Source organism: Acinonyx jubatus, chromosome A1, assembly GCF_027475565.1.
Source record: "Acinonyx jubatus isolate Ajub_Pintada_27869175 chromosome A1, VMU_Ajub_asm_v1.0, whole genome shotgun sequence".
Lineage (NCBI taxonomy): Eukaryota > Metazoa > Chordata > Mammalia > Carnivora > Felidae > Acinonyx > Acinonyx jubatus.
Window position 1 is genome coordinate 202994408 of NC_069380.1, and position 288358 is coordinate 203282765.

General features: G+C 38.6%; 1 protein-coding gene, 1 long non-coding RNA gene and 2 pseudogenes across 14 annotated transcripts; 2 read left to right on the plus strand and 2 right to left on the minus strand.

Moving 5' to 3' along the window:
• Positions 1 to 2663: 2663 nt before the first annotated feature.
• On the minus strand, positions 2664 to 5400 carry LOC128311538 (uncharacterized). Its single transcript, XR_008289989.1, has 3 exons — positions 4922 to 5400; positions 3466 to 3528; positions 2664 to 2976 (listed from the first exon to the last, which is right to left on the minus strand). It is a non-coding gene; the product is annotated as an uncharacterized LOC128311538 (long non-coding RNA).
• An 8921-nt stretch (positions 5401 to 14321) lies between these two features.
• Positions 14322 to 242826, plus strand: PLCXD3 (phosphatidylinositol specific phospholipase C X domain containing 3). 13 transcript variants are annotated; one of them, XR_003426199.2, is made up of 5 exons: positions 14322 to 14590; positions 15533 to 15635; positions 48908 to 48999; positions 55202 to 55320; positions 59869 to 60367. XR_003426199.2 is itself a non-coding variant. In XM_053201107.1 (5 exons), the coding sequence occupies exons 4-5, from the start codon at positions 186819 to 186821 to the stop codon at positions 231860 to 231862; spliced, it is 780 nt and encodes a 259-aa protein (XP_053057082.1). In that variant the 5' UTR covers positions 36937 to 37523; positions 37795 to 37995; positions 42344 to 42662; positions 186706 to 186818; the 3' UTR covers positions 231863 to 234722. The 13 variants fall into 13 exon arrangements, 7 of the variants coding, with proteins under 7 accessions (XP_053057082.1, XP_053057087.1, XP_053057075.1 ...); XM_053201107.1 differs by lacking the exons at positions 14322 to 14590; positions 15533 to 15635; positions 48908 to 48999; positions 55202 to 55320; positions 59869 to 60367 and adding exons at positions 36937 to 37523; positions 37795 to 37995; positions 42344 to 42662; positions 186706 to 187414; positions 231679 to 234722; XM_053201112.1 differs by lacking the exons at positions 14322 to 14590; positions 15533 to 15635; positions 48908 to 48999; positions 55202 to 55320; positions 59869 to 60367 and adding exons at positions 36937 to 37523; positions 42344 to 42662; positions 186706 to 187414; positions 231679 to 234722.
• A 33070-nt stretch (positions 242827 to 275896) lies between these two features.
• On the minus strand, positions 275897 to 277376 carry LOC106970893 (40S ribosomal protein S4-like; annotated as a pseudogene).
• A 428-nt stretch (positions 277377 to 277804) lies between these two features.
• The window catches only part of LOC106970883 (beta-arrestin-2-like), a 22814-nt pseudogene continuing 12260 nt past the window's right edge, over positions 277805 to 288358 (plus strand).

Sequence of the window (288358 nt, forward strand, 5' to 3'; positions counted from 1 at the left end):
TGTTGATGAGGTATGCTGGAGAAAGGGCCAGAGTTTTTAAGAGAGTGGAAGAGTTTTGAAATAATCATTATGGAGAGTAGGAGACTGAGCTGACTAGATGAACCAGGGAACTACCAGGTGGTGTTGAGACCCACCGTTGAGGTGACCATGAACTTATAATGGTACAAATATATTTCCTTCATTTACTTACTCCGTAATGAATGTTTATTGTTAAAATAAAGTAAATGAATACTTACTGAGTGTTAACACTATTCTAGGTGCTAAGGATATAGTGGCAAACAAAACAAGTCCATTCTATGTCATTAGAGACCCTATGTTTCCACAGAGGAAAATAGGCACAGATTATATAAAGGAGTGCCTCATATGTGTTACGGTAGGTGGTGACAGATGCTATCCAGAAAAATCATAGTTATGGGAGGATATCTGTTGTACGTGGTAGTCAGGGAAGGAGACATTTCAGCAGAGACCTGAATGAAGTAAAGGAGTGAGACTTGTAGATATCTGGACTCAGAAATTTTAGACAAGGAAGACCTCATAAAGGTAAAGATAAATGCAAATGCCCTGAGGCAGGAGGAATATCAGCAATGAGATCAGAGTAGCTGGAGTGCTGTGAAGAGGAGATAAGGCCAGAATAGAAAGTGTGGGCCAAATCACAGAGTGTTCTAGAATATGGAAAAGAATTTGGCTTTTAATCAGAGTGAGATGAGAAGCCACTGGAGGGTTCTGAGTGGAGCATGTGATAGGTCTTGCATGTTCCATGTTGGGATTTTTCTCTAGCAACATGCAGCTGCCTGAGTGCAAATTTGGAGGAAGTTCTGCAGCTGGGCTGGCAAGTACAGAGACCAAGAGGTATTAAGCATAGCATTATTGAACTTGCTGACTGTAGAATCTAACTTGGGTAAGCTCCTTGTGAGCTGGTATGTCTCTATCCACAGCTTGAAACATGCTTCGCTCCCTCCTCGAGCATCTCGGCAAAGCCTGGGGCCTTGGGGATGGGAGAAGCACCATGGGTGTCTGCTGTTAGCCATTCATACACTCACTTGGAAGATCCTGGAGGAATCTAGCATCTAATTTGGGTAAGGAAGGATATAAAGACAGGTAGAGGCCAATGGATAGAGACTTGAGGCTCCATGAGGACAAAGAACGGTCAAACTAACGAGAAGGAAAGGAGATTATGGTTAAGGGTGGGGGGTGTGATTTTATTATTTTAAAGGTAGTGTAACTTCATTCAATACCACGGTCTATGGTGTAAATATGGGAGAGAGTGACTAGGTGAGAAGGTCAAGTAAGGGAGAGGCTAAGTGTTTGTCAAATTGGACATATTATTATATTCTAATATTTAGTTTAAGCTGAATTTTTCCATTAACCACATGCTTAATTTTTTTTTTCCTAAGGAAACCTGGTAACCTTGACAAGCACATTATTGTAAGTAGGGCAGAGCTTAGAGTCCTGTTTAGAATTTTTTAAAAAGAAGATTTCTTAAGTGGTATCCTATTGGAACAACATCAATGAGGGAGGTGTGTTTGGTGCTAGTCAAGTATGAGTGGGTGAGTAAGTAGGTGAGCTCTAATGTTCTTAGCACCGTTAAAGTGGCTCACAGCTGGAAAGTTTGAGAATTGCTAAATTCTTTTACCACACTCACCTAAAAAATGAATTAATTGGGAACACTTAGTGATGTAGACCTGGCTGATTACTGAAACCTCTACAGAGCTTTTTCACAACACATACATCCATTTCCTACCCTGGAACAAATGTTTCAGAATTTTTGAGGGATAAAGCCCATGTGGGCTTTATGTGCCAAGATTGAAAATCACTGGAATAATGCTTAGTGGACAGTTATTACTTTTGCTTGCTTATATCCATGGTTTCTTCTTCTGGTGATGGTGATGCGACTTTACCCCAGGACACCACCCCTAACCTACTCTTGGTCTATGTGCTTTTAGCATAATGGATGCTACCATGGCTCCAGAGACAGCAGGTTCTCCAAGACTGGTTGATCTGAGAATCACATCTCCCTTTCTATAGAGATTGGTTTATGAATGGCACAAGACCTGAGCCAAGGTGATTTTTCTTCCAATCAGAGAAAATTCCAGAACTTTTGCTTTACTTACTGACTCATTCTCTTGACTGTGGGCTTAGACCTGGAAAGATAGAAGCAGGGAGTTGCTGACAGGCATTTTGTCAACATGAAGAAAGCCTCTCTGAAAAGGGAGCAACACAGAGAAAAGCAGAGGCAACATGGAAACAGAGATCAGTCCTGGTGACAATATTTGCAAGATTAAGCCATTGCTGATTTTTATTTTAATTCCAGTATAATTCATATATAGTGTTATTTTTGTTTCAGTGTACACAACAGGGATTCAGGAATTCTTTACTCAGTGCTTATCATGGTAAGTGCCCTCTTAATCCCCTTCACCTATTTCACCCATCCCCCTACCTGCCTTCTCTCTGGCAACCACCAGTTTGTTCTCTATATTTAAAAGAGTTTGTTTTTTTGTTTGTCTCTTTTTTCCTTTGTTTATTTTGTTTCTTAAAATCCACATATTAATGAAATCGTATGATATTTGTCTTTCCCTGACTGACTTATTTTGCTTAGCATTACACCCTCTAGATCTATCCATGTTGTCGCAAATGGAAAGATTTCATTCTTTTTTATGGTTTAGTAATATTCCATTGTATATATACTGCATCTTCTCTATCTATTCATCTATTGATGGACACTTGAGCTGCTTCCATATAAGCCATTCCTGATTTTTGATTATGTGAGTCTATGGTCCTTATGTGCTCAGGTAATTTGATATGTGTTTTCTGTCACTTGCAACTGAAGAGTTTGGTACCTAGAGGTTGGAGTCTTGTCTACAGTGATGCTGAGGCTCTCCCATTTTCTAGATTCTCTCTTCACTCCAAATCATGTGATTTCATCCTTTCAGGTGGCCTTTTTGCCATTCTGGCTCAGGAAATTTACATTCTCAGAATCTGGCTCCCATGGCAGGGAGAAATGAAAACAGAATCAGATCAAGATGGGGAGAACATTGATTCTCTCTAAGATTATGGTCTCTGGTGACCCCTAGACATGCTTAGATTGCTCAGCTCCTCTTTGGTCCTTGGGAACATACCCAGATAATTAAGGGGCAAATGGCCTTAGTCAAAAAGAGCAATTAGGGTTTGAGAATACCAGAAGTAATGGACTAGAACATTATGTCCTGAACTTGGGTTTTAAAATATGACATAAACTAGATATATTAATCTAAGCATTTTTTCCGTGTTGCCATGTTTCTTAAATTGTTCCTCTTGCTGCCTTTTCCCACTGGATGCACAGTTTCATCAGGTTATAAATGGTTTCTGAAATAAAGTACTAAGTACTCCATGTCACAAGGTGAGGGATAACTTTATTTCCTAAAGTAATTTTGAAGAAACCAAGTTTTCATTCCAAGGAATATTAAGAACTATTATAATATTACCTACCTCATTGTGTTCCCTGCATCTGATTTTATCTCGAGTGTTTAGCTCCTGAAATACCAGAAGGACCTAATTAGGAGACACATTTAGTTTTAGTTAGTCTCATATTGTAGATTCCACAAGTCACTTAGGAGAAAAGTAGAATTGTACATACTAGTTCACCTATGGTCTTGCTATGCATCACATAAATAGCTTTCCATTTCCTTGGGATGTCATATTCTATCATTTTCGTGTCTGTAGAAGAAATTACTGTAACAATTTCTGTACCTGGACAGAAAAATGACCAACATTTCATAGTATAAAGTCCAACTGTCTCGTAAATTGAAATGTTAGTCAGTAGATAAAATTTGAAAATGCAGTCCAAAAGAGGGCTTGATATAATTAATGTCCTTTTATTTCTTTTGAAAATAGTATAATCTTATGATTCCTGGGGAAGGTCATGTTTAACTGCTTTGCTCAAATGTCACAATAATTTCAGAATACTGCATAAATACCATTTGGGTATCAGTTTTCTTCCATGAAACAATTTTCCCCAATAACCTGAAACTCCCTCTGAGCCACAACGTCTAACTTTCTTTAATATTAGCATAAAACTCAATTTTAGGGGAAAGAAATAGCAAAGAACAAATGGCACTCAAATCTGGAGAATGTGCGCTTGGTTATGTGCTCTTTTTTCTTCTACTTTGTCATCATTTGTAGCTTAAAAAATAAAAACAAAAAACACCCCAAAATCTTGCTAATATAGAAACATGGGGACACGTTACTTCCTTACTTTCTTAGTACTAAATGTGCCCCAGCTAGGATGGTGCACCATCCACTGGTATGTGGAGACCACCTTCATTTGTCACTGTCAACGGAGTCACACAGAATTCTAGAAAATTCTGAGTATGTCTCAGCATGATTAAACCATCCTGACTTATCCTTTGTGAGCAACAAGACACTTTCAGCTGAAAGCTCAAGGTTATTTCTTGCATTTAAAAATATGGTTCAGGGGCACCTGGGTGGCTCAGTCAGTTAAGCGTCTGACTCCGGCTCAGGTCATGATCTCACGGTCCGTGAGTTCGAGCCCCGCGTCGGGCTCTGGGCTGACAGCTCAGAGGCTGGAGCCTGCTTTGGATTCTGTGTCTCCCTCTCTCTCTGACCCTCCCCCATTCATACTCTGTCTCAAAAATAAATAAATGTTAAAAAAATAAAAATAAATAAAAATATGATTCAGGGAAAGAAATAAGCTGTAATGTGCTATATGAAATGCAAAACCCAGCCAATTAAGTAATATTTTAACATCCAATCCTTTAACATTTAATAAATATAGAAATTATTCTAACACACACACACACCGTGTACCTACTTGAGTTGGTGAAATTCAACAGAAATATATGTACACACCTAGATGCATATCATTGGGAAAGTAAATATCTTGTGTTGTTTAAACAAATAAGTTAGAAGATAATTTCTTACATACCAGAGCCCCCACCTGGAGCTTTATTAGTGTTCTCTTTGGGTCTTAAGCATGTCTGACCTCATCCAGAGTTCTGTAGGAATGGGCTTGCCAGGTGTCCACTTGCATAGATGATGCTGGGGTCCCCTAGGACAGCATACATCTCAAGGAAACTGCCAGAGACTCAAAAGATCATAAAAAGAACAGTACTCTGAATTAGAGGGGAAAGAGCGATTTGAGTACAATATCGAATCTGTCATGAAAATTGCATCCCTACCTAAAAATGGTAAAAAAATCTTCCTTGCCAAAGATTTGGACTTCAGTCTTAGAGTAAATGTGACTTTGAGATTTTTTTAAAAAGCTATGTATTTACCCAAAGAATACAAAAATACTAATTCAATGGGAAATATGCACCTCAGTGTTCATGGCAGCATTATCTACAATAGCCAAATTATCAAAAGAGCCCAAGTGTCCATCAACTGATGAATGGATAAAGAAATGATATGTATATAATATTCTTTTTATGGCTGCATAATATTCCATTGTACTATATAATAATGGGATATTACTCAGCCATAAAAAAGAATGAAATCTTGCCATTTGCAATGACATGGATGGAGCTAGACAGTATTATACTAAGTGAAATAAGTCAGTCAGAGAAAGACAAATACCATATGATTTCACTCATATGTGGAATTTAAGAAACAAAACAAATGAACAAAGGGGAAGAGAGAGAGAGAGAGAGAAAGAGAGAGGCAAACCAAACCAAGAAACAGATTACAGAGAACACACTGATGGTTACCAGAGGGGAGGTGGATGGAGGGATGGGTTAAATAGGTAATGAGGATTAAGGAGGGCACTTGGGATGAACACTGGGTGTTATACAAAGTGTTGAATCACTACATTGTGCACCTGAAACAAATATTACACTGTATGTTAACTAACTGGAATTGAAATAAAAACTTCTAAAAAATGAAAAAAATTCTGGACTCCATTTTAAGAAACACTTAAAAATATGTCAGCTTATGAAAAGGCTATGAAAATTTTCAATTGTGAATTATCACTGTAAAAGAAAAACTTCATTTTTTACTATGGTAACAGATATTTAAAAGTAATTTTTAAAATAAAAATTATTAACAATTTCCTGAAAATAAAAAGCTATTTTGTAATGATCTCAGTTAGTTGTGAAGAGGTCGTCACCTGAAGGTAGTGTTGTTTTATAGCTTATGTTAAATTTTAGCTCAGATGGGAGAAGAGGACATCCTTTATTAGGAAATACTACTGTTGAATATTCAAATATAGAATAGACACAGTAGCTTGGACTAGTGATTGAAACAACCTCCACCTGGAGTGAAGACGCAGGACAAGGCTCAGCCTTCAGAGGACATCAGTGATGTCTCAGTAGCATTGGTGACTTCAGCGGACTGAAGCTGTGCTTTGGCAGGATTCATTTTTGAACCTTCAGCATCCAAAGGTGGCATGGTGCCAGTTGGTGGAAAGTTCTCACGCGAACATCTGGAGTCTGGGTCAGAAGTAAGAAGAGAAAAATGGGAGGTTCAATATGTGATTATAAGAATCCGACAATCAAAAGTACAGAAACCACACAGAATCTTCATAAATAGTGTGTTACTTTGGCACAACTGTGGGGAGAAGAATTACTGTCCTGTAACTGCACTTGGGCACCTGATTTCCCTCCAATGTCGAAGCAGTCTGGGAAATATATCTACCCTTTCATTTAAAAAAAAATTCATCACTTGAATAAAAGACTCATCTCAGTGTCATTTGGACGATGAGAATGTATGTGATTGTCTTTACCAAAATACTTGAATTAGGGGGAATTTTCCCAGAACATCTCACTTGTGAAGACTGAGAACTTTTCATGCTTTTGATTGCCATGGCAACCACCCATGGGAAAGGGGATTGGAAACTAGGGACTTTTACCTGAAGATTAGAAAGTTATCTCAAAGTAATTTTGTTAGAAACAGAGATGGACACACACGTGCTCCTTCTCCATATATCTAAAAGTATATGGGTAGTGCTTTCTGGACACTAGAGCATTAATGGAACATTATTCCATAATTTATATGAGGATATCAACAGCTTATGAAAGAAAATTTTGAAGATAATTCAGTATAAAGAGTGTGTGAAAATAATTGCCTAATCTTTATAATGGTAACATTACAAAATATTAGGCATTCCTTTAAGTATTTCTTTTCAAAGAGGCCCCAATTTCTGTTTGATATAATTTAGTGACTTTTTCACTATAAATTGAAGAGGTCTTAGTAGTTATTAAACTACAGACTATTAAATTCACCTGATTAGAATTGTTTAAATTATCAGTACGATATTTCCTTCTTTAAAAGAATTTTTAAGAAACAAAACAGATGAACATAGGGAAAAAAATAGAGGCAGACCAGAAAACAGACTCTTAACTATCTATAGAGAACAAACTGAGGGTTACTGGAGGGGAGGTGGGTGGGGAGATGTGTTAAATGGGTGATGGGTATTAAGGAGGGCACTTGTGATGAACACTGGGTGTGTATGTAAGTGATGAATCACCAAATTCTGTACCTGAAATTAATATTACACTGTATGTTAACTAACTGGAATTTGAATAAAAACTTGAAAAAAAATAAAAGGATTTTTGTAATCCTGTTTAGTACTGACCATTTAATGAGAAAAATAAATCAAGATTTCAAATGGCTTAAAAGAATGAAAAAATACTGCAATAACATGGGAGTGCAGACATCTCGTGATTTCAGTTCTTTTGTATATATACCTTTGATTTGCAACAACAGGGATGAACGGAGAGGGCATTATGCTAAGCTAAATAAGCTAAACCGAGAAAGACAAACACTGTACGGTTATCACTTATATATGAAATCTTAAAAAAAATGCAATTTCATAGAAACGAGAATAGAAAGGTGGTTGCCAGGGATTGTGGAGGAGTGGGAAATGGAGAGATGTAGGTAGGTCAAAGGGTACAAACTTACAGTTGTAAGCATAAGCACTGAGGATCTAATGTCTACAGAGTACTACAGTTAAAATGCAGTATTGTTTACTTGAAAGTTTCTGAGAGTAGATCTTAAGTGTCATCACATTTTTTTTTTCAACGTTTATTTATTTTTGGGACAGAGAGAGACAGAGCATGAACGGGCGAGGGGCAGAGAGAGAGGGAGACACAGAATCGGAAACAGGCTCCAGGCTCTGAGCCATCAGCCCAGAGCCCAACGCGGGGCTCGAACTCACGGACCGCGAGATCGTGACCTGGCTGAAGTCGGACGCTTAACCGACTGCGCCACCCAGGCGCCCCTCACATTTTTCTTTTAAGAGGATATGTTTTTTTCCATAGGAATAAAGGTATATGATCTCACTTATATACGGAATCTGAAAAAAACTGAACTCAGGAAAACAGAGGGTAGAAAATGGTTGTCAGGGGTGGAGGGCGGGGCAAATGAGGAGGTTTTGCTCAAAAACACACAAAGTTTCAGTTTTGTAGGATGAATAAGTTCCAGAGAGCTATAGTTAATAGTAGTCATTTGCTAAAAGAGTAGATCTTATGTGTTCTCATCACATACATATACAAATGGTAATTATGTGAGATAATGGGTATGTTAATTATCCTGATTATAATCTTTGTAAAGAAATCTCACAATTTGTATGTATATCAAAATGTTACCTTGAATATATACAATTTTTATTTGTCAATTATACCTCAGTAAAGATAGGAACAAAGTTTCAATTACATTTAAAAATGACATTGTTCATGTGGTACTTGAATAACAGAAATATGAATATTAAGAAACAAGTAATAAGCCTCCCATAGAGTAACTAAAATTTCTGATATTTTAAACAAAGTTCATCTGTCACTTATGACTGCTTCAAACATTTTACTGGCAAGCAAGTGTATTCAGCCAATAATGATGTGGAGATTCAGATATGAAAAGAGGGGATTTAAGTGACTTGCTTTTTAAAGAAAACAATGAAACATGGCTTGCAATAATAAAAATCTGGGGTTTGAATTATGGGACTTGCTGGTCCCTCTTTCGTCTGTACAGTTCATTCCAGGGCTTGCTGTATTCCATTTACTTCTCATAAGGAAATTGAAACAGGGTACTGGGATTGAGCAAACATGTCTCAATAAAGCATTAGAGAGCCCAGGAAAATTTAACGTAGAGAAGCAAATGCATTTAATAAAAACGTACTAATTGCTTATCCCTTCTCCATCTTATTGTTCTTTGCCTTTCTTTCTTTTCCATCTATCCTAACTCCCTTGGTCATTGCCTCTGGTCCCATGGCTTCAAATACCACCTACATGCTGACTGACGACTAATATGCACATATGGCTTTGACCTCTCCCAGAAACATTTCCACGTGGATGCCTAAGAGATGTTTCAAGCATTAACATGGTAAAAATGAAACTCCTACTCTGACTGCCCTCATTCCCCTTCCTCCTGAAACCTGCTGCTTAGGCTTTCTTCCTCACTAAGTCAGTGATAATTTCATCCTTCATTTGCCTAGATCAAAACCATTGCAGTTATGCTTCTCTCTGGTCATCGCGAAGGGGACATGATGTCTAACGTGGGGGAGGAAGATGGAAGGCATACGCAGATGGAGAAGGAGGCAATCTCATCTTAGGAAATTCACAGGAAGCCTCAGAGAGTATGTGTTCCAAGGAGACGTTTGACAGTGAAAACTCAGTGCTGGGTGTGACTTTTTTTTTTTTTTTTTTTTTTAACCAAACAGTGCCATATTGGCTTCAGGAGTAGAATTCTAAGAAGAGTCCTGTAGTTTTAGACATCTGCTGCTTTCATCAGGTGTGCGGATGAGGGAGACAAAGCCATGATGAAAGTTATATTCTAAATGAGTAGCCTCCTCCAGGAGGGGTTGTTTCACAATGCTTTAGAGAGTCTGACTCTGAACACACTCAAGTGTTGCCAACGGTGAGGCGCACAGCAATGTCTGTTTTTGGTGACACTGAGAACAAAGCTTCTGATGATGGTCTCACCCACAGTGTGCCCTGCGAAACCCAACACCTGTGACTGTTCAGTCTTCTATTATTGTGGAAATAATTATACTATTCATGGAACACAATAATCTGCAATATTTCTCAGAGGAAAAAGAACACATTCTGCCTCTCAGTTCAATTTCCAGAGCAAAATTCAACAGCTTCACAGGAAAAACAGGAAAAACACACCAAAAGCAAAACACACTGACAACTCACATAAACAGAAAATGGCTATGGATCTCACTGAATATATTTATTTTTAATTTTCCCTCCCACGTGTCTTTTGTATAGATACAGTGTATTTTAAAAGCTGGCATTCAACCTACTATAATTATTCACTGTTCCACGCAGTCGATGATCATTCATTTTCCATGTACCGACAGTGCTTTTGTATGGATATGCTATGATCAATGGAACAAAATTGGAGTTTTCATTTGCCCTGAGATTTAGTAGTTAGGTGCCACTGGAATATAGGATGTGTAAGAGTTTACTTGTGTCTAATCTGATTGGGACTCTGGCTAAATATCAAGCAAAGGAGTACAGGAGCCAAATTTATTTATTTATTTATTTTTGGTTACTTATTATATTAAAAGGGCTAAGCACTTTAGGTCTATTTTTCACTGATCCTCAAAAACAACCCTAAGTAGATAGCACTGTTACTTTAGTACTACGACTACTGTTACTTTTTTTTTATTTAAAAAAAAAAATTTTTTAACGTTTTATTTATTTTCGAGACAGAGCATGAACGGGGGAGGGGCAGAGAGAGAGGGAGACACAGAATCGGAAGCAGGCTCCAGGCTCTGAGCCATCAGCCCAAAGCCTGACGCAGGGCTTGAACTCACGGACCGCGAGATCGTGACCTGAGCTGAAGTCGGCAGCTTAACCCACTGAGCCACCCAGGCACCCCTACTGTTACTTTTTAGATAGTCCTGCTTTATAGGCGAGGACAATAGGTTTCATAGAAATTTAAATGGTTTGCTTGAAGACACACAACTAATAATTGGCAGAGTCAGAATTTGAACCCGTCTCTTCTTTTACTTCAAAGCCTATGTGCTTATGTGCTTGGCTACTGCACTAAGGTGCTTCCCCACCACACACACACACACACACACACACACACACACACACACGGGAAAGAATAAAACAGAGGAGTGACCCAAAGAAATGTAAAGAAAGATGAACTGCCTTCCTTTCTAGGGGGCTTGGAGAACACCCAAGGTGTAGACAGAGGAGGACTAGCGTGACAAAGAGTCAAGTCAGCTTTGACTTCTACTTGAATGTTTTGATGGCTTAAAGCCAGGCCTCAATGAAAGTGGTAAAGAGAATATGGGAAGAAATATAGCTATTTAAAAGAAAATGATTCGTAGCCTATTTCCCAGGACAAAGAGAGCTTGCCATGGTCTTCATGTCTTCTACCATTCTGGCAGAGTTATCGGTGGGGCTAGAAGAAGAACAAAGGAAATGATGCTTCAGCAATTTAACTCATAAAATAGGCTGGAAACCAGAGTCCGTGGATTTACAGTCGGAAAGAAGTGGTTTGGGAGTCTGACATCCTAATGGCCTCAGTATCCTGAGTGAAATATATTTTCATCCTGGTATAATTGAGGATCTGATTACAGTTACTGGCTGTTAGTTATTTCAAGTTTGGTTTGACCGAAATGGAAGAAAATTCCCAAAGTTTGCCATTCATTAACAATGCAAAACTACTTTGGGAACACGTTTCTCTCTTTCAAGGTCAAAATTCTTCTTGCCTTTTTGTTGCCAAAAGGGCCTGTTAGGGGAGAATAACAAAGTTAACAGGATGTCTTTGGCTAATTAATTATAATTTTCTAATAACTCATTTAAAAAGAAGTAATTGGCAAAATCTAAAAATGGCTAACTTGTGTCTGCCTGCCTCTATAAGTAAAACGTTGCATTGTCCTTGTAGGTTGTGAATAAAGAAATAGTTAAGTGCATGTTTAGTATTGATGCTTAAGGAATTACATAAGAGCCTGATGCCAGGATGTATAATGTTTAGGCCAAAAAGGTCTATTTTAAGTATTATGATTAGGGATCACTTGTTCAGAACCAGGATACAAGCAGGAATTAATATTAGTTTCATTGTCATTTTTGTGAAAGTGAAAATTGTTTCCTAAATTAAAGAGCTTATTTGCATAGATATGTTGAATCACACACATAAGAAACAAATGCTTTTTTGTAAAAAAAAAATATATTAATTTCCTAGAGCTGATAACAAATTACTACAGACCTGGTAACTTAAAACAACAGAAATAGGGGCACTTGGATGGCTCAGTTGGTTGAGCATCTGACCCTTGGTTTCTGCTCAGGTCCTGATTTCAGGGTCATGGTATCGAGCCCCATATCAGGCTCCACACTGAGTGTGGAGCCTGCTTGAGATTCTCTCTCTCCTTCTGCCCCCTGCCCCGCTTGCTCTCATGCATGTGCTCTCTCTCTCAAAAAACAAAGAAAAAGAAAAAAAGAGGAAAGAAGAAAGAAAGACAGAAGAAAGAAAGAAAGAAAGAAAGAAAGAAAGAAAGAAAGAAAGAAAGAAAGAAAGAAAGAAAGAAGAAAATAACAGAAATATATTCTGTCTCAGTTCTGGAGGCTGAAAGTCTGAAATCAAGAGGTCAGCAAGGCTATGCTGTCTCTGAAGGCTTTAAGCAAGAATTCTTCCTGCCTCTCTCTCAGCTTATGGTGGTTATCAGCAATCTTTGACATGCCTCGGCTTGCAAATGCATCATTCCAGTCTCTGTTATGGCCATTTCTGCACATGTCTCTCTCTGTGTCCCAATTTCCTTCTTGTTATAAGGACTTGTCATTAGCTTATAGCCTGTCCTAATCCAGTATGACCTTGATGACATCTGAAAAAGACCCTATTTCTAAATGATATCACATTTGCAGGTGCTAGGGGTTGGGACTTACGCATAATTCTGTGGTCAGTGTCTCGAAGCATGATTCTGTTCCTGTTTTGTGCATATCCCTTCTCGTCAGCTTTCTTTCTCAGGTACTCTGAAGGCCAATAACCCATCTTCTCTGAGTTTTTACAAAACAAAAACAAGGAATCAGAAGAACTCATAGAACTCATGGACCAAAAGCAATGGATTAATATTCAGACACCAGAGTCTAGTCAGGAAAACATAAATCACACCAGTAGTTTTAATAGAGAGAATTTAATATAAGGAATCGGAAGATGGGAAAGGCAAAAAAGCAGCAGTGAGGTGACACAGAGGTAGTAGCTGCGGGAAGATCAAAGGGGAATGGTTGGAACTTGTGCTTGGACAAGGGGCTCACAGAGCTGAGACCAAAACCACTGTGGAGATGGTGTTGGGCCATCTGCTTGTATCTTAAGGGTACACTGAGGTTAGTTATGAGTGTGGAAAATATTGGAAGCCAGAATCACCTGCCACTGCCTAGGTGACAAGATGTCGCTGAAATGACACTGATAGCAACAGCAAACATTCAGGAAGGAGCATGTCCCTTCTCCTTCTGCCTGTCACTAGCATCCCCTTAGTACATCTGATTATGCCAGAACCAGACTGGGAGCCATCAAGCACAGGTGAGACACGGTTCAGAGTCCTGGCTGCAGCATCGCAAAGCAGAGTGTGGAAAGATGGGTTTGGAGCTGAGAGATGTAGGCCCAAGTTTGCAGAGCCATTTTTTTTTTTCAGATTTGAAAGATTAGTCAACACTGGAAGCTGGTAGAAAGAGGGTAAAGAGGAAGTCTTAATGAAACTCAGAAAGAAGCAGAGGAAGTGGGGAAGAAAGACTTCTTTCAAGACCAGGAAGTAGAGTAGAATGAATGAAGTTGGTGGATTCCTTACTAACACTGGATATTTTTAGCCCTTGAACTGAAGGTTTTGAACTTAAACACTTTGGTTGGAGATAAAGGCATGTGGGGGAAAACCTTACCTTCTAGTCAAGGAGGAGCTAAAAAGACCCAGGTGGGAATTTCCTCACAACCTGGGGCAGCTGCTGGGACTGCATCGCTGTTTAAATTCCACTAATAGGGAACAAGTGCTATTTATTATATGCTCCTGTTGTATGCACTGAAGGGAATAGAAAAATAAATATGAACACATGTATAACTAATGATATAGCAATCAGTGGATAGGACTTTAGAGAACAAATAATTTATACTCTGTACTGCAGTGTTTCTCAACATATTTATTTCTCATTGTATGTCTGCCCCTTGAAAGTGCCCCTTTCAGACACTTTTTCCTAATTGTTCTCTTCCCATAAAATTTTCATACCATAGATATACTTACTATACATCTGTCTATATAGTGTGGCTGGAGAGACACAAACCATTGTAATGCCAAAGGTTTCCCCTTCCCACACCCTGCAAGAACTAATTTACCCCCTTGAGGGAACACTGCCCCACTGAGAATTTACGCCACAGCGGAAGTCATAGATGCTCCACCCGGAACTCCCTCAATGGTGGTGAACCTCTCCCCCCAGCTGCTTTGGGTGTTGCCCTAGGAGAACTCTCCAGAGGATTGCCCTAGACCCAGTGGAGGTTTTATCCGTCTCAAGATCCCATCAAATCCTCCCCACCTAAAAAAGCTGTACCTACTTACAGTGAGGTACAGAAGGCTGACCTTCTGTTCCCTGCACGGGCTCCTGTAGGCCTCTAGTTGTGCCAAACCGGAAGCTGGCCCCTCAGGCTTAGGCTCCAGAGCAAGCAAGTAAGCTTTTTTCACAGTAAGACGGGGTATGTTTCAGTCCATTGTCTGCGCAGTGCCCTGGGGGTCCGCCGAGAACTCTCGGATGCTTATAGTCCCACAGGACCCAGAGCCAGGCAATCACTTAGTGACCCCTGGGAAGCAGCCGTTAAAAACCAGGGCACCAGGTGTGTCTAAAAGCTCCCCTCAGAGGATATTAGTGTTCTGGAGTGTGGCAGAAGGAAAGCGTGAAGTTGGAGTCCACCAGCTGAAATGAGGCAGAGGGAGAGTATATAGATGTTTCCTGGGGGGAAAAGTAGGAGGGGGGGCGGAGCCTAGGGATAAAAACAAGAAATATTTTAAATGGAATGGAATGGAATAGAATAGAATAGAATAGAATAATAAAGAGGGTGCCTGCTAGCTAGAGTGAGGCCAGGGGAGAGCTTGAAGATATTGCCCACCAGCCGGCAGGCCTCTAGATGAGTGCTAAATTAGATGCCTGCTCCTCAGGCCATCACTTTGAGGTTAACAAATGAGCCTCTTTCACATAACGTCTGGGCATCTAGATCTGCTGCTTCTTTGCCAAGCTGTGGGGAGAGTGAATCCCAGCAGGTGACCCCTATAAGAGCTATTTGTCAGAGAGCTATAGTCTTGTGGGCCTGGTGGATATGGGCCCCAGTGGCTTTTAAAGCTGGATGTGTTGAGGGCTTGCCTCTCAGGTACAGGTCTTAAAAGTTGGGGCTTCCCAATGTGGGGTTCAAACCCTTTTCTTCTCAGGGAGAGAAGCTCCAGGTTCTGAGATCCCCCCTGACTGTGGTAGCCACCTGGGGGTAGGGCCTATGGTGACACTGTGTCCCAGCCTCTCCTACCAGCTTTGATGTGGGCCTTCTGTCCTTTGTCCAATTAGGTATGATCACATAGTTTTTAGGTTCTTTTCAGAGGAAGTTGTTTCATATTTTGCTGCAGGTTCCATTTGTCTGTGGGGAAAGGTGAGCCTAGGGTCCTCCTACATCACCAAATGCAATGAGAATTCCAAGAAGCTCCATCCTAAAGGAAGAGTCCAAGCTAGGTGAGTAGGGATGAGTGAATGAAATATATTTGTGCACATCAGAATGGGAAAAGATGTGGAAATTTTTGGAGATGGTGAAGAGGCTGTGTATTCAAATTAAAGAGTATATCAAAATGAGTGGACATGGTAGCTATTTCAGAGAATGGTCATTCTGTTTTGCAGAGAGATTAGGAAATTTTGAAGTGTTCTGGAGAAAACAAAAGCAATTCAATTTGTTAACATCAGGGAGTGATTTACTGAGAGGTTGCTTACTTACTTACTTGGAGTGAGGGAGGGGAGACAACAGAGGCAGGCACTTCCAGACCCTGATTAAGTGGGAAGGTCAGACACACACATGGAGTAGTCCAAGAGTGACAGAGGGTAGTGTAACAAAATGTAACATTGTATGCTTCCTCTGTGCTGGCTGTAGGATTGTAGAGAAGAGTGTGACTGATGTGGTTGACTGATTATGCAAATCCTGAGTGATAAAGCAGGGCAAAATAGAGATAAAACAGGATTTGGAACTTAAAGCCGTTCATAGTATAAGTCACATTACCTCCTTATAGGCTGTTGGGCTGTAGCAGAATGAGGAGTGGGTGAAAGCAGATAGCTATTTGGACAACCTTTTCAATAGTTCTCTGTCTTCAGAGATCTGACATTTCCAGAGAAAGCAAGCCCAGAGTTTGTCAGATGTTCTGCTTTTGGACGAACGAGCTTCCTGTTGAGTTTTGTTCTCCTTCTTTTTGGCAGAAAAATAAAACTCTGGCTTATAGATTGAGAGAGCCAGTGAGAAAACTTCACTGCAGATCCCTATGGTTAATGGCCCTGAGCATTTGAGGAAACACATTTATTCCAAAGTAGTAGAGGACAAAACAGCCTATTGGAAATAAGAATAACTGAAAGGTAGTGGATCAAAGCAAAGGAACCATGGACATCTAGAAAGGGTGGGGTTAAGGGAGTATAAGATTAAAGAGAGAAAATGATAGTCGATGCAGATTCACCTTGAGGCAGATTCTGCAGTTCTTGCTGATTCTAACTTTTTATTCTTTCTTAAATTTGTCCCCATCTCTCCATACTCATTGCCACTGCCCCTGTTTGGATCACAGTTACCGTTCACCTGGACTATTGCAACACTCTTCCAGCTTGGCTTTACTGCTTCATGCCTTGCCACTCTCAGCCTGACCCCAATTCATCTTTCACTCTGCTGCCAATGAGCTTTCTGAAATATTCATCCATTCATCACACAAATATTTGTGAAACACCTCCCATGAGCTAGGCACTCTACTGGGTGCTGGTCAGACATTGATCCGTTAACCATACATGGTCTCTGCCTTCAAGGGGAATGTCCTTAATGGACAGCTGCAAACAATGAATAGGGTTTTGAAGACCAAGTGTGAGAAGGGTGCCAGCACCACGGGGGTCATAGTGTGGTTGGGAGGAGGGAAGGGGCAGGATCTAAAAGAACCTTAAGAGACCGATGGCTGCAGGTCATGTTAGAGCTTTTAGTTATTAGCTGAAAGCTATAGAAAGGCTGGCCAGATGAAGTTTGTTGATAAGAGGAGATCTGAGTTTTGCGAAGACCATTCTGGCTGCAGAGCTGAGAAGAGTTTGAAGGGTGCTATCTAATTGTATCTCTGCCTTGTCTCCTCTCACACAATCCCTGAGTTTTCAGGTTTAAATCCTGGCCCCTTAGTTTAGTGTTCAAAGGCTTTTAACAGACTGACTCTGCCTCCCTGACCAGTTCCATCAATTGTTGGATTTCTTCTACAGTTTATACATCTGGCTCCCAGTCAGAATTACCTGGGGACATGTTAAAAATTCAGATTCTCAGGACCCATCCCCAGGTATTTTGTTTTATTAGTTACAAGGTTTGACTTGAAAATTAACATTTCTTTTTTTTTTAAGTTTGTTCGTTTATTTTTAATTTTTTTCAATGTTTATTCATTTTTGAGAGAGAGACACAGAGCATGAGTGGGGGAGTGACAGAGACAGAGGAAGACAGAACCTGAAGCAGGCTCCAGGCTTTGAGCTGTCAGCACAGAGCCCGATGTGGGGTTCAAACTCACTAACTGTAAGATCATGATCTGAGCTGATGTCGGACACTTAACCGACTGAGCCACCCAGGTGCCCTGAAAATTAACATTTCTAAACAGTATCACATGCTGACAGTCTAGACCAGGGCTGTCTAAACATAACTTCCTGTGAAAATGGAATTTTCCCTTATCTGTAGTGTCCAATATGGTAGCCATTAGTCACATGGAACTATTGGGCACTTGAAATATGGCTAGTGCAACTGAGAAACTAAATTTTAATTGTAATTAATTTAAATGAATTAATTTAAATAGCCACCTGTGACAAGTGGGTACCAAATCAAACAATCCAGGTCTAGACTCTAGTGTGAGACATTTCCTGAATCATGGCTGTACTCAATCTGTAGTTCCCTACCTAAGGGTCTAGGCACGAGTTCCCCATTCCAGGAATCTGTTCTCCCCTAATCATCCTGTCTTCCCTACATGGTCAGCTTCCATGAAGTTTATGGGTCTCTCCTCCAAGAACATTCCCTTGACCTCTTCAGGGCTGGATTAGATACCCGTCTTCCAGTATCGCAAATTTATGCCTCTTTGTATTCCCAACACCTTGAGGGCTGCCTGGATACAGAACTGTCTGTACATACTTGTTGTATAAGTAAATAAATGAAAAAATAAAGAACACTAAGGTGCAGAATCACTTAACTGAGTCAGGCATAGGTAGATACTGATAATTAGAAGGACTGCAACTTTGCTATATGGAACTCCACAAAGCTGACCTCCAGAGAATTAAACTGTTCATGATCTTTATTTGATAGTGGGGTCGATGTCATGTCTTCAATCTGTTTGTGGTTCGGTTAGCTTTGCAATGTGCAGGTGATGGCATGGTTTGGGGAGAAAAATTTTGGAGCCAGACTACCTGTATTGAAACACTGATTCTGTCACTTACTAGCCGTGTGACCCCAGGGTAGATGTTGTTACTTAACATTTCTTTTACTCAGTTTGGTCATGTACAAAATGGGTTAACCATAGTACCTACCTCTCAGTGTTGTTAATGAATTAATATTTGTAAAGGGCTTAGGACAATATTTGACACACATTAAAGAATTAAGTGTTTGTTAAGTAAATGAAAAGCAAACTTAGCTATTGACTCCATTAATATCCCTAGTTAGTCATCTTGTATCTTGATCAAAAGGGGACTTAGGAGAAATGTAGGTAGTATATATTCTTTCTTCCTTCCTTCCTTCCTTCCTTCCTTCCTTTCTTTCTTTCTTTCTTTCTTTCTTTCTTTCTTTCTTTCTTTCTTTTTTATTGGTTTTGTAGATGTTTTATTTATTATGCCACTTCCCTACTAACTTTTTTAATTTCAGGTTTTTATTTAAATTCCAGTTAGTTAACATCTAGGCATAGGTAGATACTGATAATTAGAAGGACTGCAACTTTGCTGTATGGAACATCTAGTGCAATGTTAGTTTCGGGAGTAGAATTTAGTGATTCATCACCTATATATAACACCCAGTGCTCATCACAAGTGCCCTCCTTAATACCCATCACCCATTTAACCTGTTCCTCCACCCACCTTCCCTCCAGCAACACTCAGTTTGTTCTCAATAGTTAAGAGTCTGTTTTGTGGTTTGCCTCTCTCTTCCCCCCCCCCAATGTTCATCTGTTTCATTTCCTAAATACCACATGTGAGTGAAATCATCTGATATTGGTCTTTCTCTGAGTTATTTCACTTGGCAAAATACATCATTAATAATTAGCAATCACCCATGTCTTCTAGGACTCAATCAGGATGAGAGGGAGAGATAGCATTATGAACATTGAGACAGGTTCATGGTAAAGAGCACTGCTCTAAGAGTCACGACATAGACTGCAGAGTGTGAGGAGTAGGTGAGAAGGAGTTCTGGAAAGGTAAAAAATGAAACAATCAAGTTTTAAATGGAATCTGGGGTGATTTTGATGTAAAGGTAAGCTTTCTGTAAAACACCTCCTTTCAGATATCTTATTACTTTTTCAATCTAAGCCTGAAATAGATTTTGGAAATAGAATGTAAACTTCCACGTCTTCTTTCTCAAAGGATTGCTAATGGGCATTGGATGTTTTCTCATCTACTAAAATTATGACTCTTTCCTACTAGCACCCTTCTTTCTCTTCTGGGGGGAATTTCCTCCTTGGCATTGTAGGTACTCTTGGTGGGGAGGAAGTCAAGGTGTCCTGTCCGCCTCTGGGGGATGGACATGGATCTAACACAGGCTAATCAGACACTTTCCTCTAGGACTTTGAAGTTTGATGGAAAGATATGTGAACTGTCCAATCCAGTCATTCATTACCTTGATACCTAAACTCCATGGTTAAGTAGTTCCTTAAGGCTTTGGGCTTAAGGCTTTGGGTTTGCCCTTATTCCTGAATTGGTTCTGGAATTCTGGCTTATTCAGAATATTAGCTACTAAATACACCTCCAACAAATTCCAGGTTGTGTTTACATTAGCCAAAGTTAGTTTTTGGTGTAAAGGGTCTAAACTGATATGGCTCATATTTACTTAAGTCATGACCTAATGAAATAAATGTTGAACTTCGTAATTTTCCCTCAAAGCACTATGTTTGAGGGTATTCTTTTTGTTGGCTCTGAAGTAGAAAAGAAGTTGCAAGGTTGCAGTGATGGGACTTTTTGAAGTGAAAAGGAGTGCTAAACATTTAGGGATATCAAATAAGAAATACAGACTAAAAAGGGAAATTATGTCCCCAAATCCATCTCTAGAACAGAAGTCTGCAAATATTTTCTGAAAAGGCCAGACAGTAAATAATTTAGACTTTGAGGGCCGTGCAGTCTTGATCAAAACTCTTGAACTCTGCCTTGTATCACAAAAGCAGCTATTGACAATGTGTAAATAAATAAACAAGGCTCTGTGCCAATAAAACTTTATTTACAAATATAGGCAGCAGACAGGATTTGGCTCATGGACCATAGTTTGCTGACAGTTGCCTTGGAATTGTGCCTGGTATATGTCAGGCATTTAATGAATATTCATCAACTGGATGAATGAAAAAAGGGTCAGTCTCTAGGAATGGCACAGTTCCCATCTGATGACTTCTATTTTCTTTGAGTATTAGCAGCAAGAGGTCAGATATTGACAGTGGAATAGAGTTGGGCTTTGAGATCCTTAGAGAAGTTCTGAAATAACGGCTGGTTGGGGACAATGTCTGACTCCAAAATCCAATTCCTGTAGTTGGCTAGGAATAGCTTACTGGAAGGGAAAGGAAAGGAATTAACATCCATTAAGAGTTCGTCATGAAAAGCTCTTTGGAACACTGGAAACAGAATTATCTGAGGTGTTTGTTAATAGATGGGGATTCTCAGGCTCCTCCCCAGACCTTCTGAATCAGAGCCTCTGAATACACTGCTATTTTCATCAAGGTCTTAAAGTGATTCTTATGCAAATTAAGTTTGAGGACCAGTGGCTTGGTTGATATCAGCAACTTAAAATATATTATATAATCTTCACAACAACCTTATGCAATAGATATTATTAGCCCCATTTTATAAATGGAAATACTGGAGCTTAGAGTCACAGAGAGGATTGTGCAGTCACATATATAGTAAGTGAAAGCACAAGGTTTCACATCTGCACTTGTCTGCATTAAAGTCCACGATTCCCCACTATGCTTTTCTGCCTCTAGCAACAACAACAAAACGAAAATATGGATTAAATTCTTCTAGGACGTTATTTGGCTCCATCTGTGAAAAGATTGAAAATACTACTGAGGTTCAGTTTGAAAATGAGATAGCTGAAGATGAAGAATTTTGGACCGAGATTTGAAGACTGTTGTATAAACTAAGGACAGGGGCGCCTGGGTGGCGCAGTCGGTTAAGCGTCCGACTTCAGCCAGGTCACGATCTCGTGGTCCATGAGTTCGAGCCCCGCGTCAGGCTCTGGGCTGATGGCTCAGAGCCTGGAGCCTGTTTCTGATTGTGTCTCCCTCTCTCTCTGCCCCTCGCCCGTTCATGCTCTGTCTCTCTCTGTCCCAAAAATAAATAAACATTGAAAAAAAAATTTAAAAAATAAACTAAGGACAGACAGTCCTATAAAAATGTAGTCCCTGGGATGAGTGGCAGATTTGGAGTAAGAAGGAGTTTCTTTGAAATGTGTCCTATTTTTGTTTTCAGTGTTCTAGCACAACAGAGATATGCTAGAGATATTTTTCTGAGGCTGTTCCTGGAATCAATTTGATGCAAGCTCCTTTTGATGTGTAAAGAGATAAACTAAAATTCACTCATGTTGTGAATAACATCCAGATTGGCTCCTTCTATAATCATGTTGTATCTTATTTTACCATGCATAATATATTTAGTTCCCCTGTGTTTGCCATGCCATCATTTCACAGAATTGTATATTATATAGGCTATGTTTCAGTTCACGTGGGGTGAACTTAACTGCCAGTTGTTTCCAGCTATGTACTACCACCACATTGAACTGGGACTTCTGTGCTAATTCCTTCATGCAGGCCATCCCTTGACCAGCAAGCCAGCTGGAAGCAAATAAGCATAAGTATAATTTTCCTCCATCCAGTGAGGAGCTCTGAGATAGGGCTTGGTGAGATCCAGAAGGTACAAGAAAGGACCATGTGAATCTCCTGGAAATGAGCCATAGTTGGGTACTCTTGCTCTTCCACTGATTGCTAACTTATGCGTATCTGAAGTTGTACAAGTTTGTTGCCTGGCTAACTTTATTCCAAGACTTAAAAGGCTTCTGTTTTTGTTCAATACCTGGAAATACAAGGCAACTATGAGAATTTGAGTATGGAGGAGGATCTGGGATACCAGAGGAGTAGCGATCTATATTAACTGTAAAGAAAATGTGCCTGTTCTGAACAGGCAATATCTATTCCATTTACTTATATAAAAGTAAACTTTAATCAGAAAGACAGAATTTACTGTACAAATTTAATAAAATTTAAAAATAACTCTGATTGCAAATTTGGGTTTATGGGATACCCTTTTGAAGGTCACCTTCCAGTATGATGTGACTCCGCTCTTTTGAAATAGTTGATACGTGCCGAATTGCACCTTAATTAAATTCCCTTATGTGTTGTTGGATTAAAAGCACCATCAGCACTTCATAAACTGTATGTAAATTTTTTAACAGAAATTTGAAACATTGTACACTGGCTTTTATTCAATACCCTCCCCTCTTTCCATAAAACTGCTGTCAGTGGCTGTGTGCCCATTTAATACCAGTCTAGGCAAAGCATAGATGGAAAAAATCACATCTATTACCAAAAAAAAATCATCCAGTATAATATGTTCCCCAATTATTATCCAAGTAGTATATTGTGCGTTATCTATGCCAAGGCTCAGCTTCTTTTAGCATGGAAAATCGAGAAAGGACTAGACAGCCAAAATTATAGTGTTTACAAAGGACAACTTTATGAGCCAGAAAGAAACTGCCCTACATTCCTGCCAATGGCAGGAAAGAATGCCTTCCTCCTAAGCCCAGCCATAAGGTTCCATCTGCCAGGTGATATTGCAGTATCAAGGAACAGATGATTCCATGGTCTGCCCTGATTTTCTTACCCCACAAAGAGTCTAATATATAACATATAACAGGAGGAATGGCTGAGAACTCTTGTACTGAATGAAACCTGCCTGACCAAAGATACTGCAGGGTCAATACCCTGCTGATAAATGTCCTCTGGAAGAAGTAAGAAATTTCACAGTACCTTACTTAAAGGGACATCCAAAAGAGCTGCCAGAATTAGAGCAAGGAGAAAACTCTTGGCTGAAAACAAGTCTTGAGACTCCTCTTGAACTTTTATCCTTAAGAATACAGGTTCTCCATTTTATGAACATCCCATTTGGAATTATTCTGTATATAAGAACAAGTGGCTCACGTCAGGTAGGGGCAGTGGAAGGAATAGTTAGTCTTTGCACTCAATTAGAAACAAAATTTACCAGATCCTAACAGATGTCTGGAAACAACAGACCCCAATCAAGTAGAAGGAATGTAGACAATTTTTAGCAGTGAGAAGTCAAGCACCACAGCAATGATGTTTTGTAAGAAGCAGTAAGAGTTCGCATGGTGGGTACCATGCCATAAAGACTGGAATCTGGGCCAGGACTCCAGATTGCAGGAGAATTCTGGGGAGAAAGATAAAAATCTCTGCACCAAAGGAGTGAAGTTAGGGAGCAGACACAGGAAATAGCACAATAGTTTTCCCAGAGCAGGAAGAATGTCTTGGTAATTTTGGGGCCCCATTTTCTAGCTCAGTGCCTCGGGAATAGGGAGTGCATTTGAAACTGCTGATCACTGTATTCATTCATGAACAACAATTCCCTTTGGTTTCTGTGGCATTAACTTTTTCTGTTATTCTTTAACTCCCTTGGCCATGCCTTTTAAAAACCTCCTTTGAAGGGTTTCTTCTCACTACTTACAGGACATCTCAATGGATATCTCATTGGTACCTCAAATTCAGTGCATCCAAAATACAGACTCTCATCTCTAAACCCGAGGCTTCTCCTGTGTTCCCTGCCTCAGTGAATAGCACCATCATCTTCCCAAAAACTTAAAACACAAGCTTGGTGGCAGCCTTTCCTTTTTCATCTCCCTCAGTGTCTGCGTCCAGTCACCAAATCCAATTGATGTGTCCTTCTAAATAGCTTTCAAAACTACTACCCACTTTTTTTCCTACACTGACTGCACTACCCTATTCAGGCTACCATGATCTTTCACCTACATTATTGCACAACCAGCCACTCTTCTTGCTTTTACCTTTGCCACCATCCAAAGTATTCCCGCTAGTGCAGCCAGGCAGAGCTTCTAAAAACACAAATCTAACCATGCCTTTTTCTCTGATTAAATCCTTCAGTTCTCCATTATTCTTGGATTTCCACATTAAGAATAAAGTCCTGGTTTCTTAAAATGATTATAAAGCTCTTTTTGATCTGGCTTCTGATTACTTCTCCAGCCTCCTCTTTCAACTCCTTTGTCCTTTATGTACCCCTCAGGCCTTTTCCACTTTATTCTAGAAGCATATTGACATGAGCTGTCTATAAAAACTTCAGACCTTTGCACACTGCTGTCTCTGCCTCAGATGCTCTTGCCCTCTTTGTCTGGCTAGCCGCTATTCATTTGTAGGTCACCCTTTATATTTCACCTCTTCTGGAGCATGGTCCATGCTCCAAACACCCCATCATGGAACTTACTAGAGAGTATAGTGATTGCTTTTCCTTTCTTATACTCTCTATTAGAATGTAATCTGCATAAAGGCAGACATGATCCATCTGCCTTGCTTATCATTATATTCCCAGAGCCTAGCCCTGTTTCTGGAACATTATTCTCTTCTAGTGAGTAGTGAATAAATGAGGGTTTATTGAACTCACCTGAAGAAATTTATAGACATGAGGTTTGAAGGGAGAGGTTGAACATAAAAACAAGGCAACACCCCAAAGTTGTAGCCATTACAAGTGTGTGACCTTTTTAAGAGTCCTGGAGGAACTCTGCGGTAGATTAAAAATGGCTAAAAATTCTTTGACTCTTTTCACATGGCAGGGCAAAAGTTTATTTCCCTTCCCTTTGGACCTGGGCTGGCCACTGTCAATTTGACCAATAGAATATGATAGAAATGATGCTCTGCCAGTTGGGACCTGGCATTTGAGAAGACAGGTATCTTTTACGGTACTCTCATGGAATTCTAAGATGCCACGTAAGAAGTTCAACTACTCTAGTGAAGGGACCACAGGGAGAGGCTCTGAGACTGCATGAAGAGAGAGAGGGACCCAGCTGAGCCCAGGCTTGCAGTTTTTCTTGTTAAGGTTTTGGGCATGTGAGTGAAGCTGTTGGAGTCTTCTAGGACTTAAGAAACAGGCTACCAGGCACAAGTGATCCCAGTAAACTCCAAGTGAGAAGAAGAATTGCTCAGCAGAGACTTGCCCATATTCTTGACCCCCAGGATCATGAGATATAGGAAAATGATTTAGGGGTGGTTTGTTATACAGCAGTAGATAACCAGAACATCCAGTGCTTCCTTTTCACTGGCTGTTAGAGATGCAAGGTAGGGAAGGGATTTTCTCAGTTCTGCCATGTTCTCCCTGCAGTAGCTGGGGCTTCAAAGAACTGTCCTTGCAACTTATTTCATTCCATCCCAGATTATGGGGTCAATCAAACCCCTAGGTGGAATGCGTATAATGGCTAAAGGAATTTATATAAGCTGGTCTTTTGTTTTGGCCTAGTAGAATTCTGGTGTACCAACTCCTAATTACTCATGGCTCATTTTCCTGTACCAAGTCATTGCCTGGTATCTCAGTCCTTTAAACAGGTATTTTTTATGATAAAAATCTCAGTCTCCCAAAGACCAAATCTGTGATATCTGCTGCCACATATCTCTTATTTATCTCAGACCTTGTGGTTTCTCTGAGATATAGAACTCTGGAGATTACTTGACCCACCTCTACTTAAAATAATGTGCTTAGTTTGGGGATCCATTTGGACTTCTCTCTCATTCTTGTGCTCTATTTCCCTCTCCAGTTATTACCACCACCTTCACCTCCCCTAAAAAGGTTAAATCTCCAGTTGGTCCCAGTTGACAGTGTGCTTAAGGCTTATTCTCAACTTTGTTTCCAGATTCCTACCCTTTTTATAACAGGGTTATTTCAGTTGTAAGAGACACACATCCAACTAAGTCTCATTTAATCTAAAAGAGAGAATGTATTGTTTTTTTGTATCCAACTAGAGAATGAGAGCATCCTCTAGGGCAACTGGATCATGGGAGTGATCCATGGCATTATCTCCTGATCTCTGGCATCTGCTTCTGTCATTCCCTTTTGCTATAAATGTGTCAGGAAACAAAGCCACAGAATTCAGGACTTCTATCCTTTTAGTAGGAAACAGAGAAGGAAAAAGAGTTTTCATTTTTACCTGATGCTCTGATCATTTTTAGCTGATCATTTCATGTGCCCAAACTAGAGCAGTCATCATAGGGCAAAGCACTATGCCTGCCTGGGTCTGAGCACTGTGCCCAGCACTGTGACTAGAGAGGGGCTTGTTACCAGGTAGGTGCTTGGCACAAGTGAGGCCTCAGAGACAATGGTGTGACTTAAGGAGACCCTCAACTTGTATTTGTAACTCTTGCAGCTGGGATTGTCCAGGAGTGAGCTGGGATGGAATGGATGAGAGGGACTGTGGAGTCATGAGGAATGAACATGGGAGAGCAGGAACAGAGCAAGGCAGGAGTGTGTCCATCTGAATATGTGCCTGAGTTCAGAGCAAGGGAGTATAGGGGAAGAGTAATGTGGATTTTTCCCAGAGAGGCCAGATCTTAACCGTATATCCATTTATAGAGATTTGTTAAGAATGAAACATCAAATATAAGCATTGGAGGACTGGACAAACTTGAGATTGAGCTGTTTATTGCTGGCATTAGAATGGTTATTTCCTCGGGCGCCTGGGTGGCTCAGTCGGTTAAGTGTCCGACTTTGGCTCAGGTTATGATCTTACGGTTCATTGGGTTCAAGCCCCGCATTGGGCTCTGTGCCGACAGCTCAGAGCCTGGAGCCTGCTTCAGATTCTGTGCCCTCCCCCTCTCTCTGCCCCACCCCTGCTTGTGATCTGTCTCTCTGTGTCTTTCAAAAATGAAAAAACATTAAAAAAAAAAAAAAAGGTTATTTCCTGCAGGTGATTCTGTTTTATTTGAATCGTGTTTATTTACTTATACTGTGCCCAAAGGATAATGGCTGCACTTCATTTGAGCTGTTAGCAGACTCAGGAAGGAGGACCCTGACCTGAAATAGAGTATGAATAAAGATAAATATGTTTTTCTTTTTTCAGCCAAAAGCAGCTAAAGAGATGAGAAGCTATTTTCAGATAACTGTAAAATGATGAAGGGAAGGCAAACAGATTTTTTAAAAAATTCTTTTTATAAGAAGGAAATTAAATATTTTGAATAGATAGCCTAATTACCTTATTTAATAATATCTTGTTAACTAAGAAAATAAAGTGAACATGTTTAAATAAATTATGAGTTGAAAAGTTATAAAAATGCCTTTAAAAAACAAAAGCAAAGATATTGCATTTTGCAATGAGTCAGAAACCTTCTGTCTACTTTGTTCGTTAATGTGCATATATTGCATTACTAAATTGATTGTCTAGAATATCCTTGCCACTTTATGGATTAAAGCTTAAGCATCTGTATAAGCCTTCATTGGTAAGACAATTGATTTTAGAGTCACCTATATTAAATCTTGGGATAATGCTATGTTTACACACATTAAAACAAATATTAAGTATGTACATATTAAGGCAAATAATGCTTTACTAACAAATTATTCTGGAACTGTGGTGCCTTTTCTATTTCCTGTCTTAGTTTTGATTCTAAATCTGGTGGACAATTTTGAGATCTGAGATGAGAGAATATTCTTTTCATGGAAGTATTTTTGTCTTTGCAGAAGGCAAGGGCACTATAGTTGGCTGTTTTTCACAAAATGTGGCTTCGTGTTTCTTGATGGCTCCTGTGACAAGTTGACTGTCCAGAGAAATTTGGATTTCACATATGCAGTTCCAGTGAGTGCATTCATCCAGGTTAGACCATATGTCTTGGCTTCATGTTCAAAAAACATGGACTTTATACTCAGGCAGCAAGAGTGGTATAGATTTTACCAATTTTCCAATGCTCACCTGGAAAGCTTAGTTCAAATTGGCTGAAGTGGGAAAACTGTCATAAAGTGAAAAGTGGCTCAAAGAATACAAGAATGTGTTTAAAATGAACACAACAGGTAGTACCTGAGCCACATCTAGAATCCAGTTTATTAAAATGCAGATTGGACTAGAGGAAAATCATTGTAGAGAGCAATTCTCAATATGTGAGAAACTCACAAATCAGTCATCCTGCGGAAGGCACAGGTTGAAAAGTAATTTAAAATATCCATGAGTATACTGGGTTGTATGGACATTTCAAAATTGACTCATGGAAACAGATGATGAAAGGCAATAAGGAGACAAAATGTTTGAGCTGCATATTAGGAGGCAGCTTCTTTGCAGACCATCAGGGGGTAACAAACGGGCAAGATGCAACTGCCTTGATGCAAAGCCATCTCATGAGATAGGTAGATAGAAAAACATGGAGCCATGTCTTGAGAGGGTTCAGGGGGACGTTTGTTTTCTCCCCTTGGTTTGATGATGTTAAAGTGTTGAATAGGGTCCCCTGCAAATTGACGTCTAACTAGAACCTCAGAATATGACCTTATTTAGAAACGTGGTCTTGGCAGACATAATTAGTTAAGGATTTCAAGATGAAATCATCCTGGATTTAAGGTGAGTCCTAAATCCAATGGCTGGTGTCCTTTACCAGATACAGGGAAGATAGTCATGTGAAAACACAGACAGAAATTGGAGTTATGATCCACATACCAAGGAATGCCAGGAGCCTTCAGAAGCTGGAAGAGGCAAGGATCCTTCCCTAGAGACTTCAGAGCAAGCGTGGCCCTGCTCACACTTCTTTTTTTTTAATTAAAAAAATTTTTTTAATGTTTATTTCTGAGAGAGAGAGAGAGAGAGAGTGTCAGAAAGAGAGAGGGAGACACAGAATGCAAAGCAGACTCCAGGTTCGAGCTGTCAGCACAGAGCCTGATGTGGGGCTTGAACCCATGAACCATGAAATCATGACCTGAGCCAAAGTTGGATACTTAACTGACTGAGTCACCCAGGTGCCCCCCCTTTTTTTCTAATTTTGGAAAAATGTTTATTATTTATTTATTTAGAGAGAATCCCAAGCAGGTTCCATGCTATCAGCACAGAGCCCACTGTGGGACTTGATCTCATGAACCATGCGATCATGACCTGAGCTGAAATCAAGAGTCAGACACTCAACAAACTAAGCCACCCAGGCTCCCCTCACACTTCTGATTTCAGATTTCTGGCTCTAGAACAAGGAGGAAGGAAACTCTGGGTTTTATTTTAAACCACCGAGTTTGTAGTAATCTGTTACAGGAGCTCTTGGAAACTAATACAAAGGGGGAGCACTCTGTAAAGCTGTCTGAGACAGTGGCAAGTCCCCATGAAGCCACTGCATCTGGCTACATAGAGGTGGACTTTCTCAGTCTTTGAAAACATCTCATTTGTTAGTAGGGAGGGACCAAGCGCAAATAACCACTGCATGGGTAGGGTGAATCTAACGTACAATCATATTTACAAATATTACATCTGTGTGGGGAGTGGCTTGTGGGAAAACAGTATGTAAATTGTACATCAGTTCTCCAACTGAGAACTGACACGTAGGTACATTTTTATAGAGATTTTAAAAAATATCGGATATGTCTTGTAGCCCAAAATTGTTGAGTGGAAGGGAAGTCTGGCACTGGGAGTCTCAGTATACAAACCTGGTGCAGCAGGAACAGCTACTAGCAGCTAGAGGCTCCCACTAGTGGGAAGCTCTGAAAGTAAGGTGAAGGAACCCAATATGAGTAGAACATGTAGACATATGTAAGATGTTTAACAAAATGCTTAAAATATGGTAAATATGACAGGTGTTTAATAAATGTAAATTCCCATCCTGGTCTCCTTCCCATATTGCTAAGCATAATTAACCCTACAGAATTATATATCCTATATATGAAATACTTTTGGAGCTATTCCCCATGTAGGTCAACGTCAGAGCATGGTCATATCGACACAAGCCAAACCCCAACAGAAATTCTAATGTTTACTTGTCCTTTTCTCTCAATGAGAAGGATACAAATATATGTTTCATGGCAACTATTTTATTTTATTATTTTTTTTAATGTTTATTTTTGAGAGAGAGAGGGAGAGAGCAGGGTCAGGGGAGGGACAGAGAGAGGGAGAAACACAGAACTTGAAGTGGGCTCCAGGCTCTATGTTGTCAGCACAGAGCCCCACGTGGGGCTTGAACTCATGAACTGTGAGATCATGACCTGAGCTGAAGTCGGACACTTAACCAACTGAGCCACCCAGGTGCCCCTCATGGCAACTATTTTAAATTCTCCTATTTGCTTCTATTCTCCTTTCCCCCCAAACTGGAGGTCTCTTATTGTTCTACCTCAAAGAACTTTGTCATCCATGCTATCCAGGCCCTGCTTGGATCTTTGTTCTAAGACCAAATCTTATCTATGCCTCTATGGCCCCATGACATATTCCTGACACTTGGGTGCAGTCAGGTCTCAGGGACTATAGTGCTTCCTTCTGTGTGATCTTCCCGAGAAGCTACATATAGCAGAAATTTCATCTTTTTTCTCCTTGAGGAAAAGGGAAAGAAGAAATAAATCATCAGGCAAAAGGTATCAGGGAAAGACGGCAAACCTTTCCACATCAAATGATTTTATTCAATTATATGCAATCTAATAAAGCTATCTATATTTGACTTTCCTGTGTAGCACATTTTTCTTCCCATCTCATGTCATTTAACTGAATATGGAACCTTCATTTTGAACCTATTAACAAAATTACCTGATGGTGTGTGGTAGGTGCCATGGGCTATGGATGGGGAAATGAAACTAAGATGAAAAACTTGCCCAGAAAAGTATTGCCGAGCAAAAAATGATATGTTGCTACATTTCTGTCCTCAAATGCCATTGGTTTTGCTAACCCTAACCAACTCCTACTGATTCTTTAAGCCCCCTTCCATATTGTACTTCTGCTGTGAACTCTCTTCTGTCTCTCTCAGGGATAATCTATCATTGTGACCCCACATAAATTATTACACAGTTATTTATGTGTGGATGCTTTGTAAACTGTTGGTGTATCTGTCCCCCTGGAAGACCACTAGTCCCTTAGGGATGGGGACCTTTATCCTTAGAGTCAAGCACATATGTAGTAAGCATTCTCTAAATATTTAATATAGTTAGTTATTTTTATACTCAGTTTCTCTATACTTTTCCATGCACTTTCAATAATTTATGATGAAGACTATTGGACCTACCTGATTCATTATAAGAGTACTATCTTAACTCATTGATTATAGATTTTGTCTTCAGTGGGCTTTGACATGTGACCTTTGATCAAATAGTATGATGGAGGAAGGATCCCTTGTGTGGCTGTTTAATTCCATGTTTCAAATAATGACCTTCATTATTTTAAAAGGGATACCCAAGTATCTGCAGCCATAAGTGAGTGGCCTCTCAGAGACAAGAGGAGCTCAGAGATGAGGAGGCTTCGAGGAGCATGGATTCAGTAAAAGCTTATGAGAATGAACTTGAAATATGGCTGTTGGAAAAGGTCAATAGCCTCTGGTTCCTTTACACTTGGGCCTCACCTCCCATCTTTTTCTTGTCGAGTACTGCCCTCATCTAGACTTGGACCAGTCATTTTCGACCAAGAGCTCATTTTGCTTGGTCCTCCAAAACTTTTTTTCTTTTCTTCTCCTTCTTTTTTTTAAATCCAGCGGCTGACTCTGTGAAGTACATTACTAAAATTGGCCAAGATTTTTGCCCTAGAAGACCACGAGGCACAGGAGGGGCGTAGTGAAGAGGAATAATAGGAATTGAGAAACTTCTCTTTGTGAACCTGATGGAATGGAAAGAAGTAGACTCTGGGTCTAGAAAACCATCCTCAGGATGGGCACGGGAAACTGGAAAAAAGTGAGAAATGTGTAGAAGAGCGTCCTGCTTATTGCTGGCCAAAGTGTTGGTTTGCCGTGAATATACGCAGTATGGACATGACTTAATCTCTTATTGAAAAAGTTGTAAATTTGCTTCAAGCTGTATTTTCTTCTTTAGTAGCTTCTTTTTCTCTTTCTTTCTTTCTGTCATTTATTTTTGAGAGAGAGAGAGTGTGTGCGAACAGGGGAGGGGCAGAGAGAGGGAGACACAGAATCCAAAGTAGGCTTCAGGCTCTGAGCTGTCAGCACAGAGCCCAAGGTGGGGCTTGAACTCACAAACCACGAGATCATCACCTGAGCCCAAGTTTGATGCTTAACTGACTGAGCTACCCAGGTGCCCCAGTAGCTTCTAAGTTGCCTGCCACTGTATTATTAATGTGGTTGAGGGCTACCCATTGGCATGCAGGATTGAGTGGTTGAAAGTACTGGCCCCAGAGGTACACACCCTGACTGTTACCAGAGGAGTTAGTCTACAGATGTGTTCTCTTACCTAAAATGATAATAATGCGTTAAGTTTTGATGTTCTCCAGGTGGAAGTATAAAAGTGCAGCTGCTATATTACCATCATCATCATAATGGCAATTATTGTTTCTGTTAACAGTAAGAATCTCAGAAAGCTAAAAGAACTCGAAAAGTGAAATTTAATGGAAGCTGAAATTGCCAGAAGAAAAATTAAGCACATTATCATTTATCTCCCCTTTAATCCTCCTCTGGAGGGAGCAGAGGGACAGAAATTTCAGGTCAAACCTTTTTATCAACAATAGTTACACAGAAAGTGTATCAGACAACTTCTCTTCTTTTCCCTAGAGCTAAAAATCAGGGTGAAACTGTTTTTGGATATTTTATTCCTTCAAAGAACCAGAACCTCTATTGCCTACTCAGAACATTCAGAATCCACAGCTTTGCAAAAGAGATTAGCTTAAAAGAAAACATTATTATCTGGTTTTACAGAGACTTCCAGCTTTGCTTCAAGTCATGTGTTTTTCTTCCCCTCTAAAAAAACAAAAAAACAAAAAAACAAAACATAAAGAATAGAAAAGCAGATATTTAGAAGGTCAAATGCATTGCTAAAGGGAGGATATATGGACTTTCAGTCTAATTTTCCTATTTCCCCAAGGATCCTCTGTTAGCTTGTGGGATAACCAGTGCAGCCACTATCGAATGGGAGTTCTGAAGCTGATGAGGATCACATATGGGGTACAATGAGGCGTATTGTGGAGGAAGCTATTCTTGTCCGGGAGTCAAGAAAGAGCTTCCCCTATGAAATAATAGGTAAGCAGAAACCTGAATGATGAGTAGGAGTTACTGTTCAAAGTGAGGGAACATGATGTGTGACGTTCCCAGGCAGAGGAACTGAGAGAAAACCAATTTGGGTAGACTGTGTGGAATGAGGGATGGGGGGAGAGAGGAGAGGACAGTTTGGGAGGTAAGCAGACTTTGAAGGGGCTCAGAAGGCATTCTAAGGGTTTTGGGCTTCATTCTGTAGTAATGGAAAATGAAGAAAAATAAGGATCAGATTTACATTTTGAAAAGATTCACCCAGCTTCATAACTGATGCAGCCAGTGATCATGGATGGATGCTCAACCATTGGATGGAAGGTCGAGGGGACAGGATAGTAGCATGGTGCTGGGGATCACCTGACAAATAACTTTCAAATTGGAAAGGGAAACATGTACAGTTACAATGAAGAGAGCCTAGAGCTGTCAGTCAACACCTTAACCAAGTGCTAAAATTTAGCATCTCAAAGTGAGGAAATAAGCCAACACATTCAGAATGTGGGACATTCTACAATGTAACTATCTTGAACTTAACAAAAATTCAGTGTCATAGAAAAATGGAGACAATTCTAAAATAAGAATTAAAAGAGATATAACAATGTAATGCAATGAGTTAATCCAGGTAGAGGAAGCAACCACAAAAGACATTCATTGGGCAACTGGGGAATTGGAAATATGGACTGGCTATTATAGGATATCATGGAATTATTTTTAATTTTATTAGACATGGTATTGTGGTAATACAAGACATTCTCCATATTCTTAAGGTGTGTACCCTGAAGTCATAGGGGTAAATTCTAATGTTATTTATAACTTACTTTCGAATAGTATAGATAAAATTTGAATAGTTTTATATTCATAAAAGTATTATATCAAAAGACTGAAATAAAGAAATGCAGTACAATGTTAACAACTGTGGAACGTACGTTGTTCATCGTAAAATTTCTTTGAAGATTTCTATGATTAAGACTTGGTAGTAGAGAGGATTCAATACAAAATAAAAAGGAATAAAGAAAGCAAGTGAATGTGGCACAGTCAGTTAGGTTATTGTAGTAGTTCAGGTAAGACCTGGAGCATACATGATAGGAGTGGTGGAAGAGAGAACTTAGCAAGTTAGATCACTATTTAGGTAACAGAATGGATTAAACAGAATAAATTAGAAGTGATTGTTTGGAATAGTGCCTGGTGCCTACTGCCTAGTAGGCACTTAATTGTCTCAGTGCATAACAGGATGAATGTATAACATGGGATTCAAGAAGAGGGAGATGTATGCTTTACAGATTTTTTACTTAACCAATTGGGTGCATAATAAGACCATTAATTAAAATAAAAAACAAGAGAAGGAGCATGTTTTGGGAGGAAAATGATATGACTAGGTTGAATTTGAGATTTCTTACAGATCATCAAAGTGGAGGCCTCGGGTTGGCATTTATATATAAAGCTCAGGAGCAAGTGATTTCAGAATTATTAGCCAATTAAAAATTGAAGCAGAAAAAAATATCCCAGGAAGAGTTTACAGAATAAAAGCTAAAGCAAAAATGGTCCAGGATAAAGCCCTGAGGCACTCTAACCTTTAATGTATGGACAGAGAGGGGTGGCTAGCCAAAAATGTTGAAACTGAGTTGGAGAAAAACCAAGAGAGAGTAGCAACAAGGAAGTCAATGGAAGATTATTTTAAGAGGGAAGTATTTGAACAGTATCATATATTATCATATATTATTGAAAAATCAAGCAAGATGCGATTGAAAAGTGAATATAGAGACTTAGCAGACTTAAGTTGTTGGTCTGAAAGAACAGTTTTGGAAGAGTGATAAGGGGAGACATTAACCCACATTGGCTTGTGAAGTTGAGTGAGGGGAGATGATATGAAAAGAGTGTTAACTCCTTTGGCAAATTGGACTGTGAATGGAGAAACAGAAACCAGGAGTGGGAAGAAAGTTTTTTTTAAAGGTGGGAGCATTGAACATATATAAATAGAAATTGGAAAGGAAAGCTGTGAAGCAAAATTATAGTTACGGAAGAGGGAGGGAGTGCCTAATAGCACAAAGTCTCTGAGAAGATTGGATATGGTGGGATCCAAAGCAGAGATAGGAAAGGTAGGTCTCATTGTCTAACCATGCTAGGTTCCAGGTTTTATTGATGAAATGAAGAGCATCAACTGAAAGATTTCCAAAGTGCTTTTAGCTCTAGCAATTTATCGTTTTGGGTGTCTGGAAGAAGAGGAGGGACTTGGAATGTGGATCCTATTAGGGTAGCAAGAGTGTATAAAGACAACAGGACACCATCAAACTTCAGGGTCAGGAGTGACTGTTCATGGGGTTGTCATCTGTAGGGAGATGAAGTGAGTGAACGGACACCTGTGAAAATCACTCTAAACTGTGAAATACTGGTGGTTGGTATCACTCCCATCGAAGCCAAAACAGGAGGAAACAGAAATCACATTTATTTTGCAGTTTTACCCATGGCTAGTCTCACAGCTGCCAAAACTTTAGAGTTACTCTGAAGATATTTTTTCAACTGGCAGCTGAATTTAAAATAGTTTTCTTTAAGGTTGTTTTTATATGCAACTCTAATAAAAGAGCTTGACCTTCCCAAATGTTTTTTTTGTTTGTTTGTTTTTTTGGGTTTTTTTTGACTCTGTGGTGACTATGCCTAATGTAAGGATATTGGAGAAAGCAGACTTGAAATAGGAAAATAGTGAAAAGAGGGACTGTGGGCCAAGACGTGAAAGTGGGTCAGTGCAATGGAGAGGAGACAGGCAATGAGATAGGGACTGATAAGCACTGATGCTGGTTGTGACTCCTATAGGGGTTCAAGAGTCCATTTTTATTCATGTTAACACGAATCACAACAATAATATGACCATTTATTGAGCACTTACTTTGTGGCAGGCACTATACAAGGCTATTCATTATCTCATGTAATTCTCAAAACAATCCTGGGGGGGTACTATTATTATTCCTATTTTATTTTATTTTCATTTTGGTAAGATGTATACCACATGCAATTTACCATTTTAAACATTTTAAGCGACATTAAGTACATTGGCATTATTGTGCAACTATCACCAACATCCATCTCCAGGACTTTTTCAACATCCTGAACGAAAACTTTGTACCCATTGAACAGTAACTCCCCCATCCCCCTCTCCCCGATTATTCCTGTTTTGAAGATGAGGCAGCTAAGGCTTCAAGAAAATAACAAGTATTTCCCAAGGGCACAGAACTGATTTGTGTCCTTAGTTTTAGAGTCTAGAATTTATGTGTCTTGAAGAGTTTAGTTTCAAGTGAATATGGATTTCCAGGCAGAATTGCCAGTCTGTGCCTTCAGTTATCCGTTGAAGTAAGAAGGATTATGCTAAGAATACAAGTCTGAGTTCTGGAATACCAAAGGCCCTCTAGAACAGTTAGCATTCTACTCTGGCTGAAGAGTTTGCTACTCTATAGTCTCTCTTACTCATGGCCAAGACCTTGGGCCTCTATGAAATCTCTCCATCCTGCCAAGGAATAAGGACTTTTGAGGATAACCAGGAAGCTTTCTTGAGTCACCTTTCAGGCTAGAATGGCCAGCTACAGAAGAATCTAGTAAAATATATCATTTAACCCCAAACTGTGAACTCTCCCAGAAATTAGTAATTTATTGAAAAATAGCTTGACCAACCCCTTTTTTGGGGCACACTTAACTGAGAAATTTTTTTAAACACTGAGAAACAGTATTACTTTTCCTTGTGATTTTATTTGCTTCTTTTGCTTTTTATGCCTTTCTTTTTCCTGCCTCTTAACCTCTTCTGTAAAGTCAAGCTTACCCACAAACTATACATACATCCGTTGGCAGTGCACTTTAATATGTTGCTTGGATACAGATGTTTGGAACTATAGGAGCAAAATTTATACCTGATTCTGTTACTAAGGAAACCAGGGCAACTTAGGAATTTTCCTTTGGGAATCATGGCCATAAACTGGAAAGAAATCTATTAAGACTTTTTGAAGAAGAAAGATAGGTAAGACATGGTTTAATTGTATTTCTACACTGGCAAGTTAATATTTATGAGCTTCTGTAGCCTTTTTCTGCCTGTGGTATAAATATTGCTACATGAATCTTTTTCAGTAAGTTTGATCACATTATATGTGGGGGTGGCCAGGGTATTTAAATATAAACACAAATCACACTTGTAAAACATTTCCTAAACCAGACTATAAATAAAAGCATTCGTGCTTTAAGGGACAACAGTTACAGGATTTTAATTCTATAAGCCTTTCCTTCACAATCAGAGCATGGGATTTGCAGGAGAAATTCTTTGCTTATGTCAGCCCTACTGGCAAATCATCTCCAGGAGAAACAAACAAGAAGTTAATTTGCAGAATCTATTTTGCTTCTCCAGCTACAAGGACACATTACACCTGTCTGAGATTTCCTTCCATCTAAAACCCTGACTGGGTTCCTTAATGTTAGTGAGGCTGGCACTGCGAGAGGTAAGTTTAGTACAGCAAGAGAAACTCTGCCTGCCCAGGCTAGCTGATAGAACCTTTTAACATGTATATGTAATCTTGTGCTGAAACAGAGCTCTTCATGAAAGCGAGAATGTTCTCTTCCAGACGGTGTCTTTGACAAAGCTCGGTGTTCTTGTTAGAGCTCTAGTCATCTTCTAAAAACTGCTGCAGCCCAACTGTAGGAAGTACCTTGTCTCTGAACACAGAGCCCAAACAGTGCTAAAAAGGGAAATGGAACATATGGTAATAAACTCTCTGAAGCTTGGATGCCGGGTTGTAATCAGCAACCAGGGTGAGAGAGGCATTGGCAAACATGAACTCTGCCCCTAGGGCCTCATTAACAAGGCCAACTGTGCCGCAGTGGAGGAAAACAGTATCACATACTTGAGGGAGATCACAGCCTGTCAGGGCAAATCCTAGATTTCCCTTTGGCTGGAGGGAACATTAACTGGAAGCAGAGGAAGCTTCTGCAAGAAGCTGGAAGAAAACCATGGCCCCCTTTGCCATACATGTCTCTGCTTATTCAGAAATAATGATGATGAGCTTTTCAAAGTTTATTTCTGTCAAATGATGTATGCAAAGCACTGGAGGTAAAGGATCAGATTTGCTCTTTGGCTACCCCTAGCTCTGGCATCATGGAGGTGGGAAGTCATTCTTTGCCTCACCTTTCCCATAAGTGTAATGAGGAGGGCTGTCTGGCCTGAGTATTTTCTAGGATCCTCCTATATTCTGCTAAGATCCTCCATGCAACAGACATTTTTCCTCAAGGATGAGAGCAGTAGTGGGTGATTTTATGGGCACTGCCAACCAAGACCATGTGTCTATATTTCCTTTTGAGTTCAAAAGGTATCTTTATGGGCAAGTATTTCTGAGGCACACATGTATCTCTGTATACTGTGTACATTGCACCAACTTCTATTCTCTTCCTTTCTCTTCCTCTTCACCTTCTAACTTATTCTTGCTAATGATAAATTTCCAAAATTCTTGGTACTATGCGCTGAAGATACACATCAAAATGAGAAAAAAGTTTCAAGCTGGGTAATATCCCTGATCCTACCAACTGATTTAGTCCCAGTGGCCTCTGGTTACCCATTCACAATCATATTATCTATTTGTATGCAGGGGTTTTTTTCTTTTGCATTTTACTGTGCAGCTCATAACCACTTCTTAGCTCTTTCTACTCAAATGCACTTTATTTAGCAGCTTTCCTTTGAAAATAATAATATTATTCAGTCATCCCTTTTTTGTGCTTGTTATATTCTTTAAATACAACATCACAATTAATCATTAAAACAAGTCTTTGGTATGAGTGTTATTATCTTCATTTTATAGATGAGGAGGCAGAAGCTCCTAAAAGCTCTAAGTCACAGAGGGAGTGAGTAACAGTCTTGATTCGTAGGCAGCTCCCTGACTTCAAGATACGCGGCCATTTAATTATATCAGGCTACCTTTCAGAGTAACCATTCTCTAGGGCGTCCATAGCACTGGTGATCACATGCCTCATTCTGCCAGGAAATGGGGCTAGAAGTATATGTGTGTGGGTATGTGAGGGGGAGCTGAAATTCAAGCACTTACCCCAGATTTCCCTCCATCCTTTCACTGTTTCTCTTCTAGGTTGATGATATAAGATATTTAGAAATATTTGTAAATACTAAATATTTAGAAATGTTTTTAAGATATCAAGAAGACTTGATTGTAATTTACCTGGAGCAAGAGGACATCTGAAGCTCTTTCCAGAGCTATATGTTGATGCTCTAAGTGTGGCACATAGTGTAGATATTTGCAGCCATATGGTTACAGTGAAGTATGGAGTAGGGTATGAGAAAGTGGTTGAGAAGTCAAGAGAGACTTGTATTCTACCCTTATTTCCAAGGGTAACAAAATGTAAGACTTTGAACAAGTCACTAACCAATTTGCCTTCCTATTCCTCCTCTGTAAAATGATTAGTGAACTTTTTATATGGCTGCTTTAAAGGAACATTAAAAACCTTCTATTAATCTGTGGCATAGAGAAGCTAACTAGATCTGTATAACATTTATATTTCTTAAAGTCACTTAAACCTTTGTAGCATCTCTTAACAGCCCAGATGTGTTCTAGAAGATGGGTGTATCCGCACCGAATGACTTTTCTGTGGGACTGGTAGTTGAATGGAGAGAAAGGGGATAGAGACCATGGTTGAAAATACCTCCAGACCCCAACTTTGGAGCTCAAGGTCATGATGCCTTTCTATCAAATATCTTAGATCATGAACCTAGAGGAGAAACAGTGAAAGGATGGAGAGAAATCTGGGGTAAGTGCTTGAATTTCAGCTCCACCTCACATACCCACACACATATACTTCTAGCTCCATTTCTTGGCAGAATGAGGCATGTGATTACCAGTGCTATTGATGCCCTGGAGAATGGTTGCTCTTGTTGGAGAGCATGTGTTGGGAAGTGCATCTCCTCTTGTTGAGAGAGATGCTCCCCAGGCAGAGCTGGAGAGACTACCCTACACTCTTCTAAACTGGGACATGTCCCACATAGGGCCTATTGTTGGTGCTTTGTGGATCCTTCCCTCCCAGAGCCCATGATAGTACTCTTCTTTGGAAGGGATAAAGAGGAGCCTCCTGCCACTACCTATTAAAGAGCCATGCTTCCTTCCTCCTCCATGAATAGCGTTAATCTGCTTCTCTCTCCTGTCTGGATCATCTCTCTCATCTGTGGGGTCCTATACTAATAACAAAGCAAGATCTTTTATGTTAGGTCTCCCACCTTTTGGAAATGCTTGCAATGTATAGTTCTAAAAACTGCCAAACTTTATAATAAATGCCTATGTATCGAAAAAATGTATGCACTCTGAAGTTGCATCTTGAGAAAACACAAATTCCTCCATTTTTCCTCTGGATATTTTCCCAAACAAACTGCTTAGTCTTTTGTTCAGTCTTCTGCTCATGCTACAACAGCAGCACCTGCCCAAGTGAGATGTGGAGCAGGCAAGGTTTATTCTCACATGTACAGACTCATATAGTCAACTATCTATTGGACATCTCCATACATTTCAGATGTACCTAAAAAAACACTGGAACTTAGCATGTTTGTTGAGCTCTTGATTTTCCCTCCAGCACCAGCTATTTTCATATTCTACATATCTACATTATTGACAACTGTCTTCTTTTAGTTACTGTAGCAAAAAATCTTGTGTCATCCTTGACTCCTCTCTCTCTTTCACACCCCATGACCAATCTGTCAGCAAATTTTGTTAGCTCTACCTTCAAAAAATATCCAGAAACTAACGACTTCTTACCATGTCCACTGCCAATCCATCATCATCTCTCACCAGGATTATTTCAAAAGCCTTATAAGCTGAATCCCTGCTTCCATTCTCTTCCACTATATATTTTTAACAGTGGCCGTAAAGGTCCTGTTAAGATAGAAGCCAGATCATGTTATCTTCTGATCAAAATCTTCCAAGGGTATCCGACATTACTTGGAATAAAACTCAAAGTCTGCATATGATCTGGCACCTTTATAACTTCTCAGAACTCATCTCCTACCACTTTACCCCTTGTTCATCTGCTCCAGCCATGCTGGCCTCCTTGCTTTTCTTTGAACACGTCTGGTATATTCCACAGAGTCTTTGCATATGCTCTTGTGCGACCATCCACAGGCTGGCTCCCTCATCTTCAGATCTTTATGCAAATACTTCCTTTCATTGAGACTTATTTTGGCTACTCTATTTAAATGCATCTGACCCCTATTCCCCACCTACACACATGTCATAATGAATTTTCCTCCTTCATTTTTCTGATAGCATCTGGTTTGGGTTGAATTGTGTCCCCAAACACATCTATTGAAAATCCTAACCCCCTGTGCCTGTGAATATGACCTTATTTGGAACTAGTGTCTTTGTCCATTTAATCAAGTTAAGATAAGGTCATGAGGGTAGGCTGTAAGCCAGTATGACTTATGCCTTTATGACAGGAGGAAAACATCATAGAAAGACAGAGACACACAGGGAGAATGAGAAGTGACAACAGAGGCAGGGATTGGAGTAATGCAGTTGCAAGCTAAGGAAAGCCAACTATTGATGTTCACCACCAGAAACTAGGAAGAGGCAGGAAAGGAGTCTACTCAGAGTTCTAGAGGGAGCATGGTCTCACTAACATCTTGATTTCAGACTGCTAGCCTCCAGATTACGAGAGAATGAACTTTTGTTGTTTTAAGCCAGCTAGCTGTAGTACATTATTATGGAAGCTTTGGCAAACTAATACAGTATGTATCACACCTTCTGATATACTACATATTTTACATGTTTGTTGTATTTATCGTCTGTCTCCCCAACGTGGTAGAGTAAACTCCAAGGAGGACACACCATTTCTGGCTCCCTAGTCCATACTGCTCTGATCTCTGCTGGGTTCCACTCGATTCGACTTCTGCCTAGGATTAATTGATCCTAATACTTCTGGATGAACCTGCAGAGAAATTTCATGAAGATATGAACTGAACTCAAAGCAAGAAGTGGAAATTCTACCTTCTAAGGATAGTGGAAGAATAATCTGGAATTGTATAAAATTTGGAGACAGACTACAGTGCTGTAAAGGAAGTCTTCCATTTGGACTCCCAGATAATACTGCCCATATGCCCAGACCACATAGTATAAAGGGTTAGGTAAGTGCCTGTGTATTAGATGAAGAAAATCATGATGGATTGGTTGGACACAGAAGGATATATACCACAGAGGATTCCTGATAGCTCTGAAGATATCTTGTCAAAAATTTACGTGTTTTTAATTTTTCCTCGGTGTTGGTTTTAATAGCTTTTAATTTTTTTTCACAGCACTGAAAGTGTCTCAATAACACTATGCCTCAAAGGAAATGTATTGTCTTTGTAACACAATATTATACACATTATTGAATTCTGAAGCTAAACATGCTAGAAGAGCAATGCAAAATGAACAAAGCATTCTCTAGAATGCTTCAGATAACACCAAAAAGATATGTTGTCCATCTATCACCCAGAAGATGCACTATACCTTATTTCTGGTCTGTAAATACAAATAGAAAATTATTAAGGAGAGAGAAAAATTTTAAAAAATCTGAAAAATAAAATGAGGATTCTTAGGGCAATGTAATGCAAAGTTTGGGGGAACAAGACTATGGAATTAGAGCTGGGTTTGAATTCTGGTTCCAAGACTCAGTAGCTGTGGAGTTACATGATAATAATAATAATATTATGTTAGTGACGACTAGTACATGCTTAAAGTGTTGTAAGTTAAAGTGGGTTGTAAATTAAATACACATGAAAAATACTTAGCTTCGTCCTAAGTGGCACCTGTTATTGCTATGTCTTCCAATGCAATTGCTATCTATAGGTGAGATTTATTTGAATCTCTTGTGAAAGAACATTGAGAGAGAGACTCAGTCGCTACTGTAGAGCTGCTCAGAATCTCCTTTCAGGCTATGATCTGAATGTGCTTGTTGACAATAACTATTATTGGGACAAAGGAATCATGTACAGTCTTCCTGATTAACTACTGTATCACTTCCCATCATTGTCCTTTTCATCTTATTTGATATAAATATGTAATCTAATGATCCTTTCACTTAAAATCTCTCCTTTGATGGGGAGATTTTCAAAGTGCTTTTTCAGAAATTCATTAATTAGGCAAGTCTACCCATTTTTCTAGAGCCTATTACTGAGATACTTGAAGAACTTTGGGGACTAGGAAATTCCCCCTAATTTTCTAGAGGAGATGGAGAGACAGTCTCACAATTTTCAGAGTATATCATGTATAGGAGGAAAAGGGTTATTCTTGGAGTTAACCTTATCACTGTTTTCATATTAATGTTTATTTGCAAGTTCCCTTGAAAAGCTTTCACCATATGCATGAATTGACCACAGTCTATCATGACAATTAGACCCTCCTGGAAACTGTGCCTCCCTATTTTGATTATCTTCCTTTTTTAAAAAACATTTATTTATTTTTGAGAGAGAAAGAGAGAGAGGAAGACACAGAATTCAAAGCAGATTCCAGGCTCCAAACTGCCAGTGCAGAGCCCGACGCAGGGTTCAAGCTCACAAACAGTTTGATTGTGACCTGAGCTGAAGTCTGATGCTCAACCAACTGAGCCACCCAGGCTTCCCTGATTATCTCCTCTTTAAGGCCTGGCATCATGGACTCTGATTTCCCAGCAACACCTTCACCTCTCTGATTTCATATCATGGCAAATGTCTAATTGGGGGTTCAATTGTCCCCTTAACTAGGTGTAGCTGGTTGTTAGATAACTGTGAACTTAAAAATACTCAGCTAGGGCCACCTGGGTTGCTTAGTCAGTTAAGCATCTGACTTTGGCTCAGGGCATGATCTCGGGGTTCATGAGTTTGAGTTCTACACTGACAGTGCAGAGCCTGCTTGGAATTCTCTCTCTCTCTCTCTCTCTCTCTTTCTCTCTCTCTGCTCCTCCCCCACTTGTATTTTCTCTCTTTCTCTCTCAAAATAAATAAACTTAAAAAAAAAACCAGCAAAAAACTACTAGGCTAAAGGAAACCACCAGGTTGCAGATGATCCAGGAACTTCATTGAACCTGAGTTTTGGCTGGCAATCTGAGCAGAGAGCTTGGCTGTCAACAAATGAAGCATGTTTTAATTAGGAAGCTTTATTACATCATTACAGGGAGTAAAGAGAGTGTGGTTTGAGAGATTGCAGGCTAGATGCTTAAGGAGGCTCTCCTGCCATGAGACCCTTGTCAGAATCTGACCTTTGTCATTCTGTAAGATGATAAGAAAGAAAAAGTGCTATCTTCCTTGGTTTGTACGGTGGTTAAGAAAATAACCAGATTTTTTGAAAGTGCAGTAAAAGTGCCCTTCTTCAGAATTATTTTGGAAAAAGAGTGTGAGATCATTGCTGTGCCCTCTTTAAGAAATCCACACCCTAAGATTGCATGCTTCTCACTTTGCTTGGGTATCTCTACTCAAATGCCTCCTCCTCTATCTTTCTTTGTGGAACACATTACAACCTTCTCATTATAATTTATATTTGTAGGGTTATTATTTATTGTCGCCTCTACTGGAACATGAAGTTTATGATGGCACAGACTTGAGATGGTCATCACTCCGTTGCCAGTAAATAATCATTAAATGAAAACTGAAAGATTTGAAGGAGGGCCTGGGTGCCTCAGTCAGTCATCCAACTTCGGCTCAGGTCATGATCTCACGGTTCGTGAGCTCCAGCCCCATATCGGGCTCTGCACTGTCAGTGCAGGGCCTGTTTGGAATTCTCTTTCTGCCCCTCCCCCCAACTCGTGCTTTCTCTCTCTCAAATAAACAAACAAACAAAAAAGGAAAAGACTTGAAGGAGGTGGTGGAGAGATGTTAGACGCATGGTGTACGATAATCAAATGGACACAACTAGCTGGTCTGGGGGCTATCAGGCCTAGTTTGAAAAAGAAGTTTTATGAAAACCTGACTATTCTTGTAAGAGCATAGTTTCTGTCACTGTGGTAATGAGAAGCAGGAAGAATTATAATATACAAATAATCCTAAGAAACTCTTAAATTTTAGCCAATAGCTTAACCTCTCTGCCAAAATAACCTGCCTCCTATTTTCTGCATTATTTTTCATTACCCCAGTCAGAAGAGGGAAGAGTTGAGCTAAGGAAAACATCAGAGAGTAAGGGAAGGCTGGCTACTGGATGTGTTGGGGCTGGTAGGGACTTGGTGTGAAAGGTAAGTGTTGAGGCTTTCTGTCTCAGGTGGCTGATGACAATAGCCTGATACATCGGATTTACTCTCCTGTTCTCCATGGCTCCTTCCTTCCTTCCTCACTGCTAAACCTTATTTGAACCTTCCTCCTTTGCTTTCCTTTCTTATTAGTATCTTTCTTTCCATCCTGCCTTCATGACTGGGCAGCAGATGACTCAGGCTCCCTCTGGCAGAAGTCAGAGTATGAGGTTTAGAGCTAAAGGACAGGGACACCAAAATAGTATCTGTTCTTTTAGTTATTGGCTGAGCTGGCCAGACTCTGTGGTTGGGGGTTTGGGTATAAATCATTCGTTTTTCCAGTTTGACTTTTGCCCAGGGAGTGGTAAGAATGGAATATATCTTAAATGCATTTTTAAAAAGTATACTTATGCTCTTCTCTGTGTGTCTGCTTTGAATAAGTTTATTGTCTACTGTTAACTTTAGTGAAAAATATGAGACGATGATGGCAATTAGGAGGGCTATCATTTCTGAACACGAATGTTTCAGTCCTTGTACTAAGCGCTATATTTGCATGATTTATTTTTTAATAGTTTTAACAATAAAGGTGGGTATTAGTATCAGCTCCATTTTACAGCGAAGGAAATTCAAATTTAGGTTTAGGAACTTGCTCAAACTCGAGCTAATAAAAAACAAAGTTTGCGGTTCAACATAGGCAATACACCACATTAGTAGAATGAAGTATAAAACACACATGATTATTTCAGTTGATGCAGAAAAAGCTTTTGAAAACTTCAACAACCTTTCGTGATAGAAACAATCATTAAACTAGGGATAGAGGGAAACTATTCGAAAATGTTGGCAAGGATGTGGAGAAATTGGAACTCTTGTAAATGATTGGTAGGGATGGAAAATGGTGGAAAAGGGTGGAAAACGGTATGGAAACTATGGAAAACAGTATGTCAGTTCCTCCAAAAATTATAAATAGAATTAACATATGATCCAGCATTCTCAATTCTGGGTATATATCCAAAAGAATTGAAAGCAGTGTCCTGAGGACATGTTTGCATACCCAAGGTTATAGTGACACTATTCACAATAGACAAGAGGTAAGAAGCAACCCAAATGCCCATTGATGGATGAATGGATTCACAAAATGTGGTGCATATATACAGTGTAATATTATTCTACCTTAAAAAGGAAGGAAGTTCTGACACATGGTACACCATGAATGAAACGTAAGGACCTTATGCTAAAGTGAACATAAGCTAGTCACAAAAGGACAAACGCTATAGGATTCCACTTATGTGAGTTACCCATATTAGCCAAATTAAAAAAGATGAAGTAAAGTGGTGGACAGGGGCTGGGAAAAGAGAGAATGGTGAGTTAATGAAGGAACAAACAGTTTAGGAAGATGAAAAAAGTTCTACAGATGGATTGATCACGATTGTTGTACAATGTGAATGCATTTAATGCCACAGAACATGCACTTAAAATGGTTCAAATATTAAGGTTTAAGTTATGTATATCTTGCGACAATTAAAAAAATAAAGTTAGGACTTATACTTGAAATTTGTTAAAAAATGCTTTGAGAACCCGGCGTGCTCAGAGCACTTGGCAGAATTACAAAGTAACAACTCTTCTATTGAGCCCACGGATTCTGAGTGTCTTCTGTGTTTTGGTCCAAGATGCCTGACCAATGTGATACAGAAACCAGTATTAAAAAATGGGTAAGACTTCCATTTCACAGTCAAAATGCCTAATTTCAAGTCCCACAGTTCATGCATGAGATTGCATGGTCTGTTAATCGGGTACCATCCTTCTGATGCCCTGATATGAGTGGTAATTTCAGAAACTTCTGAGGCACATATCAGTTGCACTGCTTGTTTAGACATAGCTCAGGTGTGGCCTGTACCACAACTTTATGAATGAGGTTTTGAGGCAAGAGCTATTCTTTCACACCTCATGTCCTTACTTTTAGAAAATATTTTGTGAACAAATTCAGTAGACAATGGAGTGGACGTAGATTTGGTATGGTCTAGCCTTTTGAAGTCTAGACTTAGCAATATGTGAGACTTTTCAGTGGGCTATTGTAAAAGAGGTTGTTGTTTTTTTTTTTTTTCTTTTCCGATGTGCTTAACAGAAACTAAATATCTAAAACCAGCTTCAGCCTCTGCTTTAATGACTTCCAACCACCAACATGGAAAAGGGTATCCAGAAGAATTTTAGGAAAGTTAAAACTTATTCAGTGCATGGAGGGGTCATACATGCAACTTCTAATTATGGCCTTCTATACTATTTGTTGGCTGTGTGACATCAAGCAAGTTAAGTAACCTTCCTGAGCCTCAGTTTCTTTATCTTAAAGTGGGTTTTGTAATAGTATCTACTGCACAGGGTGGTGGTGAGGATTAAATGAAATGATCCCAAATGGTCTTTCTATTTTTACCCTTGCTGTCTTAACACTATTTTAACACAGCACTAATAGTTACAGGCATACTTTTAAGTCAGACCATGTTGCATCTTTGCTCAGTACTAGAATGGCTTGCCATTTTGCTTAGAGGGAAAGCCAAAGTCTGCATAGTGGTCTGCAAGGTCAGATGTGATCTGGCCCCTCTAACCTCTCTGCTACCCACTTTTACTATTTTCTGGTCTCTTCCCATTAGCAATTGTGACCTTCAGCGTCTAGGGATATTCCTGCCTAGAAGCTTTTCTGGAGGCTTATCCTTCTCTATGGAACATTCTTTACCCCCATTATGAACCTAGCTCATTCTTTACCTGCTTTAAAATTTTATTTCAGGTGCCTGGGTGGCTTCCTCAGTTGAGCGTCTGACTCTTGGTTTTTGGCTCAGGTCATGAGACAGGGTCGTGGGATCAAGCCCTGCATCAGGCTCCATGTGCCACACTGAGCGTGGAGCCTGCTTAAGATTCGCTCTCCCTCTACCCCTTTCCCCCATGTGTGCTCTAAATCTCTCTTTCTCACTCTCTGTCTCTCTCTCGCTCTCTCTCTCTCTCTCTCTCTCATATAAAAAAACCAAACCAAACCAAAAACTTTATTTCACGTCACCTTTCAGTGAGGCCCACCCTAATGACCCTGGTCAAAATAGAATACTCCCTCTCCAGCATTATCCATCCCCCTTAGGCTTTTATGATCTTTCATTGGCACTTATCTTCTAATACACTAAGCAATAAACTTACAGATTGCGTATTTGACTATAGGTACTACTAGAAGTTAAGACCATGAGGATAGGGATGTTGATCTGTTTTTTCATTACTGAATCCCCAGTGCCCAGAACAGTGCCTGGCATATGGTAAGCATTTAACAGTTCTGAATGAATGAATGATTCCATATAAAGCACTTAGCACGCTACTGGTACATAGTAAGTGCTTAATATATAGTAGCTATTTTAAGGACTGCAGGCTGCTTCAAATCTGAGATCAGATGTGGTGTTTCAGACTTCTGCTGTAATGAACATGAGGAAAGCAAATTTATCTAACACGTATATGGGAAAAGTCCTGTGATGCCAAGGTCCTGAGCATATTATTTCCCATTCTCTAATTGTAGAAAGTGGTTAACAAGGGCATGTTTTTCATGTCATATAATTTAAAACAATCAAGGGTCTCAACGAAGTATATTATTACTATCAGGCAATCCAATTCTTGTAAAGAAACTTAGATATTTTTGCATTAACCTCTTAAACAGCAACTTTGGTTAACTATATGATTTGGGGCAAGTCATTAACCTCAGTGTCTTATCTGTTAGTGTCAGGTGACTGGGGATTGGAATACAGTTCTGGGTGTGGTCTCTCCAGGACCGTCAATTGTACCATTCAGTATTTTCATGGGATGAGAGGTTGAAGGTCTTTATTCAGACCCATGTCCAACAGACTAAGGCTTAAGAAAATAAATGAATATTAGGCCCTGGAAAAGTTGTGTCTACCAAGTCAACTTCTGTTTGAGTTAAACTTAGCCTAAGAAATTGGCTCTCTGTAAACTTGTTGCTATGGTTTTGAGCTTTGCTTTTTGTTAGTTCTCTCTCCATTTTTCCCCTTCTCTTCTGTCCTCTTCCTCTCTTTCCGCATTCTTCTTTCCTAAGGTGTAACCCCTGCTCTGTGTGGCTGCTCTGGTCTTTGGGGACTTTGATGTCTATTCCCAAGGTGAGGAAGTCCACATCTATATCTAGCTCTAAAGATTTTCCCTACACTCAATAAATTAATAAGAACATTATGAATAATTTTATGTAAAGAACTCTGGAAACTTACATGAAATAGGAAAGTTATCTAAAATCACAACTTACCAAAACTGACACAAAATGGAATATCTGAATAAGGTCTATATCTGCCAAAGAAATTGGAACTGTAATCAAAATCCTTCCCATGAGGAAAACTACAGGCCTAAACAGCCTCACTGGTTCATTCCTCCAAAAGTTCAGGAAATAATACTGTATTTATACAGATTCTTTCAGAAAATAAAGAAAGAGAATGCTTACAATTCATTTTGTGAGGTCAGTATAACCTTGAAACTGAAACATGATAAGGATATTATAGGGAAAAAATTACATCTTTTTATCTACCATGAACATAGATGCAAAATTTCTAAACACAATATTAGCAAATAGAGTGCAATAAGATAGAAATAACATAATAGTTCATGGCCAGGTAAAGTTTATTTCAGGAATACAGTAATAGTTTAATATATAAAAACCAATTAATATCATTTTAAAAATAACTTTAAAATAGAGAAAATCATATTATCATCTCAATAGATACAAAAAAGGCATGACCCCATTCATGACTAAAACAAAACAACTGTGAGAAAATTAAGATGAGAACTCTCTTAATGTGATAAAAAGGAATCTAAAAACTCTACAGCTGACATCATTTCTAATGGTGTAATACTGAACTTTTTTCCCTTAAAGTTGGAAATGTCCACTGTCACCATGTTTATTCAACATACTTTTGAAGGTTCCAGTCAGAAGAAAAAGGAATAAGAATTACAAAAATATTATATAATGAGAAGAATAAAGTTACCTCTATTACAAATGACATAATTATATAAGAAATTCAAAAGAAGTTATAAACTATTAGAATTAAGGTATTACCAAATTTGCTGGATGGAAAACCCATATGGAAAAAGTACTTATTTCTATATTTCAGCCAAAAATAAAACCATAAAATTAGAAAAGCAGTACCATTTAAAATAGGAGCTAAAAACTATGTACCTCTGGGTTAAACTTAAGATTTATAAGATGTCTATAATTAAACTACAAGTGTTGGTGCTCCTGGGTATCTCAGTTGATAAGCATCTGACTTCAAATTTTTTTTTTAATGTTTTATTTATTTTTGAGACAGTGAGAGACAGAGCATGAACAGGGGAGGGTCAGAGAGAGGGAGACACAGAATCCAAAGCAGGCTCCAGGCTCTGAGCTGTCAGCACAGAGCCCAACGCGGGGCTCGAACTCACAGAGTGTGAGATCATGACCTGAGCCAAAGTCGGCCACTTAACAGACTAAGCCACCCAGGCGCCCCATATAAGCATCTGACTTCAGCTCAGGTCATGATCTCAGGTTTGTGAGCTCAAGCCCCTCTTCAGGTAAAACAACAACAACAACAAAAAACAAAAAACAAAAAACAAAAAAAAGCCCACAAAAACCATGAGCCCTGCTTTGGGTGAGCCCCACTTGCTTCTCTCTCCCTTTCCCTCTGCCCCTCCTGGGATTCTCTCTCTCTCTCTGCCCCTTGCTCACTTGCGCCCTCTCTTTCTCTCTCAAAACAAACCAAACAAAAAACCCCCCAAAACCCTGTTGTTAACAGAAAGAATACTTAAATGGGGGAGATGAATAAAGTTTGTGGATTGAGAGATTCAATATTTGTAAGATGTCATTTTCTCCAAATTGATCTATAAATTTGATCTGAGCCCAATCAAAACCTAGCAGGATTTGTGTAGAAATTGACAAGCTGATTCTAAAATTTATACAGAAATGAAAGTACCAATAAACCTTAGATAATATTGAACAAGAACAAAGCTGGAGGGCTTACAACACCAGACTTCCAGACTTAGTGTAAAACTCCAGTAATTAAGAGTGTGGTATTATGCAAGGAGAGACAAACAGACCAACTGGACAGAATTATGAGTCTAGAAAGAGACTCACACATACAGAATTTCTTGATTTATTAAAAAGGTGCCACTGCAGTTCAGTGGGAGAAAGTTGGCTTTTCATTAAATGGTGCTATAACATTATTCTTATGAAAAAAATGAACCTTGCCTCCTATATTACAGCATACAGTAAAATTAATTTGAGAGGGAATATAGATCTCTATTTGCAAGATAGAAAAAAACAGAGCTTTGGGAAGAATACAGAAGATATCTTTATGACCTTAGGTAGGCATGACTTTCTTAAACATAAACATAAAGCATTAACCATAAAAAAAAACCTCTGATAAACTGGGTTTCAACAAAATTATGACTATTAATTCATCAAAAGATATCAATCATTATGATAATGAAAAGACAAGCCATATACTGGAAGAAAATATTTGTCATTTATATGTCTGACAAAGGCCTGGTATCCTAAATATACAAAGAGTTCATGTAAATTAATATGATATAAACAAACCATACAGTTTTTTAAAATTTCAGGTATTTCATAAATAAGATATCCAAATAACCAGTAAACATATCAAAATCTAATCTATATTATTATTCATCAAGTGAACAGAAAGCAGAATCAGACCTATAAATACAGAGAACAAACTGATGGTTTCCAGAGGGGAAAGGGTGGGAGGATGGGCAAAATGGGTTGATTTTGATCTCTGCCTTGATTCAGTGGTGGTTACACAGGAGTATACATATCTGAAGACACATCCAGCTGTATAGTCAAGATTTGTGTACTCTATGCACTTTACTAGATATGCATTATACTTCAAAGGCAAGCAAAATTAAAAATTAGATTTTAATAAAAGTAAAAAGCATTAGTTAAAAGAACATACACAAGAAAGAATATCTAATGGGAAAAAGACAGTGTCTTCAACAAATGGTGTTGGGAAAATTGGACAGCTATATGCAAAAGAATGAAACTGGACTAATTTCTTATACCCAAAGATATACCCCAAAATATCTTATACACAAAGATAAATTCAAATGGATTAAAGACCTAAGTGTGAGACATGAAATAATAAATCCTAGAGGTGACATTAACAGTAACCTTTTTTACATTAACCATAGTCATTTCTTTCTAGATAAGTCTTCAGAGGCAAGGGAAACAAAAACAAAAGTAAACTATTGTGATTTCATAAAAATAAAAACTTTTGCACAGCAAAGGAAGCAATCAATGAAACTAAAAAGGCAACCTATTGAATGGGAGAATGTATTTGCAAATGACATATCTGATAAAGGGTTAGTATCTAAAATATGTAAAGAACTTATAAAATTCAATATCTAAAACTCAAACAATCTAACTTAAAAATGGGCGGAAGACATGAAAAGACATTTTCCCAAAGAGGACATGCAGATGACCAACAGACACATGAAAAGATGCTCAACATCACTCATCATCAGGGAAATACAAACCAAAACTATAATGAGATATTACCTCACACTTGTCAGAACGGCTAAACTCAACAACACAAGAAACAACAGATGTTGGCGAGGATGTGGAGAAAGATAAACCCTTTTGCACTGTTGGTGGGAATGCAAACTGGTGCAGCCACTCTGGAAAGCAGTATGGAGGTTCCTCAAAAAATTAGAACTACTCTACAAACCAGCAATTGCAACACTAGAATACAAAAATACTAATTCGAAGGGATGCATACACCCCAATGTTTATAGCAGTATTGTCTACAGTAGTCAAATTATGGAAACAGCCCAAGGGTCTATTGACTGATGAATGGATAAAGAAGATGTGGTATCCTTGGAATATTAGTCATAAATATTGAAATATGAGTCATAAATGAGAATGAAATATTGCCATTTGCAATGACATGGATGGAACTAGAGAGTATAATGCTAAGTGAAATAAGTCAGTCAGAGAAAGACAAATACCATATGATTTCACTCATATGTGGAATATAAAAACAAACAAAGGGAAGAGAGAGAGAGAGAGAGAGAGGCAAACCAAGAAACAGATTCTTAACTATAGAGGACAAACTGATGGTTACCAGAGGGGAGGTGGGTGGGGAGATGGGTGAAATAGGTGATGGGGATTAAGGAGGGCACTTGCAATGAGCACTGGGTGTGGTATGGAAGTGTTGAATCACTATATTGTACACTTGAAATTAATATTACACTGTATGTTAACTGGAGTTTAAATAAAAACTTAAAAAAACAGAATAAAATAAAAAAAGATAAGCCAACAGGTGGATGAACACAAATCCCAAATTCTCACACCAATGAATGGGCAGAGCACCAGGTCACAGTTCCTTGGGGCGAAACAACAGGCAGTGTACATCGAGGTCTGTGCAGGATTTAGGCTTGGTAGACGTCCCCTAAGCCCCTGAGCAGCAGACTGTAAAGCTAACAGCCCTTCAGCTCCTGTGGGTAGCTCAGCTGATACCAAATAGGCATGAATATCTCAAAAAGAGAACTGAGCAGCTTCAGGCACCCAGCTAGACTCTGCAGTCTAGGAGCCTCTAGCAACCAGAAGGGAGCTTTTAGCAGTTAGCCTTTCCTTATCTCACCAGCAGATCCTGGAGGATGCCTCTGGCATGGACTGACTTAGGACCTTTGCCTTTGGTTCATTTTCCACAAAAAAAGAAGTCTCATTCTGTGCAAACCTTTCTGAGGATGAGTTTGTAGACATCGTCAATAAGATGACCACTTGGTAATCCATTTTAGGATATTGGAAAACTAGTTTTAATCCATTCTGATGGAAGATTTTATGCAAGAATTAAAGCATTCTAAGTCTGGTTTTTCGATTTCATATCACATCAACAAACTTTGCTGTGGATGGAATTAGCAGCCAAAGAGCTCTGTCTAAATCATTGCTTTCTGTTGTCCTAAGCTTTCTCAGTGTTGGATGTTGGCTTAGATGCCAAGCTGGACCAAGAACATCGTAAACTTCTTGTCTATTTAATGACTAAAATAATAGCCCTGTTTGATAATAGCCATCCCAGACTTATCCATCTCAAGCTATAAAGGGAGGCACATTAGTATTTGTGGTCACATATTGACCAGTTGAAACCTCATACGTGGCTTTCAAAAGCAAGTGAACAAATGGTTTTTTGGGATGAGGCACTGCAAAGAGCTACAGAGCATTGTAATTGGAAGCTCTTTATACAGCATACATTCATACTCACTAATATTATCTTACATTTATACGAGACTTCACAATTTCAACATGCTTCTCTATACATTCTCCCACTTGATTTCCATAAATTTCCATAACATAGGTATCATATCCATTGGAGGTGCATTCAAAGTCACCAGTAAGTGAAGGAGGTATTCACGTGACTTACTACATCCATATCTATGGTTGGTGAGGCTGGACTTTCACAAGTGAAATCCTTTGCTTTTCAGCTTTTGAATTAGAGAGTTTGAACTAGCAAGTGGCCTTTCCTTCTTCTATCTTGTATTGGCCCCAAACCTTGCAATTCTTGACATTTATACAAGAGGTGCTCATCACACCATTTTATGAGGTAAGTCATACAAGGATCATGAACCTCATAGAGATCTTGTTATATTTCTCCAATATGATGGACACCCATGATAAAAGTAGGAGCCTTGTAAAAAACCATAAGCAAAGCTCCACATTTTACTTTAGGTTTAGAGAGTGTCAGACAAACTATTATTGAATCAATAGAGAAAGAAAACAAAAGCATAGTTGCCCTCTGAAACACCTAAATGACATTATTTTTTTAAATAAAGTGTAAAATATAGGACTTAACTCTAGGAAGACAGTTTAAAAATTAAGTTCTCCATGAGGTCATTCAGCAGCTGAAATGATTAATAGTAGATAAAACTCATGAACTATCATAATTTCCTATGCTGTGGGTATATTATTTTTCTCTCTGGTTTTATTAAGATATATATGAAGAAAATATATACCAGCAAAATTCCTCCTTGTTAGCTGTTCAGTTCTGCAAATTTTGCTAATGCATACAGTTGTCATACCACTACCCAAATCAAGAAGCTAGGTTTAAAACCATGCCTGTCAGACCCACCAGCTCTTTTCACTATTCCAGGGTACACTATTCTTGGGATCTGGAGGTATAAAGCTAAGAAATACCCAATTTATGCAGACAGACCTAAGCAAGACCCTCTGCTAGGAAAGCGGTACCTGCTGAGGTGGTCTCCAGCTCCCTGGTTATAAAGAAATAGGTTGTTCTTTTTCTTTGACAACAAACCCATCTTCATCAATAATTTTTGACTTAGCCTAATGTAAGACTCTTATCCCTGTATGAATACTGCTCTGATTTCCTAGTAGAAATTTGATAGAGAATATATTTATAGACTGTGATGTACTTATCCAAATGGTTAATTCCACAATTCTATGATTACAACTACAACTTGACCTTAAAGTATGTGATGCCTAATTTTATCAATGGGCAAGCTATCCTGGACTGAAACCCCATAGAGGAAGAATGGATGAGTAATCAGACAAGTAAAAATTTGCTGCTTATAGCATCATCCAACTGTGTGTAGAGCAAGAATCATTATATTTTAACATGCTGGGAACATTTGTCTTGATTGAGTGTTAGTCAATAAAAATTCCTGTTTAAAGGATTGCTGCTGTGGGGTCTGCTCTTGTTCCTGAAACTGCAGGGACACACTGAAAATTCGAAGAAAAGCATACTACACAATACCTAATAAAGTGTTATAAAGTACTAAAATAGCACAGTCCCTTGTCCATTAAAAATGTAGTAAAATTTTCTGAAAATGAAATTTAATATTATGTGTTATTTTTTCTTTCTTGGAACCATAGATTACTTAAATATTTCCATTAGCGCCAAAATAGAGTGATATGATAAAAATGATGAAATGAAAGATTATGGTTTTCCACTGGGTATCAGAAGAAAAAAGATTGGGAGAATTATAATAAAAATAAAACTCAAAGGAATTCAAATGCATTCCATTTGCAATTAAAGCACACATTTAAGTCATAGGGTGATGTAGCCTTGGAAGAGGAGCTATGCTAATTTATAGGTATTTAATTAACTCCACAGGTTAGAGTCCCCTGTTGTTACTTTGTGTATATAATATTTATATTGATAATTACAAAACTAATTTAAAATACTAAAAAAGACCTAAGTGAATACAGTTAAGCCCATTCTTTCTCAATTTCCAAATGGTCCATATCAGATTGTGAAAACTGACCCAATATATTTTTTAAAAATGTTTTAATGTTTATTTATTTTTGAGAGAGAGAGACAGAGCATGAGCAGGGGAGGAGTAGAGAGAGAGGGAGACACAGGATCTGAAGCAGGCTCCAGGCTCTGAGCTGTCAGCACAGAGCCCGACGCGGGGTGTGAACCCACAAACTGCAAGATCGTGACCTGAGCCAAAGTTGGATGCTTAACCGACTGAGCTGCCCAGGTGCCCCAAAAATGACCCAATATTTAGCAAGGTCTTTACTCGAAACTTTAGTCGTAGTGGAACAAGGATGAAGAGGGAAGAAAGGAAACGTAGAAGATTCCTTCCTTTTGTTTTCTTTGGATGGACGAATCTAAAGAGTGTCCTGTGTAAACCTAAATGTGAGACCTGAAACCATAAAAATCCTAGAAGAGAGCACAGGTAGTAATTTTCTCTGATATCAGCCATAGCAATATTTTTCTGCATATGTCTCCTGAAGCAGGGGAAACAAATGAAAAAATGATCTATTGGGACTACATCAAAATAAAAAGCTTCTGTATAGCAAAGGAAACAATCAAAACTAAAAGACAACCTATTGAATGGGAGAAGATATTTGCAGATGACATATCTGATAAGGGGTTAGTATCCAAAATATATAAAGAACTTCTACAACTCAACACCCCAAAAACAGATAATCCCATTTAAAAATGGGCAGAAGACGTCAACAGGCATTCTCCAAAGAAGACATACAAATGGTTGATAGACATATGAAAAGATGTTCATAATCACTTACCATCAGCAAAATGCAAATCAAAACTACAATGAGACATCACTTCACACCCGTCAGAATAAAATCAACACAAGAAACAACAGGTGTTGGCAAGGATGTAGAGAAAAAGGAACCCTCATGCACTGTTGATGGGAATGCAAACTAGTGCAGCTACTATGGAAAACAGTATGGAGGTTCCTTAAAAAATTAAAAATGTAATTACCATATGATCCAATAAATCCGCTACTAGGTATTTATACCCAAAGAATACAAAAAAACTAATTTGAAAAGATGAAAGCAGGGGCGCCTGGGTGGCTCAGTCGGTTGAGCATCCAATTTCGGCTCAGGTCGTGATCTCATGGCTTGTGAGTTCCAGCCCCGCGTCGGGCTCTGGGCTGATAGCTCGGAGCCTGGAGCCTGTTTCGGATTCTGTGTCTCCCTCTCTGTGCCCCTCCCCTGTTCACACTCTGTCTCTGTCTCTCTCAAAAATAAATAAATATTAAAAAAAAATTGAAAAGATGAAAGCAGTCCTATGTTTATTGCAGCATTTTTTACAATAGTCACTATGGAAGCAACCCAAGTATCCATCAATAGATGAATGGTTAAAGAAAAAGTGGTATATATACACAATGGAATATTATTCAGCCATAAGAAAGAATAAAATCTTGCCATTTGCAACAACATGGATGGAGCTAGAGCTTACAATGCTAAGTGAAAGAAGTCAATCAGAGAAAGACAAATACCATATGATTTCACTCATATGTGGAATTTAAGAAACAAAACAAATGATCAAAGAAAAAAAGATGCAAATCAGAAAACAGACTCTTAGCTATAGAGAACAAACTGATGGTTCCCAGAAGGGTGGTGAGTGGGGAGATGGATTAAATAGGTGATGGGGATTAAGAATTCCACTTATCACTATGAGCACTAAGCAATGTAAAGAATTGTTGAACCCTGATATTGTAACCTGAAACTAATGTAACACTGTATGTTAACTATAGTGGAATAAAAACAATAAGCAAACAAACTATGTCCTTTTTGCTTTGTACCATCTTGGCTGAAAGTAACATAGCGCCAACAGAAAATGAAGTTTTGTTTAAAAGACAATTAGTATTTATTCAATATAATTTTTTCACTTTGCTTGTATTTCTCCCATTCCCTTTAAGGTACTTTTTTTTCCTCCAAAGTCATCACATGACTGTTTTCTCCTTTCTGTTTAAAAAATGGTTCTATTCTTGAGTTTGCTGGAGGATCAGCCTACAGGGCTATAGACCTCAGGCAATTGTGGGCATGTCCATGCTCTCCCAACAGTGGGGGCAACATCACTGAGTTGAGTAGGCAGAAAAGTCCTGAAAAAAAAATCCATTAAATTCAAAACTCTTAGAGGAAGTAATGGAAATATAAAAAGAGGCATTAGTTGACAATATTTACTGAGCATGTAATGGAGAGTGTTTACACAGTTATCTCTAAGCTTCATCTTGCCTGCCCTTGGGAGAGGAGTGTACAGTGTTATTTTCTAAATTGTCTTGAGTCAAAGCTCTGATTGATTCCAAACATATTAGAGAAATTGTTACTAGAGTAAATATATTTTTAAAAGAATAAGACATTATTCGTTACTCAGAATGGTATACTTAGAATATAACATTAGATCTATTACAGTATAGCATCTTTAGATCTCCCTCTCCTCTGCTTCTGTCTTCCCATCTCCTTCCTGGACTCTGACCCTTCGGCCCTCATGCCTCCCTCTTCCAAGGACACTTAAAATTCCACTGAGCTCACCCCAATAACTCAGGATAATCTACCCATCTCATGATCCCTGACATATGTACATCTGCAAATTTCCTTTTGCCATGCAAGGTAATATATACACATGTTTCAAGGATTAGGATGTGGATAACTTTGGGGGAGTCATTATTCTGTCTATCACACATGCCAGTTGCTAGGATGTTTTTCCTTGATGACCATCCCAGGTTTCTACATCTCTGGTTTGAGATTAAACTATATTCTCTGCAAACTATATATCTACTTTAGTAGCTTGTTTTCTCTTAGGTTTTGCCAATAGGGGGCATTAAAGGATACTGCAAGGCAGGACGAGGAAGTGAATTAATTCTTTTTTTTTTTTTAGCTCGATGCTCTTGATTGGCACTTCCCCAGAAAAGACCCTCCCTGGCAGGTGCAGATGGTGTAGATCCCAGCTTTTCCTCAAATTCTCAGCATGGCCACACTTCCAGAATCAGTCTCATTACCCTCAGACTATGCACACAAGCTGGGCAATGGACCTCTTCCGAAGTTTGAGTCTTCACTCATCAGAGCCACTGTTCCAAGCATCTGGCTTCTGAAAACCTCAAATTATTTTCTTTCTTTCTCCAATCCTAGAGATGACAGCAGCTTCTTGCAATAATTAGCATAGTGTTCATTTTTAGGCGTTTCAGTTCTCCAGCATGTGTTTAACTATTTCCCTACATTAAAATCTCTTGGTTGAAGTACCTGGTATACTTTTGTTTTCCTGATAAATTTGCACTATGGTCAGTTTTTTTTTTTTTGGTCAGTTTTTAAAATACCCCAACAAGTGGTTACAGAACTAAAGAGTGGTAATAGTCTTAGAAGAAATGGGTAGAAGGACCTCTGAGGGAAGAGAAGTGATCTCAAACCTGTCTGATGCAGTTGTTTTGCAAGAAACATTATGGGATAGAAATAAGAGCCTATCTTCCCACCAAAATCACTTCACAGGATCATAACATCAGATTTTTTTTCTTAATGTGAAACAACAAAAATCCCAAAGACAATTACTTTGTTTTTGGGGTTTGTTAAATAACAAAATCATTTAAAAGAATACAACACAGAATTACTGGAATATCTCAATCCAGTTTAAACTATGCAAGAAACTGATTTAATGTGGCCAGATTTAATTCAATACTTAGATAATCTCTAATACCAGTAGTTCAATAGTCTTCTCAGTGAAGATCTTAATAACATTTCACACACATGTGTATGTGTGCCCATGTGTGTGTTATAAGAGAGATTTACCTTACATACTCTTACAGTCTTTTAGCTGCCAAAAAAACTATGCCTTTGAATTTCTACATGTGTGCTATAGTGAAACTACCCTCACAATTTATGACCTCGTTACATGTTTGAACATCCTTTAGATTACACTCTTGCCAGAGATAAATGCACTCAACATAAAATAATAATGTTTCAATCATGGAAATGTGATCTTAATCATGTTTAAACCTGCTTTTTAAACTCTGACATTAATTAGCAACCCAGAACTCCTTCTAAACCTCCATACCAGTCTTTGAAGAGGTTATTCATCAGATAAGAATGATGTTTGTCTAGGAGTGTACTTCTCTTAATGGACTTAATGTCATTATTTCTAAAATGTCTGGGTCCCCTTCTCCCTCATCTCCTGCTCAAGTTCAATGGCCTACATAGCTCTTTAAAGTCATTAAGACACTGGGAGGAGGTGATGTACTAGAAGTATACAAGAAGTGAAAACAACCAAGTACATGTATAATAAAAAGATGACACCTTAGGGGCTGGGTAGGAGGGGTTGGGGACATAGAGCAAGTCACACTGAAGGTTATCAGGTATCTGAAGTTGGGCTACATGAACGATGGAGTTTAAAAGGGAAAAGTAATTTCTGAAAAGAAAAACTGGAGTGGCGTGTGTGTGTGCGCACACATGTGTTTAGGGTAGAATGTGAATAATATTTTCGTGTTCCAATCTGAGGTCTAGTGCTAGTGCTAAGGAACCCAGGGAATGTAATGGAGGTTCAGGTGCATGGATTTTCCCCCACTGATTACTAGTTGCTTCCTTGAGTTATTGTCCATCCTTCTGCTGCACCCTCCTCCCCCAAGCACAGAGCTCAGGGTTATCACAGAGCTTTCCCAAATCCTAAGATAGTCTTGTTTACTGAGAACTTAATGAGCTCTTAAATGGGATTAGTTATGTCATTGTCTAATATGTGACCTATCATAGAAATGACCTTAGCAGTCTTAATTATTGTGCAATATAAGAGATCCAGAATGCGTGCTAGGTAGAAAAGAGAGAAGAGGCTCTATGGGAAAATATTAATTTTGATTTGAAAATATAGATGTAAGGACAAGGACTGCCCTTGAAGTTTAGACTCTAGAGGAATAATACCAAACTTCAGGAAATCTTGACTGAAAGGAAGACCAAAAAGAAAATCAAGTGAAGGAAGAGCAAAACCCACCTATAAATTATTTTTGAGTTTATAAACCAAATTCATGATTCAAAACTATAGACAAAGGCTTAATTGACCCCCTTGGTGTATACCTAGCTTCCCATACACACTTCTCCTGAATATCACAGGATAGTGAGCATGGGAAAAGCAAAATCATTAGCAAAACACACAGTGAAGGGTATAAGAAAGTGGTAGAAGGTTCGAGGATATTTAACACATCAGCAAAGAAAACTCGTGCAGTATGGCTACAGTGAGACAAATGATAAATCAATTTGAGTGACTTACGTATTTAATCGTTAGGACCTTTGCATTTTTCTGATGACTCCATGAAAATTCAAGTCTAGAGAGAGGACTTTGGGTACTAATGGGTTAATGCCTCTTCATCCCCATATGAGTTAATAACAGAATCATATACATACTGTGTTGTTTATCCTAGTGCCCACAGTATGTACTAACGACTCAGTAACTATACCTACTATTTTATGTGTGCCTGCCTTCTTCCCTGGTAGTGATTTTCAGATAATACATGGGTAGGGAGTCTGGATCACTGAGTGAAATATGCCTGATTAATTTTTCTTTTAATTATTGTGTTAGATGAGGGTATATTTTCCGACATTGTTTAACAAATATTTTAAATTATTTTTAAAATGTTATTTTCTATCCTCTTGTGGCCTGGCATATGTCTCTAGGGAATTACACAAAAATTTACCACTTGGGTCTAATTTCTGTTGAAATGATGTATACTGCCAAAATATCTAAATGAAACAAGAACAAAATTCAAGCCTTACTGATATAGGCAAAACATCTGAATAATTGAATGAATCACCCCATTTTCATCTGGGTGTTTTGTTAGAGGGTAGCTTTAGGCGTAAGTACACAATAGAAAGTGAAATGAAGAGGAACAAGCTAATTAGTGTTGTCAAATAAACAAGAGTGCAGAGGTGCCAAACTTGGTGTCTTGATCCAAATTAGCCAAATTTTCTATGGTAATTGTATTAACTGAATAATTTCCAAATTTCAATTTTTCTTTCTGTTGTAAAGAATGGTCAGATAAGTTCATGTGTTATCTCATTGTCATTCCATTTCACCCTTTGCCATGTCTTACACCCAACTTTTGTTTTGTTTCTCTTCTTGGCTTCTTCTGTTTTCATTCCATGATGGCTTCTGCTTTTCCTCTCCTCTGTCGATTGCTTGCAGTATAGATTATACAGATCATTTATAGTTTAATCTTAAAATGGTTAAGACTTCTCAGTGATAGATACTTAAAATTATCTTTCGTTAGTCTGAAGCCATTATGTCATATTACTAATCAGCTGACCTGCCAATATTTGCCTCACATGAAATCTGGTCACATAATTTCTAATTTTTTTTTTTTCGAGAGAGTACACAAGTCAGGAAGCGGGGCAGAGGGAGAGAGAGAGAGAGTGAGAGAGAGAGAGAGATTCCAAAGCAGGCTCCATTGATCCCACAATCCTGGGATCAGGACTTGAGAGGAAATCAAGAGTCAGATGCTCAACTGACTGACCCATCCAGACACCTCTAAATTTTTTGTAATATATTTTAATTGTTCCTATAACTATTAGTTCAACAAATCCTACCATCAAATCACATCATTAAATACATTGCATGTGGATATGTGCTTATTCACATAGTTTTATTATTGTTTCCAACAGCTATTTTGTATAGTTTATTTAAAAGTAATTTTTAACAAGGTGAAGGCCTCCCGATCCCGTTTAGAGCCATTGTCATGAACTGCAGTCAGCTCAAATGTTGGATTTTCCAAGTCCTGTGTCTTTTAGGTATAAGGCAAGAGCTATAACTCAGTTTTTCAGTGCTTGTGAAAGAAAATATGAGTGGCATGAATAATCATAGATCTATTTTCTTTCAATCTCACTAATCAAAGTTAACAATGAGGTTTAATGAGTAATATCTTTGTGGAAAATTATAACAACAATTGTCATGTTGAAAAATTCAGGTTTTATAATTACATAAAGTACGTGATAATGCTGGGTTATAATTTTCTTACTAGAAAATATTTTAAATAAAAAATAATTTCCCTGTTATTAGCCAGTGCATACTGGGACATTCTTCTGTGGCTTAACAGCCTGCAGGTGGCCACATTACTTAACCATAACTTTAAGTATTGCATTTGGGATTTCTATGCAAAATCAAGATTAGTCTTGTGACTTTTTGGAGTCAGACCAGCATGATTCACTTTGAGAAGTGTGCCACTTTTCAGTTTCCTGACCACATGAGTTTTCTGCCAATCTCATTAAAATTTAGAGGCTGTATGCTTACCGCTTTTTCTGTTTCTGGAAGGTAGTTCCATAACTTCCTTATCCCACAGTGATGTGGGAAGATTGTGGGGAGGTCTCCTCTTGAATTGTATTTTCTTAGCTCTTATTCTCTTCCAGGTGCCTTACAAATTAGAATCTCTCAGCCAGGGAAGTCTAGGCATTTGCAGTCTCCTTTTGGACCTTTTTTGTCAGTTGCTATGTGATTTATTATGGACTTGGCATTCATCTCTTCCAGGTCCACAGTTGTCTTTGCTGGGGCCAGGAAGGCTTCTGCTGAGTGACTTTATATTAATGATACTTTGTTTCTCATTTGATGTGGTATAAATTTCATAACCATCTTTTGCAGTGTGTGTAAAGGCAAGTTTGTTTACAAGCTCCTTATACAAGCTTTTAAAGATACTTTGATTCCAAATATAGCCATTTAGCACTCTGTACAAATATTTACATCATTATTAGATAGAATGCATTCCTATATTTTAGCAATGTTATTTCTCTATAACAGTGAAAGTGCCTCTATATGTATCTTCAGAGCATCTTTTTTTTAAAATTTCTTTTTTATGTTTTATTTACTTTTGAGAGCGAGAGAGACAGAGCATGAGTGGGGGAGGGGCCGAGAGAGAGAGAGGGAGACACAGAATCTGAAACAGGCTCTAGGCTCTGAGCTGTCAGTATACAACCTGATGTGGGGCTCGAACTCACATACCACAAGATCATGATCTGAGCCAAAGTCAGACACTTAACCAACTAAGCCACTAAGGTGCCCCCTCAAATGTATTCTTAATATGCTTTCAAATAAGGGGCGCCTGGGTGGCTCAGTCAGTTAAGCATCTGACTTCAGCTCAGGTCATGATCTCATGGTTTGTGGGTTCAAGCCCCGTGTCAGGCTCTGTGCTGACAGCTCAGAGCCTGGAGCCTGCTTTGGATTCTGTGTCTCCTCCTCTCTCTGCCCCTACCCTGCTCATGCTCTGTCTCTCAATAATAAATAAACATTAAAAAATGTGCTTCCAAATATTATTTTCAAGCTATATGCAGTAATTAAGTAAAATTATATTAATGCCTATATGAGAAAGTAAACAAATATTACATCTTATATACATATGATACATAATAAAATAATTTAGTAGTCATGTGGGTGACTTGGTGTGTAGTGAACAAAATGAGGCCTAAGTCTTGTTTTTTTTAATTATTATTAAAGATTCAACACCCTAAAGCCAAATAATCCAATTAAAAATGGGCAGAAAACATGAATAGATGTTTTCCCAAAGAAGACATACAGATGGTCAACAGACACATTAAAAGATGCTCAACATCATTCATTATCAGGGAAATACAATGAGATGTCACCTCATATCAGTCAGAATGGCTCAAATTAACAACACAAGAAACAACAGGTGTTGGCAAGGATGCCCAGAAAGGAGAACACTCTTGCACTGTTGGTAGGAATGCAAACTGGTGCAGCCACTCTGGAAAACAGTATGTATGTTCCTCAAAAAGTTAGAAATAGAAGTGTCTTACTATCCAGCAATTGCACCACTAGGTACTTATCCAAAGAATATGAAAATACTAATTCAAAGGGATACATGCACCCCAATGTTTACAGCAACATTGTCTACAATAGCCAAATTATGGAAATGGTCCAAGAAGATATGATATATACATCACGTCTTGAATGAAATCCATAAAAAAGAATGAAATCTTGCCATTTGCAACAGTGTGGATGGAGGTAGAGAGTATAATGCTAAGTGAAATAAGGCAATCAGAGAAAGATAAATACCATATGATTTCACTCATATATGATGTCTGACATACTGTTCCCCATCTGATCTGCAGTTCTAGGACTAGGGCTACACTGAGAGCTCCTTATCTGGCTTTTCTTCTCAGAATCTTCCCCAAGGTGTTCGTGGTGTCCCACAGCATTACCTGTGCCCACCACACAGCCCAAGATATAGATGGTTGAGTTTGGGGTTTGCAAGTTGAGTGAGTTACCCTGCAGCAGGGATTATCTTTGCTTCTATATACCCAAGGAGCTATTCGATGGTGGCAAGAGGATACAAAAGGTTTCATGGGGCATACTTGTGCAAGAACACTCATGAAATACGAGCTTACACATGCAGACATATAATTTGCTTTGTTGCATCAATCTGTTCATGCCATAAAGTATAAATGAAAATGTTATGGATGGGGAGTGCCTATCAAAGTTGCTAATGATCTCTATTGTTGACAAAGATCTACTAGACTAGGATTCTTAGAACTCCAGATAAATTACATTGGGCCATGTCCTTCTACTTAATGAGTGAGAAAGAGAAAATTAGTCCCTGGCATCTAGCTGTTCTCCAGGTTGGCTTTGGTATTCACCTGTTGGACATAAACACATTCACAGAACATCAGCATTAGACAAGGCCACTCTGTGACCTTGATGAAAAAAAGACATGATCCCTCTGTAATCATCTCTGAAAACAGACAGTACCAAAACTTTGGTATTGTCCGTGCCACAGAAATAATCTGATATACTGTGCTCTCATGAGTGACTCTTGATTCTTTACTTACTATATAGCTCTAGCCTTAGTCTAGTCTATCCTCCTTCTAGATAAGACTTTTAAAGATCCTCATTGAATTACCCCATACACCACTTCCTGGCAGCATCCAAATCAAAACAAACACACTTCCTTAAATCATCCCCCTGAAATAAAGAGTAAATTTTACAGTTCAAACATCCCCTTAGGGAGATATCCTAAAGTTCTCATGATATGTGTTTTCCCTCATAGCAAAAAATAATAAACCCAATTTGTATATTTTCAGGTGTGTTCCTGGTAGTCAACAGCTAAAAGATAAACTATTACTCAATGATTATGGTGGGAACTTTATAGTTGAACAAACAGCTATGGTCCTTCTGATGGCCAACAGTTGCTGGTCCTTAGGTGTTTTTTTTTTTGTTGTTGTTATGATAAAATACATATAACATAAAATGTACCATCTGAACTATTTTTAAGTTTACAGTTCAATGGCATTCAGTACGTTTACATCGTTGTGTAGCTATCACACTAACTATCCATCTCCAGAACTTCTTCATGATCCTAAACTGAATATGCCCATTAAACCATAATTCTCATTTTCCACTTCCCCAGCCTCTGATACCTAAATGTTGTACTTTCCGTCTCTATGTATTTTACTATGTTAGGTAGCTGATATAAGTGGAATCACATAGTATTTGTCCTTTAGTGTCTGGCTTATTTCATTTGGCATAATGTCTTCAAAGCTCATCCATGTTGTAGCAGGTATTGGAATTTCCTTCCTTTTTAAGGCTGAATAATATTCCATTATACAATTATACCACATTTTGTTTATGCACTCATCTGTCAATGGACATTTGGGTTGTTTCCACCTTTTGGCAATTGAGATTAATACTGCCATGAGCACTGGTATAATTACGGGGTAATTATTTTATTTTTAGCAAAGATGAGTAAAAAAAGTTTCAGGATTTTTTAAAATTCTGCACATGAACCTAAAAGCAGTCTCTTTCTTCCATCCTTCCCCTCTAGCAACTGCCATTCTCTGGCAACTCAAACATTTTGCAAGTAATAACCCCTCAAAATCAACATCATGTTTTTTCTAAGTGTCATCACTGACTTTACCAAGGTAGCACTAGGGCTGGGACAAATTAGAGGAAACAGTAGAGATGCAAAACAATTTGAACCAACTTTTCTTTCAAAATATACTCTCAAAAATAAGTTATGTCTTTTAGTACTTAGTAAAGTGCTAAAAGACAGGCCGACTAAAGGAGGCTTATTGACATTGAGATGTCATTTATTTATTCAGCCATTAAGTTATCATTTGCCACTTTCTGCTAGAAACAAATTCAAGGGACTTGCTGCTCTATCTTCTCTAAGACCACATAAGAGACATTCAAGAAATATTTACGAAATGAGTAAGTGAGAGATTATTATGAGCCCTTATTATGCCTGAGGCACTGTGAAAGCCATTATAGGGTATCAAATAACACCATCCCTGTCCATATAATGCTTTAAGGCTAAATGCAGAATTAGAAATACACTACAAGATAGCTTTAAACAAACTGCAGTGGGTGTGCAGAAAGAGAAGATTACTTCTACTATGGATAGTAAGGGGAGTTGCAAAGATGAGTTAGAATTTTGACAGGTAAAAGCACGAAAGTGCATTCCGTGGTGGTCACAAGAAGCAGAACTATAAAGTTTACGGAGTTCCTGTTCTGCTCAGTAAATTTTAAGTTCTCCATTTAAGCCTCGGAGTGCCTTCCATTTTCCTACCCACAGGAGGAAATAATTTCTCTTCACACATTAGTTAAGGAAATCAAGAAACACACAATAAGTGGGAAAACATGGATTTGAACCCAGGCCTTCCAATTCAAGAGCACGTGATTCCAACCACTAGATTATATTCAGTGGGTGCTAACAGCTTCTTCTGGGCTGGCACATAAGGTGCAGACATAGGGGAAGAGGGGAGAGCGAGAACCGAAAACTGCAGGGTCAAAATGGTGGAGGGAAATGGGGATTGTAACTTTTTTTCTACTTTGAACTTAAGTGCAGAAAGCATTTTTATACTCGAAATACAGTAAAGCTTTTTGAATGGACTATTGTAAAGAATAGTGAGAAAAATCCACATTGATTTTAATAGTTAATTTTACAAAGGTTCTTTATTGCCCATTTTATATGCCCTTTTCTTTAAGTTTGACTCTATAAATGTATATTTCCAAACACTGTGTTTTTTAATGATCTGGCTAAGATCATTAAGCAGACATCCTCTTTTAAAATATTTCTTGTTCAGCTGAAATGTGTTCTAATGTTTTCTGACCTATAAGAATCTTTGTTTTTCAGAACATAATTCAGGAACAATTTAATTAAAAAATAAAACACATATTCTCTCCAACAACTGAGAAATATTGTGAACTACTGAAAGAAAATGCATAGCAAAGAGGCATGTATATTTTTTCCTCTAATATATTTTACTTTTTAAATCAAAGTATAATTAACATATAATTCTATATTCGTTTCAGGTATACAACATTGTGATTCAATAATTCTGTATATTACTGAGGACTCACCATGATAAGTGTAGTCATCATCTGTCACCAAACAACATATTAAAATATTATTTATTATATTCCCTATGCTGTACTTTTAATCTCCATAACTTATTTATAACTGAAAGTTTGTATCTCTTAATTTCCTTCAGCTATTTTGCCCATCCTCTTACCCACCTCCCTTCTGGAAACCATCAGTTTGTTCTCTGTATTTAAGAGTCTGCTTTTTGTTTGTTCATTTGTTTTGTTTTTTAGATTCCACATATAAGTTATATCACTTTGTATTTTTGCTTTGTCTGACTTATTTCACTTAGAATAATACCCTCTAGTTCCATTCATGTTATTGCAAAATCCCATTCTTCACCATGGCTGAGTAATATTCCATTACATTATACATGGTATAATATATATGTGGTATAATATCCCATTATACCTATCTCTATCCATTCATCTATCAGTAGACCTTCGGGCTGCTTCCTTATATTGGCTATTGAAAAAAAATGCTGCAGTAAACATAGAGGTGCATGAATCTTGTTGAATTAGTGTTTTCATTTTCTTTGGATAAATATCCTGTAGTGGAATTACTGGATCATATGGTATTTCTATTTTTAATTTTTTAAGGAAACTCCATACTGGTTTTCACAGTGGTTGTACTGGTTTACATTTCCACCAACAGCTGCATGAAGGTTCCTTTTTCTTCACCTCCTTGCCAACACTTGTTATTTCTTGTCTTTTTTATTTTAGCCATTTTGACAGGTGTAAGGTGATATCTCATTGTGGTTTTGATTTGCATTTTCCTGATGATTAGTGATGTTGAGCATCTTTTCATGTGTACATGTTGGCCATCTCTGTCTTCTTTGGAAAAACGTCTATTCAGGTCTTCTGCCCAGGTTTTGATTTTTGTTTTGTGTGTGTGTGTGTGTGTGTGTGTGTGTATGTGTGTGTGTGTGTTGAATTGTATAAATTCTCTATGTATTTTGGATATTAAACCCTTACCAGACATATCACTTGCAAATATCTTCTCCCATTTAGTAGGTTACCTTTCTGTTTTGTTGATGGTTTCCTTCACTGTGCAAAAGTTTTTTATTTTGTTGTGGTTCCAATCAGTTTATTTTTGATTTTGTTTCCCTTGCCTGAGGAGACATATCTAGAACAATATTGCTAAGTCCAATGTCAAATTATTGTCTATGTTTTCTTCTAGGATTTTTATGGTTTAAGGTCTTATATTTAGGTTTTTAATCCATTAAATTTTTTTTAACATTTATTTATATTTTGAGAGACAGGAAGAGAGAGTGTGAGTGGAGGAGGGGCAGAGAGAAGGGAGTCACAGACTGAAGCAGGCTCCAGGCTCTGAGCTGTCAGCACAGAGCCAGACACAAGGCTCAAAGTTATGAACCGTGAGATCATGACCTGAGCTGAAGTCGGATGCTTAACCGACTGAGCCACCCAGGCTCCCCTTTAATGCATTTTGAGTTTATTTTTGTGTATGGTGTAAAAATGTGATCCAGTTTCATTCTTTTGCATGTAGCTGCCCAGTTTCCCCAGCACTATTTGTTGAAGAGACTGTCTTTTCCCCAGTGTATATTCTTGCCTCCTTTGTTATAGATGGACTGACCATATAAGCATGGGTTTATTCCTAGGAAGAAAGAACCATGTATTCTTAATAGTGGAAGAGGATATGAAGAAAATGTTCCAAATAAGTAGCAATGTTTACAAACTGGGCATGTGTGATTTTGATGGACAACTAGAGTACATGAATAAGTTTTAATGGTAGCATGAAACCACTGCAATAAGTTATTTTGTTCTTTCCACTTATGCTTGAAACAATTTTTTAAGGTTAGCTATTATTGATACCACGATTAAAAATCATTACTATATTCTCATCTCTGTTGTGGCAATGACAATTTTATTCTATACCTTGAGTTTTCTTAGGGTAAAAGGATAGAGTTAAAAAAAAAGACAAAGGAAATATTTTCATTCTTTCTCTTGCTATTTCCAGCAGCCATATGCATGAGAAAGTATCAGTTGTAGAATACTAGAGTCACAGCGGTCATTAGAAATCAGTAACAACTTCTAGTTTAGTCCAGTTCGCCAGTGGTAGTGATGGTTAATTTTATGTGTCACCTTGGCTAGGCTATGATGCCCAATAGTTTAGTCAAATACTAACCTAGATGGTGCTGTGAAGGTCTTTGTGGATATGATTAGCATATACTTATTTGACTTTGGGTAAAGCAGATTATTTTCTATAATGTTGTTGGGCCTCACCCAATCAGTTAAACGTCTTAAGAACTGAGACAGGTTTCCTAAAGAATTCCTCTTCAAGTCTGCAGCATAGAAGTCCTACTTGAGTTCCCAGCCTACTGGCCTGCCTTTTGGGTTTTCCAGCTCTTATGATCACATGAGCCAGCTCCTTAAAATAAATCCTTCTCTCTCCTTCCTTCCCTCCCACCTTTCCTCTCCCTACTTCTTTGTATGTGTGTGTGTGTGTGTGTGTGTGTGTGTGTGTGTGTGTGTATGCAGAGAACCATGACTTATACAGTGGGCAAAGTAAAACCCAGTGAAATCACATCATTTTCTTAATGTCATTTAGTAAGTGGTAGCAGTACTGGTAATAGAAAGATGAGGAAACTGGGTCATAAAGTTGCCTAAAAGATTGTTTATAAGGCTGGGAAAGAAATTCAGAACTATCAACTTTCAACCCTGTCCTTTCTGGTGGATTGCATGCTGAGAAATGTGAAGTTTTATGCAAAATCAATATATTAAAAATTCTGGAATTTAAAGCAGATAAAATAGGAGAGGGATTGTTTGCTTTACCAAAAGATACAGTGTACAATTCCTTATAGAGATAACTTTCCTCAACATTTAAAGTGGTTTCATTAAAAAAATAATAAAAAATGTTTGTAAATTTTTAGAGACACATAAGTTCAACATACTTGAGCAGGGCATATTTTTAAAGTGTATCCTATTAAAAAATATTCCCAAGATTCAATAATTATTCCATTCTCTTGAAGATGAATACTCTGTAATTATAGAAAAGGCAATAAAATAGATATATGTTATTGTCTGAATAAACGTAAATCTCACATTTCATATGCTGCTTTGCTGATAACAAAGCTTTTCATATATGCCCCTAGAAGATTTACTACAAATCTCTGAGTTATTATCACTATTTTATAATGGAGATAACTAGGGCTGACAGAGACTAGAAGACTTGCCCAACATACTCAGAGACAGAGCAGCTGATTCCAGATCTGAGCTCCTATCATGGCCCTGCCATAATGCCCACAGAGCACCAACATTAGTCAGAAGGGTGGTATTTGTAGAATCTTATAGTGAGCTAAATTCTTCACTCTAATCAAAAGGATATGTGGGCTCCTGCTAGGCTAGCAAGAATATTAAGATTTGCCTTAAGAAAAAAAAAATCCCAGGACGTTTCTACCTTATTCTTAAAGATAACCCTGCCATGTCTTCTTGAAGCTATGAACTGATTCTAGGCAGGAATGGAAAATTTGATCACAAGGATGGGGACTGATCTCTTCTCTCCAACCTTCTCCCAGTGCTCCCCATTTGGAGTCAATATTCTCTGGGCTATGCATCTTCATACGATAAACAAGCTTTAGTTGTGGATTTTAGTGTTGTAGGGTTTACTGAAATGAAATGATCATTCCCAGGTTTGACAGCTCTCTCTCTCACCTTGTTTTCATTTCCCCAACCGAATAGCGTTTACTTTAGGAACAGGATTTACACACCACTGGATCACAGAACAGAGGTACCGTGTTGCATCTACATTCTCTGGGTTGCAAAGACCTAGCCAATTTTCAGTGCATCACTATACATTCCTCAGGCCACCCTTAGACTCATCACGTTTGTAAAACTTTCCCTTCTCTTTCTCATCTGAGAGCAGGTGGACCAAGACAGTTCTTTGGAGGCTCAATGAGTGATTTCTCCTGAGAGAGACACATCTCTCTAGTCTGCCAAGGAATGAAAAATCAGACAATCGCATAAATCATTTTGAACGTTGCCAAATAAATTCCACCAAATGGTACTGGCAATAATCACAGTATGTCACCAGGAAATGTGATTTTCTTCTATCATTGGGCTTTAGCCTTGTCCTGAGTGGGTGAAAATGAGACAGAGGACATAGCTTTCCCATGGCGATAACAGATTTCTCATGATCCCAGAAACGAAGGGGTTGAAATGCTTCTTTACCTTGAAACGTCTGGAACAGGGTATCAGGAATTAAGTAGGAACCACCTGGAATTTCCTGCTCTTTGCCTACAGCACAATTGCCAACCATTCCCCAAATGAGGCAAATGATGATTAAAGACCACCATTTTGTTATACGCAGGGCTGTGGGCTCCGGCTGAGGAGAGGCACAACCTGTTGTAGCTTATAAAAAAGGAAAGCTCTTTGGTAAGAATGGAAAGTCCTGAGAGCCAGTAGGCGAGTCTGCTCCCCAGGAGGCGATAGCATCCCAAGTCCACTAGGATTTTAGCTCCAATCACCGGACTGTCTTTCGTCCAGACTGGACCAGGAAGTCACATCAAAGGGCCGAGCAAGACCCTGGGCAAAGCAGCTGGGTGAACCAAGTTACAAAGAAGCCAAGGAAAGCTGCAGAATGGCGAGAAAAGGCAGAGACGCATAGGAGGGATAAGACGGGAGGAGGGAGGCGAGGAGGGAGGGGAGAGAGCAGAAAGCCGAGCACGGACGTCAGGAACAAAAGCTCCGGCGGAGTCTGGCGGAGGCACTAGGGGAGCACGGGGTGTTTTGAATAATTATTAAAATTAGCATGTGTCTGCGCCATCCTGTGGGTGTGGCGCAGAGCGGAGTGTAAACTCTAGCGGGGCCGGAGCAAACACTGGATTAGCGGCAGCAGCCTGCCAGCCTGCCCGGGAGTGTGGGGACCAGCGCGCGGCACGCCGACCGGCACGATGGCCTCGTCTCAGGGGAAGAGCGAGCTGAAATTCGCCGACTGGATGGCAACTCTGCCGGACAGCATCCACAGCATCCCCCTCACCAATTTAGCCATCCCAGGTAGGCGCGCAGAGGCTGCCGACGGGGCGCTCCACCCGCCCCGCCCTGCATGATCTGCCACGAAGTGGTAACTTGCCACGCTGCCCGAGGGAGAGGAGCTCGTCCCCAGGGGTGGGTCTCCGGCCAGGCGAGCGCGCGCTGGGAGCCTCGGGCCTCCTGGCGTTTTGCAAACCTCTGGGGACCGTGGCGCGGCGAGTCAAGGTGACTGCTGTTGCACTGGGCTGTGAAAGCAGGCAGGCTGTGCGAGAGGACTGGGGCCGGGGGAAGCCTCGGCCCTAGGGTCCTCCTCGTGCCCCCTCCCACGGTTTTCCTCCCAGACTCGGGGTGGGGGGGCCGGGGGCGATTTCTGGGTCTGCGGGGTGACTGTGCGCGGGGAGCGCGAGCTGGCGTCCCAGGGCTCGGCTCCGGCTCCGGCTCGTGGACCTCCGACTCCATCCCCGTCACGGAGTCGAGCGGATTTGGTAGATTCTCGGTTAGAACCTACCCGAACCATTAATATTCGTCCCCAGTCTCCTTTAAAGAGACAAAGCGCTTCCCGAAGAGCGATGAAAGTTCGGGGACCCGCGGCGGCGTGACCACTGCCCTTGACGGGGAGCTGAAGGGAGCTAGGGGCGGAGGGGCGCCGCTTCCCGGTTTGCGTGGACCCGGCGGGCTTGGCCGCGTGGTCACCGTCTGGATTGCGTTCCGAGTGCTGTTAGCGTCGTATAGCGCCCGGGTCAGGAAAGCAAACCCTTGCTGACCGAGCGTCTGTGTTGCTTGGGACAGAAGCCCAGCAGGGAAACCTGCGTGAGCGGCGGCCGAGGGTGCGATGAACTGGCCAACCAAAGGGGAAAAAGCGGACAGTGCGAGCGTCCAGACAGCCTAGAAGGAAGTCCGGCAAAGCGAGGAAGAGACGCGAGGGACCCAGAGTCTTCAGCATGGCGCGCGCGGTTTAGACCAGAGAACTAGGCAGCTTTCTGGGGCGGGAGCGCTCAGTAGCCCCTAGCTCAGGTGTGCAAGAGAGAGGGACATTTCAGGGCGGACTACTACGGTGAGAGCTGGGGCCACGGCCATACTTGGTTACCAATTTGACTCTTCACTTGGGCTGCGGGTGCAGATGTCTGATCCCTCCAGGACCCGGCTAAAGGACAATTTACCCAAAGGTAGTCCATCCCTAGCCCAGAGCTCAGCCTGGTTATCAAGTTCACCCTTCTGGTCTATCTCCTCTTGACCTGCCCCATCCAGCGCCCCCTCTCAGCCACTGGAGGAAGACATAATGAAGAGGAAAGGAGAAAAAACAAGAGAGAAGGGTTCTTTTGAAAAATCCCAACAGGCTCTATCTAGCCAGCAGCGCTGGAATTGATCAGTAACTCAAATCAGTGGTCGTTAGTCAAGTGGATGTTTGGCTCCTAGGACAGGCACAGGTTGCATTCTGAGGGCCAACCCCTGAAGGAAGGGTTTGTCTCCTTTTGCCCTTCTTCAAGAGGTTGCTTCCCGAGAGCCCAGGTATCTCCGAGGAAAAGAACAGCCCAGCTTCTCCACCCTGCACTTACCCTGAGACCCGGGTGAGCCTCCAGATTGCTCTTTTGAAGGAGACGATAGAAAGTGCACAACTTTGTTGGCAAAATTTCACTCTCACTTCCACAGGCGTTCCTATCTTTTCTTGCTTTTTATTTGGCTTGTAGACGGTTGCTTTCATATGATCTCACCTGAGCATTTCTGTACACATAGAAAGTAATAAAGGCAAGGACTCTGATGCCAGCCTTCTGACAGATGACTCACCAGATATGCAGGGGGTTTAAAAGCCTAAGTTCACATTGCTAGTTCTGAGGGATGGTATGATACTATGTCAGAATCTATATTACATTTCTCTAATTCTTCACCTTTCAAAGCCGTAGTATTTACACCAGATCACATAATCCTTCCCCAAACCTCATGAAGCACACTGGTTCTATTAACTCCATTTCATAGATGCAGCTCAGTGAAGGCAAATGATGTACCATCAGATAAATGATCTGGCCCCTAAAGTGGTCCTTGGGGAAAGTCTCCTAAGACTTTTAATAGGGAAACGCATTGGGATTTGTATCGGGATGACTCTGGCAAGAACTACTAACCAGGGTGAGGGGACAAGGAACGAGGCATTAGCAGGATACAGGGCAATTTTCCTTTTCTTCCCATGGGTCAAAGTGAAAACCTGAGGTCAGAGACTTTGATATTCTGCTTGTCTTCCAGTAGAGGCATTGGGGGTGAGACTGAGAGGCTTCACATGAGACCCATTTTGAATATGGTACTAGAGGGGCTGTGGCATTGGACACAGTGGGAATTTTCACTGCTTTCCCAGCCCTTCTTAATATTATACTCAAAGTGAATCCCCTGCAAAGCATCCCATTCTCACCCCCAATACTTCTGAGAAAAAAAAATGTTTTGCCAAACCCACACCCCTGAATTTCCCCAGGATTTTGTAAAGTAGGTTTGGTAGACCCATACATATAAATGTAGGTGTAAAAATGGGTTTGGTACTTTTCTGCATTGCTCAACTGTGAGAATTTTTGGAGGAAAAAAGACATTCAAACTTTGATACAGAAGACTAATTGGAGACTATTAAACACTAATGGAATAATTGCCTTAAAATCATGCTAATAGCTTCCTGGCTGCTACATGTTTACTTGGCCAGTTGCTGCAGCTTGAATTAAGTAATTATCTCCACCATTTAAAACCACTCCTGATGCACCATGCAAGTGTTTCTGTGGAAGGGAACGCCTGCTCGGTCATCCACTAAGTTCAGGTTTTCTTAGGTGAAGCAACCAGAGAGTGAAGAGCTGCTTGATAATGAGGCTACCCTCTTGGGGCAGCTGACCCAGATTATTCAGGGCTAGTGCAAAGAACAATATGCAGGTGCGCAATATTCCCCACCATGAGTGCAGTTCTGGCATCTCTAAACATTTCTCTCCTGTCTGCGTCTTTAATGCTTTCAGAACCAAATCGCTTACTGGCTGTTTTGCATTTAAATGGCGTCATGATTTGGTATTGACTGCCCTAAGGAATTAAGTTAGTATTAGTAGTTTTTGCTTCTAGTCTACTTTTCAAAAGAATGCTACTGTCAGAATACGTTGACAGTTACTCAGATTTTAGTCTCATTCGTCATTTCTTCCAGCCTCTGATGACACCAAACTAAATTTTCATTCATACATGTTTCTTTAAACAATATCCTGGCATTTTGGGTTATGAATGATACTTCCTCTCACTATGGGCAGGTGAGAGAGGATCGACAGAGATGCAAACAGAAAGAGAGACTATAAAATTCAGGTGAGAGCGAGTCTGATGAATTTCTGGCATCATTACAGTAGAGTTCTAACTCTATAATCATGGTGCCTCCAGAACCATGGTAAAGAGATCCATCATTGGAGCAAGCAAGCTGTTGCTTGATCTGGGTAAAGTGTTAGTGATCTGGGTCTATGATAGGTAGTCATTCTGTCCAAAATTTGAAACATCGGGAAGGGTTTTATTATTCCATGGGAGGGATCGGCTGTGCGTTTTCTGATGTGTGATGAAAATCTTCTTCACATAATGCAGCAAACTGACCAAGTGACAATGAAAGATGGGCTAAAATATGTGGTATTGGAACTCAGAGAGGATGTATGTTTCCTTGGCGTTGGAGGAGTTCATGGAGAAGTGGAGACCTCAAGATGGACCCCACAATCAGAGGCTCCTTACCCCACCCCTATCCTTGGAATGTATTTTCCACACCTGGAGCCCTTTTCAAGGATGCTGCCTTAAGAGAGTAAGTTGTTATTGAGACCATCTGGCAGTACACGTGACTGAATCTGGGTAAGGCCTCTAAGATTCTGGTGGGTGGGTGCAAAGATGTACTCTTCTTGAGGCCACTGAAGACAAGCCTTGTATGTAGGTTCTCTTGTTTTACTAAACTTGCCACCTACCAGGCTGGGGGGGCCTGCTTCTTTCTTTGGTCTCTCCTGCCCTCTGTGTACACAGGTCAGGGTTAAAACCAACGCTTAAACTTTCGATAAGGAACACAGAAATACTTTGGAAATCAATAATCATGCTGTTGATTTTGTTCATTTCTTCCAGAAAATGCCAGTGGCAATGAAAAAGAGCAGTTTTACTTAGAGAAATTAGATGTTTATATGGTCCTGATTTCTGTGTCCTTGTGTCTGCTTTTATTAGTTTTTAATGTCTTTCCCTACAACGATCTCTTCTTGTTGCCAGTATTTCTGGAGCCAGCTGTCTTTTTCCTTTTCCTTGTAACTTACTATTTCTGTTTTGATTGGGATGAGACCATCTACAGGACATATCTAGGATTGGGTCTAATTGTACAAATTTCTTTTAAAAAGCAAGTTTTTTCCCCTATAATTTTAGGATGGTGACACTGAGATTAATCCTGGAAAGCAAACAAAAGCAACAAAATTGTTTAGGATGAATATCTTTCTTGTGTTGCCTTTCCAATTCCCAGTTTTGTTTTTGATTTTACTAAAAAGGAAAAATTAAATATCTGGAACATAATTTATTCTAGGACTTTCTTGATGAGTTGAACTGAATCACCAACTTTTAATATAAAGTGATCCTGATGCCATTTTACAAAATGCTTTCTCATGTACATACATGTTTTCTACATGTTCTATCAGTAAACCTCCAAGGCTTTGCCACTCAAAGTTGGTCCAGGAAGCAGGGAAGGAATAGGGGAGCTTGTAGAAATGGAGCTCAGACTCCACCCCTTAGACCAGTTTAATTACAATGAGCATTTTATGTGATCCCCAGGTCTTGTTTTTTTTGTTTTTTTTGTTTTTTTTTTTATGTTTATTTATTTTTGACAGAGAGCGCGAGAGAGAGCACACAGCGGGGGAGGAGCAGAGAGAGAGGGAGACACAGAATCTGAAGCAGGCTCCAGGCTCCAAGCTGTCAGCACAGAGCCCTGTCCCGGAGCTCCAACCCCCAAACTGTGAGATCATGACTTGAGCCGAAGTTGGACACTTAACCAACTGAGCCACCCAGGTGCTCCCCTCCCCAGGTCTTGTTATATACACATTTAAAGTTTGAAAAACACTGCTTTAGGGTAGCTTTAAAGAGATCCTTTATGTAAGTGGCAGAGCCAAATTTAAATATACATTTTTGAGTAAGCTCTTTCTATTGGACTATGCAGTCTATTTATGAGCGTTCCAATTTACAATCAGGCTTAGAGCCAGAATATGGGTATTTGACTCCAGGCTAATGGCCCAGGTTGGGAACATACTGATAAGCTGATATTATAGTTCCTCATGCACCTTGAACATAAATGTGACTTAATTGCTACCTAAGTGTTCAAATTAGGTCGCTGTGATAAATGTAAAACCTTTCCCCTCATTTCCTTAAAGTACTGCTATCAGCCATCAACAGCACTTAAAATCATCCTATCTGGTGATGCTTGTGGTCACTAATGACAATTTAGGAAACAACCCTGTGTTGGTTCGTTGTCCATTGGTGTCATTCTTCGTTATGTTACAGGCTCAGCTACTATTGTTGTATTTATAGGTTACAGATTCATTCAATTTATCTATAAGCTAGAACTTTTCAGTATTGCTCTTGAGTCATAGTGGTATCATGAATGCAAAATGTGTTAAATTATCAGCATCAGAAAGCCATCAAAACCATAGGTGAACAATAAATTGATGTTTTATTAAAAAGGAAATGATTAAGGGGTGCCTGGGTGGCACAGTCGGTTAAGTGTCTGACTCTTGATCTCCGCTCAGGTCACGATCTCACGGTTTTTGAGTTCGAGCTCCACATTGGGCTCTGTGCTGATGGTGTGAAGCCTGCTTGAGATTCTCTCTCTCCTTCTCTCTGCCCCTCCCAGTGTGTGCTCTCTCTCTCAAAATAAATAAATAAACTTAAAAAAAAGGAAATGATTGATCTTGTTTATTTTGCAAACCATGCCTCATTTGTTTGAAGCATGGTTGACATGGAATAGATATATAAATATGGTTATAATTCACTTACTTGAATTTTAGTTATTGAACATAATCTGTGTTCTAAAACAGTTAAAATTTTTAAAAATCCTCAAATTGCTTCAATGAATAACACAATGTTTACAGGTTAAGGCTTACACACTTTACCCTTATGCAAATTTCTCATATCTTTACTTAGAGTTTATTTTCTCATATTTGATGCCAACCCTACCCAATCCAAATAGAGAGTGAATTACAAAGAAGAGGAATATGACTGCTGAGTGTCATATATCAGCAGTAACATAGGGAATATTCATGGGGGAAGACTAACAAAAGAAGACCCAGGGACACATAAGGTAGGGTTTCCTAAACCCTGCCACTCCCAAAGTAAAATCAGAATCATGGGGAAATTGTCTGTTTTGATACTTCCCAGACACCTCTTTAACGGACTTCCACATAGTTCTAGAAATCTCTGGTAAAATTCTTAAGTATGCTTTATAAGCTGATTTTAGGGGCTACCACATACATGGTATCCGCCATTTTTCTTCTTTCCTGTTTTGAGGACACTTTAAGGAGTTGTCACTTTTGCTGATTGGACATCTACAGGACTTGTGCTTCCACAATTTTTATACCCACAATACCACTGCTGCTGACAATCCCGCCATGGCCAGAGCTATGTCTGCAGAGACCCAATGTTGAGGATGTTAGTGTGTAAAAAAGGCCCTGGATTCCACTGTGGTCAGAGGCTCCCAGAACTGGTTTCCCTATTGTGGAAGCTGCTGATGCCAACTTCTGACCTGGTCTGCCATTACTGCTTGAGCTACGAATGCCAACATTGACAGAAACTTTTAATATTTTTGCCTAGTAGGGATGTCAGCAAAAGAGCTTTCTGAATTTATATTGATTCTTTTGTTGTTGCCCCTTACCCTAGAACTCAGGTATGAGTTTATAAAATAGAAGATAATATGTAGGATAGACTTTGTTCCTTACTGTGAATTATTCTCAATTTTAGCCCACTCTCCATGTGCATGTGTGTGTGTACACACATATAGTGGTTATCGACTTTAACTATTTTTCCAAGAAGCTTGTCTTTTCCCTCTGCCCTGTAAGTAGACCTCTGGTGGGTGCTACCTAATTAATCCTTCCTGTGGACGGGTCCAGAGTAGGAATGCAGCTGGGGTCTATATCGTTTTTGGTGAGCAGCCTGGAACAATGTAAATAGAGCCAAATAAACTGATATACCTAAAGTAATTGCTGACACTGCCGTTGTTTGAAAGCAGAATAGTAGAGTAATTGACGTACTCTGAGCCTTAAAGAAAAGTTTAAATCTCATGCATACATAGATATGTATACACACGTTTTATTGTTGATCAAAGGAGTCAGCTCTGTTAATATAGAAATTTTTACCTATTATGACTAATGAAGCTGCCTCTTACCTAAAAGCATTAGTTTGGGGAAACCGGAGAACATGTCATCTTGATGAGCACTCAAGGAACTTCTGGATACAATCATGGGACTTGATAGTTTCAAGAAGTTTATATATTCTCTTATTTCTCCTTCTCTGGGTGGGGTTAGGATCCATCTTAGAAGATTGGGAGCCAGAAAAATGCCTAAATCACATATTCCAGAAGGCAGGAAAAAGTGAGAGAGAAATTTACCATGGTTCACATGGAATTCTGCTGCCGGAAGCTTTCGACAGAGCCATATGTTTTTATTATGCTCTATTAAGAGAGGAAGATGGGTCAGGAAGAGGGGCAGGAGGAGATGGTTAAACATTCTTGAGAAGCAGCCAGGATTAGTCACCTCCGGAGGCCAGGTACTGAAGCAGATGGCACATTGATTTGTTAGATGTGCTCTTGTTATGTTCCTATCTTTCATCACAGACCCTGGGAATGGACAGCTCTGTTACCACTCTATCTTAAATGCCAGCCAATACTATGTTTCACATAGAATTCTTCCTGTGAATTAATTTTTAGGAAGCAGCTATGTTTATCCTTAGTCAACATTATAAACGATAGTTGTGTTCCTTGATCTACTTGGAGAATTTACTTCATGAAGAAAAGTGGACTAAGATGAATGGATAATCTTAGTTGCCTGCTAGGCTTTCCTGGAGGTCCCCTCTGGCTTCTTGGGTGGCGAAGAGGAAGATGTGCTTGAAGGTGTCCTAATGGGCAAATGGGAACTTATCTCAATGCATGCCTCAGGCCACATTGCACTATGGAAGGAGGAGGGGCAAGGGGAGGAAGAGGAGGAGAAGGAAGTCCAGGGCTGCCTTTTGTAGAGTTAGCTCTGAACATACTCCTGCCATGTCTTGCCCTGAGCTTTTCTCCCAGGAAAGGGTAGGGGAGAGGCGGTGTTTGGGGGTTGGGGTAGGTGGTCAGGGGGATGTGAAGATACTGACTTGAAAGTTGCTAGAAGGGATGGCTACAGAACTGTTTTGTTTAGACTTAATCACACCCTCAGGTCCTTATTTCTCCTTGTATCTGTTCAAATTCCTTGGGTCCAGCCTTAGAGTCCCAGTCTTGAAAATGTCCTTAATTCTCTTATCTCACTCTTTCTATCTGCTTACCTGGAAAAGCTTCAACTTCATTAACCTCTATTTTTTTTTTAAACTTATTTAAATCCCAGAAAACTTCAGTGGCTAAACATTACTGGTGGAAAAATTACATAGCCTGGATGCCTCAACTCACTAGAAATTTCTGACCGTATATCTTATTGTACATCCCCAGTAAATTAGTTTCCCTGTTCTCTAAGATGATAATTTCATATTTCTTCTTGCTCCTCAAATCAACTTGCTCCTTCCCACCTCACTCTAAACTTAGGACCTCATCTTATGTTTTACACACACACACACACACACACACACACACACACACACACACACACAATATACGTACAGAGAAGAACTTCCTCAGTTTCCCATCATTAACCCAGCAACCTACCTGCACTGGTTTCTACACATTCTGCTTTTTCTTTATGTAAGAGAAAGCCCTGGATATGTTCCTCCCTAAGTCCATCTTCTCTACTTGTGGTCTGGATCACATCCACTTAAATCTCCTCAGAGTTTACTCCCAAATTCATCCCCTCTCTCTCCTGTGTCATTATTTTTCTCTACCTCTACTGGATCACTCCAGTCAGTATACAAACATATGTTATTATTGCCCCTCTTAAAAAAAAAGTCCTCTGGCTCCATACCAGCCTCTCTCTCCACTGTAGTATTTCTCTCTGATATTTGTAAAAACAACTCCTCTGTCTTGAAGTTTCTTCCTTTTCTCTCTTTATTCCATGCTAATCTCATTATTTCCCTACCACTGGCACTAAAATTGTTTTTATCACGTTTGTCAGTGATCTGTATTTTGCCAAAGCTAATGGTTAATTCTGTATCATCTTATTTGATCTTTCAAAATCATTTGAGGTGTTTGACCCCACATCCTTTCTTAGACATGTTCTTCCTTTGGCTTCTTATGGCACTTAAAAAAATTGTGGTAAAAACACACAGCATGAGATTAACCCTGTTTTTAAGTGTATAGTATTATTAGCTATAAATATAGTGGTGTGTAGTATATCTCTAGAACTTTTCCATTTGCATGACTGAAGTTTTATATCCATCAAATAACAACTCCCCATTTCCTCCCTCCACCACCCCTGGCAACCACCATTCTACTTTTGCTTTGATGGGTTTGACTACTTGATGCCATTTGAATGTAGTATCTGTCTTCCGTATCTGGCTTATTTCACTTACCATAATGTCCTCAGGTTTCATTCAGCATATGACAGTATTTCCTTCATTTTTATGGCTGAGTAATATTCCTTTGTATGTATATTCTACAATATATTTATCTGTTCATCCATTGATGGACAGTAGGGTTGTTTCTACATCTTGGCTGTTGTGAATAATGGTACTAGGGACATGGGAATGCTAGTATCTCTTTAATATCCTTATTTCAGTTTTTTTTTTGATAAATACCCAAATATGGAATTGCTGGGTCTTATAGTAGTTCTGCTTTTATTTTTTTTTGAGGATCTGCCATATTGTTTTCCATAGCACCTGTATCATTTTACAGTCCCATCAGTAGTAAACAAGGGTTCCAATTCTCCACATTTTCACCAACATTTATTTTGTTGTTGTCTTTGATAATGACCTTCCTATCAGGTATGAAGTGATATCTCATTGCAGTTTTGATTTTAATTTCCGTGATGATTACTGATGTTGAACATCTTTTCATATACCTGTTGGCTATTTTTATCTCTTTTTTTGGAGAACTGTCTATTCAAGTCTTTTGCCATTTTTAAAGTTATTTGGTATTTTGCTGTTTGGTTGTAGGGGTTAATTATATATTTTAGAAATTAATCCCTTATTGATATATTGTTTGAAAATATTTTCTCCCATTTCAGAGGTAGCCTTTTCACTCTATTAATTGCTCAATTACTTTCTTGCATGTGGAAGTTTTTTTATTTTTTTATTTTTTATTTAAAAAAATTTTTTAATATGAAATTTATTGTCAAATTGGTTTCCATACAACACCTGGTGCTCATCCCAACAGGTGCCCTCCTCAATGCCCATCACCCACTTTCCCCTCTCCCCCAACCCCCCATCAACCCTCAGTTTATTTTCAGTGTTTAAGAGTCTCTTATGGTTTGCCTCCTTCCCTCTCTGTAACTTTTTTTCCCCCGTCTTCTCCCTGCTGGTCTTCTGTTGAGTTTCTCAGGATCCACATAAGAGTGAAAACATATGGTATCTGTCTTTCTCTGCCTGACTTATTTCACTTAGCATAACACTCTCCAGTTCCATCCACATTGCTACAAATGGCCAGATTTCATTCTTTCTCATTGCCAAGTAGTATTCCATTGTATATATAAACCACATCTTCTTTATCCATTAGTCATTTGATGGACATTTAGGCTCTTTCCATAATTTGGCTATTGTTGAAAGTGCATTGGGGTACAAGTGCCCCTATGAATCAGCACTCCTGTATCCCTTGGGTAAATTCCTAACAGTGCTATTGCTGGGTCATAGGGTAGATCTATTTTTAATTTTTTGAGGAACCTCCACACTGTTTTCCAGAGCGGCTGCACCAGTTTGCATTCCCACCAACAGGGCAAGAGGGTTCCCGTTTCTCCACATCCTCGCCAGCATCTATAGTCTCCTGATTTGTTCATTTTAGCCACCCTGACTGGTGTGAGGTGGTATCTGAGTGTGGTTTTGATTTGTATTTCCCTGATGAGGAGTGACATTGAGCATCTTTTCATGTGCCTGTTGGCCATCTGGATGTCTTCTGTTTGTTTGTTTTTTTTTAATTTAATTTTTTATTTTTAAAAATTTACATCCAAATTAGTTAGCATATAGTGCAACAATGATTTCAGGAGTAGATTCCTTAGTGTCCCTTACCCATTTAGTCCATCCCCCCTTCCACAACCCCTCCAGTAACTCTCAGTTTGTTTTCCATATTTATGAGTCTCTTCTGTTTTGTCCCCCTCTCTGTTATGTTATTTTTGCTTCCCTTCCCTTGTGTTCATCTGTTCTGTGTCTTAAAGTCCTCATATGAGTGAAGTCATGATTTTTGTCTTTCTCTGATTGACTAATTTCACTTAACATCATACCCTCCAGTTCCATCCATGTAGTTGCAAATGGCAAGATTTCATTCTTTTTGATTGCTGAGTAATTCTCCATTGTATATATATACCACATCTTCTTTATCCATTCATTCATTGATGGCCATTTGGGCTCTTTTCATACTTTGGCTATGTTGATAGTGCTTCTATAAACATTGGGGTGCATGTGTCCCTTCAAAACAGCACACCTGTATCCCTTGGATAGATACCTAGTAGTGCAATTGCTGGGTCATAGGGTAGTTCTATATTTAGTTTTTTGAGGAACCTCCATACTGTTTTCCAGAGTGGCTGCACCAGCTTGCTTTGCCACCAACAATGCAAAAGAGATCCTCTTTCTCTGCATCCTCGCCAACATCTGTTGTTGCCTGAGTTGTTAATATTAGCCATTCTGACAGGTGTAAGGTCGTATCTCATTGTGGTTTTGATTTGTATTTCCCTGATGATGAATGATGTTAAGCTTTTTTCATGTGTCACTTTTTCATGTTTCACTTTTTTTCAAGTGTCGGTTGGCCATCCGGATGTCTACTTTGAACTGTCTATTCATGTCTTTTGCCCATTTCTTCACTGGATTATTTGTTTTTTGGGTGTTGAGTTTGATCAGTTCTTTATAGATTTTGAGTACTAACCCTTTATCTGATATGTCATTTGCAAATTATCTTCTCCTATTCTGTCGGTTGCCTTTTAGTTTTGCTGATGGTTTCCTTTGCTGTGCAGAAGATTTTTATTTTGATGAGGTCCCAGTAGTTCATTTTTGCTTTTGTTTCCCTTGCCTCTGGAGATGTGTTGAGTAAGAAATTGCTGTGGCTGAGGTCAGAGATGTTTTTTCCTGCTTCCTCCTCTAGGGTTTTGATGGTTTCCTGTCTCACATTCAGGTCTTTCATCCATTTTAAGTTTATTTTTGTGAATAGTGTAAGAAAGTGGTCTAGTTTCATTCTTCTGCATGTTGCTATCCAGATCTCCCAGCACCATTTGTTAAAAAGACTGTCTTTTTTCCATTGGACATTCTTTCCTGCTTTCTCAAAGATTAGTTGGCCATACTTTTGTGGGTCCAATTCTGGAGTCTCTATTCTATTCCATTGGTCTATGTGTCTGTTTTTGTGCCAGTACCATGCTGGCTGGATGATTACAGCTTTGTAATATAGCTTCAAGTCTGGGATTGTGATACCTCCTGCTTTGGTCTTCTTCTTCAAAATTACTTTGGCTATTCGGGGCCTTTTGTGGTTCCATATGAATTTTAGGATTGCTTGTTCTAGCTTCGAGAAGAATGCTGGTGCAATTTTGATTGGGATTGCATTGAATGTGTAGATTGCTTTGGGTAGTATTGACATTTTAACAGTATTTATTCTTCCAATCCATGAGCACGGAATGTTTTTCCATTTCTTTTTTTTTTTTTAATTTTTTTAACGTTTATTTATTTTTGAGACAGAGAGAGACAGAGCATGAACAGGGGAGGGTCAGAGAGCGGGGGAGACACAGAATCCAAAACAGGCTCCAGGCTCTGAGCTGTCAGCACAGAGCCCGACACGGGGCTCGAACTCATGGACCGTGAGATCATGACCTGAGCTAAAGTCAGACGCTCAACTGACTGAGCCACCCAGGTGCCCCTGTTTTTCCATTTCTTTGTATCTTCTTCAATTTCCTTCATAAGCTTTCTATAGTTTTCAGCATACAGAAAACTTTTACATCTTTGGTTAGTTTTATTCATAGGTATTTTATGATTCTTGGTGCAGTTGTGAATGGGATCAGTTTCTTTATTTGTCTTTCTGTTGCTTCATTATTAGTGTATAAGAATGCCACTGATTTTTGTACATTGATTTTGTATCCTGCGACTTTGCTGAATTCATGTATCAGTTCTAGCAGACTTTTGGTGGAGTCTATCAGGTTTTCCATGTATAGTATCATGTCATCTGCAAAAAGTGAAAACTTGACTTCATCTTTGCCAATTATGATGTCTTTGATTTCCTTTTGTTGTCTGATTGCTGATGCTAGAACTTCCAACACTATGTTAAACAACAGCGGTGAGAGTGGACATCCCTGTCGTGTTCCTGATCTCAGGGGGAAAGCTCTCAGTTTTTCCCCATTGAAGATGATGTTAGCTGTGGGCTTTTCATAAATGGCTTTTATGATGTTTAAGTATGTTCCTTCTATCCCGACTTTCTCGAGGGTTTTTATTAAGAAAGGATGCTGAATTTTGTCAGATGCTTTTTTCTGCATCGATTGACAGGATCATATGGTTCTTATCTTTTCTTTTATTAATGTGATGTATCACATTGATTTGTGAATATTGAACCAGCCCTGCAGCTCAGGAATGAATCCCACTTGATCATGGTGAATAATTCTTTTTATATGCTGTTGAATTCGATTTGCTAGTATCTCGTTGAGAATTTTTGCATCCATATTCATCAGGGATATTGGCCTGTAGTTCTCTTTTTTTGCTGTGTCTCTGTTTGGTTTGGGAATCAAAGTAATGCTGGCTTCATAGAATGAATCTGGAAGTTTTCCTTCCCTTTCTATTTTTTGGAACAGCTTGAGAAGTATAGGTATTATCTCTGCTTTAAATGTCTGGTAGAATTCCCCAGGGAAGCCATCCAGTCCTGGACTCTTATTGGTTGGGAGATTTTTGATAACTGATTCAATGTCTTCGCTGGTTATGTGTCTGTTCAAATTTTCTATTTCTTCCTGTTTGAGTTTTGGAAGTGTGTGGGTGCTTAAGAATTTGTCATTTCTTTCAGGTTGTCCAGTTTGTTGGCATATAGTTTTTCATAGTATTCCCTGATCATTGCTTGTATTTCTGAGGGATTGGTTGTAATAATTCCATTTTCATTCATGATTTTATCTATTTGGTTCCTCTCCCCTTTTTTTTTTTGAGAAGTCTTACAAGAGGTTTATCAATTTTGTTTATTAAAAAAAAAAACAACTCTTGGTTTCATTGGTCTGCTCTACAGTTTTTTAGATTCTATATTGTTTATTTCTGCTCTGATATTTATTATTTCTCTTCTTCTGCTGGGTTTGGAGCGTCTTTGCTGTTCTGCTTCTATTTCCTTTAGGTGTGCTGTTAGATTTTGTATTTGGGATTTTTCTTGTTTCTTGAGATAGGCCTGGATTGTAATGTATTTTCCTCTCAGGACTGCCTTCACTGCATCCCAAAGTGTTTGGATTCTTGTATTTTTATTTTCATTTGTTTCCATATATTTTTAAATTTCTTCTCTAATTGCCTGGTTGACTCATTCATTCTTTAGTATGATGTTCTTTAACCTCCATGCTTTTGAAGGTTTTCCAGACCTTTTCCTGTGGTTGATTTCAAGTTTCATAGCACTGTGGTCTGAAAGCATGCATGGTATGATATCAATTCTTTTATACTTATTAAGGGCTGTTTTGTGACCCGGTATGTGATCTATGTGCATGTGAGAAGAAAGTATATTCTATTGCTTTGGGATGCAGAGTTCTAAATATATCTGTCAAGTCCATCTGATCCAAGATATCATTCAGGGCCCTTGTTTCTTTATTTATTCTCTGTCTAGATGTTCTATCCATTGTTGTAAGTGGAGTATTAAAGTCTCCTGCATTTACCACATTCTTATCAATAAGTTTGCTTATATTTGTGATTAATTGTTTTATATATTTGGGGGCTGATGAATTCGGTGCAGAGACATTTATAATTGTTAGCTCTTCCTGATGGATAGACCTTGTAATTATTATATAATGCCCTTCTTCATCTCTTGTTACAGCCTTAATTTAAAGTCCAGTTTGTCTGATATAAGTATGGATACTCCAGCTTTCTTTTGACTTCCAGGAGCATGACAGATAGTTCTCCATCTCCTCACTTTCAATCTGAAGGTGTCCTCAGGTCTAAAATGAGTCTCTTATGGACAGCAAATAGGTGGGTCTTGTTTTTTAATCCACTCTGATACCCTATGTCTTTTGGTTGGAGCATTGAGTCCATTTACACTCAGTGTTATTATTGAAAGATATGGGTTTAGAGTCATTGTGATATCTGTAGGTTTCATGCTTGTAGTGGTGTCTCTGGTACTTTGTGGTCCTTGCAACATTTCACTCAGAGTCCCCCTTAGGATCTCTTATAGGGTTGGTTTAGTGGTGACGAATTCCTTCAGTTTTTGTTTGTTTGGGAAAACCTTTATCTCCTTCTATTCTGAATGACAGACTTGCTGGATAAAGGATTCTTGGCTGCATATTTTTTCTGTTCATCACATTGAAGATTTCCTGCTGTTCCTTTCTGGCCTGCCAAGTTTCAGTAGATAGGTCTGCTACTACCCTTATGTGTCTACCTTTGTATGTTAGGGCCCGTTTATCCCTAGCTGCTTTCAGAATTCTCTCTTTATTCTTGTATTTTGCCAGTTTTACTATGATATGTAGTGCAGAAGATCGATTCAAGTTATGTCTGAAGGGACTTCTCTGTGCCTCTTGGATTTCAATGCCTATTTCCTTCCCTGGATCAGGGAAGTTCTCAGCTATGATTTGTTCAAGTACACCTTCAGCCCCTTTCTCTCTCTCATCTGGAATTCTTATGAAACGGATATTGTTCTGTTTGATTGCATCACTTAGTTCTCTAATTCTCCCCTCGTACTCCTGGATTTTTTTATCTCTCTTTTTCTCAGCTTCCTCTTTTTCCATAATTTTATCTGCTAATTCACCTATTCTCTCCTCTGCCTCTTCAGTCCATGCTGTGGCCGCCTCCATTTTATTTTGCACCTCATTTATAGCATTTTTTAATTCATCATGACTATTTTTTAGTCGCTTGATCTCTGTAGCAATAGATTCTCTGCTGTCCTCTATGCTTTTTTCAAGCCCAGCGATTAATTTTTTCAAGCCCAGCGGTGACTATTATTCTAAATTCTTGTTCCGTTATATTGCTTAAATCAGTTTTGATGAATTCTTTCGCTGTCGCTACTTCCTGGAATTTCTTTTGAGGAGAATTCTTCCGTTTCATCATTTTGGCTAGTTTTCTGTCCCTTATGTGTTTTAAAAGCTTGTTGTGTGCTCTGCACCTGTGAGCACTGCTATATTAAAGGAGGGTCATACACTGTCCAGGGCCTGGCGCTTCAGGAGGTTTTTTTCTGGAGATTGTTACTTGCTCTCTGTTGTTGTGACTTTGGTTATTTTATTACCCTACTCGTAGCAATATTATGGACCCTCCACCAGGTGTGCTTTGATTTGTTCCTTGGAGTAGCCCTGTGAAGGAAAACAGACGAACAGGAGAAAAAAACATGCAAACGCACAAATAAGTAACACAAACAAACAAACAAAAACAAAAACCTAAAGACTAAAAACAAAAAACCCCAAAACACCGACTACAAGTAAAGGAGAGGGTGGAGGTGGAGCTAATGGAAGAGCACATACAAGGAGAGAAATAACAGGAACGGGGCGGGGGCGGGGGTGGGGAAGAAAAAATAAACATTGATTAGGCAGAGAGACTAAAAGGCTTAATCCAGAAAGATAGAAAGGAAAATAAAGATGGAGGCGGGGAAAATGGAATGAAGATAAAGTTACCCAGGTGGAGAAACTATATGGCTTGATTATTCCAGAGAGAGAGAGAGAAAGTGTAAAGAAGGAAGTGTAGAACATGTATCAAGACACTGGATTAAATATGTTTGTTTAGACAGGCCAATAACCAGAGTAACCAGCCTAAGGGGAGGGAAGAGATAAGGAGGAGAAATGGGGGCAGGGGGAGAATATATTTCTATATCCAGAATTGACCTAGAGTTAATCCAGGCAATGCTGCATCACTTGTAGGTAGTAGCTGTCTTCAGGGTCTCTGCCCCTCCGGTGGATATGCAGTTACCCAGTGCAAGTGGGCGTGGTTTGGCGTCATCTGAACCTACCTCCACTATGGGCCCTGGGAGTGATCCCTGAGGCCTCGCCTTGGTGGTGGTGGGGCAGGAGGGAGGTGGATGGTGATTCCCCAGTCTCTTCTCCATGGAGCTGGACCCGGTGGAGTCAGTTTGAGTCGTCCTCACTGTGCCACTGGCGGAGATTGGGTGGTCCTTCTCTCTCTGCCAACTCCTTTGACTCTGCGCTTGGCTAGGATTCAAAGTCCCACTCCATGAGCTCTGGCCCTGGGGAGGCGCCTCTTAGTGCTGCAATATGTGGTCCCAGCTGGCTTTGTGCCACTGCACTTCAGGGAGGTCTGACTTCTCCTACTGCAGACTGAGCTGCTGCCCTTACCTCTACCAGCCCCCAGGGGGGTGGACACAGGCAGGCTTTATCCTTCCCACAGCATTCCAGGGAAACAGCGGCCTTATCCTCCTGCAGAGTGCACCCTCAGCCCAGCCACTGTGCCTGGGGGTGGCAGACGCAGGCAGGTTCTGTGCTATCACGCAGCCCTCCAGGGAGGGAACTGCTTTCTCCAGCTGTGGACTCAGCCTCTGACCTATCCCGCACCCAGGCCTGACTCCCCTCCTCCCCAGGTGCACTAACAGGGAGCCGGCTAGATCCCTCTCAGTCTCAGTCCGAGGTCTTTCTCCTGTCCAGATATGGTCCTGCACTTCCCTAGCTGCTCTTTCTCTTCTTTTTGTCTCTCCTCAGAAGGGGGTCCCTCCCCTCCATGCCCACATGGCCTTTTTTTTATCTCTGCCTGTTCGCAGTTACCCACCTATCTTTTTTTCCAGCTTTCCCATTTTATTCCTAGAAGATTCAGTCTCTTTTCCTCCCAGGCTCTGGTGTTCAAAGTCCTTTAGCTTCTACACTTTTTTGTTTGAGAGACGCTGGAATTATGGATTCCCCCTACTTCTCCACCATGTTGGCCCCCACATGTGGAAGTTTTTTAGTTTGTAATCCCACTTTTCTATTCTTCTGTTGTCTGTTCTCTTGGTGTCCTATGCAAGAAATAATTGCCAAGACAAATGTCCAGAAGGGTTTTCCTCATGTTTTCTTCTAAGAGCTTTACTGTTTCAGGTCTTATATTTAAGTCTTTAATTCACTTTGAGTTAATTTTTGTGTATGGTGTAAGATAAGGGTCCAATAAATTTTATTCTTTAGAATGTAGATATCCAGTTTTCCCAACACATTTATTGAAGAGCCGATATGTCATTGTATATTTTTGGCAACCTTGTCAAAGATCAGTTGACTGTATGTATATGTGTTGGTTTAGTTTTGGGCTCTCCATTTTGTTCTATTGATCTATGTGTCTGTCCTTATGTTAGTACCATACTGTTTTGCTTACTATAGTTTTGTAATATGTTTTGAAACACAAAGTATAAGTCTTCCAGCTTTGTTCTTTTTTTTCAAGATTATTTTGGCTATTTGGGTTTTTTGTGGTTTCTTATGAATTTTAGGACTGTTTCTTCTATTTCTGTACAAAAAGGTCATTGGGATTTTGATGGAGATTGCATTGAATCTGTAGATAAATTTGGGTAGTCTGGGCATGATAACAGTATTGTCTTCCATCAATGAATAGGGGATGTCTTTCCATTTATGTGAATCTGTTTATGTCAGTCTGTTTCACAAATGTTTTACAGTTTTCTGGGTACAAATATTTTATCTCCTTGGTTAAGTTTATTACTAAATATTTTATTGTTTTTAATGCAGTTATATGGGATTATTAATTTCCTTTTTGGATTGTTTATATTTATTTTTTAAGTTTATTTATTTTGAGAGAGAGAGGGAGAGTGAGAGAGAGAATGAGCAGGAAAGGGGCAGAGAGAGGAGGGAAAGAATCCCAAGCAAGCTCCTCACTCAGCACAGAGCCTGACTCAGGGTTTGATCTCACAAACAGTGAGATCATGACCTGGACCAAAGAGTCAGACACTTGATCGACTGAACCACCCAGGCACCCCAGGATTTTTTTTTTTTTGGCATATAGAAAGGAGACTGATTTTTGTATATTGATTTTTGTATCCTGCAACTTTACTAAATGCATTTATTCCAACTGTTTGTGTGTGTGTGTGTGTGTGTGTGTGTGTGTGCGCGCGTGTGTAATCTTTAGGATTTTCTACATATTTGATCATATTATCTGCCAGCCAAAATCATTTTAATTCTTTCTTTCCTATTTGAATATCTTATTTTTCTTGTAGAATTGCTCTGGCCAAGTCCAGTACTGTGTTGAATAGAAATGTTAAGAGTGGGCATACTTGCTTTGTTCCTAAGAGCTTTTAGCTTTGAGTGTAATATTATCACAGACATTTCATATATGACCTTTTTGATGTTAGGGTCATTTCTTTCTACTCCTAGTCTGTTTAGTTTTTTTTTTTTAATATGAAAGGGTGTTGAATTTTTGTCAAGTGCTTTTTCTGCATCTGTTAAGATGATCATGTACTTTTAATCTTTTATTATGTTAATGTGGTGCATCATATTGATTTTTTTTTAACATTGAACTATCCTTGCACTCTTATGTTAAATCCCACTAGGTTATGGTGAATGAATTTGGTTTGCTACTATTTTGTTGAAGAGTTTAGCGTCTTTAAATCATCAGGGATATTGGCCTGTAGTTTTAGTATCTTGTAGTGTTTTTATCTGGCTTTGGTAGCAGAGTAATGCTGGTTTCACAAATGAGTTTGGAAGTGCTACTTTTTAATTTTTTGGAGGAGTTTAAGAAGGATTGGTGTTAATTCTTTAAATGTTGGGTAGAATTCAACAGTGAAGCAATCTGATTTCCAGCTTTTCTTTGTTTAGGGATTTTTGATTACTCGTTTAATCTCTTATTAGTTATAGATTTGTTCAGACTTTGTTTCTTCATGATTCAGTCTTGATCTGTTGTGTGTTTCCAGGAATTTATGCATTTATTCTCAGTTATACAGTTTGGCATATAATTGCTCATATTAGTCTTTTTTTGAACTGTTTTATTTCTGTGGCCTCAATTGAAATATAATACATATATATAAAGAATATATTGTTTTTATGCATTTGAGAATTTCTCATTGTATTGATTTCTAGTTTTATTCCATTGTGGACAGAAAAAGACACTTGGTATGATTCTAATCTTTTAAAATCCTTGAGACCTGTTTTGTGACCTAACATATGATCTGTCCTGGAGAATGTTCCATGTGTGCTTGATAAGAATGTGTATTCTGCTATAGTTGGATAGAATATTTTGTGTATGTCTGCTCAGCACATTTGGTCCATAGTGTTCAAGTTCTCTGTTTCCTTGTTGATCTTCTGTCTAGATGTTCAATCCGTTCTCCAAAGTGGAATATTGAAATTTCCTATGTATTTCTCCTTTCAGTTTTGTAGTATTTGCTTTGTATATTTAGGTTATTTGTATATTTCCCTTGTGAATTGACCCCATCAACAAGTAGGTTTTATCTGTGGGATACAAAGATGTTTTAACATATACAAATCAATAAATGTGATATCCCACATTAATAGAATCAAGAATAAAAATCATCTGATCATCTCAGTAGATGCAGATAAGCTTTAACAAAACTCAATGCCATTTCATGATAAATTCTCCCAACAAATGGGGTATGCAAGGAACATACTTCATAAAATAAAGATCATATATGACAAAGCCATAGCTAACTTCATACTCAATGATGAAAGCTAAAAGCTTTTTCTCTAAAATCAGAAACAAGATAAGGGTGCCCCCACCAATTATTCCTATTCAACCAAGTATAGAAGTGCTACCCATAGCAGTTAGGCAATAAAAAGAAATGAAAGGCATACAAATTAGAAAGGAAGAAGTAAAATTGTCTGTTTGCAGATGACATGATCTTATATGTAGAAAACCCTAAGAACTCAGCCAAAAACCTGTTAGAACTAATAAACAAAGTCAATAAAATTTCTGCTTAGAAAATCAACTTACAAAAATCGGTTGTCTTTCTATACACTAACAACAAAATTTCTGAAAGAAATTAAGAAACAATTACACTTATAATAGTATGAAAAAAAACCCCAATAAAATACCAAGGAATAAATCTAACCAAGGAGATGAAAGATTTGTCCATTGAAAACTATAAGACATTAATGAAAGAAATTAAAAAAGATTAATGGAAAGATCTCCCATCTTCATGGATCATAATACTGTTAAAATGTCCATACCACCCAAAGCCATGTAGATATAGATTCAGTGAAACCCCTATCAAAATTGCAATGGCATTTTTCACAGAAATAGAAAAAAACTATCCTAAGATTCATATGGATCCACAAAAGACCCTGAATAGTCAAAGTAATCTTGAGAAAGAACAAAACTGAGGCTTCACAATTCCTGAATGAAAACTATACCACAAAGCTATAGTGATCAAAGCAGTATGGTACTGACATAAAAACAGGCACATTGACCAATGGAATAGAATCAATAGTCCAGAAATTGATCCATTCATATATGATCAACTAATATTTGGCAAGACAGCCAAGAATAATCAATGGGGAAAGGATAGTCTTTTCAATAAATGATGTTGGGAAAATTGCTATTTGCATGAAAAGAATGAAATTGGACCTCTATCTTAACTATACACAATAACTAGCTCAAAATGGACTAAAGACTGAAACTGTAACACTCTTAGAAGAAAACACATGGCAAAAGTTTCTTAGCATTGGTCTTGGCAATGACTTCTTTGGATATGACACCATATGTATAAGAAATAAAAGCAAAAATCTAAACCAAAGAGGTAAAATATCTGCATACTGAAAACTACAGAAAGCTTATGAAAGAAATTGAAGAAGATGCAAAGAAATAGAAAAAAATTCCATGCTCATGGGTTGGAAGAACAAATATTGCTAAAATGTCAATACTACCCAAAGCAATTTACACATTCCATGCAGTCCCAATCAAAATTGCACCAGCATTCTTCTCAGAGCTAGAAAAAACTATCCTAAAATTTGTATGGAACTGGAAAAAAACCAGAATAGCCAAAGTAATGTTGAAAAAGAAATCCAAAGCTGGAGGCATCACAATTCTGGACTTCAAGCTGTATTATAAAGCTGTAATCATCAAGACAGTATGGTGCTGGCATAAAAACAGACACATAGATCAATGAAACAGAATAGAGAACCCAGAAATGGACCTACAAATGTATGGCCAACTAATCTTTGACAAAGCAGGGAAGAATACCCAATGGAAAAAAGACAGTCTCTTCAGCAAATGGTGTGGGGAAAACTGGACAGCGACATGTGGAAGAATGAACCTGGACGACTTTCTTACACCATACACAAAAATAAATTCAAAATGGATGAAAGACCTAAATGTGAGACAAGAAACCATCAAAATCCTAGAGGAGAAAACAGGCAACAACCTCTTTGACCTTGGCTGCAGCAACTTCTTACTTGACATGTCTCCAGAGGCAAGGGAAACAAAAGCAAAAATGAATTATTGGGACCTCATCAAGATAAAAAGCTTCTGCATACTGAAGGAAACAGTCAACAAAACAGGCAACCCCCCAGAATGGGAGAAGATATTTACAAAGGACATCTCGGATAAAAGGTTACTATTCGAAATCTATAAAGAACTTATCAAACTCAACACCCAAAAAACAAATAATCCAGTGAAGAAATGGGCAAAATACACAAACAAAAGACACTTTTCTTTTCTTAAAAATTTTTTTTTAGTTTTTATTTATTTTTGAGACAGAGAGAGACAGAGCATGAGAGGGGGAGGGGCAGAGAGAGAAGGAGACACAGCATCCGAAGCAGGCTCCAAGCTCTGAGCTGTCAGTAGAGCCTGACGTGGGGCTCAAACCCATAGACCATAAGATCATGACCTGAGCCAAAGTCAGAAGTTCAACCGACTGAGCCACCCAGGTGCCCCAAGACACTTTTTTAAAGAAGACATCCAGATGGCCAATAGACACATGAAAAGATGCTCAACATCACTCATCATCAGGGAAATACAAATCAAAACCACAATGAGATAACACTTCACACCTGTCAGAATGGCTAAAATTAACAACTCAGGAAACAACAGATGTTGGTGAGGATGTGGAGAAAAGAGAATCCTTTTGCATTGCTCATGGGAATGCAAATGATGGATCCACTCTGGAGAACAGTATGGAGGTTCCTCAAAAAATTAAAAATAGAACTACCTACGACCCAGCAATTGCACAACTGGTATTTATACAAGGGATACAGGTGTGCTGTTTCCAAGGGCACATGCACCCCAATGTTTACAGCAGTGCTATTGACAATAGCCAAATTATGGAATGAGCCCAAATGTTCATTGACTGATGAATAGATAAGAAGATGTGGTATTTATATACAATGGAAATATTACTCAATGATCAAAAAGAATGAAATGTTGCCATTTGCAATGATGTAGATGGAACTAGAATGCATTATGCTAAGAGAAATAAGTCAGTCAGAGAAAGGCAAATATATGATTTCACTCATATGTGGAATTTAAGAAATAAACAGATGAACACAAGGGAAGGGAAGGAAGGAAAAATAAGATAAAAACATAGAGGGAGGCAAATCATAAGAGACTCTTTTTTTGTTTTGTTTTAATGTGTGCTTGTTTTATTATTTTTATGAAGATCATCTTTTTTTTATATGGTCAGGGGCCATTGGTTTTTTTTTTTTAACTTGTTTTATTTTGTATTTTTTAAAATTGACATCCAAATTAGTTAGCATATAGTGCAACAATGATTTCAGGAGTAGATTCCTTAGTGCCCCTTACCCGTTTAGCCCATCCCCCCCCCCACAACCCCTCCCGTAACCCTCAGTTTGTTCTCCATATTTATGAGTCTAATCATAAGAGACTTTTAAAGACAGAGAACAAACTGAGGGTTGCTGGAGGGATGACGGGTAGGCAGATGGGCTAAATGGGTGATGGGCATTAAGGAGGGCACTTGGGATGAGCACTGGGTATTATATGTAAGTAATAAATCAGTAAATTCTACTCCTGAAACCATTATTATGATATATGTTAACTAACTTGGATTTAAATAAAAAAAATGCATTCTCCACATTTTTAACAGAAAAAAAAAACCTTCTTTGTCAAAAAAAAGAAAAGAAATAAGCAAAAATGAATAAAAGCACATCACAGCACCTGGGTGGCTCAGTCAGATAAGCATCCGACTCTTGATTTTGGCTCAGGTCATGATCTCAAGGTTTCTGTGTTCGAGCCCCACATTGGGTTCCCTGCTGGTAGTGCAGAGCCTGCTTGTGATTTTCTCTCTGTCTCTGTCTCTCTCTTTCCCTCTGTCCCGCATTTGTGCTCAAAATAAATAAACTTAAAAAATTAAAAAAATAAATAAAAAAGCAGGACTATATCAAACTAAAAACCTTCTGCACGGCAGAAGAAATAATCAACAAAATGAAGAAGCAATATATAAGATGGTAGAAAATGTTTGCAAATTATATGTCTGATAAGGGGTTAATTTCCAGAATATAAGGAACTCTTACAGCTCAATAACCAAAAAACAAACAAACAAACAAACGAAAACCCAATCTGATTTAAAAATGAGCAGAGGACATGAATAAGGCATTTTCCAAAGAAAACATGCAAATGGCCAACAGGTACATGAAAATATGTGCAAAATCACTAATCATCAGAGAAATGCAAAAAACAAAACCACAATGAGATATCACCTAATATCTATTAGAATGGCCATTATAGAAACATACAGTTAACCTGGCTAGAGATTCTAGAGGCCTCTCGAACCACTTTTGTGGATGTGTCTTCTCTGGGCTTGTGTTTATAGATTCTTCATTAGAGGGATTTGCTGGTCCCTCCTCTACCCTGCCAGCATCTCATAATTTCTCACTCCCTCTTGTGTTTATTATGATGCCACCTAGCTCTTTTTTGTTCTCAACAGTTCTTGGGCATCTAGAATATGCCAGATCCCATCAAGAGGCAGGCAAAGCAGCAGTCAGTTCCTTGAGCAGCTCCTTGAAAAATCACGTTGGACACATGCTCTATTCTTCTCTACTCCTTGAGGAAGAGGTTGCCAAGCTGTACTGACCTCTGTCTGTGATATTGCCAGTGCTCTGGAGCAACAACAAACCACACAGCTTTCTTGTTTTTAGTGAGCCCCAGGCATCTAGAATGTACTGGGCTTTCCATTACAGCTCTTAGACAGGTGAGGCAGAAGCCAGTGTCTTGGGTAGCCCCTTGACCCCCAAAAAGTCAGAACATTGGAAATATGGTCCAATCTTTCCCTTTTCAAAAAGAAGCTGGGAATTTACTCTCAATCATGTAGCACTGTGTCAGGGAGGGACTAAGGCAAGAGTGTGCCACAAATTTTCCTACCAGCTTCAATGGTTGGTATTGCAATTGTGTGGGGCGTAGGGGCTTCTGACTTGGTTTCTGGATTTCTCACAAAAGGAATTGATTAATATATTGTTGAAAAATTAGTGTATCCATGGGGGGAAGAAGGGTTTGTGGCTTCCTCTTCTGCCATATTGCTACTGTTAATCATTACTATCTTATTTTTCCAACCTTATTACTATTTCCTTTAGGTCATCTTTGCTAGCTATGCCTCCGTTTCTTTACATCTAGGGCTTAGGCGTTGATCTCTCTCTCTCTCTTTTTCTACAATGACACTCTTCCCCAAGGTTAAAATATATAAACCAATGACTTGAGATAATATCTATGTGCTGATGACTCCTTAAGTTTATATTATTTGCCAGATACCTCTGCTGAACTCTGTCCTCAGATACCCCACTACCTTCCTATCATTTTCATTTGAATGTCCTATAGAAACCTCAAACTTAACATGACCTAAAAAGAACCCTTAAGTTTACCATCCATTGTTACCATCCAAGTTTGTTCCTAATCAAGTGTTCCTCATCTAAGTCTTTTACCTCACTGTCCATCAGTTTCTCAAGTCTTGGAATGATTCTTCAGTTTTTTCCCCTTCAAACCCTAAAACCACCCAAACAGTAAATCTTGTTGAATCTTTCTCCAAATGTATCCCATATCTTTTCATTTCTCACTATTTCCACTATTAAAATGCTAATCTAGTTACTGTCCCCTCCTACATGAATTACTCCAAAGGCCCCTAACCCATATCCCTGCCTTCATTTTTGTCCCTCTACACAGAGTAGCTTTCAAAAGTATAAATGTGGTATATTATCCATTTGTTAAAACTCCTCTACCTTTAATTACTAAAATTACTGATCCCTGTCTGTCTCTCTGACCTCAACTCCTTCTACTCTTTTCTTACTCACTCATCATAGCCTTTTTTTTTTTTTTTTGGCCATCAGGCCCTCCCAGTTTCCTCTTGCTTTAGAGATTTGAATCTTCTAGATTGTCACCACTCTGCCTTCTTCCTCTTCTAATGAAGTCCTCTCCTCAGGAGACATCCCCTGACCATGCTAGCCAAAGAAGTTTATCTCTATCCTTATAATTTTTCCAACCATTGCTTGACCTATCTTCTTTATAGTGCTTAAGTAAAAACAATTAACTACTTTCTTTATATATTTATTATATGTCAACCGAGTATAATACAAGCTCCTTGGGAACAGGACCTTGTCAGTCTTTGTAGGTACACAGAATATGTCTGGGCTACAATCAGTATGCAACCCATACTTGTCGACTAAGAAATAACAGTATAGAGGGAGTCTGATTTTGCACAAAGACCTCTGATCAGTTGATTTGAGAACAAGGCAACCCAACAAAAGTATTCAAGGCAGATTTATTATTTGAATTCTTTGTAAAGTCCTGACCTCCATGAACATTAGTTAAGATTATACTGGGCCCAATGTTTTTTTGAATGAGATACATGACAGTTGAACAGAGTGAAATCGGAATTTGCTTTATATAGCAATTTTTAGCCATTATGGTACCACATGTTCAACCAGTTTTTTTCTATTTTTATATATTAAATTGAGTGATCATAATAAAAACTTTGATGAAATATCAGATTGGACTGTGACTTAAGGGTAAAAAAAGTATGCAATCTTTAATACTATTCTGGTTTCTTATTTATTAAAATTTTTTTTAATTAATTTATTTTTGGGAGATAGACAGATGCAAGCAGTGGAGGGGCAGAGAGAGAGGGAGACACAGAATCTGAAGCAGGCTCCAGGCTCCAAGCTGTCAGCACACAGCCCGATACAGGGCTCAAACCCATGAAGTGCAGTATCATGACCTAGGCCAAAGTCAGATGCCTAACCGACTGAGCCACCCAGGCACCCCAATACTGTTCTGGTTTCTAAGCTTTGTATTCTAATTGTCTGTAAGTTGGTCACTCGAATATAATCTGTATGGTGACTTATTTAACCAAAATATAGTAATAATACTAGACCCCACAATTACTTTGAGTGCTTTTATTATTAGCTTCATAAGAAATATGAGAAATTCTATTAAAATACAACAAAAGTATACAGGCTAGCCCACAAGGCAAAAAAAGAGGATACAAATATGTACAAAAGATGTAGGAGCTGTCATTTAATTGCAGAAATGTATCCGCGTGACTGAAGTCCAAAAAAGGTTGACACTCAAACAAAGATGATATCAAGATGTCTCCTCCCTATGCTTGGAGCTAGATGTAGTACAAGGGAGGTCTAGAACATTGCTTGAGACAGATAATGTAAAATGAACAAATGATACCAAGAAATAACCACTCCCTAAGTCAGGCAGGGGAGGCATAGTTTAAAAATTCAGGCTCCGTTTTCAAATACCTGGGTTTTGGGTTTGCCATTTATTAGCTCTGTGAATTTGGGAAAATTATTTAATCTCTCTGTGCTCCAGTTTCCTCAACTGAAAAATGAAGATAATAATAGTACTATAGGTTGAGTACTTCATAGGAATAGTATTTCTTGGCTTGTTGCAAGGATTAAATGAGAATTAAATGCTACCTATTCATATTTTATTTGTGATTTTCAACCAGAATGAATAATCTTCAGAAGCAAAGTGAAAAGCTAGTAAGAAGAAATGTTTTCAAATGTGTTCAAGCTTTTGTGCCAAGGCAATATGTATCTCTAGGTACTCAGGGAAAAAACAACTGACAAAATGTTACAGAAGTCAACGGTCATTTCTAGAGATTGTAGAAACTGAAGTATACAGATATGTAACTGCCACAGTTTTCAAAAGAGGAAAAATAGATCCTAGCAACTTTATGTGGTAATAATGAATGGTTTGTGAGTAATTAAAAAGGAAGCGATGGTAATCTATATCCTGGATAGAGGTAAGGCATCACCCTCTGGTGAGAAAAGTGAACTGACTGGGAGATATAAGACCTGCATTGTGGTGTTGATTTGCAAACAAGTCTTTGCAAGTCACTTAACTCCACCCAGCCTCTGGTGTTACCTTTGTAAAACTGCTTAACAGTTGATGTTGTGGGCCAATTTGGTCCAAGCCATGGCTCTGCTACTTACCAGCTCACTCAGGGGAGCTCCTAAAAATTCTCTGGGTTATAATTTCCTCAGCTCTAAAATGGAGAAAATGACAGTACCAACCTCACATTCTTTGTTATAAGGATTCAATAGGAATAAGCATGTGTATGTGTATAAGGTGCCTGGGTGGCTCAGTTGGTTGAGCATCTGACTCTTGATTTCAGCTCAGGTTATACATGTGGTACATATGTACACATATATATGTATGTGACAGCATACCTGTCACGGAGTAAGTAGTCAATAAATGTGGTTTTTTTAATCATTCCATCATGACTAATTACCCTCATTTACTTTGCTGACTGGGTCTCTGGCAAGGCCTACCTGGTTCTCTGCCTCTCTAAGTGCCTCTTTCCTTGTCTCCCCTGAATTAAAGCTTCTTGGCTTTTCTGTCTTCCCTGCTCAGGCTCAGCACAGCCTTGGGCTCCAGAACCAGTCCAACTATAAACAAGGGAATGTGAAGAGGGCTACTTCAATGTTCACCTTCCTGTGTCTAGCATTCAGGTTCTCTGATGCAGCTGAGTACAGAAAATGGGCTTTATAGGAGGGGGCAGATGTGAGTAACACAGAGAGGAGACTGGATCTCCCACGGGTAGAGAAGATGTTGGCTAGGTAGATACAGTGACAAGTGATTGGGAAGGTGTCCATAGCCAGAGAGGACAGTGACCAGCAATAGTTCTGTGCAGCAGAGAGAATAGGTTCCAATATGTGGACAGAGATAATAGGAAATCTACAAGTAGATTTTACAGAAACACAGGAAAACTGCAGCCAGATTAGACTGCTTCATATGAAGTTTACTTGTCTGTGTTTGAGCTTTGGATACCACCTAGATGACTAGATTTTTCTAAGATTAAGGTCTTCAGCCCCAGACTATACCCATATCATAAGACAGAAAGATTTCTGTACGACTCTTCCTACCAAGTTTAGAATGCGTTGTGCCTGACTGAGTGCTCTCTCACTGTGATTTATGAGAAAACTCCCAGTTGTCACAAGTTGATATATTAGGTAACAGAGCCTAAATTTTAAAATGACTTATAAACGTGAAGATTAATTGAAGCTATTCTGATGAGCTTTAACAAGAATCAAACTAATAAAAAAAACAAATTAAAATATGAAATATGTAATAGGAACCTATGGTTTGTGAGAAAAAGACCTAGGACACATAGCCACCTGGAAGCTGAGTATAAATTAGTAGTGTGACATGGCAGCAAAAATGTATATACGTGCTTGGGCTGCATGGCTAGATACAGTTTGCAGAGCAAGGGATGTGACAGCCTGGCTGGCCCTGTGCTCAGCTAAACCATTTGCAGCATGGTGCTCCGTTCTAGGCTTCAGACTTTCACAGAGATCTTGGAAAGCTGCAGTGTTTTGGGATAGCAAGGGAGTGGGGATTGTGGGGAGGGCTTTACCAAACCATTGACTCTGACATTTCTGGAAGCCAAACCATATGGGAATATAGCTACCTCTCTTCAAATACATGAAGGAGAGGTCTCTGGAGTTCTAAATTAAAGCAACCATAAAATAGAATGGAGGTATGAAGGTTTTGGCAAGCTGAAGGGAAAGGGAGAACGCTTTATCAATGTGACTTTTAAGTAGTGAACTCATCCTCTCCAGTAGAAGTGTGTAAAGAGAGGCTGGATGGTCATCTTCCAAACACCTGCATTGACACAGTGTTTGAGCCAGATGACCTCTAAGGTCTTTGCTGGTTTTAAGATACTGTGTGGTTTGGGGTATGTTACTTAGTCGTTTTGAACATCAGTTTCTTATATAAAATACGGATATGAATAGTACCCATTTTCGTGTGGTTGTTATGCAAATTAAATGGAATATTTGGTGTGAAATATTTAGCATAGTGCCTGACCCCTAGTAAGTTCTCAATGTATGAGTTATGAGTATTTAAGTTACCTAATGAATTATTGACAGACAGAATAAATCAAATGTCCTAATCACTATTTCTACCTTACCTGTTCTCCATCTATAGCATGTTTTTGGTCTTTTACCTTCATTTTTTTAATAGTTTTACTTATTGTTTAATTGCCTGTAAGGATTTAGCAGTCTCTTTTGGCAGGCAGGATATAAACTGAAAATTGAATACAGCAGAACCAAAGGCCATTTTAATTTAGGACCTGAATATTATTTCCAAGGCTATTAGATTAAACAATATTTTGGCATATCAGTAGATAGAACTTACTTTTCTCTTGTGTCAGTGTGATTATTGAGACTAAACTCCTGTGATAGAAGATGTGCAGACTCCAGGCTGCAATCATTCCATTACCTATACACAGATTGGGATCCCCTGGGCCTTTCCTGAAGTCAGGGTGCCAGAATGACCCTAAGGACCTGACTTTGGGCAAAGTTCTTGAAGGAGAAAGCAACAACCCTGACTTCAAGATTTTTGAAGAATGTTTTCCCCTGAAGCCAACTGATTCTTTATTTCATTATGATAGCGGACAGTTCATCTAAAATCCATTTAAACAATTTATTGGGGGGCACACTATAGTATTTGGCAATGGTATTTGCTTATTTAATGGTGATAAAATGAAAGATTGGCAATAGAAAAAACTGCTGGACTTGGGAGCTAGAAATGTAAGAACAAACACCTTGCAAAAAGTTGCTAAAAAACAAAGGTATGTGACTCATGGAGACAGTAACTTAAACATGGCTCCCCTACTTTGGTCTCAATAATTCAATGAATGTGCATGTAAACACTAGAATATGTGTGCATTTGTGTGTTTTAGGATCTTAAATCACACGTTTTATTGTATCAAGTATTACCAAGTCAGTCTGATTAAATATTGGAAATCAAAAATGTAAGACCAGTTTCTCATTCCTCCCAGTGCACCTGAGAAAACGGGCATTACCTTTTTTGGTGATTGCTGACAGTCCGGACTCTTGGGGTAGAGTAAGTCACTCAACATCTTTGTGATTGTTTGCCCACTACTCAGATGGTGGTCTCAATTATTGCTTTCTCAAAAGGAGAATGATTCTATGTTAAAGCATGTAAGGCTTTTGTAAAATATGTGTGATAATACCAGGATCAGTAAAATTAGACTAAATAATTATGTGTGCGTTTGTGGTGCTGACAGTATTTTTGATGCAGGAGTGCAGAAAAATGGCAATTCAAAACTGAAACACTGACACATGACTATGAATTTACAAGTGAAAATGTGACTTTTTACTTCCCAAATATATAATCTGAGTGACCAATAATTTTTCAAGATGTAAATAGTGTTTTATACATATATAAACTTAAAGATTTATACTTGAAAAATTATGGTAAGAGACGTACAACACAAGATTTGCCATTTTCGCTCTTTTTAAATGTGTAGATCTGTGACATTACATACATTCACTTTGTTGTTGCATCCATCACGGCCATTCATCCACAGAATATTTTCATCTTACAAAACTGAAACTTGCTAAACAATAAGATTTAAAAATTACTTTGAAAATAATCTTATCTTTTACCCATAAAGCACTTTTGATATTGTAAAGACGTAGTATCTATTTTATCATACTTGCATCAACAATCTTTTAAGAAAGATGGGGACTCAAGTGTCTCTGAGTGCTTGGTAGCTTTGCTGGCTCTCGCTCTTCCCATTAATTGGAAAGTCAGGACTGGAACTCAGGACATCTGGCTTCCTGTGCAGCAATTTTCCTTCTTAATCCCTTAATAATAAAAATGAACTCATCGTTGTTTTCGCCTGCACTCAAGTAACTGGGCTCATTTTTCCTTGATTGTGCTAACCCATTGTAAACTTTGTATTGCCCTCCAGGTTCTCTTTTTAATCCCTATTGTTCGAGGTTTGTGGGGTTTTTTTTCTTTTTCTGATGGGATCATATTATGTTCACTTTAATTGAGATTCTTTATGCTTTCAATGATATATGGAGAAACTGATGTTAAAGTGAACCTGGATCTTGAGAACATGATGCTAAGTGAACTAATCCAGTCACAAAAAGACATATACTGCATGATTCCACATACATGAGCTATCTAAAATAGTGAAACTCATAGAATGAAAGGGTAGATGCCAGGGGCTGACGGCAGGGCAGGGAGCTGGGCAGTTGTTGGGTGTGAATAGAGTTCCAGTTTTGCAAGATGAAAAAGTTCTGGAGATCTGCTGTACAACAGTGTGAATACAATTAACACCATTGAACTGTACACTTAAACGTGGTTAACAGGTGGAAAGTTTTATGTCACGTGAGCATGTATTTGTTACCACAGTTGGTGGGAGACAACTTGCCCAGTCAGATCAGGTCTTATGGTTTTGGACATAAGCGGCTGGAGGTTAACTGTGCGGTTTCCCAGACTGTTATAATTCTTTGAGTCTCTAACATGAAGAAACAGCATCTTCTTTAGCTTTGCTTCTGGCTATGAGACTAATAATCTTGTTTTTTCCTCATTTCATTCATGATTTCACTGATTGGAGATGGCCAAGTCACATTACCTTCTTAGGTCTCTGTGATATCAGACTAATGTACTTTGTTGTCTTTAGTATCCTGCTGGTAAGGATTAATGAAATAATAGATGACAAGCTTTCAAATTCTTTCTATTGGAAACATCTTCCTGGGTTTGTAAAACAGGTTAGAATTCACACTGCACAGAGTTACCTACCAAGGAAAATTTCTCTTCTTGGATGGAGTGAGTGGCACCATACTACAAATTGGACAAGATCAGGATTCATTCTTCTAGAAATTACATACTAAACAACATATCCCAGACTGTTCTTGGAGCTAGAAATGGAAGTAAACAAGCTAAGTCAGGAAATTCCATTCAGTAGTAGGAGGGAAGGAGACCCTTTGAAAGAACTGGCAAGCAACTGTAAGTTGTAAAGTAAAATGTATATGTTTATTTGAGGTCTTAGTGATTGTAATCTGGGAGACAGAATCAACCAAAATCAAAAACGTGCTGGAGAAAGACAAGGAAGGCTAGAGTTTTTAAAGAGGAAAGAGGGAATTCGCATAAGTTGTTTTGAAGAAAAGGTGATTGGTGCTGGCTTATCTACAGTTATATTAGTCTATGTGTGATTGGTTGCTGGGGCTGGTGTTAGGCAGAAAGTCCATTTATGCCCATTATATCAAAAGTATGTGCCTTGGCTTTTAGCTGAATTCAGAAAAAAGATAATTAATTCCAAGAATTTGAGACAAAAGATGTGCATAAGTCTCACCTCCTCAGTGTCCTCTCAGATCCATTTAAAACTCTCTTAGCAATAGTTACTCCATTTTATTTTCTTCATTGTTAGAATTTACCTAAATCAGAGGATAATGTTGAATTTTATTGAAATATCTGAGCTGTAGGTGAAAAAGTCCTCTTGGAAGATTTTATTTGTTTTTCATATTAAAAGGTACAGCATGGGCACAGTGGTTGGGACCCCATCACATGCTCCCATAAGCACTCTTAGGTCATTATCCACATGGCTTGGGCCCTGAATAACCAATTAAAGACTGAAATTTCCACTCTCTTAGTTTCAAATATCCAGTTGAAGGCCTGGGCTTTTCCTCTTTCTCAGGGATGTTCTTGTGGACTAACTTTCTGATCTTCATGCTGGAAAGTGGGACAAGGGAGGGAGGCCATGGCTGAGGTGCTCATCCCAGAAGGCTCTCTGCCAGCCTTTAACCTTGTTCCCTGCGCGGCCTCTGTTTTTTAAGTCTCCTTCCAGACCTGGGGACAACCGCTTGCAATCGTATTACACTCTTTCTTTTTCTGCATCTTCAGTTTCAGGCCCTGGCGGGAGTAATATCAAAAGAAAGCATCTGCTCTTTTTGCTTGGCCCTTTTAGAAGCTGTCCATCTGGTTGGAGAATGCTTACTGAGTTCTGGGGTCACCCTGCTGAAAGAAGTTGTTTCAAAGGTGATGGAAAGGCAGTTGTTGGTTTTTTTCCTTATGTTTGATTCCAAAAGTGTAACCTGACTCATCTTCAGTAGGCTGGAAAGCTCTCATGCAGTTCTGGGAGGTTTAGGTAAAAGTCCTATAGCAGTATGTTTGTAGAACAAGATTGTGTAGTAATAGCTGCCATTTATCAAAGGCCTGCCTTTTGGCAGTCTCTTATGTATACTAACTCTAATCTTTGTAACAACCCTGTGCAGTCAATATTATTCCCATTTTACAGGGGTGCAAACAGAGATTAAACACTTGGGTTCACAGAAGTATTAGCTGATGAAGACAGTGCTGTCAAATTTCCAAGTTCAAGTGTTCTTTTTTTTTTCTTTTTTAAAATTAGGTTTTGTATCCTGAATAAAACTTTTAGGTCTTGTGTAGCAGTCCCCATTATTTGTTCAGAATTTTTTTCGTTGATAAATGATATTTTTCTGTGTTGTTCTGTTTTAAGTAAAGAGCATATTTGAACACATTTAAAGACAATCACTATTCGTGTATTTTAATGTTTTACTTTCTTGTTGGGCTCTAACTTTAAAAAAAGGACCTAGACATTTTCTTAAATCCTTAAACAAGTAAAGCACCAAATGTAATGGAATTAAATTCAGCACGAGTAAGATTAAAAGTTTGCTTTATGGCCAAATTGTGTTTTTTCTTTACACTCTATCCCTGGCTGCAAATGTCATCATACCATTTTCTATCAGATGAGAAATAGCAAATGTTATAAATGAGAAAAATGTTCAGTGCAGCTACATCAGCCTCACAAGTGCCTAAGTGGAACTTTAAATCCAGTGTTATATTCGAAAGGACATTGCTGCGTAGTGCAGCTTGGAAAGCCTCTCAATGGATGATGCATTGGTCCTTGACCCTGAGAGATGGCATTTTGATTTTGATTGCTTTTTTTATGGCGAGTTTAGAACCTTTCCTAGAATATTGCTTTCAGGGGATTTTTCTTGGCTAATGTTTGGGCAAAAATCATTTTTATTCCAGCTGAAAGTCATCTTTTTTATCAGAATTCAGAGTAGACTATGACAAAGCTTTGGCCCCCATCTACTTAAAACTGTTTGATTTGACTGTAATATTTGCTGACAGTCATAACAAATGTATTTTCCCAAACTTTAAGACAATATTTTAATAGAAAATTAAATGAAAGAAATAAACTTTGCTAGATATTTCCCATTTCCATTAAAAAAAAAAAAAAAAACCTATGGAAACAACATTTAATGGTTACTTTCTATATTCTAGGCCATGTGTTAGATACTTAGCCAAATATTGGCTAACAGTTCCATGTAATGAATTCATGGGGTTATTATTTTTTTATTATAGAATTTGTTTCTTTAAGGTAGATACCATGATTAATTTCAACTATTTTGAACAAAATTTTATTTTTATTTTTTCCTTTGTTTCGTGTTATTTATTTATTTATTTTCAATTTATTTTTAATTTTTTAATTTACATCCAAGTTAGTTAGCATATAGTGCAATAATGACTTCAGGAGAAGAATCTTGTGATTCATCCCCTACATATAACACCCAGTGCTCATCCCAACAAGTGTCTTCCCCAATGCCCCTTGCCCATTTAACCCATCCCCCCACCCATAACCCCTCCAGCAACCCTCAGTTTGTTCTCTATATTTAAGAGTCTCTTATGTTTTGTCCTTTCCCTATTTTTATATTATTTTTGCTTCCCGTCCCTTATGTTCATCTGTTTTGTATCTTAAATTCCTCATATGAGTGAAGTCGTATGATTGAACAAAAGTTTACAAAGGACCATACTTTCCTTTTTTTGGTCTTCTATTAATGACTAATATAAGTTAGTCATTTTATGATAACAGGATAATTATTAACATCGGTTTTTGAACTACGTACCATACAGAGATATTTGGAAGAAGCTATTGGTATGTGCACAGCTGTTTGCGCACACACTGGACTAGACATCTGGTTTTTTTTGTGTTTGAATATTACAGTTTTTAAAATTTAAAAAATTTTAAAAATTGTGGTAAAAGGCACAGAGCATAAAATTTACCATTTTAACCCTTTTTAAATATAGAGTTCTATAGCATTAAGTACATTCACATTGTTGTGCAGCCATCACCACCATCCATTTCCAGAACTTTCTCTTCTTCCTTAACTAAAACCCATTAACACAACTATCCATTCCTCCCTCTCCTACCCTTCCCTAGACACTATCATTCATCTTACAGTCTCTATGAATTTGACTACTCTAGGCAGTTCATATACGTGGACTCATGTAATATTTGGCCTCTTGTGAATGGCTTATTTCACTTAGCGTAATGTTTAAGGTTCATCCATGTTGTAGCATAACTCAAAATTTCTTTCCATTTTAAGGCTGAACAATACTGCATTGTATGTATATACCACATTTTGTTTATCTGTTCTTTTGCTCGTAGACACTTAATGTGTGTCCATCTTTTGGCTATTGTGAATCATGCTGCTGCAAATGTGGTTGCACCAACACCTGCTCAAGTTCCTCTTTTGCTGTATTTGTGGACATGTCCAGGAGTGGAATTGTTAGATCATATGGTAGTTCTATGTGTAACTTTTTGAGTAATGTGATTGTTATAGTTTTGATCTCTTCTTTTGCTGCCATTTCTTTGGACTTTTAGTGTGCTTGTCTTTAGAAACATTTTCCTACCTAATTATACCTCTTTATTTGCTGTTTATTTTCTCTTAGTTGAAGAGGGACTTAGCTAAGTTGATTGTACTTGGAATAGAAGTAAATAGGACTCTGAGGGACATTTAATTAAGTTCATCAGCTTTAGTATATAAATGTTAATCACATCTACTTTAACACTAAAAGGTCCTTTTATATATACTTTTAATGTATTTAATTGCAAGTGTAGTTGATGGTGTTTTAGATAATTAAGATATAGGAGTTGTGACTTCTAGATAAGCAAGATATTATAGTTATTTGAGTTAAGATTCCTTAACTAGATATTAACTATGTGTATTCTAGTAATGAACCAAACATTGGATGCTATCCATAGCATAATTTTGGGGGCAAAAATTCATCAATTATTGTTACAGATGCTTATTATGTATCTGTGTCATCCTCTAAGCACAGTTTCAGATTAGCGTGTAGAAGTAGTCTAGATCTTGAATATAACATGTAAAAATAAGCCTTGTGCACCTGCCAAAACAAAATAAAACAAGACATAATTTACTGATCTTACAAATGACTTTAAGAATAGCCAATAATTTCACTAAAAATAAATAAATGCCAATAAACAATATGGCTACATGGAAAGGGGATATGTTATGACTATGAAATATTAAATCTTTAGCTATGATATTTGCAAATCATCCTAAGATAATTTCTCGATGGTGTGAGAAATTTACTTTACTTCTGCAGCATATCAGCAAATTGGCTTCCCTGACTTCTTTCATTTTTCAGGCAAGCCAAGCTACCCACCCAGCACTAAGCCACCTAACTAACACTCCAATCCCAATCAGGACCTTTATCTTGGACCCTGGTTTTTTTGTCATCCTTCCCACTTGTGCTCTGGCTCCATGTTTCCATTCAAAGTCTATTTGAATTCTGACCCGTTAGGCTTGTCTCCCATTTCTACTTGTCTCTCACACTTGATGACAGGGAAAAAATAGACCCCTGGAAAATAAAATAGGAAGAATTATCTACATTAGAAACTTCATCAAAACCAAATCCAAAATGGAAAAGACTTTTTTTGTCCTGAAATGGAGAAGCTACTCTATTGAGGATTAGTAGTAGGAAATCAGTATACTCTTCCTCCTCCTTCTCTTTCTCTCCCTCCATGTCTTTCATTGTGTCTTTCAATGACCTTATAGAACTTATTAGACACTGCTGGTTTCTATGCCTTTGAGTAGCTCATAGATTCCTGTAGGAAACACACATGTCAAAAAATAACAAAGCAAGAAATAACAGGTATTGGCAAGGATGTGAAGAAAGGAGAACACTCTTGCATTGTTGGTGGGAATGCAAACTGGTGTAGCCACTCTGGAGAACAGTATGGAGGTTCCTGAAGAAACTGAAAATACAACTACCCAGGATCCAGCAATTGCACTATTTTACCCAAAGGATACAAGAACACAGATTTGAATGGGTACATGCACCTCAATGTTTATAGTGGCATTCTCAACAATAGCCAAATTATGGAGAGAACCCAAGTGTCCATCAACTGTTGAATGGATAAAGATGTGGTATATGCAATGGAATATTACTCAGCCATCAAAAAGAATGAAATCTTTTTTTTTTACAATGTCATTTTATTTTTATTTTTTTCAATATATGAAATTTATTGTCAAATTGGTTTCCATACAACACCCAGTGCTCATCCCAAAAGGTGCCCTCCTCACTACCCATCACCCACCCTCCCCTCCCTCCCACCCCCCATCAACCCTCAGTTTGTTCTCAGTTTTTAAGAGTCTCTTATGCTTTGGCTCTCTCCCACTCTAACCTCTTTTTTTTTTCCCCTTCCCCTCCCCCATGGGTTTCTGTTAAGTTTCTCAGGATCCACATAAGAGTGAAAACATATGGTATCTGTCTTTCTCTGTATGGCTTATTTCACTTAGCATCACACTCTCCAGTTCCATCCACGTTGCTACAGAGGGCCATATTTCATTCTTTCTCATTGCCACATAGTACTCCATTGTGTATATAAACCACAATTTCTTTATCCATTCATCAGTTGATGGACATTTAGGCTAAAAAGAATGAAATCTTGACACTTGCCATTCACAATGATGTGGATGGAGCTAGAATGTATTATGCTAAATGAAGTAAGTCAATCAGAGAAAGATAAATACCATATGATTTCACTCATATGTGGAATTTAATAAATAAAACAGATGAATATATGGGAAGTTGGGGAAGAGAAGAGAAGGAGACAAACCACATATCTTAATGATAGAGGACAAACTATGGGTTGACAGAGGAAGGTGGGTAGGAGATGGACTCGATGGGTACTAAGGGGCACTTGTGATGAGCAGTGGGTGTTCTATGGAAGTGATGAATCACTGAATTCTACTCTTGAAACCAATACTGCACTGTATGTTAAGTAACTAAAATTTAAATAAAAAGAATAAAAATCTATAGTATCTCACGGAGGCCAATGATTTTAGGGGAAAATATGTAAAAATACAAAAAATAAAAATACAGTATGATTAGAACCAAAGTAGAGATCTGCCATGTATAAGCAGTAGGAGGAGTGGACAGAGAAGATTTACCGTAAGAGGCAATGCTGAGGTTATGTCTCAAGGAATTCGTTTTCTTGGTAGAAAAGGAAACCCAGGACAATTCCAGGCAGAAGGGTCAGTATGTGCAAAAAGCATCAAGATGTCAAGTAATAAGGCACATTCATGGAATCGTTAGTTGTCAGACACAAGGAGACATTTGGAGATGATGTAGAGTAGGTAAGGAGTCGATAAGAATTAGAGGAGAATGAGGCATTTTCAGCGGGAGCTGAAAAAGAAACATTCTGGCACCTATGCTTAGGGAACAATTCTGAATTTAAATATGAAATGCCAAATAAGACTTCATATGAGAACAGCTATAAGTCTGGGGAATCCTATATCACTGCATTCTTTGATCTTTGGAACTGGGACCACTCAGTTCCACTCACTGTGTAGGCTCCAGGCAATTCATCTAAGACTTTGGGGACTGGAGATCTCTCTCCCAACAGATTGGTTGCTTAACGTTAATTTAACTTCATTTCCCTGTGCATTAATTTCTCAATATAAAAGAGGCTTTGGATTGGCTTCTCAATCAAATTGGTGATCTCACTCTGACATTTGGTACAAGGTTCAAATGGGCTTCTTAATACGGAATCCTAGAGTTAGCTTGGCTAACTCTTCGGGACTCTAATTGTTATAACCTGACAGAGAGGGAAACATAACACATTCTCTGGTAGGACAGGATGTCTGGCAAGAGAAAGGCAAATGCTATATGTAATAGAGTCATTCCTGTGCCCTTAAAGGGAAGAACAAAAAAGTAGGCATAAAAAGAAGGAAGGAATTCCTCCTCTCAAATAATATCTGCTCAGGTTTCCATAGGACTTGAGTTTTTGTCTTTCCACATGATCCTCCAGAGGACTTAAATTATACCTTGAATCATGGTTGCCATATCAATCCTGCCATCAAGTTGGACACCAGGATACTGCCTTCATCTTGGCTTTCTTTTCTTGCCTCCTATTTAAGGTTCCCCTAATTGCCTTTTGGGTTTGTCTCAGCTTTATAACGTGTCAACAAAGCCTAACAGCCAAGTCTTGTTCGTGATGGGTAATTTTACTCAGTCTTTCTAAGCTCTTATTCCTGTTGAGGGAAGATCATGGTATGTGTGATTCATTGTGTGTGAAAAAATGGTTTCCTCTGGCTAGTTGTCATTTAACTTTTCTGGTACTCAGAGTTCTTGTTTTTAAAATCTGAGGATTGGACTAGATGATCCTAGGATCCAGGAGGCTATCTTATCTAATGACTCCATGGTATGTTGAAATATTGGCCCCTGTTCTTCATCTTCCCACTCATCCACATGACGTAGCCTCATTATGAGCAGAGGATACTTTCCTACTCTTTGATTTTGGAATTGGCCATGTGACTTGCTGAGAATAGAACAGAAGGTACAGTATGCTAGTTCTGAACCTAGTCCTTAAAGATGCCTCTCTCCTGCACTTCTGCCATGATTATGAGAGTAGCTTCTCTGGGTAGCCTGCCAGTGCCAAGAAGAGGATGAGAGAGATGTGGAGCAGAGCCACCACACAAGCCACTGCTTCCTCATGTGAAGCCTTCTTGGCCACTTCAAACTTTTAAACAAGAAGTGAGTGTTTATTGTTGTCTGCCACTGAGGTTTTGGTTTATTAAATAGCATTATTATTGGAATACATAACTGATTCAGCCTATATGGCTGTAGTGTTTTCATATAGTAGACTTGATAAATATTGATTGAATGATTCTGTTATTGAGAATTGTCTTATTGTTTTTGCATGAAGCACAATGGTCAATATAAAATCCCCCTTAATTATACATAGAATCCATCTAAACTGCACTGATTAGGGATTCTTAAAAAACACTTTTCTGTAAGAGAAAGTGGAGTAGCAGTTATTGAGTGCTATACCTTTCAGACATTTCTTAAAGTACTTTTACCCTTGCAACTACACTCAACTGCACCCCTACTCAGTACCTGTCTGTCATCAGTCCTTAGAGACACTACTCCACGCTCCCTGCAGAAGCTTCTCAAATGACTATGTAATTTCTCTAGCTGGTTGTATTGGGCCATCCTGACCTAGATCATTTGGGGGAGAAAAGAGCAGCTGCTGAAGAGACGAAGGTTTTTAATGAGACTCTTTTCACTGGAGTTTTTACAAATTAGGTCAGTTATAATCTGATAAAAGCAAGCGATAGTCTAGTGGATAATTAGGAAATTGCACTGAGATATAGGACAGCCTCTTCAAAATGACTTTTAATGCCTAGATGAGTTTTTCTGGAGCAAGCTGCAATGCTGAGAAATCCTGAGTTCAGAAGTTACTGTGGTATAAGGAGAATGGATCTTAGGTATCATGGACAGGAGAGACCTCTTGATCCTAAGTACCATATAAGGCTAAGTATCTGAGAAAAGAGGCAGCCTAATCCTTTGAAGGATCCTTCAGAGAGAACCAGGTAATGTCATAAGCCTTTTAGCAATAAGGATGCAGACTCAGAAGATAAGAAATTGACCCAAATTCTTTCTACTACCCACTGACACTCTGGTTATTTTTGCCATGCTAATAAAGTATGTTTTTAAAATTGATCATCTGCAATAACCTGTGCCTTGTACTAAGAGATGGAAAGATTATTGGTTCTTTTTGAAACTACATCTATTACTAGTAGAAAGTGCCATTTCTTGAGTTCTTATTTTGAACTAGATAATTTTATCTGTGTTATTTCATTTGATTTTCATAATTTTACTGTAAGGATGATAGTATTATTACCATGTTTCAGATGAGGAAGTAAAGCCCAGAGAAAAGAAGTAACGTTTCTTCTTGTTCACAGGACCAGAAATATAAAACATAGGCTTTTAGGAGATTTGAGGGAGTTTTTCTCAGGATAACAGGGATAGAAAAATGATATGTGGTAGATGATATCAGTACATGTGGCATAATATTGGCTAGGAGAGCAAGGCCTTGGCATGAAGGGTGTAGACGACAGAGCTCAACCTTTTTCTATAAAGGGCTTTGAGGGCCATATGGTCTCTTTTGCAATTACTCTGCCAGTAACATGAAAACAGTCATAGAAATTTGCAAACTAATGGGCATGGATGTGTTCCAATAAAACCATATATGAACACTCAAATTCAGATTTCTTAATTTTAATGTCCTCTTTTATTATTCTTTTGCCTTTTTTTAACCATTTAAAAATATAAAGGTATTCTTGGCATGCAGACTGTACAAAAACAGGTAGCAGACTAAATTTGTCCTGTGGTCTGTAGTTTGCTGACCCCTGGTCTGGTGTCCAGCAGTACGTATGTATCCATATGTATAAGTTTTCATTATTTATTGTAGCAGGAAATGGGAACAACACTGTCACCGAATACTGGTTAAACAGAGAAATCTGTGGAAACCTCATTTTGTAGCCATCTCAAAAGCAGTGGAAGATTGGAATGTTCAGCATGTTATGTCCCCCAGAATCATCTTTGACCTTTACTAAAAGCCTTGATGAGAACTTTGGGATTTTCTTAACCTTTCTGTACTTCATTTTTCTCCTCTGGATAATGTGGGCAATAAGAATACACTCTCTAAGTCAGGTTCCCTGAAACCATCCCCAGGTTCAGCAATTCACTAAGAGGAATCAGAGGACTCATCATTTGGTTATATTCACAGCTGTGACTTACTGTGGTTGAAAGGATACAAACCAAAATCAGGAAAGGGAGAAGGCACGTGGGACCAAGCTAGGAAACCAGGTGCAAGCTTCCATTGGTTCTCTCTCTCCACGCGCCTTTTCCCTTTCCTGATTTTGGTTTGTATCCTTTCAACCATAGTAAGTCCCACAAGACATGCATAATTCTTTCAGCAATGAGATAAGACAACACATGTGAGATGTTGTCACCCAGGGAAAAGCATTAGAGATTCAGGGTTTTTACTGGGGGCTGATCACATAGGCACCCTCCATCTGGCATGTGTCAAATTCCAGATACCCAGAAGGAAAGCAGATGTTCAGGGTATCATTCACACAGATAGTTTAGGCATAGTGAACTATTCCTGTCATTTCCAGAAATGGTAGAAAATTCCCTGAAACCCAATTCCTAGATGCCAGCTAAGAGAGAAAGCTGTAAGTAGGCCTTTCAAAGGATAGCAATGGGGCCTGTTAACTCTTTATTGCGTACTTTCCCAAAGTGGTGAGGATTACATATGAGTTAACATATTGTTAACATATTGTGCTTAAATAATGCTTGGCAGAGAATGAACCCGACCCCCCCCCCCGAAAAAAAAACTGTACATTTCACTCTCAGAAGATTAACCAGGAGACAAGAAGGCCTAATTAGAAGGTGTCCTAGGGTTGCAGATAGGGCACATTCTTTCATGTATATATTTTTGTGGTGTGAATCATTATACACTCATATAAACATATGGGAAAGTGTAGTTAATTTTACCTCTTAAACTGTAGCAATTAAGAATATGCCTTTCCCCAGTAATCTATTCAGTGTTATGCCTTATAGGCCAAACAGATACTTAGAGAGGTCCACACACCAGAGACAATGTCATCCTTCTGTTCACTCTCCTTCTGGTAGTGGAGGATGCTGTTGCTCATGAACTCCTGAAGATTTGAAGAGTTGTTTGAAATTAACAAAGAAGACATTTTGTTGTAAGTTTCCACTGAAGGACTGGAGGGGATATCCAAATCATTGTACAATAGTAAGTGACAAGGTTACCTCTGTGGACTGTTCTGTATGGCTTTCTCTCTACTAAGGATGCCTGAATGCAGAATGGTTCTTCTATTGGTTCAGTCATTGTATTACTCACAATTGGTACCAAGAAAGGATGATAAATGTGCTATCAGTTTGTACGAAGGAGCAAGTCATTACTTTGTTTTGTGCTGCAGAAACCCCAGTGATCATAAATTGATTCATTAAAGGCCTAAGATGTCAGAGTTCCTCTTTTATTCTGTTGAGATACTGTTAATCCTCAATTACCCGCCAGTGCATTTTCCACTTTATGGCTAATTTAGATGCTAATTTTTAACACGGGGCAGAGTTTCTCGTGCCATCCAGAATATTTTCCTTTACGTGGTAATTTTTTTTAGACAATAAAAATGCTTTAGAGAGCAAAACAGTTAAAAATCTTCTGCATAACGTATCATATAAATTAAGGAGCTAGACATGTTCTTTACACATAATAAAATGATTTATCTTTTTATAATGGAGCTGTAACTTAAGATACATATTAGTATCTATAATGAGCAGTTCTTCCTTTTTTTAATCTCCTGAGTATTGAGGAATTGATACTGAGCTAAAGATCATCAAGTCTCTAATAACCCAATGGTTTTCTGACAAATCCATAACGTTCAAGCCATCACCACTTCTTAGAAAGCAGAGCCTTAAGCCACGGCAGTGTCATCTCTGAAATACAACAATATGGCCTGCCTATTCTGGGATGACAATTCATGGTATTTTTTTTTAAATATAGAAATTACGGTCTAGATCGTTTTCTTTTTAAGAGTCTGCTTTAATTACTGACAGACTTTTAAAAAATCCCCTTGAGTGAAAACTAAAAATTGCAGCTATTTCTAATTCTGTCATGTACAGTTTAGTATAGTTTATAAATTTCTTCATCACCTTAAATATCTTACTGAGTTTCGTAGGCCTAGGAGTCTTAAGTCACGAGAAAAATGGTATTTAGTTTGACAATGAGGAGAATGAATAATTTACCCAATTTGGGGGCTATACTCTCTTTACCAAGTGGTTTAGAAACCAGACAGGGCAGATTGGATGCAGCTACTGATACTTACAGAATTAACTGCCTGTTCCTGAAATGTATGGAATGGCAGAAGCATTACAGTTAGAAAAATGGAAAGAGAAACTGCCTCAACAATATATCTTTTATAACCAGATAGGGCATCCCTTATGCCATAGGCCTGTTGGAAACTTTAAATTGTGAACTCATTACATTTGGCAACTTAATTTTAAGCAAGAAATAGATCCAGATTTTAATTCTGTGCCACTGTTCTGAGATGGGACCAGGGGTTTAGAGTCTTGGTAGTCTCGGAACAGAGGAGATGAGATCATCATTAGAGGGCAATCAGCTACATAGTGGGCAACAGGAAATAAGGCAATATAAAGAGGGAAGGGTATAAGCAAATAAACTATAATTTGCCAACAAACATTTCTATATGTAACAGTAGGAAAGACCATCTTTAGTTCTGATAAGCAATCATATTGGTATTTAAGCTTGGTTATGAGTGATTAAGCTCAGTCTCAACCCCAGAACCTTAGTTAGTGAAGTGGGGAGGGGGGTTTTCATTTACCTTCAAAGATGGGCCTAAGGAATGGTTCTGCCTTTAGTAATTCAACTAGACTCAAGATCAAAATGCTCATTTTATTAAAATTCATATAGGTTTGTTACAGGTGTTCATTTAAATTATCCAATTAAAATCTGAATTAGGTTAACTGTAACTTTCAGTATGAATGCACTTTGAAACTTGCCTTTACTAGAAAGCCCATTCTAGGATACATTCTAAGAATGTATCCTACTGATGTGTGTGTACATTTGTAAAGTGATATGTGTATTAAGATGTTTCAACATTGTTTGCAATAGCAAAACATTGGAAACAACCAAAACACCTATCTGCAGAGATCTTTAAATAACTTATGAACAATGAAATACTCTGCCAGCATTAAAAAAAAATAGTAGGATAATTCTATATGTCCAATGTGGAATGATCTTCACAGTATTTTAAATGAAAATTATCATGCATAAATCTGTATTATGTGCAGCCATTTGTATTCAAGTATATTTTAATGCTTATTTATGAATATATATGAATTCATATATGAATATATTCATATAAATATGTATTTATATTCCTATAAATATAGGAACATATGAATATAAATATATGTATGCATATGAATGTAAATACATATTTATATTCATGTTCAAAATCCATGGAACATCTTTGGAAGGATACTTAATAATTGGTAACAATCACTGCTTCTTGACAAATGAAAAGGTGTTGAGCACTAGGGATGAGAGGAGGATTTAAATTTCACCTTATATACTATTTTACACCTTTTGACTTTTGCAATGTGTGTGTTTTATCTACTGAAAATGTTGTCTTAAAAAATTTACCTGCTTGGGAAGAGCAAATGAATTTGTCCTCTTTTGTCCAGAATACTTTGTTCATACTATTATTATCACATTTCTCAAATTGTCTCCTACTAAGAATTTTCTGTTGAATTCCCTTGTTAGTTTGTGAGCTCCTTTACCTTATATCTGTTTTATGCATTTTAACATCAGACCTAACATCTGGCATATGGTAAGGGTTCAATAGTGTTGTATGAATAAATGTATTTTTGTATGACATGATTCACTTTTATCTGACTAAAAACTACCTTAGTTTTTACTTTATTATTTTATGATAATCAAATTGCAAACAAATCAATAAATTATATAGTACAAAACGGCTTATATTGTGAAAAGCAGAAGTCACCTATCCCCATCCAGTTTTGTCCTATAGAGAAAACTACTCTTAACTTCCTTTTTGCTGCATTTTCTGATATTTGCTTCCATACCTCTAAGTAATAATTTTATATTGATGTTTGATGATATTTCCATTTTAGACACCATCTGTTGGCTTCTTGGTATAGTACTTGAGGACTTAACTCCCTTTGCTGACTCCTACTGCCTTCCACCTCCACCCTATCATCCTCTCATTATGATTATATTGCTATTTTTGGTTAAATCCTAGAATTAATGTATACATTCCTATGGCTAGATATCTATTGTTCACTACTAAGCCAAGTAATATACTATGATTATATTTCATACAGTTTTTTTTCTAAAGCTAAAGATTGCATTAAAAAATTGTTGTCTTTATGCTTATGGCTGTTATGTTCCAATGCTCACAAAGGCTTGTCACTTGCCTATAATAATTCTTCCAAATGTTCACAGTTCCACATGGTGCATGGGTTTATTTTTCCCTGGGTACCCCACTCCTTAGCCCTCCAAGCTTCTATCCTAGTGTGGATTGTTCTCTAGATAATATACAGCTATGCCCTGGACTTACTTTTCTGTCTCTGTGTCAAATTTCCTTTCTCCTGGATTCTAAATCTGTATCTTCTGTGATATAGTAAAGCCAGTAGTGATACTGAATAGCATTTGTTATGTGCCAGGCACTGTTAACATTCATGAACTCACTGAATCCTAATATACTCATGAAGTTAGGTACTATCACCTCCATTTTACTGATGATAAAATTGAGGTGCACAGAGGTTAAATAGTTTTCTCAGTGGCCCACAGCTGGAAAGTGAAAGGATTCAAACCTAGGATTCTGATTCCAGGATCTATGCCTTAATCAATTTAATATACTGCCTCTTGTTCTCAAAATGTGTCTTCAGTATACATGAAAGGGCATTTAGGAGGGAAACTTTTGAGTCTTTGCATGTCAGAAAATATAATGTATGCTCATGATTGACACATTAGCTATATATAGAAGTCTAAGTTGAAAATCATTTCAACTCAGAATTTTGAAGGTATCTTCTTTTATTTTTTATTATTTAAAAACCTTTTTTAAAAATTTATTTTGAGAGGTAGAGAGCAAGCAGGGGAGGGGCAGAGAGAGAGGGAAACAGAATGCCAAGGCAGGATCTGTACAGAGCCCAATGCCGGGCTTGAACTCATGAACTGAACGGTGAGATCATGACCTGAGTTGAAATCACGAGTTGGACTCTTAACTGACTGAGCCACCTAGGCACCTCTGAAGGCATTGTCTTTTAGCATCAGTGTTACTTTTGAGAAATAAAATGCCATTTGCCTCCCTGTGTTTTGATCTGTTTATAAATAACCTCTGTAAACTCAGGAAATCCTGTTTAGCTCTAGTATTTTAAACTCTGATGATATGCTTTCATTCATTCATTTTGCTGGGTAATTGGTAGCCCTTTCAGTCTATAAATTTCTGTTTTTAGCACTCAGAAATTTCCCTTTATTGCTTCTGTGCTAATTTCCTTCCTGTTCTTTTTGTTTGTTTCTTTATAAAAATCCTATTAGTCTGTGTCCTTAGAGATCCCTTTTCTCATTTGTTTCTGGTCTCTTTCATGTTTGGAGTTTCATTCAAATATATGGTGATCCTTGGATTCCCAGTCATGCTTAAGAGTGAGACCAGATGAAAGTTTATTGGAAGTTTGAGAATGATGGTGGTGATGATTTGAATGTGTATTGTAGGGAGCTAAGGGGTGCAGCTTATCAATTCTCAGGATTCATTCTAAGGTGATCAGATGGTAAGCATGTCTGCTCACTGAGGTAGATACCTCCCCAAGTTGTTCTGGGGACGTATTTTAAGAACATTCTAGGGTTTTATGTGTGTGCATGTGCATATGCATGTGTATGCATGTGTGTGTGTGTTCTGCCTGTTTAGGCTTCTAACATTAGGGAAAGTAGGCCAGCTGGGATTTCCACTGCTGAGTAGCATTTACCCACCTTCAATTTCCACCATACATAGGCCCCTATTGGGTCAATTTCTCCTGAGCAAATCTTTGTCCTCCTTCCAGTTTGTGTGAGGAGAAATCCTTGCCAAGTTGTATGGGATGAAGGAAGATACCCAGTTATATGGGTCTAAGTGATCTGATTTCTAGATTTTTGACTAATGCTTTCCTCATTTCTACCTTGTCTCACTGATTTCTAGATTTTTGACTAATGCTTTCCTCATTTCTACCTTGTCTCATTGCATCTCCCATGATACTTGGTGCTTCTAACTCCTATGCTTTTTCAGGCTTCTATGGAAATTGTCTTTACATCTGTATCCTTCAGGCCCTTGGGTTGCAGCTTCCTCTGCTCTTCTGTCATTCATAAGTTATTTGTTCATCCACCTTTTACCTTCTAGATATGTGTTGATATATCTTTATTTCCTTTTACATTCTCATTTTTTCCTGTCATTTTTAAATCTCTCTCTCTTTTTTTTAATTTGGGGAGGAGGCAACATATTTAATTTGCCATATTTCCTAAGTTTTTTCCACATCGTCCACTAAAAAAAATTGAAGTATTGTTGACATACAATGTTACACTGGTTTCAGGTATAGAACATAGTGATTCAACAAGTCTGTACATTATGATATGCTTACCACACATCAGATGTGTGTGTGTGTGTGTGTGTGTGTGTGTGTGTGTGTGTGTGTGTCTGTTTTAAAGCTCTATGCCCAATATGGGCCTCGAACTCATGACCCTGAGATCATGAGTCACATGCTCTACCAACACATCATATATCTTTAACTGATGCCTTGGCTAGCAAAATCACTGGACACAGCTGCTGGTCTGGATCACACCAAAGAGGCCTTTCTAAACTATCTCCTTTCAGCCCATAATCACCTTGATCTCACCATTCTTATTTTCCATGTCCCTGAAGCGAAGCAAAGTATTTAAGAAGATAGAGACTATGGATAAGGCTGTTGGTGCCTAAGATCTTTCATTAAGGTGAAAGAGTATGGTAGATGAATTTGTGACTCACACCACAAAGTAATAAAAACAGCATATGCTCCGACAGAAAGAAAATTTTCCTACCAAAATAATATATAAGTATAAAGATGAAATGTACCCTGATGTTTTTTCACTCATTATTTCAGTGATGGTAAGTTTTTAAAAACATAATTACTGCTATTTTATAAAAATTTAACTATGATACCTTTTATAGTATGCTGCTTTTCCCCACATTGCTAGATTCAGTTATTAACTTTATATCCATTTTTAGATCTGCTTTTTCTATCCAGTGCTCGATTTTCTTATGCATGAAAGTACTTTTATTTTGTTTAGTTTTTTTTAATTTATTTTTTTAAGTAATCTCTACACCCCAGCATGAGGCTCAAACTCACAACTTCAAGATCAAGAGTTTCATGCTCTACTGACTGAGCCAGCTAGGCACCCGTGAAAGTACTTTTCAATGAAATCTTAAAAAAATTCTGACCCTCAAAATTTGTTTTTTATTAAACATTTATATAGTATTTTAATGTTAAATTCTCATTAGAATTTTAATTCTATTTAGAGACTACAACTCTTTAGGAGATTAGAAAAAGAGGGCATGAAAGAGAGAGCAATGCTTTTTTTTAAGTGTTGGTTAATGAGATCCAGGGAGAAAGATGAAAGAAATGGGTTTTCTTTTGTGTTTGCAGGAGGATAAGGGGAAAAAAGGAAGAACAGACTTAATTGGGTAGTTTTTTTCTTACTCAAGATTTTGTTTTCATGGGTTAGGAAAATTTGGGACTTAAAGTCTTAGTCAATTTCATAGCAGAAGTATATATTCACATTGAATTGAGAGGAAAGGTCTTTTGAGGTTAGTAAGAAGCATCAAGAGGGAGCTGAGACAGCAGCTTTTACCCTAGGCTATTTGAAAAGTCAAGAGCAGAGCTAAGAATAGATGTTTGTAATGGCCTGTCCAGTTTTCAGACCACAGACACATGCTCCCTGGTCCCCATGGCTGCTTAGAGTATCACTTTAGAATATGCAGTGGTTGGATATATTGGAAGAGACTGAGTCACTTGCTTATCCAGGCTCAATTTTTCTTTTACTCCCCTGGTTGGTTATTAGATTGAAAGCAAAGCTGAGGCAAGGACCAAGAGCAAGGCTTCTGGATCAAGAGAGTGAATTGAGAATTGAGCACATGCTGAATCATCTCTCATATGCTTTAAACTCATACAAAAATATTGGGTGCATACTTATAAAAATTAAGAAAAAAAGACATAAATTTCAAATGCTGAGAAAGGGAAATCTCTGGAGACTTTAAGTAGAACTGCTTAAAAAAATTGACAAACACCTATGTGGATAGGTAGAAGCTGAAGTTTAGGAACATAAAATGCTGAGTTTTCCTAACAGAGTCTGAGTGTTGTGCACTACATTTCCATTACATTTCCATTAAGCTGAGTTTTCCTAACAGAGTCTGAGTGTTGTGCACTACACCATCAACGCTGAAGACTTCATGAAACTATAATGGGTTTACACAGAAGATAACCTCCCTGAGTACCTGATAAGGTCAATAAAGTGAAAAGCATGCAATAAATTTAGCACGTTTAGGAATCTATATTTCCCAAAGCAGGGATTATTAAGTAATCTGAACAAAATTAAACAAATACTTATAATGTCCTTTAAAAGATAAATAATGCAATAGGAACATAAAAATGTATAGGTGATAATAAAATAAGAATAAGTGACCATGAAAAAGCAGGTGTATTGAAATTAACATTAAGGTTCTTAGACGGTAGTAAAATAGTTCTAGAAAAACCAGAGAGAAAACACATACATTGCATAGAAGACTGGAAACAGATGAGGAGAGAATGATGAACCAGGAGAACGCAACACAAAGATGTAGAAATGGAAAGTATGAGATAGTGAGGGGACATAGAAGATTCCCAAAGTCCAACGCACATGCGCTACAAATTGAGAAAGGAGAAAATACAAAGAATGGTGTCAAAACAAAATATAAAGAGATAATGGTTGACAATTCCCTAGAACTAACATAGGAGTATTCAGATTAGAAATGCCTTTTGAGTACTGAGCAAGATAAACAATGACCAGGGGAAAATAAAGGAGCAATTTTTGGGAGTGGACACTGAAAATAAAATTTTTACTCATATTTATTGTATCTCATTTCTTTCTATTATATGCGTTATACTGTTCACAATATACAAAGCAGTAGTATACACACATAAATATTTTTTTGCTGATTGAGGTGCACAGTCAGTAAAGTTTGGGACTCACTGATATTTATATCTTATAAATATAATCTTAGGATTTTTTAATAGGTAATTAAGCTCAACCTAAACTGTGGGAACTTGATGTATCCCAAACCTCATATGTCCTGAAACTAGACCATAGAGTTCTTCATATTAAAGCTGACTGATAAGTCAGCACAGTGTAGAATGAGGGATCCTGTCAGACTAAAAAGATAGAATAATGATTATTTTGCAATCAGTACTGGGCATGATGTTGGGATGTATGAGTGGCAATTGGATGGTTCAATTATGGAAGCCCAGATGGTCAGCGAAAACCTGACCAAAAGTGTCTAGAGCAATACTTGTAGCATAATAACTAAGAAAACAATTACATTAAAAAGTGTTGTCACTGATTTTGTTGAGTTCCCAAGGATTTAGGAAGCCTAATTTTCCTTGAGAGGGCAAGTATTCAAAGAGGAAGGGTAATCCTGAAAGTGAATGCCATGATTAGTAGAAAAGAAGGAAGCTCAAGGAAAACCAAGCCTAATAGTGGTCAATGCCAATGCACAATACAAGAGGCATGGAAATGATAGTACATCAGCAGGTTAGGGATACCTGCCATGATCAGGAATACAAGCCTATGCTAAGGTAATTTAACTCTGGGGAAAATTTAACTCCTAGAACCTTTGCATCCAGATAGCAAGATCTGGGAAAATCCCTAAGAAGTTGCAAATAGGGATTACAGATGGAAAGCAAACACTCAAAGACCAGAAGTATGAATCTCCTACCATTAGAAGCAAGTACACTATGGGGCACCTGGGTGGCTCAGTCAGTTAAGCGTCTGACTTGGGTTCAGGTCATGATCTCACTGCTGGTGAGTTTGAGCCCCACATCGGGCTCTGTGCTGACAGCTCAGAGCCTGGAGCCTGGTTCGATTCTGTCTCCCTCTCTCTACCCCTCCCCTGCTCTCTCTCTCTCTCAAATATAAAATAAAACATAAAAAAAATTAAAAAAAGAAGCAAGTACACTATGACAAATTCTTCTTGAGGTAGGATTGGTGTTTAGGTGAGACCACAGTAGTTTTATACAATTGGTTATAAGGCACACAGTTCATAAACTTCTCTCAAAGACAAATTTGCTCTGAGTTCTATACATGGAAAGATCTTACTTTCCATTCATTTTCTCACTCAAATCAATCTAATTGCTGTCCTTACCATTTTACTAAAAATGCTTATTATAATTTACTGATAATTTTAGGTTGGCAAAGCGAATGCACACTGTTTAATCAGCATCATTTCACAAAGTTGAGCTTACTCTTTCTTTCAACAAGATAGTTTATTCCATAGGCTGCTGTTCCGGGCACTCTCATGGATTTTTTTCCTACCTCTTAAGCCACTCCTCCTCAGGCCTCCTCTTCTATCACATTTCTAAATATTAGATTTTGGTTTTATCTTGGACCGTCTTCTGACCCCTCAGTCTAGATGAGATCATTGAACACCACCAATCTGCAAATAACTCCTAGATTTATATGTTCAGTCAAGATCTCTCATCTGTGTTCCAAGACTGCTCAACTCCCCACATGCTGTCTCCATGGGACTGCCTCACAGGCATTGCAAATATGTTAAAAACTGCACTCCTCAAACCCCATTTCCCCTGAAATCTCATGCCCTGGATTTCCTGATCTGACCCTTGGTTAACTTGTTAGCTCTGTTCTGCTGGTGACTTGATCAGAGCAAAATGTTAACCATATTTTTATGCAGAATTGCTTATGATAAATGGCCTTGGCTTTCTAAACTGAATCTTGACTAAGAGCATTGCCATATACCTCATGTGAACATCATAGCTTTGGGGTTCCCTGAATATGGTGACTCTTATAATTGGACATGTTCCTTGTAGAAATATGACACTGATTGCCTGGGCTAAATGACTTGCTGAAGGACTAGACTGAAATCACATATGATCTTGAGGCTCTCTAAGGCTGCTAGGTGCAGTTTTAATATCATTAATTTCTCAGGGCTGTGGGTAGAACAAAGTTATTGATTATGAGACATGTACTTCTTCAGTGGATTTAATACCTAATTAGAATTAATTAATTAATGTTAATTAATGTAAAACAGATGTATGGACCTAACTTATCACAGCTCAATTTTTAAAGAGTTGTCCCTGAGATAGGAGTGGAAGGCTGATGTGTTGGGGTGGAACCCAATTGGGTTCTGACCATGACACTGAATTGGTCTGCTGCTGCTGATTTGGAGCAGAATAAGTCGTTTCATTCTCCATCTTCCAAGCAACCACCGTGGCTGACCCTTCCTCTGGATGGTCTTATCACTTAATCATTTGAAAGATGATCAAACACTTCTGAGACACTGTAAAAATAAGGTGAAAGTAGAAATATCAGTGTAGGTTAACGAGTGGGGAAAGATGATGAAAAATACTCCTATAACCCAGTGTCTTAGGAAGAAAGAAACCACCACAATTTTGCAGCACACTTTATAGGGGGGAGAGAACTAAATTCTCAAGTGTGTGTGAAACCAATTGCAGTGACTTAGAGGAGAGTCATTATTTCAAGAAAATCACATTATTCCTCCCCCTCTCCTCTTCTACAGATTTTAGAGGTAGGAGGGACAATTTCCTGATCTTTTGTAGGATACAAGAAAAAAAAAAAGGAAATTATTTCAGTCATGCATTACACTGTTCCTGGAGGCTTCTCTAGCTTAGAATCCTGTTGCCTTCATTCTTAATGCACAATAAGCTAAAGTACCCATTTTGGTTTTATCTGTTGAGTCAATTTATAGATTATATAGAAAAGTCTGTTCCAGTATCTAGAAGAAATGTTTTGCTTGAGTTTATTTACAAATAAACCAATATAATAGCAAAATGTATTATACAATTTGATTATCCATTTCAGTTTTTAGATGTAGTCCGAACAACTTTTAGTCCTTTTGGAAAATAGCAAACCAATTGTTAGAGGACAAATATGAGACACCACTTGGAATGCATTTGCTGATAAAATATGAACAATTAATCTTACACCAAATTTAGAAGCCAGACTTATTATAATCCCTTTGATCAAAGACAGAATATTTAGGCAGCAACAATAATTGCAGCAAGAATAAAAACCTGACAATTCCAAAAACAATCAAAGAATAGTTTCAATAACTTTAAGTTTACACGTTCGTAATAAGACTTGTAAATAACACAGAATGCAAACTGTAAGCTTCTTGTTAATGACAATACATAAAATCTAATTATCAAAGATTTCAAATGAAATTTCATTTCATAAATACATTAAAAAGCCTATCATAAATAGAGCAATGAATCCTTCAATTCTTGCAGGGTAAAGAGGACTCACTGGGTAAAATTATTTGTGTGGAAACACATTTAATTTCTTGGTTACCTGTAGTACGATGTCAGTAAAGTAGAAGCATATGTAAACCGCTTGACTTATTTCAGTGTTCCAGGCTCTGCTGTCCGTGTTGATGAGCTGCAATAAAGCCCAGAGTTTCCATGCTGGGATTTGATAGCACACATTCTGATGTTTCTTCAACTTAAAAAAAAAAAAGGTGAATCTGATGATGCACATGTCTTAGTCCATTAGGGCTACTCTACCAAAATTTTATGGACAAGATGGTTTATGAACAAGAGAAATTTATTTCTCATAGTTCTGGAGGCTGAGAAGTCTAAGATTAAGGTGTTGGCAGATTTAGTGTCTGGTGAGAGCCTGCTCCTTGGTTCATAGATTGTTATTTTATGTATGTATGTATGTATGTATGTATGTATGTATGTATGTCCTCACACGGCAGAAGGGGGAAGGAAGCTTTCTAGGGCATCTTTTAAAAGGGCACTAATCCCATTCATGGGTGTTCTACTCTCATGATCTAACACCTCCCAAAGCCCCACCTCCAAAGGCCATCACATTGGAGATTAGTGGTTTCAGTACATGAATTTGGGAGTACATATTTGGTTTAAAGCAGCACATACTCTTACAGAAGATGAGAAAGTCATGTATCACCTGTGCACCTCTATTTAGCCACAGTTTGAATGATTTAAGTACAGTTCAGCAAGAACAAAGGTGAAGTGTATTAAAATTCAACCAACATTTTTGATAATTGACTTGCGGTCACCACTGTGGTGGGCATTGGTGTGCTGAAATGAAACTCCCCAGTCTCTGAGAGGTTTATAATATAGATGGGGAAATAAAGCATCCATAAAAGCACCTTTTGCAGGAGACTGGGAATTACGTTATATTTTTATACACACATATCTTTCTTAGAAAACATAGGTTAGTTAACTCCTTTAAATTGGAGTTCTTTTCTCTCTGCACTGTATAATTAAGTCTTTGTTGCATATGACCTTGACCTGGGATTGTTTCTTGACGTTTTACTTTGACCTCCATCATTAGTTCCTTGCAGGATTTGTGTTTATGTATCCAATCATTTCTCCTTCCCTTCTCCCTACACAGAATAGATGCTCAGTCAATACTTGTCACTTGTTTGATTGTATGCTTGATTGTATGTTTGATTGTATGCTTGTTGGGCACAAAAGAAGCTGGTAGGAAGAGGTCAGAATCTGACAGGTAGTTGAGAGTGCTGATATTGGCAGAGAACATAATGGTAGACTGAAAAGTCATAGGGAGGTATCTGATGGAAAGGAGTAGAATGTGTTATGAAACAGTAAGAGATATGGCCATCTAACCAGCTGTCAGTCTTGAAGCCGGGGCTATGAAGTCTTGTTATTATTGATTTTAGGAACATGGTATTTTAGGAACATTAACTTGACATTGGTGTGCTAAAGGGACTTAGGTAGTGTTGCTAGTTGGACATGTCCCATTCATTCATGTGAATTTATCATTCTTTCAAAATTAGTGAGATAAAGCTGGATTTGAAGTATTAATATATCATCATGATGTTATTTTTTTTTTTATCTCAGGTTGTGTTGACTGATTTCTCACCTCCATTTATAGTAATGGAATCTAATTGAAGGGCTTTTAAGTAAGCAACTCTGCCACACTGATGTGGGTGATTTTTTTGTGAAATTCTGATGACTCTTTTTTCCTTTTATCTAGTCTGAATGGCATTTACATTTGGAAGAATCAAGACATGAAATCCTCCTAGCCTCTTCAAACATAAAAGTGGCTGTGAATATGTTATTTGTCTTCTTAAGCCATATTTTTCTCTACAGCCTTGAACCTAGGTGAGGAGACTTAGAAGAGAGTGTTTAATCAATGACTTTACTATTCTTTTATTCAGTCATTTAAAAGAGTACTTGGCATTTAAGGGAAATATTTTTCTTTGAAAAAATAGGTAAGAAAGAGAAAAACTCAAGCAGTACGCCGTGGAAATGTCTAAACAAAAGATGCTTTGCATAAGGAAATAAGTTGTAGGAATAGATACTCTGAAAAGAATATAAATATATCTTTTCTTACTTGAAAGGGTACAGCTAAAATGTAGCATGAGTTGCATATGTTTGCATAACACCACCCAGTGTTTCTGTATACATTTTTTTACAGGGTCTGATAAGAAACTTTCCTTGTTAAATGTGTATGTAGCTCCTGAAATAAATGCAATTTATGTAGATGCCTTTGAATGTTTCCCTCTGATCCTTTATTTTTCACTTCAGCCCATTCTTCCTGCTTCAGCTTTCTCTGGCAGCCTCACAGCCTAAAGAAAAACATTCTCGGGTTTCCAGGGGGAAATTCAGCATTTCTGTGAGCTGACTCCACCCTCTATCTTGGCCACTTGCTTTAAATCCACTGTTTTGTCCACCACTTGATCCCAGCAATTAGCATGGCTTGTGGCATGGGATTGGCATTCAGTTAACATTTACTAAATGAAAATGATTAAAGGTCCTTAGATTTGCCCCAACTGGTAAACTTTTGCTCTTCAAAGTAAATGACTGTATAATTTGTTATCCATCTCTATCACATTTCTTCTTCCCTCTTATTTTAGTTTCAACTTTTCAGTTTTGGTGTCTAACTTTCATTTCCACTGGAGATTCTCAGGCTGTTCACTGTGTTCTTTATTCCTTCTATGTTCAGTTCTTTCCATATTGAACCCCTAAAGCTTCATCAAGTTGGGTCATATCTAAATCTGTTTTCTAAAATCTTACCCTGACTACCCTCTACCCTTTCATCTCTGATCTAATTAATTTTTAAGAATTGAACTAAAATTGGGGCGCCTGGGTGGCGCAGTCGGTTGAGCGTCCGACTTCAGCCGGGTCACGATCTCGTGGTCCGTGAGTTCGAGCCCCGCATCAGGCTCTGGGCTGATGGCTCAGAGCCTGGAGCCTGTTTCCGATTCTGTGTCTCCTTCTCTCTCTGCCCCTCCCCCGTTCATGCTCTCTCTCTCTCTCTCTGTCCCAAAAAAATAAATAAACGTTGAAAAAAAAAAAAGAATTGAACTAAAATTGACATATATTAGTTTCAAGTGTGCAGCATAATGTTTCGATCTTTATATTTATTTCACCTAGCTAACCTTTACCACCATGGCTATTATCTAGAATGGGGAGAGGGAGAAGGAAAAGCGATTGATGGATGGTGGTTAAACATTGTTCCAGTGACAACACACATTTGCTCTCTCCCTTTGAAAGTTGTTGTGTTTCAAATATATTGTGTATGATGATGGTTGATTCTTCCCTAAATTAAACTTGCTGCCCCTGTTGGTTCTTTCCACTCATATATACGCAGTTTTTCTTCGCAGCCATCCACCAACAGCATTCTATTTCTGTGACTTATATACTGTTTTCTTTCTTATAACTATAGAATATCATTCTTTGGGAGAGTGAGCTGAGACACAATGGTCTGCTGAGATGGGGAAGACCCAGTCTTTTTGCAATTCCTTGAAGAAACTTATGGCAAAGTCAGGGAAATAAGATCGTCTCAAGAATACCAGGGACTTGCTGAGTGACTCTGGGGAATTCAGCAGCTATCCCCTTCTGGGGAAAAGCGACTGAGACACAAATTTCCTGCATGTGAACTTATTCTCATGTCTCAGGACTGCAGTCTGGTTGATACACAACCCTGTGCATAGAAAGCATCTATGTTCCATTGAGGAAATATATTTAGTAACTACCACATGCTCAGAGCTATACTAGTGTCTTTATAAAACATAAGTAAGTCATCTATTTCTCCAGACAACCCTGTAAGATACTTATTAGGTCCATTTTACAGAAGAGGCAAAGGTATTGTTAAGAAGGTTAAAAACATTTTGCCCAAGTTAAATAGTCTTAATGAGTCATTGGACTGGAACTTGTACCCACGTTTGTCTACACTTATGCTGTACAACAGAAACAACAAAGCAGACAAACTCCAGGTGAGTGACTAAATGAGGGAACATACCTATGAAAGAATACAGATCTCTAGGAAACCAGTCCCCATGTGGTAGGAAAAAGATGATAGAAAATAATAGGCATAATAGCAAAACATTCAGCCAACAGTCTGTGATGCTTGTATCAGTTCTTTGGCATAAGAATATTGATAGGACCGCCTGGATGGCTCAGTCAGGTAAGCATCCAATTCTTGATTTCAGCTCAGGTCATGATCTCATAGTTCATGAGTTTGAGCCCCACATTGGGCTCTGTACTGACAGTGTGGAGTCTGCTTTGGATTCTCTCTCTCCCTCTCTCTCTGCCCCTCCCCTGCTCATGCTCGCTCTCTCTCTCTCTCTCTCTCTCAAAATAAATAAATAAACTTAAAAAACAAAAGAATATTGATAGACTCTCTGGCAAGAACAGGAATGTTACAGGGTTTTTAGACTGGAGTTAGCTGTGGGAGCCTCAGAAATGTGTTGCTTTAAGTGTAAATGCTTTTAAACTTCTGATACTTGCTGGGAGGGCCAACATTGCTCAAGAAAATCATTAACTATTGTTTTAACAAATATGTCTCTGCCCACATTGATCTTGAAGTATACCACACAGAGATCCCTGGGAGGAGGGCAGCTGAATTGTGTATCACTGCCTTGTGTGCCTGCTTTTGAGATTTTTCACTTGGAGGTCATATTTGACACTATCTTTGTTGTTGTTAGTTTTTTCTCTGTAATCTGTAGTGTTGTCTCTTTATCAACAGTTACACAGGTCTCTTGGATTGAGTTTTACCTGCTCTGGGAGATCATGAACTTCTCATTTTAGATGCTGCACTGGATGAAAACTTCATAGCCTCTACTTATAAAGTTTAGACCTTTCAAACATGCCTTATAAATGTGTTGAAAATCTTACCAGCTTCATTTCATGTATGTAGATTTTTCTTGAGTAATTTCCCCTTTGTTCTTCCTTAATATTTAGGAAGTTTCCACACTTGTGAAAGTTCTATGCCATAGTACGAAAGAGAACCAAAGGGAGTCTTGTCCCAACTCTGATGAGCAATTTAACAGGAGACAATGCCAGCAAAATTTGGGAGAAAGGAAGACTATGGGAAGGGCAAACTTGGGAGACAAAATCAGGGCAGCTCTGTCTGCTTTCAGGCATCAGTGCCTTGGGCACTGGTTTTATTTCAATAAGGAATGTGATCCCTGAGAGAGGAAGGAAAAACTAGGCTGATAGTGTGGTAACCGAAACATCTCTCTTTCTCAACATTGCCACAAAATCGTCCTCATCTGAGAGTTGGGTAACTATTCCACTCCGCGTGCCAGGCAGGACTTGGGAAGCCTCTAACAACAAGAAAATGATATTTTATCTTACTGTTCAGTGAATCAGTTGATTATATTGTTTAAAGAAAATTGCTATCTGAAAACTCTAGAATAAAGTAATAAAAGTAAAAAAAGAAAGAACCCCAGGGAGAGCCAGTTCTTAGGGTGTGGCCTCCCTCCACCATCATTCAGTGAGTTCATCTGGTTCTTTGCTGATAACAAGGATTGGGAATTGATGCCCAGTGGAAAATAAAAAGAGCCCCGCTCTACCTGACAAAACAATCACTCTGTTCCTCTTCTGAGGTATTTCTCAAATGTTCTTGGCAAAGCAGTGCTTTTTCGTCTCTGCATAAACATTCGGGGCACACCACCTTTATTATCACAGTGGTCTACACCCATCTTTTCTGCTAGACTTTGACCTTGTTGACACCAGGGACAGTTTTATGCTCACTTTTGTAATAATAGGCATACGAGTGTCTGTCAAACTGAATTGTAAATATAATCCCACCATTTTCCTCCTCAAGTGGAGATCTTTTATAGAATTTCCCAATGATCATCATATGGCAAATATTCTATGCACTTCTTCCGGCCTGAAATTCACTGGCTTACAAAATATTCCATATGTGTATCTCAGGAGCGAAAAAATAATAAAACAAATTTCGACGTGCACTTCTTTTCATTGAGATGTCTTAGGATACTTTGACATATCTGTGTCTTATGAAGAGTGTAGAGTAAAACTCTTTGTTCAGTATGTACCAAAGGAACATTATTTTCCCAGATTCCACTTATTTCATCTGAAGTTTATCAGAACATGCTCCTGATTCCGAGACCTACTCCAAACTAGAAAGAAGGACACCAAGTTGCATTCCAGGGTCATACTAATTTGGTATAGAGATAGCAGGAGGCTCCATCTCCAATTTTGCTAACTGGCCTCCTCATCCTCCATTTTTCTGCTTCTGTCCTCCCCAAGGTGGATGGGTCTGTGCTGCAAACGATCTCCTTCTTTGCCCCCTTTCTATTGCTTCTCTTCTGTTTATCTGGGGAAACTTTGAACAGAGAAGAGGGAATGAGTTGATGCCACCCTTCTTCGCAGAGAAGGATGAGTATGCATGCCTCAGGGGCAGCCCAAGGAGCCGGGAGACCTGCATTTAGAAAATGTGCCACTGATAAAGGAACTTCTGTAGAAACTTTTATCTCCCCTTAACAAATAAAGCATTTTTGGAAGATGAGAGTTAAATGGGAAAACAGTAAATTTGTCTGTCTTCGCTAGTGGGGAGACCTGAAGTCAGGTGTGTTTTGCAAGAAAACTTCAACATGTTCTATCAGTTTAAAATCTGTGTAAATTGCCAGCAGTTCTGACAGCCGCCTTTCCCAGGAAGTGCCCATGGAACGTCCGCTTTAAACTGCTGAGGAACAGACGGTTAATTTTCAATTCTCTGTCAACTGGAACTTGTCAATTAAAATTTCATGTTCTTTTCTCTTTAAGACTTCTGAAGAATGGAGTAGAGGAGCTTGTCTAGAGATAATATAACTGCTACCTGGCTTGAAGCTTTTGTACCTGAGATGCTATAAATGTTAATTTCCTATCAGTTGCAGCCTGCAAGAAAATCCACAGCTTTCCTGCTTTCCTTGCATCAGTCTTTCATGTGGCATCTTCTTAATCCTATCCTTTGTCCCTATCTTCACTACGCTCCTCAACATCTTGATCTGGGGGAAATCAAACTAAAACTAAGGGGAGCTTTGCAGATGAAAGAAAGGTTGAAGTCCCATGGAACAGAGTTACTTTTTATCTGTTTGTTCTCAGGGTACCATTTCTGTATATAGATGTACTTACTATATAATTGCTCTCGTGCATACTCCTCCAAAGAATGTCATTGACCTCTCCTTTAGAATGAGGATTATGAAAGTATTCGGTGTCAATACCATTTCTCTGGTAACAGTTATGCTTTAAGATACACGGTATAGCAAACCCAGTTGATGTCCTGTATGTATATCCCCTTGGCACTCCCCATTCCTGTGCCTGCCAGTGGCTTCTAAATGCAAGGCTTCTTAATGACACGATGATGGGGGTGGGGTGGGCGGAGCTCTAACCAATGAGGAAAGAAAGTTTTCTTCATCCACCCCCCCCTCCCCCCGTAAGACAGCTCTGGGGCATGTTCTATTTTATATCCTAGATGGTCCCAGCAGGAGGAAGCCCTGGTCTCACAGTGATACCCTGCTCATTACCACACCTTGCATTGGCTTCTTTTTCTTTCCTGTCTCACTTCCCCACTCTCCTTCTGGTGCTTCTGCAGTCACCTCCCAAATAAACTACTCATCTTAGGCTCAGCATCTGCTTTTGGGTAATCCAAACTCAGCTACAAGCAGAGATAATACATTTTATTCTTCGAAAACTAAAATGTATGGTGTCATTGATAGTGGTAGAAAAATCTGTGTATAATTTAGAAAATTAGAAAGTTATCTTGAAAATAGACCGGGGCCTATGCTCTAAGATTTCTGCTTTATAATCTTACCACAATCTTGTTCAGTCACTCATTTAAAATTTTTTTCTTGAGCTTTGATATAAAAGATATTAATGCAAATTGCTGTGGGGATATCAATAAATGTAATATCTTTTCCTATTCATAAGAATATTAGATTGTACATTTGAAGAGATTAGGGGAAACATAAAAAGATAAAAGATAATAGATAATATGCAGAATGTCAAGCAGTAAATGTTAAAATGTAACACAAAAATCGAGACAATATATACTGTAGGAATTCAGAGAGACCAATGCATGGGCTAAAGGAAGTTTTACAGGTACAGAGTGTAGAAAGCATGTGTGTGTGGCATTCTGGGTCTGGCTGAAGTGGAAGATTCTTTTAGTTACAAACAGAGAGGGAGGGAGGCAAACCATAAGACACTCTTAAATACAGAGAATAAACTGAGGGTTGATGGAACAGGGGGAGAGAGGAAAATAGGTGATGGGCATTGAGGAGGGTACCTGTTGGGATGGGCACTGGGTGTTGTATGGAAGCAATGAATCACGGGGATTTAGCCTCAAAACCAAGAACACACTGTATACATGATATGTTAGCCAACTTGACAATAAATTATATTAAAAAAATGTAGGTACAGGGGTGCCTGGGTGGCTCAGCTGGTTGAGTGTCTGACTCTTGGTTTCAGCTCAGGCCATGATCTCATGGTTCGTGTGTTCGAACCCCATGTCAGGCTCTGCACTGACAATGTGGAGCCTGCTAGGGATTCTCTCTTTCTCTCTCTCTCTCTCTCTCTGCCCCTCCCCACTCTAAATAAATGCATAAATGCATAAATGCATAAATTCATAAATAAATAAATAAATAAATAAATAGTTTAAAAATAAAATGCTTCTTCTCTTTAAAAACAAAATATTTAGGTACATTGTCCCAGTTAAGAAGAACTTGAATGTGTCTAAGGAGTTTGGAAAGTGAATACAGTTTTCCTATTTCTTTTTTTTAGGTTTATTTTATTTATTTTGAGAGAGAGAGAGAGAGAGAGAGGATGAATCCCAAGCAGGCTCCACGCTGTCAACACTGAGCCCAATGTGGGGCTCAATCCCATGAACAGTGAGATCATGACCTGAACTGAAACCAAGAGTCAGATGCTTAACCAACTGAGCCACCCAGGCACCCCATCTTTTTTTTAATAAAGTGCTATCATTTATTCACTTTCTCATCTGCTCACTAAACACATACTAAACTGCTCTATTTAAAGACATACACTTGGTTTTGTTACTTGAAAAGAAGACAGAGAGGAGAAAAGGATGACTCAGATGATTAAGAAGGTAGGAAATTTAAGAGAGAATTGAATTTAATTTTAGACAAATTCTGTATTTATTTAGTTATTCACTAACTTTTTCAGCAACATTTAAGGCAGGCCACCCTGAACCCAATATACCAGTCCTGTGTGGTTTTTACAACATGAGAGATCTTCACAAATTTCTCTCATTCTCTGATTGTATCCATTCTTTCAGTTACTTTTTGAAAATCTAATTGGCACCAAATTTTAAGATATTTTTCAAAGCATTACAGTAATGGCCAGTAGCCAGATTAGGATGTGGGATCAAGAAGGCTCCAGCCAAAGTAAGTTCACCCTAAGCTTGGCCCCAGACCTCTTCTCTTCAAGGGCAGGTGGCCTTTTCATCCTTCTCAACTCATTGAAGTCCACAGGGTTTCTGGCTTGGATCAACTCTGCAGGTCCCAAGAGTGATGAAAAAAATGGGCTCCGGGTGCCAGTCAAGAGCACCTTGTCAGGTGCATTGATTTTATGAAACCTTTGATGTCTGTTTTGGTCCTGGAGATCTGGGGAAATATGATCTATAGAGTTGATGTTTCCACACTTTATGGCATGTTAAGAGCTATTATGAGGCTTTCAGTTACAGTTGCACCAATGTCGGAGGGTAGGTCTCTCTCTTGCCTCCTCCAGTCTCTGTCGTAATTTTGGTGTGTGAATGGTTGGTGGTGTTTGTAGTGTTATATTGCACATCAACTGACAACAGCCAGAATGCTTCTGAATCCACATTTAATTTATTCACAGCACTGTGTGCAACCAGATGATGATGGCAAGTTAATGGGCTTTGCCTTAATGAAATAACTGCCTCCCAGGTTTGGAGGTTTATGCTAGTTTTATTTGTCAGCATTACCTAAGTGGATACAAGAAGAAATTGTAGCTTTATGCTGACATATTATCAGGTCCATTTGCAGAGAAAGACAGATGTTATGGCCTCCTGCTGCTGCTCTGTTCTTTGAGCCATGTCAAGTTTTATCTCCCTTCATTCTTGACAATTAAATGCTACAGCCCTTGGGGCTCACCTATGTGGCTTAGATGAAGAGGCTTTTCAAGTTGCATATTCCATGGAGTTGCATCTTAATTCCAATATGCTGTTATCGAGCAAGGCCTGTAAGTGTACTGGCTCTGTCTCTCTCTCCCTTTTCCCTTTCCTGCCTCCTTCCCTGTCTTTTAATTCATCAGCATTTAGAATCCCGGAAATAATATGACATAAAAACCAGTGCCTCCCAAAGAATGGGAAATTGACAAGATGCTTGGCCTTAGTTTTATATGTACATATTTTGGCTTTGTTCTTTTTCTCTCAAATTCTTTTTTCTTCAATTACTACTAAGTCTTTAACCCCGGCTAACGACTCTGCCTTTCCCAGTCTGCCTTTCTGGTAACTCATTAATGCTTAGCAATGAGAAGAAAAGGGCAACGGCTCTATTAACACAACCAAATTGATTTATAATCAGACATGAACCAGGAACTGGGTGAGAGTTTCACAAGCACTAAAGGTTAATAGAACCATTCTCTAGCCCATTTTCCAAACCAACCTTCTTGAGGTTTTCTGACCTCCACCCCCAGATATACAGCCGTTGCATAAGAGACTTTGGCAAGGGTGGCATGTAGGTGGAAGTTATTTATGAACATTAATAGCTTTTTCAACTATTGTACAATTATCAGAGAACCCCTACATGTAGCCCTAGCTAGGTTCAGAATAAAGCAATTATATAGTTAATTTAGCATTTATCTGGAAGACTGGGTTCCAAATTAAAAAGCTTGTTCAGTTGAGACTAGCACTTATTCATTTCATGGGGATTTTTACACAGGCTCTGTTTGCCAGTATGAAACACTCATATGAAACTCGTTTTTGGAGTTGACTAGTTGAGTCAGATCACAGTCCAATCAATTTCAGAATGAACAGCCAGCTGGATAGAAGCCATACTTTCCATTACTGGTTAGTTGCTTTGGTATGAATGTGAATGGCTAATCCATCCTTCAAAGCCAAGAAGACTTTGAAATAGTTTGTATGTGGTAATTCACTGGTAGGAAGGTATCAAACAACAGCACTCCCCCTCAACCACCCCTTGTATGCTAGTCTCTGCTTCTTCTGAAGAATAGTTTCACCTTCCTCCCTCTCCCCACAAATACAGTTTCCCTTGCATTTTAGTGTTTGGAGATTTTATCTCATTGATCTTTTTCTCAAAAAACGACTCTGCCACAGCTTCACAGAGGAACTCAACGAAGCCTCTCCCCTTGGAATTCGAGCCTTGCTTCCTAGTGAGAATCGGTGGCAATATTGCCATATTCCCACTGACAGAGTTTTAAAGATTTTACTAACCCTTTACCTGCTGGATGACTCATTTGCTGAAATTCTGTCATGCACCTGAGGTGTGATATTAGTTTTCCTTTGACCCACTGGATAAAATGTGGCATAATAAGGACACCTGAATCAGCATGATTTCTGTGTTTGGAGCCAGGATGATCTGATTTATGTGCCCTTCCTTAATAAGAGACCCTGAAACACTGGATATAAATAAATTGGTACTTGAAAATAGTCTGTCACCAGGAATTATGCCCCACAATGCAATAAACCAGCCTTGTTATGAATTCGGTTGGCAGGATCCTAGCATCACAAATCAAAATTGACCCTACCCTTGTCAGCTGTGCTCAGCGCATTAATATAAAGAAATGGGTTTCTCTTCAGGGCCATGGACTTAGATTCCTTTCCCATCAATGGAGCGTGTTTTCTGGAGCTGTGTCTAGGAAAACCATGTTACAGATTCACACGTTGTTCCTAGCTGTCTCTGTGACAAAAGCTTATTGGGGAAGCTCATTCTCTTCCTTTCACTTCAAGAATACGACCCAGGGGCTCCTGGGTGGCTCAGTCACTTGAGCGTCCGACTTTGGCTCAAGTCGTGATCTCACGGTTCATGAGTTTGAGCCCCTCATCGGGCTCTGTGCTGACAGCTCAGATCCTGGAGCCTGCTTCAGATTCTGTGTCTCCCTCTCTCTCTGCCCCTTCCCCACTTGCATTCTGTCTGTCTCTCTCTCTCAAAAATAAACATTGAAAAAAATTTTTTAAAAAGAATATGACCCAATTATTACTTCTCTCTCTCCCATTTTATTCTTTAAAGTATAATACCCAAATAATACAAAGAGTACTCTACTAATTCTACTGCGAAAATTAATACCCATACTAATAGCAAACTCTTATGTAGACCTTACTATAAGCTACCATAATCAAAAAGCCTAGCAGGTGCTAATAAAATACCTTGGGCACAGATATGCTATGAGAAATTTGTGTCTGTTTGTTTTGATGCACAGTTAATGGGCTTCAGCCTATGATGCCTACTTAAAATTGAATTGACCACTTGATTATTCATTTTTATTAATGTCATTATCTGCAGTTGTGAAACCAATGCTTAAAAGGTGTCCTCTTTTATTCATTCATGTAGTATTAACCTTCCAGCATGTATTGTAGCTTAACTGGTATTATAGGACCCAAGTCATTTGTTTAAGTAATGAGGACAAAATAAGAAGAGCTGGCCATATATTTCAGAAGGAGGATTTAGCTCAATTATAGGCAAACAGGCTGCTCTTGGCAGACAAAGTTGATACTACTCCCCAGGTGGAAGATGTTGGCTAATGCTATCTGAGAAGCACCGAATGAGTCCCTGTAACTTCAACCGAAACTGTGACTCCCATCTGTTTCTTCTGGTACCTGAAGTGCTATCATTAGGATTTCTTTCCTTTGAATCTAACTTTGCCATCCTTGGACAGAATGGTTATAGTAATAGTACTCCTAAAAAAGCTTGAAGAGTCTTGGGGACATGTATGAAGAAAGCTTAATCAGATGGAGATACCCCTGGATATACTAGGGGACTAAAATACCAGACATGACTGTTATGTGAGAAATATGGTTGTCATCACTGTTCACTTGGAATTAAGGCCACTGAATTCTAGGGCCTTAATACTTGCCTGAAGATAAGTAATGAAACGTGAGATGAAAATATGTATACAGACTGATTTACACTCGCTGTTTTTCCCATGTAAAAGAATGTCTATAATAATTTAATTAGGAAAAAAAAAAGCAGACTCCAACCTTTTACCAACAAAATAGCTCAGGAAAAGTACCAAGACAGAACAGAGTTAAAAAACAAAAACTAAAACTAAAAGTTGCAGAAGAGTATATATGGATTCTCAGACAAATTTGTTCTTTTTTAGTACAGTCACAGGCCATCCTAGATACTTACACCTAAGTCTGGTATGTCTGTACTTCACCCCAGCGGCCCTGAAATACTATTTTAAAAAGCTAATAATTTTGTTTTATCAACACATCTCCAGTTTCCTTAAAGGGAAGACTCAATTCCTATTTCTTCCCTAAGACTGCTGCCCTACTCAGCGTTCCTGCAGAAAGTCAGCAGTCTTTCCAGCCTCCGTGCTGTGCTTCTCCTAATTAAAATAATAATAATATATTGAATACTTACTAAGTCTGAGGTCCTTTAATGACTGATTTTATCTATCTATCTATCTATCTATCTATCCATATATCTATCTGTCTATCTATTTAAATTACTGGACAAATATTAATATGTGAGAATTCCCTGGATCTCCTTATCCTCATAATAAGGAGAATTCTTCTTCAGAATTTACACACACACACACACACACACACACACACCCACACACTAATAGAATCATCACAACAACTCTCTATAAGGTAGATATTACTTCCTTTACTTAACGGATTAGAAAACTGAGACATGAGACATTACATAATTTGCTCAAGGCCACGTAGCTAATAAATGGTGCAGTTAGGATCTGAACCCAGCGGTCTGGCTCCTGATTCCATGGACTTAATCACTATATATTCCACAGCTCTTTATAAATGGCCATCATATAAGCCAGGCCATGGCCCCCATGTCTATGAATATTTCCCTTCCTACCCTTGTCCCAGTTGACTTATTCCTTTCTACTTCTTAAAAGTCATCATCACTTCTATTCGATTTAACACTAGTTACTATTGTACTATTGTTTTTCACTGTTTATTCTCTAAATTCTTCCTGCCCAACTAGCCTGAGCAAATATCTGAAAACAGACATTATATGGTTCTTCTGTGTCTCTGGAGAATCTGGTACTTGAAAAGGGACCGACATACAACTCAATGGAAACTTGAGATACTGGAAGTTTTAGAAATTAGGTTTATATATATAGGAGATTGTCAATTTAGGAGTAAGTTTCATGGCATAAAACAGAAGAAAAATTCAAATAATAGTAGCTTAGGCAAGATTTATTTTCTTCATGCCTGAAGGAAGTTTGGAGGGCTAAAACGGGATCTTGAAGATGTCTTCAGGGACCCAGGCTCCTATCTTTATGCTCTGCCATCTTTAGTACTTAGTGTCCATCCTCAAGGCCACTTATGGTCAGATATTACATCTGCATTTCAGACAGCAGAGAAAAGGAAGGGCACTTCTCAGTGGGAGAACTTTTAAGGAGACTTCCTGAAGGTCTCAAATAATACTTTAATTTATATCTCACTGGACGGACCTCTTTATACGGCTACATGGCTGGGAAAGGTAGTATTTAATTTAGCCTATCAATGTGCCCACTTAAAAATCAAGGTTCTAGTAATAAATTGGAAGGGGATAATGGATATTAGATAGTCAACTTGTAAGTTTTGTCACAAAGAGAATGAAAATCAGTTTCTTCTCAGGTATCTTTTGTTTTTTTATGAAAAGGTTTTCCATTCATGACCATGACCGTGCAAGAAATTAAAATACATTCTGGGCAGCTCCTGGGAGTTGCAGGACACCTGAAAATCAGCCTGGTCTCCTTTCTATAGAAATAAGTATCAGGAAATATCCCTGAGCACCATTGCCGATCACTGATGGTACTGTTTTTGTTTGCTTAGATTGTTAAAGATGAGGGTTTTCTTGCATTGAAATTTACCTTGATAAATGTATTTTTATAGTTATAGGAACGAATACATGTAAAGCTTTGCTTTCTTTGGCTCTTTTCCAAGGAGGAAAACATTTGGCTGAGCATTTAGATTTTTTGATGCTCTGAATTTAGTTTGTATAAATAGCTTGTAAAGTTGTTTGTCTAATCAGAGGTTCAATACTAAATAATAATTTCCAAAGAACACTCCCCAAGTTAACAACCTTGGCTATTTCTAATGGAGAGACTTCGATATGTGTTTGCATGCTGCTCTTATTGTCTTGTTTATTCATTAAGGTATGATTAAGCTGCTGAAATAAGAAGCCCAACTATACTTTGACTTAAAAAGAGGAATTTAATTTCCCTCTCACATAAAATTCTGATGTGAGTGTTCTAAGTCAGCAGCTTTGGTCCACATAGTCATTCAAGGATTCAGTAATGATTTGTCTAGTGATCACCTTTCCAGGCAACTTAAGACAGAACAAACCAAAGCCTAGGGCTAGGCATTTCTTTCCAAACATTACTTTCCCTGCATTCCATTGGTAAGTACTGCACATGTCTTATCATGTGTAAGAGGAGTTGGGAAATGTCTTGTAGCCTTGTGTCCAGTGGGGTGCCTGGGTGGCTCAGTTGATTAAGCGTCCAGCTTCGGCTCAGGTCATGATCTCATGGTTCATGAGTTGGAGCCCTGCAGAGGGCTCTGTGCTGACAGCTCAGAACCTGGAGCCTGCTTCAGATCCTGTGTCTCCCTCTCTCTCTTCCCTTCCCCCGCTCTCACTCAGTCTCTCTCTCAAAAATAAATAAACCTTAAAAAAAAAGAAAAAACTAGATTTGAGTGAATGGCTAGCAGTATTTATCTCACACTAATGGTCAGTAGTTAGTCTCCCTTCTTTCACATTCCTCTGCACGTCATAATCCAATCTCCCCCAACACTAAAAAGGTCTTTTGAAAAAGTAAATTAGATATTACTTTTTTTCTGATCCAACTTCTCTGATGGCTGCCCTTAACATTTGAATAAAGTCCAAACTTTTTGCCACTATCTACCAGACAGGGCATCATGTAGTTTATGACTCTTCTTCACCCTATCCCCTACATTCTTGCATTGTTTGGGTTCTGCCACATCGGATTTTTTAAAAAAATATTTGTCTATTTTGAGGAGAGCACAAGTGGCGGAGGGGCAGAGAAAGGGGGACAGAAGATCCCAAGCAGGCTCTGTGTGGACAGGCTGATAGCAGCAAGCCCGATGTGGGGCTCAAACTCATGAACTGAACCATGAGATCATGACCTGAGCTGAAGTTGGATGCTCAGCTGACTGAGCCACCCAGGTGCCTCTGGCTTCTATTTTCTTGACCTCACCATGCTTTCCAACTTTCAAGCTTGTGAATTTGCTGTGTTGTGGGTCCAGACTAGAGTACTCTGAGATGATCCCGTTGCTGCTTCCTTCTCATGATTTCACTTTCTCCTCAAATGTCACCTCAGCAAGGCAACCTTCCCCAACCACTTCTCACTACCAGTTACTGTAATAAGACTCTGTTATTAAATTACCTTTTTAAAAATTCATTTTCTTATTTATCATGTTTATTTGCTATGTGTGAAAGGTTATTGTGGCCAGAGCCTCTGTCTGACTGGATCATAGCCCTATCCAATGAGCCTGATGTCTCAGTAGTTCATATTTCTGTTGGTTTCATGTATGTTGCATTGTTCACTATATTTAGATTATAAGCTCCACAAAGACATAGGTGATATTTTCTAAATAATTATATATTTAAATTTCCAGTAGGCTGTTTATTAAATATATAAGGGAAAAATATAGAAGGTTTTTAAAGAGAAAATGGCCCAAGGGGCTAACATTTCAATCAGATTAGATTTTACACCACTTCTCTTTCTAACCTCATGAAATTCTGGTGACAAAGCTTGTCCCTATGATGCTTAAGTAAACAAGTTTTCAGGTGGAATTAAAGTAACACTTTCTGTTAAATTCATAGTTTTTCCTTGACTATATATGCTAGATATCCTAAAGTATAGAACCATGCAATAAAATAACCGAACTTCAGTCAAAGTGTATAGAGAAATTATTTTGATTTTTGGTTTTGAAAAATCTGTTCTGAAGTTGGTTTACATCTTTTGTCCAGTACAGCTCACAGGAATGTGTAGTTTTCTGCTTCCTACAGGCCCTGAATTTAGCCCTCTATACCTTCATTTTGTGCACCTGCTAAATAATATTGAATTGAAAGATGTCATGGCTGCTTGCATAGTAGGTACTAGAGGGTCACAACCTTTGACTGTTGGAATTTCTTAGTAGAATACCTGCTGATGCTGTTACAAAGTGATGCCTTATAAGAACTTTTCAAATAATTCAGCAATAGTAAGAATTAGTATTTATTGAACATATTAAGTAGCAAACTCTGATGAGAGTGTGTGTGTGTCACTATTTAACCGAGTTTCTGGTTGGAGATGTATCAACCAAGGGTTAGAGACGTTAAGTCACTTACAAATGATCAGACAGCTGGTAAGAGATGAAGCCAGGATTCAAACCCAACTCGGTCTAATAACAGATCCCATTCTTTTAAACAATGCTAAAGTGCCTTGTATTAGTAGGTATTTACAGGGATGGTGCTCAGATATCTTAGAAAACTGCTAAATTAGTTTTCAGGGTTGACATTTATAAGTCTAACCAGTTGTAGTATTCAAAATATGTATCAGGCATTCAGTCAGAATGGATACCTAACTAATGTAAATGGATGCTAGCACATCTTACCCGATACATGCTTACTGAATATCATTCCGGTTCCAACGACTCTTTCAATATTTGCCCTTCCTCAGAGAATACACCAAGAATCTCTCATCCCCAACCAACGTGTCAGGATTAAGTGGTATCTGCAGGGCGGGCCATGCTGTCAGGTGCACGGCTGCCATCCAGAAGGTGGTATGGAGTCATCTCAAAGGCCCCGCAAAGGGTTCTGCGTAGTATGATGCTGAATGATGGTTCTTGTTTCTTCATGGTAGAAAGAGGGTCTCCTTTCTCTGCTAAAGTATGAATAAGAACCTCTGTTCCAGTAACTCGTCTCCATAAATATTATCTTACAAACTTTATTCAGTGCTTTAAAACTTATTTTGCAACAGAACCATTATGTTTACCAAAGAACACCTATTACCTTTGCTCTGGATTAGTGTTTTGGAAGTGCTATGTAATCTGAACGTGACTTCCCCTCCTGTACACGACCAACCCTTCTCCCCCCACCCTACCCCCTTATCTGTCTTTCCCCCCTGCTCCACCTCAGTTACATATGAAGAAATTCATTTTCAGAGAAGCTTGGTGACTTTCCTAAGATTTCTCGGGCAAAAGCTGAGACTCTTAAGTTTTCAAAATCTTTACCATCTAGTCCAGTGCACTTTCCATTATATCCCCCTGCTTGCACACTACAGCTGACCAGTGTCCATGTGAGGGGCACCCAATGAACTTCAACTATCAGATGATAGACCAGACACTAATCTTGAGTTTCAATGGCACGTTGACATTTTTTGCATACTCTGGCTTCTCTAAAGATGTTTATTAGAAGGTTACTAATAATTGTCAAAACTTGGAAAATAATATCCATCAACATGGGACTAGTTCTATAAATTATGGTGCAACAATATAGTGGCATCTACTGCCTTAGGAATGGTGACAACATTGTACACTTGTGGAAGAGATGCCTAGAGCATATCAAACAGGAATAATGGCAGCTCACCAAATAATGTTCTCGGTATGATATCATTTAATATTATATGTATGTCTTCGTGGACACATGTCTATATGCCAAAAAAATCTAAAATCTATATGTCAAAATATTTACAGACAATTATTTGAATAGTGATATTATATGAATTTTTATTTTCTTCATATACATTTTATGCTGCTAGAAATATTTTATGATGAGTGTGTAATACCATTAAAATTAAGAGGAAAAAGTTATGAAGTTATTTTTTTTAGAGAAACAAAACATCAGCCATTTTTCATAGCTTCTTTACCGGTTCCAAACCCACCATTGTCTCTGAGTCTTCCACAGTACCTGCTAACACTTATCTCCAGGCGTAACCCCAGGAGCCACCTAGAAATAATTCCTCCTGCCCTCTCTCTCATCAGGCTCCCTTTCCCCAGGTCCTTGATAATTGGCTTCCTTCTTGTATACACAATGTCTGCCTCTTCACCTTTCACCATGTTATCTCTATCTACCAAAAATGTATTCATCTCTTAAGACCCATTCTAAGATTCACCTTTGGATAAACAGCTGCTTGGTGCCTTTGAAATCACCCCATCTATTGTATTTTTATGTTGCTTTTATAAGATTCCATATCACAGGATTGGATGCAGGGCTCTGTGCTGAATATGCCTTGTATAGAGGTGTGTGACAAGGGAGTGAGTGGAGAATGAAATCCAGACTGCAATCTGATCATCAAGCTGAGCCCCCTGACCTCCATTACTAGGTCACATCCCTCTGTTATCAACCATTGTCCCACTTATAATTAAACATTATTAATACTCATCTCTTCATTACCCAACAAGGAGAGGGTTTGGGTCTGCTTTTGCTCCCCAGTACCTAGTACTGTGTCTGGCACACAGAAGGTGCTCAATAAATATTTCATTGAGTGAATCAGTAAATTAATAAAAGGCCAAGTGACTTGTCTAAAATGACAGACAGAAATCACCCCTGGGGTGCTTTGTAATACAGCATCTTGGGTCATTGCCACCAGGGCAAAGAGAGGTAAGCAATGATATGTAGAAGAACCACAAGTGTCTCCAGCTTTTGGCGAGTGCCTCCTGGGTCTTTCTTTCATGCTGTTTCCTGTGCAGCGGGAGAGGAATGAATGGCTGTGGCACTGCTGCTGAATGTGTTTGCAAGGCATGTGCCACCTGTGCTCAAACACTCCTTCCCATTGGCTCCAGCCACATCATAAGACATCACAGCGACACAAGTGACCCATTCATTTTCTCTTCCCACCTTTAGGCATTTGATGGAAGCAGATTACAGGAGGGGAAAAACCAGATCACCTCAAGGGGGATGAGTCATTTTATGTTTTTGTTTCTGTGCATTAAAGAATTGATTCATGAGATTTTAATGCTTTACTTGCTATTGCAGAAATTTTCTCTCCCTACTGTGAGGGTGCTGATGAGATCCACTGAGATGTGCAGCACTGCATTCACACCACTGTAATCATTCTTGGAAGGAGCATTTTATTTCCTGATTTCTACTGTCATCCTTGTGAGTCAGTAATAGAAAAAAACACTTTGGCACCAAGGCTCAGGTCTCGTATCTTCTGTGCCTGAGCAAATATGGAAAAATCTATAATATTGCTCTCAAGGTTACTGAGAAACTAATCCAGCTACCTTCAGCTTGAGACTGAGGAGAGGGGTGTTTTAGCAATTATTGAGTGGACTGCCTTACGATAGGGAGATTTGGGGACCGAATATCAGACCATTTTTCTGGCTTTCTCATTAGCAGTACTGAGGGACATACTAGGTGAGAAAAGGGGCAAAAGGGAAAGAGATGAGTATCACTTAACAAACACTGGGCATATTCCAGGATGTCAGTATTAAGGATTTATTGTCATGTAATCCTCAAACAGAAGGATAAGCTTGGTGTGATTATTTTCACTTAGGCCGTGGGTTCCGAGGTTCGGAGAAGCAAAGATTGGCCCAAGGTTACCTGATTGGTAAATAGCAGTGTCTAAATTTTCATCCTGGTCTCACTTTAGCAGGGGAACAGCCTCGAAGGCATAGAAGGCAGGCTGGTGTGCGCAGGTTAGCCCTGAGCTCCTCTTTTCACGTGATGGTGAGAGCCTGGCTGTCAGGGTGGTTGAACAGAGCTTCGGTGTGCAACATGACCTTGCTAGCAGCACCAGCTCACTGCTCCAAGACCTTGAAAATAAGGTCGAGTTCCTTGTGAAATAGGAAAAATGGTTCTCAGTTAAAAGAAAACTACAGGCAAGACAGAGTGAGATGTACGGAGGACAGAGTAGACAGTCCCTTTTGCCCCTTCACAGGAAAAGAAAAAAATGCATCAGTCAATTCATCCTGTAAGCAGGTCAGTTCAACAAAAATATCAAGGAAGTCACTGGATCGCACAGCTGTTTATTTAAAGCATAACAACTGGTTGGCTACATTTTTTGTTTTTCATCTGTTGGTCTGTTATATTACATAGAATCTTCTTGGTTGTGCTATTATATTAAATAGAATCTTCTGGCTACCATTTATTTACTCAACAAATATCCATTAGTCACTGACTGGCAGATTTTGCTGGGTGCTCAGATATTACAGATGTGATCTCTTTCCTCTTGGAACTTGGTTCTCTTGCTTTTCTTTGGCAGAAGGTGCTTTGGAAAGTACAGTTTTAAAGCACTTTCTGGAGAAGTAGACATTGAAAGAACACCGTGCAGTTTATCACTGAAAATTTTAAGACTTTATGAAGGAAATAGGGAATAAACATCAATTCGGTACGTCTTCCTTCCTCTTCCCTCCACTTCCTCTGCTCCTCTTTTCTTCCGTTCTTCCTTTCCTTTATCTTTTGAATATACTCATTGCTGTCCACCAAAAAAGCAGTGGCAGCCAAAGAAGTGAGAGTTTTTCAGCTATGATGAACTTCCCCAACTTACACAATTGAAGCATTTAGAAAGAAACTCTACTTGTAGCACAAGTATAAGAACTGCAATTTCTACATTAAAATTGCTTTTCTTTTAAATTATAGAGTCAGGTGAGCGAGGCTTGCAAAATTATCCAGGGTATGGGCCTTCTAAAAGTCTTAGTCTGCTCTGGATTATTAAGTCAATTTAAACAATTGACTTTCCATCCAACAGCAGGAAACTAGGGAAAGTTGGGTCCTTTGTGGCTAGGCACTGTCTAGTTAGAAAAAGTCCCTCTTGTTTCCCAGTGAGATCTGTCTCTTCATCTTTCTTGCCCCTCACTAGCTTCTCCCTCCTGTTCATCTTTCTCAAGGTCCCATATGGTTGCCTTGGTCACTTTTTGAACAACAAACTTTATGGGTCTAGCTAGCTATCATGGACCAGTTGTAAAGAGATGGCCTTGAAATTGGAGGTAATTACATTATTGTTCCCCTCTTGAATTTCTGAAAACAAAGTATAATCTGAATCCCTCTGAAATTATCTGCTTCTTACCTTCACAAATCTTGTTTCTATTAGGGATTTGTGAGTAATGGCTCAGCAAGACAGCCAGGTCAATGAGACCTTCCTTTGTGGATTTTAATGTAAAATACTCCACATTTAGTCTGAAAACAATCAAACAAAAGGATGATTGGATTCTGTTCTGCTAGTTTTCTTTTTGAATGAAGAACAGAAAGATAAAATATATAGACATACAGCTAGCCACTTAATGTAATATCTAGTGAATGTTTTCCTCCCAATTCATGTTGTAGAATTTCTAGGACCTCTAGATCTAGAAAATTATCTACCTTGACAGGAAAATTTAGGATTAACTTATTGTGAAACGTGTTTGTGTTATATGAATAAACCTATAACCTAATACAAAAGTCACCTAAAGTTATGTGTAAGAATTTATAACTCTACATGTAGGGAATTTTATGGATATGTTTATGACATAAGTCGTGATAATGGTTTCACGGATGTTTACTAATCTCCAAACTCATCAAGTTGTTTTTGCTATATATGTACAGCTTTTTGTATGTAAATCAGACCTCAATAAAGTGTTTTAAAATATAAATATAAAAAAATAAAACATAAATATCAAGAATTTTATATACTCAGTGTGCTTTGTATCTTTGCACTCTTAGCACTCTGAGTATACTCTCATATACTCAGAAGTATATATAAATAAATATTTTTCTGATTCCTATTCAAACCAGAGAATAAACCAGTAGTTCTATCTGTGGCCATTCTATAATTAATTAAACTTTTGAGTAACTACCTCAAAATCTAGTGCTTAGAATTCAAAACATCATTAGTGAGAAATGAAAGCTCTACATGGAAATGGATCAGTCTGGCCTGGGAAATTGGCATGAATATTCTCTAATTCTGACATTCTCTGCATCTGCTTGGCGATTCTTTTTTTGTTTGTTTGTTTTGAGAGACAGAGGGAGAGTGGAGTAGAGGGGAAGATGGAGAGAGAGAATCTTAAACGGGACCTGATGCAGGACCTGATGTGGGACCTGATGTGGGGCTGATCCCACGATCCTGGAATCCTGACCCAAGCTGAAATCAGTCAGATGTTCAACCAACTGAGCTACCCAGGCACCCCTGCTTGGTAACTTGCCCATGGTATAGTGAGCTCTCAGCAGAGAATTTCTTTCTTGCATATTTCCAAGTGAAGAAAGTTTGGTCAAATACCCAGTAGAGGACAACCAATTAGTCAGTCAAAGCTGGGGGACGACAGTTGCTCTTAGAGCCTGCTTAGATGAAAACGTTGTAATGGGCTGGAAGGACAAAGTTCTGAGGTGCCAGCATTTCCTCTTTCATGGTAACTTTCCTATTTCCTTCACACCTGACCATAAACTTTTAAGGATTTTATCATTTAAACATTTCACTCCCCCTTCCGAAGCTCTTAGGTAATTTATATCTTCTAATTATATGAGCCCCAAGTACTATACCCCCTTGAAGGTGTCCTGGAGAGAAACCGGGAAGGTCACCCGCTAATAAGTAAGTACCTTCCCTTGGCATGCAGCACACATCGGGACAGAGAATTCTCTTGTATGCTTGCCGAGTTCATTTTGGACAGGCAAAGGCCCAAGTGGAGAGGCAGGTGAAAACCTAACCACGCCTGTGAAACATTTCGTGTCTTTCCTAAATATTCCTGCCTCATTAAGCTCCATTATTATGGGAAGATGTGGAAATTTTTGCTGCTGAAGCTGCAGTTATCTCCAATAAATTGAATTAGTGCTGTTTTCATACTTAACCTTGGAAAACTACAGACAGGTCAGTTCTTTATAAATTCATTATTTTAGTTTCACAATCCAATCTTACCAGAATTCCAAGCAACAGTTTGATTCATTTCAATTCGTACCTTTCATATTCATTCTTCTTTCAATTAATTAAATGTGTGGATTTACTTTATTGAAGAACATTACATAACATTTGCTATGTGCTGGGTACTGTTAAAAGTGCTTTACAAATATTAACTCACTTAATTCATAATAACCTAATGCAGTAAGTGCTATTATTATTCCTATGATATCTGTGAGGCAACTAAAATACAGAGAGATTAAGTAATTTGCTCAAGGCTACACAGCTGACAAGTAGCAAAGCTAGGATTCAAACTCAGACAGTCCTGCTCTAGAACTTGCTCTCTTGCGTTAGATCACTGCGACATGCCTTGCCAAATTGGCATTAGGTCGTATCTTTGACATTTGCTTTCCTCTGATATATGAAACAGTGTTTACAGAGGTATCAAGGTTGATAAGAAGCTGAATATTTTTCTAACATTATGATACTGGTAATTAACTGGTGCTGAATGAAAACATTAAACATAAGTTAAACTTTAGCTTATATGACTTCTTAACTGACTTTTATAAATTTTTGGATCAGTTTGGATGTGAAGAGATGTTAGCTTTTACAGAGAAGTCTCAGATCTGAACTTTTCCCTTCCTTATCCTTTTTTCTCTTCCCCATATCCTTCCTTATCAGGCTTGCTCATTTCTCTTTTTTGAGGACATTTATTTCTAAAGCATCTGCATATTCACAGCATCCACTCCCAGTACACCTGTTTTTTTTTTCTTATGTGAAATCATGTGAACACATTCATATTCAAGATGATATGGATCCCCAATTTGGTGACATAAAAATCCCAGTTCAGTAAGATACAAATCCACAAAATTCCCCTTAAATTATTTGGCATACAGTCATGTGTAATCAATCTTTACAATTATATTTGACCAGGTAGTTGCTAAGGTAACATGAAATAACATCATTAGCCATCTCTCTTTATCCCTTTCTCTTTTCCTCCCACTCTTTCTCTGTGCCCCCATCCCCCCGCCACCGCCCAGTAGGTCATTTCCAGATATTAAATGTATCTATTCCCCTCCCCACCAGTAGCAGTGTCTTCTTTGTCCTATTCAATTCAGTTTTCAGTCTCATCCATTAACCTGGTCTTCTGCTAAGCAAGCCTTAGCAGAAAGCAGACAGATCGGGCATGAGTCCAGTAGCTTTTCTCAATGGTGAAAATGTTCATAGGTAATATCACATTTTTGTTTTGGTGGTTGATGGTATGCCTAATGCAATAGATGAAAGAGTGACTGCCCTTCTGAGGAACATCCCAAAGTCTTGGCCGTTTGGGTATAGCCTGAGTGGTATAGATACAGAGACTTTCTAGGAAGCTGGAATAATTCAGTACTTCTTCAAGGTAGAAATGCTTGTTTCCAGCTCTCCCAAAGTCAGTCCATAGTCTGACTATTCCAGTTTCTGAACTTAGAGAGTCTTTGAAATATTGTGCGGATAAAACTGGTACTTGTTTTACCCATCCTATGTATCTTACTGTGATACCAATTTTTTAAAAACTACCTTTTGTTACCAACTGTTTGCTTTTTAATAGCAACGGAAGCTTCTATAAAGCATTTTCTTTGTGTAGAAAAATGCACTAAATATTATGGGGTAGAAGTAGGGAGGATGAGGATATTGATTTTTAAAAATTAAGCAATTTCTGGAAGAAATATCAGTAGACTAGGATGGAGATACTTGTGGTAAAACACGGTAATAGTCTGCTAGGGCTGTCAAAACAAAATAGCACAGATGAGTGGCATAAAAAACAAATTTATTTTCTGTTAGTTCTGGAGACTAGAAGCCCAGGATTAAAGTGTCAGCAGATTTGGTTTCTTCTGTGGCCTCCCTCCTTGGCTTGCAGATGGCCATCTTCTCGCTCTGTCCTCATATGATCTTTTCTCTGTGTGTACACACCCTGGTGTCTCTCTTTGTATGTCTAAATTTCCTCTTCTTATAAGGACACCAGTCAGATTGGATTAGGACTCACCTTAATGGCCTCATTTTGACTTAATCACCCCTGTAAGGCCCTATCTCCAAGTACAGCTACATTCTGAAGTTAGAGCTTAGGGGTTAGGGCTTCAACATAAAAATTTTATGGGGACACAGCTCAGCCTATAATAAACATCTAGGAATGCTGGTTGAAATATAATTTCTTAAATATATGTCCAAGCTTAGAAGAAAGATACAGAAATTCCTGTGAGCCAGAGATAAGAAGGAGCTAAAGGCTAAGGGAATTGTTTTCCATATAAGCCATGGCAGAATGGGGTGCAAGGTGTTGGGGGGAGGGATGAAGCTTAGGTTTGAATGTCTTCACAGGGACAGAAACAAGGCATCTGACCCAAAGAGATCCCACGGAAAGTTGGAAATGGGTACTGAGACTCCCAATGAAAGATGGAAACCTTGAAGCATTTCTACTTTAAGAAAAAGGAGGACTAACTGGATTCACCACTTAGCTTGGGAAAAAATGCAAGATGTTTGTTTGTTTTCTGGTTTTGAATAGATTAAATAAATATTCCCATGTGCCCTTAATGAGATTGGAGCCCAAATTTATCCTGCCTAAGTAGTACTTCAAGCCCTAACCTGAAAAGTTAACTTAGAAGTTGTTTCCATGTGAATGATACCCATGGGGTGAATGGAGGAAGAAAATCCCACACTGTTTGAGAGCAACACTTCAACAATCCAGACTCTCTTAGGAATGGGAGTCAGGATTCCCTTAGGAAAAACAATGCTTGCTTAAAATGGCCTCCCAATAAAAGTTTCAAAACACACTTGGAAATTATCTACCATGAACATGAGGCAGCAGATGATTAATTTGTAAGGCTGGCTGGAGGATTAGCAACCAGAAAACTTGATAAAAATAGACAAATCATCTGAAAGAAATATTCACATAAGTATAGCTAAAATTATTAAAAAGCTAAAACAAGATTTAGAAGACAAAAAAGAGTAAGATGTTACTTATAAGAATAAGAAAAATATGAAAAAACTCTTATGTAGAGAGTATTCTTCACTGAATTTAAAACATGATACACTGGGTAAATAGCCATTTTATATAGAGCTGAAGAAATTTAATGAACTAGAAAACAGAGCTGAGAAAATTAACCAGACTGCAACACTGAGGGAAAGAAATGGATACATGGATGATAGGGTAAGAGTCATGGAGGAAAGAATGAGAAAATCCAAAATAAAGGTAATAGGATTTCTGAAAGAAATAGAATGGGGAATGCTATTCTTAGATCCAAGAAATCATGGCGGGGAATTTTCCAGATTTGATTAGCAACATGAATGTTCATAATGAAAAACCCCATGGGTCCTGAGTAGAAAGAAAACAAACAAACAAAACCCCCAAATCTACATGTAAACATATTGTAGTGTGATTGCAAAACAAAGCAAAAAGTCTTAATAGCAACAAGGAGGATCAATATGTTACAAAGAATAAAATCAATTAGGAGAGTCCTCAATAAAATCATTAGTGGTCAGAAAAGAGTGAAATAACACCTTCAAAATACTGATACTAATAATAGTCATTCTAGAATTCTTTATTCAGATAAATTATTTAAGTGAGAACAAAATAAAGCCATTTTCTGAAAAACAAAAACTGAGAGAACTAATCACTCAAAGACCCTCATCAAGTGGATTACATTAAAAAATGGCCTTTTAAGAAAGAATGGGATGAAAGAAGTAATGGGGAGCAAAGAAATTAATAGATACATATGTAAATCTAAATGAATATTCGATGTAAAACTTAATAACAACAATGATCATTTGGGCAGAGCGTTATAACAAGATAGAACTAAGACCTATCTTCTATATAACTGATATATATAACTGATTTGTCAGTTCTATAATACCATGTTTTTCCAGAGAAGGATAGAAACATTAATACTAGACTGTTGAATTAAGTATGTGTGTCAAAATTTGAAGGATAATGACTAAAATAGAAAAAGAATGAATAATTTTCAAAGCAGTAAAAGTACAAGAGAGAAATAAACTTGATTAATACAAAAGAAAGCAGAAAATAATCAGAAAAAGTGCGGCAAATAGAAGACACAAATAAGATGGTAAGAATAGATCCAAATTCATTGCTACAATGAATATAAACAAATTAAGAGACGATTAAGAAACACCCCAATTAAAAATGGGTCAAAGACCTTAACAGATACCTCACTAAAGAAGATCTACAGGTGGCAAATAAGCGTATTAAAAGGTGGTCCACATCGTATGTCATTAGGGAGTTGCGAATTAAAACAACAGCGAGATGTCACTGCGCAGCTATTAGAATGGCCAGAATTCGAAACACTGACAATACCAACTGCTGGTGAGGAGGCAGAGCAACAGGAACTCTCATTCACTGGGGGGAAGAATGGAAAAGAGTTATAGTCACTTTGGAAGATGGTTTGGCAGTTCCTCACGAAACTGAACATACCAGCAGTAGTGCTCTTTGGTATTGACCCAAAGGAATTGAAAATTTATGTCTACACAAAAGCCTACACGTGGATGTTTATAGCAGCTTGATTCCTAATTGTCCAAACTTGGAAGCAACAATGATGTCCTTCAGGAGAATGGATAAACTGCGAAACAGCCAGACAACGGAATGTTATTCAGCACTATAAAGAAATGAGCTATCAAGCCATAAAAAGACATAGCAGAATCTTAGATGCGTATTACTAACTAAAAGAAGCCAATCTGAAAAAGCGACATACCATATGATTCCAACTGTGTGACATTCTGGAAAAGGCAAAGCTATAGAGAAGTGAAAGGGTCAGAGGTTGCCAGGCATTAGGGAGGGAGAAAGGGATTGATGCGCAGTCTGTTTAGGTCAGTGGAACCAGTCTGTATGATTTTATAATGGTGGATACATGTCATTATATATTTATCTAAACCTAGAGGTGTACACACCAAAAGTGAACCCTAATGTAGACTATGGACTTTATGTGATAATGATGTGTCAGTGTACGTTCATCAAATGTAACAAAAGGTTGATAATGTGGGAGGCTCTGGATGTGTGAGGATAGGGAATATATGGGAAATCTGTGTAGCCTTCAATTCGCCTAAAGCTTCTTAAAATATGAAGTCTATTTTAAAATAGACTTAAAGACAATTAGGAGGCAGTTTCAAGGAGTCCTGCTTTTGCAATCTTCATGGGAGACTCACCTGAGACATAAGGACACAGGAAGGTTGAAAGTAAAAGGATGGAAAAAATATACTAAGTAAATATTAACAAAAGAAAGTTGGTAATAGTAGTTATCAGACTGTATTAAGACTGTAAGGCAAACAGCATTTCTATGACAGAAAGATAGTTACTACACAGAACAATTCACCAAGAAAAAGCTTGAACAGCCCTAAAGATGGCATTCACCTAACAAAATCAAAATAGCCTCAAAATATACAAATAAAAGCTGTATGCATGTCTGTCACTAAAGCCACAATTTTGGTTGAAGAGTATTTTTAGTATAATTATCATATTATGTGCTAGATCATGCAGTTAAGAAATTAGTAAGGGTGTGTATGGTTTGACAAGACAATAAAAAAGCTTGATATAATGGGTATATAGAATTATGCTCCCCTCAAATTAAAGGATTCTCATTCTTTTCAAGCACATATGGAATATATTTAAATATTAATCACATACTGGGTCACATAACAGGTCTCAAGAAATACCAAGGTTAATTATCAAGATTATACCTATCACTTTCCTTATTTTCAATGCAAAAAAAGAGAAATAACAAAAATACAGAAAAAGTAATTTTTAAAAACATCATTAAAATATTAAAAAAAATATTTCCTATGTTGAAGAAAAAGTAATGGACACTAAAAGTAGGTATCAAAACTTGTGTAAGAAAGCTAACCTGGTCAATAGAGTGGAATTCAGAGCCCTTTACGCATACATTAGAAAGGAGAAACATGGGGGTGCCTGGGTGGCTCGGTAGGTCAGGTGGTTAAGCGCGGACTTCAGCTCAGTTCCTGGTCTCACGGTTGGTGAGTTCAGGCCCCAGCGCCAGGCTCTGTGCTGACAGGTGAGAGCCTGGAGCCTGTTTTGGATTGTGTGTCTCCCTCTCTCTCTGCCCCTCCCTCTCCCCCACTCATGCTCTATCTCTCTCTCAAAAATAAAGAAATATACATTAAAGAAAAGAAAATCATGGGAATTAAGAAGCTAATCATCTAATTTAAGAAGTTAGACAAATAAAGAGAAATTAAATCCAAACAAAGGAAGGGAAAATGATACTGGCAGAAATTGATTAAATACACATCAGAAAATATAGAAAGACAGCAAAATAAAAATCTATTTCTTCTAATAAAATAGACTATCCTCTGGAAAAACTAATCAAGGAAAAAAGAGATTACAGAAATAAATAATGCTAGAAATGAGGAGGTGTAACTATTAGTGCTGTAGAATTTTAAGAGTTCATGAATTACTTCATGCCAACACATTTGAAAAATTGAATGTTTTAGAAAAATATAACTTAACTAAAAATAACTCATTTGAAATAGAAAATCTGAAAGGTCTATAATGATTAAGCATTAAAAAAAACTTTAAAAAAGTCTATCTTAACTGACAGATAAAACATTTGGATCAGACTATGTTCCAAGCATAATGTTCTAAGTCAGTAGAGAACATATAACCCCTATTTCATATAAACTCCTGGAGAAAAGAAAAGAAGTTAAAATAATAAATCAAAGCCAGATAGGGCTGATGTCAAGAATGCAAGGATATTTTAAAATGAGAAAATCATCTATAAATGTTTTTTACCACATTAAAAAAATTTAAAAAGGGAAAAATTGATCAACTCACAAATGCAGAGAAAGTATTTAAAAAATTAAACACCCACTTATAATTTTTAAAAATATATACTTTTTAGCAAGCTAAAAATAGAAAGGAGAATCCTTAACCTGATAATGTATCTACCAAACAACTAATTTTAGCACTCTATTTAGCAATGAAAAGACTCTCATTAAGTTTAGAAACAAGACAAAGATGCCCACTGTCATTACTGCTCTCCAGCACTATGTCGGAGGTCCAGCTAGAGTATTTAAAAATAATAAATAAAAACACACCTATTGGAAAGAAAGAAAGAAAACTGCTACTTTTTGTAGCAAACCAAACTATAACATACCTGAAAATAAGTCTAACAAAGAAGCATACAAACTTCATAAACAAATTGTAAAGCCTTATGGACATAAGACTTGAGTTCAATACGTTAAGATGACAATTCTCCCCAAATTGTTCTATCAATTACTGAAATCCCAGTCAAAATCTCAACACATTTTTTCTTTTTTCTATTTTTTTTTTTTTTAATTAGAGAGAGAGTACAAACAGGGGAGAGGGGCAGAGGAGAGAGAAGGAATGTTACGTAGATCCACGCTCAGCATGAGACACAATGCGGGGCTCCATCCCATGATCCTGGGATAATGACTTGAGCCAAAATCAAGAGTCGGATGCTCAACTGACTGAGCCACCCAGGCGCCCCTCAAGTTTCTTCACTGGATCTAATATATTCTAAAATTAATAGGAAAGAATGAAACTCCAACATCAGCCAAGGCAATTTTCACCAAGAAAGGGAAGTGTAATGGTGAGACCCATCATATCCAGATATGTAAAGACAGTGGGTGATAAATTTCCCAAGACTAGGGTTTAGTAAAAGGCAAAGCTAGGATTAAATCCTAGTTCATATTGCTGCCAAGTCTACATTCTCACATATCATGCTCCTCAACGACATTTAAGTCATAATTTAAAGCTATTTCTAGGATTGATAAAATGGATAATGTGCATGTAAAACAACAAGGGTAAGGAAGTTATAAGAAGGAGCAAGCTAACTAATTGGGCTGTGGACCACATTAAATCTACATTATGAATAATTATTCAGAACTATAGAATTATAAGTCTTTGCACAATAATGTATGCTTTCTATTATCTATAAAGATCCAGAGGAAGGATAAAAATACAAGAAGCATGTTAAAAAGAATACATACACAAGTAATTTTCAAAGCAACGTTGACAACTTTTTATATGCATTAGAAAAATATATAAAATATATATTTGGAAGAATCTAGGTTATCTTTTTATGAGTGATACTGAGAATTGAGTAAATATGTGAAGAAAGTACATGTCATTACATCAAACTTGTTTTATTAATGGGTAACTAGAACATGAGATCTTACTGCTTGGGACACCTGAGTTGACTTGAGTGTAAATTTTTGTTAAAATCAGCTGAAATGAGAATATGCATATATTTAAGTTTTTCATTCATCTGGTTTCTGCCAGCTAGTTTTTTTTTTTTTTAAGATCTGCTGAAAATCCACAATATAACACTCTGTAGACTCTTAAAAGAAATATAATTCATGGACTCTACCTACTCTCAAATTCCTTGTATTTTAATTAGAGAGATATGGTCTAGACACAATTAAAAAGGAATTAAGGATTGAGCATTGTGAATCCGGCAATGTATTTTATGAAAGAGACAGGAAAACAAAAGTATTAGTAGGGAAGAATTTGATACATTCTGGTTTTAATATTTGGAGTCCTGATATTAAACATATTTTTTTATTTTTATGTTACTGAAAAAAACCTCTAGGACTTCAGAGATCAGATATTGTTACTGGAAAGTTCTTTTGTTCACCTTGGGAGAACAGAAGAGAACCAGGGGTCTACTTGGTAGGTAGGATTCAACTGAAAGAACCAGAGAATGCAGGGGGAAATGTCCCAACCTGTGAGCTTAACTGATAGTAAGATTTGATTATCTGTAGCCTCACATGATGGAGTTAACTGGCCACATGATTGTAGAGAAGTCGCCTGAAAGAGTTAGGATAGTGAAAACAACCAATAACTTTCTACCGCGCAGAGGTGGTGTGACAAAATTAAGGGGTGGGGGAAAGACTAGAAATGCAGAAATAATGTCATTTTTTAATCTGTGTTCCATGGCCTGGCTGATTGCCTATAATTATCCTGCTGTGAAAAGGTAAATTCTCTCCTGAGCATTAAAGGTGCCATTTGCCACAGAGGAGTGGGAGGAATTGCACTGCTAAGCGTGTTGGGTTTGGCAGAAGCCCAGTCTGAGAGATGTAACCTATTTGCTGACTAGTAGGGAAAGGAGTTTGGTAGGTGGGCATAGACAGTTTAATTTCTTTGCATCTTTTCTTGTTTCCCTTTAGAGTCCTGAAAGAAAATGTGATTATCATAATCTTGTTTCATGTGGCATCTTTTTTTTTTTTCCAACGTTTTTATTTATTTTTGGGACAGAGAGAGACAGAGCATAAACAGGGGAGGGGCAGAGAGAGGGAGACACAGAATCGGAAGCAGGCTCCAGGCTCTGAGCCATCAGCCCAGAGCCTGAGGCGGGGCTCGAACTCACGGACCCCGAGATCGTGACCTGGCTGAAGTCGGACGTTTAACTGACTGCGCCACCCAGGCACCCCTCATGTGGCATCTTAAGTTGGCTGTTGTGGAGGATGAGGAACACTGAATTGGTGCCGATAGGTGTTGGGGGTTGTTGTGTAGCCATGTGACTCTGAAAAATGTGGTTTTCTGGGTCAAGGAAAAGAGACAAACAGAATGGATTCATTTCTCTTTTTTTTTTTTTAATTTTTTTTAATGTTTATTTATTTTTGAGACAGAGAGAGACAGAGCATGAGCAGGGGAGGGGCAGAGAGAGGGAGACACAGAATCTGAAGCAGGCTCCAGGCTCGGAGCTGTCAGCACAGAGCCGGACACAGGGCTCGAACTCACGAACTGTGAGATCATGACCTGAACCGAAGTCGGACGCTTAACCGACTGAGCCACCCAGGCGCCCCACAGAATGGATTCATTTCAAACACTGAGTGACATATATGTGCTTTCTTCTTTTTTCTTTTGCTATATGCTCTGACATATATCCAGAAATTCCTTTCTGTTGTATGGATAAGAATTAGATATAAAAAGAAGTCCGTTTAAGAGCTCATAGGTGAGGTACTTGATATAGGTACAATCATGGTCTTTATTTTTATTTATAATTTACCTCCCACATACTTTTTGAAAAGAGTTGAGCATATTGTAGCATACCACATTTGACACTAGATAATTAAGATAAAAAAATAAAAGGAGATTAGCAATTAAAGGAAAGAGATAAAAGAAACTACCATATATCTCTAGCCTGGAATTATATAGCTACCAAAGGAACTTGCTAAGGAAGGTTCAAGACATAATTTTCTGACAATAATCATAATCAAAATCATAATACCTAATTCTTTGGCAAGCACTGTGCTGAGGGCTTTATGTGCATTACATCATTTAATTCTGCTCGTGGCCTATCGAGTGAGGTTGGTCTATGGTATTTTCCCTATATCACAGCTCAGGAAACTGAGGCACAATAAGATTAAGTCATTTAAATTGTCAGATAGCTAAGAAGTAGTGGAACTGGGTAATCTAATTTCTAGAATCCATGTCATTCTCTCCAGTATGACTGTTGATGTGGAATGAGTTAGTGGACGATAGGGTAATACTCTTCAAGAAAATAAGAGGATTTTGCCCTGGATATCCAGGGGTTCAGTCTCCGAGTTTTTTCAATTGCTTCATGGTAAACATATTGAAGAATGCTATTTACCATTTTCCCCAAATTCCAACTATGTCTTGGCATCATGGATATTTGTCTGACTTGCCATATATATGTTGTCTGTTGAAAAGAAAATATCATGTCCTAGGAAACCTCGTAAATCCTCCCTAGCTCTTTGATTCCAAAGTTCCAGGAAATTATTCTAAATAATGCATGCATTGCATAGGATATAGGACCTAATTTTTTGTGATATCCTTTTTTTAATCATGAAATCTGAGGGTATGGAGTTATATGATTTGGAGGAGACTTGTGACTGCACAATCTTCAGCAGAACCGGGAAGGGAAGAATTCTTGCTGCTGGCATTTTCCTATAGGGAACCCCATCAGAGGGCATTTTCCCTCAAAATGATTAACCCCCAACCCCTTTCCTGCCAAACTTCCAACTTTTATATTTCTAATCTACACAGAGGTAGAAAAGGGAACTAACAGTGACATAGAGTAAGATCTGTTGTCCAGCAATTAAGGGCTATGGCCTCAGGCATAGCCAGTCCAAGATGGCAGAACTTCCTCTATTGCCTGAGATTCAAATTTGGCCCCTTTTTGACTCTACTGCTCTCCCCACACAAGTGATTTTATAAGGCACAGTGTAACCTTTTGGGGTGTAATGGTTCATCATTTCATTGTGAATCATAGGAAATGATGAAATATTTGGGAGTCATATCCTTTCAAAAAAGATGAATGATTGAAGTGTCACTGTTGGAATAGCAAATGGCTCAGATAGTTTATGAGTGAATGTGTTTTCAGTTGGAATCTGGGGTGGAAGGTGTGGGGAAGGGGTATGGCAGGAAGAAGAGAGGGAATAAGAAGATATTACTTCCACTTTAGGAACTCTTGATCTAGTCTTATAAGCTAGAGGACTTGTGAGGTAATCATAGTGTTCAACTTTGTGTTTGGCTCAGTGTCTAGGATATTGCCAGGCATATGTTAAATATTAGGTAAAGTTTACCAAAAAAATATAACCCTTATGTATTTTTTGTCCTAAGCTTCTAGGCTTATAAAAGACCATAAGGGTTCTTTCTGCTGCTTGTCCCTCCGTTTCCACATAGGGCTGTACATTACCAGAATTTATTGGAATTTTCCACCCAAATACTTCTCTTTTTTTAAAAAAATTACATATAGAGAGAAAGAGAGCATAAGCAGGGGCGAGGCAGAGGGAGAGAGAGAGAATCTCAAGTAGGCTCCACTACATGGGGCTCGATCCCTCGAACCCTGGGATCATGACCTGAGCTGAAATGAAGAGTCAGATGCTCAACCAACTTGAGCCACCCAGGCACCCCTGTACCCAAATACTTCCAATGACTCTTTGTGAACAGAAGCCCCCAATAGGAGTGGGGAGGGGGGTTTGAGTGTTGTCCAGAGTAGCCTGTCACAAGAGAGGAAGTCTTTGAAGCCTCATGTTTCATCTTAAAAACAAAAGCAATTTTTGTCCTCTTTTTGGTGTGTGTGTGTGTGTGTGTGTGTGTGTGTGTGTGTGTGTGTTTGATAAAAATAATCTTATTCTCTTTAAAATATCAGCCAAAATTGGTGTTCTATAAACATATGCCATGCTTATGCATTGGCTTCTAGAACACCACACTGCCATGTACCTACATTGCAATTTGAAAAGACCTAAGCCTTCCTGGACAAATTTTTCCCCTAATAATGAAGAAGCAGTTAAATTTGTTGTCTGATTATTTGATAGGGCTGAAGTTCAGACACTTTAATATGTCAGTTGAATTCCGAAAAACAGTGCATAGGTAATTCTAAACAGTTAGAACTGTTAGTAAGTAGTGAGATGACACAACACCTGAGTGTATTTTCTCTCCTCTATCCCATACATCCTACTCTCCAAAATCTTGCTTGATCTGTTCAGCCAGTTGACATGTGCACCAGATTCAGCTCCACTGTAAGCATGCTTCTCTGGCCACCCTGCCCTGGTGTCCATGGATTTCTCACGGAAGTCTAGTCATTGCAGGTTTGTGTAGCACATATCTGTGCCATAGCTTGACAGCTTTGTGATGGCAGCAGGGGAAAGGTCAGTAAACTCATTTGCAGCAATTAGCTGCTGGTCAGAGAGTAGTTAATACTAATGTGTTATTCTTTACAGGATGTTTTTTTTCTTCTCTTGGGATTTCTCCAAGGTTTTCTCAGAGGCCTGATTGCCTTCCTCCTGTTGATTTGTCAGTCACCAGCTCTGTCTTCTTGCCTTACTAGCTAGAACAAGAGGCAAGGGAGTACTTTTTCACAGTCTGGATCAGACAGCACCCTGAGTCCCTTTCTTGTCATCAAGCCAAGTTCATCATCTACTTCTATTAGTCCTAGGGTGTGAAGAAGGAAGCTGACCCAGGAATTCAGCTGGGGTTCCTGAGAAGACATGTTCCGTTAACATTCTTCATCTAACTGCAATGAGGAGACTGTTTGTAATGCAGGAATCGACAATGGAACCATCTGTCAGGATAGTGGCCATCCTAAGGTGTAGAAATGGATATTCCTTCCCGGGGCCATTAGGCAGCCCACAGTGGGTAATAATAACAATTGTCATATGTAGAGAGCCCTACAATTTACAAAGTGCTATTTCATTGTTTTGTTTAATTATCATAATAGCCCAGTGAGCAATGTCTACAAAGGAATAATGGGCACCATTAGTGTTAACTACATATTTGAGAATGAAAGAGAGAGGTCTAGTAGACATCTACTAGATCATCCTGAAATGTCCCCACCATTGTTCTTCTCCTGCCTGTGCATACTAGTATTCTCAGTCTGATGATTAGTCCTGGAAAATGTTTTTTGTTCATATAGGATTAATTGTTATCTCTGGCACTCTGCTGCAGTGGAGTTTTAGGAGAGTTGCCTTCAAGCCCACAAACAAGTGTGAGTCTATTCCTGTCTTCCAGAATTTGGTTTCACCTCTTACTGGGGCAGAGGTCTTAGGTGTGGGCAAAAGGACACCAACGGTTCTTGAACTTTTTCCTCCTGCCAAATCCCTTCTCACATAGAAGGACACTTCACAGAGTTAACTCAAATTCTGAAAATTAGTATGTCTATTTTAAATCCAACCAGATCTGTCTTTGGCTATGGTCCTATGCTTCACACTGTGTCCGGCCTGCCATATGCTGGGTTGTGTCACTGTTTAGCAAAAGAGATGCTGAATGGATCTTGTTGTTTGGAACATTCTACTCACTTGGCCCTGGGCACTACACTGGCTTCCCATCTGCTTCTGGGTACAGCTCTTGGATCTGATTCTAATACTGAAAGTAGGAGATGGTCTGAGACCCACCCTCACTGGGCTGTGACTCAACCTTATGTGTGCAGAGCTTCCTTCTTTTGGGGAGAGTTTTTATTCAATTCAGTTGAACTCAACTCAAGTCATTAGGCATTTTGAGCAGCATGAGAAGAATTACATTCTACTTAGTAGTGGGTCAGAGTTTGGAGAATTCTATTACAACCAAAGCTATATGTCCTACATATTGTTTCTTTCCTCCAGATATCTCTTCACTTGCTCTTGGCTCCTGACTATTATGGACTTCATCAGTGGGCTTCTGTGTTCTCAAGTTCTCATTGGTTTGACCTTGAGTGGAGGTACCTTGAGTGGATGTAGGAAACTGATGTTGGGGTCTGGGGCATTTATTGCTCTAGATCCCTCTCTGAGCTTGCTTTGGGTGGGTGAGTCCCTTCACTAAAGATTCCTTCCAAGACAGCCTTCATTAGAGCCCTCTTCTACCAGTGTTTGGTAGCACTCTTCATCCTTACCCTTTGCTGCCTCGCAGTGGTAGCAAAGTCTTTGACTGTTACTAGCATTAGACACTACATTATAGTCTGTGGTTTCTCTATACCCTATTCACATGGTCCCATCATATATAGATTTTCCTTGAATTACCCTAATTGGATTGTGCCATCTGTTTTCTGTTGAGACTCTGACAGATGCACTGTGTGATTTGGGGCAAGCCCCTTCACAGAACTAGTTAACCTCAAATGTTGTGGGAGATTTAAAGCAGATAGCATCCCTTCCAGCTCAAAATTTGCTTGGCAATGTAGGGACTGAAAAATAAATCTCTTCTTTAGGAACTTCAGGTCTCATTACAGATATAATATATATACCTCTGAAATGCAGAATAAAACTAAGCATCCAAGTGATTAGGATACATAGTAAGCGCTCTAAGAATTTGGAAATGGGCAAGGTCACTGATGGTCAAAGGAAACATATGGATCTGCCAGTGAGTTCTGCTCCAACACTGAATAACCTTTTATTCGTGGATTTCCTAATCTAGATCCAAATTGGATGGTGTCTTCAAGCCTGTACCAAGCAGAAAGCCTATTTTGGAACTACTCCAGGGATCCCACACAATATTGGTTAACCTTAGACAAGGCCTTTTGGAAATGATTTACTCTTGATTTACTCAGATACATCCCACAATAAAATAGAAAACTTCTAGGATTTATTAAATTGAAATGTTCTTTAAAAAAAAAAGTGTAGAAAAAGCAGATTAGGAGCTGAGAGGCTGGAATTCTAATTTTAATTGTCCTTCTTTAGCTCTGCCTTAAATGTTTTTTGATCTGAAAAGAATTCTCTTTTATTTTGTTATAGGTTACTTTGGTTTTTTTCTTTGATTCATCTGTATTAAAGACATATACACTGATATAAGAATAATATAATAATCACCATCATATCTACCATACAAATTAAGAAATGAAATACTATCAATACAATTAAAGTCCATGGTACATGCACTATATATATATCCCATTTGGATACTACTTTTTTCTCCACCAAAAATAATTCCTACTCCCTCTCTCCACCTACCCACCCCTACTCCCTCTTTCTACCCGCCCACCCCAGCCAAGGCCAAGATGGACACATCGCTTTGCCAAATCCCTTTGTGTAGGGAAGCCTCACTTTCACTGAAGATACAGAGATATACTTTAGCCTCAAAGGATGTTAGCTTTATGTGAACACTGCTTGCTCAGGCCCAGGCCTTTCTGCAGTGTATCTGTAAAAACCCAAAGCCTTAGGGGTTTAAATCCGTAAATGTCCCCATGACATCCAAGGCTTCAAGGCTGGCTTACCCTGTTGGATTCTGTCTACTCTTTGGTTTGGTTTTGAGCATTGGAAGTTTCCTTGTTTTCTTACTAGTTCAGTTGTACATTTTTAAAATAAGATATTTTAAAAATATATCTTCACATATTTCTCTTATAGTAGAAGACTATTTAAAAAAATTTGGTTTACCATATTCTGCACCAGGGTACAGAAGCTAGACATTCTACTGAGAATCAAAGACTACTCATACTGGAAGTTTGAGAACTCTTCTCCCATTTCATAGGCAAGATGACTATTGCCTAAGCTAATTATGAAAATAGAAAAACTTTTGTAGCCATGAAGCTAATTTGGCTAATCCAAATCTGCTGTAATTCAAATACATTGACTATTAGAAATGAATAGTAGAAAGTAAAATAATAGTCTCTTTAGCAGTATTCTGCTGTAGAACTTTTCACTTAACATTCCTTAAAGGCAGGGACCATCTTTTTAAAAATATTTAGTTTATTAGAGGCAGCAATTGTCTTTCTTATTTTTACATCTCTCATGGTGCTTAGTACACTTCTTTTCATATTGCAGCTGTTCAAAATGTATTTGCTAATTTGATTTGAATTGACTTTTTCAAGTTCAATGTGAAAACAAAATGGCCCTCATGTTTTCTCTTGTTTTGCTTGTCCTGACACTGACATTGAGCCAGTTCACAGCAATCCCTTCTGTAGGTTCTAGAGAATTTGTGACTGTCCTGGTCTAATATTGGGCTCATTCAGTCGCAAAGTATTTGCTTGGCTTGTACAAAAATAAATAACTTTTAACTAGGGAGTTGTGTTTTAATTATTTGCAATCCTGTGTGGCTGAGTATTAACTCCCAAGTTAAACATCTAACAAGTATAATACAATAAACGGCAGAGTTTGTTATGATTACGTTTGTTTTGTTTTCATCTCAGCCTGGGATCATTAGAAATGACTGATTGGCGTGGGAGATCATTCCATCTATCGTTATGTCTTTTTCTCCCCGAAGAGACCAAAAGTGAGTAAGAACATAGAGTGCACATTTCACCACAATTTAAACCCAATCTGAACACTCCCTACTTGAAGACAGCACAAATAGTCTGGTACAATAACAAGGATTTCCAAAAAAGAAAAAAAAAAAAAGAATTTCCTTAAGAAGTAAAACAATCGATTGAGGTCTCTGTGCCTGGTTCTGTGTGTTCTACACAGTGCATGTCCAAGTCCAGAATCTTTGAGCTAAGGCCTGGAGTCGCTAGACATCAGAAGTAAAGACTAGCAGAAAAGAATATAAATGAGGAAATAGAGATGTGAGCCATCGAGGCTGAAACAAGAAATGTGTGCCCCGCCGGGAGCGGACTGAGGAAGGTGTGAGATTGGAAGAGGGTCGTAGCAGGAACGGGGGGGTGGGGGGGGGTGCAGAGGAGCTGGGATTTTCCCCAGTCACAGCTCCCATGACTGCCGCAGCCTGCTTTGGGTGTCCTTTACTTCTCTTAAGGTAGTGATCTGGGGCACCTGGGTGGCTCAGTCTGTTGAGCGTCCGACTTCAACTCAGGTCACAATCTCGCGGTCCATGAGTTCGAGCCCCGCGTGGGGCTCTGGGCTGATGGCTCAGAGCCTGGAGCCTGCTTCGGATTCTGTCTCCCTCTCTCTCTGCCCCTCCCCCGTTCATGCTCTGTCTCTCTCTGTCTCAAAAATAAATAAAAACGTTAAAAAAAAAATTAAGGCAGTGACCCAACTCTGAAAGGAGATAGGAAGAATAAAGTAGGGGAGGAAGAAAGAGCGTGTTAAGTCACCAAAAAAAATGAGACCACTTATTGTAAAAACAAAAATAATAGGAGGAGATTCCCTTCAGTATAATTTATATGAGAGGAAGTTCAGAAATGTATGCTAATAGAGGGATTATTCTTTTAAATGTTTTTATTTATTTTTGAGACAGAGAGAGCATGTGAGCAAGGGAAGGGCAGAGAGAGGGGGGAGATAGGATCCAAAGTGGGCTCTGGGCTACAGCAGTGAGCCTGATACAGGGCTCTAGGGCTCAAACCCTTGAACAGTGAGTTCATGACCTAAGCCAAAGTCTGACGCTCAACCAACTGAGCCACCGAGGCGCCCTGCTAATAGAGGGATTATACATGTTAGCATATGCAATATAATGAAATCATCTAAACAGTGTTTGAAGACTATGTCATAATGATGAAAAAAGACTATGGAAAACTTTGATGATATAACCTAATGCGTTTGGTCTGCACTGATCAAACTGTGTAAACTATGAATGCGTATGGATCCATACTAAAAAAACATATGGGTAAATGGAAGGTTTTCTCTGGGGTGGCTCTATTCAGGTAAGAAAACTACATATCTTCTCCATTTTTAAACTAACCCTTAATGTTGTCATATTTGCTTTGTAGCCAATAAAAACACCATATATGTGCTGGAGTATGGAAAAGGAAATGGGGTGAAGTGGTTTGGGAATATTTGTATTGAGTGTAATACGTATGTGTGTGCGTTCTTGGACTTAGGAGATCAAATATCACGTAGCAGTAAGGTGATGCTATTCAGAATCTTCTTGGGTTTAACGTTGCTACCCGTATTCTAGTTTTTAGCAACCGGTCTGCATGCGTGCACCAGATCTACCAGACACAGCTTATTATGTTAGCTTGGTAGTGTGTTTGGGAAGCAGGAGGAGGTATGCAGTTCTCTACATACCCAGATTTCAAATCCGAAGGCTGGAGGAAGGGAAGGGGAGATTGGTAGAAGGACCAAAGGAATAAATAATCCCCATGCCTCAAGCACTTCTTTGATAAGAAAAGATCCAGCTGTTGGCTAAAAGTGGTGTTTTGTGAGGGCATCGTAGAATCAAAGACTTAAATATCAAGGAGATGTTTTCTCTGTAGCACAAACATGATTAAGGGCAATGTTGTTTTATTTCAGATTTTTATTATTCATAAAAGGGAAACCAATAGTGCCAGACATGCAAGAACAAAGCTAAATAAGCTTCAGAGGCCCTCTCGCTCTCAAATCTAAGAGAATATAATAACTGGACTGTTTATTTGCCATGTTTCATATTTGTTTTCTTCTTAGAGGTAAAACACAATAGAGATTCATTTCATTCAGAATAGTTGGTTTCAATGATAGGGTTTCGGTCTTATGTAATCTGTCCCCTCCCTTTCCCTAGGTCATTCATTATGTCTGCCCATGTGACCAGACCTGCTCCTGTGCCTGAAGACATAGAGGGCTGCCCCAAGCTTTGGGATCTGTCAGTATAGGGAAGTTCTAGTGGAGAAACCAGTGGTGCAGGTGGCGTTAGGAACACATCAGCATCTTAAACAACTAGCTCCTAAAGAGGAGTGGGGAATGCCGGGCTGCGTGTCTGGTGACCACATCTCCCTTCCCAACTTCTTTGCCCTTTCGATGCATGTTAGCAGAGTCTGACTGAATTTCCTTACTTCCTGCTTCAGTGGCTGCTCAGATTTGGGTACCTGTCCCAAGTATAAAACTCCTGGGGGAAGAGGTGGTCATGGAGTAAGCTTTCCTACTCTCGAGCCCCTACAGGCGATCTGGGTTGAAGGGAAGCTAAGGGTCATGGCTCTGGATATCAGGAGGAAGACTTACACTTGTAAGAATCTGGAATGGCATGTGTGTAAGGAGCAGAGCCTTCCTGTGATGGCAGGCTTTGGCATTGCTGCATCCAGTGCGGGAAAGGACACCCGTGGTCCAGGGAATCAAAAAGAGAGAGGACTTTAAGACACAATTTTCTCTCCACTGCACCCCTAGATGTAGTGGCAATATTTTCACTGAGTGGTTCTATGAATTTATGACAGCCATAGTGTTTATAATCTTTTGGTGCAGTTCTCATTCATTCATTTATTCGGTCTATGCTTGGTGAGAATCTACACTGTGTGCTAGGTAGTTTGTGCTCAGAATTAATGCAGAAATAATAGTTAATATTGATAATAAAAGCTAGTACTTACTGAGTATTTTCTATAATCAATGTTTAGCGCTTATCATTTACTTAAACTTTATAGGTAGATAGCATTATCAATCCCATTTGCAGATTAGGGTATTGAGGTTTAGAGAGATGGAAAGATATTATTTCATACAACAGATATTTATTGAATATCTTTTATGTGCCCATGGCCATGCCTTTTAATGGGTATATAGTAGTGAAAAAGACAGATTAGAATCTCATTCTCATGGAGTTAAATTCTAGTGAGGGGAGATAGACAGGAAGCAAACAAGCAATTAAATGAAGTGCGACTTGAAGCTAGTGATAAATACTGTGAAGAAAATAAAAGGTGATCATGTGACAGAGACTGACAGGCAGTAGGGGAGGGTTGGATGAGTTACACTCACTTTACATGCAGGAGGTTTACTTAAAAAGATGGCAGTTGAGCTGAGACTTAAACAAAAAGTTGCCAGCCCTGAAAACAACTAGGGGCAGAGCATTGCAAGCAGGGAGAATAGAGAGAACAAGGGCTAGGCTGGAATGAACTTAGTGTATTCAATAAGCAGAAAGAATCCTGGTGTAGCTGGAGTCCAGCCAGCAGAGGGAGAGGGACCCATCTTGAGTGGCCATGAGACCCGGGGCTACATACTACCAAAGGCTCCTGGGAGTCCAATCTCCTTCGACTTCATGGTGCATCTTTGGGGCCAGTGAATGTGGAAAGAACCACACAGTCTGCTCTGCAAAACAGGTTTTCTTGTTGCCTCTTAAATAAAGCATGTCTCTTTCAGGTCCAGAATGTCTGGTCCTTCTTGAGCTGTCCAGGCCCTTTAGAAGTCAAGGCAGAGCAGATCGCCAAAAGGAGCATGATTTTTTTTTCTGGTTCTCTCCCAGATTATTTGCCAACAGATAAGTCCCTTCTGAGTTCCCCTCCAGGCTCTGCTAAAATAACCAAGGCCAAAATTATTGACAAACTATGCCATTTTTCTTCCGAATCTTTGTCACATTTCTTTCATGGACACCATCTCCCATCTTTCTTATTTAGTCATCCTTGATTCATCCTTTTCCCTGAATCATGGCATCTGGCAGAGTGGCCATGATGAATCTGGAAATACAGACATTTGAAGAAACTGAAGCTTGGTGGCCTCAAGGATAAGAGCAACGAGGCTTACCTGTGCTCTGATTTGCTCCTGCCTTTTCTTATGGCTGGGACTTGTGTTTGGTTATTACTTGAGATGTGCAGATTGATTGGCAGTGTTCATATGAGTAGTAATGAGCAAATGACTTCAGAAAATTTATCAAAAACATATTTTATTATAAAAATTACCAATATGAATATTTTATTGATAAATAAAAAGATCAGATAAGATTTTCTTCCTTGTGACACAGCAAAGTATTCAATCAATAATCCAAACACAAGCATTATAACATCTTCCCAAACTGCACACGAGCAAAAGTGTATGCATCAGTGTGTGTGTGTGTGTGTGCATGTGCAGTTAAGGGAACTGAGGAATAGGGATGCACAGAACAATGAGGAGAGAAGGCAGTATAATAGTAGTTGTAGAGAAGATGAGGCCAGTATTACCTTAGTACCTTGCTATTCAAAGTGTGGTCCTTGAAACAACATTGATAATACCTGGGAGCTTGTTAGAAATGCAGAATCTCGGGGGCGCCTGGGTGGCTCAGTTGGCTAAGCGTCCGACTCTTGAATCGGCTCAGGTCATGATCTCACTGTTTGTGGGTTCAGGTCCTGCATTGGGCTCTGCTCAGATAGTGTGGAGCCTGCTTAGGATTCTCTCTTTCTCCCTCTCTCTCTGCCCCTCGCTTGCTCTCTCTGTCTCTCCCTCAAAAATAAATAAATAAACATCAAAAAAAAAAAAAAAAAAAGGAAAGAAATGCAGAAGCTCATGCCCCTTCCCAGACCAACATAATCAGATTTTAACAAGATACTTGAGTGATCCCTATGCATATTAACATTGAAAAAGTTTCATGTGTTTGGGGTTTTGTTCTCACCCTTTCACATTGATTAGTAATTATTCTGAAAGATCCTGTTGAGCTCAGGACTGAACTACTCTTTTATCAAAAGGTATCGTATGTAGCTTATCATAGCATCTTTCATACTTTATGATAATGGTGGCTTTTCTGGCTTATTTCTCCCCACTATGATCTGAACTCCACAAGGACAGAACCTAGATGAGTCTTGCATCTGTTTTATTTCCATATCCTTGACCCAATGCATGGCATATAATAGATACTCAATACATGTCGACCAAATGCTTGGCCTGATAGAGCAGAAGATAAAGCATAAGAAACAGAGGGAACCCACCTTCCCTTTTTTGACTTAGTAAATGCTAATTATTTTAATCTCTCCAGCCCTCCACCTCACCTCTTCACAGCCATGCATAGAACTTTCATACTGCCTTGCACAGAATAGGTGTTTGATTTATTTAATACATTAAAGAAGAGCTAGACAAATCTTGTCCTCATAACATTCATGCCACACAGAGGCTTCTGGAGTGGTGATGAAGACAACGAATAAAATGTACCTGTCCGCATGGGTTTAATTTTATCCTAAACGGGCTACTGGTTACCTTGAGAACTTGTTAGAACAGTTGAAAGAAATGTTGAAGTAAAAATCAAGAGATTAGTAGAAATAAGTGCCAAAGCCACATATTCTGTTGGGTTTTAAATAAACTCAAAAGCAATGCCTCATGTGTGACAGTTTTTAGTTGCAGTACGTATTTAGACAGCTTCAAAATAGAATGGCACAATAAGTGTATGAGGGATGTGTTATAGGTGTGGGGAAATGTGTATATTACAGATGAAGCAGGGAAATTCAGGGTGTTTGGTTTCTAACTCTGGAAATCGCTCTGCCTGTATGGTTTCCACTAGGGTAGGCTTTCTCAGTCTTGTTATTACGGGCATTTTGGGCTGGTTGATTCTTTGTGGTGAGGGCAGTTGGTGCATGTAGTTGTAGGATGGATAGCAGCATTCCTGGTCTTCTACCCATTAGATGCCAGTAGCGGTCCCCTTCAGCTGTAACAATGCAAAGTATTTCCACATGATGTCAAATATCTCCTGGGTCAAAATCACCACTGGTTAAGCACCAGGGGTGCTTAAAAAAGCAGATGGGTCTATTGCTCTTTTGAATTACCTGACAAATACTGCTGATCTACTGATTTTTTTCTTAAGACTTTATATTTACGATATAGATTCTTCCTGGTCTCAGGACCTTCCCTTTTTGGAAACTGCCCTCACTGATGCTGTGTTGCTGGGCTTAGAAGGTCATAATGCTGCCAGTGTTGGCTTAGCAGCACAATATACGTGGCAAAACCTCCACTCACGATTCCATTTGACTCTGCTGAGAAGAAGGGCCGAGACAGATGCCGTGGAAAGAGAGAATGCATTGCTGAGCTGGCTTAGACAGTAATTTCAAACTTCTCTATTTCTTGGGGTCTCTTTTAATTATTTTCTCTGGCATCCCTATTGATAGTCCTTAAAAAGAAATTCCTATAAAAGAAGGTTCAACAGTTTCACCAAGGGTGGCAATTAGAACAAGCTGCTTTTTCTGCCCCTTTCCTGGAACACCACTGCTCTTAAACTATTCACTGTCGGCTCATCTATTGGTTTAAGGAAACAGCCCAGTAATTCTAAAGATATTGTGATGAATATTGAGCTTCTGTACTCCTGGGAAGCATCAATGTAATAGGGCTTCTCAAATTTGGCATCTGGGATCCTGGATCAAAAGACTTAAGTAAGGAAACCAGCCTCTTTTACTTCAGCTTACTGTCTCTGAGGTGTGCTGGGGAAGAAGGCGTTACACAGTATGAAAGATACAGATTTAGCCAAAGAGAAATCACAGCACGACTATTTTGATTATTCCTTTACAAAAAGATTCATCTCAGTGTTCTGCAAGATATGTCAGGTTTATTACTTGAAAATGTTTTTTCTATACATTTATTATGTCAAGTAAAGTATATGCATTACAGGTGTGTAGCTTTTAATTATCCATTCAATCCTAAAGTGTTCTGGTTTCTGATACATATTGTGCATTATCTCTGATGATGCAAAATCTCTTGTATTGTGCACAAAGACCTGATCATGTGCTGGAGGGCTGAGGCAAGATTGTGTGCCAGGAGTAAGGAGTGATCCCTATTCTTCAAGGTTTGGTCTTTGTCTCTAAAACCAATCCCAATAACTCATCAGTTTAATTAATGGGGCAAACAAAAATTAGTGAGATTAATGATACGTTGTCAAGTAAGAACCAACTAATTAATTTTAACGTTTTTTTTTTCTGTCGGACTGAGCATCAACAATGGAGAGGACTGATTGACTTCCAAACCAAGTAAAAGTGACTTAAGAATTAATATTATTTCCATAATCTGTGCATTTTTTCTCCTCCATTACAGTTAGAAGCCAAGAGTGGATTTTATTTAAGTACTACCAGTGATGGGGCAGTACAGATCCACCTGCAGAGAGGATCATGTGCTGATGTTAGAGTTCCATATACCATCAGTCAGGTTTGCAGCCTCTCAAAGCCAGAGGCCACACAAAGGGTTGTGTTTAGTGATTTAGTACAAGGTTACAGTGGATGGAGCTGTCTAATTAGTACTCTGGAGACAGCATCGAAGGGTATTAAAGGAATACCGACGGGTGGACAGACTCAGCAGATAACCAGGTTTAGATACCATTCTAGTATATAATGATGGGATTTCAGTCTCCCAGGGGTGGCAGGGGCTTATAAGAGCAAATAATTCCCCCAGAAGAGTTGGGTACTAGATATGTTACCGAGTCAAAATTCCTGTTAATGAAAAATGGGGCAGAAAGCAAAAGGGACTTGTTGATGAATGCCAGGGTATTTAGCTGGAAATCAATTATATCTTCTCTCAAAGGTTAAATCCATTCTAGAGGCCAAGACAGGGTAAAACCTTTGAGAAGGGTAGAATGGTGGCAACTGGGATGAAGGAAATAGTACCTGAAAGCGATTTCAGTGGTCCCAACAGGAAACCAGGCCCCTGGCAGTGGAACAGAAAAGAAGAGGGCATATCTGAGAGAGGATTTGAAGGTCAATACAATGGGACTTTAAGACCAATTGAATGTGGGGTTTGAGAGGCAGGTGAGAATTGAAGATGAAGCCAAGAATGAGATAGAAGAATCATAAGGTAATCAAGTATGTTAGGTGGCACATGAAAAGGAGGATTTTGGAAGAGGAAGATGCTAAAGTTCACCTGGGACATTTTAAGTGTAAGGTTCCCACAGACTGATGAAATTTCGTTGCCTGGTAGGCAGACAGGGGGTCTGGAATGCAGGTCAGATTATATGGTGTTAATTCACGGTGCATCTGTTAAAGGCATGAGGCCAACGAGGTAGAGGAGATCAAGCAAGGAAAAAGAATGGAGCCACTTGAAGTCTCGAATAGAGCTCTGAATAACACCCTCATTTAGGAGCTGGAAGAACAAGAAGAGGTCGTGAAGGAGACTGAGAAACAGCAATCACAGAGAGTGTAGAAAGACTAGTAAAGAGCTATGTCCCAAAAGCCAAAGGAGGAAAATATTTCAAAGAGGGAGCATAGCAGTATCAAATGTTCCAGAAAGGCTGAGAAGGATTCATTCATTTGCTTAATCAACGACATGAGCTAAATGCCTGCCACGTTCTGTGTGAGGGCTTAGGAATGAGATCACAGAAGTGGCTCGTGGGTTTTCTTTAGTGGTCATCAGTGATATTTCACAGAGGATGGATATGAGTTGCAACAGTGACGGTCTGACTACAGTGGATGAAAGATGGAACCAAAGTCAGGGAAAGAGAACCGGGCTGTGTAGACTAATTTCCTGAGAAATTCGAGAGGAAGTGGTAAAGAAAAATTGCCTAATCTGTAACAAATGATTATTAGAAGTAATTATTTCACCTTTGCAGCATATCCTGTATAAATTTTATTTGGACCCATTGGCCTAAAATAGGTTTATATTAATAAAACCAGGTGCAGTAGTGGACGTGGACTCATAAGGCATGAGTTTTTTGATTTTGTTTTTTTTCTAGGAAGCTTGCAATCTGCTTATAGTGTGTGCATGTATATGTGTATATAGGAAGGAAGGTTTGTGGGCGGAGAGTCAGAAACAAGGAGAAAATATTTAATGAACATGATGAGTGTTAGTAACAACATCTAATAACAATTACTAGTTGATGAAGGGGTGGGTGCAGACCAGAGGGACTGTGTATTCAGGAGACAGGAAGACCACCATGAATGGAAATAATTCTTTGCTGTACAGAAGGGAATACTTGTGGGTCATAAAAGAAGACTAGGATTAAGAATTTCATAAAAGGAAGACAAGAGGGTAACTTCACACCATCTCTTCCAATGGAAAGTGGAGATTGTGCCACCTGCTCATCCCTACCCTAGAATGACGACTCAGAAACGAAATCTACCCTTTCAGTTCCTCACCCAGCAGTCCTCTTTTGGTTCCCAGGTAAAAGGTACATATGCTTCCCCATTCCTGTGGTGTTGGTCCTATTATCATAAAAGGTATCAAGGTATCAAATATGCAGGAAGCCTGTTACCAGACAGCAGGAGTCTTGAAAACCTCAGCCCCGTGCCAAACAACAGGAATAAAATAGGGAGAGGGAAGCCTGGTATGCCATACATAAACTTGCAAGCTCAGTGCTCTGCAGAGCAAGGAGAGGAGCAGTTGTCATTTTGATGGAGTCAGAGCCTGAATTCTAAGGTCAGGCTATAGATATTGGAATTGTACACTCATGGGCATGTCAAAACTTAGCCTACTGGGCCTTTTGTTCTGAAGGTTCACAGATGAAATTGACTTGATACATTCTCTTTGACGTTTATTAACCCCATGATTTTGTAGAATTTGAAATGGAACTGTGGCCAAATCAAGAGACCAATAGAAGTTCATCCCAAAGAACTTGTATAGATAATACTGGAAAGATACTGAATGAAAGAAGGTTACTATTTAGTGTAAGTACATGGCAGGATGTCACTATTCAGTTGCTGTTCAAAGCCACAAGACACGGGGTACATTTGATCGTTCAATATTTGCTAAAACCTTAGACAAATGGCGGATAAGAATCTTGTTTTCAAAAAAGTATTTACAAACCTAAATCCTACAATTTAAATCATCTCCCATGTGAGTTTGCACTGCCATCCCAATGTGTATTCACCTAGGTAGTGTTTCTTAAGTCACAAGTGAATCTGTTTTGTGACTAGGTATACCACCGCAAGAGAACAACAGTAATTTAAGTTTTATAGTCCTTTTATGGGACTTTTGCAAACCTGGTTTCATTTGTTCTTTGTAAGAACCCTGTGAAGTAAGTGTGGAGAATGTTTTAATTGAGCAAACTGGTAAACCCAAAGCCAGAATGGTAAACAATCTGATGATCCTCCAGTGTTAACTTGTGAGTTAGCGATTGAGCTTGAATTTGAAACTAGTCACCCAACCCCCACTTTAGTGCTGCTTTCGTTACCTGATTTACTTTAATCTGAAGACCAGACTGCAAATCAAAGTGTTGGCCAAGGCTGTAGTCTCATCACCTGAGGCCGAGTCTCCTCTTGCAAGCTTGCTGCTTGTTGGCAGAATCTAGTTCCTTGAGTTGTGGGACTGTGGTCCTCAAGCTCCTAGAGGCTGCCCACTATGTAAGGGGTTGGGAGGAAAACTTTTCCTCTCCCAGTTTGGGTCCTGTGATTGGCAGTCTGTAAAGTAATTGATGATAGATTAATAGGAGAGAAGACAGGGTTTATCTATGTGTCCACAGTGTACATGTGGGATCACTCAGTGATGAGTAACTTACTGAATAACCGGAAAGGAAAGTCTTGTATATTAAAGTTAGTCAAAGGGAGGCAGGTAGGGCTTCAGTGAGAGGGTATGGAAGGTTATATTGGGTTTTTTTATTCTAATGACCAGCTGAATTTACACAGTCTTCCCAGTCAAGAAAGTCCCTGGGAGAGAGGTCAATGGCAGCTGTATTTTCAGAAGCTCTGCTTAAGTTTAGATAAATGTTTCTTTTTGTGGCTGCTGATTGTTCAGATGTTTTCAAATTAAAGAAAGTTTCATAGCACTTTGGTATTAATCCCTTCAACTGCCATGTTGCCCTCTCTGCAACATTGCATTTTACTTAAAATTGACAGGAGAAAACCTGTTGCTGCTTGTTGTCTCGTTTTATGGCTTACCTGCTTAGGTCAGGCCTGCCTAGAATACTCTCTCTTTGGTTAGCTCAAAGCCAACCAGTTAGAGACCTTAATTACAAATGGGGGAAAAAACTTCCTTTCCGTATCCTGGAACATAATCACGAGAATGATATCCCGTCATATTCACCACATTCAAGGGGAGAGGATTACACAGGGCATCTGTACTCAGAGGATGGAGGTTTTGGGGGGCCATTCTAGAATTTTTCCTACTACAGCACCCAATAGAATGAGCAGCTAAGTCCAGTGCTATCAGAGACCATAAAATGAGATTATCATACATGTTCTTTACATTGTTGAGTTAATAAAATGGGTGATGCATGCTAGTTGGTTAGACCAGATGACATCTAAGATCATCCACCACAGTATGCAGAATGACTTAACTCCAGTTGTGCATTCAAGAAGACCTTTTAAGCCAATTTTCTTTCATTCTTCCTCTTACCTTATAGTTTTTATGCATAGAAAGTTGCACATGAACATTAAAATTTTTTTTTAATATTTATTTATTTTTGAGAGAGAGACAGACAGACAGAGTGCAAGCGGGGAAGGAGCAGAGAGAGAGGGAGACACAGAATCTGAAGCAGGCTCCAGGCTCTGAGCTGTCAGCACAGAGCTGGGTGCGAGGCTCAAACTTGTAAACCATGAGATTATGACCTGAGCCAAAGTCGGATGCTTAACCAACTGAACCACCCAGGCACCTTGCCCATGAACATTTTTAATTAATTTTTTTTCATTAAAATTTTGACTTATTTGTCTATTTATTTTGAGTATGGTTGACACACAATGTTACATGGGTGTCAGGTGTTACAACATAGTAATTCAACTCCATATATTATGCTATGCTTACCACAAGTGTAGTAAAATTCCAAGTTCTTATATTGGGCAGTTGAGTCTTTAGACCTCAAATCCTCTCATTAACCCAAAAGAGTTGTCACAGCCTGTATTTGTTAACTGTTGCTATGTAATAAATTATCCCAAAACTTAATCACTTAAAACAACACACAGTTTGTATGGGTCAGGAATCCAGGCAAGGCTTAACTGGATTCTCTGCTTCAGGTCTCTCTCGAGGCTACAAATCAAGATCCCTCCGGGGCAGGGTGTGCTTCCAATCATACTCTGTGGCTATTGACAGATTTCAAATCCTTGAGGGCTGTTCAAATCAAGGCCTTATTTCCTAGCTTGCTATTGGCTGGAGGCCATTCCCAGTTCTTTATCACATGGACCTCTCCAACGTGACAGTTTGCTTCATCAAAGTCAGCATGAGAGAAAGTAACATGATGGAAGTCACAGTCTTTGTAACCTAATCTCAGAAGTGGTATCCCATCATATTTGTGTTATTTAATTCATCAGAAGCAAGTCACTAGATTAGGCCCATACTGGGGGGTCAGGGGGTAAGGATGAATGCCAGGAGGTCAGGGATTTGGGGGGTCAATTTTAGAAGGATACCTACTGCCTAAATGAAGGGATGATGTGGCAGACTGAGGAGGAACTAGTAAAAGTGATTGTTTCAAAGAAATGAAGGGGGAAAAAAAAAAGACCTCTTCTAATCAGTTCATTTCTTCAGAGCCAGAGCAAATGAATTTGATGGTGTGGGTTCATAATGGGAGTGGCCAGCTCTTCTCTGACTAGAGAATGCAAATCAGACCCAAAATTCAGAGGCTAAGTTTAGAATCAGGGGAGCAACATTAAGTATCAGGTCCAAGGTATGAGTCTGGGGCTGTAGACAAGAAAAAGATAAGAGGTGAGGAGCCCAGAAATACTGAGCCAGTGTAGCAGCAAAATATTAGAGCAGATAAGGCAGAAAAGTTGTGGATGTAGCCAAGAACAAAGAAATAAAAAGCACTGTCTTGCTTGTGGGCAGAGCTCTCTGGTTTTTAAAGAACGAGGGCTCAGCCAGACTTTTCCTCTGTTACTGAAAGGTCATAAAATACCATTGTATTTTTGTTTTAAGTTCAAACAAATAGAAGACTTAATAGGTTAGTGAAAATGTTAAAATTGGGGAGGAAGTACTATTCCAAATGAAATCAAAAGCCATGAAGATAGTCCTTTTTTGGCCAACATTAGATTGTGTATTCTCTCCCCCCAATGCAAAGACAGTGTTTTTTATTGATTGATGATTTAATTCTCCTCTCCAAGTGATGTTTGCCTCTGCACCAAATGCTGTACATGGACCTCAGAATCACCTAGCTTAGGACAAAAAATGGTGGGGGTTTCTTCCTCTGACGGTTAGCTGTTTTTAATTTTTATTCCTAACATTCCCTTATTTTGATCTCCTAACATATTGTCCTGAAATGTCAACAAATAATTTAATCTAGAGACTAATGTCCTTTTATACGATTTTCAAAATTGGTGACTTTTTCTAGGCTTTTTTTTTTTCTAATTTGCCAGATAGCCACATGACAGAATAATGAAACCAATGTCATATTGAAAGCAAAGAACCACTCATTTCTGGAAAAAGAAATCTAGTCATATTTAAATTCCCTTTCTGCTTGCTTCCAAATATGTCTATCACAATATTACAGAAGTAGCCAATTATTTCCATCTCCCTTCTTTTCACATGCTTGGAAATTAACTTTAAAAATTTTTCAAATTTTATACATTAACCCTTATTTTGAGAGTTTAGTTTTTCATTTATACCTATTTTAATCCTAGATCATTTGATTATAGCTCTTCTTCAACTCACCTTTTTATTTCTTCCTTTAATCATGTTCTGTCTGTATACTGAGCCACAGCACAGGTTGTTTAGCCTTTTCATTTATATAGCAATTGGCTGAACAGCAACTAATAAGTTGATATGCGGCAATTTCAATCCCTGTTAAAATTTGCCAATACAGATCCAGACTGCCAGTTTTGCTTATTTAGAAAGTGCTAACATTTTCTTCCTATCCCATGTACTGAAGATAAATAGATCAGACAGTTCCAGATTAAATTAAACATGGCATTTCTGTATTTTGCAGTTACCTTTCATTGTTTAAAAAAAGCTAATAATTCTGAGGAGTTAGCTGTTCCAAATCTTAAAGGTTATCATTTGTAAGGCATTAAAGTATTCTTCAAAATATTTTCTCTAACAATTTACCAAGGTGTCTGAAGTTCATACTCTTGTTATTCCTCTGGGCTGTTTAATGCTCGACATAGATAGATGTACACATGGACATATAGATATAGATTGACATAGATATGGAATATAGATAAATATTAAAGATAATATTAAAGATAAATATTGCATCACCGAAAACAATTGCTTCAAATAGCTTATCAGGCAAAGGCCCTGAGGTGATGGATGATAAATATAAAGGGAGTATGTGTGTGTATGTGTGTGTGTGGGTGTGTGTGTGTGTTGGGTGGGAGGAGTGTAAGAAGTAGAACAAGGTGTGTCTTTTTTATTTTCAAAAGAACTAGATCAGAAATGGGGCAACAAGGTCGAAGGAAGCCTGAGTAACAGATGGGGAATGACGCGTGTGAAAAATTCAGGACATATTAATTTCATGTTACCTGTTCAGTAGGTCATGCCCAAGAATTACGGGAGGCTTTCAAAAATAAAATTAAGGGGCATCTGTGTGGCTCAGTCCATTGAAAGTCCAACTTTGGCTCAGGTCATGACCTCACGGTTGGTGAGTTTGAGCCCCGCATTGGGCTCTATGCTGTAGGCACTGAGCAGCTTTGGATCCTGTCTCCCTCTCTCCACCCTCCCCCGCTCATGCACACGTGCGTGCTCTCTCTCCCTCTCAAAAATAAATAAACATTAAAAAAATTAAAACGAAATAATTTTTCTTGATTAGATCCAACAATATTTTAAATGGCACTCTGTACTTACAGGCAAATCATGCACATGTTCATTGCTACATTTCTGGAGTTTTGATATTTGTAACAGACAAAAATAATAATAATTAAACTAAATTAGTAATAAATAATAATTAAATAAATAATAATAAAATAATACATTAAATGATTAATAATAGTTAAATACATAATAATTACATGATAATTAAAGGTTGCCCTTGTTCTTCCTAGGAAGAAATTCTTCCAAATTTGGAAGCTGACTCCAAAGAGAGCTTTCACCGTTGAGAGGAAATATTTATGAAGAAAATAGTCTATTAGTTAATTTTTTAAGTGCTGTCAGTTTTGTTAACTTATAAGAAAATCTGCTTATTCAATATGAGAAAAGTACTTGGCCTCATCCAAGTTCACCTTTGCTCAAATGAAGAGTAAGGAATGATGTTAAATGTTATCAACATTGTTCTGTCCTGTTGCTTCTTTCTCCCTGACTCTAACCTGTGACATCTTGTGCCTTCCAGACTGTATGAGGTAGCAATTCATATGTTGATCATCTGTCCGTGAAAAGGGCTTCTTTATTCGTTGACACAAGCTCTCAACAATTAAAATCAACTCCTAATGAACGGAAAGGGCAAGATCATAGACAAAGTATTTGGAAACCAGTGAATCCCCATAAATTCCACTTTATAAGTGGTCACTTATGCCACCTATATGGAAAGTCAATCCTAATGAATACATTAAATTCTTTGTTGGCAGAAGTAGAAGGTGATCATTTGTATTTAAAATACTGATCAGAAGGAATTTTTAAGTCATTTTATAATCAGTTTGGTCTGTTGAAGTGCTGTGTGTACTGTACAGGCTATAAAAAGGGACTGCCTAAAACATGAGACTGAACTGAGGAAAATATTACTTATTATTTCCTTTGGTTCATTTGAGGGAGAGAGATGGACATTATAAGAGGGAAAGAAGTTGGGGAGAGCAAAAGACTGAACTATAACCACATTATGCCTTGTTATTCTTCTAGGATCTCATGATTCCTTCAGCTTCTACATTGATGAAGCCTCTCCAGTAGGGCCTGAACAGCCAGAAACCGTCCAGAATTTTGTCTCTGTGTTTGGAACCGTAGCCAAAAAGCTGATGCGGAAATGGTTAGCCACTCAAACAATGAACTTTACTGGTCAGCTAGGAGCTGGGATCCGTTATTTTGATCTTCGAATTTCCACCAAGCCCAGGGACCCCGACAATGAACTCTACTTTGCTCATGGTTTGTTCAGTGCCAAAGTCAATGAAGGCCTTGAGGAGATTAATGCATTCCTCACAGATCACCATAAGGAGGTAGTATTCTTGGACTTCAACCATTTTTATGGGATGCAGAAATATCACCATGAAAAACTGGTCCAAATGCTGAAAGACATCTATGGAAACAAGATGTGCCCAGCGATTTTTGCCCAGGAAGTTAGTCTAAAGTACCTGTGGGAGAAAGACTATCAAGTGCTGGTCTTCTACCATAGTCCAGTGGCTCTGGAAGTGCCCTTTCTCTGGCCTGGGCAGATGATGCCAGCACCCTGGGCCAACACCACAGACCCGGAAAAACTGATCCAGTTTCTTCAGGCATCCATCACGGAGAGAAGAAAGAAAGGCTCATTTTTTATATCTCAGGTGGTACTGACCCCCAAAGCTAGCACTGTGGTCAAAGGAGTGGCCAGTGGCCTCAGAGAAACGATCACAGAAAGGTAAGTGTCTTAAGGTATCGAGAAAAAGTCTTAAGGAATTTAACCCAAATTCATAGAGCTAGTAACTGACAGAGCTAAAATTTATACTCATGTGTATTAATATCCTAGGGCTGCCACACAACATACCACAAACTGGGTGCCTTAAAACAGAAGAAACTTACGATCTCTCAGTTGCAGAGGCTAGACATCTGGCATCAAGGTTTCAGCAAGGTCAACTCCATCTGATAGCTTTGAGGGAGAATCTTCTCCATGCCTCCCCACTAACTTCTGGTGATGGTTGACAAGCCAATGTCTTGGCTTATAGATACACCATTCCAATCTCTGCCTCCATCTTCACATGGTGTTCTCCCCATGTATCTTTCTCTTCTCTTCTTATAAGGACACCAGTCATATTGGATTAGGGTCCACCCTAATTATATCATCTTAATTATGTCTGCAAACACCTTATTTCCAGATAAGCCTCAGTTATGAGTACAGGGGATTAAGACTTCAATGTATTTTTTTCTAGGACACAGATCAATGCATAGCACCATGCATTTTGACTCCATGTCCAGTTATATTTTCATAGCACTCCTTTTCACATTTATATAGAACTTTACAGATTACAAAGCCTTTTCTCTATTTCTTGTGGCCTTGTTTTATATACCTAATTCCATTTGATCTGCACAATAATCCTAGGAAGTAGATAAAAAGTGAGGTTTAGAGAAGTGAAATGTTTTGCGTAAGGCCAATTGGACAATGAAGGAGGAAACCAAGACTCAAATTCTATGCTTCTCACACCATATTCTATTCCTTTATGCTATACCATAAGCAAGGGCCACTCTCCAGAGCATGGGTTTCCATTTGGCAAGCCCAGCCATACATGTTAGGGTGGTGCTTACTTGTGAAGTATAATTTAAGCAATCACCAAAGATCTCTAGCTCTTTCCCATCGGTATGATACAATATGTAGAATTGTACATATTGTTTATTCTTTTCAGTTAAAGTATCAAACAAAGCAAATATTGTCTGAAGAGAAACTACAATTCTTACCAGACCTTATCTTAAACTTTACTTGATATTTTGAATTATGGTAAGGAGATAGAGCATACATATTTTGCTCAAGGTCTTTGTAGGAAAAGACAAGGAGACAAGGAGAAAAGATTAGGAGATGAAATCGTATGGATGGCCTCATAGCATAGCATGTAGAGTAGGGAATGGCAGGAGGTGAAGCTTGCAGTGGGGCAGGAACACACTTGTAAGAAAGCCTTTAGCCAGGCTAAAGAAAGAATTTCATCTTATGAACAACGGGGAGCTAGAAAATTGTATTTAGTGGCATAGTGACTTGACCGGATCTGCATTCTAGATAGATAATTGGTGTAGCATGGAGGCAGAGGATTGGAGAGAGTGGACAGTGAAGAGGTGCTCGGAACTATTTCAGCAAGGTAACGCAAGCTAAACTGAGGAAATGAGAAAACACAGAAGGGGATGGTATCCCACAGCAAAAATTAGAATTATTTGACTATTTAGATATGTGGTGTGAACAAGAGAAAAGAGTTAGGGGTAAAGTTTCTTCTTGAGAAGTGGAATGAGTGATGCAGACATTTACAGAATCAGGAAACAAAGACTTAGGGAGGAGGTGGGGAAGCTACAGCCAAGGTTATGATAAGTTTAAAGTATGAGTAAAGCATCCGGTGGATGTGGCCAATTGATCATTAGGAATATAAACCAATTCAAGTGGCAAATTATTGGCATTTTTTGGCAGTGAAAGCCACAAGCTATTTGAGTTGAGGCGTTCCTCCATACAGAATTGTAACTTCCTTCTGTTATTCAGATATTAGCTGAGATCTCCTATTCTTTAAAATTTTAATGTGATCCCCAGCTCTTCATTGTATACCCTATGCAAGTATAACGCCTTCCCTAGGATTTCTGCCAATGTCTAGATTTCTTACATTCCTATGATATGAATGCTTGCTTCTTCTGGTTTATATCATTTTATGGGTTGATTGTCCCATGTGTATTTTCCATGACCCTGTAGAACCTTAAACTTGCTTCTTGCTCAATTTCTACAATGGTTTTTAGATTTTACTGAGGATTTGAGACAACAGGTTTGGTTTTATAATTATAATAATACAATTAATTTTAAATTGAACTTTAGACTTGTCTATAAGTACAAATATTCTGGCCCAGGATATCTTCCCCAGATGACGTCTATATCACTTTAACCCCATGCTCAAGTCTTATGGCTAAACCCTCTCCTCCACCTCCTTCTCCTTTTCTTTTTCTCATCTCTTTTCTTTCCCTAGGCACACATTGTCTTGGAGATTCCACACTCTCCTCTAGATTATTATGCCAAACTATTCTCCTCATTTCTGGCCCTAAGGCCCAGCTAGTCCCATCAGACTGTGTTTAATAGCACCATCTTCTACAACAGTTCATTGTTTTGGTAAATAACAACTTACCACTTCTCTTACATCCTTAAAAATGAGAGAGTTCTAGTGTATACACATAAGAATGTGTTGTTCTTAACTACACCCCACAAAGGCCCCAGATTTTGAGAAGTCCCTGAGGACCCATTAGAGGTAGGGAAGGCAGGAGGGGACTGGGAATCAACCAATTACAACATTCTTTATTCTCACTACGTCTTTAATGAAGGAAGCTTCATCTCTAAATTTTACATATTGGGCATGAAAGGAGTCTTCCCTTTCTTTCTTTACCTTCTGTTGCCTCGTTCTATATTTAGGAAAAGACTTTCCCATCTAATATGCCTGCTTTGAATTTGGCCAAGAACCATACCCTGCTTTTACCTGTGTAAGGAATAGCCTTTGGGAAGTCAGGAAGAAAAATCCACTCAAGGTATAGATGACTTTCATTTTTTTCTCTTACAGGATTTCATGCAGTTAGGTCTTTGCAAGTTATAAGTTGAATTGCTCTTTGGTTACTTATGCTATAGTACAGTATTAGTAAAGTAGGATTTGTGGAAAAAAGATCAAATAAGTTAGGAAAGTGCTGAAAATTAGATATCTGCTTAAGTCTCTCAAAAGATTCACAATCTTTATAGCATGTAAAAGTCACTAACAAGCATTTTAACGAAGAATTCTGTTTAAACTGAACTAATACAATGTTTTGCAAACACTTAATATTTTCTCAGATAGCACTTATTAACAGCCCATAAAATTAATTTTGAAAAACTGTCCTCAGTCATCTGCTCTAATTCAGAACTTTTCACTTGCCTCTGGCTTACATATCTGGAATAGTAAAGCTGTGTCACTGAAAAAGGTGGAAGAAAGGGGTGCCTGGGTGGCTCAGTTGGTTAAGCACCCCAGTCTTGATTTCAGCTCAGGTCAGGATCTCATGTTCCGAAGACCAAATCCTGCCTCAGGCTCTGCACAGGTGCCTGGTTGGGATTCTCTCTCTCCCACTCTCTCTCTCTGTCCCACCCACCACTTGCTCTCTCTCTCTCTCTCTCTCTCTCAAAAAATAAATTAAAAAAACTTAAAAAAGAAAAGGGGGAAGAAAAATTTAAAAAGTAGAAATGCAGACCCTGTAGGTAGAATCAACTTTTTTCCTCTCTAGGACTATGCAAATTACTTGCAAATGATTTGCAAATATATCTGAACCTGGCCATTATGAACAGAGTTTGTCTCAGAAGTACTAGAAAGACCTCCTTGTAAACAAATTGGAATGCCTGTATGCTGCGTATGGTATTCATGTAAAGCTCTGGTTTTGTTTTTATTTGACATATTTCAGCCTTCTGTGTGAGGCTTATAGGAAAAGGTCATTCATTGTCAGTCCTTAGATAGTTCCTTGCAAAGTTAATTTACTTACCTCTGAAAGTCATCAAAAGAATACTTGACTTCCCAAAGACATAGTGCTTCTTTTTTCTCAAGTGATAAAGCCCATGAAGACTTTTTGCCATTTTCTTCTTGCTATTGTGCACAAACGTACTCATTCAGAAAGTCCTACATTAACACCAAAAGATGTAATGAGACTCTCCTTTGCCACCAAAGAAGCCGCTAGGCAATTTTAAGATCTTCCTGGACCTTAGGTATTTTCACCTGCAAAGTTTGGAGTTTGAACTAGATTATTTCCAAGACACTTTCCAGTTCTAAAATCCTACAGTTCTAAGATCCTGCATGTGACTAGTTTCTCTATAATGTTTTATGGCATCTAATATTTGGACTAACAAAACTGTGAGCACATGCACTTAGAAAACAGTGTTTGAAGGTGTAGGTGGCTTTTAGGACAACTCAACTCAGGTAGGGTAGCTTTCAATCTGGCCACTGGTTCCAAATATTGCAGATGCATTTTCCACATTTTAGTAACGCCAAAAGACACAGATTTTTATTTCTTAAAGACCTATTTTTAATTTATTTTTCAAACACCAGCTTTTGCACCTCACCCCCACGGAATTCACACGTTCTTAAAAAGAAGGTGTGCGACTTGAGTCAAGTCCTTCTCTAATTCATGGAAGTTTATTAAATTATAGGTTTTGTTAGTTTAAAAAAATCAGTTAGACCACCTGTTGGAATATTTAAGGAGCAATACGTCTTTGCAAGTAAATTGATGCTGAATTAATTGAGACAAGGTTTATACAGGCCAGTAATTTAGATGATGACGATGATGGTGGTGATAATGATTATGATCATCATTATCATCTATTTTAAGTGTTCCACATCTGTTTAATACTGTGCTAACTGCCCTGCCCATTTTCCCTCATCATCACAGTCATTGTTTGGAGGATGAAGTAAAATATTCAGCATGTAATTGGTTGTTGGCTGACTGTGAATAAGCACCAATGTCACCCAGCTGGGAAAATGAAGGCTCCTGTATTGGTTGAGCCCACATTATGTACCAGGCACTGTACTAAGTGCTTTGCATGAATTTATCCATGTAATCTTCCCTCCAGCCTTGCAAGGTAAGTATTATTAAATACATTAGAGTTGAAAAACTGAGGATAAGAAATGTCTAGTACCTTGCTCAAAACTCTCATATTGGTTTAGCAAAACCAGGATTATTATTTGGATTTGTTTGACTCCAAGTTCCATGCCTACTCCTGCAAACTAGGTAAAATTCACGTTTCTTAGCAGTGGGTACATATAATATGTTATCTGTCATCTTGGAGGGCAGAGTCAGGTCTAGGGGTTTGGCAGGGAAACGTATGCTGCATTTGGGGTAGGCAAAGCTAATGAGAAGAGTAGATTTGAAATGTTTTGGTTTCAGCTCAGGTCATGATCTCAGGGTTCGTGAGTTCGAGCCCCATGTCGACTCTGCGCCGGCAGTGCAGGGCCTGCTTGAAATTCTCTCCCTCTCCCTTGCTCTCTCTGGCCCTCCTCCATGCTCTCTCTCACTCTCAAAATAAATAAATAAACTTAAAAAAAAAAAAAGTGAACCGAGGTAGAATGCTGTCATGGGGACTCTCATGGAAGCACCACTATTAAATAACAGAAAAGAAGGGAAAATTTAAAGGTGACTTGGTTTCCACCTCCTTGCCTTGTGCCTCGATTGCCCATTTGACTGTTTCCGTTGAGTAAGGAAATTGAGGCCAGAGGTATGCTAAGCGATTGTCCGAAGAAACAGAAGTAACTGGCAGCAAATATGGGATTAAAATCCAGGTCTTTTGGCTTGCAGGCAGAATTTTGTCCTCTACACCTTAGGGAAGGATGAGGACAGAGGATGGACAAGAAGGCTAGGAAAAGTCAGAGACCATCAGACTGCAGGGACCAACATGGAAGGGTCAACCGGCTCTCTATCTGCATCGTGCGCAACATAACAAGGTGCCCTGGAACCTTGACCAGAGAGGATCAGACGTCAGACCTGGGGGTGGGCCATCAATTTTGTGCAGGGCTGACCTTTCATGGGCTCTCTTTCTGCCTCGTGAACACAATAAACTCTAATATTTCCATCTTATGGGGACATACCCCAGTTCACAACCATACCTCAAACAATATTTCTGCTGCCCGATTTACTCTGTTGTTGCCTGGACCCAGCAGGTGTGGGGCTGGACTCTGGGAAGTTGTTCACCTGTGGCACCATCACCTTAGCAGCTTCAGGGAGCTCACGAAGGGTGGAGACTCAGAATGGTTCAAAGGCAGCTCAGGGTGACATGAGAAAGCACCAATCTCCATGAAGAGCAACTTTCTGGCTCTGCCCTATCCCACCCCCCACCCCGCCACCCCTGCCATGCCCCAATAGGTCAGTGCACTGGGGGGACAGCTGATAATGGATTAGTCTCTTCAGGAAAAGGGAAAGTGGCCTCCTCAGGAGACACATGCCTAAAGAGAAAGAATGTCAAGGAGACCATGGAAGATCGGCATTAGAATAATCATTGTTTGTAAGATGCTTTCATCATAAGGTTTAATTTCTTCAACATATACTTATGGAGGCCTCATTTGTTCAACAGGTATTATTCTTGATATGCAATTTAAGAAACTGAAGGTCAGAAAAACTAAATAATTTGTTCAAGTGGGGCTTGACCAGTGCTAGGATCAATTCAGAATCTAGGTCTTTTGAACCATTAGAAAGAGGAGTCTGGCTTGTAAATAAGATGGAAGCTCCAGACAAATGGGGCCATGCGTAAGAAGCGTTCATGAAAATGCAAATTCCTGTGTGCTTTCCCAGAGGCTCTGATTCATGAGCCTGTGGCTCAGAGTTTTCAATTTCTAACAGCCTCCAGGTGAGTCCTTCTTTGAGCAACACTGCTCCCCTCTGTAGGCAAGCTGCACCTCAACCCCCACCCCAGCCACAGATGAACTTGGTTTCAAGAAACCTGGAAAGAAGATGTCCAGATGGCCAACAGGCACATGAAAAGATGCTCAATGTCACTCCTCATCAGGGAAATACAAATCAAAACCACACTCAGATACCACCTCACACCAGTCAGAGTGGCTAAAATGAACAAATCAGGAGACTATAGATACTGGCGAGGATGTGGAGAAACAGGAACCCTCTTGCACTGTTGGTGGGAATGCAAACTGGTGCAGCCACTCTGGAAAACAGTGTGGAGGTTCCTCAAAAAATTAAAAATAGATCTACCCTATGACCCAGCAATAGCACTACAGGAATTTACCCAAGGGATACAGGAGTGCTGATGCATAGGGGCACTTGTACCCCAATGTTTATAGCAGCACTTTCCACAATAACCAAATTATGGAAAGAGCTTAAATGTCCATCAACTGATGAATGGATAAAGAAATTGTAGTTTATATACACAATGGAATACTACATGGCAATGAGAATGAATGAAATCTGGCCTTCTGTAGCAATGTAGATGGAACTGGAGAGTGTTATGCTAAGTGAAATAAGTCATACAGAGAAAGACAGATACCATATGTTTTCACTCTTATGTGGATCCTGAGAAACTTAACAGAAGACCATGGGGGAGGGGAAGGGAAAAAAAAAGGTTAGAGAGGGAGGGAGCCAAAACATAAGAGACTCTTAAAAACTGAGAACAATCTGAGGGTTGATGGGAGGTGGGAGGGAGGGGAGGGTGGGTGATGGGTATTGAGGAGGGCACCTGTTGGGATGAGCACTGGGTGTTGTATGGAAACCAATTTGACAATAACTTTCATATTTAAAAAAAGAAAATAAATAAATAAATAAAATAAAAGTTAATCAATTCACAAAAAAAAAAAAAAGAAAAAAAAGAAACCTGGAAAGAGAGAGTCAACCCCAAAATTTATCAGTCCCCTTCCAATCCCATATTCAGGTAGTTCTTCCTTAAGCCATGATTTCTCTACCCACAGACCGTGCTAGATTTGTTCTGTCACTAAGGTAGAGCTACCCGTCACTGATTTCTAGAAAAAATTGGTCCTTTACTATTGTCTGTCATACATCTTCTCTCCCATGTCACATAACTCTATCCTAGGATTATTGTGCTGCAGAAACATGGGCAAGGCTTTGGGGAGAGACTCTTTTCCCCTGGGCCCAAAAGCACATTCCTTTGCAAGAAGCGTTAGTAACTTTGAGACTCTGTGTCTTCCACCAAAACCAATTAACATTATAGCATTTGCAACTCAGTGGCCTCCCCAGTCCTGATTTCAAACAGTAAAAAGAAGTTTCTATAACAACTTCCGACCATAAGGCCGTGTGACACAAGAATGATTTCTGCCTGGGTCCTGCTGGGGTGTGGCAGGAGGGAGGGCTGCCTGTACCCCTCTCTGTTTTAACAGCTTTTGACCCAAGAATTTTTAAAACAGGAGTGCACATCAAAGCTCACCTTCTCCTTTATTCTGCTGATGTTGTATGATTAAATGACAGGTGAATACAGGCAGGCATCTTTCATTATCTGTGTCAGGAGAGTCAAAGACTAGAGAGAATGCCAAGCTGTTGGGAAGTCAGTTGCCCATTCAGTGCCTGGTGTGTGTGTGTGTGTGTGTGTGTGTGTGTGTGTGTGTGTGTGCATGTGTGTATCAGAGAGAGAGAGAGTGTGTGTGGAGGAGTGGGAAACTTGGGAGTGTGTGTGTAGGGGAGAGAGGGTGTGTGTGAGAGGGGGGAGGGAAAATACGTACACTTGTCTAACAAGCATGGCGTAGGATAGAGGTTTACCCACTTTAATCTCTGGATCTAAATTTTCTTATGGGGAATTGCTTGGCAGATTGAATTTAACATCTGAAAAGGAAGTAGCCTAGTATATAACTGGCATTCACAAAAAGCTGAGAGCAGGTGGGTTGATGGTGGGCAGAGGGAATAAAGATGGAGGGCCCAGGCAGCAGGGATGTTTAGTCAATTAGATTGTGGCACAGTAATTTGGAGACTTCAGCCAGCAACTGAGGAATAAGGAGGCTTGTTTGGGATTTGAAATGAACCAAAGCACATATTTTCAGTAGATGAGCCAGTAAGTGGTGTCTGTTTCAAGAAGTAAAATGGGTCGGATCTGGACAGCACAGGCCACATACTGAGGCGCAAGGAAGAGCCTTCAGGCTGGTGCTCCCTTTCTGCCCTGTACTCACAGGGCTCCTGAAGGGAAGCACAAGCCCATTCCACTGAGCACTCATCCAAAGGGAACAGCTCCACTCTGGAGAGACCTTATTGAAAATTGGGGGAAGGGGAAGCATTGCCAAATCACTAGACACAAATATATAGTTGAACATACTGACCTTCCTTGTTGCAGCAAAAGAGAACTCCCACCATTGGGAACCATGATACATCCCAGTGAGAGGGTTGGAAGGGAATTTTAAGCCCTATAGAATTGGGGCTTAGGTTGAGTGACTTGGGGAAAGGTTCAAGGAATTAGAGGTTCTCTCTAGATTGGATTGTGTGAAAAGGCAAGGATAATTCTATAAGTGGGTATCTCCATAAGCCTTTACTTATTTATTTATTTTTTTAATATTTTTTAATGTTAATTTATTTATTTTGAGACAGCGTGTGAGCACACGAGAGGGGAAGGGGCAAAGAGAGGGAGAGAGAGAATCCCAAGCAGGTTCCCAGCTGTCAGTGCAGAGTCCATCACGGGGCTCGATCCCACAAACCGTGAGATCATGACTTGAGCCAAAAATCAAGAATCTGATGCTCAACCGACTGAGCCACCCAGGCACCCCAAGTCTTCTTTTTTTTACGTTTGTTTGTTTTGAGAGAGAGATAGAGAGAAGAGGGGCAGAGAGAGAGGGAGAGAGAGAATCCTAAGCAGTATCCACACTCAGCGCAGAGTGCAGGGCTCAATCTCACTACCTGACTGAGCCACCCAGGCTCTCCATGAATAACTCCTATCTGTATGGCCAGAAGAAGGATAAACTATAATTGGCAAAGGAGGTGCAGTCATTTATTTTAGTTTAGAGAGGTAGATATTTGGTTACTTTGTGGGCGATCTTGTTTTTGTGCTTAGACAAAATTAAAGTATCCTTTTTTATCCCACTGTCTCATGATCTCAAGTAACCTAGTCTGAGGTTGGTATTCTGGGAGATTGTTTGGGTCCAAAAGGAACATAATAGGCCTAGTTGTGCGTGTCAGGCCAGCTTCTAAATGTCAGGGGTGGCTTTTAAATTTCTTTTCTCCCTTTTCAGTGCAATGCAGGGAAGAAATATCACTTCCATTTGGTTTAAAGCCTCTGGTGTGAATTAGGCTTTCCATGTGCTTTTTCTTTGTGGTTCTTTTTCTCACTGAAATAAGTGAGGCTGTATCTATGTAGGAGCCCAGACCATTTTGATAATGAAGCCAATCAAAGAATTGGTGATACCCCAGCCCAGGTTCGTCTACTGAAAGTGAAAACTCTTCACATTGAGCCATACTGACAATCTTGATATTCTTTCTCTGCAATCTTATTTCTGCCTATCTCATTGAGAAAGGGTTGGGGCTGAGTGGCAAATATAAGGAACCCAGGTGGTAGATATCAAAGGAGTTGAGGGTGAGAAAAAAATGTGAGAACACAGAATTTTATAAAGAGAATTGCTGATTCTTTGAGATTGGTGACTACTCCAACTTTCTTCCCAAAGTTTCACAACTTGTTGAAGGCACAAAGAAGCCAAAGGGGAGAGTCAACTGTCACATTTACAACTGAATTGTTTTCTTGCCCTTTATGGCAGGGGGAGGCATATCCGCCTGGGCTTGCTTGAATGGGTGCACTAGCAGGCTTATTTGTGTTGGGTGCATTTGGTAGACTCAGCTTTGGGTGACTAATCTATGCATTCCCAAGGGTGACTCCAACAGGTATAAATACTTATTTCAGTGAGGTGTATGAGCTAAATCCTCTCTGTGAAAGGATAAAAGGGTGAGGAGTTGCTCCACCTGCACCCCACCTAACAAAATTGTTACAGAAATCTCAAATGAGTTAACTAACACCACTCTAGGCAATGACATTTCAGCTTTTAATTTATCACATTCAGTTGATAAAATATTTTCTTCCGTAATATTCTCATTATAACAACAATTTAAAAAGCTGTAAATATGATATTTTCTCAGACTCTCTGGCCTTGGGGCATTTCGGAAGCAAACACTACATGCATCGGCTGCAGACACTAATCTTTGGCTTCATGGTGTAGAGCACAGATCTTCCAGCTCTTGATCTGTGTGTCTGGGATTGTAGCCTCGCTCATTAACTTATTTTAAAGTACTAAAAATAATTAGACAAGGATAGATAGAAACTTGCTTGTCATAATTGATTTTTTTCAGAAATCGCAAGTATAGCTTGCATTTTTGCTTTAGAATATTCCTTCCTCCCACCCCCTCATCACTTATTTCTCTGTGGCCTCAGCTGTTAAAAGAAAAGAAGCTTACAAGTTGTTTCTGGAGCTGTGACATCCTTTCTTGAAGGAGCGGTATGTGGCAGTGAGACTGTAATGTGTGATTTCATTAGTGAATGCTAACAGCACAGGCTGCCCTTTGGAAATGTATGGGAGATGTGGCCAATATAAAACTGAGCGAATTCACCGCGTAGCTGCTGCCTGTCTGAATACTAAGCAGAAAAGCTGTTGCCAATATGACTTAACTATGGTTTGAAAATGAACCAGTCAAGAGGATAAACAACACAGTAACAGGTTATTCATGAATGTACATTTTTCAGATGTTTTGGTTCATTTTTGAAGAGTTTAATTTAGATGGCCTGTTTCTCCAAATAAAATACTTGTAAGAAGTAGCTTATAGTGAAGAGATTGTAGGGAAGCTAGGTTAGATAGTTCAGTCTAAGTCAAATCTGTCAACAGATACCCTGTGTTGATTTGGGGGACATATGATGGAAAAAAATAGCCTGGAAACTTAGTTTTATTCCTGTCTTAGTTTTACATTTACTGGTTAGCAGTTGAACGTTTGTGTAATGAATTTGACCCTTATTGCCATTCACAAGCAGAGCAGGCTGCCACGTGCATTTCTACCTGGTTTTATAGACAGAAGGAGAATTTCACACCTTTGCGCACACACACACACACACACACACACACACGCACACCTCATTACCACTATGGGCTTACACTTTACACTTGTGTTCTAAGCAGCCCCCAAACGGGATATGGCCAATACTCTTGTATCTGATAAGGACTGAGAGACTTCATAATACCATGGACATTGAGGCAGATGTTTTAATGTCTCCAAGACATGGGCTGTGCAAATAAAGGCGTATTCAATGGTCCACAATTTTCTGCTCCAAGTAGCCAGCTTGAGATTGAAAATGTGATGTAATGTGATATGCGTGTGTGTGTGTGTGTGTGTGTGTGTGTGTGTGTGTGTGTGTGTTGAAAGGTTAAGAGAGAAGTAATGAAAACAAACAGAAATCTACTTTCCTCTCAGCATCTGTGAGAGTATATCTTCTGATTGGAGGTACAGAAAGTGTTCAAAGACCAGATGTGGTGCTCTCACCTAGTTTCAAGATTGTTCTGGAGCATACAAGTACAGTGATTCTTGAGGTATTTCTTTGGCAATTGAGTTGTGAAATTTTATTTCCCTATCCCAGCATTGCATGGCTTATCTTTGTGATATTTTGAGGCTTTTGTCTTTCTATAACTCTTGCTAAAAATTCAGATAGAACTTAGATATGGTGGGGTAGAGAGGAGAAGAAAATAGCATAAACCACTTGGTGAATGTTTTTATGCTATGGGTGTAGAGAATTTTAATTTCTCTTTTTAAAGTGACCAAAGTAGTTTCTCTTAGAGTCCCAGCTCAAGAATCCATCTATCGTTTGAATCAGCCAGTCACTCAACCAAAAAGAATGTGTTAAGACCATGCTGTGGGCTTGGAGTGGGGATAGGAGAGGCATGGTGTACTGTCTTATAAAATATTGCCTCCTGATCCTTGGGTTACAGGGTAATCTTTTTAGAACTTGAGATTTATATAGGAGACAGAATTAGAGAATGGCACATGACAGAATTTGCAACTAGTACTAACATTTTGACCTGTAGATTTCATATGCCATAGGAGCTCAAAAGAAGGAAAGATGACAAAAGTGACTTATCTAATATTTCAGGATAATAATACACTGACCGTCTCTGCCCTTTACCTTCCTCCAACCATTGCAATGTGTTGTACAGAAATATCAAAAGTATGTCTATTTTCTCTACTCAGATGTGGTCTACTTTTGTGGTTCTCTAATCATTGACCATTGACGGTGGTAAAAGCATCTTTTCTAAGGTAGAAAATTCTGCTTGATTTTGGGAACATTTCCAGACAATAAGGTTCAAACTAGGCCAACAAGTTGAGTTCTGTGGTGGTTTCAAAGACCCAACACTTTGTGTGTTTACTGGTGTTAGTGATGGCTGTTTATGAGAGAAAGGAAAACAAAACCATTATGCGAAAGGATTTTCTTTTGACCACAAAATTCAGCAAGTCCCCTGAGAAAATTTGGCAACTATGTGACTCATGTCTTATTTTTTAACTTTGAGGTAGAAAAATATGCTTTTAGGTTTGACATTCTGTCCTGCCCACCGTATATGCCAAGATACTTCCTTTGTTATCAGAAGTACATATCAATGAAGTACATTCCTTCACTTACTGAATTAACTTGACAAGGGAGCCACCTTTGGGATTTCTGAAAGATAGCTGGGAAGCAACTTTTGACAAATATGGTTGGTCTATTTTTTCCTCTCTTCCTTCTCAGTTTTGCAGTGAAAAGGGACAATTTTATAGCAACTTGGCAAAACGTAGCGCAGGAAGTCCCAGCTGTTCTTGCCCCAGCTGCTTGTGAGATCTAATAACATAGGGTGGGAATAGCACATCTCTCAGAAGAGCGCACACATTTTAAGTTGCTTTAATTTTCCTGCCAATTAGACTTTTAAGATGCCAAATGTATCTCCAGGCAACCTCTGTGACAATTTAGTACCCTTTGGTAAAGGAGCTTAAGGCAAAGAAAGATTTTCAAGTGGCAAACGGCAGGGGATACATTTATTCTTTCATCACCAAAGAAAAATGCATGTACGTATTTATGGAGACATGAGGACACGGGGATATTAATACTGACGCCACTGAAGGATGCTAAAGAGACTGGGAGTCAGAATTCTCAGCCTAGGGCAGGATTTCTTGGCCTCAACACAATTGACATTTTAGATAGGATAATTCTTTGTTGTGAGGGACTGTCCTGTGCATTGTATGACATTCAGCAGCATCCCTAGCCTCTACCACATGACTCCAGTAGCACCTTGACCTCCAGTCAGAACAGTCAAAAATGTCTACAGACATTGGTGTGTGTGTGTGTGTGTGTGTGTGTGTGTGTGTACATGCATACATGTGAAAATTCCCTCTAGTTGAAAACCCCCGGCCGAGAGCAGCCACTGCACAGATCTATGACAGTTACTTTTTCTGGAGCTCAACTCCTTTACTTGTTAAACAAATGATACCAACTGCTCAGGGATTAGGGAAACATAAAATATTTAGTTATATGGCTTGTTTTTTTTGTCTAAGTGAATATGCCAAAATTTATACATTTTCAGTGTCTGCTGCCTTCAGAGTAGTCACCTTGGGAATTTACTTATCCATCCAAGTGATACTGAAGCAATTTTAAGACCAGTTTCAGTGGGGGTAAATCTTTATCTTTTCAGGGTAAAATGGGTTTTTGAAACAACCTAAACTCATTCGGAGCCAAGTTTAATAAATAAGGTGGGTGAACAGAGATGATAAATGCTGTTTGGAGGCAAAATCCAAATGGTACAATAATGAGATTGATTTTTCATATGTGCCTCATGAACATACTCTGAAGGCAATTTCAATAGAGGGGTTATAAAAAGGTTTTGAGTCATCCTACCATTGATGGGATAAGTGAACAAACATCTCCACAGGTAACAATTCTGAATGATAGCTCACTTTCAGCTTGTAAGTTTTGGGGGAGTGTGTTATAAAAAGAACATCCCACGACCTTAGAATCATACCTCATAGAATAGAGTAGTATAAGAGAAAATATTCTTGATTCTTGAAAATAATGTCTGTCTTTGAATATGTTTATTATTATTTGTATTATGTGGCTGTGCTAAGTGCCTGCACTTCAGAATGACTAATAGATATGATCAGTCCCTAGTCCTCAAGGTGGTTACTTTCTAGTGGGAAGACATATTCATGAGCAGTTTAATTCAACATAGTGTGGTAAGTGCTAAGATAAACCAGAAGCAGATGTTCACTGGTTTCTGAACCCAGCACTGCCATTTACTAATGAATTATGTAAGCTGGAGGAAGTCAGTTTCGTCTGCCTTCGGTTTCCTGATCTTGTAAAGTAAAGGCATTGACTAGCCTTTGTCCTCTCTTCGGGCATCAGTACTCTAATTCTGTAGTAAGAGTGACAATTTCCAAGGGCATATGAATTACAAGGTTTTGTAGGGGAAATTTAATCATATGGTATCTGAACACTAACCTTTAGTTCCATTTGAATTCGTACCAAAACAGGAAGAAATTCCCAATTAGATGTTCATGAATACCAACTCTTGAGAGACCTGACCTGTTACTGGTAGTTCATTATTAAAGAATGACTGTAAATCAAATGAATTATACTGACTTTCTTTTTCCCGGACTCTGCAGGGTTATAATGAGCTGTATGTAGCCTTGGTTGACCAGAAGTTGCTGTATCCTAGGAAAATGGCAAGCAGTGGAGAGTGAAGTAAACGTTTATATTTAAAACTTAAATCAATAATCTTTTGTTATTCAAATCAATGCATTACTACAAAAATATGACTGATGTCCATAAACCTAGGTTCAAGTTTAGATGATTTACAGGGTGTCAATTTCTGACCTCGACATTTTCAACTGTAACATAAAGAAATTGGAATGAGAAGTTATATTTTTTAATAACTACAGTAGACATATCTGTTCTCATTTTAGACCTCCTAGCAATTGAATGATGCAGATATTTTCATTTCTACTTTATATGTGGAAAAAAGGAGGCTTAGCAAAGCAAACCAAATCACCCAGCCTTACGCAGCATCCATGGCAGAGCTGGATACAAACATATGTCTGCCTGATTTCAGAGTCTGTGTTTCTTTTTTAAGCCCCCACACATCACTCCACATTCTAAGTTGTTTCTGATTAAGTTCTGAAATTGTATGATTTTTTTCACAAATAACCCAAAGCAGTAATAAGAAAGTATCATATTTACTAACAACTATAAAATGAAAGGGAAGAAAATGTTTCCATCTACTTCCAAATTCAGAAATTTTAAACAACAAACAACTTAAAAGTCCTGTCAGAAGAGTAGCTTTTCCCAACATGTGAAAATGGCTTCCAATGAATGTCATTGATTCTTATCCAGAATATTTTAGATTCCCAAAGCTTTAGGGATAGAGGAAAAGGCAATCCAATGTTCAGATTCTCTCCTTTGGCTAGTGTACTGATTGACATGCTAACAGAAAAATAAGTGTGGTGTTCTATTTGGTGGCTTGCCCAAAAAGCAGCTACCTCCAGCTCCAGTTTTAAACTTTCACCTGTAAGGAGCCCTGGTGATTCAAGGGTCTGTGTACTAAAATAGTGATAGTTCAAGATTAAAATAGTCAATTAAGTGAAATATCCCTTTTAACTATATTACTTTTTTATGTTGTAGATTTTAAAAAGCTGTAGCGAAATATAGAGCTAGAGATTAGCAAGAGCTGTCAGATGTGGCTTCCCGTAGAGTGGCACAGCAGTCTATCCGTTCATTTCTTTATTCCTTCATTTTTTCTCCATCCTGGGAATGAGTTCATTCCATTGGGTATCTTGTTTGTGTTTTCTGTATAGTTTAAGCAGCTCAGAGAATTCACTCTGGACACCGAGCTGCGCTTGTCCTGACTCTGCCAACTTGCCATGTGTGATCTTAGGCAAGTTCTTTAAACACTGAGCCTCAGTTCCTCTTCTGGAAAAAAGAAGTGAAAATACACCTGTCTCATAATGCTACTGAAGAGCATAGCATGATAATCATGCAAGGTGTTTAGCTTAGAGCCTAGGACATAGTAAGAAATAAATAAATGTTGACTTTCATTATTATTATTAACAACAGTTTTATGAGGACACCCAAAGGCATTCTGCTAAATTAAAAAAGTAAATAATTCTCTTCGAGAACCCAATTTCCTATGAAGAGATTTTATTATTGAGGCTAATTAAATTTACTTTAAATAGAACTTTACTGTAATAGAGCTTATTATTATGATTTGGATTTTCCAATAGATGTGGATACACATGACAATTCTACTCACCAAGGGTCAGATGTTACATGGCCATTTTGCAGCATGTATCTTAGGGTTTTGTTTTTCTCTAACACTGATTTCTATTATGTTGCTCATTATTTTTCTTATAATCATTTTAAAACTAAGCTTAAATCTGTTACAGTGATTCTGTACATCAGAGTTACCAGTGGAACTTTACAATCTACGTGTGTTCAAGCTCCTTTGGAGATTCTGCAGTGGCCCTGGATCTCAATGTCATTTTGGTGTTGGGTCTGGTTTGAGAACCACTGATTGACTATCCCATGAGCTCCTTGAAGAGAAGGACCACCACCTTTTCAGTTTTATACTTCCTAAAATGACTTATAATAGCTATTAAGTCTTTTCTGAGTAGTTTTGGAGGTCAGATATCATAGAAGAAAATGAAAGAAAAATTGAGTTACATATTCCAAAGAAACCAAGCCTTGCATGTTTTTAGAAATGAATTCATATCTAACAAATTCATAATTGGCCGAAGTCACCTAAACTTATTATGGTAACAATTTTTTAATTGATAACATGATTTTCAAAAATTCAATCTGTAGTATTCTTCTGACATCTGTATTGGTTTATACCAAGGAGTAAAGAAAAGACTAGCTACAATTAACAAATAGCTTAAATACCTATCCTTCAGGGATCTACTAACAGGTTGGGCTAGCTAGATAATGTTGACAAGGAGCTGCGCTGAGAAAGACATATTGTTGTCATTAATCACATTTCCATTGTTTAAATACATCAAGCAATGCAGCAGGTTCTGTTGCAAGTAAGCATATATCCATCTCAGGGTGAGGTCAAGCGTGTCTGCACAAATACGGTTGTTATAGTAAAACTGAAAATAATTCATTACAACTCTTCTAGGATCTCTGTCACCCTTGGTGACAATTTGTTGTGACTGGGGTAATTGTGCAACTAATTCTGGCAGTGAATGGTGGGCCCTTAGGTTGTGTGAGTTCTCCACATCCCCATGCCCCCCTCTGTGTTTTTCCACGTGGCTTGCAAAAACATCACGCACCCTCCAGATGGTATAGCTTAGTGAGCATTTCCCACTGCAGCCACATCAGCAAAGAGATGAGAAGGGAGAAAGATTCCTTCTATCTCTAGGAGTCACTTCCCTGTGAGGTTTTGGAAAGGGTTGTTTCAGAATATATTGATGTGTTTCAGAATATATTAATATCAGAAAGATTTGTTCAGACATGGTACTCTGCAAACTGGATGAAGGTGAGGAGCCATTTTTATTTTTAAAACCAAAGATCCACATGGTTTGGGAATTGTTGATACCCCTAATAATATGAAGTCTAATATTTGTGTTAATGAAAGAACAATCAAAAGCAGTGACCCCCAAATCAGTTAATAATAACAGCATCTCAATAATTGCTGATGCCTGTAATCTTAGATCCACACACCTGAACTGATTTCCCCAAAGTCACTTGCTGATTTTTATTTAGACCAAAATCTCCAGTTATCATGCCCAGTTTTCTCTCAATAACACAGGGTCACTCTTGGTAGTAATACCCACCATTGTAATAAATTTCTCAGGGACATCAAGATGCTCAGTTTTCTTAGAGAAGTGATTGGGTAGTAAAGATAAATGGACTGGTTTTGCAAACACTTATTTCACGTAAGTTAACAATTGAAGCCAAAGGAAATCATCTGATGTCCAAAGGAAAAACATATACGTGTGGAATAAGAAATAAGACCTAAGGTCTGGTGAGCAGAAGTTATTTTCTTCTTTTCCTAGTATGATCCCGATCTATTCCAATCTAAACTTCACCCTGACCAACACCCACCACATCTCCACTTGCCAGATCTTACATGCAACACACTTTTGTGATTAGGACAGCAGGGATGGGAAGAGGACATTTGGTGAATGAAAACAATGCACAGATGCTCATTTCCTTCTAATGTGTATAATATATGTCAAACCAATTAAAGAAAAACTCTTAGGCACAGTTTTCCAGTTCCCCAAGTGAATATGTAGGTCCTCTTCAGGAGCAGCAGGGAGTAAATTTGGATGGAACACTGTCCATAGCATGACTCTGTTAAGAGTTCAAAAAAAGGTGGGGCTTCAGTCTTAAACAGGAGCATGGAGGCTGGGGTAGAAGTGGTTTGTGATATTATCATTTCAGACAAGTGCCTTGGAAACATTATTAATCAAGTTGTAAAGTGTTCTAGAGATCATTGTCCCTGTTCCAGTTAGAAAGGTGTTGCTCCAGGTGTTATATGGCTCTTTGTAGCTCTGTACACTTCAAAGTATGACCTCCAATGACAGAAAAATCATTCACATCACATAGTAAAACGTTAGGTTAGGGGTCTGTGATATCTAGAACTCAAAAAGTACGTTCTGTGTGTCATAGGTCGAAGAGGCTGCCTGCCTCTACACTCTTAGCAGACTGATGCCCGGTGTCAGGCTTGTGCTAAGGGAGGGAGAGGGTGGTAGTGCAGTGAGGTGCCTTGGAGTAAACACGGACACATTGGGGTCTCAAAAGCTTGGTGTGAGTGTGTATTCTGTCAGGGGGCTTTCCTTTAGACATATAGAACTCTATGTGTCTAGGGGTAAGGGAAGCATACAGTACATTAGGGAAATGACAAGGGGTTCTGTATTCTGTAACATAGTATTTGGGATTAGAGCAAGAAATAGCTGTAGAGAAAGAAAAATGGTGCACATTACAAAGGGTCTTCCTTGTATTTCATCCTAAGAAATTTGAGGTTTCCGTGAGAACTAACTGAATGGTTTTATGCAGGGAAGGGTATGATCAGATTTGGATTTAGGCAAGTCACTGTATCCACAGTAGAGAGAATGGGTTCAAGCGGGGCAGTACTGCAGACAAGGAGACCAGAGGGGAGTTGCCAGACCAAAATTCCTGTTGGAGCAGGAAGTTTGTCTAGTTTTGCACCTCACGATCTAGGTACATAATAGGTAGTCAATAAATTTTTTTTTAATGTTTATTTATTTTGGGGACAGAGAGAGACAGAGCATGAATGGGGGAGGGGCAGAGAGAGAGGGAGACACAGAATCGGAAGCAGGCTCCAGGCTCTGAGCCATCAGCCCAGAGCCTGAGGCGGGGCTCGAACTCACGGACCGCGAGATCGTGACCTGAGCTGAAGTCGGACGCTTAACCAACTGAGCCACCCAGGCGCCCCTGTAGTCAATAAATTTTTGTTGTGGTTTTAATTCAGATACCATATGGTGATGGACGAACTAATACGGTGACATCAGAGATTAAAAGAGATACACAGAAATTCCAAAGATGTTAGTGAGGTAGAATCTGTAAGAGGTGACAATTGACTTGCTATAGGAAAAGGTGAGGGGAAGGAGTTGTAGGAGTCAAAATAAAAACAAACGTTTCTGGCTTGGCTCCCTCACGATGCCATTCGCTAAAGTCAGAAACACTGGACGTAGAGCAAGACGTAGAGAGAGAGAAGATGACAGTTTGCTTCAGAGATGTGGTCTTCGAGAGGTTTGTAGTATATCTAAGTTCCAGAATGCAGTGTTTTAAACAAGAGTCCACACTCTTATTTAATGCCTTATCTATTGCCTCTAGTAAACCTCCTTAGCTGTGATGTGCATTGTCTTTAAGTCATATGAAAAAGTCTTCATACTTTCTTGCTCTTTAAAGCTTTTCACTAAGAGGATTCTCCTTCAAACAGGTCCAACTCTGGGAAGTATGAGGTGGCGAAGGGTCTTTTTTCAAATTAACGTTTCTCATTTAGAAATCTCCTAGAAAATTACCTGAAACTTAAAAGAAATTCGCAGCTCCAAAAGAATGACTTGTTAAAAAAGGATTTGTCTCATTTTAAGCTCTCTAAACAAAGCATTTTTCAGCTGTCAAGAATTGTTCAGATGTACGTTTGTTTTTTGCTTGAATAACACAAAGACATCTGAGTCTTAAAAACATCAGACTTACTGGGGCAGAGTTCAGAATAGTTTGTGCAAAGGTAATTTGTGCGATGGATTGCTACCCTTATTGTTAACCAAGTGCATTAAGAAAAACAGGCAGAGATTTAAGACAAGGCTAATTATCATTCATTCGTATCTTGAGCACCTGCTTTTGCCAGCATTTGCTAGATGTTGTCCATTCAAAGTTAAATAAGATATTGTCCTTGCCTTCGTAAACCCAGAGAGTTCCAGGAAAAATTCACAGAAAAAGTGGGTTTTGATCTAAAAATTATAATCAGTAGGAATTTGCCAGATGAATCTGGGGGAAAAATAACTCTTAAGGCAGAAGGAATACTGCATGCAAGTTGTAGGAGGTGTTTAATAGGCAAGAATGTTCATGTTAAAAATGCATAAGGTGTTTAATGGGGTTTGAACTGAAATTCATGTGGGAGGGGACCAGATGAAGTAACCAGAAGTTTACTAGAGGTCAGACAATGGGGTGGGTCCTTTGTGTGTAAAGTCTTTCAATTGATAAGGGAAATATAATTCTTTGTTTTATATTTTTAAAAAATACATGGATGCATTGGGAGAGCATATCTGTGGCTATAGTTCATCCTGTGACCAGTTTTATCATCAGCCAAATTCACTGATTCAAGTTCTCAGGATCTGGCCATTCTTGGCAATCGACCATATCTGGCCTCATTAAGCCCACACAACTTAATGTTGCAGTAGGTAAATTAGATAAAAGTGACCTAGTTCTTAAATGTAATATTCACCATGAAATTTAATCTTCACCATGCCAGAATATTGCAATCATTTTGCTCCTTTTTTCAAATGTTCCCTCAAAACAATGAAACAAATGTTTCCTCAAAAACATGGCATATATTTCTCATATGTTTCAAAGCAGCAGAGTGAGGTGCGAAATTTGAGTTATATTACTTAATTGAAAAATAATATACACTTGACTTAACATCTTAAAACCAAGATCTTTGGTCCTTAAAGTGTAATGGGCAGTAGTAATATCATTAACATCGCTTATTCATTGAATGAATGAATAAATAATTTACTACACTGACAACAGTGAGAAACTTGGAATTTGAAAACTGGAAAGGATGTTTAGCTCTCCTTACAGCAATTTCACTTAAATATATGAAAACTGAGGGCCACAAGTCAAAGAGCTATTTAGTAGAGTTGGTCCTAAAATTCCAGTCCTTGGGCTCTCAGGCCAGTGGCTCCTTCCCACAATATGTCTCCTGTCATCACTGAGATGTTTGAATTCCCTCCGTTTTGCAAGGACTCCAAGTAGGAAGGACAGCGAGAACCTCACTTGTATTCATGGTATGCTCAGACCTCCCACCACATTATGGAAATGTAATGACAGATAAAAGGAAAAAGGATCCCTACTAGCCTGAAGCTCATCCTTCAGTGAACATAGATTTTAGGGTGATGGCTAAATAAAATCACACTGATATGAAATGACAAGCTATAGGGAATGGTAAGTGGGAAAGATGTATGCTCCAACAGAAGCAGATAGCAGAGGGACCTAGTGAGTGAGTAGAGTATCTACCTTGATTTTTACATTTTCTTAAAAATCCAAGAAATCTGAAAGATAGAGCAAGTTTGCCTCAAAGAAAGTTGTGCGACAGCACTTGGGATTTGACAGTTTATGAAACACGTCATCACCTAATTTGAAGATTTTCCAATCTTTGCCAAAAACAATATGATAAAGGATGGTTTGGTGAATTTCGTCCAGTGTAACAACAGGGAGCAACTTTTTGCAGAGTTTACCACAACCTCAAGGTGGTGGTAAAGGCATAAAGTTGCGAAAAGTAATTACCAGCCTCAAATTCCAAAATAATAATAAAAACACCAAGATCTAAAAAGGAATTTAACAAATATGAGATTTTGATTTGCTTATGCAATATATTGCTCAGACTTAAGAGGCAATTTTCTGGGGAAAATACTGTCGTTTATAATTACTCTACTCCACAGACCTCTGTGGGACTCTTCTTATACTAAGTCTTCTAGAATGGATACCAGGACAATTTTCTTAATCTTGTCTTTGGACAGACTTGGACCTGATTTTTCTGATTCATCTTATATGCTCAAATCCCCCTTATTGTATTCCATTAAGTATGATTTAAGAAAGATGACATTTGTATTTGATGACTCAGCCCTCCATGGCAATGACAGTCTTTTTAATGGGATATATTTGACCCCTAAAAAGAAAGATAGATTCCCACGAAAGTTCATAGTATCTTCTGCATAAAGGAGATAGGACCTAAGATCCTAAGATTATTGCCCCTACTCTCATAGCTTCAGGCGGAGAAAAAGGAACAGATAGAAGAAAAGGCCAAGTGAAGAGAAAGTCTCAAGGAGAGATGGCGAGTGCAGTAGATGTGGGATCAGGTAGTGGGAACTGCAGCAAACAGACCTCTCCCGGTACCTTCTTTATGGGGTCTGCTGTGGAACTGGCTGAAACCAACACACCTCATTCATTTTCAACGAATACATGGGAGAAACTAGGAGAATGAGAGAACTGAGCCCTTCAAGAAAGGGAGGTGGAGGAAATCCTCGGCCAGGCATAGAGTGTTTGGAGCCTGGTCATTTCTGGGAGTCTCACTGTGGAGATGACCTTGAGTGTTTTAAAGCAAGGGCACTCAACCAGCATGTTGCAAAACTGCACGCTGAGCTGTCAACTTTTGATCAATGTGTAAAATTTACTTTGGCTTTGTTGTGAATATAAGGAAAGCAGACAGCAAACTGCCCCCACGTTTACTACGTGAAGAAGAAAAGACGTAGCAGATACTCAGCCTAAAGGGGAATGATTTGACTTTCGAAGGCTCTTGGGACCTTGAAATTAAAAATGTTCTATGCAGAACTACTGAAAAACTTGAACAAGAGGCGGCTGTGTGAGGCTTGTGATATCTGGCGATGCCGGGGATGGAAGACACTTCTTGCGTGGGAAGTGTGACTGCAGTCTTCATCAGCCTCACCCATCATGTAATCATCTGCAGACAGACACGAACTGAACAGGCTGGGCAACGCAATGCAGAACTGGATGCAGCTCTCTACAACAAAATGGAGCAGAGCACTGAGAGAAAACAAAACAACCTCCCTGTTTCCTGGGACATTCTAAGACATTGCCCTGGGAGTTTACAGGTACAGTTATGGGAGAAAGCAGGTAGGATAAGCACAGAGCTTGGACAGCCAAGAGAGCAGTGCTCCATTAATGCAGAGTGATTTATACTCACTGTGGTGCACGTGGTTGTATTGTAATCATTACTCGTTTAGTGCTTTTTTTAGTCAAGGGTGCAGCAAGGTATTCCATAGCATTTTAAAGTGTCATTTGAATCTCCAAAGTACAAGAACCACTGCTTTAAACCCTTGGACTCCTTCATGTGGGGAAAGTGTGAGATATGTTTGACAAACCCTCACCTCCAACTCTCCCCTTCCCCTTGAAGCCGGATGTCCTCTGGTTGTTGCAGTTTCAACGAATGTTGATTTCTTGGGGATAATATCCTTTTATCGCATTCTGGCAGAATTTAGGGTAACAAAAACTTAAAGAACTCCGTACACTTTTCCCAAAAAGAGTACTTGACATCTCTGAATTTGGGAGAAGTTATTTTCTTGAGAATGCAAGCTCCGCTTAAGAGCTGATTATCAAAATGACATTTTTCACCCCTACATATCACTTTGAACTTGTGATCACTCTTTTGTTCCTAAAGTCACACTTAGTACCCTAACTGCCTCTAATGAGTCCAGCCATCCTCATTTTTAGGGTTTTATTTAAATTTCAGTTAGTTAAAAAACAATGTAATATTAGTTACAGTTGTACAATGTAGTGATTCAATAATTCCATACAACATCCGGTGCTCATCACAAAGGCACTCCTTAATCCCATCATCTATTTAATATACCTCCCCTCTGGCAACCATCAGTTTGTTCTCTATAGTTAACAGTCTGTTTCTTGATTTGCTTCTCTCTCTCTTTTTTCCTTTGCACATTTGTTTTGCTTATTAAATTCCATATATGAGTGAAATCATATGGTATTTGTCTTCCTCTGACTTATTTCACTTAGCATTATACTCTGTAGCTCCATACATGTCGTTGCAAATGGCAAGATTTCATTTGTTTTGATGGCTGAGTAATATTCCATTATATATATGTAATTCCATTACACACACACACACACACACACACACACACACACACAGGACATCTTCTTTGTCCATTCATCAGTGAACAGACATTCAGGCTATTTTCATAATTTGGCTATTGTAGATAATGCTGCTTTGAACATCAGGGTGCATGTATCCTGTTTGTATTCTTTGGGTAAATACCTAGTAGTGCAATTGCTGGATCATAGGGTAGTTCTGTTTTTAACTTTTGGAGGAATCTCCATATTGTTTTCCAGAGTGACTGCAATAGTTTGCACTCCCACCAACAGTGCAAGAGGGTTCTTTTTCCTTTGCATCCTCACCAACAATTGTTGTTTCTGTGTTGTTGATTTTAGCCATTCTGACAGGTGTGAAGTGATATCTCATTGTAGTTTTGGTTAGTAGTTCCCTGATGATGAGTGATGTTGAGCATCTTTTCACGTGTCTACTGGGCATTAGTATGTCTTCTTTGGGAAAATGTCTATTCATGTCTTCTGCCCATTTTTTAATTGGATTATTTATTTTTGGGGGTGTTGCATTATATGAGTTCTTTATATAAGAACTTATATATTTTGGATACTAATCCTTCATTGGATGTGTCATTTGTAAATATCTTCTCCCATTCTGTTGGCTGCCTTTTAGTTTTGTTTCCTTTGCAGTGCAGAAGCTTTTTTTTTTTTTTTTTTATAAAGCCCAGTAGTTTATTTTTGCTTTTGTTTCCCTTGCCTCTGGAGACTTATCTAGAAGGAACTTGCTATAGCTGATGTCAAAGAGGTTACTGCCTATGTTCTCCTCTAGTATTGTTATGGTTTCAAGTCTCACATTTAGATCTTTAAAAAAAAATTTTTTTTCAACGTTTATTTATTTTTGGGACAGAGAGAGACAGAGCATGAACAGGGGAGGGGCAGAGAGAGAGGGAGACACAGAATTGGAAACAGGCTTCAGGCTCTGGGCCATCAGCCCAGAGCCCGACGCGGGGCTCGAACCCACGGACCGCAAGATGGTGACCTGGCTGAAGTCGGACGCTTAACCGACTGCGCCACCCAGGCGCCCCACATTAGATCTTTAACCAGTTTATTTTTGTGTTTGATATAAGAATGTGGTCCAGTTTCATTCTTTTGCATGTTGCTGTGCAGTTTTTCCAGAACCATTTGTTGAAGAGACTTGTCTTTTGCCCATTGGATATTCTTTCCTGCTTTGTCAAAGATTAACTGACTAGCCATTTTTTTAAAAAAATAAATCTTGCTTTGGAAACAGAAGAACAAACACAAAAACAATTTTCTGGACACTTAAACAACTACTGGATAGAACTAGGGGTCTTCACCTTGCATCTGTAGAACTGGTAATGTGTAGATATGTAGAATCTTTCTCATACTTTTATACTAACAGCCATTATTTGTCAACAGGTATTGCCAACAAATCATAGTAAGGATTAGTAGGTGACATCACAATCATCTAGGAATTTTGAATTATGTTTGAGACCCTGTTGCCAGATAATTGAAACAAGTATTTAGATGTGTGATTATTTGACCTTGTTAGTTCCTACCATTTTTTACTATCCTTGGCAGACTTCCCAGGGCTCAGTACTTCTGTACTTTAAAAGTATAGAAGGCAGTTTAAAAGTCACTCTTTTTGGGGCGCCTGGGTGACTCAGTCGGTTAAGCTTTCTGACTTTGGCTTAGGTCATGATCTCATGGTTTGTGGGTTCAAGCCCCTCATTGGGCTCTGTGCTGACAGCTCAGAGCCTGGAGCCTGCTTCAGATCCTGTGTCTCCCTCTCCCTGCCTCTCTCCCTCTCGCACTGTTTTTCTCTCTCTCTCTCAAAAATAAACATTTTTTTAAAAAGTCACTCTTCTTCCTTACCAAGCACTCATGGATCAACTGAAGGTCTTGATCTCTTCCAATGCCTTTTTCTTACTGATCCTGCATTTTAGGGACTGCAGAGCATCTAATGTGTTCACCATCACCTGTTGTCCCAATGCTGTTTGGATATAAAACAAAACAAAAACAAAACCCCTAATAATTTGCTCTATTTCTAAGTCATCATTTGATGTAATGGTAATGGAATTTCTGGAAAAAAATCTGTTTCAAAGTTGGAAGACCTTTTGTCATTTTATTTGCAAAAGCCACTTTATTTTGTTACTTAACTAGTTAAGTTAGACAAGTAGATATTGGCATTGCAAAAGAACACCAAGAATGCCTGGATATTTTTTTTCCAGTTTCCCATACCGACTCAAAATTCTGTTCTCATTTTTCTGACATTAAATATAAAGATACAAAACATTAGTTCCTGACAGGATTTCTCAGCTATACATGATTGCTTCTTTTTGTCTTCCCACCTATATTTTAAGATAATGCTGTGCTGGGGTCCATTTGGAACCTCTGTTAGACTATAATATCACACAAATAGTCATGCCTTTTTTTTTTAAATAGCATCCAGACAGCTGCTCCCCTAACTCATTTTGGAAATGAGGCTAATACCTTACAAAGCCAAAAACACTTTACATAGAGAATCCTCTTATGTCTTAAATAATCATTTGTAAAAAAGTGTTTGTTTCTCCAAATACCGATGAAAGCTACTGGAGAGCATCTCTAAAAAATCTCTCCATCTTTCCTTGGAGGAAATGGTTGGAGCAGCAATGCCTTGGAGGAGCAATGACAGGATATCCAGCATCCCTGAAAGAGTGGTGGTGTTAACAGAGATGCTGGTGTCACCATCAGGAGAGTGGGGGAAGCAAAGGGAAAGAGTGGTAAAGCCAGGAACTTTCATTGTCTTATGGATTGGTTAGCCCTTTGGGGGACCATGGTGGGTTTTTTTCCTCTCTGTCTTTTCTTTCTTGCCCCTGTTTGGTGATGCTTTGAGTAATAGTTGCCCCCACCTGATGTAGTGTTAGAACAGGGAACACCTAGGGAATCTGCAAGTCAGGGCAAACTTGTCAGAGAGAAGATAGAGAAGCTGAAGGCCAACAGGAGTTTGAGTGGTTTCACATGTCCCCTGCTAATATCCATCATAATCAGGAACACCTCTAAGATGATAATTGCCACATATGGCCCTGAGATGCAGACACAGGTACAATGAGCTCCCTGCCTTTAGGACCTCAAAGTCCAATGAGAAAGGTGGGCATAGCAATAAATTGTCATAGTGCAGTATGATACACCACTAATATAAGTATGAACAACATGATGTAAGAGTTCGGAGAAGAAATCTGGCATTTTGCCTTTGAGTGAAAGGTTGCTAAAGACCTATGAAACTGATCTAGTAAGTACCAGAATAGACCAGTTCTACTGGATAGTGAGTTTTGCCAATAATGGACCAGAGATCATTTAAATAAGTAAAGAGGGGTTTTTCGTGTGTTTTTTGTTGCTGGTTTTTTGTTCACTTGTTTGTTTGTTACTGTAGTGAGGTCTCTATTGGAGGTCCTAAACTGTCCATTTATTAAACAAGGAGATTCACTACGCACCTATTAGAAAGGCTAAAGTCCAAAACACTGACAACACCAAATGCCCCACCCAATGTGGAGTGACAAGAATTCTCATTCTTCCTGGGTGGGAATGCAAAATAAAACAGCTATTTTGGAAGACAGTTTGGCAATTTCTTACAAAGCTAAACCTAGTCTTACCATATGATCCAGCAACCTCACTCCTACGTCTTTATTAAAATGAGTTGAAATCTTACGTCCACACAAAAGCCTGCACATGGATGTTTATAGCAGCTTTATTCATAATTGCCAAAACTTGGCAGGAACTAAGATGTTCTTCAATAGGTGTATGGGTAAACAAACCATGATACATCCGTACAAGGGAACATTATTCAGTGTTATAAAGAAATGGGGCATGAGAAAGCATGGAGGAAACTTAAATGCATATTGGTAGATGAAAAAACTCAGCTGAAAACGTTCTGGTAAAGGAAAACGTTCTGGTAAAGGAGACAGTTGGATGCTGGTGATGGTTGCACAGCAATATGAACGTATTTAATGACCACTGAACTGTACACTTAAAAATGGTTACAAATGTAAATTTTATGGTATGCATATTTACACACACACACACACACACACACACACACACACACGCACACACTACAGGGACAGTAAAAGACCAGTGGTTTCCAAGGGTTTAGGGGAAGGGAGGGTGGGTTGAATAGGTGGAGCACAGCATTTTTAAGGCAGTGAAACTATGGCACTGTAATGGTGGATTTGGGACATCATACATTCTTCAAAACCCACGAACTCTACAGCACAAAGAATGAATCCTGTTGTAAACAGTGGACTTTAGTTAATCATGTGTCAATACTGGCTCATCAGTTGGAACAAATGTACCACACTCAGGCAAGATGTTAGTAAGACAAGAATCTGTATATTCACGGAGGTAGGAGAGAGTGTATATATAGGAGATCTCTGTACTTTCTGTGTACTGTTTTTGTAAACTTAAAACTTCCCTTAAAAATAGAGTTTGTTAAAAATATCCATTTGGATAAGGCCAAATAAGTATATGGCAAAAACTCAAAACATGGTTGGCCATGAGTTAATGTCAGTTTTGATTTGAGCAAAAGAATACAAATCTGTAAAAGTTAGTGCCATTAAATCTGAAAATATACATATGCACACACACATACATGCATGTACACTCATGCACACAATTTAGGGGAAAAGATGATACATAATAAGTAATTGGAAACTTACCAAGATATTTAGTTGTATGCATTACCTATATTTTTTCTCTCACCAGTGGCTTGAGCTAAATGACAGATTGTGTTCAGAAAACAATTGTTACTTCATGAATATTCTCATTCTCTAGCCTCTCTTGTCACATTGCTATTTCAGTTATTGCCTTAGTGCATCAAAGTAGATAACATTAGATAAACCACACCCAGAGTGGCATGGATGAGAGGGAAGCACTCTGGACAGGATGTTAGCATAATGGGATTCCAATTTCAGCTCTGCCACCGAGTGAAGACAATACAGGGACAAGCTATTCACCCTTCCTCATGTAGTTTCTACATCTATCCAGTAAGAGGGTTGGGCTACATACTCTGAACTCCATTCTTGCTCTCAAGTTCTTTTGTTTTGTCTGGTTAAATATAGCCAAGACAGGGGCGCCTGGGGTTAAGCGGCTGACTTCGGCTCAGGTCATGATCTCATGGTCCATGAGTTTGAGCCCCACGTCGGGCTCTGTGCTGACAGCTCAGAGCCTGGAGCCTGCTTCTGTCTCTGTGTCTTCCTCTTTCTCTGCCCCTCCCCCATTCGTGCTCTGTCTCTCTCTGCCTTTCAAAAACGAATAAATGTTAAAAAAAATTAAAAAAAAAATAGCCAAAACAAATTTGGAGAATCTCAAAGAAAACCCAAATCTGCAAAGATAATTTCATTTTGAAACAAATCTAATGTTGACTTACATCATCAATTACTATTTGGACTTTCAAAAAGAAAATATTCAAGTTGCTATCCTGATTACCCTGACTGGGTCAGAGTCACCCTCTTACATGCTCTTATAGAACTATTCAACTTCCTTACATATCTCTCACCACAGTTTGTAATTACAGTATTATTTGTATGATCATCTTGTTAATGCCGCGTGCGCGCGTGCACACACACACACACACACACACACACACAACACTGAATTGTGAGCTATGTGAGAGCAAGGAATGAATTGGTTTTATTCACTTCCCAGTGCTTAGAGCCCAGAGTAAGTGGAAAATGCATATGTACTGAATCAATCAATAAATGAATCAATGAATGATTCAATATATTAGTTGAGTGCAACAGCAATATAACTTTAATTTTATGAAGTAAAAGAATTATGATATTTAAAACATGATTTAGTCTGCACAAATTAGGAAGCTTTCCCTAAATGATACCAAACATAGATTGCAGAGTTGAGCTGAAAGTTTTTCAACAGAAACTTGGAATTTTAATTTTTAGTAATCAGTGGTAATTTCTTTTACATAAATGATCTTCTGTTAATTAATATAAGCCACAGGCATTAGCTGCATTTATGGACTTCTTATCTAAAATAATTTCTAGGCAAATTAATGAATTAAAATAAAGTTATAAGAGCAAATTAATCGGAACTATGCTGAACATAAAACTTATAACAAAAATAACTATTTCTTTATGTGACATAATGGAAATAGATCTTTCCTTTAGATGCAAATATTTCTTTGCTTGATGATTTGATTATTTGGAAATGTAAAAAGTCCTACCTTTTATTTGAATAAGAGCTGAAGAAACCTGAAACTTTAATTATTGAGTCTACTCCTTCTAAAAATAAGTTGCATTTCTAGGTGTTTGACTTAGTGATTAGTCTTTTGGTCAAATACGTCAATAAAACATTGGATGGACTACCTTTTGCCTTCTTCTATCCTATATTCATGGAGATGACTTTAAATGCCAGCTTAATGCTTTCCTTTATGTCCAATTCATTATTCATGTTTTAGAAGCCCATCTGAAATCATTCCTTTTAAACATGCCCATTAATTCAGAACATCAACTTAGAAAGATTATTTCTTCAGTCCAAGATAATGGTTTTTTTGGTGAATGGAGAATCATACGTGCCATTTAAAACTTAGAGCTAATATAAGATGGTGAAAAAGCAATATAGTTTGTTGTTACTTATCTGAAATTGACATAGATGCCTGGGGTGTAAAGCAGATTTTTTCTTTTCAAACAAATGAATCATCCAATTCAGTTTAATCAAGTAAATAACATAATTCATGGAAATATTTGCCCTGTGTGTAGCAAATATATGCTGAGGCTTTAGGGGAAAATGTTTTAATATGACTTAACACTGAAAAACATTTTCATTAAGATCAGAAACATGTCAGAATCCACAATTAGTTGATGCCATTCTTTATTTTCTCACGTTCAATTATTTTGGATTTTTATTTTAATATTCTCAGTCTAGACATGTGTTACGGTTTTAAATTATTTCAATCCAGTGTTCAGGGTGGAGATACACACTGAGTTTAGTGATTTTTGTGGCAGTCCAACATGGAACCACCTACCGGAGTTAGACATTTTAACTTCAGAACTAAATCGACCATTTATTTTCGCCAAAATAAAGGTACTTACTTTGCATATAAACAAAGTTAATCTTCCTTTTGCCTTACTGTAATTCACTTTCAAAATATTCATTGGATATTTACAGATATTTTAGTTTGAGTTTGGATTGTTTTTCTGTTTATAGAAAACATTTTTGAAGCAAAACAAAGTAGATTTCAAGTAAACATAAAATCTGCAGATTAAGTAATAAAAGATTGTCACTCCATTTGAAGGAAAAAATGTGCTTTTAATATCTGTAGTCCGATTTCCCTCATCATTGTGGTGCATTAAGTGCTCTCCATGTACCTGGAAGCCAGATCAATCGGTGAGGATTCAGGGCAGGAAAGGCAGTGCTACGTGGGTTTAACTCTGGATCCTACAGCTACTGCGAAGTTGGAGCAGCTTTGACAGCACAGGTGTGTTGACTTTGATGAGTTAATTATCATTAAGCTTTTACATGCTTCTGATGAAAAAACAATCTATACTCACACTACTCACATTCAGGTAAGTACAGATCTTTGAAGCTGCCAATTCTCCACTTTTGAGAACATGAAGAGTTCTAGGACCCATCTAGATATCCATCATTATTTTTACTTTTATCCAGATACTGTCTTCAGATAAATGCAAAAAAACAAAACAAAACAAAAGAAGCACGACTGTTTATGTGTCTCTGTATGTGAAGCAACAATTTCAACTTACTGAAATAACTAAGTACGTTACAAAATCTTACATATTTCAGTTTGGTAATGAATCAGCTCCTTTCCTATTAGTTTGTGTTTACTTTTATGCTGCCCTTGTGAGTTTTGCTTCTGTTTTGAAAGTTTTCTACAACCGTTGCTGTTGACTTGATATATTAAACAGAAATAGAGAATGAGATGTTGAAGCTGATAATTGAATATCGACATAAAATTTACGAAGCATTCTAGGCATCTTATTTTTAGGTTCAGTAAGGCATATTTTGTGAGTCTTCATGTTAATCATCAAACTGCATTGTGACTCCAGCTCTTTGGGGCTCAGCCTTTCTGTACCATTGTTAAGGAGATTGGTGGACAAAATCAATAACATCTAACTACTGCATGAATGTTGAAATTAGGGCCATTTCCTGAGTATATGTTCAGGTTTTCTGGTTTAAACTAGAAACTTGAAGGTCTCATCTTTATATACTCTACAGAGTTCACTCTTCAACACCTAGAATGATGCCTCCATTACCTAGCACAGTGCCTGATGCAGTAGCATTTGGTCTAAAAGGATTGAATGAAAACTATGGCATCACTAGCCAGAAGAATCCAAGAGTGCAATACTCTGAGTTTATGTTTCCATGGCTTGATCAATTAGAAGATATGTTGATTACCCTGTGGGGCACAGTGCACTCAAAATCACATCTGCTTGCCACTGTGCTCATTTCCAAAAGGGAAAGATACTGGCTACCAAGATTTATTTTTGAATAGATAGATAAGACATGGATTCATCAGACTTCAACCCCTATAATGAAGTCTCATTTATTATAATGATTAGAGCAAAGCTTTCTTGTGGATGGTGGAAAGCCCAACTGAGAGAGGGCTGTGGACTTGTATTTAAGTAAGAAAGCATGGCCAAAAATGGGCACCTTTGCAACCCAGTTGAGTTGTTTGGTCGTAAAACAGTAAGCTAGAATCTCAGTTTATCACCACTAGGTACCTATATAGGTACATAGTAACTAGAAGACTCCCTCTTCATTTTAGATTCAAGTTATTTGAGATTAGAAACATGGAGGAGGGTCTAAGAAATCCAAAAAGAGTGATAGAAACTTTCTGCCTCCTTTAAAACCTCCAATAAGGTAAGAAGAATGATTCCTAGTCAAAGCAGGTTGGGTGAACAAAGACTGAAAACCCAACAGCAAGCCAACCCATTTATAAGTGAAAAGTTCGGCTGAGGGCAAGGAGGGTTTTCAGTTTACATAATTCGAAGTAATTCACTTAAGTGGAAAAACTTAAATTTGTAGGGCTCTTGGCAATTTTCAAAGGTATTTACAGTCATGATTGTATCTGAGCCTTCCCCATAACTCTGAGATAGAGTGATATATTTTCACCCTGCACACTGCACAGAGTCAATCATTTGCAGACATGGCTCAAGTAGTCAGTCTTCATTTCAAGAAATACTTTTTCATGGAAAGGAAGCTGGCCATTTTGGACATTAACATAGCAGTGGAGAAATGTGATAGTGATGGCATGGCCTTCCTCAGGTTGCCTGTTAGTGGTAGAGCCAGGTTCAGAATCAAGGACTCATAATTCTCAAGTCATTTTTACTGATTTTGTTTTCTACTCAATTCCACTAGATATGATAGTGTGAAGTAAATAAGAAAGTTTACTAAATTTTACTAAGAAAAGTAAATCAGCATTATGGACCTTCTTTATTTGTCATCAGAAATAGTAGCAAAGAGTGTTTAAAAATGGCAAGTATTTTATCAGCAATGTTTTTCATATTTATTGTAAATACTGTACTTCAGTAGGATATTAGGAAAGGTTTCTGTTTGTTTTTTAAGTGCCAATCCCTTTTTTATCCCCTAAAATGGAATGGAATACCAGGAATAAGACGTGTTATAAAATACATTTTCTGTTATTTGTAGCTAAGAACGCCACACATCTGAAGATATTTTCAAATGATTTCTACTTAATGACTTCCAGTGGGACAGAAGTTCCTAATAAAATTATTCTTTGGGTTCTTTCCTGCTGATTTGATCTTTTAGTTGAAAAGTATTCATTAATTCTTTCACTTGAAAATAGCACTGTCCCTGTGCAACAGTTCCCTCTCAGACGATTCCACCTTAAAGAAAGTTCTTCCCTGACCGTGTGTCTCCTAGGGGCAGGGCTGGTAAAACTGATGAACAGCTGGCCCACAAGTCATCAAAGACAATGCCCATCATTAGTGCTGCTGTCTGATTCGCCACCAACTTCTCCTTGTAAGTTCCTTTTCAAATTTGAACTTGGATTGTTTGAAAGAAAAGTTTTCAATCTGTAGTGGTGAAGGGATATACGGGATTTTTATAATTGTACTTCTTGTCTAGAACAGAGAAACTAAGGACACCCAGCATTCAACTTTTGGTTAATTGATAGATCAGTTAATTGATATGTCAGTGATATATAAAATATATTTTGTTGTCTCTAGGGAGGTTTTGATATTTTAATATGTTAGTTATTTAATTTCATAGTATCATGTCATGTGTTTTCAAGGACACTGTGTGTGGTCAAGTTCAAAATTCAGTTGTAAGCAAATACTCCGATATAAGGCAGATTGTGGTGCACACTGGTCACTTCATTCCCTAAAAGAAACTGTTTCTTCATTATTCCACAGAAGTGCTGCTGTTAGAGGGACCCAGGAGAGCAGCATCTGTATAAAAACATGCAGTTGTAGGAGTGACTCAATAGAATTTTGGAAGTTAATTGAGATTCCAGAAAACATACACACACACGCACACACACACACACCCAGACCCTCTTTTCTGAATTTTCAACAACTCTTCACATCACTAGCATCAGGCTCCTGTCACCTCTCTACGCCAGTGTCTTTCCTTCTATTCCAGCTTGAATCAGTTCTATAATAACGTTTAAAGTCTTACCCCTGCAGACTCCTCTCAGATAACCCAGGACTGTTCTGTCACGAGGAAGCATTTTATTTCACCTTTTTCTTGGTGGGGGGGGGGGGGCGGACATTTTTATAGCATTATAAATTAACGTAAAGGAGGATTTTAGTGAGGGAAAAAGTGTAGCAATTGTTCTTTTAGGACCACATTTCAAACCCTCCCCTAAAATTTAACCAGACACTGTTGGTAATAATGCTCATCTTTCATATAGCACATTCTATGTTCATTGACTCTTAGAATCAATAGCTAGTTAATTAATGACTTAATTAAAGCCAGAGTGAGCACCAGCCCTAAGGAAGGGCAGCATCGTCACTGTGTCATCTTGCCATGCCCTGCTTCTCAATTTGCTAAGTGCAGACTCAATTTGCTAAGTGCAGGCAGATAGTTCACATGGCCAAATATTTGCATGCCTATGTGATTCCAAATTTTGAAAAAGTGTATCATTTCAAATTTCTCTGTATATGTACAGGTTTTTCTGATGTTGATATCTTAACTCTAAAACAACCCAGAGGAGACTTACCTGGATGGCTAACATCCCCTGACAAGGTTATTGCTACTGCCAGCTGGAGCTACCTCTGAGAAGCCCAAAACTTCCATTTCTCCTCTGCTCCTACTCCTTCGTCTCCAGCAGCTATCCAGCCTCACACCGTTCTTGAGGGCTTTTCTACAGTTCTGGGGGGATCTCAGCTCCTACATGCTGTATATCTTCCTTGGCGGCAGCAGAAACATTGCCTGAGCTAAAGAGGGAGAAGAATGTGTAAGGTAGCAAGCTTGTGTTGACTTTTCTATAAGCAGAGCCCCTGCCCCTGCACTAGCATTGCTGAATAATACCTTCCCGCTCCCTTCAGAAGCTGTTAATTCCAGAGAAAAGGTGATGATGCAAACATCTCGGAAGCATTACTAGAGAAACAGTCAAAATAATCTTTGACCATACTAAGAGAACAACAGTACCCAGAATGAGGGTAGAAATACTCTGTTATACTCTACACCCAAGTTGGAAAATTGCATTATTTTCCAGGTACCTCTTTTGGAGGAAGTATCAACAAAGTGGAGTGTCCAGAAGAGATTGACAAATACAATAAGAATGTTCCAAACTGGGGGCATCTGGGAAGCTCAGTTGGTTAAGCACTCAACTCTTGATTTCAGGTCAGGTCATGATCTCATGGGATCAATCCAGGCGTTGGGCCCTGCACTGACAGTGTGGAGCCTGCTTTGTACTCTCTCTTTCCTTCTCTCTCTGACCCTCCTTTGCTTATGCTTTCTCTCTCCCTCTCTCAAAATAAATAAATAAACTTAAAAAAAAAGAATGTTCTAAACTAAATTATATAAGGGAAAGAAATAGAACGTCTAAGATGGAGAAGGGGAGATACAGATGGTGGGGTAAGAGAGTCCCAGTTATTTTCAAATATTTAAATGAATATCATGTGGAAGAGGAAGAGATTTGTTCTGGATTAACCTAAGAAAGACTAGTGGGTAGTCAGAAAGAACCTTCTAATAGTGGGAGTAGTCCAAAGATGTCTGACTCAGGAGGCTATGAGAATTTCAAGTTCCCAAAACATATGGCAGAGTTGAGCCCTTGAAAATGAGGCTGCACTGCAATAATTCCAGAACAGTGTTACTTTAGAACATTTGATCCACTACATGTCCATTGGTGATTTATAGGAAGAAATAAAAAGGGTGCATATATGCATGTTGGTAGTTGTGGGACTGTCTTTGGGTCAAATAAGTTTGAAAACAGGAAAATAAATTTTAACTTATTTAAATAACACTTCAATGGTTTTAAAATGATAATATGCTTAATATGCTATTATGTGTATTGTGCACATCAAAGAGGCTTCAACATTAGCTATACGTTTTTGACCAAAGAAATATTTATTTGTCTTAGGAATATCTTTCAATATCTCATGAAGCATTGTTCTATGGAACTCAGTTTAAAAACCATTTTAATAGAGAAGGTGGTCACTGTTTATATCTTAAGGACTTAATACCCTCTGTCAGTCTTCTAAATATGGCAAGGAGAAAATCTATAAGAAAGAAGGAGAATGCATTAACAAATTATATACATATATGGCACCTCCATGGTTCAGCAATATTTGCTTTATATTATTAAGTTTCTAGGAATTTTCCATGTTGTCAAAGAATGCTGAAGTGGATAATTTAAAAAGTGTCAGATAACATAATATCCCAAAGATACAACAAGCAGATAACACAATGGAAAACACTCTTCTCATACTAATTGACCTAAACTTTTGCATTCTTGTGGTACTATGAAAAGACTCTGTAAGATCACTGTCAGGAGGAAGTTATAGAATTAATAGCGTAATGGATATTATTCTCTTGCAGAACGGATGACGAATCATTCCTCTCCTCCTTGCACCTGTGGTTGTCACTGATTAAGGAGCAAAGGCCAAAGAAATCACCCCTGATAATTATGCATGATTACATGGGCCCACAGACACATGAACACATTAGCAGTTGGGATATTATGATCAAATTACATTCTGTGTGTGTTTGTTCTACCTGTTAGCATTTTCTGTAAGGAAGGTGAAATTTCTGAATTTGGCTTTTTAAAAAATTGAACATCTGATTTGGATGCTAAAGCACATTCATCTTTGAAAGAATGTGTCAGGGACATGGAGTTACACAGCATACTTTACACAAAAGTCTGTGCTGATGTAATAAATACCTCCCCCCCCCCCAGCTTCTGCTGAGCAATTTGGATTGAAAAAGTCTTCCATTAGAGTGACCATGACAAACATTTTCTTTAGAAGTAGGTTTGGATTTTCTGAGCCTGATATATTATTCATGGCATAATGGCATAGAGGAAAATTCTAACAGATGATTAAAGGAAGATTATGTGGTGAGAGTTTCTAAGTAGTCTAATTTTGGTTGCCTTTCTGCTTTGCCAGAGGAAGTAGAGGTACCCATGTGAGTCTGCACCGTGCATGGCACTAAACATAAATGCAGTTTTCCTCTGGCGATCTCCTCCCACCTGCCCTCCAAAAACAAACAAACAACCCTCAAACTAGCTTAAGACTGACACTGTTTGCATTTTGGAAATGGAAATGTGGTTTCAATTTCTCCATCTCACTGAGTTTGCCAAAGGCCGCTCTTGATTCCTACTTTGGTTGAAAGAGAAGATCTACTGATCACAGAATTCCTGGCCAACTAAATTGGAGACTTGTGGGTTGGGTTTCCCAAGAAACACACTCTGAGGTGCTGAGATCTGTATGCAGAAGTTTTGTTCTGGAGCTCCCTTGGGATCCATGCCTATGGCAGAGTGGAGGAGACAGGATAAGGCGGAGAGAGGAGCTGGGCTGGGCTGCAGTCTCAACAAAGGCCTCAGCCAAGCCCACAGAAGCTCTGGACTGGGATGAATCTTCAAAATTGTCCCACTTTGAGGCAGGTGCCTCTATATACTCCTCCCCAATGTCAGTCATTAGACTCAGGCTGTCCTCAGAGAGGGTATGTCACCTTGAGTGAGGTGGCTTTCTTTGCCTGAGGGCAGCTCTTGGACAGAAACTCAACTCAGAGGTGGCCACCAACAACACTCAGCCACTGGGAGAATGAGCCATCCCAGTCTGGAAGGGTGGATGTGGGCGCTCTTCATGGCAGTCACTATGCATTTTATACGTAGAGTAACTTTTTCCATCACTTGCCTTAAGGTAACCTAAAACTAGGAAAAATGAAAAATTCAAGGTAGCTAACATTTATTCGTTGTCTAATGTGTCCTGGGCACTTTAAGTGTTAGCGAACGGTAAAAATGGAAGAGGAGCTAATATTTATGGAGTTCTGATCTTTCAGGCATTATGCTAAATTTTATATACATGTCATTCCATTGAATCTTCATGTTCATTCTCTCTTTTATTCTGTTTCAAGAGTGAGGAAGATAAAGCTAGAAGAGTTGAAGTGACTTGCCTCAAGTAACACAAGTATAGATGAGAGTGCAGGGTGTGAATTCAGAGTCTGCTCCAAAGTCTTCACTCTTCACCTCTATGCTGTACCACCTATCTATATTATATTGTTTTAGTTTATTCTTGCAAAAACACTATGAGGCATGTACCATTATATGCCAACTTACAATGGAGAAACTTCACATTGGGGAGGTTCCATAACCTTCCTTGAGGTCACATTTCATTAGTAACTCAAATAAGGCTCTGTCTGATTCTAAAGATTTTGCTTTTTCCACTGCCCCTATATCGATTGTTGGCAGTCCATTAAAACTCGATAAATACTCACTTAACTTATGAGTCCTTAGAGAGTAGTTTTTATTTAGCCTCGCGAATTTATAAGAGTCCATGGAATGTTTCCATTGGAATTAAAGTGTGTGTCAAGAAAGAGGCCAGCAGCTAGTTCACGAGGCCAGAGGAAGCTTTGGGGACATCTCCATTTGCTTCCATGCAAGGCTATTAGAGCAATTAAGCAATGTCTTATTTGCAGCAGTTCAGGCAATTCCAGAATTAGTTCCATAATTAAGGCAAAGACCATGTCTGATCCATATCTGTATCTGTCCCAACAACTGCCACATGGTAAGTACTCCGTAAACATTTGTTGACAGTACAAGGGACTACATGAATGTGATGGAGACCAGTGGTTACCAGGATTTCACCTTCAAGGACCTTTTACCACATTTTCCCCTCAGAGAGCATGTCCTCTCTTAATAAATGTTTATTTGATAAATAATAACTTATCTCCCCATTGTTAAAATTAAATGCATACAGAATTCCACTAGAACTGCCAATAAACAATAGGTACTCAACACTAAAACTGAATTAATACCATGATCCTGCCAGCACTAAAGAAAAGTGGCATTTCAGTTAACGTGTGGGACGACAGTTCATGGGTGACTGATTTCTGTGGTGGCTTACATTACAACCTCTGATTATCCCCCCCAAGCAGGGAATCATTGAGAGCCAAGGGATCAACCTGGAGAGTCCTTGAGATGTTTGTTCCCAGCGAAATCAGAAATGTCAAATTTGCTTTCAGGGTCCGTTCAACTGTGGCTCTTTTGTAGCCAATGGAAATCTTTCCGAAGAGCAGAAAGGCAGGACAGATGCCCACAGATAGAAACTGTACTGAATGAAGTCAATTGCTTCTGAACTTTGAGTACCTGAACATTGCCCCGAGTGAGGGGCTATCTGGTGTGGAGGAATAAACTAAGGTGAAAACCCCTGACCCCGCACAGAGGTGTTCATAATCGTGAGCTGCTACCCTTGAATGAAACCCGTTGTGTGCCTCCTGGCAATCTAAATCTCAACATCCGGAAGGGTCTCTGTGTTTAGAATTTGCAATGCTTTATTGCTCGCTTGCTCCCTTAAAAAATTAGCAGACCAGAGAGTCCCTGCTCAGTGGGAAGCTGACACCTCACCCTCTGTTCTCCGAGCAGGGTTACGGCTTATGCTGCAACATTGGCTGGGAGCAAATGATGAGCCTGCAGACACAGGACATTTTATGAGCTCTAAACACCATTCTTCTTGTAGTTTCTATGATCTTGTTTTAATTGAAAATGAATTTTTAACGGTTTTGTTCCACGCCACAATAAGAAGCTCCTGTTGCCAGCATCAAAGGAAAGGAATGGCGTCCTTTGCTTTGATTTGACTGCATTGCTTTTTGCTAAACAAATGCAAAAATAAACTAAACAACCTGTCCAGCATGGGAAGGAGGTGAGATAGCTTTCATGTACTCGTGGGGACTTGGAATGTATCCCTTTGAAAACTTAAAGCCACTAGTAAGGGTAATGATGAAGGCAGGTCCGTCCCCTGCCTGATATGCCTCGGATGACAGCAGCTCTTATGTCCTTATCCCATGCCCCCCAAAACATGTCTTCTTTCATGGTTGTGCTGAGTCACATTTAAACCACCCTGTCCTGAGAGGCACCCAGGTGGTTCAGTCGATTAGGCATCTGACTTCAGTTCAGGTCATGATCTCATGGTTCATGAGTTCTAGCCCCACGTCAGGTTCTGTGCTGTCAGCACAGAGCCCAGAGTCTGCTTAGGATTCTGTATCTCCCTCTCTCTCTGTTCCTTCCCTGCTCGCACTCTGTCTGTATCTTTCTCAAAAATAAATATTAAAAAAAAATTGAGCAACTCTGGACCTTACATTTGAATCGTACCCTCATAGATATCATCACTTTGTGTGTGGGTGCGTCTACCTCCGAGTGCTATTATTTCTAATTTTACAATTAGGGGAATTTGGTCTACAGAGGGTTTGCATAATTTATGCAAGATTATAAATAAAACACATTACTATAGTCAGGACCAGAACTGAAGTTTCTCTCTTAATACCAACCCAGATTTTGCTTTCCTGTTATTTGTTATTGTTTTGTTTTTTTCTTTGTAACAAATCTCTTTCCCCTACTAGACTGTATGTGCCAGGAGAGCAAGGACTGTGTCTGTTTCTGACCCCCACTGTGTTCTCAGCACACCGTAAGAGGTGCTTCATAAATATTTGTTGAAAAGATGTCTTTATGAAGCTACAAATGGAGTTTTAAGCAGAGAATCTAGAAAAGTCAAGGAGAGAGGGCTTTCGTCCTTTCACTGCCAGAGAGGGGAAAATTCAGACCAGCTATGTGTGTAGTCATGCCTTTAATTATTTTCTGTTTTACACCTAATGGCTGCAGTAATTTAGTTCTGCAAGTATGTAGTGTAGGTCATAGGAAGGCACGGGAAGGCTTTAGTCTCCTACTTAGGAAAGCTCAAGTCCTCTAAAATCTCTAGAGTTGTTTGTGAGGGCATTTGTCTTATAGGTAATTCATGACTTCATTCTTCCTCTGTGTGCAATTCTAGGGGAAAAAGATTTTTTGAAAAATGAGCTATTTTCATCAGGCATAAATCAGATATGCAGCTTCCTGAACAGAAACAGGTTTAGCAAGGAATGATAAGCCTTGTATTTTAGGAAGTTATGATTTATGAGATAACCCATCTGTCTACCTGAGGTTATTTTTAAGCTTCTTTCAGGGTTTAAACCTACAGATGCAAAAGCCCTGCCTTTTATCACTGTATCCTTTGGTGAATAAAACACCAACCTTTTACGCAAGGGCTGTCTTTCTTTTCTTTACCTGTTCAAGTGAAATTTCTAAGCTTTCAGAAACAGCCAGACTGACAGGAAATCACATTTTAAAATATGTCGGACTTGATTTTAATTAATTGGTCCTGGGTGACTCAGTTGCTCATGGAAAGAAAGACCTGTGATCGTAATTTTAAACTTTGCTGATCAACAAAAATCCATATCTCAGGAGAGGCTGGGTCTGGGACAGGCAGTAATGAGGCCCTGACATTTTCATTTGTAATCTTTATCCCCAAGGCCATCAGAGAGTTCTGTAAAAATTAATGAAATGAATTTGGAGATCCTATTTCATTCAATAAAAGAAACATGTCATTGTTTAATTAAATACATTCAAATAAAATTCACTGGAAGATGCAAGTATTTTATTATCTACAATCATTCATTCATAACTGCAAAAAACCCACAGTTTCGAGAAGTTAGAGAAGTAACATATATAAGATGCATTTGTGGTAAAAGTATTTTGTGTATACACACACACACTTGAATATAAATTTGACATGGATTCCTAGTATATCTAAATCTAATTAAATGATAAATAATTAGAATTAATCATGAACACTAATATGAAATTGATAGTAAATGAATCTGATTAAGTTTAATTCTGATATACTTTATTCTTATAAAGATAATGGTCACTACTATCATTATTATTACACAGACTCTCCCAACACTGTATGTGTAAGGCAGGGAAAATCATTGTACAAATTGGTCAAGTTAATTTAAAACACACACACACACACACTTTCGTTCAGCAAAATAGCGTGAATTCACAAACTGAAATCTGTGGCAGTAGCCACAGTGAGGAAAACCGAGCAGACTTTTCATGAATTATGTTACTGCATACATCTCTATTCCCAAAGTAATTTAAAAACATAAAACCTGTTCATTTACTCAGTAAATGTTTATTGAGCACTTAGTCTATGCCAGGCACTACCGTAAGCATTGGGGATACATCAGTGGGAAAACAAACAGTCCTCCTCCTCAAAGCGATTGCAGTCTAGTCGGGGAGACAGATATTGATCAAATACATAAATATAATTACAATTCTGACTAGCATTTTGAAGCCGTGACATTTAAACTATCACCTGAAAGATGAGTGAGGTGGCCAAGTAAAGGGGCATAAAAGAGAAGACATTCTAATAAAAAACAGGCAAACAACAAAACAGCAGCTACAAAGTTCCCTGAGCAAACTCAGGCTGGTCCAGAAGCAAGACTGAGGACGTGGCTAGAATCCAACCAGGGGAAGAGTGACCGGAGATGCAAGTGGAGAAGCCGCTAGTGGTAGTTGTTTCATAGGCCAGTTAAGGATTTTTACCTTTGTGCTCAGAGCACAAAGAAGTGATTGAAGCATCCTAAGTAGGAGATTGACATGAATTAATAAGTCAAGGTCAGCACACTGAGGGTTGCTGAACTCAGTACTTTCAACTCCTGTCTTTTCCTTTAAATCTTTTCAGGACCGATTCTCAAAGCCAACGCTTCAGAAGACCTCTGGCCGCCATTTCTCTCCCCTCTTGTTGTTCCTTGGAGGGAGGTTATCTGGACTCCCACAGATGTGCCTGTTTCTGCCCTAAGAAGCCTGCAATCTGTTTGAAGATGCCTTTCCTCGGGAGAGCTCCACAGTCCAGAGAAGGGCTTTGAGGCTTCCTTTGGTTCTGAAACTGCTTGCTCTTTTGCCAACTTAATTAGCATCTGTAGCGGGACAAGCATACTCAGATGTTTGCCACAACCGTGTGCCTAGAAACAAAGCCCTTCCCAGGACATTTCCCTAAAACCCTCATCACCAGTCTTGCCCTTATAGCACCAGGACCTCTCTCCTCCTTTCTGTCTTTGATTGGGTTTATGGACGTTGGAAAGAAATCCCACAGGCTCATTTTTCCATTACGACTGTATTATGGCTAGGTGGCTGTCAGAATTTCCTGCTGCCTTCCTTCCTGGAGATTCTGGAGACTGGAGCAGGGCATTGCACAGGCCGTCCCTCAGTGGATATTCGAGACAGTACCACTGACAAAGAGCTAGACACTCATCTTAGCACTTTATATGCGCAACTCTAATCCTTGCCCATCTCTGGACAGACCCTAGGCTTATGCATGTACTTTCCCTTCTCTTGAAATGCCTTCCTTCTTTATCTAATGAGTCATGACCAAGTTCAGATGCCACCTGTTTTGTGATCTATTCCTTAAATTCTTTAATTTCTCCTAAGTGACATAAATTATTTCATCTAATATGCTCCCATGGAATCCTATGCCCCTGATCATTGTACCATATTATATTGTTACAGTTGGTTCGCATCCATTTTGCTTGTTAGACTTTGTGACATCTGAGACCAAGATTTCTAGTTCAACATTTAAGTTCCACAAGTGTGGGGTTTTTTCCTTTTAGGTTTCAGGTATTGTGATAGGTACAGGCAGTATACTGGTGACTATGATACGATTTTTGTTTTTTGAAAAGTGTGCAGGCACTGAAAGAAAAAGGCATGGAAATGAATTATCTCAATGCCCTGTGCAATGCATAGTCACAGAACTATGTTTAAAGGATATAAAGCATAAAGAAAGGAAAGGGTTCTTCACCCAGACTTAAGTGGGAGGGATCAAGATAATGGCTGAGCCAAATCTTAAAGGGCAAATAGAAATTAGTTAAACCAAGAAGAGGTACTGAAGAAGGAATGGTATTTCATAGAAAGGTAAGGCCTGAAAAAATGCTGAGGGCATGATGAAACCACAGGGTGTGGTTAGGGAAAGATACAAGCCTCTCAGTATTGCTGGAGAACAAATTAGCACGTAGGAAGTAATAACAGACGAGGCCAAAGAGGGGTGTGTGTGGTGGATGGTGTGAGAGAAGTGTAGACAAATTCATCTACAGTGCTGAAGAGCTAGGTGTATCTTGTAGGTGAGAGAAGAGTTTGTGGTTGTTTTTGTAGAGAAATAATGAAAAGAGATTGTCCCGGTTGTAGCGTAGAAAAAGCACAGAAAGGCTGTGGGGACAAGGCTATGGCAGCATTTCTCTGAGAGAGATGAAGTTTTGAACTTCAGGGTGTTTCTAGGGAGCTGCAGTTAGAACCCTCTTCTCCAGAGGTGTGCAGTACATCTTTATTGAATGAATGAATGATTTAAAAAACTACAGTTTAACCAGCTTATACCATGAAAATTGTTACACTGGGACAATATTTTATTAGCACCAGAGTAGGTCACTCTATCCAACACTAAATATAATCAAAACTTGGTAATTAGCTGTACATCTTGCATTGTCAATATCAATATTGCGCCCAAAGGGGCAAACCTTGGTTCTCGGGAGGGCAAAAGCAAAATCAACTCTTTTTGTGTATAAAACACAGATATATAATCAGTATATCAACACAGTCTATCATGGAGCAGGAGAGTGAGTAGGAAAAACTATTTGTAAAGGCTCCATAGGGGGGCCATCATGAAAATGGGTTAAGAAATGCCATTCTAAATAATTATAACTTCAGTAGCATTCGCTGGTTTTAATACAGTATATTGAGTCTTTTTGTTTAATATAATTCTACTTAAAACTGTCTGAGATCCAACCTGGCATTATTACTTGTTTTGTCTTTCGTAACATATTGTCTTTAGGAAAGTATATCTGAACAGAAAAATAGAAGTATTCCCACAACTCAGAGAAATGGCATTTTAAATGTAAAACTCTTTTTTTTTTCACCTGAGGCCTACACGCTATTCCAAAAGGATGTTTCATCGATCCTCAGAGCAATCTATTTTATAGGAAACAGAGCAGAGCACTTTCACATTCTCCTAACATCTCCCTATGGGGATGATAATGAGTTGCTAAATTCAGGTCCAGGGATTTTAATCTTTGAGTGGTAGAAGGCATCTGAAGAGCTGTTTCTGTGGTGGTCATGGTTCTAAGATGGGAATTAGTTGCTGTGACCTTGAACTTCAAGGAATCTAGTGAACCAGCACATAGTTAAGATCAATACATAATGGGCACTGGCCTCAGGGTCATCCTATTCATGCCACCTCCCACCTCCCAATTCCTCCCAGGAAATGCCCCAGTTCAGATAACTTTTTCCACAGAGTGTCCACCTTTTCTAAAATGCCAAGACGATTCTGCATTCACAACAGAGAGATATCTTCTGCTCTGGCAAGTCCAGAAGAAAAAGTAATGGAATTCAAACCCGAGTGGCTGCACACACATAGCAAAGGCATCTGCCTTTCTAATCAACTTGAACACACTTGTGTCTGTACTTAGGGATCCAGATTTTTCATTGTAAGGTACAATTATCTTCTGAAACTGTTGCTGTGAAGACCAAATTTCTCCACCTGCCAGTCTATTCTATGAAGGCATTTAGATCCATGTCATGCTCGTTTAGAAGCAATTGGATCCTCCCCTATCTGTGTCCAATGGGAAAATGTATATGCTGAAAAACATGGATCAGAATTTTTAAGGTATTATCCACCAGATTAAGGTAGTCCAAGGCAGTCGACCCAGTGTTGCCTGGGATAGTGGAGTTTGCTTAGACCAGATATGCTTTCTGAGATCTGGAGAAATGGGTGTCTATTCCATTCCATACTTCTGCTTCACAAACCGAAAGGGGCATGGCTTCCTTTTTGCCCTGATTTTCATAATTACATGCTCCTGATTTTCCTTCTACCTCTATACCTACTTCTCTTTTCTTTTCTTGAATCAAGTTTTCTGCTCAACCCTCACATGATCTTCAGATTCTCTCTTCTCTTCTCCTTCTGCAAAATCGGGCAATCTTATCCACTCTTGTAGCTCTAACTCTTCTATGGTGGCTCTTAACAGCACTTTGTGTCCTGAATATCAGATCTTTTTCCAAGTAGACACGCTACCCCTTTAGGGCCATGATGGTAACTGAAATGCTTTCCCTAGATATTCACATGACTAACTCCCTTGTCTCCTTTAACTTTGCACAAACACCCCCTTATCCATGAGGCCTATAACCCACCCTATTTTAAGTTGTAATCTATACCACCCCTCTCTACCTGCACATTCCTAATCCTTTTTTGTCTCCATTTTTATAGCTCTTATTCTCTCCTATCAAATGACATAACTTATTTAGGATTGTTATTTATTGTTTGTCCCTCTTTATTGGAATGTAAGCTCCTCACAGGTGAATATTTTTATCTTCTTGGTTCATTCAAGTTTTCCAAGGGCCTCCAGTGGTATCTGGAATATAATAGGTGATCATTAACTGCTTAAAGGATGAGCCCTGATTGTATTACGTTAAAATGTTTTTCTGTATCTACCTTCCCACCAGCAAATCGTGCACTCTTTGGATGCAGAGGTTTTTTCTGTTGTATCTATTTACAGTGTCTAGCACATTTTCTGAAAATAACAAGCTCATCATAAATGTTTGTTAGGTGTACGTAGTCATCTCTGACCTCACCACGCATGCCTTTGCAGGGTTTGAAATCACACCATGCCAAACTAGAATACGCGTGCAAAAATGTTGTATTCTCAGTGGGAAAACTGCCCTATAAACTCTCACAGCAACTGAGATCTCCAAAGAGGAAAAGTCCAATATGGACCGCTCTAGTGAATGTTTCTCCTGCAAAGTCCCTTCAGAGGTTAAAAATCTACCATTGTCCATTTGGCTTTTTTTTTTCTATTCTGTGTCTATAATTGGGACATTTATTTTAATAAGTTAGAAAACTAAAGTTAAGCCTGGGTATTGTAAGCTTGAAAAATAGTATCTTGCCTCCTGTGACTTCTCTTTTTCTTTCCTTTCTCAGAGCTCTTCCTGCCATGATGCAGTGGGTCCGCACACAGAAGCCAGGAGAGAGTGGCATCAATATTGTCACTGCTGATTTTGTAGAACTTGGGGATTTCATCAGCACTGTCATAAAGCTCAACTATGTCTTTGATGAGGGAGAAGCCAACACTTGATAGTACCATTTGGAGCATCCACGAGTAAGATAGAGAAGACTCATTGTATTAGGCATATTATCTATAAACACTCTGATCTTCCTATTCCACTGAGTCTCTGAGGGGATTAGGCTGGTAGTGGGTGGGAAAAGGGGGAATCCATTTCTTCAGTGATGATTATCATACTCTGCATTACTATAAATACTTCATTTCCCATTTGATGAGCAAAATCTGCTACTAGTGTTAGGGATAAAAAAAGACCAGTGAATTTTGTTTTTCAGAATTAGTCTTTGTAACGTATAACTCATGAGTGTTTACTTGATTGCGTTTCCGATTTCAGCCTAGGGCTCCTACACTGTTTCCACTAACTGAACCTTTCCGCTCCCTCTTTCGCTCGCTCTTTTTAATCAGCTGCCATATGGGACTCAAAACAATTGAATGCCCAACATAATGTGTATTACATCGTTGTACTGAAATTTGTTTTTGTGAAGACTTGGTATAATATAATATTCTATAGTCGTCTGCAATTGGTCGATCATTGCTAACTTTTGGTCATAGAAAATATGCATCAAATCAGTTTCCCTGCATCAGTAATATTGGAGGCCATAATCAGTAATTTTTGTGTTATATGAATATAACAGTGTTTCACAGTGTTTCTATTTAAGGCAGCTATAAATATAGAGTAAAAACTTTTTTGAAAGAATGATTAGTGCCAACCGTGTAGTGAAAAATGGAGGAGGGAGAAGAGATGGATGCCATTTTAATTCAGGAATCTCTTAAGTAATATTGCCCTGCAAATCCTCAGTAAGTAAAAAATTATGACAGATGTGTTAAAATCAGGAAGCTCTGAAAAGAACTCTTACCAAATCTCCCCTATTAATTCTCTTGATTAAAAAAAAAGGAAGGAAAATGAAGAAGAAAGAAATGAAACATTGTGCAAACTTTCCTACCAAATTGGCATCTCCGAACATGTAATTCTAAATCTCAAATTTTGAGGGACGTATTTCGAGCAGCTTCAGTTCAAATTTTTACTCGAAGTTGAGGAAAGTTGAGAAAAGAGGAAGGGTTGCAGAAAGAATTAAAAAGTTTTTGAAACCATGTATAGCGTAAAATCTTAAAGATCCATGAAATGTTTTTAGGAGATGCTTAAATACATGGGGTGTGGGCAGACACACTGAAAAGTAACACTGACTCATCACTTCTGGGTTCTATCCTACCCCAGAATCGAGCCTGGGGCAGAGGCAAAAGTTTCACAGAACCTTTCTGTGTCTCAACATTTGATCTAGTCCACATCTACAGAGAAGGAAAATGATAACTCCGCTTTGAGCCTTGCTCCCTCCTTGGTGTCTTTGTGATATTTGACAACTCTAAAAGATTCTAAAAGAGCACAATAACCCTTACCAGTGTGCCTCACAGGAATACTGTGAGGCATTTCTAAAAATCTATAAATTGCTGAAATTCGTATAATTATGAATTGTTTTAACTTCGTGTTTAGAAATAATTGCACCTCAAGAGTTTCCCGGGGAAATGCGTTCCACGCGAAGTAGGACCATAGGAAAATAGAAAAATGAAAGCCTGTCTGCAGTTTTTAATTAATTTAAACATAGGACATACGGTTTGATCCCTTACACCTAGGTTTGATCGCTTGCGTTGATCCCAAGATTGTGTCAAGATTTTGAGTAATGAAGAGCTAGTTCTAAGGTTATAAATACTCACTGTCAGAAAATAGTATTTTTTAGCAGCCGCAGGGAGGAAAGAGAAAAGTTTCACCCTGAAGAGAATGTTTATGAAGAATATGTAGTTGTGCTTGGGAGAGCTGCAGCAGCATGCAGACGTGCAACAGTTCCACATTGCACGTGTGTCTGTCGTGCCACCCCCAGTATGCCGACACGTACCCACTCCTGCCGGCAGACAGATACAAATGCGCACAGACACACGCAGACACGGGTATAATCACAGTTCTCCTTTTCCAGGGAAAATATTGGTAATATTTAATCACTTAGTTTTGAGACTGAAACCCTTAGCACGGTATGAAAAGAGTGGTTAAGACCTTTGAACGTAGCGTAGCTGATTATCTTCAAATATTTTTGTAAAAATATTCTGGCTTGAGACTTAATTATTCACAAATATAGTTTTCTTTCCACCTTCCCTCCTCTTGCAGTTTATTGCCTTTTTATCTCTTTCACCTGCTCTTAATGTGCAGTTGAATATGAATCCTTTTTAAAGGACTATGGATTATTGAAATTTACATCCTATCAATTTGCTTTGTGAGCAGATCTTCTCTCTGACCATTATTCATCCCTCGGGAGGATCTTTAGCCAAGCACACTTGCAATGACACAAGGATTTAACTTATAAATATGACAGAAAACAAATCTTTCAACATATTAACGAGGAATGAATAAAATATAGGGGTAACTATGTTGTATTTTCTTGAACTTAGATGCTTTCTTATAATGTTTGCTTAGAATTAGCTTTGCCATATTTGTCATTTGGGTGCTGGAAAAAACAAACATGCTGAAGCATTAGACTAATTGTGCAGGTTTTTTTTTTTTTTTTTTTTTTTTTTTACTGGAGAAAGCTTTTTATTGCTATTAATGATATGCACGCAGAAACCTTGTTGGACAAAAGGTACTTTCAAGTCAATGTTATGGTTTCTATGTGGACATACAGTCCCCATGTAGCAGGCACCAAGAATAAACGGACTTGCCTTCATTTCTAAAGGCGGGAGCAGGTCGAAGTGGACCATGGGTCCTCCAGCTAGAGGGAGAGTCACCAGGAGGGAGTCCTTGGAAAGGGGAACAGAGAGAAGGTGCCTTTGGCTGTCTTCTGCCTACTGGCTCTGCCCTGAGGCGGATGTAGGGAGCAGGCTGTGGGCCTTAAATAGAGTGGGGGTGAGGACTAGTATTAGGCAATCAGAGCTTAGCCTCAGCCTCTGCTCCTTTGTCTTCGCAGGGCATTGTCTTTCCAGAGAGCCAGGAGCACAAGGGCTACAAATAGGCCCCAGGATGTAGGCGGTATATCTTGGTGCACTTTTTGTTTGGCTTTTTCTTAAAACTTTATGTCACAAGTCCTACAAGGCAAAAACAGAAACAAAATCCAACCACTACCCAATCTGCAGCAGGAAATCAAAGGAGGGGGTGGGATGAGGGAAGATAGGCAAAGAATATCTTTTTTTTTGTTTGCTTTCCTGTCTGTAATTTTGAAGGACCGAAATGGCGAATACTTTGCCATTATCATTTATGTCTCCCTTATTACCACACATTCATAGAGTGCAGAGAATGAGGAGGCATCTTTGAAAAGCCTTAGGATATTTTGTATGATGACCTCAATATTCACTTTCAGCCATACTGGGAAAACTCACTTTTCATAGAGCACCACCCAGCAGTGAATGTACTAGAGCATTAAGTGTTTGGCATGTATGTGCCTGTGTGTGTACACGCATAGAAACACACACACACACATACACACACACGGGATGCACATCTCACACGCATTATTCAAGTTGCAACTGCACTCTCTAATCACCCAACCTGATTCTATTGCCATTTTAACTCTTAAAATCAGTATTTCCTTATGTTAATGGGCATAAACGTAACTCAGATATTTACATATTCAAGAGGAGAAAAAAATCAGTAGAAAACCAGTGAAAAATGAGACCATCATAAATAAGAAATGACGAGCAGTGATAGTCTAAATACATTGTCAATTACGCTTCAAGCCGGAGAATTGAAGATGGACTTGAATCAAAGTTACAAACATCTTGACTTGAAGCTGTTTTCAGTTCTTTAAGGTCCTAACATGTTTTAGCCAGAGTTACCTGTTCAGGTTCTCCCCTGTTAGCATTCCAGACTGGAAAGTTGGAGGTCTCAGGAAATGCATGTTCTTGTGAGTTTCCAGTTCTATAGTTCTACAGATGCGATGATGCAACCTCCTAACCTTTGGTTGCTCATCCAAATGAGAGCTTCATAGGTAGAGTGCTTGACTTTTGAATCACTAACAGAAAATAATGCACAGTGTCCCTCAGGATATGCTAAACAAGGTTTTTACAAGTATTTTATTTGACAGCATTTTAGTCTTTTCGACTAGATTACAGTGACACAATGGTGTAGAGGCTATATTTGCCATAACTTATTGGTGGCTCCTGTGTTATATACAGTTTTAAATAATGCTCTAAATCGTTTGTTTTCCCAATGACATCAATAAAATGTTCTGTAGAATTTGTAAAATGTATTGATTGAGTCTGTTAAAAATTGTGCAGTTTTTATTTCATTTGTGGTACGATTTTATAGGTATTAGTTCTAAATGTATATTTGTATGAGTCAAAAGTATGTGCTTGTATGTGGTTTGTGTGTTGATATATTGTATCTTATCAAAAATCAAACTTATCCTAAAGAAAAAGGGCACATTATGACCAGCCTTAACTCATTGCCATTTTTTGTTGTAATTTGGGATAAAAATCTGAAGAGAAATTATGTTTTTGTCTAAAATGGCCTTTGTAAAAAAAATCATGTAAGGAATGTGCTTTAGAAATTATCTGAGCTCCCCCAAGCAAATAGTTCAGCTTATGGAGTACCGGAAGCCTCTCAAAAGTTTCAAATGTCAATGTATTTATTCACTTCATTATCATGCAAAAAAGTTAGGTTCACATTTGTTTCCATCAGCAACAGAACCAGTGCACTTCAGAAGTTGTTCTTCCAAACACGGAACCATTCCGCTTATGAGGATAAGTCTTCCGTGAAAGATTATTTCTTCAGACATTTGCTTTTTAAACATTGGAATTGTCAGTCAAGATGAACTGCCGAGGCTCTGTGAGAGTCACTAGAGACCCATCAACATTAGGTGGTTCCAACACCGTTCCCTTCTCAAAACACAGGTGTACGACATCCTTTTACACCTTTGTTATCTGCCTGCGTGTAGACTAACGATAGAAAATGCAGGACTAATTCAAGGATCTGCGTGAGTTGTCATGCTGAGAGCAAAAACTTTGTAATCTTCCTTGAGCCTGGTATCTGGGTGTGGAATATTAATCAGTCTTATTTCCTCTCTTTCTCCATCCTCAGTTATTTCTTTTCCATATTTAGTCTTGCCAGATGAAACACAGGACACACAGTGAAATTCAAATTTCAGATAAACAGTATTTTTTAGTATGAGAATTTCCAAAACATTTCATGGGACATACCAAAAACTTTTCATTGTTTATCTGAAGTTCAAATTTAATGGGATGTGTCCTTTTCTTTTTCGTTTTGTTTCTCCTAATCTGGCAACCCTATCCATCCTGCCTGTCTTTTTTTCAATTGGGCTACCTATAAAGGGTGAGATCCTACCTCCCTCCGAACCCCTATGTTAAGATATCTTATGGAAATCTATAGTCCTAATACCCTTCCTGAAGGAAAATGTTGGTCCATGCCAAGTTCCATGAATGCTTTACAAAGGACCAGCTCAAATATAGGTGGCATAATCAAGTAGCTCTATAAGATTAATGCCACCACATTCAAAATTTCCCTTCACCCTCCTGTTTCGAGATCTAAACTCTCCCCCACTAATCCCTTAAGTAATATTCCCCAGTAACTAGGACATCCAAAAACACACCACACCTTAAAAATGCCCCTTGAGGGGCACCTGGATGGCTCAGTTGGTTAAGTGTCCCACTTCAGCCCAGGTCATGATCTCATGGTTTGTGGTTTCTAGCCCCTCATCCAGGCTCTGTGCTGACAGCTCGGAGCCTGGAGCCTGCTTTAGATCCTATGTCTCCCTCTCCCTCTGCCCATCCCCCACTCAAGCTCTGTGTCTCTCACATGTAAAAATTAATTAATTAATTAAATTTTTAAAAATGCCCCTGGAAAGTGGTAGCACCTTCCAACTCAATACCAGGACCTCTTTTAAAATTCAATTTCTTTTTCTTCAGAGAGTAACGAACTAATCTATTACTCCCCTCATTACAACCCTACCACAAATTATTTTTATCAGTTTAGAGCTAATCATCTATGAAATTATAGAAAATCTGACATAGAAAGAACTCTTTTGATTGCTAAAAAGAGAGAGAGAAAAAAGTCTGGGATGTAGACACAGTCTCCTCAGGAGACTGGGTTGGGATTGGGCAGGTGATAGAATATGGACCTTGACAATGAACCAGTACCCTACAGGGAGACTTGCCAAAGCAAATTATAACAACCAGCAGTTTTTTGGAGGAAATGAGAACTCAAGACATCCCAGAGTAAGAATAATGAAATCTAAGGCCAGTTTCTAGAACAGTTTGCAGAGAATAGAACTATGTTGGAATTCCTAAAATAGAATTTTCAAATACTCGTGTATCCCACAGTGAATCCGTGACATGATCTAAATGTGGTTGGTATTTGGGAACAGTTTTGGTACGTACCTCCTCTCTTAACATTCCTATGAATGACAAGAAAATTCAAATTTCTTAATGTAATATTTCCATCTCATGGTCCCTGCTTGTACACATTTGCATTGATTTGCTTCATTTCTAAAGGATGAGAATTTGCAGAGCTGGTGACATTTCCTTCACTAGACCAGAAATTCACCAGAGGGAGACAGATCTGTGCCTTCTCTTTTTAGGATCTGGTCACTGATACTTTAATAAATGTGGTATAAAGAAAATACATACCTACCACTGTTCTTTTAGCAAATGTGAATCTTTTGGATAAGATTGTTGTTCTTAATGTAAAAAAAGTTTCTTTGTATCCAGTGAAATGCCTAATAAAGTGCTGGTACCAGTTATCTTTATTTTTTTTTATTTCATAGTCATCAGTGTTGCATTATAAGTCCAAAAGTAGATCTCTTAAGTAGAACATGACTCAGAGCATGAGAAAATATAATTTTTTAAAAAATATGAATCATCGTGTAAGGATTTCCTCTGTGAAAGCATATATTCTCCTCCAATAAAGGCAATGCCATGAGTACTGCCATTGCATCAAAGTTAGGTATCTCCAAATCTAATACTCTCAGCCTCTGATATTACCACAAAGAAGACCAATATCAATACAACAAAATTATATTAATTTACTCTTATAAGATACCATTTTGAGGTTAAAAGCTTAGGGTAGATTAAATCTACTTTTGCTGAACCTTCACTATGCCCAATGTGTGAAACACTATTTCAAAAGGGAAATGCCTTTGTATTTCACCAAACAAACCCTATGTATTGGAGTTCAAATCAGCCTTAACACAAAATTTAAGCATTGTAATAGTATTTTAAAGACAACCCAGCAAAACAAAACAAAACGACATGTGGTCCAAGATAATTTTGGGGATTGAACTTGAACATAAGTGTCCCCCAAAACTCTGCCTATTATATACATTGGTGGGTTCATGACATGAGAGGATTTCTATTTATAAAGCTGTAATGATTTCTACATTTGTGAAACAGTGTGCATTTGCAAATAATACTCCACGTAATCATGTCTTTGTCCTTAACATTGCAATAGTTGATCAGAGCCGTTATTCAGTCAGTTATTCAGCAAACATTTGCCAAGTACCTGCTGTATGCTAGGCTCCTTGCTAAGCACTACAAACGTTTCTAAAATGTTCCTTAGGAAAAGGGATGATGCACATCTTTGGTACTTCTCAATGGAGCTAACAGGTGGCATCATTTTGTCCTCTAACAAATAAACAAAAACCGAACATACATTTATTCTCAAAGATCTTTTCAAGGTAATATCCCCAGATAGTAAAACTGTTTGAACACAGTTGTTCCTAAAAGCCTAAGAAGAAAAGGACAATTTCTGCAGTAAGCATAATTGGAAATTGGTTGGTCAGGGCCATACATGAACGAAGAGTGGATTTCCCCTCCTCTCTCTGCCACATTCCCTGTCATCATGCGCAGGGCAGTGTGTACAAGCTTGGCTGCCACATTCTAACTGTGGCTCAAAAACAACAAAAACTAGAGGCTCTATCTCTTCTCCTTCCTTTGCTTGCCTCCAGGACTTCAGATGAAATTTTTTCTCGCCAGAAGAGGCTGACCGCATAAAACAAAGCAGCCCCCATAAATTGTCTCTTCCACACAGGATAAAAATGGTGATACTCCCTAGATCAAAGGAGCGAAAACATCATCTGGAATTGGAGGAAATATTTCTTTTTAAGTAGAAAGACCGTCCTGCAATGGACAGGTTCAGTATTGGCTCTCTCAACATGTGCCTCAACATAGTCCTTAGTAATAAGCCATAATAAAGGCTGCACTGGAATCAAGGGCCAGAAGCAAACCTAAATGTAACTGGCACTTTCTACCATATTCATCCTTCAGTGGATAGAAGTATTTCTGGAACCATCTGGAGCTAGCTATTAAGTAAAGATGAACCACATCAAAACTACATTGAATTCTGGAAAGTGGGATTTACTACCCTAAGTGACAGGGAGAGAAGAAGAATGCCAATGCCGGCAGTTCCCAAGGAACTCCTTGGCAGAATGCGTATTCTCCCCTCATACTTTTTCCCTCATAGAAATGTGTAAACTTGACCTCCTGGGGTTTTACTGAGAAATGATGAAGAGGAAATCTTTTGCCTCAATACAAGTGCTCAGCTATTATTAAACTGTGCTCTTTCATTTTTGGAGAAAAACGTGTCTGCAGGATGGTTTTTATTTTAGCAATAGGAAAAGGCAAAAATATTAATATAGAACCAATAATCCTTTTCTCATTGGGCTATAGGATTATGAATCTTTGACTTAAACTTCGACAGGAAGAGGCACATCTTAGCAATGTCTGCACTCCCAGGGCATGGCAGTTATTACAACATGTTTGGAAGCAGTGAAATTAAATTGTGACCAGATGTGACCCAATCAAATGGTAGACAAGTGCTTGATGAGGGTCAGGCACATGTTGAGCACTGTTTGGTGGTGATGAGGGTTCAAAAAAGTCCAAGGCAGTATCCTCTACCTCTTTTTTCTCCTTGGAGAAATACTAGAAACATTGGAGGAATTTAGGAGAAAACATACTGCCTAGCGTTCTCTCCAAGGACAGAAAAACCTCTTCTCTTAGCTATAAAGTCAACTGAGTCTTTGCAAAGAATATTTACCCAAGGGAACTGGCTTATGATGCATCTATTTAAAATGAGCTGAGAAAGGGTGAGGGAGGGGATTACATTTTGAATATCAACAAAATCTCTTCGAAATTTTCCATTCTTCTGCTTGTAGATACAAGTGAGTTTGCATGGATACATTATCTAGAATCCCACAGACTCCTGCTTCTATACAAGACCTCTGCTCATACACCCTTTTGGAAGACTGTTCCCCTCCCCACACTTTCCTGAGTCCCCAGAGGATGTTTCCTGTGTACTTAATAAAAAACTCCACAACTTTCAGCGGCTGGCTGTTGTTATTTCCTCGTCTTGATGTTCACTTCAGCCTCCAATATTTGCCTCTTTTCCATGAGGCCCAAGAATCTGCCGGATAGGCACTGCTTGTCTGGTAAAGCCCTCAGGTGCCGAAGGAGTGAGCAATCATGGCTGAATGAAGGTAGGTGTGAAATGTTTCTCCTGCCTTTATGTTACATTCTAATAGAGGGTCTCTAGTACCCTGATAATTACCCAAATTCAAATCTCTCTCTCTTTCTCTCTCTCTCAATCTCCCTCCCTTCTCACCCTACTCCCTCTCTCTGTTATGTATGGGCTTGGGACAGAAATTAATTCCAGAGACAGCCACCATGCTATTCTCAAAGTCATATGCTAGTCTCAAAGTCACTACTCCCCTCTGGGTACCAAGGCTTTCTTCCTGGTCAAATTTATTTTCATGAGTTTGCTTTCTCTCAAATTATTCTAGGAGGTTTCTTGGTTCTTAAACAAATGGGCTTCTGATGGACCCCCCCCCCTCCAATTCTGTTATTTAGACCTATTCCCAGATGTATGTACCTTAAAAGAGCCAGCAGCTCTGGCCAGCAGCCATCTCCATACAATGGGCAAATGACAAAATTAGGTAGAGGACTCTAATGTGCAGGTTCCCAGCTTCTGTTTAGTAGGAGTCCTCCTTCCTTTATCCACTACAAATAAAACTTATTTCCTCACAATCTGATGAGCTCGTTCACAAGGAAGTATTAAAAGGACTTAAAGTGATGTTTTTCAATGTTACTTACTTCAAAGAAGCATTTACAGAAAAGTAAAAAGTAAAACTCGCAAAATAATTTATCACAGGATGGCTTTCATAAGGGAAAGGCTAATGGATTCATGTCCCCCTTCCCCACCTGTGAGTTATCTTGAGAAGCCCTATGAAAACACCCAGGACTCCCTGTTGCAATTATCAAATTTTATCGTGCATACAATTACCTGAATCTTAAAAAAAATACAGTTTCTGGTTCAGCAAGTCAGAGATGGGGCACCAGCTTTCCTGTATCAGAGTGACTTAGCTCCTGCATGCGAGTAGGATGTCTCATTCTTACTGATAGAATTTCAAATAGTCGTAGTCACTCAAGGGTATTCTTAGGACACTTTAGAGCCATGGTATGTCCTTGGCATTTCCTGTTCACTTTGCCAAGCTGGCTTTATCTCTGCCTGTTATTCCAGTCTGATGAATGGCCAGGCAGATTTTACTTTTTCAGTCCAAGATAATTTTTACCTTCTCAGTTTGTGATGGAAATAGAACTCTAATTTAAGCCCCCCAAAAGAAGGGGCTATTTTTCAGCCTAATCAAAACTGAAACAGAAGCAATTTGGGGATCACTGGATCTGGGATCTCACACAGTATCATGAGGGCTTGAATTTTCTCCTTCTTTCAGTTTTACTTTCCTCTGCATTGAATATATTTAAGGAGAGTTTTCCACATTGAGTCAAGATGACCAAACAGCACTTCTTCTTCCCAGTAATTTCAACCAAAAAAGCAGAATTGAGTCTGACTGGTCTGAGTTGGGACTGAAGTCAATTTCCCAATCAAGCACCACACAAATGAGAATGGAGTGAGATGGGAGATGGTCGCGTCCAAGGAAAATCAAATCTCTGCTAGGTGTGAGAAGGTGCTCCTGTCAGGCACAAATATGGATGTCCTCTAGCAAGGTTTTCCCATCACCTCTGAAAATCATGCTCTGTGTCGGAGCACTGCCTTTACTCATCGGCTTGGCCTTGATTGCTTTGAGTTCAGCTCAGAGTCCCCGGAGGAGATATGAAAGTCAAAACTAACATCAAGAAGATTTTTTTTAACATCAAGAAGATTTTTAACTTTTATGTTTTGGAGGGTTTTTTTTTTCCACTTTTTTATTTTAAATGATTTCAAACTTACAGAAAAGTTGCAAAAATATTAGAGAAAACTTCCGCATATACTTTCCTTGGAGTCATTTTTAATTTTTTTTAATGTTAGGCTCTTCTCATCTGGGAAATTGTGTGTTTTAAAGCATTATTCAAATTCCAGAAGCAATTAGGATGTCAGTACTGAAAACTTTAAAAATCTATATCCCTGAAGCCATTCATATAATAAAGTAGGTCTTCATTCAAAATGCACAATATACTAAAGCACCACGGAGAATATAAAGATTAAGTCGGTGGCTCATATAAAAAGAGGAGAAAGGAAAATCCCTAAGATATATAAAATATGAGAGGATACTATGTGTGCTGTTTAGTCCAAATAAGATGCAAGTTAGATTTCATGCTGTGGAGAAGTGACAGGCAATTCTGAGCAAGACCATTTCCAGAAGAAGGTAATATAGTGAAATTAATGGTTTTATAATGGGAGAAATTATAGCCTTGGTAGCACCAAATCATTTTTCCCTAATCAACACTAATCACAGGAGGTCCAAAAGTCATCAGCTCAGTCCTTGGGGTCACTCTTCAAATCATGGGATGAACAGAATCTACCTGATATCTGAGATAAAGCATTTCTGAAATAAGGAAGTGAATGAAGGAGAGTGTACGGTGTGTATCTGTGAGTGTATGTGTGTCTGTGTTAATGTTTGGAGCTCGATAGGATTTTCTGCAGGATTTCTTCTTCAAAGTTACTTATTAATAAATGAATTAAAAACTTATTAGACGCCTCCATCTAATAAGATTCCTTACAAGGCCACATTTCCAAATTTGGGCTGCCATTTCAGCAGCTACAATTTCTTATGATGCCGCAAAAAGAAAAAGTCCTCCCAAATAAGAACTATTAGATAAAAACACGTTTTTAAACTAACAGTGGAAATATAAAAAGATGACTAGCAGCCATGGGGACATGAATGATTTTTGTGTTATTTACCAGTGAATCCCCAATACCAAGCACAATAACTGTGTATTTATTTCCCAGAGCTGCTATAACAAACTGGGTGGCTTAAAACAACAAATTTATTCTCTCACTGTTCTGGAGACTGTAAGGTGTTGACACATTTGGTTGGTTATCGCTAGGAGATCTAGGGAGGGAAAACCATCCTCTGCTTCTCTCCTAACTTCTAGTGGTTGTAGGAAACCCTGACATTCTTTGGCTTATGGATGAGTCACTTTGCCTCCATCATCACACTGCCTTGTCTTCCATGCTTATGCCTATGTCCTCTCCTCTTCTTACAAGGACACCGCTCATCGCATTTAGGGACCACCTTAATCCAGTATGACTTTATTTGAACTAATTACATCTGCAAAGACCCTATTTCCAAAGTAGATCACATCTGAGATTCTGGCAGACACTCTCCAACCTACCACCAATTAGTACATTTCTTAAAGAAATGCTGGAATAACCACAGTGTGTTAAGAAATAATATCAGTGTATCATCCATCTGCCTTCTGATAAATTCCCCTATAGTTCAATGGGTGGGCAAGCTGTTCAGTAAATTTAAACCAAAACAGTGTCAAATTAAATTCAAATCTCTAGTGTGTAAAAACCCACTTGGAACTTCTTTTCTTATAGACTGACAATATAAAAAAGCCTGGACACCATAAACAACATTCTCACATTGTTACTATATAACTCTGAAAAATAATGTTCTAACATACTCTGCTCAAGTAATGTGTTTTTTTCCTACAACCTCTCCCCTGTTACATATCTCTGTAGATGTCTTCTCAAGGAGAATGACTACATGATTAATAATCCTTTTATCCTTTTTTTTTATTTGCCATTTTTGGTTGTACTTCAAGAGGTATAATAAATTTGTGTTAACAAGTTTACAGAACAGCATCTAGATAGAACAGATTTGTTGTCTCGTGGTTCCATTTAGATAGTAATAAACTCTGGTGTTTCCATGAGGAGCAAACAAGGAAACAGAAACTGCATAGTCATTTGAACAGGGAAAAAATTAACATAAATAATTATTAACTAAAATTGGAGATTGAAGTGATAGAGTATTGCCTAGCATTCAGTAAGGAGAACCAGAACTCTAAAGAGTATAGAAATAGCAGAAACAAGAAGCACCCTCAGACTCTAGATGTGAGATAGAACATCCAAAAAAAGAGGTCCTCTCAGAGTGAAATCATATCTAATTGGGCACTGCTGTGTCACTGGAACTTAATGGCAATCTGCCCTCTGGAGAAAGCCATCCAGAGGGAGATGTTATGCCTCAGAACTCATTGCATGTTGCTCAAGTGGGTGCAGAAGAAACCACAGACAGGGGTCTGCTCCACCAGAGTCTGCTGCAGAGCCATTCCTAGGGAAAGCTGCTGGCCAATGGGTGTTTCTGAACATTGTGCACTGAAGGAACACAATGCCAGAGAAGCCATATGCTGTAGGAACCCAACATTAGAACAATCATTTGGCAGGAGGCTGGCAAGAGATACAAACTGAGACCAGGAAGGCAATAATACGTCCCTCCTTCAGGTCCTGTGATATTATGACTGATAAGAAATATATACAGTATTTGGTTTTCATCCACAATTCTTGGCTCACAGCTCCCAAAACCTTGAAATTTCCCAAGTGTTGATAAAGGTGTCTTTTGTTATGTTAATGTGGTGACTTTTAGATTCCCACCTAGGAATGGGGGCTGTTTGCCAATGAAGCCAATCACATGATTAGAGGGTTAGAACTTTCAATCCCATTCCCAGAAACTCCAGGGAGGAGAGAAGGACCAGAGGTTGAATCAGTCACCAATGGCCAACGATTTAATCAATTGTGCCTATGTAATGAAGCCTCCAGCTTGGAGAGAGTATGGAAGCTCCTGTGCCTTTTCCCCATAGCTTACCTTATGCACCTCTTCCATCTAGCTGTTCCTGAGTTATGTCCTTTTATAATAAACAGTAATCTAGTAAAAATGTTTTTCTGAGTTCTGTGGGTGGCTGTAGCAAATGAATTGAACCCAAGAATGGGGTGTTGAGAACCTCTGGTTTGTAGCCAGTGGACAGTACAGGTAATAATATGAACGTCCTCGGAGTATGGAGGACGACAATCTTTGTAAGATTGAACCTTCAACCTGTGGAACCTGATGCTATTTCTAGGTAGTGTCATAATTGAGTTGAGTTGTGATTAATTCTTAGATACCTTATTGGTGTCCAAGAAGTGTTTGATGTTGTATAGGAGGCCCTGCCAATACATATGTTGGAATTAGATCCAAGAACCTAAAACGAGTTCCCCTCCAGTGTGCTCTACCCCTAAAACTTAACATTGTGCCAGCTGAAAAAGGAAATCTATTTAAAGGACCCAGCTATATTTTCACAACACAGGCAGTTAGGTGTTGATTTGGAGCTATAAATTCATAACTGGCACATCTGGACATCAACTTCCTTAGTTTGCAAACTGAATTTAATTATCTTTCCATGGCTTAATGACATATTCTAGACTGCTAACTTTTAGCATATTTTCATTGCTTAATGACATATAGACTGTAAACTCTTATAGGGAAGAGAAAGTTTCTCTAAATTCCACAAGTGCTAAGAGAACAGCACAACATTGGAGGTCAAATATCTGATGTGTCCTATTGTGACATTTCAACATAGTGATCTTCAATACTGGGCCAATTACAATGCTTTTTATCTTTAATATGAATAAAATTGAAATAATTACATAAAATTATTTTTAATTCAAAAGTCTAATTAGCATTATATCTACTTTCAATTATTTATTTCTCACTTCATGCTTTTTTTTTAACTCTTTATGACTACATTGTTGTTTCTTGATAACTGTTAACACTAGGAGGATCTAGCCTGTATTAAGTATCTTTTATGGACTAGTACTTCCCTTATCTCATCTTATTTAATTGTCAAATATTGACATTGGAATTTAAGTATTATCATCTCCTTTTCTTTATTTAGAGAAAACAAGACTTTAAGTTTAATAGCTCTCCCAAGCCTTCATAAGCTAATAAATGGTTGAACCAAGATATAGATGCAGGCAATGTATGTATCAATGACTCATCAGGCCCCCATATAGCCTCTTGAAGAAAATAATACTAGTGTTAAGAAAAAAATTATAAAACAGTTATACCATTGCCACTGACTATTTGGCTTTTTTCCCCTTCAGTTTTAAGGCCAGAGAGCATTATTGCTTCTTGCAGAGTTAGACCAGATAAAGCGGATCAATGATGATTATTTTTTAATAACATACATCATAACTTATGATGCTTATTATATATACTTACAGGAACTAACTGTAGTCATTTTTTCCACTTCACCTTCTTGTTTCCCCATTCCATTTTACTCAGAACCTGGTGTTCATAGGTCTTCTTCTGTTATCACCATCTGACTCACAGAGATTCCCTGTTAATATCCAGGGGAAGGTGAAGCAAAGAATAAGCTTATCACCAATTCTTGCAATTATTTCCTTGGAGATTTAATGGAGTAGATCAATAAAGACAACTATTAAGCGGCAACTTACAAGAATAAAGAAGCTGTGCAAACAAACATGCTGTAGATCAGTGGACATTAATGAATCTTCTCCTTCAGTAACTTGCTTTAGAACCTACCTAGGAAATACTCCACCCTGTCTTTGAATGCTTAAAATATTTTATTATTTGACAAAATAAACACATAATCCACACATTGATTAAAATGTTACATATATTTAATTCAAGTGTATTGTGAAAGCTCACAATGCCAGCAAGGAACTTTTATAAGTAACTCATTCACCACTTGTTGAATACATATTACGTGCTAGGCTGGTGATACAACAATGAACAAAACAGACAAAAATCACAGCTGTCCTAAGGCTTAGAGTGTAGCATGGAAGACTGACTATAAAAATAAACAAGTAGTTTTATGGTATATTAGAAGGTAATATGGGGGAAAAAAATAAAGCAGGAAAGGGATATTGGGAACATGTAGGTGATTACAATTTTAAGTGGGAAGCTGAGGAAAAGTCTTACTGAGAAGGTAGCATTTGAACAAAGACCATCTTTGCTCCAAGGTAAAGTGAGCCATGTCAACATCTGGAGAAGAACACTCCAAGCAGAGTTTATCAGACATCTCTTATGCATCCCTGAGACCCTCTTGGCCTCATCTGTGTCTTGTTCCAGTTTTATGTGGACTCTGATGGATATAATTTCTTTTCTTCTGCCCCAGGGCTTCTTGTTGATGTTGCTGCCGACCCTTGGGCACTTAAACCCACAATTGCACAAGTTGGAAGTGCAGGGGAATTAATGCCCATGTGGATAAACTTTAACCAATGCAAAAGACCAGCCTGTGGATAAATTCTTCCCCCTTAATGTTTCCCAGGAACACTGCTGAAGAGTGCAGTCTACTGAATCAAACAACTAATTGCGCTAAATAGATGGCAGCTCAGTGTGTCCTTGCATTGGTTCTCCATCCTTTTCTGCATCTTTCTTCTCTTCTGTGAGAAAGAGAAATATCACATAAGCTCTATGCCTCTGTTTCTGGGTAGCCTAATCTAAGACATAAAAGGAAAAAGAAGTGCAAAGTCCTGAGGTAGAAATATGATTGACACACTAAAGAACAGCAAGAAGGTCATTGTGGTAAGGCCAGATGGAGCAAAGGGAAGAATAAAAGGAAACTAAGTCAGAGATGTCATTGAGGACCAATCATGTAAGGTCTTATAGACACTGAAGAACTTTGGCATTGGTTCTGCCTGAAGTAGGAAGTTATTGACATGATCTGACTTATGGTTTAACCAGATCACTATGAACACTCTGTTAAGAGACTGAGAGGAACAAGGGTAGACATGGAAAACCAGTTAAAAATCTTCCCTAAAAATTCTGGTAAGAGATGATGGTGGTTTGGGCCAGTAGCAGCAGAGATGAAGAGGTGTGGTGGATTCTGGTTATATTTTGAAGGTAAATATATCAAGACTTTAGGGAGTGAGAAGGAAGAGGAAGTAAAGATGACTCTGTTGAAACTTGATTTGATATAAAATGTAAGGAAGAAAACAAGGAAAGAGTAGGTGTGGGAAGAAAGCTCAAGAATTTGGTTTTGTACATGCTAAATTTAATATACTCATTAATCTCCAAGTGCAGATGTCAACAAAACAGTTGCATAACATGTCTGGATTTTAAGGGTTTATGTTTCAAGTTTCAGAACAGTAATCATCAGTATTGTTAATGTTTAAAGACATGAGACTGAATAAGATTACCATGGAAATGAGTATAACCAGAGAAAAGAAGGGTGCAGAAACCAAGCCCTCCCAGGATACTCCAACAGTAAGTAAGGGACATAGAGGAATCCACAAAGAAGACTGAGGAGTGGTCAATGAGGATGATGAAAACCAGGAATGGTGTCCACTTAGAAAAAAAAGAAAGAAAACACTTCACAAAGAAAAGAGGATAAAATGAGAGAAAAGAAATAAATGATTTATTGTGTCGAATACTGCTGAAAGTACAACTAAGATGAGCATTGATATTTGATCAATCAAATACCAAGCATTTGATATTTAATTTAGCAAATGAGACTTGTTGACAACAGTATTTTTATTGGAATAATAGAGACAGAAGCATGATTTGACTGAGTTCAAGAGAGAATGGCAGAGGAGAAATAGAGATAGTGAGAAAAGACCTCACTTGAGGGGGTTTGCTATAGAGGAGACTAAAGGAATTGAGTGATTACTAGAGAGAAAATGAAAGGAAAGGTTTAGTTGAGATTGTTAAACTAAGAGCTTATAAGCAGATAATGAGAATAATCCACCAGGAGGGGAAATTAATGATGCAGGAAAGGAGTATTACTGGGGAAATAGCCCTGAGAATGTGAGAATGGAATATAATGGACAATTGAAAAGGTTGTCCTTACTAGGAACACAGACACCTCATCTGCAGGAGCAAGAGGGAAGATAAAATATAAGGGCACAGGTGCTGGTCAGTGAATGGATGTAATGTGGAAACTTGTAGACCTTCTCCTGTGATTGCCACCATGTATTCAGTAAAACTGAAAGCAAACTCATCAGCTGAGAGTAAGCATGGGTAAGTAGGTGCTGAAGGTAAGGAGAGAGGAGAGAGCACAAAATAGTCATCTATCACCCTTTCTGTTTGAGAATTCTAAGTTACTTTCATTCTAAGCTACCTACTCCCAAATCCCCTACACCAACCACCAATGCCAAATGGTAATCAAAGTAGGATTCACGGAGGGGTTTCATAGTGAGCAGAACCCGGTAAAGTAAACAACTCTGCTCACTCAAATTCTCTATTTTCTCTGGGGCACTTGGAATAGGGCCAAGCATGGTCTCTGTTTTTATCACTTGAAATGTTTTCAGCAACAACTAATCCAACTTCATGTCCCATCCCAATGGTTCAATTGATACCCAATTAGTTCTGGGGGTGAGGAGTCAGGCTGAGCTTCTTTTCCTGCTTGGAATGACTTCTTGAGAAAAAGCTGAACCAACTTTCTCTGGTAGGCATCTAGGGGATTCTGGATATTTTGATGAGGCAAGATGAATCCAAAGTTTCCTTTCTTTCTTCTAGGGCATCTAGAGATGCCCTAGATTGAACTTCTAGAGATGCCCTAGAAGAAAGGAAGAATGAGTTAGAATTTCTATGCCCCAGGAAATTTTAAGAACTTAACAAATATTGTCTCCTTCTTTTTGGTCTGCTTCCATTTGGCTAGCCTTCATTATATATATTTTTCAGATACATAGACCTTCTTTACCATGTCTGGATTGGGAACTACATTTTTCCTTGTCTTATAAACAAAATAAATTGCATTTAGAATGCTTTCCTTCTTAAACTTTACACATGCATTATGTCTGTCATGTTCACAAAAACTGTATCAGAGAAGTATCTGATTTTGTAAATAAAGAAACTGAGGTTTTAAATGACCTATTCAAATTTATGTATCTAATGAGCATAGGATTATTTTTGCCAATACCCTTTTACCACAGATCTCATAACTTTCACTAAGGTTATATTTACCCATCTTTTCTCTGCTGTCTACTACAATTATAGCACTATACCAACCCAATAAAATTCTAGATGGATTCAGCTAATCTAAGCTTAGAATATCCAACTAGAAATTGATTAGCAATGGACATGTACCTTACTGATCAAAGATTCTAAACCCTTCTGTCAGTGGAAACATATACTTCATTAGTAAAAATAGATGAAATTTTTCACTAGTTACTAATATGTTTAAGGAAGACTTAAATTTCCTTAAGCTACAGAATTCTGGAGAATCTGCAAGCCAGTATTTTAGCCAGCCAGTACCCTGTAAATTAAAGAAAATCATAAGAAGTCTCACAGACCAGGAAGACTATGACAAAGGAGTTGGGGTAAGGAAGGAAAAAAAAGAAAGAAAGAGAAAATCTAGGTTTTATGGGAAGAGAAACTAACATTTATCCAGCTTTTTTAATCTGCCAGGCATTTTATACATATTATTTATTTCAACCTTGAGAGCCATGAAGTAGAAGTAGGATCTCTCAAAGACTAATAATGTTCAAAACATTGTAAACTTTGTAAGTAGGATATCCACCCAATATTCCCTGACTTCCCACCTCATCTTCTTTGGAAAGGCTATTTTATTCCCAAGGATCCCAAAATACTTTCCAATAGCAACATGGTTACAATAAATGTATTTGAGCCAACAGACATAAACATATATGTAATAAACACTTAAAGAAAAGAAAAAAGTCCAATTCCTCCATAATATGCCAACCTAGGCAATTAACTAACACAAGTCTAGAATCACAAGGTGTCTTGTTTTGAAAAGGCCATTATAGAGCCTGCTATCTTCCTGTACATGCTGTTTTCAAATGTGAATAGTTTCTTTCCAAGGCAGCTAAAAAGAAGGCAATTTTGCCAAAAAGAACAATGTGTAATCCGATGTTTTGCCTGTCTTTATCAGTTCATCCTTAGAGATGTTAACTGTATGCCCAAACCTAAATTAAGAATCAGAATTTCAATAAATAATTGAACTCTTGGGGTGCCTGGGTGGCTCAGTCAGTTGAATATCCAACTTCAGCTCAGGTCATGATCTCACTGTTCGTGAGTTCTGGGCTAACATCTCCAGGTCTGGAGCCACCTCAGATTCTGTATCTCCCTCTCTCCGCCCTTCCTTTGTGCTCTCTCTCTCTCTCTCTCCCCCTCTCTCTCTGTCTCAAAAAAAATAAACATTAAAAAAAATAATTGAACTCTTATAAGGAAGAGACATTCATGTATTGATTGAATTAACATTTTAATTAAAAACTCCTATTTTTCAGGTATTCTCCTATATCCTTTAGATACAGGGGTGAACAAAATATAAACATACTTGTTCTCATGGAATAAACATACGTTATAGGAGGGCTAGGAGAGCTAAAGCCAATTATCAGACAATTACATAATCACAAATATAATACAATATACGAAGTGAAAATAATGAGTTGTAAGCAAGCATACAAAAAAAATCACCTGACTTATTTTGGAAATCATAGCAGATTCCTAGAAGAAGTGAGACTTGAGTTCAAAAAGACAAGTAGGTGCTGGCTAGCTGAAGAGAGAGGAAGGGTCAGGGAAGGCATGGGCAGCAGCATTAAGCGGAAGCATGGAATGCTCTGGTTTCAGAAGGAATTCCATTAATACTTTTGGGGATTGAGGAGGGAGGAGCTTGAGATGGAGCTAAAGAGGTTATGCAAGGTCTTGTGGACTTTGAGAAGCACTCTGGATTGTATTTATTTTAATTTTTTAAATATGTATTTATTTATTTTGAGAGAGAGCATGCACACGTGAGCAAGCAAGGGAGAGACAGAGAGAGGGAGAGAGAGAATCCCAAGCAGGCTCCGCCTTGTCAGCACACATGCAGGGCTCCATCTCATGAACCATGAGATCATGACCTGAACCGAAATCAAGAGTACAACACATAACCAACTGAGCCACGTAGGGGCCCCTGGCCTGGATTTTGAAGGCAATCCGATGCTGTTAAAAATTTTTAAGCAAGAGAGAGAACTAAACATATTTGTTTCTTGAAAGATTTCTCTGGATGCTATGAATAAATTGGAAGGACCAAACAAAAATATTTGCAGGAATTCAAGAAAGAGAAGAGGATGGTTTGAACTAGAATAAGGGTAATAGAGGTGGAGTAGAGTAGGTGGGCTTCAAAACACAAGAATTAGTGTTTAATTCAATATGGGGGTCGAGAAGAAAGAGGGTCTGATATTACATCCATGTTTCTAACTTGAGAAAATCATGAAATTGTACTAATCATAAAAATGGAAGAAATCCAAGGATACACACATTTGGAAAGGTGCAGTATTGTTCCAACTTTGGACATAATGAATTTTAGATACTTGTTTGATGAGGAGGAGCTCTTAAGTAGGCTGCTGGGTAAACTGGCTGACGATACAAATTTGAGAATGTCTCCAAATCTATTTAGGTACAGAGCCTAGACTGAAACAAGGCTCCTTCTCAATTATTTAGGTTGTATTGCACAGTGACAGCAGGACACAGATATGCACAAAGGAGAAACCAATAACAGATACCCCTTGTGACAAGTATTTTCCTCCCATGTGGGCCCTCAAATTAACTGACCTTTTATCCTTCATCATCTAAGTGACTTCCTTGTTTCAGTTCTGTTGGTATAGGATTTGAGCCATCAGCAAATGGTAATGAAGATGTGAAAGCAACATTGCCTAGAACTTTTCCCCTTAAGGTGTGGAAAAGGCTAAAATTTTAAGAATGAAAAACATCTTCATAGATGAAAATTTTACAGTGTAGATTAAACAGAAACCAGGGGCTAATATCAAGAAAGAGAATATAGTTCATCAAGGATAAATTCTCAACATTGACCTAGGTGGTATACAGAGTATTCAAAAAATACGTGCTATACATCATGCTTATAATTAAAGGTAATGATTCATAGATGAAAGACATTTAATTATTAGGCAAGACAAACAAAAATTTTTAAAAATATGTTCAAACATATGGTATGGATTATTTGTTCAGTCAATAAACACTTGTTGAGGAATCATCATTTGACAGACTCTGTGTTGTATCTATATCTCAAGACATAGAGAAGAATAAAATATTAGTTTCTTCATTGAAGAAAGTCAAGTGTTAGGGGAAAAACAGATAACTATCAAAAAGTTACAAAACAAACATACTCAAAATAAATATGTGTTTCCATGGGAAATTCCATGGGAACATTTAAATTGGATCGATTAAATTGGCTGGGGTAATGATATTTCAATTTGATTTTTAAAAAAAAAGGTGAATGTGCCAAACTGGAAATGGCGGAAGGCCTCTATAAGCCTAAGACATAGTTTGGCAAAAGAAACAGAAGAATGAAAGGTTGTGGTGGACTGACTGATATACAGGTATATGGTGGGAACCAGTGGGAACTGGTGGAAAAAGAGTCTGGGATGGTGGATTAGGGTTCTGTGTACTGTGCCACGGGTTTTATCCTGCAGGTAATGAGGGATCATCTGATCGATTCCCGAGAGACGTGAGCCATATTCCACATGGGACCGAGTCTGGATATTGGTGGAGTAAAATGGTTACCTGAGTAGTCATGGCAATGTTACAAATGAAGTTCAAAAGATAAGAAACTGTTTAACACTAAGAAAGCCAAATCTGTCAAGCGTGAGGGTTGAGCACTATAGATGAATAATAGTACAAGGTAAATGGTTGCAGGAATGGGTTGAAAATAAAAAGGCAAAGACAGAGTAAAATAAAGGGCCCCAAGAGCTAAGGAACAGCAGATTCACTTAATAGGCCTCTGTCTAGGACATGGGTGAATGAGTTGGTTTAGTTAAAAGGGATGAAGTTTGGGGAGCTCTCGCAGAGGGAGACATAGGTTGTTAAACAAGGAGCTAACATAATCAGACTGGTATTTTAGAAGAATTGCACTGGAGTATGGTGAAAGATGGAGAGAAGATAAGGGCCAGGAAAGCGTTCTTTTGTGAATGTGAAGAAGAGAAAGACTTTGGTGAAAGTTTAAACTAGTTTATGGGCCACAACAGTTTGGTCAGGAAGGGGAAAGATAAAATGCTGCCAGAGAGGTTGGGTAAGACTGCAAGGTGAGTGCAGGATGGGTAGAATTTGGCTCAATAGTGAGGAATGGGGAAGGGACTCCATATTGGAGGAGAAGGTAGCAGAACTTATTACAGGATAGCAGATTTGGGAAACTCCTGAGCCAGACTCCATCTGGCGTTTTGGTATTCATATCTGGTTCTCAGCATGAACTCTCCTTTGGAAAGGATTGGTAAGTGTCCTCAGCACCATATTTGTTACTGTCCAGTGGCTTCCTGCATCGGTCACCTTCAAAAGTTTCAGCACAAAATCCTGTGGGTTGGAAACCAATACAATAATAGTTAATCCATGGGTTTGCATTTAGATGATATTTTGTGCCTTGGTGTAGTAGAAAGAACTTGAGCTTTAACGACATACTAGCTAAATGATTGATGAAAATGATCTTACAATAAGAAAGATGGCTGTCTGTCAAAAGAAAAGAATGATATGGTTTAAGTATCTGCACATTGAGCTGCAATCAGAGATGTTCTGCAGACTGGCCACTGCTTTTTAATGATTGCATTGACGTCAGACGGTGTCTAGTGCAACCAGCTATTTTTATATATCAATTGAAAATGCAGCAGCTATCTCTCCTCTGAATTAGATCACAGAGCAGCAATGAAAACACATGCCTCTGCCATAAGGTAGATGAACAGGCACTTCTGGGTTATGTTAGAGAGAATATGAGTTTTTCTCAATCTGCCCTGGAGCAATGGTTACAGTTGTCAATTGTACAAATCACTGGGTACATTTTCCTGAAGTATTTGTAAGAAAGGAAGAAAGGGAATATTTTGCTTCGCTGATCTGAGAATAGCTACAACAAAGCTGAGCACAGTACACACAGCAAACCAATCTTTAGGAAAGCAGCAAGATTATCAATGCCAGACAAGGAAAGAATGTCCTTTTCTCCATGTTAATGCTGATTCCATTAATGAAAAGGAAGTTGGAGGATCAGGTTCCGGTCCAAGGTCCTGGGACCCAGGACGTCTGAGGGGCTGGGTCCATGAAGAATTCCTCCAACTGGATATTTTCTGATGCAGCTGTTCCTGAAAATACCTCCTGATGTTGCCAGATGGGAATCTCTGGATTAGAAAACCTTATGCATAAGCACACAGCAGCAGGACAACTGTGACTGGTATTCTCAGCAGAATGCCAGAGTAGCTCTGAATATATTTTCATGTGCTATCATACTTTGATTAGAAATAAAGAAAATGCATGATCAACAAACATTACATAATACATGTTCAAGAAAATTCTCATAATCATGATGACAAAGGTCATAGTAGATTTTTAAATCTCCCTATATAAAATCAGTTCCTTGTGCATTCAGTTTTGTTTGTTGGAGAAGGTAGAAACCCATTATTTTATAAAATTTGGGGGTGAGGTGGGAGGAATAAACATTCAAATTCAAAACCATCAGCTTTTTGTGACTCTATGCTATTTCCCAGATAAGTACAGACATTTCAGCAAGACCTTTGTTTGCTGGGCAGTATTATATGACTGCACTTTATAAATTCCGAATTTTAAATTACAGATGATAATATCAGCTCCCAAATGTCAGACATCATGATGAATTGGCTTTTCAACTTTTTAAGCCATTCACTTTCCTCCCTTCTGAAATGTCAAATGTAAAGGCTCCTGATAATAACAAAGCTGTGCAAAGCTTGTTATTATTTTTTTTTTTGCAGGAATCATAATACTTAATGGACAATTCTTCCAAAGCTTGTTTCATATGTGTTCTTTGCTTGATATTCTAATTGTTCAGACTGTACCAGCTTTTGAGTAAACTAATCAATAAAATCTACCTCCCCCCAATATAGCAGTTTTGAAATGATTGTTTTCACCACTTCCATAGCACTAAAATTGTGTTTAAAATGTCAATTTAATGCCTAATTAACCTCTTACTTTTAATTTGTCTTTTGTTCCAGACACACAGATGTTCATTTTGCCCTTTTGGAAAGTGAAGGTAGAACAGCTAAAAAAAGAATGTCAAGGCTCATGAATTTTTCTTCATTAACATCTTAATCTAGCAAAACTGACATAAGAATTGCACCTTGTATTTCATGGAATGTTGTTATAAAGCGATATTAAAAACTGGACTGTCATGCTTTTTTCCCCTACTTTCATCAAAGCTAAAATGGAAATATTCATTGTTGAAAAGCACAGAAATTAAACTGTCGGTTGTTTGAATGATTGATTTACTTATAAATATACTCATTTACTCATTCATTCAACACATCTTTATAGGGTATCAACCAAGTTCTAAGCCCTAGGCTAGGTAAGAAATACAAGGTAAACAAAACACAGCATCTGAGTTTGAGGAGTTGGAATTTATGGTGGGAACAAGCTATATCATAGTTATAGTAAATAAGAACTTAATAGGTCAAAGACTCTTTTTTCTGAACATGACTTTGAAATTAAGTTCCTGAAGTTCTGAAAAGACTATTACACAATAATTCTTTAAAAAAAAAACAAAAAACAAAAAACCTTACCTCAACTATAATCTAACATAGCTCTAAAGGATACTCCTCCTTTGTTTAGGTCACATTGCCATTCAGCTTTTATCCTCTTGATCAGCTTTGTCTCCTTGAGAACATGAAACAGGTCGCAGTGCCCTTATACATGCCGTAATACAAACAAATTCAGATTTTCAACAGTGACCCTCATCAAAATAACTGTATGTATTGCTCCATTTTCAGCAAATTCGTTTTCTATTTTCTTTTGTATCTCTCAGGAAAATGAGTGGGCATTCTAACCAACTCTGATGATTGCAACCTTGACTTCCATTACAAAGAGAGCACATAACTTTCAGATAGTTTAATTGATGAACAAAACTGTTGACACAGAAGATTCAGGCACCCTTCCTCCGTATTAGCAATGGAAGAGAATAAATATCGTCATATGTTATATGCACCAAACATCTCTGGAAGGATGCGCAAATTCAGATTCCAGAGGCCTCTATCTTCAGATTAAAACTATTGTGCACCACCAGGAATAGAAGGGCTCAACATTTTTCTCAATGAGAAAAGCATCGTCAATTGAAGATTGTTAACTCTGATAATAACACCTAACCTTATTAAATTGCTACCACATTCTTACTTGCAGGTACTGTGATTCACTTTTCTCATGCTTCATCTCAGGTCAGCGCTCACTTCCACTGCTACAATCCTAAAAACAGGCCATGGGCCAAGGGTAGCCCCGTGCATGTAGGACACCTTCAAAGCCTACTGCATGTAATCACAACTGCCAACTGGCTGTGCAATTTAATGGAACTTGAATATACAAAGGTAGCTTCGGCGGTGAAGACCAAAGAGAGTTCTATATATTACTTTATATTTGAGAACAGAGAAGTAAGCAAAGTTGTATGGTGCTGAGGGATCAGAAGGAGTGGAAATAAGAATGAAGCTCTGGGTGGTATATGGTGGCTAAAGGACTTTTCATCACAAAGATGCCTATGGTTTAGTTTTAATTTGTTCATGTGTATGTGATGTTACATTTGTACTCTGATATACTTCAGGAAAGTCTGCTACTCACACAAAATGACCTTGTATAGGTAGGTGTATGTGTATGTTTATTTTTGTTAGTTAATGGTAGGGGAGGGTTGCAATTTTTTTGGATATGTGAAAAATATGGAAAAGATCCAAGGGTCTTTGTGTCAGTCTCAGGGTCGACACAGTCTGAGAAGAACAACATGAGCAAAAGAGCAAGTCAATTCATAAAATGAGAGCCAACTGTTGGAAGCAGGTGTCCAAAGACAGAGGTGGCCATGAGAACACAAGTCCCTCTGGAGCTCATGGCAATCTGGGAAAGGGCTATGGTCTTCCACATTCCAGGGAATGGGGCTCAAATCAATCCTCCTTACACCTGAAGAGTTAGGGAGAACTCCAAACACCCACAATACATAAGTATTTGCTTTGAACAAAACATTTTCCGCACAGTTATTACAGAAACCGCAATCAAAAGATTTGTCTATCCATCGCCTGTTAGAAGGCTGCAGGAATATAAGACTATGCATTGTTTAAATCTCTTAAAAACAAGATTTGTCTTCCCTATAAGAACTTCATTTTCTAAAAGTAGGTTGGTCCCTAGAGAAGGGATTACTTAAATTAAAGCCAATCTGTGAAACATGTAATTATTTCTCTGGAGTGTCAGCATTTACTTCTCTTGGAGAAAGCCTGCAGATCTGGGCTGAAATGGTGTAGTTGCATCAGTATTTTGTGGTCATTGGACTTGGTTCCTTGTATCTGATAACATATTTCTATAAAGGCTACATGTGAATTTTATGTAAAATGGTTATTGAAACGTTGTCCATTTTGTTATTTGTTGTCTGTGGCAAAGACTAGCAGTTGCTCATCAAATGTTTTTGGTGGTATATACCTAACCAGAAGAAGACTACATACACTTCCCAGCCAACCCTGCATCCTTACATGATGTGGCATGTGCTCAGTTGGAGACAATAAAATAGGTGCAAAAGTGGTTGTATGAGAGAGAGTTCTGGAAAATTCTCTTAAATGGAAAAGGACAAATAACTTTGGAGGCTTACTCCTTCTTTCTCACAGCCTGAAAGTCAGATATGATCACTAAAGCACCATAGCTGTGTTGGACCAAAAGGTACTTTAAGGATGGAAAGCACAAATCTTGAGAATGATCAACCAGAAAATAAGAGCCCAAGTCCTTGGTGACACCATGAAGATTCTCCAAAAAAACTTGGGATTTCTTCTTTTATTTGAGAGAGAAGTAGCTGCTCATTTGTTTAAAGCATTTTTATTTGGGGGTTTCCTGTTTTATGCAACAAATCTAACCATCTGTCTCCTGCATAAGGATATGAATTGTAAGTTTCTTGTAGAGTTTATTGCCAGGAAAGGCTACTTCTTTCATGATAGGTTTACTTTATATCTCGCTGCCTTTGCTTTTTATGGAGAGCGGAGTTAAATTTAGTGGTTGTTGCAAAATGATTCTTGCCGTAGGCTGCTGGTATAATGATTTTTATCTCTCCCCCTGCCCCCAGCCTGAACCATTCCCACATCTTCTGGTACTTTACCTCCATTTGAATTAGTTCAGTTGCATATCTTTATAAACTTCCTGAAAAGTGCTTTTAAAAATATATAATCACAAGATTTAGCATGATCTGCTGATTAGGTGACATTACATTTTAGAAAAGAATCATATAGGAAAAGGGAACTGTGGTTTAAATCACTGATATTTAACCAAAAACTGCTTCATTCTCCCTTAGCTGAAGGATATTTTCTCTCTGCTCATCAAACAAATCAAAGACAAACAAGACCTATGTATATTTACAAAAACAATTCAGATTATAAATATAGTTCTTACACTGTTGCTTCTTTTGTATACACAGAACTCAGGAACTCAAGACATGGCTATTTACAAGCACTAAATTCATCAGTGTTGGGTAATGAATTTTTATGCTAACCGCTAGTAAGGAGCAGAGCCAAAATTGAAACTCAGGTCTCTGTCCTCTGTCCATAGTACTGATTCCTACTTGTAGAAAATAATGAGATGGTGCAATCTCAGGGGGGAAACAAAAGGTAATGTACCAATAGCCACCATCTCCTCACGTCTTCAAAGATGTTTTGTTTTGTTTGTTTTTTAATTAAAAAGAACAGATAAAATAACAAAATAAACCTCTACAGATTTCAGTTACACCTCTGCCACCAGTCTGAGGTGCTGACCTCTGGAAATCAGTGACCTGATGGTGACACACCTCCTGCCCCTCCCTAACGTGTTCTCTTGCTTCCTTCAAACTGGAAACTTCTCAGATCTGCAGGGACTTGCTATAGGTATAAGTACACTGGGGACAAGAGTGGGGTGATTTTCACTACAGTATAAAAATAAATGCAGAAAATATAAGCCTTGTTTTCATTAGAACATAGTTCTGACTGCGATCTATTTTGTGGGTGGATAAAGTTGTGCACACAATAAATGATTTTGCTAAACTTACTGTCAACGAAAGAATAAAGTTAAATTTCCTTCAGGCAATTTCTTATATAAATACAAAGATTTTCTTAAGCATAATTCAATAGAGCGAAATAAGGGTATTTTCCCAAAAACCTCTTAACAGCCCAGAGAGAGAAAAGACTTAAGTTCTCCTGAACATAGCTTCAAGTTTCTAGAATTATACAGGCCCCTCTATCCACTCCTCCAGCAGCATTTGCCTTAGGACAGTGATATTATGTTCGTTTCTGTAGGAACCCCTCACTGTTGATTCTTGTAGAGCAGGGACTACAGCACAGTGACAGGAATACGTATAATGGGGACTCAGTGCCAAAATGAAATGAATTTCTGATTTAAGTCCCTCTTGCCAGTTCCCTGTTCTTTACAGAAAGAGAGATCTGCTCATACTCACACTTTATTCTCTTACTTGAAGATTTATATCTCCCTCTACATTCTCCTCTCCAAGCCACTTGTGTTTAATTGTTATTCTTTCTTAGTTTAATGTGGTTCTTGATCTTGACTGTTCCATTCCCTTTGAATGAGTGACGAACTAACTCATTCCTTCATTGATAAACTAAGAGTAGTTCCAACAGCAATGAAAACAAGGCATGCTAATTAAAATGTCAAAGAAGATTCAGTGGCTGGCAGGCTGGCATGAATGGCTGTCTCCTGGAAGACCTGGTCTGGTCACTGAGGGCTGAGAGCCTAAAATCAGACTGCACAATGCACTTGCCATCCTGTTATATGGCATGCATGAGGCATGAGTTTTTGTTATCAATCAGTTATTCTAATTAAGAAAAATTAGTCTAATTAGTCCGTAAATGGACTGTCCACTTCCAAAGAATTTAAACACAATAAAATATAATAAATTTTTAAAAATACATTGTGCAGATATTTTTTCAAAATCCAGAAAGATTGCAAGACTACATGTAGAGCATACCCAGCCCCTGGAACATACTAAGTTATGTTAACTGGGATAAGTTTTATGTTATAATACAAATTGTTAAGTTCAGACATGTTAGTAAACAAAAAGGTGTAGATAAAGAAGTCATTATATTTAACCAGCTTTGAAAAGTGGTTTTGATAACATCTTAAAATCAGATTGGGCAAAAGACAAAAAAGCAAAAAACAAACCTATATGGAAGCAAAATGCTGAGGAATAAATGACTAGGTAGTATCTATTTTTAAGGAGCTTCTTCCAATAACAATTTATTAACATCAAACTATCAGGACATACAAGACACTGAGCTAGGAATTCTGCAGGAGTAACAAGATATAATATCTGTATTCTACCCTAAAAAGGCTTGACTGATAAGCTATTTATGGAAGAATAGTAAACTCACAGTATAAGGCAAACCATTAAAGCAAAATTATAGGAACAACTATATACTCTCTACAGCTCAGAGGTAGGAAAGGTTTCTGCTTAGAGCAAAGCTCACAGGCCACCTAGGAAAGTTAAGTAATTCTATCTAAATGAAACAAATTTCTAGGAGTCAGTCTGTCCTTTGCCTCATGCTCCCGTTCCCGTCTCCATCCTCAAACCCAATCTTATTCCCTCATTGAACAAACCATATTTAAGCTCCCAAGGATACCATCCAAAACTCAGTGGATAACAGAGTAAATAAAGTAATGTGAGACTAAATTTCCAGCCTAATGTAAAGGACTTGTGTCACAAATTTGAGATTGAAATTTATTAGGTAGTGCTTCTACCTATAGAGAGGAGAGAAAGAATCTGTATTAGATAGAGAGAAAATTGGGGCAGTGATGCATTCACATGAAGCCCTCGGCCAACTCCACCAGAAATTTCCAAATTTAGCTGGGATTCCTTAAGAGTTGTTTCAAGTTGGGTCAATAGGCCCAGGCTGTCACTTCCCCAAGTCAACCAGTTAGTGAAGCAGCAGTCTTGGGAAAGGATTTAGGCATTGGGCAAAGTTAGCTCTCTTTGAGACAATCCTGAAAGAGGGCAGACAGCTCTCCACAGCCCCAGGAAGAAATCTTTCAGTGCTGGAGGGGGATCAGAGTGGCAAGAACCAACATCCACACAGGTTACACGATTTTTTCCATTTAAGTTTTCCAAAGTCAAAATTGTCTTCACTCATTTTATGCATATATATACATTACACTGATGTCCCCTAATTAGTATTATAATTATCAATTCTGAGTAATAAAAAAATACTATAGCTTTGTAGATGACTGTGATATTGTGACTTATATACTAAGAAATATACATATTTGGTCTTTGTCTTATTTCTGGCACAGAGCTCCTAAAACCCTTGGAATATCCTAAGAGATGAGACCAAACAACAAAGTCTTTTGTTATGTTAATGCTATTACTTTTGGTTTTTTCTTCCCCCAAAATTATGTTTATTAACATACATCATTTATATAGATTTTTTTGTTTTATTTTTAAATTTATTTTTTAAATTTAAATCCAAGTTAATTAACATATAGTTTAATAGTAATTTCAGAAATATATTTAGTGATTCATCACTTACATATAACACCCAGTGCTCATCCCAACAAGTGTCCTCCTTAATGCCCATCACTCCTTTAGTCCTTCCCCCCACCACACCCAATCAGCAACCCTCAGTCTGTTCTGGTATTTAAGAGTCTCTTGTGGTTTGTCTCTTTTGCTATGTTAATGCTGTGACTTTTGAATCCACCTAGGGATGGGGTGAGTTGCGAGGAGAACAGATCCCATGATTAGAGGGTTACAATTTTCAGAACTTTGGCAAGGGCAGAGGGGCTGGAGATCATTAGGGCTAACTTCCAAAGCCACGACCTCCTGAGCAGGGGTGAGCAGATTCTTTTCATTTAGGGTTTAGGGTGAATATTCAGAAGGGAAACTTTATCACCACATGTAGAGGTGGGTATAAGATCACATGTGTATCTTCAGGAAACATGCTTATACATACATTGTATGCTATGTTAATGAAGTTTGTGCTTCTCCTTGAGAGGAGATTGTAACGTTACAGTGACGTAGAGGTAACCATGGGACACTCCAGGGTCCATCCGCGCAGAGGTGAGTCAGTGATCACGCTCAAACTGGTCTAGGCCAGCTGGAGTTCTTGCTGTTGTTTTTCTCTAAAAGGTAAGATTAACATTCCTATGACGAGGAAGGGGGTCAGTAAGGGTCTTGCTGGTGACACTTCCATGTTGGTGCTGGGAGCGTGGTGCTTCTGGAGAGGGCATGGAAGCTCTGTGCCCCTTCTCCCTGACTTGCCCTGTGCACCTCTACCATCTGGCTATCCCTGAGTTATATCCTTTTATAATAAATCAGTAATCTAGTAAGTAAAATTCTTCTCTGAGTTCTGTGAGCTGCTCTAGCAAATAAACCCAAAGAGGAGGTGATGGGAACCTTTGATTTATACCCAGTCAGAGTTACAGGTAACAACCTGAACTTATGACTAGCTTTTGAAGTGGGGGGCAGGGAAGGGGATCTGTAGTCTTGTAGGAATGAACCCTTAACCTGTGGAACCTGAGGTTATGTCTCCATAGGTAGTATCAGAATTGAGTTTGACAGCAACCAGAGTTCACACCCTGCTGGTGTCCAAGAATTGCTTGTTGGTGGTATAGGAAATACTCCTTCCACAGGTTGAAATTGGGTCTAGGGACTCAAGCAATGATAAAGCTTCCAAGCAGTTTTGGTTATTATGTTCAGACCTCCTTTTTCAAATAGAATATCTCTCCTTTCTCTCTTGCCAAGTAATTTACAACTTGAGAAAGGATAATGGAGGTATAAACAATGCACAGATGTCTCTCTGATTTCCTTTATTGTGTTTCCTCTGGGAGGTATTAGGGAAATCATTCCTTGACTTTGCCCGAGTTTGTTGAGGATGTTGATAATAATGGAAATAAATACGGGCATGCAAACAAAAGAACAGCCTTGTTCTTCTCATTAGAGAATGTGACTGGAGGCTCTAGGTCAACATGTCAATGCCATTGGAAGTTGGACTTCTGGAAAATTGTTTCATAGAGAATTTAACTATGATACATGCACAACCATTTGTATCATAGGACTTGTAGAACTATGATAGAGACTGGTGAGTTTCTCACTGAATAACTTTATTCATTCCCCAACAGATTTCTTAGTGAGCCCACTAAGAACTTTGGAGATACAGTAGTAAATATAACAGCTACAGCTACAGCTTCTAATGTGGACAGCAGAACAATGGGGCAAATAAACATTTTAACCAAGAAAACAAAGTCCAAATTGTCCCAGGAGTATAAGCAGGCCTTCTAATCTAAACTAAGAAATCACTACAGATCTCCAAAAGAAAGTGACGTTTTGAGCTGAAACCTGAAAAAATGAGCTGGGTTTAGACTTTGAAAGAGGTCAGAGAGAAGTGTTTTAAATGAAGGGGGCATCTTGGTCCCAAGGAAAAAGAATGGCATACTTTAGAAAATAACCAAAAGAAAATTGGATGTTCAAGGGAAACAGTGAGGGGGAAGAAACTGGAGGTCAAGGGGAAGAGAGGAACCAAATTATGAAGGACACCATTAAACCATGTTAAAGGGCTGGACTTTATTGTCCGAGGGACATAAGGAAGCCATTGAAAGATTTAAAGCAGAGAAAATATGTAACTGTAATTCAATTTTATAAAAATGACTTTGACATAAAAATATTGGAGATGGAGCTGGAGAGAAATGACTAGATTTAAGAGATAATTGGTATCCAGAATCATGAGGGTTAATGATTGATTGGATGATGTGAGGAATTGTAGGGGAGTCAGAGAGCACTTGGGCAATTTGGTGGAGACTGGTGCCATTTACTGTGTCAATGAATGCTGGAAGGAGAAATGATGGAGCTGACAAGTTCATTTTTGCACATTGGAGCCTGAGGTATCTTTGAGACATCAATAGGTAGAGTTTCAATAGCAATTTGACTGTGTTTTGGGGGCTCCCTGGGCTAGAGACATCCACGAAAGGCATGTGAAAGAATGATATTGCCCAGGTAAAGATTGGAGACCAAAAGAGTAGCATACTTAGAATAACACCATGTGTCAATATTCTAGAATTGGGTAAAGAACAGAGTCACAAATGCATCTGAGAAAGAATATGCAAAGAAGTAGGAAAAAGGGAGAGTTTGTTTGGCAGAGATCGTTACCTAAGCATCCACCTGCCTCCTCTGTTTCCTAGACTGTTTTTTCCAGCCTCCCAGGAGTTCAGTGTTGCCACATTGAGCTCTAACTAATGGAAGGGGAACAAAAACTGATGAAGGCCACTTTCAAAGGTGGTACATAAAAATCTCCCAAAACTTCTCCATCTCATGGCTCAATGTCAACCCCAAGAGGAAGTCAGAAACCTTCCTCATCCCTTAGGAGAAAATACTATTAGATTTTACACGAGTAAGAAGGAAACTTTTACGTTAAGCCACCAAGATTTGGGTGTTTACTGTAGCAGCGGCATTACCTTCACTCACACACACAGTGTGGAATCACAGAAGCCAAGGGACTAGACTACTTTAAAAAGGAAGGAGTAGTCAACAATGTCAAATGACTGCTGAAAAGTCAAGCAAATTAAGTACTAAAGAATCTCTTAGATTTTCAACCCATAGGGCCCGAGTGACCTGTATGTATCAGTATTTGCAACTGAAGATTTTTAGGATAAATGTAAACATATCTATGATCTTAATGGCAGTGGTTGTTTTAAGGAAGTTTCTGCATTCATAAATCAATTAGACTGTCTTGACAAACTCTGTGTATAGGTGTTTTAAATGTCATTTTTCAGTCAAACAAGACTTCCGAGATTGGTTACACAATTGAATTTTGATTTATCGACTTGGCCCTTAGTTTTCAATTGACTGAGTGGATTATTTAATTCTCTTGACTCAATTTGGATGAAGAAACAAAGCCTGTACACAAAGTGTCAGAAAAAAACTTGGGATCTATAATAATCAATTAATCAATCAATGGCTGTTTAGCTTGGCTGAAACAATTACACTTATTGTGAATGCTCTGAATTTTCTGAATCAGTGATTTAAAACTAAATTTTATGCATACTGAACATTAGTGTGTGGAAAAGCCATAAGGTTCTTGTTAAAATGTAGAGGCCTAGAACCCTACATATAAATATTCTAATTCGGTAAATAGATCTTAGGAGCAAGAATTCACATTTTTTTAACAAACACTTCAGGTGATTCTGATAGGTATGGTCCCTAGCTCACACTTTGCCAAATACTGATCTGTATTTACCGGGATGCTTTAAAATCCAAATTTTTTCTCAAAAGAGGAACTGTAACTGACCCTTAGGTACTTGGCACCAGAAAGAAAATTTGGAAAAAAAAAAAAACCAGAAGAGCATTTTTGTTACAAAAGAATGAAAAGGAGAATTTTAAAAGGCCATGTCAAATTTTTCTTTCTTTATAAATTTACAGACATTATTCTCTCCATTTTTATCCATTCTCTTCTTGTGAATTTCAAATAAAATGGTAATTCGATGATGAAATTTTCTCCTTTCAGGGCCCCAGCATACAATTAGCAGGTGATGCAGCAAGCTTGTGTAGCACTTTGTGCTATATGAACTCATTATGAAAATAAGAAGGATTTTATTTCCTCATTTCCTCATAATCTCATTTCCCTGCTTTTTTACTCACCTTTTAAAACAGCCCTCCCACTGGTATAACAAAGAACAGGACCTCTCCCTCCTACCCCATCCAGATGCATAGCCACTTAAAACCCTCGTTATTCTGCTCTCCATTTATTCTCTCTGGTTCTATGTTTCCTCGTTTGTAAAGACGGGATAGTAATAGAACGAACCTCATTAAGTTGTCATAATTAAATGAGATAATATATTTAAAATGTTTAGAAAATGTCTGGTATTTTGTAAGCCTTACACAAATGTTATTCAAGAATTATACTAGCACAGGTGTTTCAGCCATATTACTGCACTTACACCTTCTTCACTTTTTGCAAAATCACACACTAAACATAACAGTGCTCACTGGAAAAAATAGGGTTAGGAACAGATCCTCAAAAGCCATGGTACTTTTACAAAAATGATAAGAATCCTGAAGATACAAAGATTGAGTTAAATCTCCACTAGCCTTTGCCCCCCAAATCTGTCAGTCCGCCCTTTGATGTCTCAAACCCTGAGACTCAAACTTCCCCTGTGGAGATACAGGTCTTTAACAACAGCCACTTTGATAAAAGATAGTTACATCAGGACTCAAAAGTTTGTTCTTTTGTTGTTGTTATTGTCTCATTTTAACACAGGAAAATCTCTTCCCAGGTTCTTAGTCTGCAAATACAGTTTCTTCAGGTAGTTTCACCTAGTGGACAGTATAGCAAGGATTTCAGGCCATTAAGCCAGCCACTTTCTTGAATTAAAGGAAGATATTCAGAGCCTTTTAAGCGTTTTTTTCCAAACTCTTCAAATATCATAAAAGTTTTGTTTTATTTAACTGTGAAAAAGCTTACACAGTTGATTGCTTCGGACAATGAACACACTGGGAAAAACCAAGTTTGGTCCAATTTGTTTTCTGTGTTATGCTGATATCACTCCCCTAATTACCAATTGCATGAGTTGATTTGCATTTAAAAACACATGTTGTAGCAGACTGTAGATATGATTTTTAAAAATCCAGAAGACTTGAGAATTGCGCTATAATAAAAAGAGCTTAGCAATCTAACTCCCCAGCATTCTTTTCCAAAAGTGACTTGAGCCCAATTATCAAGGGCTAAAAACGCTGATCTTGTTAGAAGTCTGGAATAGTGTGAGTGTTGGTGCACCCTGGTGGTAAGCAAAGACGGTCAGACTTGATGTATTTGGCTAATATATTAATCAGAGAAGGCAGCTCTACTGCTTAAACTCCATTTATATCTCAGCCAGTAATAAATAAAACTCAGCTCTGAGCTTTCTCGCAGGACATTCTTTTGTTGGTGTTTTTTTTCCCCTTCCATTGGTCATTAGTCATTGCCTACTTTTTTTTCTTTTCTCATTTCTCCCTCAAAACAGGTGGAAAGGAAGTCTTGGGTTGTTCTAACAGCAGGAGCTGTTTCCCTGAAAGATTTTAGGCCCTACTTCCTTTGAGGGGAAGTAATGGGAATGTGATATTACAACAAGCAGTGGCCCTCCAATGGCTTGTGGACCCTCTTACAGGTAACCAATGCTCCTACAGACTGCTAGGCTCACTCACTCCCCCTGCTCTGCGCTGGGAGATACTATCACCAGATAAAAGAGAAACCACAAACTGTTGTGGATAAGGCATCAACTGCTGTACCAGCAACAAGGTAATGAGCATTGTTATGTTGTCAGCATTTATTCTACTGTCTTTGAGGCACATAGTCAACCTCGAAAGACCCCAGTGGTAGAAACATTACAACACAAAACCTAGCTCACTTTGCTCCATCTCTTCGTGGCCCCAAGCTATACAAGTTTCTTTGAAAGGTAAAGTTTTCTGAAGTCCTGGATCCAATCTTTGAATATATGGATAGTAATTAGACAAAGTAGGGACCTGTTGAGCCATACATTGGCGAAGTCCATGGAACATTAGCAGCGTCACTTGTGATCATTAATGAAATAAAAGGCGACAGATCTCAGCAGAATGCAGAGTTGGATTCCTCCTCAAATTAGGAGAAATATGAGAGGAGTGGCCAGTTTGGGTGTGTTTTCGATCCCCTCATCCTGGCAGCCATCTCCCACAGCCTCACTTGTTGATAGGATAAGTCATCAGTTTCCATCATATTTCATTTGCCTTATGCCACACACTCTGCAGCCTCAGACTCCTAATAAGAGTGTCTACACTCTGGCCACACATCCTCTGAGGCTGCCTTCTTTCTGAGGTCAATAATAATTGTCAAATCCAATGGCTAAAGCCAGGTGCTCATGTGCTAAGCTCTACTACATTTGGCCTAATTGTCCAAACCAACTCCCTCCTCTCAGAGTTGGTCTCCCCATGGCTGTTCTCAGGGGTCTCTCCCTACACCTCTCTCACTCTCACTTCCATTCTGACTGCCCACTCCTTCATTCCTGCCTCTCTCAGTATTACCTGTCTTCTTACCCACAGACTCTGTAAGGCCTGTAGCGTTGGCTGATGCCCAGTAGCATTAACTTGCTTGTGGGTCTGACTTGCCATGAGGTCAGAGCTGACCCCATGTCTACATGACTGTTTGATCTAGTGTACGTTACCATGTGACAAGGCGTAGTCTCCAATCATATTTCTTCAGGCAAGTTTCTGATAGAGAATCTGCTTGATCGCAATCAAACAAAAGGATGAACTGACTTTGCGCCAGGTATAAGCCTCTGGTCTAATCAGTTGTGGATAGTGGTGGGCATGCTACCCACTCCACAGGTCTCACAGGGAGCACTGGATGAAGGCCAGTTGACTATGAGTTCATGGCATAAGAGTTCGTCACCCTGTGCCCCCACCCCATCTCTACCATAATCCATTATTTACCCCTGTCAGTCCCCTGCCCTCCCCTGTCAATTTTTTGCTACATCCGCAGTGGAAGTTTTGCCATTTTCCCCTTACCTTTTACTCCCTTTGCAAATGCCATTCTTTCTGCCTAAAAGGTCCTTTACCATTTCTTTAACTGTGAAATTTATCTTTTAACACCCAACTTCTCCCTCTCTGAAACTTTCAGCCTACTTTTGCAGGCACTGCTGCTCATCTCTGAGTCCCCATTTTCTTTCATGCTTACTTCCATTTAAAGTTTTTCTTAATGTTTATTCATTTTTGAAAGACAGAGTGCAAGTGGGGGAGGGGCAGATAGAGAGACACAGAATCCAAAGCAGGCTCTAGGCTGTCAGCACAGAGCCCGACGCGAGGCTCGAACCCACGAACTGTGAGATCATGACCCGAGCCGGAGTCAGACGCTCAACCCACTGAGCCACCCAGGAACCCCTACTTACTTCCATTTTAGCACTTACTATATCCATGGGCCATGTTTAGTACTAAACTTGTCTTCCCCGATAGAATTCTTGCCCCTTGAGGTACAGGTCTACCTCTTGGTCATCATAGCTTCTTCACCAATGCTTAGGATACTGTCAGAAATGCAGTAGGGATTCAGTAAAGGCTTTTTGAAGGAATCCATACATAAGTGAATGAGGTGTTTGGAGTGAACATGGAAATAGTAAATCAGGGATTAGTAACAGGGAAAGAAAGGAAATGATAGTACTTATGCTACAAATGGCAGTCATTCTCTCAGAATGCTTTTTGTGAAACACTTACACCTGTGTTAGGCAAATTTTTACTGTTTCGATTTCTCTATAAAAGGTAAGGCTACATTTATGGGAACAGAAATTGATACTATAGCTTGTATATTATGGATCCCATTAAAATGAACTTCTTTGCTTTAAAATAAACCATAGCTTTTCTTAATGTTGACATCCTGCGGAAATTCTTACCATAGCAAAATTTCAAATTGGTCAGCATTATTGAATCTTTCCAACCTGTGTTAATCTGGGATAAGAGTAGGAGATAAGAAAAGAATTTCTTTTATAGAAAATGTAGAATTATATAACTTTTTAACAAAGAATTCAGCTACCTATCATTACAAATAAACACCCCAAAATTAAGTGGCCTAAAATAACAGTCTTTTATTATATTTCAAGATTTTGTTAACCACAAATTCAAGTAGGACTCGATTGTATGATTCTTCTGCTTCATGGGTCATCCACTGTGATCACTTTATGATACTTAGCTAAAAGCTGAGCTGCTCTGGACAGTTCAAGATGGCTTTCTGCCATGTCTGATGACTAGATGGGAATGCTAGAAGACTGAGCTCAGCTGGGCTCCTCTCTCGTCTGTGTAGTCTGAGGACCTCTTGAGCACTGAAGCTGAACTTTGTGTTTAACAGCTCCAGGCTCCAAGACACCAAGGCAAAAGCCACCATTGCCCTAAAGATCAGGGCCAGAACAAATGGAGTGTCACTCTCTCAGGGCTCTATTGGTCAAAGCAGTGATAGGCTGGGATAGATTCAAGAGTGTGGAGAAATAGGGTGCTTAGGTGGCTCAGTCGGTTAAGCGACCGACTCTTGATTTCAGCTCAGGTCATGATCTCATGGTTTGTGAGATTAAGCCCACGTTGGGCTTTGCGCTGTCAATGCAGAGCCGCCTGGGATTCTCTGTCCCTGTCCCTGCCCCTCTCCCACTCATGCTCTTTTTCCCTCTCAAAATAAAATAAAAACACTAAAAATAAAAGAGTGTGGCAAAATATACTTCATCCTTTGATGGCATGTGATATAGGCAAAGAAGAAATAAAGACGGACAGCTACTCCAGAAATATAACTTTTCTTTCATGCTGTATTATCTTCAAATATAAAGTCTTCTAATCACATCATCTAGAGAGCATTTTACCCACTGCTCTGTCTGGTTGCCAGTCTCTTGTCTCTTTCTTCAGCAGTGGTGAGGCAGACATCGTTTCCACAGGAAAGAGAAATGCATGGTTTGTTGCTTTTGTCAATATAAAAATGTTGGAGAGTTGGGTGGCAAAGCTGCCATTGACATCTTTCACATGAACTACATCAAAAGAACCAGGGTGCCTCTCTCTGTTGATGATCACACCAATTCTTCCCAGGTTAACACCTCCAGTCACCATACACAGATTACCAGTGTCAAACTTGATGGAGTCAGTAAATTTTCCAGTCTGCAGATCAATCTGAATGGTGTCAGTCACTTTGATGAAGGGATCAGGATAGCAGATAGTGCCAGCATCATGGGTCACCAGATGAAGAAGTCCTTTTGTCCCCACAAAGATCTTTCTCACTTTGCACAGCTTGTACTTGGTCTCCTCAGGTGTAATCCAATGAATAGCAAAGTGACCCTTGGTGTTGCAGATCAGATGGAAATATTCCCCAGTCTTGTGTATGCTGATGACATCCGTAAAACCATTAGGGTAGGTTATATCAGTTTGGACCTTGCCATCAATCTTAATAAAACACTGCATACAGATCTTCTTTACCTCATCTCCTGCTAGGGCACACTTAAGTCTGTTCTTCAAGAAAATGATGAGAGGGAGACACTCTCTTGGTTTATGGGGACCAGTAGGTGGACGAGGAGCAAACACACCGGTCAGTTCATCCAGCATACAATGCTGAGCCCACTACATGCTTCAGATGTTTCTTGGGACCACGAACCATGACTGTGCTAGGCACAAAAAGATAACTTTATTACTTTTAAGAAGATAGAGTAGTTTGATTCAAGTTTAAATCAATCAGTGAATAGTTATTGAATATTTATTATGTGACTTATTCTCCATTTAATTTTATTTGGCCTGCCTTAAAGTCCTTAAAAGACCTATTTTCATGGAAAACATGTCATTGCTAATGATGTTTTTAGAAAAAAGTATATCAATTTGGCCTTTAAAAAGAACCAGCCCTCCTTGGGTTGGGTCTCAGAAAAAGCAGAAGCTCCAATCTAGCTACTTGTGTGACTTCAGGTAGCTTAGTGGAACTTTTCAAGATTTCTGTTTCTTTATCTGCAAATTTATTTAATTTGTCTTTACTGAGTATCTATTCACTATCTGTACTGGTCTAACTACTGATGATACAAAAAAACACAAGACTATTTATTCCCTCGAAGAATGCACAAGGTAAGGGGCACATTCACAAATAATTATGAGGCAGTTTTGCAACACTTGGTACGATTGCTAAGGTCTCTTTTATACCTAAAGTATGAGTTTTAATTAACTTATAAATAATTTATATGTAAATGAGTGTCTGAAGAATTTATTCTCTTGGGGCGCCTGGGTGGCTCAGTTGGTTGAGCATCGGACCCTTGATTTCTGCTCAGCTCCTGATCCCAGGGTCATGGGATCAAGCCCCACATTGGGCTCTGAACTGAGTGTGGAGCCTTCTTAATATTCTCTCACTCTCTCCCTCTACCTCTCTCCCCCGCTCACATATTCTCTCTCTCTCATAAAATAAAATTATAAACAAGAATTTATTCTCCTAAGGATTTAAAATATGTATCTGTGCAATTTATTTATACTATTAAATTGTAATTAACTGCATTTTAATCTCTTCCTTCAGAGTCATAAGACTCTAGGACTGAAAGTGGTTAGGAATGCATCCACTTCAATTTCTTCTTCTATAGATAAGGATTCTGGGAAACAGAGAGGCTAAGGGACTTGTTTTACATCACACAGCTTGTTATTGGCAAGGCAGGCCATGCCAACATGTTCCACCCTTCATAGACCTACTTGCCTATAAGGGCATTTTAGTCCTGCACCTCTCCCCTCAACTGAGGTGCCAAATTCCAGAGCTCTCTCAGATTTATTGCATTTTTAAAAAATTTTCTCCAGAACTCTTGTGCTATTTTGATAAAAAGAACTTTAATCTGTCTACTTCACAACTTCTGGAGATTATATAGTAATAGGTTAACACATACTTCTTTGGCCATGGAGGAAGGCTGACTATATAAACACTAAGACATACTGTTACAAGTTCTATTTCCATTTGTTATACATACAGCTCCTAACTGGAGTGAGATTAAAAAACACAGTTACTCACAAATACAAAAATTTCTTCATTATTCAAACCATGGTATTATTCTATTTTTTTATTAATAGTAATCCACAAAACGTACTAGAGACATGGTTTTCTTTCACTGAGCTGTCAGGAGGAAGCATAGATTTCCAGAATATTGGCACCAGAAAGGACCTTAAAATACTCCTAAGTCAATCTCCACATTTTACAGATGTGAAAGGTGAAGCCAAGGGGTCAGCAGCCTTTTCTAACTTTCCACACAGTCTTACCCAAACTAAACCAGAGTCCAGCTTTCTGATTCCCAGGCAGTGCCCATGGCTAAATGAAAGAGCTCTGCTGGAACATTCTCAGAAAATTGTATTCTCGTTTTTGATAATGAAAGGATGCAATTAAAGCTATTCTCCTCCAAAAAGATGTGTTGATATTTTGCTATACATCAGAGAAAAGCTTCCAAAGTCTCTCCTGCTCTCATTCATAAAGACATTTTCTCCTCAAGCCATTCAATCGGCCTACAAAGATGTGCCTGGATAATCAGTAAACATTCAATTTGTCTTAATGAAAGTCAGACAAAAGGGATGAGACTTCCATGTTTGCCCCAGTGATTTTCATTGATGTCAAAATGGTTTGCTATGGAAATTCCCTGAGCCATTGTCTTCTTCCCATGGATGTTTTTCTCAAAGTTTTCCAAGTTAAGGAAAGATGTGTGTAGACATGCTATGAACCAGAGCAGAAACCAGCAGGAAAGAGCCACCCATCAGCAGTCCTGAGTACACTGATGCTCGGGAGCGGCATATGCATCTTTCTGCTACTTCTCTTCCTTTACCCCCAAAGACTATGACATCTTCCTGTCTAAGTTTTCTTCATCTCTGCTCATGTTTCTGTCTAAACATCTACCCCTATCTTACTGTGGTCTTTTTTGTGTTTTCTTTTTCTGCAAGTATGGGTCCAAATCTATTTGAAAACAGGACAGTGTTCAGGCACTGCAGTATTCATGTCACATAAACGAATCATCTGAGAGAAAGAAGGGATACTTCACTTTTATTCTTTATGTATTGATGTTATATAGACTTAGCTTTGCTCCACCTGTATTTGGAGTTGAATAGGAAGCCTTTAGTTTATTTTAAAAATGGGCCCCTGCTGAGTAGCCTCACCTCTTTTGACCTAATTATGAAGAAAACACCTAGACCTTTTAAAAATATTCTGATTCTGACTCCCAGACAGACTGTTATTGAATTAGATCTGACCTTTGGGGCACAAACCCCTTAGGCAATCCACTTACTCTTTTCAGTGGGGTTTGCTGATATTTTCCTCTGGTTCTAATGTAGCTTAAACTCCTGTCTTTAAGACAGCTTTTAAAAAATTAGAGAGAAAGCAAAAAGCTAGCCTCAAGGCAAACAGTCCAAACTCGTCGCTTTGGCAGGCTGAGAAATCTCCATTTGGTTGTGGCAGCAATCCTAATGAGAAGAAAGCCATTAATTAAATAAACAAAACATTGCATTTTGGTCAGAGGAACAATATAGGTAGCAGCGCATTAGCCCTTTCCAAACCCTTTCTAGGAGAGAATTACACCTGTTCTAAGGAGTTGGTTTTGTTTAACCTACCACAATTACTTCCAGAGAAAGAACTTCAGAGTATATGCTTGTGAATCATCAAGCTTCTCCTATACTTTGGCTTTATCTTAGAGGCTAAAGTTAACTGTAACATACTGACTGTATTTCTTCCGCATGAGTAGAGACTAAAAGACAGAACCAGCCCGATCTCCAGGTTTTAGGAGATACATCTCCTAGAACAGTCCTCTTGGCTTTTTCTTAGACGACTTCGCTTGTTGACTCCTATACCCTTGGTGTCTTGTGACCTACCCTGGAAAACTGGGACTACCCCACTCTGGGTCCTGTCTTCTCTCCACTGCACTAGTGATGGTGGAGACAGATGATGTAAAAAGCCTTGAGTGCTGTTCTTTCTCTATTATCTGGTCCCTAGCACAGCTGTGGTACCTCATTGGAACCTGGCCTAATGGTTTTATGCAGTCAGATAATTATTCACAGGACTTATCTTCATTGAGCACATGCTGGGGAGAAAAATAATAGCAGGATACAGGAAACATTATCTGCCTCAGATTCAAAATTGGCTTCCAGTGACTTGATTCTGGTTTATGTTATGAAAGGGAAATGAATAGTCTGCCTGTCGTTGTTATGAATGCTTTTGCTGAGCCCCTTACCCCATAACTTCACAAGCATACATTGGAAAACATGGGTTTTTCACACTGTTTTCCAATGATGGGGTTGAATCACAGAACCAGCTACATTTTCTCTGCTGGTCCTTGTTGGAAACCATGGCATGTATTTGTGCCATGGTATTGGGGGTGGGGCGGGGGGGGAGTCCTGTCTGTATTTGAGTTTATGTGTTATGGCTCCAGGTGACCTTTGCTAAACATAGGAATATAACCTGAAAGTGGGAATACTGACCCACTGATCCCTAATGAGCATGATAACAAGTTTGGCTAAAATTAGGTAGCTTGAATCCAAAGCCATAAAGAAAGATAGAGAGATTTTGATAGAGGAGATGATTAAGAAAGATTTCTTGGAAGTTCAGATTGTTTTAGGTAGTAAAAATAAAGACACTATACACTGAGGAACTATTGCACAAGATCTGGGACCCCAGACAATGCTTAGAGAAAAACAGCCAGGAGGTCTGGGAGGAGAGGAGGCACAGCAAAAGCTGGGAGATGGGAGGGGGGGGGGTGGTTGGTGATGAGAAATAAGATAAGACAGCACCAAAGGCAAACCTTGAGCCAAGCTCACCTTTGATTTGAATGTGAACTTTGAGGAATTCATAGGACCTTAAAACAAAGAGTAAATATTGTTCAGATACATTACTTAAAATTTGTATTTAGACCTTTTAAAAAGTCAAATCATCTTAAAACAACAAACATCCTGTAGCCAACTTACTGAAAGTTTTGATTCATCCTTCTCAAATGAAACAGTGGGACTATTGGCTTGTAAATCACCAGCATATGGTCACTTGTTCTACGGGGCACCGTAAGAACGGTCAGTACCTCCCATGGTCAATGTTGGGGAGGTACCTCCATGAAAGAGCCTTCTGCTTCACCACTAATTTAATGACTCCATGCTTCAATCCAATCCTAGTTACGAAAACAAAAACCACATCAACTTACATACTCCAGCATTTCATATTGCAATATCTGTCTTCCTTAGGTTGTAGCCAAGATGAAAACACTGGCCAAAATGATTTGAAAAATAAAACTTATTTTACCTTGTGACCAAAGAGTAAAGAATCAGGTACCTAGGAGGAATGTACTTCTGTTTGAAGGAATGCTTTTCAGGTGGTGTTTTACGTCTGAAATGCTTTTCTGGCGTTATTTTACATTTATACCTTCTATTGGATGTTCAAACATATTACCTAGTTAATTAAATCTTTTCACAATTTTGTAACACCTGTTTTCAGAGTGACTCCAAACAGCAGTGACATATGAGGTTTAGTCATGACCAAATGGGTCACAGTATACACAGAAGTAAAATTTCTAATAACATCAAATGTCCTAAATCAAAGAATGTTTTCCAATTTTTTGGTGATCTCTAAGAATGGAAATATAAACAAAGATTAAATTTCATCCCAAAATTGGCAAATGAGTTATCCACACACATGAATAGTCTTTAAAATGGTCTTTTAAATTTTTTGTTTAACATTTATTTATTTTTGAGAGAGAGACAGAGCACAAGGGGGGCAGGAGCAGAGAGAGAGGGAGACACAGAAGTTGAAGCAGGCTCCAAGCTTTCAGCCTAGAGGCCAATGCAGGGCTTGAACTCACAAACCATGATATCATGACCTGAGCCAAAGTCAGATGCATAACCGACTGAGAGCCACCCAGGTGCCCCTAAAATGATCTTTTAAATCATCCCAGGAAACTCAAACTTCCTGCTTGGTGTGTATGCTCAGAAGTCCTCCAAGAGAGTGAAAAAGTAGTAGAAAGAGGCCCTTCCTGAGGAGAAAGGCTACAGGAAGCAGAATGTGGAATAAATAGGAAGGCATATTGGTTTCCTGTGGTGAATTCCTTCCTGATTTTCACACCACAGTACAAACCTGAGCTCCTGCTCCATTTTAAATTACTTCAAGCAGCTTCTACCACATTGGAGTGGGACCATAGGTTGACTATAAATTTTCTGTTTTCTATGAATCTACCCCTCTTTGTTTTCTGTTTGTACTTTGTTCCTCCTCCCTACCCACCTTAGTTCTTCGATTCCAGTTTTGTGAAATCCACTTTAGGAAAAGTGGAGTTTGAAAGGAAGGAAGGACAAAGAAGAAAGAAAAGAGAGATAGAAGAAAGGAAAAGAGATGGAAGGAAGGAAGGAAGGAGGGAAGGATAGAATTTGCTTACTCATCCTATATTGACAGGACTTTCTTTTCTTTTTCTGCCAGTTGTTTTCCTTGCTCCAAAAGAACATGTCTTGCTTGTTACAGTAGTTAATATGTTTCATTCAATAGAACTTTTTTTATTTAGTTTCTGTGTATTCCAAAAGTTAAAGCCAGAATTTGAAAAGTATTTTAAAAGCAGGAAAAATCACCCCTTCTGGGGTAGTGCTATTGTTATTTTTAAAAATCTCATTAAAAATGAAATAAAAGGTCCTGAAACTGATATAATGCTATATGTTAACTATACTGGAAGCAAAATTAAAAACTTAATTAAAAAAAATGAAATAAAAGATGTTAATCTTTGGACTAGTAACAATTAAAAAAAACTTTTTTTTAACATCTATTTGTTTTTGAGAGACAGAGAGAGCCAGAACATGAGCAAGGGAAGGGCTGAGAGAGAGGGAGACACAGAATCTGAAGCAGGCTCCAGGCTTGAGCTGTCAGCACAGAGCCTGATGCAGGGCTTGAACCCATGAACCACGAGATCATGACCTGAACCGAAGTCAGGTGCTTAACCAACTGAGCCACCCAGGCACTCCAGGACTGGTAACAATTCTTAAACTACTGTTGTTTCTATTTGAAACATTATAATTGTAGATAGATTTTAAATATTTAGATGCAACTCCAATGTTCTTTCCCTGAATTCACAATTGATAAAAATTGGAGTAAATATTTGTTTCATGTTTAGTTTGTATTTGTTGAAAAAAAGTAAGAATGGTAGAAAAAAGAAACCAAACACCACCGTTGTGCCTCTATTTGCATTGCCAAGGATGCTGTGGGCTCTGGCTTTTTCACCTGGTCCAGAGGGACCCAGATCCAATTTATCCCACCCACACCCTCATGGAAAATTCATGTCTGCCCAGGTTTTCCTCACACCCTGTCCTCACAGGAAAAGGCTGGTGGAGGCTGCTGGGTGGCCTTGATCACACACACAGACAAAGCCTGTGCTGGATCTCACCCATCAAGGGGCACTGGTGTCTTTTTCTCACATCCCTCCTTCCTAGTTCTGCTGTTTCTCCCTCTAAAAAAAAAACAGGACTTGAACACATTAAAAAAAAAGTTTTGGGTTGCATGGGTAGCTCAGTCTGTTAAGCATCAACTTCAGCTCACTTCACGATCTCATGGTTTGTGAATTCAAGCCCCGCATCGGGCTCTGTGCTGACAACTCAGAGCCTGGAGCCTCCTTCAGATTCTGTGTCTCCCTCTCTCTCCGCCCCTCCCCCACTCAAGCTCTGTCTCTCTGTTTCTCTCTTCTCCCTTTCTCTCTCTCTTTCTCTCTTGAAAAAACAAACATTAATTTTTTTTAATTTAAATAAAGTTTTAAGAAACTTAAACATGTAGAAATTTTACGCAGTTATAGAATTTATAGAGATTTCTCACTAAAATAGATTTGAGTCTCTCTTAATTTACCTTCAACTTAATATTTATCCAATTTTGTTTTGAAGCTGAGTCTTGAAAGCTAGAATGTTTTTGAAGAGAAATGCATCTCACCTAAACATTTCAAGACATATTGAGATTCTTGATGAAAGCCATAATAAGGAATATGAAATTTGTTACCTGAGGCTTGGCTGTTGAGCTGAATTTTGTGCTGGTATTTTTCTAAGTCATAGGTAAATGGTAAGTTTTCCATTTTTTTATTATCCTCTTTCCTGTAGTAGTGGGCATGCATGTGAAGTTTGTGTTTCTTAGAATGGCTGGTTAAAAAAAAAAGATTTCTAGATATAAATTGACTAAGTCAGTAACTGTTATAGACTATGTTTTATAGCACATAACACACCGTATCCTCTCTAATATGAGATGACTGCGTGACAAGGTCTATGTGAGGTGAGTGGAGATTTTATTTATGCATTTGGGAAGCAAACCTTCATGTACTATCTTGTCATTACTAATTGAAGTGCAATCTTGTCATATCTAACTTGTTAATAGCTTCATATGTTCATTCTGTTTCTCCTTATTCATACTGTTTATCTTTAAGACTGGTGTTCAAGACTAGAGAAGTCATGGGGTGTTTGTTTTGTTTTAGTGAACAATTCTGGATTTACTAAAAGAGGAAGTCTGAAAGTGCTGATTAAGCAGTTTGATATTATTATGTTTATAAGCCAGATTCTCAAAAATTTGCTGTGGATCTTTTTCCTGCAGAAAATTATGTAACCAAGTCACAAAGTTGTTGTTGTTGTTGTGTGCACGTGCACGCACCTGGTAAGTCTACCATGTGGTAACTACTTCATTTGCCCAGACTAAGAATTTAAAATATATTTGAGTTCTAGAATTTATATTAAGCTTGTGGCAGAATAGAAAAAAAATGTTAGCCTGACTGATACTTTTGAAAAAAATTAAATTATAGAAAACTTTGGCTATAACTTGTGAATAACCTAGAAATCGTTATCTATAAGTGGATAATAAACAGATGCATCAAAAAACAAATTAGTTCTTCCTCTGAGGTTTAGGTTTTCAGCTGGGGGTGATTTGCTTCCAGAGAACATTTGGAAATGTGTGGAGGAGGTTTTTGATTGTCATAATGACTGGGACAGCCCCAGGCATTTAGTGAGTACAAGGCCAGAGATGCCAAATAACCCTCAATGCATACAAGACATTCTGACTCAATGAAGAACTCTCACATCATAATGCCAACAGCACCCCTGATGGTGTCCCTATTCTTAATAGGTTTGACATATGGAAAATATTAGAAACTGGACTGGATAATCTTTTTCTTCTTCTTCTTCTTTTTTTTGGGGGGGGGGGTGCCAATATAGACTCAGGCCATTGAAATGGACTAATTAGTAAACAGAAATTTCTTTTTCCTAAAATTGTAGCTAACACCCACTGTAAGCAATTAGTAATTTAGATTCTCAATGTTTGTGCCAAGGGGTTTGATGGTTTTATGTAAGGTGGTAACATACTGGAAACAGTTTAAATCTTACTGTAGCAAAATAGTGCTAGTATCTCAGAAAACAAAAGATTTCTTGTAATTTCAAGTGCTCAAAATTGGGACAGCTGGAGATTTAATAGCTTTGGACTTGAAAATAGGATTTAAAACTAAACTTGAACCTGTTAACAGCCTAGACATCATTGTTTACACTGATGATGGAATAAACATAAGAAACTCTGGAAATCTATATAAATACCAAGGAACAGGATAAAATAAGCTATGTATTTAGTTCAGCCTTGGACAATTAAACCTTTTTATCCTTTGTTTTTTTCCATCAAGAAGAGCTATGGTGGGATTCATATCTATTTTTAAAATTTCATCAAATGTTTAACTTAATAATTTTTAAGTTGAGTAAGTTAATTTTTTCAAGTCCATTAGAGCAATATCCCCTAAAGGCAACACCAACTTATTACATTCTTTTTTTCAAGTTTTTAGGATGTAATTTCTCAGCTGTGATAATGACCCAGAGTCCAGTTCTTTATTACAGAACTAAAACCCATGAACATCTTGGTTAATCTCCTCATATATGTGTAGATGTGGGTACTTTCATGCAACAAGTCTCTAGCTTTAAAACCTGTTTAATATGAAAAGATCCCTTGTGAGCTTTCCAAAAATTTTTATAATCTTCTGTGATATGGCTGGGTTTTAGTTGTGTATTTCTCTGTTTTCAACTTTTTGAGTTATTGCTGGAAATCAAAGTAGATAATAGTTTTTAAAAATTACAGTTTACCCTTGAACAACATGGAGTCAGATGCCAAACCCCCACACAGTCAAAAATTTGTATATAACTCTTGATTCCCCAAAAACTTAACGACTAGTGGCCTACTGTTGACCTTTGACCAGAAGCCCTACTGATAACATCAATAGTCAATTAACATGTATGTTGCATGCTATATATATTATATGTTATATTCTTGCAACAAAGTAAACTAGAGAAAAGAAAATTATATTAAGAAAATTGTAAGAGAAAAATCTCCAAAAAACTTGACAATATATTTATTGAAAAAAATGTGTGTATAAGTGGCCCATGCAGTTCAAACCCATGTTGTTCAAGGTCAACTGCATTTGAGTTTTGACTAAGTTCAGGCTATTACATTACAGTTGGTTGAACTGCACTTTAGTTCTGTTAGGAAACTCTTTGACATTATCTTAAATAATTTTCGCAAAAACCATCTAGGCTCAGTGCTATTATTCCCAAACTACAGCAACAGGCATTTAAATAACTGGGTCCCAAGGTCTAACGTTTGGAAAAGAGCCTTGTAGTCTGAAGCTCTTCCTGTGATAGTATATAATCTTGCTATTTTCATTTAAATGTGACTGCCTCATATTTTAGCTAATAAACACATTAAATAAAATCATGAAACTACTGGGGCACCTGGGTGGGTCAATTGATTGAGCATCCAGCTTGGGCTCAGGTCATGATCTTGAGTTCAAGCCCCGTGACAAGACTGTGCTGACAACTCGAAGCCTAGAGCCTGCTTCAGATTCTGTGTCTTCCCCTCTCTCTGCACCTCGCTCTCTCTCTCTCTCTCTCTCTCTCAAAAATAAATAAACATACAAAAAACCTAAAGACAAACAAACAAAAAATCATGAAAGTACTACAATGCCGAAATTTGAATCTAAAAAAAAAATTTGAATAATGGTTAGAATCCTTTCTCATTCCATATAGAATAAATAAATTTATAAAATTTGACTTTCTGGTTCTCCTTTGGGTCCTGAGGCTCTGCAAGACAATGTAAAAATAATCGTTTTCAAATTTGTTTTCTTTCTTTTCATCCTTCTTTCATTTCTTTTCATAATACATTAATAAGAATTTAAATCAAGATTTGAATGATACTACAAATATGTTATAAAGTGATCAGGAGAATTAAAGTAATTTAATTTTTTGCTTGTGAGAATCATCCCTGGTGTTGTTCTTCACTTTTCAGAAGTCATATCAAGTTTTGTGATTTGGTAGAAACACAGTGATTTATAGAAAAATATGTTAACATCTATGGTAAAATATTTTCAGTTTTAAATCTGGTTAAAAAGTTTCTAGACTTTTTTTAAACACAGTTTTTGTGCTTGTTTATTTTTTTTTTAAGTCATTGTATCTGTCAAAAAACAGAAGAGATTAAATGATAAAAAAAAGAAAAACTGGCATAAAAATAGGGGACTTTCAGTTTTGCTGAAAAAATAAGCAGAGTAATGCAGGGTAGTTGGAGGTTGAAATGAGGGTAATTGTTTTATTTTGGTTTGTTTTTGAAATTGGAGAAATGGGAGCATGGGTATATGTCTATGGGAACCATTA

What these genes read in the sequence shown, in the direction of transcription:
- PLCXD3 (XM_053201084.1), top strand. Translation starts at nt 74,235, where the DNA reads ATGGCCTCGTCTCAGGGGAAGAGCGAGCTGAAATTCGCCGACTGGATG. An exon ending in CACCAATTTAGCCATCCCAG is followed by an intron (nt 74,338 to 186,705) that starts GTAGGCGCGCAG and finishes TTATTCTTCTAG; the next exon opens with GATCTCATGATTCCTTCAGC. An exon ending in AGAGAAACGATCACAGAAAG is followed by an intron (nt 187,415 to 231,678) that starts GTAAGTGTCTTA and finishes AAATCTTTTCAG; the next exon opens with GACCGATTCTCAAAGCCAAC.